Source organism: Tauraco erythrolophus, chromosome 4 (genome assembly GCF_009769465.1).
Source record: "Tauraco erythrolophus isolate bTauEry1 chromosome 4, bTauEry1.pri, whole genome shotgun sequence".
NCBI lineage: Eukaryota > Metazoa > Chordata > Aves > Musophagiformes > Musophagidae > Tauraco > Tauraco erythrolophus.
The window spans coordinates 79,662,802-79,916,621 of NC_141468.1; the positions used below are offsets into that span (position 1 = coordinate 79,662,802).

Genomic DNA, 253,820 nt, shown 5'->3' on the forward strand with positions numbered 1-253,820 from the left:
TATCACCTTCCATTCCCCGCTGGCTCTCCTCTCGCCCAGCCGGACTGCGAGCACCCAGCCTGGCCCCAGGATCACCCCAAAGGCCTGTGCCAGCCTGGCCCGGTGCTCAGCAGAAGGCACAGCCCGAGCAGCACTCCTGAGCATCTCCCAAAGCCCCAAGAGGTTCCGGAGCCAGGGCTTGTTCCCTGTCCCCAGCACAGGTATTCAGCACAAGCAAGACAAGACCCTGCAGTGGTTTTTAACGCCTTGCTTTCTCACTCAGACAGTTCTCTCTCAAGAGAAGGATAAACCCCCCTTCATTTAAAATGCAGACTACTCTCCAGAGGAACAGAAACCTTACTAAGTGCAGCTCCTGTACATTACATGTAGTAGTAACTCAGGTATTGGAGGAGAATCTGAGAGATATTCACTGAGATGCAAACAAAAGAAAAAAAGAGAAAATAATAACGTCACTGGAAAGAATACATGTACCAAAACCAAGAGGACAACTAGACTGGTACTGATTTGAGTTGTTTATATTCTTGTCTGAGCTTGTAACTTCCATGAGACATAAAACGAAAATTAAAAAAATATTTTTATCACCATAGTAGTTACAGGCCATTATTGTGAAGGTTTAATAAAGACGCCTTGTTTTTTACTGAGATTGAAAGCAATTCTGGAAACAAACTCATATTTTACAGATGTCTGACTCGCCATGAGTGCACTAAGATATTGCAAAGATTCAAGATTTGACTGCCTGCAATTTAGGCTAAAACCCAAAGACGCTTACAGCCAGACTGGGTTTTATGAAAGCCAGAAGAATTTTCAGTTCTCAAAGACTTTTAATGTTTAAGAGGAAGATAATTTGTGGTGACTTCATTGTTGATCACCATACATAGTGTTATGAAAAGATACTGTGCACAACACAGGAAAAAAAAGCATAAGACCAACATTTTTAAGATAACTGGCATCAGAGACTAGAATTGAGCCTTCAGATATAAATTGTCATTTTTAAAAAATGAGAACTCAGGAAGATTTCTTCCCTGCAAAGACCATGAGAAAAGAAAAATTGCAGTTGAATAGCAGGGGGGAAAGATCATATCATTACATCAATAAAGTCTAACAAAATTATTTGGCAATAAGTGGAAACATTAGCAGGCATCAGATCCATCGTGGACAATAAATCACTTGAGGATATCTAATTCCCAGACACAGCCAGTCAATGGTGAGGCTTCACACTACAGCAAAATCCTTTTTTCATTTTCTTTTGGCTCATACAACGTACTCGACAGACAGAGCAGCACATGGATCACCTCTATACAACTTGCTGAAACAAGGACACGGCTTCAATCATGATGTGGTCTCAGACTGTGACACCTTAGTGCAGTAGATGTTTGAAATGCAGTAAAGATACCTGCCTTACAACAACCACCAACAAACAGCTTAAAACAGAAAAAATCAGTAGCTTATAGAATAGGAACCTTTAACTAGGTAGCATAATCTGGCACTGCTTTAAAATATCATAATTTAGAATCTTCATAGGGTGAATTCCCTCAGGTCTGACAACAGATAGCTGGTTAAAAACTAGGCAATTCTATTGATTTGACAGAAACCAGAACAGTAAAAGAGCGCAGAGAATTTGGTTTATAAATTGAAGGGCAGAGCAGAGAGAAGAAAACCTTCTTTTCGCATTAAAAGGCATGACTTCACTTTCCTACAATCTATGCATTATCTGTCCTTATTGTACTTACTAACAATGAGAGTGGATTTTAACAGAGAAGCATAAATTCAGTCAAATAAAAAGGTTTATGTGTTTGTTTGTTTTCAGTGTTCAAAAGGGGTAAGCCTTTGTGTTCTATAAAATATTTCATTTTTCACTTTACTTGCCAAGCACGAGTTAACTAACTCTCAAAACATCTCCCAGTGAGCTAAAGACAATCCCCATTCACCTGACAGGAAGAAGGATATCAAATATTCTGAGGCAAGTGGTATCGGAAATAAGAAAGCCTTTGTTTTAATTCTGAGTTAATACAGCAATTAGTACTAGAAAGACGTGAAATACTGCATACCGGCTTGCTTGCACTTAGTATTAATAAATCTAAAGTGGCTTAAGATGTCTCTCTGTTGTGCTTTTAGGTTTAGAACCCAGAGGAAAGTTCACTGTAGTGCAGAGAAGATTTTAGACAACTTGTGAACGCAGCAGGTTTCTCCCTGGTACCACAAGAACCGAGGGAAAGAGAAGCGAAAGAATAAAGACCCAACATCTGTCAATAACTTCAGGTCCTAATTCAGCACAGCATTTAAATACATGCTTGCATCCCTTTATCTTGACCAGAAAAACTGTGTTATCTTGCGTATTTATCTCCCTTTTGATCTTTGGCTAGTTCTTTAGACACCACAGCTAAATGGCAGTACATCAACAGTAACAGACTTCAGAAGATCTAAACGTCTGTCCCAAGTTCGTTTTTCTTTTCTTTTTGGCTACATTTGGAGTATAACATTCGATTTTTGATCCAAGGACACCACATAAAGGAGTCTACAATTGGAAACTTTGCAGAAATACAGACTAGAGTACAAAGCTAGAAGTGCAGAATAACTTGAAACCCAGGGGAAACATTCACATATCTCTTAACAGAGTTTGTTCAGTTATTGGTGTATTTTAGAAAAAAAAGGGATTTTTTTTACATTTTTTTCACTAAATGATTTTAAACTAATTCTTCAAGATACGAATCAGTGTTTGACCTAGAAACTTCAGGCTATCAGCTATTTTGTTTATACTTATAGAATTGTGTGCCTATGTATTATTTAGGTAATCTCCAGAGACCTCTAAAAAGGGTAAATAAGAGTTCTGGTTGACACTTTATTCCAATTTCAAAGCGAGGTGAAGCACAGGAAGAAACAAAAAAAATCTACTGTTTCTGCCTGTGCATGGGAGAAGCCTTGGAAATGTCTACAAGATAGCACTTCAAGAGTGCTGAATGCTGACCTAATCCAATGTTGGCTCAATGAGGATTTCACTACTGGTATAAATAAAAACACAGTACGTTTTTTGGAAGTCTTTGCCCTGTGCAGCATCAGACATCCACCTTCCAGTGACCTTCTCATAGATACAAGTCTCATACTCAGATAAAACGGCTTTCATATAGACAGGTCTGTTTTGTAACAAGCCAAACAATCCAGCATGACCAAATGATACACTTAAGGACTTATTTCAAGTTATTTCAATGCTCATTTCAGTTTTCAGTACATTCAAAGTCCAGTCCCCTAAAATTAGTCAACATATGATCTTCAGAGTCCCCGCAGAACTAAGAAATACAACTCGGCATATGGCAGGCATCGAGCAGGCAGAGCTGCGGCTAAAATATCTTTTTTCATTGTCAGCACAGCACACTCTGTATCATCCACTGAAATTCTACAGCTCAAGAGGCAGCAACCAACTCGCGTGTTTGCCGGAGCCCTGCCAGACTACTCCAAAACAGCGTTTTCCTGAAAACCAGACATCTTCTGTCAGTTTTGCTCTGCATATGAAAAGCTTTGGGTATTCAAAAAGAAAACTCGCCCTCTTGAAAAAAGGAGTGATTATTTTCAGTGCACACAGTGATTACTAAAAAAGTGCTCAAACATTTTCTGCTAAAGTTAATACCCACAGAGAAGAAAAGAAGTCGTGATTATGGCACTCACAGCACATCGAGATCCTGGTCAGAGACATCCAAGCAGAGACTTGAATCTGGGTCTCAGTGCTCTAGATTATATCACTCTAATGAAAATCTCTTTTCCTCTGTGCATTTATTTTCAGTGAAAACATTTTGTTTACTACCAAGGTAATAACACAACAACAAAGATTCTCGCGGAGTACGTAGATTCCCTAACTTCCTGGTAAGAATTCAGTTGAAAACATATCATGCATCTGCAATTGCTCCCTTCAAAAAAACAGCAGATGATGCAACTCATCTTTGCCATGGGACCTATCTGACCAAAACAATTCCCTGAATACAAAATTAGAAATCAACAGGAACTATTCAAAAGGTACTTCAGTGTTTTATTGAACACCAGATTATTCATAAACCCAGAGAACAATTACTTTGTGGCAATGCTTTCTTATACTCCCTTCAGACTCACTGATAAAAGTTAAATCTAGTCTAAAAGAAAAAAGGCTTGAACTTGGGAGGTGAAGACACTGAGTAACACAGTAAATTCCAGGTGGTCTGAGTGCTAAAGGTTCACTCGCCTTAGAGGGACCCAAACAGGATAAATATTTGGCTCAACAGAGAGCTGACCAACTCAACAGCAGCAGGGAGCACACGCAGATTATTTTAAGATGCAGTTTTAATAGGTCCTTCTGAGACTTGCCAGGAATCAAAAGCGTTTCAGAGCAAGAAGCAGGCTGGTCTCCAAAGGGATGAGCTGCCGACAATTCCAGTAAACCCAGCACTTCCAACTGTGGAGCAGGAGAGGGATAACCTCGCCACGGGTCATTATCTAGGACCTGCTCCGCAATGGCACTCGCTGAATTGTACCCACGGCAGGTCTAAACGGAGCCGCTCCAGTGACTGCCAAGTCCCAGCAGAAGTCAGCAGCCTCATCCGTAGGTGCTGCTGCCCGGAACGTACCGGGAGCTGCACTCCACGCAATGCCCGAGCGCCGGCGGGGACAGCGGCGGTGGGCGCCCGGCAAAGCCACCGCGGTACGCGCAGGGCAAACTACACACCACGAAGGAAAAGGCAGAAGAAGGTTGTGCTCTGCTCTGTGCAGCTTCCCCTTACAGACACAGCCGGGGTGTTCTCACAGTCCTGCGGAGAGCTCCAAACATGGCCCGTGCTCGGCAAAAGTGGGAATCGCCATCTGCAGCCGCCTGCCTCTCCCGACCATAGAGAGAACCCACGCAACCATTTTCAATTAACAACGCTTTTTTGTTTTTCTTTTACAGCTGAAAAGGCAGAGTGAGACTCATTTTTAAGCATAGGCATTAAGCTGAAGAGACTGAATACACTGGGGCTCAACCTGCTGTAATAAAATCTGAAGAAAATGAATAATCAGGGAGGAATAAGTAGCTGTTTAAGTTCTCATTGCTGCCGAAGAAATATCAGCTAGGGAGGATAGGTTAAGCCTCCTGTTGGGTATTTGCGCTACGCTTAGGAAAACAAGTTTGCTAATATTTACCAAAAAGGCCAGTAAGTCTTCTGCTAATTGTTCTGTTCAAAAACTACCAAAAAGTCAAACATCTGATAGATTTCAAGCAACAAAATCTGGGAATTCAAGGAAACAGAAGTTATTTTACAACAATGGCTTTGAAAAAAACAGCCTTCTTCCATCTTCTTTCCCTTCTCCAGTGACGGAATTCCCAACACCTAACTGAAGTCGCATTTTCAATTTGGAGCTAAATCTTGTTGGATTTATCAACACTTTAGAAGAAAAGATGGTTCAAAATAACAAAGCATATTAGCTACCTTACAGCTGATTTTTTAAAATTACACTTCTAACCCCAAAGAGGGTGGTCATCAGGAAGGACAGAGCAGAGAGATCCTTTAGGATGACTTCTTGGGGCACAAATACAAGTCCAGATGATCCCAGAGGGAGATCTGATGGAACCACATGACATTAGGAGCAGGTCCCAGTAGAAGTCACAGCACACAAGGACAGTCTCAGCCCCCAGAGCATCCCCCAAACAGCCATGGAGCAGGGGACTAGGCATTTCTGGACAAAGTCTGATGATTTTTTTTTACCAGAAGTATCAGCTAATGGAAATCCCACCATATCCTTTCATGAAGGAGACAGTCAGTCAGGATAACAGCTGGTTAGCCCATTTTATATATACATTTTGCGGGTAGAGTAGCAAGGGAGAAGGGAAAGACAAATTTTTCATCATCGTTCTTTGTTCCATTGTATTTTCCTTTCTGTTTAATCAGTTTCCCCCCCTCATAGCATTATGCTTTGCTACCCTCCTGCAGAAAAACCATCAGCAGTTCATAGATAGTCCATTTTTCATAGTCACTATCAGACGACAATGTCCTACAGTTGCTTAGAACTGGAGATCTTTATCAAGAATTGCTACACTCCCATTTGTTACACTACTGATTTGATCTTTTTCAGCATCATCCAACTCCTCAAGAACTGCCTGTCCTTCACATAACCTGGGCTTCTTCCAATACTTACTATTGGGCTGAAGAAAAGAACCAAAGCAGGCAGCATTCACCTCCTCCATCAGCCTCACTTCTAGAGCAAAAGTTTCCTCCCTCCTGTTTTCCTTATTAATTTCAGGCAAGGGTGAGCCAGATATTAGGCCAGTTTCCATGAAGGTGTATGGAGGAAGGGTTTTACGTAACTATCACAGTTCAGAAATTCAGTTTAAAAAAGCAGACGCTTTGCTGAGTTTCAGCTCCCAGAGGTGCAAATTCAGCAGTGTATGCTATGACACCGTTTTGATGGAGCTAACAAAAATGTGAAAGTCGTCAAGTGGACAAAACGGCCAATACTTCCATATCCTACAAAAGTTAAGCTGCAACAGAGGCTTGGACCTTGACTTTTGTAGCTGGTTCACCCCAAACCTGGTATCTTCTTCTCAGCAAAAATACAAAAATACAACATTCATTAATAAGAGCCCTTAGTATTATAGGAAGGTCTGTGCCAAAACTGTAACTGTTTTTATTCTCATGCGCAGACACACCCCTTCTCCATGATTTTAGTTTGCTGGCTTCTCTTTTGCTTGTCTGTTTTAGAAGGAGCTCTAAAAGCTTCAAAATCAACAGGAGGGGCAAAGTTTTACATGGGTTTGGCACAAGTTCAAAAATTGGTCTTGATTTACTCAAAAGCATATACACCCCCAAAAAGATTATATCCCAAGCGATTTCAGTTCTGAATATCTTCCATGCACAGCTCTTGTTACAGAATTTAATTTATTCTACTTAAAACCATAGGGCAATGCTTCCTATGCAGAGCAACGATTCCATCGCTTCTGTACCTTGTTACCTCTAAAATAAAATTAGTTAACTAGGAACATTAACAAATCCCTTGGCCAGTCTGAACTAGTTTTTATTGAAGATGAACTGCAGTAGCTTTCAACCTGGTAAAGACTTGTGCAGCTTCAGCTACACTATCAGAGAAATTCAGAGACTGGCAGTGGAAATAAAGAAGCTGGAGTAGGGAATTTCACTAAAAAATAAACATTAAGATTTCAGTTCACTTCAAGGAAAATACAGCAACGCAAGCAACGAGATTTGCCTAAAGGCACTGCCATCAACGGACTGGGATCAAACAGTAGGTACAACGCTGGATGGATATAATCGCTCTGACCAAAGTTTGCCACGACTGCGAGACGCTGATTTGTCATGGTTGCCTCCTGGATTTGACTGTGCCTGCCTTTAAGCAGAAGTATGGTCCCATCCCACGGTGTGACCTCCCTCCCAAAGACAGATACAACTTCAGTCCCTTGCATGCAATGCCGTATTTCACATCAATGATCCCACACATGGTTCCCTCCACCCCTGGATTTAGACAAGGAAAGCCTCACGCTGAGCAGCGGAATGGACAGAGCACATTTACTTCAAGATTTCCGTCAGGCAGCTGCCACTCTCACATTCCCAGCTGCTTTTCTTACTTTTTTCAGGTTTGTTTTTTTTTTTTTTTTGTGACTGCTGTTGGCACAAACACTTGCAGTACCCTCCTGCATTCCTTTTTACTTGGTGGGCAAAATGCTGAAGGTTGGTCAGTGTGTTTGCATGGACTGACAAGTCAGTCAGCTAAACCAGATTTTGTTCTCTTAAAAGGGGCATTTACTTTCACTTCTCTTCTCTCCTCAGCTGCCAGTTTTCTGGAAATTATAGAAAATTATTTATCCTTGAAGCCTTTACTTCCCCATCAAATGTAGTTGTCTTAGACAGCCTTCATAACTGTCTAAGAAGCAGTTATATTCACTATACATAAACGTGAATAGAGTCAGAATTATCAATTTCTTCAATATCAGCCACACATCACACGCAGCCTGAGTCTCTCCTACCCCCATAATTTTTTGGAAGTTGTCTGCTTGCAAACATCAGGACTATAGACATTGGAAGGGACTCAAAGGCCAGAGGCTACAGGTTCAGTCTGCCTCAGTCTTAGAGGTGGGGAACACAACATCTCCAGATACCCAGGGCACCAGTTGAACATGAACAAGCCAGACATTATGAAACACTGCACTGAGTTTTCCTACAAAAATACACATTTTTCTCTTGTTCTTCTAAACCGATTATTTTCTCAGGACATGGAAAAAAAGATTACCAAAGGGTTAGAGAGCCGTCAGAGAGGTTCAGAACTACATTCTCATGTATTGGTAAAAATACAAAAAAAATGACCAGCAAAGATGGAGTTCCCCCTACTGTCCTCATTCCCTCACACCCTGAGGAAATGCTGGCATCGTCTGAAGTGCCATTTTAGCACATCATATTTCGACTGTCGTTCTCACAGACAACATCATCTTTAGAGCACTAAAAAGTGCAAAACTTGACGTGTACAATAAAAACCATACAGGCACCACTTCTTCTCCTAGAAAGCCAGCTCGGTAACATTCCGCCTTAACAAAGAGTAAAGCAAATATTTTACTTTCAAATACTTCCTCACTGAGTACCCACATCATAGATAAACCAAATGTAATGGAAAGGAACAAATTATCAAGCGATGTTCCATCAGTGTGTCCACTGTACTTTTAACAAAAATAGGGACAAAGATAAAAGGGGTTATAGAAGCACATTCAGATTTTATCAGAACAATCTCTAGAACACTATTTAATCCAAATCTCCACGTTACAGTTTAGCACTGCTCTGTAATCCTATGGAACAGTACTCACTTTATGTGTGGAATATTCATATTTAGAAAGAAGATTTTATTATGAAACAGAGGTTTAAAAAGCAAAACATCATTACTTTTTCCCACTGTCCTACATAGATAGTTCAATTATTCATATTTAAAGAAGAGCCACGGATTTTGCTTTTTCTTTTTTTTTTTTTTTTTAATTATATCTATATAACTTGCAGCTGGTAGTCTACAAAGAGAGACGTTGTCAACATATGAAAGGACACATCCCCCAAAGTACTAGCACTTCGGAGCTAAAACAGGTAGCACAGGAAATTGTTGTGGAAACCTGACGACAGTTTTGTTTTTTCAACACTTTGACTAGAATTTCAGCTACTCATGATGGAAAGATAAGAAAGAGAATGCTGATCTGGATTTTAAAGTTAATGGTGATAACATCTCGCAGCTGAAACTGCACCAGGACTGAGCTGGTATTCTCTTCTTGTCCTACAGTGCTAAACCAAAGCAAACAAGCAAAAAGATTTCTCATTTACATGGCGATAGGACCATCTGCTACCCAAGTAATAACCCAAAATAAAACAGTCCTTCAGGCGCTGCGCTGGCTGGAGCAGCATGCGTGCAATGCGCACGCTGACATCATTCACCCGCTGCCAGGAGAGAGGCTGCTTTATGTAAGGGCCTGCTCTTTTCTTTTCTTCTTTTTTTTTTTTTTTTTCTTTTTTCTTGCTGGCTACACAGTTTTTCAGTGCTCTCAAAGGCTGTTTTATTCGTCAGGCTATCTTTAACCAGAGACAATCTCGCAAGAAAAGTACAAGTCTTTAAGGCTAACGTTACAATCCAAGCAGAAGAGCTGGTCACACAAATAGAAAGGATTTTCAAAGCTTCAGCTCATTTTAAATGACACTTACATTCATTTCTGCAGTTTTTCTGCTATGAGCAAATGAACAACCTCATTCTGCGTTCCACTGAACACCTCGAATCCCCTTTACAGTCAATGAACATCTGGAGTCCCAACGAATACAGAATTAATCCCCAAGGCTGGACAGCAAAACAGGTCAGGAACCATCCCTGCTACAAAAGTCACTATGGGAATCTTGCAGCAGGTCAACCAAAACCAGGCTGCACTTCACTACTGGTTTTGTAACACAAGTTTTCTTTGCAGACCAATTTCCCTTAACCAGCTCTTGCCCACAGTAGAACATTAGCATAGCTCTAAGTGCAATGACCTAAACTATCCTGTTAAAACCTACAGCAAGTAGGTTCACCCATACTCAGTAGCAGGGCATTCCTAGGACATTCTTCTAACCAGATTCTTAGCACTCTTCACTCTCCCAAGAGTCTTTGATGGTACTCAGCTCCTGGGCCTTTTAAGACTTTCCTTTTCCTTCCATTGGGGTGGGAGGAGTAAAAGAAAAAAGTAAAAAAAGAAAAGAAACAAAGAACATCAACAACACGCACATGCTCTCCTACACACCCACACCCACACAGGGGGAAAAAAAAAAAAAAGGAAAAAGGAAAGTTGTACAAGGTGCCAATCTGGAATGAAATGGATTTTTGAACAGACAGTCATATTTGGCACTGTCAGCAAAAGCTTGTGGGTGGCCCTGTGTCTCTCTGAGCCTTAATGCCCTTTTTACATCAGTCATTTAAAAACGTCCCCCGCAAAGTTCAGCTGTGCTGCTTCTGACGTTATTTTCACAACGCTGCTGAATGGACTCAACTGGGAGATTTGCTTTCCCCATTCCAGTTCCATAAAGCACTATACATTAAGGACGTATTCCATTTGGCCTTCAAGTAGCATTTTTATGGTCCATGCAGATCCACGATTATTTTCCCTTTAAAAAGAATCAACAGAAAACCCAACTCTCTGTTGGAGAGCATGGAAATTAAGAACTATTGGATCTCCTGAACCAACTCCTACGATCCTCAGGCAGAAGACTGGGTTAAAGGGTCCTCACATGGTTCTAGCTGCATTCTCAGTACACCACTTTTATGAAGAAACCAGAGCTGTAGAAATTCCTCCGGCATGGCGTGGAATCCAGAATCGGGCAAGACATTGTCATAGTAGTGATGGCTAATAAACTTCCCGTGCAGGTCCACCGAGAACGGCCAGAAGCCATAAATTGTCACTTCTTCACACAGACCAAGGGCAGCACTGACTAAGAAAAGTCCGGTGGAAAGCCGTTTGGCATGGATACCTTTGCTCTTCCAGAACTTGCCAATGTCACGCAGGAAATTGGGGTTGGCAAAAAGAACTGCCTGCTTGGCACCGAAGTCCTCCAGGGTATAATAGACACGTAGGGAGGGTCCTGTCCCTGTCTTCATCGAGAAGGCTGGCATGTAGATGTAGCTGTGGTTATACACCTTCACGCTGTCCACAAATGCTTTTCGAGACCACAGAAGATTCTGGAACCTGTAAAACAACAGGGAAAACCAAGTTGGTCACACATAGGTTTTCCCAGTCATTCCAAAACCCAGTCTAAAAGCTGCTCTTCATACACATATTTACGATTACCTGCACACCTTTCTCGAACGCAGACAAACAAAGTCTGGACAAACTTCTGTCTGCCATTGCCTCTCTTCTAAAAACATAAACCTGAACAGACAGTTGAAAACTATCCGGTATCCTGCTAACTCCAAAACCCAAGCTATTTCTGATTTCATCTTCTCAAAAAATCCTGAATGAACACTGACAGTTTTCCTGAAAATCAAACATTTTTAGTGACCTTTTTTTTCTGTCCAAAAACCAACTTACGTTTTCAGGCACAGGAATCTTTAAAAGAAATTTTGAAGTCTGTGTTGTTCTCGTTTCTTAAAGGTATATGAAAGAGAATCCAAGTTACATGCTCAGCAAGCAATACCAAGAAATATTTAAACAGAAACTTTGGACTTAGAAAACTTGTAAGACTTGTTTTTGTTATGCCTGTATAGCAATTTAGGTTGTGCTACCATAGTAGTTCATTCTTGTTCTGGAACTGAGAGCAATCTCAAAGAACAAACTTTGTTACAAACAAGTAAAACAGAAATAAATGAATTGTTTAGGATAAGCTGCACCACAAAAATTTAGCAACGAGCACCAAACAACGTTCAGAGTTGGTGCTTAGATGGCACAATTTACACACTGAGTAGGTTTAAAAGCAGCCGATATTTGTAGTGTGCAAGTTCTTTAACTAGTTGGCAACTATGAGAAGGGCAAAGTATATGTACAAGTTATTTCTCTAACATGATAGTCTTCTCATCTCTTGACATAAAAACTACATTCCGTTACAATTCGTTAAATTGCCAATAGCTTTTTGTTGATGGCTCCTTTATCCCTGATGTTAGACGTACATACTACTCCAAAACCAGTGTTCTGTCAAGCCTACAACCTTTGCTTGCCACATGCTTCTGGATAAGCCAAGATGAACGAGACATCTGGCAGGAAATCCTAGGCCACTCGCACACACCAAAACCTGCACTGATGTTTGACCTGTCCTGTTAGGGATGTCCGGCGCTAACCAAATCACATCTCAGTAAAATATTAAAGCATCCCTAATAAGTATCATTGGGTGTAACTGACACAGAGGTCAGCCAGAGCCGCATGTAAAATCCATTACCTAAACCACAAACTTGCAAAGCAAGAGGAGCACTTGCTGTCCTGAGGTGCAGACTGCACTGGAGGTTACTTTTGCATGAGAAAGTCACTATGATTTACTCTCAATAATCTACTTTCTTTCCAGAGCCCACGCAATCTTCAGAGCACCAGTAAGCCCTCCTTGTCTTTACCACCTGACAGTATCTATAGCCTTCAGCATGCAGGCAAAGTTCACTACATTAAAAGCCACCTCTGTGCAAGGACTTTTTTTCCCCTTCTTAGGTGCAGGCAGAGAGAGAGGTATGAAAATATATTTTTAAAGAGTTACGAAGATATCAATTTTGGGGTATAGACCTCTGTGAAACAGCAGCAAGAATCACACATGCAGCAAGACACACAGGTTCAGGTAGGATGCCAGATGACCTCAAGAAGCATCAGACAAAATTTCAGCTGAAACAATTGTCAAAAAAAATACAGCTTCAACAGCATTAAATGTCTCATGAACACATCAGGTGTTTTGAAGTCTTTGTTTCGTCAGAAAACTTGAAACATTCCTAATAAGTTCAAAGGTTTTGTTGAAATTTTCAACACAAAATATTTGGTCTCCTGATCTGCTATAAGTTTCTGTCAAAATTTCATTCAAACAGAAGTAGAATAAAGCTGTTTTGATGCAAATCCCCTGGAATCTGCCTGGGTCTTCAATCCTACAGATCTGCTCCTATTGCATGGTGCTATCTGCTAATGTAGACGAAGTCACTGTTTTCCAAGCAAGAAATCAATTCAACCTGAACATACAAAACAAAACAATAAAAATAATTTCGTAATTTACTGCATTTGGCATTCTTTTCTGCAGAAATAGCCAAGACACAGCTGAATATAGAAGGCCAGACAAGACCAAGGTGCCCCAGTAGAAATTCATTGTCTGGCTGTACCTTCTCATATGGGCACTCTCACTCCAATACCATCAGACCTTTAACCAAGTGTTCCCCAAAACAGGCTTTACTGTCCTCTCTTCCTAAGGAGCAGCAAGACAACCTGTCAGATTATCAAGTACAGGAGTTGAGTCCATCCTATCAAACTTGTCCCATTTCCATTAGGACACAGTCACTGAGGGTAAAAAAAAAAACAAACAACCAAAAACAAACAACAAAAAAAAACAAACAACCACAACAACAACAACAAAAAACCCAACACAAAACCCCAAATCCCTAGCTTAATATTTTTGATACTCAGGCACTCAGAGCCTCAGTATTCAAGCCTCATTCTAATAACCCTAATTGCTTATAAAAGGTAGAATAAGACCAGCAGCAAGTTTTCAGACTGTTGCCCTCCCCATAACTTGGGACATTCACTGGGAGGTGGCGGATGCAGGTTCAAACCTCCTGTCACAGTAAAGGGAACTTGAGCACACAGCTTGACGTGACGGGGTCGTTGCACCGTGGCTGAGGGGAAGACAGAGACAGGTGCTCTGCCACTCCTGGAAGCCAGTTTCCCACTTACAGCTAGTTAATAAATTTCACTTCAGATAGCAAATGGATATGGCTGTTCTAAAACTGCATTTTTCAGCAAATTTCCCATTCACAGAAAAGCACGCACAGCTCTAAGATGAATACATTAAAATGGTTCAGATACAGCCCCAAAGGCCCATGGACTGTCTCTGAATATTCATTTGCTGTTATTGCCGCAATGCTTTTACGCTTCTTATAGCTAAATCTCCCCGAATGCCTTAAAGTAACGAGAAGTGAATGGCACTGCCGTGAGAGCGGTGCATAGAAGGGACTTCACGCAGAAGGGACAGCGTTTGTCATGCTACTGCAAACTGTCCTTCGGGAACATCACCTCCTGGAAACCCATGCCTTGTTCAAACGAGCTGGATCGCAGTGTCAGTAGGCATCATGCCCAGTTCAACAGATGGACATTATATAGGTGGTCAGGAGCCCATGTAGAAGCATAAAACATGCTGATTACGGCTCGTCTGACAGTCAAACACAGCCAAAAAGCTGCTGCCCATCTTGCGTCCCTCATGAGGGGAGATATTAGACACAAATGAAATTTTCCGCTTGCCATTTGTAAAAGTAGGAGTCCTCTCCAGCTTTCAGACATTTCACAGGCTGAGAAATCTGGGGACAAACACAGTACACCAGCAAGTTTCTAGAAACGGTACTGGAAGCTCAAGTGTATTTTCCTTTAGCTCACAATCCAGACAAGGAGTTCTGCAGCAGTCCCATTCCAGTGGTGGCTTTGGGGGTGCCATACCCCATCCATCTCAGCAGACAGCGAGGAGGCTACCCCATGCCTGACAGAGACCAGGAAGGCTTTTCCTCTGCAGCTGACCAGCTCCATAGCACATGCATGAGCATGACGATATGGCTCCTTCCTGCTTGTCCTGGCACACGCCACCAGTCTGGTTCAGTCCTCACGCCATGATGGGCAGAAACACGTTCTCTCGTGCTGATCCTCACCCAGCTGCCTCTGAACAAGGAGCCATTGGTTCCTAGTTAGTGCTCGTCCCTACCTGACATGTTTTGAATGCTCAGTACACTCAGTGGCACAGCCCAGAAGCTGCACAGCTCTTCCCCGCTCACCGGGCTTCAAAAGGAAGCCCTCAAATGATCCAGCCTCTTATGCAAGAGTGCATCTCGGGCGACATTATCTTCACAGCTCAGGTCTGAGCAAGAAACAGCCTGACAGCTCTCAGGGTTGTCCTCTGACCTTCTGCAGTCAAGCTCACACAAATGCATGGCGGTCGCCAGCGCTTAGGTAAAACTGGAGCTGGAATCTCCAGTATCTCAGCAGCACCTGAAGACTATGCGGGTCGCTCGGTGACTTGCATAGCGCGTCCCAGCAACTTGACGGCAGCCCGGAGAGGCACTGAGGCCGTTGAACGCTGGTGAGAGCGGATCACGGTATGTTCAGCCCAGGCACTTTACTTCCACTACTCTCATTAATGGCAGCCAGCAAATAAAGTCACCAGCAGCACATTTCCGCTGTCAGGTCCATATGACAGATCAACTTAAAAAGCACAACTTTCAGCAGGCACGTGTAGGCACAGCTGCACAGGTATCCGAGAAGTAATTTCCTTGGTACCAGCTGTAGAGTTCCCTCAAATGCTCTGCTTTTCCAGAGAGAAGGATGCATCCAAGAAAAAACTGCCACAGTACATTGTCATGACTTAAGTCATAGTACTTAAATACCATTAAGACTTAAGAGCGTTGTGTTTTGCTTTTTGTTTTTAATCTGTTTTTAACATTCTTATTGATGTTCTTTAGCAGATATTTAGGGACAGGGTTGCTCTCTGCTACTAAGAGATGACTCCCAGTAACCACAGAGAATTTGCTGCAGTGACATTGAGCTAACCCGCTTGCAGATAACAATGGCAGCATTTTCTCACATCTTTGTTTCTTTTTGATCTCCCTGGAGAGTCAATACCTCATGCCTGCGATGATATCCCAGTCACTTACTGCGTCGGCATCTGCAAAGTCAGAAGTTCAGTGTTCTGTATTAATTGCAAATTGACTTATTGAAAAGGAAAAAAAAAAGATCGAGTAATGAGGGGAACAGCTCATATGCCAAAGAAATAGTGTATTATTTTAAAATTAAGGCAAACAGAGCTCAAGAGAATAGAGCAGAAGGCATATGAAGTCTTATGTATTTGTCCCTATGGCAAAAAAATAACCTTACAAAAATTTAGATAATTTGATGTCGGCATTAGCCATGATTTAGCAATTTGCTGCAGCTGTCGGAATATGCTTACAGCTGAGGTCACAACAAGTCAGCTTGCAACCACACATCTGAAGCTCTGCTGCTGTGGCAGAGGAGTTTTACTGCACTCGTTCCTCAGAGTGCTTTTATGCTTTCGAATAGCGAAGCCCTCCTTAATGCCCTGTGCTCTAATTTTATCATGCACTTGATTACCTGCCCCTCCGGGGCTTGTGTAGCCAATCTTACTAAAACACAGACTGTGTCTGAATGAACAGCACATTAGTTTCCATGCGCTCATTCTCCACATGGGCTCTTTTGGCACGCATTAGGTGCAAGGCAGACTATTCCACTTGTCCACACAGGGAGCCAGAAACAAGCACTTAAAGTACTGCAAATTAACCCCCTTTCTTGTTTTATCCCAGCTTCCCCAGCTACACAAACCACTGCTTACTTAGCCTAAGGACAGCTACCTGACTTAAGGTTCAATTATAATCCCATTAAAGTCAATGGCAAAGCCAACTCCGATCTCACTGGAAGCACGCTCGGAGCCTCGGGCAAAAAAAAATCAGGCCTGCAATGCACTGCAGAGGGATTAGAAAAGGTATGAAGTAACTTGAGCAATCATAAAGGCTGATCATTAAACCAATAAAATTACAGATGCCAAACATTCTCCATCAACGCAGAAGGCTTTTATTCCGGTGGTAGATCCCAGTGCTTTGTCTAAGCTCATGTCAAACACCCTCAGCATGAGGAATTCTCCCGTCTTCTCACCGCAGGGCCCTCCACAGGCACTACGGTCACCCAGTCCAGAGCTCATGGCACAGATGGGGTGATGCTATTTCCACCTTTTCCTTTCCCTTTGTTCTCCTCCATTCCCACTGACTGCCCTTTATGGACCCAAACACAGCAAATCTTCCACTGGGACTCTCAGCAGAGATGCTCCCCTCCCAGGGTTCTGCTGACTCCAAAGCTCACTGCAGTTCATCCCTTCGGCACAGGCTGCAGCCTGCTGAGACCCCGCACTGCCTTCTCCTCCTGCTCATGGACGGGGGCTTCCAGCCTTTCAGAACCTGTGCATTCCTCTCATTTCTGATCCCAAAGAGAAAAGACAAACAAATTAGCCTGATTCACCTTTTTATACACCTTTTCAATGGCATTTTCCAGGCCAGGAATTCAGGTTACTCCCACCATCAGCTCCAAAGAGCCACAAGCAAGGAAACACTCTTCCCACAGTGACAGCAAACTACATCTTTCTCCACCAGCCTGTTTTTTAATGACACCCTGTCCTTAGCACATGACCTTCAGAATAATTTGATGCACTCAAAGTCCAGTTAGACATTGCAGAGGTAGGCTCTAATCCCCACAAAGAGGCAGGCTCCCCTTCTGTCTGAATTCAGTATTAATTAGGGTTTTTTTTTAAACCTCCACCCATTACCGCTCTTACACTGTCGCCCTGGGAATACTATATATAGAGCCAAGGGAAAGCTGACTGTCTGTTTCTCAATGGAGCACAGAGCTATCCTATACACCAAAGCGATGAAATATTAAAATCAGTGTTCTCTGGTATTTTGGGACTGTGTGTGATCCTTATTCTGCCAACTCAAATTAGAATGCGCTTTTAATAGCCACGCTTTCCAAAACCAGTAGAGCTAAACGTCAATCCTTTCTGTTATCTGACAGCTTGAATCTTAGCTTTCCAAAGACAAGCAGTTCGTCTTAGTTTGACTCTTTGAAGACTGTGGCTACTGAAGTCACACACAAGTGGAAACGATATAAAAGGACAGCGAGAACAGCATGGCTGTAAACTACTCGTATTGTCAAACGGAAATGCTGCCTAGCATTTCTATATCTTCTGAATACTTCACAGCTCTTACAGCTGAGAGTCTGGAGGATGAGAAAACAGAGACCCAATGAAATCGGCTAGAAAACAAAGTCACAGAACTAAGCCTGATATCTTTAGCATTTAATTTCACTGGACTGCAAGCCAGAGCGAGCCTGCAAGAAGAAAATTAGCCAGATAACACATTTTCTCAGGTTTTAATGGGAAAAAAAGAACTGCAACAAAGCCTGGATATAATCTTGAAGAGATTTACTTTTGATTAACACAGGTTTCCTCAGACAGCCTGGTGTGTCTTTGGGACAGTAACCAAACAGGAACAGACCAGTGCATTATCTCCTGCACTTCTAGGTATTTTAACCAACTCCTGTCCCGTACAAGTCCCTGTAGGTCACTGCCCACAATAGCACCGCAGCAAACACAAAGTTAGTCACATCATGCTTTCCTGTCTGTTCGTGCTGGCCGTATATGCTTTCTAACCCAAACAAAACATACCAAATGTTTACAGCCATGAAAGACCTATTCATAGCTGAGAACACTTCCCAGCTGGTACACGTGAACGCTTGCTAAGTCTTTTCAGTTCTCTCTTTAACATCATGACCTCCTTAGCATATTAATAATTTGCAAATGTCAGTGAAGGTGACATTCGACTATATTTTCTCTTCAACCTCTCAGAGCTCTTTCCAAAAAGAAGTGGATAGAGAGAGAAAACAGCAATGTTTGAACTGAATGTGTTTTCTTTTTAAAGACACTCTGTGCTACAAAGTGTAGACCGAGGAGAAATGATTTAAAACAGTAGATGCTTCGAGAGGCATTATGGCAACAACTGTAACAAGGGTAGGCTCTTTTTTAAGTATATAAGCATCTTTTTTAAACTATAGTATATGTATCACTCGTGATCTCCGAGGTCACACCACATGGCCTGCAGCCAGAGTGCAGCTCCCTGCTAAACAACATTGTCAACTAAAAGCTTCACAATAAAAACAGTTGTTCAGAGCCCATAGGAATATGTGGTGAATGTACAGTGTTTTAAATGGGATGAAATCAATTCACACTACTCTAAAACATGCAAAAGGACATCTCTGTATTTCCTCTATTAGTGTCTCCTCTGGGCAACCTCACCTGTTTTGGCATCCCTAGGACAATGAGCGTTGCAATTGAGCAATGAACTAGTAGCCATCTGAGTATAAGCAGAAGAGATGATAAATTGCTCTAGAGCAGTTAGATTAGCAGAGGCCAAAAACAAGGCTAAAAAGAAGGAAAAAGAGAGAGAAACACAGCAGTTCACCAAATGAGAAGTCCCTTCCAGTCCTTGGCATAAGAGCTCATGCCATCAGTAAAATCCCTGGAAATGAGCCAGGAGAATTCAAGCCAGCCCAAGGGCTGCAGCTGTAGATCTTGAAGTCACTACCTTCAGCAAGCTTTCAAAATGCCCCATGTGAAGAAAAAGACTTTACTTTCATCTAATATCAGTTTACAGCAACATTTCTCAGCAATTCTGGTGCTGTACAGTTATGCCTAGAAGTGTCAGTAGATGCTTCTCAAGGCTTCCAATAGTGTTAGAGGTGTGTTGATTTGCTGCACACTAGATCTTTGAAAGAGTCCACCCTTCAACTCTGCAACTTATACGAGGACACAGAGAAGATTAAGAACATGACAAGTATATTTTAAACTCTTGGCACATCCAAGTATTTTCAGCTCAGGAAGATTTCCCAATACTGGTGTAGCTGGTCAATGTAGTAACCCCAGTGAATCTCATTTCTAAATATTTACCTAATCTATTCTCTGCATCCTTCTAACCAATGATCTTCCCAATATCTTCCCTCTTATGTCATGACTGTCTTGATCCCTTTGTCAAAAGCCTTTTAAAAATTCAAATAGACTTTATCTACTGGATATATACAATCCTTATCCACATGCATCTATTCAAAGAACTCTAAAAGTTTTACAAGGTACAATTTCCCTTGGGCTCAGCAGTGCTGACCCTTCACAAACACATACATTTATCTAGGTGTTCACTAATACTACAGAATTGTAGAATGGTTTGGGTGAGAAGGGACCTCAAAGATCATAGAATCATAGAATCATAGAATCGTTAGGGCTGGAAGGGACCTTCAAAGGCCATCTAGTCCAACCCCCCTGCAAGGAACAGGGATATCTCCAACTAGATCAGGTTGCTCAGGGCCTCAAGATCACTTCGTTCCAATCTCCCTGCCATGAGCAAGGACACCTTTCACTACATCAGGTTGCTCAAAGACTCATCCAACCTGGCCTTGAACACTTCCAGGGATAGGACTTCCACAGCTTCTCTGGACAACCTGTTCCAGCCCCTCACCACCCTCAGAGGGAAGAATTTCTTCCTTAGACCTCATCGAAATCTACCCTCTTTCAATTTAAAGCCATTACCCCTTGTCCTATCACCACACACCCTTGTAAAAAGTCCCTCTTCAGCTTTCTTGTAGGCCTCCTTTAGGTACTGGAAGGCTGCTAGAAGGTCTCCCCAGAGCCTTCTCTTCTCCAGGCTGAACGACCCCAACTCTCTCAACCTGACTTCATAGGAGAGGTGGCTCCAGCCCTCGGAACACCTTTATGGCCCTCCTCTGGACCAGTTCCAACAGCTTAATGTCCTCCTTATGTCAGAGGCCCAGAGCTGAATGCAGGACTGCAGGTGAGGTCTCACAAGAGCAGAGCAGAGGGGCAGAATCACCTCCCATGACCAGCTGGCCACGCTTCTTTTGATGCAGCCCAGGACACGGCTTTCTGGGCTGCCAGTGCATATTGCCGGCTCATGTTGAGCTTCTCATCAACCAGCACCCCCAAGTCCTTTTCCTCCAGGCTGCTCTCAATCCCTTCATTTACCAGTCTGTATTCATGCATGGGATTGTCCCGACCCACGTGCAGGACCTTGCACTTGGCCTTGTTGAACTTCATGAGTTTCCCATGGGCCCACCTCTCCGGGCTCTCAAGGTCCCACTGGATGGCATCCCTTCCCTCCAGTGTGTCGACCACACCACACAGCTTGGTGTCATCTGCAAACTTGCTGAGGGTGCACTCGATCCCACTCTCCATGTCAATGACAAAGATGTTAAACAGCACTGGTCCCAATACTGACCTCTGAGGAACACCACTTGTCACTGGTCTCCACTTGGACATCCAGCCATTGACCGCAACTCTGAGTGCAATCATCCAGCCAATTCCTTATCCACCGAGTGGTCCATTCATCAATTCCATGTCTCTCCAGTTTAGAGACAAAGATGTCATGCGGGACAGTGTCAAATGTTTTGGACAAGTCCAGGTAGACGATATCAGTTACTCTTCCCTTTTGCACCAACATAATATAATATATATAATACATTCTCTACTAATTCAGCTGGTATAGATGTCAGGTTGACAGATCTACTTGAACTATCTTTCATTTGAACTGGTTTTAAACACTGATGCCATTTTTAACACCTTCCAGTCTCCAAGAACCAAGGCAGTTTTGAGCGAGGAAGTCCACACTACTGTTCTTCAGCACTCATGGATGAGTCCAGTCCTGCTAATGCATTCACATCCATCCTGTATGTGTACCGTAAATTCTCTAACAATTACCTCAGTTTCAGCTTGCTGAGCCCACTCCCATGGGCACAGGGAGTGTCCTCAGTTTCTTCTGCGGTAAACACAGATGCACATAATTCATACGGCCTTCCTGTGACTTCTCTGAGCATTTCTTTTAAATCTCATCATCAATTGACCGTACAACACAAGGCAGGTGGGGGGTGGGTGGTTTTTGCTCTTTTTTGACTTATTCTGTTGCTGGAAGGAGGATGTTGCATTAGGATTTCATTCCTCTAGTTAGTTATTTTTGGAAACTTTTTCTGCCTGCCACATAGATAAAATCTTTAATCAGCCAGAGCTTAGAATAAAATCCATTTCCTTTGGAAACAACTTCAGCTTTTGGTAGGATGTTTCTCCATTTCCATTAATCTCCCTTTTCTTTGCCCTTTAGAGATGTCAACTTCCTTTTACCTTTTCTTAAGGCTTGATAGATGCTCCTAGCACTATGCCTCCAGTATGGTACCCTTAGGAGAGTCCTCTATTTTGAGTAGATCGTTCGGATATATTTTCCAAGATGTATGGTGTTTAATGCTGAGAATGCCACTTAAACTTGTTTTCAACTCGACTAAGCTGCCAAGGTTTCTCCTGAACTGTTAGTATAGCCTGTACTCAATTTAGATTGCTATAGCTAGAACACTCTCAAAAAAAAAAAAAAAAAAATCAAAGCACAGATAGCTGAAACATGCTGGAGCTTTTGCTAATCTCTTCAGCTGTTTTGATACCTGTGAAAGTGCTAGAGTTCCTTCACCATTTTTCCCCTCATTAACTTCATTCAAAGGAGATACAGTGTAAAAGTAAAAAAAAAACCCAAAACTTTTTTTTTTTCTTTTAAGGTAGCTGGAATTATTTCAATGCTATTTGCTAGGACAAAGTCATACTTTTGAAAGGCAGGGCATATCACCAAGTACTTCACAGCCCTCTATGCACTGGCTGAGGAAAGCAGAGCAAAACATTGAATTCTCCATCTCTCTTAGTTTCCAAATGCCAGGGAAGGATCAGTCGCATTGATACTAAATCATATAGGAGCAGCTTTGTAACTGTAGTTGGTGTTCTTCCCGTGTCACATAACTGGAGGTGCTGTGCCTCTTGTTTTATATAATACAACATAACCCAGATGTGGTCCTATCTTCTCACATTCTGAAATACCAAGCAAGAAAACTTTCCTCTCTTTTGCTCCCTATCTTAGGGAACAGTCAGTAACAACAAATTGTCAGAACTGGATGGAACCTGACCCCAGAAGACAACATCGGCAGGATATTCACCTGAGCAATGCAATCTCAGATATCAGCAATGAGTGAAGGTCTTTCAATCTCTCGTTAAAACTAATTTTACTGAATATACAACACTCATTAAATCAGAGAACAAGACAAGAAGAGAGCAACCATCTAAACTGGTGGTCGAGCCACCTGGCCTTCAAGCCCTCCCTGTTTTGTCCCACAAACTGGAACGGTATCAGCAGATGGCACTGACGGCACCAGCCCAGCATGTCCCTTTGCTGATGGTTAGAACTGCCTCCTACTAGGTAAGAGATAGAGTTTAAGTCCACTGACACAGAAAAGGGAACTGAACTTGGGTCTACCACAGCTTCAGTGACTGAGGTGACTACTCACCTCTCATAAAATACCGCATCTGCCTTGGCTAGTTTTCTGAACCAAGCTCTATGCTATTCAGCTGAAACTACTCACAGCCTGGTTTTCCAAATCACCTGGGAACAACTTAAACTAGATTACCTGGAAGTTTTAGTCGGCAAAAAAAAGTACATCCAGCCCTATCTTCATTTCTTTTTATTTGACTCAGCTCTTTGCACCAATTCTCTTCAGGAAGGTGCCAAAACATTACTGCAGCAGAAGTTTGACTGAGGTGACCCACTCATACATATCATATGGGTTGTGGAGAAGATGGCATCAACCTTCCCAACAAGTGCTGTGTGTGAAACTATGGCCAAACTATGAACTCCTGTGTTCGTATTCCTTTGAGCTACCTTTTCTCTCTAAAACCCAAAGAACATCAGCTTTAACAGATGTTCATGTTCAAATGACTAAGGAAAGCAAGTTACCATCTCCTACAGAATCAAGAAGATTTCTTTCAGATTCAGGCAGCACAAAAAATAAGCTCCTTTTCTTTAATGCTCTGAGTAATTAATACTGAATTACATCAGAAATTCTACCGAAGGACTTCTGACACTCACATTGATACTAAATAACTACCACATGCTTTACACGATTACCATAAACACCAAAGATGTGAACACGGATTAGGCCATTATTTTAAAGTATTACTGAATAATCAAACAGGAACAAAAGCCAGCATTAGAGGCTTGTCTCCCTGAAGCAGCAGTAACACATTACCTGAAAAAAAAACAGATTTGGACCTAATCACCAGGTCAAAGGGTATCTTGGAGTTAGGAGAAAGCTATGGTCTGGGGTCTACAGCACAAGTCAGTAACAGAAAAACAGAATACCTTAAGGGCATCCACTTGATAAGGCCAAGGTATTTTTCAGATAAGGCCAAATCATAGGTTTGAAAGTAGCTGTAAATGTCAAGGCTGTCAGCAGCTCTGAAGAACCTGAGGTTGGCCATGAATCACATGGGACTATCAACAGCTACGGCCATAAACTTCCCCTTGAGGAAGTAGTTACACTCCCAGAAGGTTTCCAAATGCCAGGAGGATCATTCAGTGATCAGCTGCTTTGGCTGACAGACCTTTATGTCCCTAGCAGCTCAGTGCACATATTCCCAAAGCAGCTAATCCAACGTTAACAGCGGTGAAATTCAGCCTTTTGTTTTACAGACAGGCCAGAATAGCTTGTACCAGGATGTGCAACACTTGAGAGCTATTGCTGAGGTTTTTATCCAGAGGCTTTATCCAGATAATGATTTGGAAAACATACACTATTTAACAAGCAATGTATTTTTATCTCAATCTGTCTCAAGGCCAAAACTTCCTTCCCTAATCTGCTAGTCTAATAAACCACAGTGCACAGTGCTGCTTTGCTTTACCAAGCTAGCGTCAGGAACCTGGCATGCTCCAGCAAATACAGCACTTTGCTTGTAACACCAAGTCCTCTTCAGACTGGTCCTGCTTGTTATAAAAATGAGACCATTTCTTCTACCTCCCTCCACATCTGCATTTTTTATGTTAAAAAGAAGAATCTGAGGAATGTCTCATTTTAAAATATTCCTCTATTTCAAATATACCTTGAAATGGAGTAGAAACATGTGCATTAAGGTCCTGTCTTGAACCATTAAATTGACACAATTTCCCTGATATCAATGGATTTACACTAACTTTCATCAAACGAGCATATAGATCAGTCTTTATGACATCATATGCCAGATATTTAAAGTTTCAGAAACCACCAGTACACTGCATTATTCAAGAAGCACACTGTGAACATACAACAAAAGACAATGATACTATCTGGATGCACAAGGCTACGGAGATGATTCACTCAGCATAATCATTTGCATTCCTGAACCTTGGATGTTTAATGTAGCAGGAGAAATGAGGGATGGCAGCAACTGGGCTGGAGCACAAAGTGAGAAAAAATAAAAAAGACAGCACACTGCACCAATGCTCTGGCAGAAAAGTCCCGTGCGTTCTGTTCCAGCAGCTGTATCTAGTTCCATTTCCAACCTAATGGACTTAGGAGCATAGAGACAAAATCATAAACAATTTGCACAAGGGCATGCTCGTGTGCCTAATGAATTTCCTTTCAGAAAGCCACTCAGCAAAAACATTTCAGCCAGTACACGCCAGCTAGTTCTCTGGTTTGTTTTTCTCAACGCCGTTCTCTGCAGTCCCAACCACTGGAGCACCAGGTATGCACAGGGCAGATGCGGGACCTGGTTCAACTGCAGTACACCAACCACCAGGTCTTTTGTGATAGCCCACCAGTGGTGTCTTCTTCAGCACAATCTAACTTCAATTGTTTGTGAACAACTCATTTGCATGTAGCAACATGTACAGATTTCCCCAACAGGCAGGGGAATAAAGGCGCAAGAACAAAGGACTGGAGGCATCACCTGGGTTTAAGGTTTCTGCTGTGGCTGGGGCAGGGACATGCTGCAGACATTCTAGCAGAGCTGAGCTGCCAGAAGGGAAACCAAGGAGGAATGGAGAAGATGCAGAGCAAAGACCTTGTTGGAAATCCTGTAGCACCAGCGTTGTAAGAAATGCCAACTTCAAAAGGCTCTGTAGGAACATCCAGCAGCCCTTAAATGCTTCGTAATGTCCTGTAAATAACATAAAACCTGTAATAAAAAAATCAAATGCTACAACTGTCAGACATTGAGGGGGAAAAAAAAAAAGAGCAGAAGAAATCAGGGACATCACCAGTGTCCTCTTGTCTCTAAACTATGGTGATATTTGCTATAAAAAAAGCTCACAGATGATCTTAAAAAAGCCACGTGTGGCTTATACTGCAAAATCTATGAGCAGACCTACAGTTCATACTAGTGACATGGAGAAAAAACTCAGCCCAGATGCAGAGATCAGTTTTCTCCCAACACTTTCTTTAAACCATTTCTCCTTTCCAGCTCAGGACACTCAAGCTCCCGCTCTCAAACCCCACCCAACATGGTTCCAAACTCCGCGGTCTCAGTTTATACAACTGGATGGTTCAGACCCGCACAACCTGAGACATACAAAGTCAAATGTACAGGCAACTGAGTGCAGCTGTACTATCTTCTCTCTCTAAGCCTTGTTCTAAAAATTCTCCTACCCGAGAGAACACCAAGAACTCGTGCGAGTATCCGTTTTCAGGACAACAGTTTTCTACAGCTATACCTCGTAAATGCTGTGGATGCAGTGCTGTAATAGCGCTGAGAAATTTATTGTCCCTGTTTAATTAAAAAGGACCTCAAAGCCAGCAGAAATTCCTGATTGCTCACATAGCTTAATGATATTAGCTCACCCTTTGGCTCCATTCCAGGTGCTCCAGCTAGGTCTCTCCAAGACAAATACACTACAGGGACTCAATCACTGGCCTCATAAGCCAGACTGTGCTGCTCAGCATTGGAGCCATGGATTGGTCCCTCTATATTTACCAGTGTAGCTACGTCTCCACCGCACATCAGGTAAGGGAAGCGCACCCGTGCAGTGCAAGAGAGATGAGGAACAAGCCACGTTTTGCCATTGTCCCAAGCTGACTCTGGGACCTAGGGCAGCACAGGGAGGCAGCCAACAGACCTGTCTTTAGGCTGTGCAGCTTTACTAGCCAGGAACAACCACTGTGGGTCTTAGTGATGCCTCTACGAGTCAGTCCAGGATCTTACAAGGGAATTAAAAGCAAAGCCCTGAACGCTTTGCTGCTGTGAGTCCCTACCGCGCTGCTCAAAGATTCGTCATCACGCATGGGTGCAGAGCACACACGGGCTTGACTGAGCTGAGCCCAAGGTTTGCTTTCCCGCCAGGTTCACACCTGAAACTGGGAGCAAACTTCATGCTCCAGATATTGCCTGCAGGAAGAAAAACCAGGGCAAGGCCACCAAAGGCTGGGGAAGGGCAGAGCACTGGCCTCGCTGGGGCTGTAACCAAGCTGCCATCTCTGGAAGAAAGGACTCCGGGAAGGACAGTTAGTAAGTGCATCCTTTTGCAGGACCACACATTCCCCACTCCAGCAGGAGGGGACAGAGTATGGCATAATTACCATTTACAGTACAATCTGTGCACTGTCAACAGTTGGGGGTTTTTTTTATTTTTACATTTATGCTGGGTACGGTGCTATATGCTTTCACATGCTTTCAACTTCCATATGCGTACAATCTTCCACTTAAAATATTCTGTTCGTTATCTTCCCGAATTTCATTTCCTTTGGGAAAGTTCCTGCAAGATTCGAGTAGCCACCTTCTGATTTGCTGTCCTGAATCATGAAAAAAACCCTCAACATTCTTCTGCAACAACATTCTGAAACTTTGCAGCGCGGTATGTTTTCCGATTTAAATGAGATAGACGAGCAGCCCATACCCTCCACATAAAAACCTCATTTAAAAAAAATAATCTTTGTCATGTTTGAAAACCGATGACAATAAAGAAAAAAATGATAGGATCACAACGCTCAAACTCACAATTTAAAAAGTTATGTTACCGGTTTTATACTTCTAAATATACTAAAATATTTTAAATAAAGCTTTCAAAAACTTTTAAACAAAATGAATTTGTATTAGAAAGCTCCCTATGTACATTTATCTAACATTAGTCTTGAGCATTCGCAGCTAAACCATAACTTACCAAGAAATCCAGTCCATAAGAATAGTTTACAACTATAATGGAAGACACTACTTTCTCATTTTTCTTCCACAAATCCTCATATTTTAGTGGAATAAAACTTTTAAGCATCTGCATGGCTATTTCTGTGTTTGATGGAAGATTAGTGACTGTTGTTAGTGAAGTACCCATTAGCTAAGAGATCAATTAAAGCTGAAGGAAGAATTTTGCTAAGGGGTTTCCAGCTAGTATACTAGGAACATTCTCCCTGTGACCCACGTGCCAGGAATTGGCTACAGAGGTAAATAAAAACTGCTCAATCTATTTTTTTCACCTCCTTTTATTCTCAGGGTCTCTTGAAACTGCTGTTATTTTTTGCTGTATATTTTGCTATAGAATTGCCACTAAAATAAAACACATAGTAGAATTTGGCTCTTTTAATAATGCGGTTCTCATGGAGGAAAAATTGCCCCAGAATGAATTATCTGCCCTATCGAATTGCACTATACATACTGACAGCTTGATTTCCTCCATCCTGCTTTATCTTTCAGAAGTACCATTTGGTTCTTTCTGAGTGCAATGACACCTCTTGGCAGGTTTCCGTTTCCTCTTCCAACAAACCAGCTATTGTAAAAAAATGATCAAACAGATGAAAAATTCCAGTGGATCAGCTTTAACCTACAAAAGTGCTCCATGTATCTTGAAAATCACTGTGCTTTCGCTATTTACTCTTTCAAATCAGAAATTAAAAAGTCATTACTGCTAGAGAAAAAAAAAAGAGGACGCAAGGAGTAGAAATTAAATATTAGGGTGACAAATCTCTAACTAATTCTGCAGAAGTTCTTGCCTGTAAATAAACTCCAGATTAGATGGCAGAAAACTACCATGAAAAACTGATTAGAACAAACTTCCTCAAAAAGTGACTGACCAAACTTAGTACGAAAGCAGTTTGTGCCATTTGCTGTGCTATCCAAATAAAACAGTTAGAACTAATTTCCATCAATCAGCTTTTCCCCAAAAGCTACACATGATTTAGAAACTCAATCTTTATGTTTGAATGCATCTAACTTAGCTAGGGAGATTCATGTGGGAAGGAATATTATTCCTTTACTTTCACAGTGGATTTTTGTCTTTACATTTTATACCAACAAATGCACTTGCATGCAAGTGGATTTATTGGCTTAAAAACAAAAGCCATACTCAAAATGCATGTACAGAAATCATAATTCATTATTTTTGTAACTATAACTATTCTCTTCAGGAAAGAAAAAAAAAGAAAAAAAGTAGCTTTTTACTACTTTTCTTTTCCTGTTAGTTTTGAGAAGCCAAGCAAGATAGTGAGTAAGCTGACTTTACTTATGTCTTACACATCATCAGCTCAGTTTCTCAGTGAGGATTGCACCCACCTCCCATTTGGCTGTTTCTGGGCAATGGATCTGAGCTCAGCTGAAATCTATTATACTTCTCGCAGAGTACCAAAAGAGGATAAAAACAAGATTGCCAACATTTTTATATCACTCTGCATGTGCTGGAGATGGCAGTGTGCTTTCCTCAAAGGATTTTTTCGATTTCCTACTGTGAGGAAGCAGGGAAAGAATCTAACGGGTGAAGACAGGAGACATGATCTGAAAGACAGGATTAAGCACATATGAATGCCACCTGCACTTGGTACTAAGTCTGGACGGATTCATCGAGGCACAGAGCAAACCAAGGATCCTGGAGGCTAGCTTGAGTGGCAAACACAAAAGAATTCATCGTGAACTTTGTGTTTAGAGGTACAAAAAGGGATTTTTGTTCTTGGTAGAGCCACTTATGTCTGGCACATACTTCCCCTAACATTCTTTCCCCTCATGTTAGTCTTCAGGATGTTTCTGCCTAGACCTTTGGTTATCTTAGTCAGCACAAAATATTGCTTCCTCTTTCTACTCCAGTCTACTAATATCAGCTGCTACGTCTTTTTTTCCAGTGTTGCTGGAACAATTGCACGAATCTTTCTACCCTGCCTGTGCTCCTCCCTCCCTTAACATACATCCATCTGGTTCTTATATACTCCTTCACTAAATACTTCAACTACAAATTTTATAACAGCTTTTTCTTCTTTAAAGCTCATATAAAGACAATATACTAGATGGTTTTGTTTCTTTTTAAAATTGCTTTTTTGTTTCTAAACAAATCAGAGGAAAAATAGGAAATGTAAGAGTGTGTGGAAGGAGACTGTGCTTCTTTAAGGCTATCTGGTCAAGGACTTCTTCAATAAATAAGTGAATAAATAAAATAAAATTTAAAAAAAGGATAGTAAGAAAAGGAGAAATCCATAAACGAGAACATACAGGGAAACAAACCTGACTGATAAAAGATAAGGGATGTAATGAGGAGAACCAAACTTGGTCATTCACACTAATCCACAAGGGTATGAGGGAGTGTGAGAATGTTTATTTCAGCAAGGCTGTTGGACCAAGGAAGTCCTACATTGGGACAATAAGAAAAGGGGAAGACAAAAAAACTCTGAACATACAGACACACAGACATGACAAAATAAATGTGGAGACAACGACAAGAAACAAAGCTCACCACTCACAGGGACCGATGGGCTATCCAGAAGCCGCAGGCGCCATTTGCAGGATCTACCTGGGCTTTGCAACTGGAAACCAGGTTTGGTCCCGGACAGCGGCCTGGGAGGGATGAGGGGGACAGGTACAACTACAGACACCCATGAAAGGATGTGCAGGGGAAGGGGAGCAGGGAGGAACAAAGCGGGGTAGACAGAAAAGGATGTGAAAGGGGCTGGTCACCTGTCAAACAGGGCTGGTCATTACACATCTGTGCCTTACCACTGCCGTCTGTCCCACCTTCTGATTAAATCTTTTCCTGCCTCTCTCTCTGTGTGACTTTGCTCTATCCCACATGTGTGCATGCTGCAAGGAACAGGCACTAGATTTTGGGAGAACAGGGGTGAGCACAGCAGGGGCCAGCTGCTGGAACCAGACCAGGGTGCAGACACCCCTGGGTCCCTGCTGCCAGCTCCTGAAGCCAGGGGAGCGCTCTGCCTCCAGCAACTGGGGCAGCTGTGGTGCAGGTCCCAAAAAAACAGCTACTGGGAGGACTGGGATGAGCAAAGAACCCTCGGTGTGGAGGGGGATTGCGGATCACAGCTCATGTGGCTGATGCTGGCTGCTAAGTGGGGCAAGTGCCTGTATCTCCCCCAAACCTGGTGGGAGGCAAGCTGGACGCACTGGCATTACGAGGCTCTGGTTGAACCTGCAACCAGGAAGGCAACAGCCACATCCCTCAGCCCAGCAGAGACCCTGGGACTCCTGGACCCCAGGGCACTGGGCTGGGCTCCAGCAGCTGAGCAGGAGGGTCCTGGCCAGGGCTGCTAGAAGACATGGCGCTCCTAATAGCCTTTAACAGGAAAAATATTTTTCTTGCCTTGGAAAGAAAATAATAAAATGTTTCATTTCATGCTTTTACTTTTACTCAAGCCAATAGAAAACGCTCTGTTTGGATGTTACCCTGCACGTCATGCTTATCTATAGATACATCTTCGATAAATACCAGAGAGGCATCTCATCACCTTCTGCAATACAAGATCATTTTCTGACCTGAGATCTTCTTACTGCCTTCCTTTTTTGTGTTTATATTTGGACCTTCTCTTTTTTCACGTTTCCTTCCGGACTTTTGGTTATCCTCATTGCAGACCATTTAGAAAATGTCAAAATGAACTAATTTTTTTTTTACTGAATAAGCTACTGCTGTCTTGAGAAGAATTTGTAAACCATTTTTGTGCCTTCGAAAACGTAGTAAATTGTATTTTCAATGAATAAATTATTCTTCTGTAACACGTACCCCAGAGCTATCCAGAAGTTGCAGCCCAATTGCAAAGGCATAGGAGCTGTTTGTAATGAAAGAAATAAGTTATGGATCCCAAATCTGCTTCCTATACTGTGAAGGGTGATAATAATCCAGGTTCTGGAAATCCTTTCAAGACAGCTACATTCAAAATTACGCTCATAATATATTAATGCTTTATAACCACAAGTATCAGAAAGACACAGATTCCCCGATGAACACAGCTTCAGAGCTCAGATTAAAAATCAAACCTTCATCTTTTGTCCTTGTCCATCCACCCTCTCCAAATCACAAACACAATACTAAAAGAAAGCACAAAGAAACAAAAAATGTGGCTTAAACTCCAAGGACACTGGGCAGGGGCAGCCCCAGAAGGGTGCCGGACTAAGAAAATCAGAGCAAGAAGGAGCCAAGAGTGGCCAGCGATTAGGACACAGCTGTCCTACTCCATGCAGACACACCAGGAGGAAAACACACTGGAAACCAAACACTGCTGCCCTAAATGACAGATGCTGCGATAGCCAGGGACGGGCTGCTCAACATGTGCATGGTGGTGGCTGATGAGGAAGGGTAATGAGGAGGAAGGCCAGCAAGACATGCTCAGGCACTTGAGAGATAAGAGGCTTCCTCGCAGGCTCTTGCAGTTCTCTGCAAACCAGAGGCAGAGATGGTGCACAAACTTAGAACACCTTTAAAACTGGAGTTTGCTGGATTAAGGCTGTCACTGGTGCAAATCACACACGTGTTTCTGATGAACAGGGTATGAACAGGGAACGTCAGTGAGCACGCAGTCCTCGTAGCCTGGGCATTGCTGATCCCAGGTGGAAGCTCAGCCGTACTGGCTGTATGGCGGGGAGCAGTCCTCCTAAGTATGCTGTATCTTCAGTGTGACTGAGCGAAAAAGCACTGTATGAAAACCACACCTCATCAGCTCAGTGAGATACATAGAAAGCTATAATGAGACCAAGGGCAAAAGGCCAAAAGCAGACATCAAAATGCACGTAGAAACAAAGAGCTCAGAGATGGTGGAACTCAGAAAAACTCCTGTCACACTCTAGAAACAGATTCTGTTGAAGAAAGGGGTCTGATCCCACTCCCAGCGAACCCAAACAGAAATTCCTGTTGCCTTCAGCGTACAGGAACACACTGCATAGATCAGACATGGTAAGGAATTGTCTGGAAAGTGAAGCTGTCATCACTTGACGAAAGTGGACTTATTATCCAACTGCATCATTGTCACACCAAGAAATTCACTGGGATGAGGTTATCTAAATCTAACAAAGATTAATTCACTATCACCCTGATATATATCCCAGATGAATGTACTTTTGAGATTACATATATCAGCTTAACTTGAGAGATTGCATTTATCCTTGTAAATTTAAGGGATGATGGATCGGAGTAGTATGCATCAGCAATGGACCCTGAACGCGTTATGACAAGCAATCTACTTGCCAGAATAGAATAATGCTGTATCTAGCACCGGGATCTTACACCGAACGCGCCGGTTAGACGACAGAATTACTGAAAACGACAAAAAGTCTGCCAGTGCAAACACTGACCACATCCAAATCCCGGCACTGTGCCGAAAGCGCTGAGACTGCACCTCCTATTGAAAGAGGTTATGCGTTTGACGTGGTTACACTGCCCCGATTCGGGACCGGGGAAGCATGCTGTGGGATGGGAACAATGGAGCAAACACTCGCTGCCTGAGCAACGCTGCTGATGTCATGTCTGACTTCAGTGGAGTCGCTCCAGCATTTTTCTCAATTAGGACACAATTAGTCCAGTAGCAGCAGTTTGAAACACACATACTTGTCAGGGGAAGGAGTAAAGGAAGAGAAGAGGAATCTCTGGGACCTTATCCAAGCCTTTTGGAGTCAACAACAGTCAGTCAGCCTCACTAGACCCTGTGCAAGAAATGAGCCACAACCCCTGAAGGATGGGCACTTAGAAAACCTCCTTCGCCTTTAACTACTTAGACACATAAATAAATATCGAAAGGACACTTTTGGAGATGCCTATCACACAGAAAAGGACAGGAATGATGAAAACAAACAATTTCTCCAGGAGCACAGTGAAAACACTGGAGCTGCAGCGATGAATAACAACAAAGTCCCATCAGCACAGCCTGAGCCTGCTTGTGCAGCACAAGTGCAGGTGGTCAAAGATCAGGTGTAACAGCGTCATACTGGTTTTTAACTCCCCAAGGCAACATCTTGCCTGGCAGATGGTCCATCCTCTTGCTTTTTCATTGTTAACACATCGCTTGATCTGCTTAACACACTGTCCCCACTCTGCAAAAAAAACTGCACTGTGCAAAATTGTCTCTACCTTGGAGCACTTTGAGCATGTTAGGTAATGAGGCAGCTCTGCAGACTAACCCCAGCTAGCACATGCAGACTATTTAAATGGTTAATCACGACTTTGTTGCAAAGCTGGGGTTGTAATATAAAGAGACAAGCAAGAGGCAGAGCCGAAAAAGATGCAAAGGTTACACAGAGCACCTAGGACCAGGCTGAGGTCAAAGCCAGAGGAAAGATGCTTTGAGAGATGCAGCATAAAAGCAGAGTGAGCAAATTCCCAATAAAACATCAAAAAAGCAATGACGGTGAAATAAATTTTCAGATCTAGCAATGTGCAAACCACAAGGGAGTCACAGGTTGAGTTCAGTTTGTGAGAGGGTGAGAAAGACAAAGGTGACCTAAAATGACACAGGTTTATATGTAAGTATAAACACCTTTCCAAAATCTCTCCATCGTCTTCTCCGGGCTATGGTTCATGCTCAAAGGCTCCAAACGTGGCAAGGTTTCTCTGAATCTTTTCATGCTTTGCTAACAGACGTTAGCAAAATCTTTTCTCTGTCTCCTAGGACCAATGAACATTAATCTAGATGCTGGAGGCCACCACTGTTGCTACAAACTATATGCTGACCCAACACTGAACAGTTAGCTCCATCATCCAGCCGCCTCCGATTTCATTAAGCAGCACCATAGGGCCAGTCAGCTGATAGCTTAATTAAGAAAAGGATGTGCTGGTGCCTATAATTCTATAAACATTGTTCATGATGAACTATGACATTTCCCCCACACACCCCCCTTTTTTTCTAGTTTTATCACTATTATCACGCTCAACAAGCAGTGTCTGAAATGGTCAGTATAGCGTATCCCCAACACAGGCCCTGCAATGAAAAGCTTACAGTTTAGGAAGGAAAACAAAGCAGGCTTACAGACACTGTCGAGACACCAAATAATACAGAAGAAACATATCTCATATAGCTATAACTAAAGTCTCACAGAATATGAGGCACATCAGGTATTTTTATACTCTTACTGATCCAGCAAAGACAAAAACCAAAGCAGTAGCTACACAAAGGAATTAAACCCTCCAAAAACTGCAACTAGAGAGACACGTGAAAAAAATTATTTTCAGGAGACTTTGCAAAGAGCTCTTCATGCCAGAGTTTCTCCAACAGCTCAAGTGTGTAGCATGATGGTTTTACCCCAGCTGTGGATCTGCTGGTTGTACGTGCACGTGTTTGCGTACGTGCTGTGATAACGAGGCTTAACGATTACAAATGGGGACCTGGCCCAGCCCGTGTTGTTACACACTCTCTACTCCCATTAATCTCTTTGAAATCGTTGAAGGGACAGCGGGGAAGAGAGAAGACAGACAAGGAGGAAGGAAACATACGGCACGTTGTAGGATGTGCTCAGGTTCTCAGAGGAAGGGCCCAGATAGCCAAGGAAGACAAGGCAGGAGAAATGCACACAGGGAACAAACCTGCTCAAGGAAGGGCAGTGTGTTTTAAACGCTGCACAGGAGGTGGAAAAGGAAATGGGTAACCAGGCAAATTCCTCCAGCAAGCTACTTAAAAATAGAAGGAGGTAACGAGTGATTGACAGGTCATCACCAAAGACAAGGACAAGGGAAGTGGAATGGCAAAGCGACGGAGAAGCAGAGCTGAGATGGGCTCATTGCATTGTTTCTAAACACTGATTTTAAAGGGCAGAACAAAGATGAAAAGAAAGAAAAAAAAATTAGACTGCATCCAACTGCTTCTAATGTGAAATGAATGGGACCCACCTACAATTTTTAGTTCATTTGATCACCCAAGGGGAGCTGCTGTTCAGTGCAACCAGGTGGCTCCCGCTAACGGCAGAGTTTAGCAAGGAGTAAAAACATGCATTGGAGCTGCTCCTGAGGATCCTGGAAGTCCCTTTGCCACATCTGTGATGGAAGCCAGAGCTGCACATGTGGAGCAGAGCACGGTCTGCCTCTCGTGGGAGGGAAGCCAGGAACCAAAAACCAGAGAGACAATCTGGTCAGTACCATGGAGCTTTTCAGAACACGACTTTAACTTCGTAGTAACAATTACTCACCCTCTTGATCCAGCCACTCTTTCTCTATTTCACAAAACCTCTCAATACCTTGTCATCAGTGACTGCGAGGGCTCCTCCTCATCAAAGGCCAGACAGGCTGAGGATGTCCTCTATCATTAGGCTGATGAGCAGACGTCTTTGCAAATCATTTTGCAGCTAGCCTGATGAGGCCAGACTGATTTTTGGTGGTTTGTGAGAGGTTTCAGGTTTTGATGAGCAAATAGCAGTGAATCTGCCAGGGCTGCTCGTGTTTCCCGTTTGAAACCTACCAACAACATCCTTCAGAGTTTCAGGTTAACCAGTGGGCTCGTACCAGCCAGAGGGCTGAAACCCACCCCTGCATCCCTTCTCAAACAAGTGATGTGCTCCTGGAGATTTAAGATTCTGCAATAACCATTCTCGACCCTGACAGAGGAAAGCTCTAGGGAAGAAAAAGCCAAGCTAACCATTACCTCAGATGCCTAATTTTGCGGGACTTGGATTTATAAATACGTAAATAAATACTATGATTTTATTTCTCACATTTCATTCTGTTCGAAATGGGAGCTGCAGTCATGACAATAAAAGCATTTATTTTGCTTATGGGAATGCTAGCAAAGTAATAATTAAACTGAGACAGTTCAGTAACATGCTCCCTACCCCACAAGCCTCTCCAGAGGACCCTTGCCATTTGACTTACAACACAAAGTAAAATCTTATAGTGTTTCCCGATAAATGATTTTGTAGCGAGTACCTACTGCACAGTATTTCTCACTGCTTCCCTTCCTCTTTCTCTCCTTTATCTGCCTTTCCTCCTCACCTCCCAGCAGCATGTCAAGAACTCTCAGATGTCACCACGAGCCCGTTTCCCAGCACTTCCTCTTCCTATCCCCCTTCTTCATTTATCTTTTGACATCCTCCACGGGACAGTAATACGCAGGCGGCTCTTACCACAGAAATAACGCACAGCAACATACCCGGTGTCTGCACAAAGCGATTGCATTGACTGCCTTGAAACAAGACCCCCAAGAACAACATGGAGCTGCCTCGTTAGCTGTGGACCCAAGGGTATTTTTGCCTTTGCTTCCCAGGAAGCAATGTCCAACAGGAACCAAAGTCTCATGCTGTAATTGAGTTAAAGATCAGTGAGGAAATAAGGTTTAATCATCTTTGAGATTTTAAACAACAGCTTTCACTCTCAGATCTCTTGAGCACACATTTATACAACTTCTTTGGTTTAATTTGTACTGAGATAAAGGAAAAGCGAGCGCAGAACGACACGTAAAGGCCAAGTAGTTTTACCGCTTCCACCCTTATCATTGAACCATTGCTCAAAATATTTCTTCCCTGGGGACAGATCTACCGCCAGAAGCAAGGCAGACAGACACACCAAGCCTTTCTTTGCGAGTCTGCTAAATGTGCCTGGACACTCGGAACCGGACATATAACGTCGTCTTAGGGCTGGGGAAAGAAAGGGCTACTTGTAACTGAGAAGGAAATAATCAAGGGCTTCTACTGTTCTCTCAGTCCTGAAGCACTCTGAACCATGTGTTTGTCTCAGCTTATCAGTGCAACAAGAAAAACAGTTTTTCGTTTTTGTGAAGAGAACATTTTTGGTTATCTGGGGAGAAAACCCTTCATATGGAAAACAGCTGTCTCCCAGCCATTTTTAGCTAGCACAGCTGTGGTGTAATTCAGGGATCAACTTCCCACTTTGCTGATTTAAAAAGCTTTACTGTGAGCTTTCCCTCTCATTCTACAACAGAGAGCTCTTAGCAAGAGCATCTAAGCTTTTGCAATGCTGAAGGGAACAGGCTGATGACACTTACCAAAAAATACTCTCTGTGGAGCATTCAAAATTGTAGACTATAATGCTCCCTCCAGATATCAAAGCATGGCTTACTGTATGTAACTGTCCTTCTGTCATACACTGAGCAACTATAAATTCCCCATATCTCTGGGTTTTTCCCCAAGCAGTGTACACCCATCACAAATCACCTCTTACTTCTCACTTTTAAATGCGCTTCAGGGGTGATTTTTTCAAAATTATGTTGGTTAAGTTATGACACTAAGACATTGATGCTGGCAGATGTAGACGACTGTCAGCCACACAAGAGCAACGGTCCTAGGTTTGATGTCTTACAGCAAGGACAAGAAAAAAGGACGCCTATTTAAAAGGGGTTACAATACACAGTCGAAAGCTAAATAGGAACAGTTGGACGGATTTGCAGAATTGCTTCAGGCTTTGACTCACATTCATTGTGATGATTTAAAATGTAATGACCTGTTCTCCCAACTGTTTGTTGCTGCTGCCTGCTGAGGGTTACCACCTCCAAGGAAAGCCGGTCAAATGAAACTTGCGAGGGCTGCTTTAACGCAAAGCTCTGCAACTTTGCCACCACCACGCTCAGAGGTGCATTGAGCTACAGCCACAGAACAGGCACCAAACTCCATAAATTCTGCCTCGAATCAGTAGCAAGGGCTGGGGCACAGGCAGCACTTAAATCCACCTCCAGTGTTAGCTAAGTAAATGCACACCTAAAGCCCGTGTGTCTAAGTCTGTGAGTTTATGGATAGGGCTTTTTACAGAAATGTAAAGCTTATCTGAAGAACAACCACTCTGAGGGATTTCACCAAGTGGTGTAAAGACACTTTTATCTGAGGCAATGATTCATCACCTATAAACTGGTTGATTATCTTTTAATTAGCTTTTTTTGAAACATCAAAAGTTAAAGCTGTAACACTTTACACTCATTAAATTCTTCTTAATTCATTAGAATGGTAAGTAAACAGGGAAAAACTGATTTTCTTAGCTCACAGCAGAACTCAATAACCAGCTGGTGGAGATTAGGATCTCCTAATCTCCTACAGGGAGGATACAAGTTCACATTTCACTTCGTTTAGAACAGGGTGAAGCAGCAGGCATTGCTGCTACATGAGCTGTCTGTCCAGCTCAGCCTCCGGCTCTGGGGCGTCACACATGTCCTCGGTCTGAGCCCACGATCGCCAGGTGCCGCTTTCAGTTCTTGGCTAAAAGATTTGAATCTTTACTCTCACTTTATAATCAGTTAAACTGTTCTCATTACCAGTGAAGCTGTGACGCTGCACCCACTCCGGCCATTTAAGCAAAAGGAAAGGTAAAGGAGCTTTTCCTCATGCTCAAGCTGCTCAAAGCGTCCCCTGGCAAAAGCAAAATCAAGCAGCAGCATCGTACAAAAACACGGAGAAACGGGAGCTGAGCCGCAGTGAGGTGCAGGATAGATGGTACCTGTGTCTATGCCAGAGACCGGCTGCGAAGGTGACCAGTGCATCAGCAATTAACTTCAGTTTCTTCAGGAGAAATTCATAAACCATAATGGGCAACACCAATTATATTGTCACTAGGTTCACAGGGCTGCTTCTCAGTTTTATCGGTCCGATATGGTCAGCGTTGCATGTACAACACTTAAAACCAGCCCAAAATAGGAGGCACTCCTCTTGCTGTAAGACTGCAAAGTCATGCCTAAAAACAAAGACTACTTTACTAGAGTCTCTCTCCTTACTCATAGTATTAACCTATTAGAAGAACGTACACTGTGACTTCAAGCTTTTATGGGAGACTGTACATGCATTACAATAAATTAAAAGCGGGACAGTGTAGCCTTTTTTTATAAATATGCTGCTGCTGCTGCCACACGTATGATGGGCTGGCTGATTCCTAGAAAAATGAATATTCTGGTGGCCCAAAGCAGACTGCTGTTTTATGGGTAGTCATCAAAATGTTTCAAAATATTAGACAGCCTCCCCTGCTATACACAATAAAAACATCCAATTACACTTTCTAAAGAAACCATATGAATTTAAAGGTATAGGCATCAGAAAACACATAGGAACTGAGAGTGACAGCCTTTAGGAAACACCAAGACTTCTATTAATATTAATCATGGCTAGAGGGGCACTCTCAGTCGTTTTGTAGTTCATCATTGAATAAAACCAACAGGAAATTACAGTTTCAGCCAATAATCAGGAGTTTCTGGTTCTTAGTAACTTTAGGTTTCCTACAAAAACTCAAATCCTGCCTTTAATTACATAATTGCAAATCCAAAGTAACTGATTTGGGAGATAAAATGCTACTATGAGAATAAAAAGCTACTAAGAGTTTGATTCAGAGTTTTTCTGCTTGCTGACCTTAACTGATGGGAATTAGGCAATGTTTTTGATCAAGCCTTCTATCCAAAATGCTTAGATGAAAATCACCTCACAGTAGAAGCTGGAGGGGAGAAGTATCAAGACATTTCAATATATTCTAAACAAAACAGAGTCGAGTCGTGCTTTAAATTGTATTTCAGATTTCATTTTTCTCAAATAGGAGTACTTTCAGTGCTTCAAAACAAAATTAAACACTTGTCTGATCCCTCAAAAACGTTTCCTGCAACTCAAAATAATTATTTTACTTTCTTTTGACCTTCCAGCTAACCAAATAACTAGCTATTTGCATAGCTCTGAGATTAGGCTATCAGAAGTAAATCTTGATTTTTAATATATATATACACACACACATATACACACACACACATATGTGTAAATACATATGAGAGAGAGAGAGTTGGGTGTATTTTACCATTTCCTCGAACGGTACGTGCAGACTGTTACAGTCTGTTTGCAGTGGCAATCATTAGCAAACAATGTTTGGTTTGTGTGGCAGCAGCAAAGAGGTATGTCAAGCCTACTGCTCAATGGTAATAAATCAAAATTTGTTATATGGAAGGACTTTCTAAATCGAAAGCTACTGCTAGTTATCAAAGATGCTTTTTAAAGTGTGACCCAGCAGCTGTAACCGTTGTTCCCAAGGTAAGGCATCTTCTGCTGTCTTTGAGAGACCAGAAAGTATTGGTTTTGGAGGAGGGCTAAGACATATGTCAATCTGAGCAGGTCATTTTAACTATCCCATGGCCAGCTCAGAGCAATAAGCACCTTCAGAAGGTAGTTCATCTTCACAAGTCACTCCTCTCTCTCATTCTCTCTCCCTGTTAACTAAAGAACCCTGGACTTTGTGATACCCACAGCTGGGTGAGATGATTTGCTTCGGTTGGATTCGAAGCTCTACAGCTGTCCCAAGAGAACAACTGCACTTACAATAGCCAGTTCTGTATTTTGTCACATGGAAATGCAAGGTTATTCAATTACATCCAACCAGTGCTTAATTTGTCTGCTTTGCTCCTATCCTACTCTTTTGATTACATTTGGCCAAACCCACAAATAATGCTGGAGTGTTCTTTTCTGTACTGAAAATTTCCTTAAGGGCTAGGGGAAAACACCATTTGAAAAACATGCAGAAATTTTGGCCTGCGTCTTTGAACTAGAACTGGTCTTGAACAACCAAGAACTATTGGCTTAGTTGTTACAGATTTCTGTAATAGTTTGTATTTGTTTGTGTTTCATTGTGGACATCTGGAGAGTAGATACATAAGTGTAAATAATTAAAATTGTAAAGGAAGTGGGGAATCTGTCTCTGATTAATTAAGAGTTACAGTATGAAACGGTCTTATGAATTTCTAATTTCAGTAACAAGCCTTAGTTCAGTGCTACCTTTATTACAAATGAAAAGTGTAGTAAAAAATCACAAGTGCCTCACAAGTAGCCTGGATCTGCTCCTCCAGAAGTGCTGCACACACCTCGATTTCAAGGAAAGCCAAAAGCACCTCCCAGCATTAACGCTCAGTCATTTGCAAGAAAACCCATTGTTTATAGGGCTCTCTGCCCTATTCGAACACAAGGGACACCATTAAGTTCTGCTGGAGAAGCACAAAGGCCCAAACATAAGCTTTGGCAGCTGAAAGAGAGCAATTGCAGGAACTATAGCTGTTCAGATGGTGAGAATTAGTATAACTCTGTTGGCTTCACTAGAATTATAGGGATATAATACACCAGCTGAGGATGTTATCCATTATCTGTAACTCCAGCTGTGCCTGCATTGTTAATTCAGCCAGATCTTTGAGTCAAGACTCACACAGCATGAAGCAGACTGCTTAATATAATTTAAATACAAAGAGGAGACTTGTAGATAATTTCTGCTTCAACTCACAATGACTCAGAGCTAAGTGAACATGGCACAACAAATCAACCACCACCACAGTTTTTCAGGGGGCTACTAAACAGTCCAGCGAGTGGTCCACGCGCACACAAAAAAGTCATTGAAAATTATTTATTTGTTGAAATGACTCATGTTGTGCAACTCGTGGGCAGTCTGTTATGAGCACTGAGCACTTGAAATTCAAGCTGTTCTCGCTCGGCATAAAGTCCAAAGCTGCTGCAAGATGGGAGATAGTCAAAGGGTTCCTGACTTACAAACAGCTTGCTCTTAAAATTCTTTTAAAAACCCTTTTTTTTTCCTATCCATAATAATACCATAGAATTTAGGCAAATTTACAGATTCAGCCAACATTTTAAGAAGAAACATGCTTATCTGTTGTGAGCAAATATAAAAAGGGAATTAAAAGTCTAAGTCTGAGCGAATTTTCCCAGCAAGTTAAAGGACATGCACGGAAAAACAGCGACAACATATGCCTGGCTCTATTAGCGACCCACCATCCTGAACGCAGCCGGTTCATCACGTAGGAGGATGTCCTCTTTCTCCAGGCTGCTGCTGTCAGAGCTGCCTGAACAGCTTGCACTTCATGATCACAGTCTATGCGCACAACTGCTCAGTCACTTTGCACCACTCAAAACTTCTGGCAAACTGCGTCAAAGGAAGTTGCAAAGAACCCTCTGAGCAATTCACAGAGGAGCCCTTGCCAGGCGCCACCGAAGAATGCTCATGACTAGTCAGTACACGATGCAGAGAAGCAGAAGGAACACGTGCCTTGTTAGGGACACGTTGCCCCTACATCAGTCAGATACGTTATCGTTGCCAACCCTCTTGCGGCACTGACATAGTTTTCCTACCAACCACAAGGAGCTGGCGTTGCACGTTTAGCGAGGAAATGGGAGAACATAACGCAAGAAAGACGAGAAGCGGATCTAGGTTTCGGGTCTTTGTATCTGCCAACCACTCGCACACAGCGCTCTTCCTCCACCTTGTCTTCCAACTCTCTGCACCATGTAGTAGCTGCCAGTCCCCCCATACCTCCCTAGTTTCAGCAGCAGCGGCGGCAATTTTCACTTTGTCAGGCGGCAGCTGTGGAGGAATCCCTTGGCTAGTCAAACTGTGTTTGCTGCTTGACCAGCTATTCCCCATCTCCTCCACAGAAAGGGAGATAGACTGGACAGAAGGTTTCCAAAGGCTAGATTCAGCCCACACACACACCCCTGGTTAGACAATGCTGCTTTATATACAAAGCCAGATTAAAGAGTAAAATAAAGCATAAAATAGAAAATGAGAATTAGATTACCTAATAACCCAATTCAACTCACTGAAGAACTTCACCCTGCTACAGAGGCAAAAGCAGTCTCACTCCAGTTTCAAGCAGAGGATGTTATCGTTGTTTGAGGTCCCCAGGAGCTCCACAAACATCTACTCTGAAAATCAACGCCTTCTTTGCCAATGAGTATCGTTACAGCCAATTTTTCAAACAAGTGATCTGAAGCAAAAATGATCTTTCCTGACATCAGAAAGCTAGCACACAACAGAAATCTTGCTTCTTAGCTCCTGTCCTAACCACTATAATGTCCCTGCCACTATGAACAATAAGCATCCTTCAGGGAACGAGAAGTCTTCTGAATAGTGCAAAACAAGGAAATTCAAACTGAAAACTCTGTGTCAGGGCTTCAGCTACCATACCTCCCTTTTCTTAAAAGAGTCAGCAGATCCTTAATAGAGCCACCTGAAGACAACAAAACACAATTTGAAGGCTGTCATGCATGCATGCCTTTCTCTACGTGAAGATGGAATCCGTCCCTTAAAAGACAGTTCACTCTATAGGACAGAATTATACTTCGCAACTAGTGAGCACGCAAAGGAAAAAAAAAAGCATTAATATCTCACACTCACTTTATTTCAAATAAGTAAATAACATTCACCACCACCTCTGACGATTATTTTTTTCCTTGAGCTTCCAGGACCATTGGTAATAGTGGTTATTTAAGGCTTCATTTCACAGAGACACATTTTCAGGCAAGGTTGCAAGGGGTAAATGAGATGAAGGGCAAATATTACTCTAGAACACAGCTGACCTAGCAACATCCAGGAACACTAATGAAAATAACAGAAGGATGTTAAAGGTCCTTCTGTGCTGTGGCTGCTCAGTGATTGTGGAAAACTATAGGAAAGGACACATCCCTGAACAACTGATGGATATCAACAACTGAGGTGCTGAAGCACATCCAAAGAAGGGCAATGAAGCTGGTGAAGGGTCTGGAGCACAAGTCTTATGAGGAGCGGCTGAGAGAACTGGGGTTGTTTTGCCTGGAGAAAACGAGGCTCGGGGGAGACCTTATTGCTCTTTACAACTACCACAAAGGAGGTTGTAGTGAGATGGGTGTTGGTCACTTCTCCCAAGTAACAAGCCATAGGACAAGAGAAAATGACCTCAAGTTGTCCTGGGGGGGTTTAGATTGGATATTGGGAAAAATTTCTTCGCCAAAAGGGATGTCAAGCATTGGAACAGGGTGCCCAGGGAAGTGGTTGAGTCACCATCCCCGGAGGTATTTAAAAGATATGTAGATGTGGCACTTAGGAACATGGTTTAGTGGGGACTTGGCAGTGTTAGGTTAACAGTTGGACTTGATTATCTCAAAGGTCTCTTCCAATCTAAACAATTTTATGATTCTGCATCATTCACTCTGTAGGAAAGTGGGATGCTCAGGGTCCTGTCAGTCCATGTCAGAAGAAAATTCCTTGGACAGTAAGTTTGACACTTGATATACACCCTCCCACTATGTCTAAGGGAGAAGCATCAGAGATGAGACCCAAACCCTGCAATATTCTGACAGTGCGTGAACAGCAATTAGCAACTCTGTAGACAGAAACAGGTTCTCTGGCAGATCCCATTAATCTCTTAATGCAGATTTAATACCCATGAAAGAGACTGCGTGAGTAGCCAAGAACATAAGTCTGCTTTTCACACCAGGTACTTACACAAGCACCTATGACTGAAGACTGGGCACAGAGCCCAGAATATGCTGCTCTGGACTTCGCTCTGACTCAGTATTGGTCTGTGATGGCTCCCTCCTGTTTCTGTTATCCTGTCTGAAAATGAGGCACAAGGATATCTCATCTGCCTTACTAAACACTTCAGCTCCACAACAGTCTGTAAACAGCAGCTTGACTTAAACTTATTCCATTTACGAAAAACAAAACAAAAACCACCTTCTGAAGTGGGATGGAGATCAAATCTTTTATATCATGCCCTACAACAAGCCTTTTGGTTCCTGCACTTCATCACAGTTTACAGTAGACAGTCAGAAATCTTTCCCAAAGGCCCACTGCAAACCCCACAGCTGCTGTCAAATATGCTTTACTACCACCCACACCCTGCAGCTTTTCCGAAGGCTCCTTTCCTGCCTGAGACAGAAGGATGAGAACGGCTCAGTCGTCATTCACTTGGAGACTGACTGGGACAAGGCACCAGTGGACTCCAGCCAACAGGCAATCCATCAGGGAACTGCAGTTCTGAACTGCCACCCATCTTAGAATCATAGAACAGTTAGGGTTGGAAGGGACCTTGAAGATCATCTAGTTCCAACCCCCCTGCCATGGGCAGGGACACCTTCCACTACACCATGTTGCTCAAAGCCTCATCCAGCCTGGCCTCCCATCTTACTCAGTGGTACCTAGACGCCTTCGTGCCAATATGAACACTCGTTTTTATTTCTGTTCTACCTCCAAGCAGCTTCCACTCGGTGATTCACGCCTGTTCTGCACTTGTTCTGCACTTGAATTAACTGCTACTGGCCCAGACCAGAGCACAGTGGAAGGCAGCACGACGGAGTGACATACAGCTGGACAGAGCGGGGAGCACAACCTGGGGACAGAGCATGACTGGGACTCCTGGGATACCCATCCGTTTGGCACATCCCCACGGAAGGCCCAGCTGGGTCACCCCAGAGTAAACTGAACTTACTGGAGCCTTTCAGGGCTGATGGGAAGAGCACAAGCAGATGATGAGCTGCCCTTCTCTGGCAATGAATCATTTAGAGAGTAACGAGCTGTCCTGGCACACACAGCTGTGTTTCACATCCATGGAAAGGCCAGGATCTCTACATGCAGTGGGATCACCTTCTTATGGGTAAGCAAGCTCAATATTGCTCCGCCTCAGCCCCTAACCTGACCCAGATTTACAAGGCTATTCTCCTGGCTATTCATCCTTCCTAACTTCCACAAATAACAGGAGCCCACGAGAAACCTGGCACTGACGCAGGGTCTTCATCCTGTTTTAGTTGGCAGCCTCTGATGTCTGTCTGATGAAATTTGTATTTTCTGTTTTAAGGCCCAGGTGTCACAAAATTGAATGCTGCAGCTGCTGTTAAAGAATAGTGTGTTTGGTTTTTGGCTTTTTTGCCTTTTTTTTTTCCCTTTTGTTTTGTAACTCACTTGTTTTCTTAAAAAAAAAAAAAGAGGCTTTTCTTAAAAAAAAAAAACTCCTACTGTGTTCTTGTCCTGACTATTGCTCAAGCAGTCTCCTGTAAGGATACAAATCTGGCTACTTCTTGGAGTGTTGTTTCCCCCAGAGGTTAGTCTGGCATAAAAATAATGGAAGGTAGGATGTAGATTGGTCAGAAATATCTGAAAAGCAATCCTTCACTGTATCAAGAGCAAGCCAAATAGTTTAATTAGTCTAATGAATCTAAGAAACACTCCCTTTTACCTTGTACAGTGTAAGCAGATCTTCCAGTTCCTGAACTAACCTTTATACAAAGAAAAAATAACTGAGTCATGTTTCATTCTTTTATCCTGGTTATTACATTTTGTCTTTCACTCATTTTGGCTGTTATTCTTTCCAGTTGGTTTTGATTCACCTCCAGTCAGGACACAGCAGAGCAGTGCCACCCAACCTGCTGCTCCATGGGTCGGCTAGCTCAGCTCAGTCTTTAATATTGTACTTGGGAGTGAGTGGAAGAAGCACTGTGAGTATTTCTACATGCATTAGACCAGATTTCAATTTTTTAAAAAAATCTCCATAGAAGTACATGACCTACGGTATCAGTGACAAAGACAATGCCACCTTAACATGTGTTGGCATGCAAAATGGAAGAGCAAGTACAAAGAAAGAGCTACTAAATAGGAATAGAGGAAGAGAAAAAAATAGGAGATTAAAGTCTCATTATACAGAAGATGTATTTATCTCACAGACCTTCAGCACAAGTTCTAGCAACCACTGATAGCGTTTTCTGCCCTCACATCTAAGCAGACCTATCAAACCAGACACCTCAAGTGACACAGGCACCTGGTATGTGAAACCAGGAAATTTTGTTTAAACACAGGGAAAAGCTTTTCTTCTGTCAAGGTGGTCAAACAGTGGAACAGGTGGCCTGGAGAGGTGGTGGTGTCTCCATTCCTGAAGATAATCAATACCCAACTGGACACGGTCCCAGGCCACCAGATCTAGGTGGCCCTGCTTGAGCAGAGAGTTGGAGCAGATGACCTCCAGGGGTCCCTTTCAACCCCAACCATTCTGTGATTCTATGAATCCTGATCAAGCTTAGCTGTAAAAAAAGATTTCAACTCAATCTTGACAAGATGATGGCTGTTTTGATTGTACATTTGCAGCATTGCAAAGACTTGTGCAAGCAACCTTAGCTATGAAAATCTGTATCCATTCAGTCTCTCCAGAGAGTAAGGAGAATTTTACAAACTACGTGCTCAGACTTGGGAATGTAAAAATCAACCCACAGGATTTAGCCAAGTCTCTGCCTGAAGTAGGTTTGGAAAAGGTAATATTAGATTAGTGTTCCTCTTAGTTGGATAGTAAATACAACCTTCTGGTAGAAGTCTACGTTACTGTGTTCCAGTACTATAGCACATCATTACTAGACAGTGCAAGATATCAGAGAATGAAGCTGATAGAGTTTTACTAGAATCGGGAAGGAAATTTTTATTGAAGTTATAAGTGAGCCACGATCTTTTAAGCCACAGGATGTACTCTTGCCATAGAAACAGTGACGGACTCAGCGCTCTGTTCTACACTGTGCTTCGTATCAGCGTTACTCACTAATGCCAACCTGCTGTATGAACAGGCACGGCACTGAAAAACTGAGCCACGAGTGTTTCTCTGAGCTGTCCATATTCACCACTCCTAGTGATTTGAAACATTGCTCTGGGCATGAACCCAGGCAGAAACACTGTCTTATTTTTAAGTAAATCCTGCCAACAGTAGCAGAAGTAATAATTATCATACAAGAATCAACACCCTCCCGGCATGTAACAAAACAAATGAATTAGAAATTCAAGAATACAGGTATTTTTCAAATTGTTTGCTATCCTTCTAGGTAAAGTAAAGGAAAAAAGGGCGGAAAGTCACAGTGGAACATTCTAATCTGAAAAGTGCATTTCCTTTTCCTTTTAAAACATGAAGAATACATACCCCTAAACCAATTAGAAGCGCTGGCACAGATGAAGTCAAAAAGAATTATAAGATTTCACGCACAAGAAGTTCATAAGGTGGCTAAAATTTCTTATTCTAAGACACTTGAGAAATCTTAGTGTATTGTTTCAAGATTTATGTAAAATGAGCACTTAATTTTAGTGTGCAATTTGACTCAAAGAGTCAGAACCTTAAGACTCTGATTTTAGCAGCCTGCCTGCTTCAGTGAGAAGTACACAAGTTACTCAAATGCATAAGCAGCATGCCAAAATCAGCAATGCCAAATCTTACAATTGGATATTCACATACTCAAGGGAGAGTGTTAAAATTACTCTACTGGAGTTCTTTTATACTCACACTTTACAGCTCCATCTTTTATTAGCTGATAATAATACAGTTCAACATTACAAGCTGTCTACACATTCTGATCTAGCTTTCTATTCTAATTGATCAAATTTAAACTCATGCAAGTCTGAGCTTATTTTATGATTATTGCCCAAGTATTCAAGCCCTGATTTTTTTACTATGATGTCACACACTTTTCTTAGGAGCTCTCAGTGTACCTGGGTGTTTGCTATTTCAGTGCAATCTCAAACAAGGAAAAGTGAATGCTGTGTACAGACCACTCGGATCAGAAGAAACGACGGTATCTATGGACTTTGGTGGAAGTTGCTCTGAAGCACTCAGGATACATTTACATTAACGGAAATCTTAAGATTTTGTTTCCGAAATGGCATCAAATTCTAAGAAGCCACTCTTATTTCTTGCCTTACGTCCAAAGAGAAGGTTTTGTTCATAAGAACAGCACAGTGAAAGGTAAGAAACTGAATCCAGCCTATGCATTGGCCAAGTGGCTTTATTCATAAAAAAAAAAGAGCACTCAGGCAATGCAGAGGCTGTTGCTAGTCACACCAAACCAAATGGATTTGTTGAACTCATCCATGTCTCTGTACTGTTATTCTTTGCAGCTGTCCTGCTCCATCTTTTTGCCTTTTGTCTAGCAATGTGGGGCAGGCATTCCTAATTAATGCACGTAAAGACTGAAAGTTTTCAATACATTACAGGGATGACAAAACGGATAGGAGGCAGAGCTCAAATTGCCATGCTATCCCTTTGTATGTCCTACATGCTGATGGAAATCAGGGGAAGCCTTCGTGGTTTAGTTCAAGCACATGGGTATGTTTCCCCAGCTCCACCCACCACCGCATGGAGAACAGACAAGGTAGCAGATGGAGCACATGGGGGGAATCCCTGCCCAGTCAGATGGCTGATGCCACACGTTCAGAGCATTTCCCAACTTACACTGCAGCCTGTGGTCCCAATCACCTTCTTGCTCTCCTCTAGCCCTACCTTTCCTACTCATCCAAAATAAATACAACTCCTATTCACTTTGAGCCCAAGCAAAAAGTAGACACGTTCTCCTTGTAAGGTATTTCTAGCTTAGTCAGAAAACGAAACCATGAATTGATAAAAGTCTTCCATGTTTACAAATAATCATGACAGCCTCTCACACCACATCCCAAAACACAGACATCTCTGCTGTGTGTTTTCTCCATTTACATTTGGACGATCAAAACCACACCAGGAGCTCCACAGATACTAAGACTTCTTTCATCACTAGACTGTCTTCCCTGTCACTACGGTTCATCTTTTGCAGTGCTCTTACCCTCTTGCAGACAACTTCCTGCTGCTAAGCTCTCTGGTGGAAGATGCGGATGAACTGATGCCACTGTAGGCCACACATTACACTTTCTTTGCAGAATCCCTCCTTCAAGGCCCAGGGAAACCCTTAAAGGAACTCTGTGCAATCACAACTCATTGTCTCTTGTTGGCTACTCCAGGACCACCTTCAAAACTAGGCTTGTCTTTCTTCTGTGGTATCCATCTGCGAGTCCAACTTCAGGTGCCACCGAAATGTGTCCTCTGGACCAAATCAGACTTGCATTATTGAAAACATTAATGAAAAAAAAGCCCCAGGCTGCCAGAAGAACAGAGGCAATACCCCGGCTTCCATCTGCTTTGAAAGCAGCTCTTTCACTGCAATGTAGGCATGGCTTCATTGACTTCTGTGGGTCTGAGGTCAGCACTTGAGAAGATTACTGGTGCTACACTGCCAGGATATGGATGAAGCAGCAGAGAACTGAAAGACGATCTATGCCTTTACCTCCCAGCAGATAAACAAGGCAAGATCTATAGGGGTAAGCAGTGTCTCAGATCAGCTGATTCATCGTAAAAACTAGAAATAGTTCTCAGAACTGTTGGTGTTTAATTTGGTGCTTTTTCTTGTTTATGTTTTGTGGAAGGGCTTTATGTGCTTAAATGCTTGGCTATATTTTTATCGAATATTCTCTCTCCCTATAGACCTTATTTTTTGTATCCCTAAACCACTATAGCTACAAGAAAACTACTATTGCTTTCTGGTAGATACTGGACATGCTCCTGGACCAATAAAGGAAGTAAAACCTTCCTTTCTAGGCATGATGAATAAAGAAGAGACTACCCGCTGCATGCGCTTGTTGTCCATATTGCTCCTCCTGGAAGGTGTCCAAAGAGTTTTCCAGGAATATTGCATGACTTGGTCATATATTAACTGAAGCCTTCAGTTTTGTTTCTTCATAAATTTAACTAACTCGTAAGAGAAACACAAAGACAGGGCCATTCAGGCAAGAAAAAAACCTCATCTGTCTTTTTATCCCTGCTAAGTCATTTTGAAATGCTGGCTTCCATAAATATTCTATCCATTTTGCATATACACAGTTACCTAATTGTTCATTCTGTCAGCCTGCATACAAGTGAAACACAGACATCTCTACAATAAAATCAGAAGATTTCTTCCAAAGACCTCTTAATGAACAGTAATGAGTCTGTGGGTAGAGCTGTTGGATGCTTTCTTCTCCCTCTCCCCTCTGCCTGTGAGTTTAAAAATGCATTCCAGAGTTGTCAGAATTAAGCTATTTACAATTTTCAAGACTTCTTATGGAACATAAATCAATCAGTATTGGAAGAAGCTCACAATTTTCTGAGACAGACTTGAAAAATTGACTTTCATACCTTGCACACCCTGGCTTTGAAAATAGGTTTTAACCCCTGCTGATACTTTGTCCTCGATGATGCCATTTAACTTGTCACCTCCTGTGAAAGGCCTTCTGAACATTGAGATACTTCCTTCAGTGTTTAACCATTTCCACTTTCTTTCCATGTACTAAGTCAGAATAACTAATTCCTTCTGTCTTTCCCTTTTTCCTCACTCTTTTAATACAGGTATTACTCTCTCTTTCTATATCATTTGCTGAGAACATGTGAAAAAACAGTCCCAAAGACTTTCATAGATTTCTAGGTTGGAAAAGACCTTAGAGATCATCCAGTCCAACCGTCCCTAATTCCCATTAAACCATATCCCTAAGCAGATCATCCACCCTATTCTTAAACACATCCAGGGATGGGGACTCAACCACCTCCCTGGGCAGCCTATTCCAGTGGCTGACAGCCCTTTCAGAGAACAAATTCTTTCTAACATCCAACCTGAATCTCCCCTGACTAAGCTTATACCCATTTCCTCTTGTCCTATCACTCATCACTAATGTAAAGAGCCCTTCCCTCACTTCCCCACCATCCCTTCTCAAGTATTTGTAGGCTGAACCACTATTTCCTTAGTGGTTCTGATAAGGCTTTGGCTATTTACTTATAAACTCCTGAAAAAAAAATTCTCCTGATCCCTCTAACTTCTGGTTTACCTAAAAATCCCTTAATCTGCTTGTTCTCCATTCTCCCTTCTGTTCTGAACCCATTGTTAAGGCTTCACTGTATTGACTCCTTCACTATCACGCACTAGACTTGCTCTAGCCTACACCCTCCTCTTTCTTTCAGCCTATTACAGTCTCTCAAATGCTAGTTTCCTCAATGATATCAGGTTTTGCCTTGCAGGTGTTGTATTATTACACTTTTAATAATTTTCTAGCAATATCTTGGAATTTTACTGCAAAATTCTTGTTTGGAATTTCATGAATCACAATTTTAACTTTATCATTTAATGACCAGATTTGTTGCCCTTTGGTCATCACAGAGAGAAACTAATGAGAAAAAAAATATAAGAGATTCAATTTAGCATGCAGGTACTTTTAAAAGGTTGTTTCCTCCCCTCTACTGTTCATGCTCTGTTTCTCCTACCTCTCCAAATAATTTTTTAACATTTCAAATACATTTAAATACATGAACTGATTTTGAAGGAAGAGTAGCAAATCCAAGGAACAGAAAGGGCAAACAGTAAGAAAATAATAAACCAAAGTGGGTCAACATCCAGCTTGCACTATGGAGCATTAAAAAAGAATGGAAATGAGGCTCTATCAAGTAGCATCATCCCTATAGGAAAAAAAAAAAACCACAACACAACACATGCAAGCAGCTGTACCTCACAGGAAACTGCAGAGATAAAGCAAGACAAGAAGTATCTGAGTTAGTAAGAAGAAATGTAGAATTTGTTTATTACTACACTAAATGGAAGACAGGCAAATCATAGTCCATCCCTCTTCCTTTGTCAGTGGTGCCTCACTGGAAAAAAATACCAGAGCTTGGAGTCAGTCTGCAAGACAGCAGTGCCTGGACTGACAATGGACACTGCTGTATGTCTAGTTCAAAGCAGACACCAACTTCAATACCCCCAAACAATGATTTTGATATATCTGATATGAGGAGCACTGCTGGAGAACAGATGTGTCCCTCTAGAGTTGAGTTTGCTCCCTTCTTCCCTCATAAGCCTCTGTCAGCAACAGGCATGAAGCTATTGAGAAGGCATATGCTCTTAAGCAGTTTACTGCCCGACCCATACAGGTTTATTGGAAAAATCTTTCTTCCAGTTCTTCTTTGTCAGCAAACAAGCTGGTCAGAATGATGAACATCAGCATGGGAGAGAGCAGTCACCTCACCGCGCCTTCCCCAGCACATTACATTCACAGCCTCCTTTCATGATCTGTTCTGTGGTGCAGAGCAAATGGACAGGGCTTAAACATGCCATCATAAAGTCTAAAACTGGTCTTCTCTCCTGACGGAGGAAAAGTCTGAGGTCCTAAAGAGGAAGGCATCTTTTGCCATTGCCTCCTCTTTCTAATCCTCTCTTCACCCCTTTACAGTCAACTTATTACAGTAGTTCCTCTTCAAAGGACTGTTTTTCAGAAAGGTCTCCTGACTATACTCTCCTTTCCCTGAGAGCCAATAACGTATTTCTTCATGGTTTTAGAGACGTGCTCAGCATCAGATCTTCATAAAGTCTGAGAGACAGGGTTAGCTGCTAGTATTCATCTGACCAAAAACACCACCAAAACTGTCATGCAGAGGGCAACGGGCATCCTTTTAGAGTTGACTTCAACTTTCCAGTAACAGGTTTTTTTTCCCTCTGCTCTGAGAAACCATGAAATATTCACAAGAACCAGCACCAGGAAGAGGCCCTGAAGGGTAACCCGACCAAAAGCCCCATGTCTGCTTATCTAATCAGAGCAGCTGACCATCGCTGATCACCCTACGCCTTCTCACGCCATATTAACCAGCCTCCCTACGCACGAAATGATCCGGTAAATCAGTCACATCTGAAGTGAGTGTATCACCCTCCAAGGATCTTTATAGCTGAACATTTATCTAAATGCATTCAAGGAAAACACTAACCTGATAGCTGTCAGCTTCCCAAATTTTCTACAAAAGTAAACTAAAAGCAATATAATGCAAATGCCAATTTTTACAACTGCATTTGTTCTGTTCAGAAAAATAGCAGTTTCACTATAAAATAAAATAAACCCTCCTCTACTTGGAGGTGTATTTTCACTGAAAATTATTCTATTTCTGTTATCATACATAAAAGGCTGATCATGAAAAATGTTCTCTAATGCTTACAATGACTCATTTCTAGCAATTTAACGGCATCCTCTTGTAAGAAAGATACAGCAGCTTTTTAACATTCTGACTCAAGCCAATTGTCCTTTTAATTAGCTCAGTTTTTGCTTATGAAAAACATTTCATGAGTCACAACCTCACACTCCTAGATTTTTAAACCGCATGTCCATCTTTAGGGAAAGCGTCACAGTTTGAAAAACAACAAATGTCAACAAATCTTTTTATTTCCCAGGGATGTAACAGGATTTTCTTTAGTTGGGGACTGTTTAAGAGTAATTTAGGGGTTTCTGTGAGACTATCTTCATGACTAGTGGAGTGCACTTTGGCCACTTGCTAAGTCTACACAGCAAACATCCCTAAGATGATGGTGTTGAGATACTTACACATGCTGGTACTAACCCAGTTGCAAGAAATAACCAACTTGGGGTCAAAAAAGTGTTCCAATTTCCACACTGGCTACAGTGCCAGCTGGCTAGAACAGAATTAGCACCAGTACCTAGAGCTGAAAACCCTCTAGTTAAAAACTACACCAAAGAGCTGTGGCATCAGCTTCTGCCTTGCCCCTACTAGCAGCCTCTTAGTACTGATGTTTTCCAACAAATCAACTTGTCTATGTGTCCTTCTCAAAGGACAGGCTATACTTCCAGCACTGAGGGTGGGCAGAGAAGGCTGTCCAGACCCCAGAGCAGGCTGGGAAGGAGAGACTGTCTCATCCACACCCTCTGGGATTTTTTGGCTTGGAAAGCAAGTCCAGCCAAAGACTGAGTGAGTGCAAGAGTCAGCCCTCTCTGATGAGAAAAAAATCCACGTCAGGTTTCTGGTGGGTGTAAAGTATTGCAGTGGGAGCTACACTGATTTACACCAGGAGAGAATCTGCTCCCCCAAAGGATGAGAAGCTCAACATGAGCTGGCAATGTGCGCTGGCAGCCCAGAAAGCAAATCGTATCCTGGGCTCTACCAAAAGGAGTGTGGCCAGCAGGTCAAAAGAGGCGATTCTGCCCCTCTGCTCTGCTCTCGTGAGACCCCACCTGGAATACTGTGTTCAGCTCTGGAGTCCCCAACACAAGAAGGACATGGAGCTACTGGAACGAGTCCAGAGGAGGGCCACGAAGATGATCAGAGGGCTGGAGCACCTCTGCTATGAAGACAGGCTGAGAGAGTTGGGGCTGTTCAGCCTGGAGAAGAGAAGGCTCCGGGGTGATCTTATAGCAGCCTTCCAGTACTTAAAGGGGGCCTACAGGAAAGCTGGAAAGGGACTTTTTACAAGGGTGTGTAGTGATAGGACAAGGGGCAATGGATTTAAACTGAAAGAGGGCAGATTTAGGTTAGATATAAGAAAGAAATTCTTTACATTGAGGGTGGTGAGGTACTGGAACAGGTTGCCCAGAGAAGTTGTGGATGTCCCATCCCTGCAAGTGTTCAAGGCCAGGTTGGGTGAGGCTTTGGGCAACCTGGTGTAGTGGAGGATTTCCCTGCCCATGGCAGGGGGGTTGGAACTAGATGATCTTTGAGATCCCTTCCAACAGTAACCATTCTATGATTCTATGACTCCACATTGGCATTTATCTCTTCGTTTGTCCTTTCCGTCAGCATCTATTCTAAGTCCTACTGATTTAATCTTCTCACTGAAATTCACATCAGAATAATTTCCTAAAGTTTTTATTGAGAAAAACATTGCTTTTTTATGTAGTAAGTATAACAAATAAGCACATCTTTCCAGACATTATACAAATGGAAATATTGTCCATGAAAAAGAAAATGTCAGCAGAAAAACATTTCAAATACTTTTGCACTCATTATAACAAATTCTGTCTGAAAATGATTGGCCAGATCTTGTCCTCCACAGTTGAAAGTGCAAAAATAAAAACAGGGAGGAGGCTTCTAAGGCACAAGCTCCCGCTGACCAACCTACCAACTGGTTTCCCAACCTACCTGGCTACCCAGACCGAAGACTGCTGAATAACTGATGGCACAGCCCGTCGGCCTCTGCCCGAGATCAGCAGCGCTGGGATCTCACACGTCTGCACAGATCAGCAGAGAAATAAAACCCACCAGTCTTCTCAGCTAGATTAGCTCATGCCCAGCAATCCCCTCTGCTGTTCAATGAGAAAACAGACACTAATTAACCTCTCTGTCTCTTTGACACCTATGCTTAACCTAAAGCTTTTGGCCTGTGGCTAAGCTCATAACGATAAATCTTATGCTTTTGTGACCACCTCTTGAACTTGAAGGCTTTCTTTGAAGTTTATGGGCTCACATGGCTGCAGATGCTGCTGAAAGTGAAAGTTATTTTTTAGAGACGGGGAAAAAAAAGAAAAGGTGGGAATGTCACAATCTGACAGACTGCAAAGAAGTAGCAGTTTTCTGAGTTCTCATTATTTGCAGTCTTTCATATTGCAGGATGCCTTATTTCTTCTTTTTTTTTTTTTAAAAAAAAAAAAGGTTTCCAATTGATATCTGAAAAAATTCATGAGACAGGACAGTGGTAGAAAAATCTGGGTTAAAGCCAAAGACTGCCAACAAAGATTAGTTACCTAAATGTGGATTAGGCACTTAAAAATCTTTGGGGATGTTACCCTGAAAAAACTTGGGTCGCTCTCATATCAAGTCCTACCGAAGCAATATAAGGATGAAACAAAATCACCTTAATTAAAAGCATTATTTGCTCAAGGACATATATAGCTTTCCCAATTCACAAAACTAATAATGGAAAAATCAGACAGCTGGTTGTCTTTCTGTTTGATACTGCTGGCAGACTCTTCAATACAGTGGTCTTCAGAGGACACCAGGAGGTGGAGGTGGGGGGACAGAGGGAGAGGAATGAAAAACAACAATCTTCCTGCAATGGCTTGCCAAGAAAATGAAAATGTGTGAGACAATGTGTTAATGAATATCAGCACATATGGGCAAACACTGGTGATTTTGGTAAGGCAAAGATTTGCAATTAAAATGCCATTCACAATAGAGATTAACTATGATTATCTTCAAAATCCCAGTTTAAGGTAAGAGACATACAAACGCACCTGTAAGATAATGCATCCTATTCCTCTCCAACTCTACAAACACACACACATTGGAATTGAAATTTGAGGACATTTCAATCAGAAATCCAAATGGATTATTTTAATTTTGGTATCTTCTATCTCCGCTTTATGATAATCACTATAAGCCATTTATTTTTGTTTAGGAGAAAGCATCAAACTATTATTTCATGATATTTCATCTATAATTACCCATTTCATCCCCTTATCAATTAGCCCTTTAAATTACTGTAACATGGAGACTTTTATAGAAGTTCTCTGGGAAGTTCTTCCTAATATCTAGCAATTGCTTTTGCTGATGAGGTATTGTCCTCACCTCCACCACCTTAGCTAACCATACCCCTGGGGAACTGTTACTGCTCTCCTCCGTCTTTCCTTCTCCCATCTCCTTCCCTACCAGATTGAAAAACTTTTCCTCTCAGTTCTCATTTTCCTAACCCAAAATTTTACTCATTGTTTCTCATTTCATCAACAGACTGATATTTCTCTTTGAAGCCACTGGTACATTTTGGGACTCCTCTAGATCCAACAGACCTTTCCTTGGGGCTTATGCCCAAGGATTTTTATTCCTCTCTTCACTGAACTTTGCAATTAACACTCCATGTTTGGGACTTTTTTGACACACGGTGCCAAAACACCTGAGACCATAGTTGAGCTTAAATATATCTCTTTGTGCATGACACTTATTTAGACAGCAGCAAATGCTGTGTTGGGTTATGGAAAAAGTAGGATATTGCCTATTTGTGTTCAGCCACTGACCTAACACCACATGCTTCTTTTCAGCAGAAATGCCACCTAGCCAATAAACTCCTCCAATTTTTCACATATTCCTCCCCACGCGGAGGACTCTACATTTGCTCTTTCTTTTTCACATGTTTCTCCCCACTTGGAAGACTCTACATTCACCCTTTCTAGGTAGCATTCTGTTTAGTTTAAATTTTCATTATACCTTTGAATTCTAACACTAACACTTGCAGTGCCACTTCAGTTGGTATTGGCTGCACATCTGTAGTGGGAAGATAGATGATTTCAGTGTGACTGATCTACTGGTCTGATTTCAAAAGCTGACTTGAAAATTGGAGCTGTACATACAGGGTTTAATTCAAATGAGTTAAGTTATTTGTGAATGTTCAATTCAACTTTAAAAGACTGTTCCACATAAGTCTCCCCACGTAGGTTAGGATATCTAGATGACTAAAAAGTATGACTTCGCAGCTAAACTCTGCAACTTTTCAAGGGAAAAATCATCTAAATCTCATCTGCAAAAAGCAAAGGAAAAGACAAAATAGACTAGCATTTTTAAAAAGTATTCTATATACTTTTCTTAATTTAAAACAAATTATAATGCTGTTCATTCTGAAAATTAAGGAGAGAGGGGATGGATAAGAGAGTAAAAGCCACGATTTAAATGGGGTCAAAGCACAGCTACAATAGCATCAAACTGTCCTGATCACTGCACAACTTCGTAACAACTCCACATATTTCTGTTCATCAGCTAATAAATCACCAAAGCCAACCAGAAATTCTGGATTTTTTTTTTTCCTGGCTCTGCCTTTCACCTGGTGGTAACACCAGCAAGTCCTCTCCATCACCACACTTTTGCTTCCTTTTCTGTTCAAATGAGGACAAAAAATGGTGCTCCTCCGAGAGAGAAACTAAGGCTTCAGTTGTTAATAAATTCAAAGCTTTTAAAGGAATTTTGTATTAGAGAAGAGAAAGGCTGATTACCAACAAAAGGGGCTCCAAGTAACTTCCATATGCAGAAGGGTCTTGCTTCTAAAGAAGCGCTTCCCAGAAATTTTATCCCCTTGCTGTTGGCATAGAAGCTCAGACTCTTGCAGAAGAACATCAAAGGGCAGTTTTGCAATGTGAATGGAAACAAAGATTCTTATCACTTTGGAGCATTTCTTCATGAATAATCTGAGATATATTTAGATACCAGGAATGAAAGCAGAACCTCTATGTGAAATATTTAAAATCTGGTGATTTAACAACTTTATAAGGTAAGATCTTCTCACGACCGGACTCCTAAAGAGAGGATGAGATCAGCAAAAGAGGTTTTCCTTCAATAACTTATTTGATGGGTGGGGGTTTTTTTCCTTTCTTTTTCTGATCTTTTGCAATTACCAAATTAAAATGTAACTGCTTAGGAACAGAATACATAGTTTTTACATGGAGACATAGTCAAGAGGAATTCTCAAGTATCGTTTTCATGAGTGTCAGCAACAGGCTTAACATTGTACATTTGTTTAATCAAAGATGAAGGAAGCTTTTATCAAATGAAGTAATTGCCTCAGTTCCATCTTTTTATTCTTAACAGCTTAAGTCAATTGGATTCAAAGATGTCTTTAGGATTGAATCCAGGAAAGATTATTAGTTGGCTCTAAGATGCAAGCAGAACTGGAAAGCAAATTTAATCCCATTCAAATTTCATGGGAACGTAATAAACAACAGTGATATTTAACTGACATTTCAAAGCTCAGAGGCAGAATCATTGCATTTGCTCGCCTTTAGTCTCATTCCTTCATCTTGCTTTAGTGCAGGAAACTGGACGCAGCAAAAATTTGTCAAACGTCACAGAAATCAAAAAGTGAATTAATTCACTGAAAAAAAAAAAGATGTTCACATTCAGTGATGGAAGTTCATACTGAGCTGCAAAGTGTAATGGCTGATCCTAAATCTGGTTATCCAAGTTTCAGTCGGACTGTTTCCGTTAGCAATGTTACACAACTGTTGAGAGACTCCACTATAAAGATTTAAATAAAAATATCCACATTTCCAAGAACGAAGCTTGATACCACCTCAACTAACCATTCTCTTAGTTCTATATTCAAAGCAACAAGGCACACTCCAGTAGAAACGCTGCAGTAGCAGAAACACAGATGACCTACACCCTCACCCTGCCTCTGACAGCGCAGGTATTTCACAGAAACGTTCATTATGAATCGAAGTACAGTAACCTCCAAAGCCCTAAACACATACAGGGATGACCCGGTCCTCATCCTAGCAGATTGAGGTGATGAGGGGAGAGGATAGCAAATGGGGCCAGCAGATCTCTGCCCCAGAGTCTGGCTCTGCAGCCTCTGCAGGCACAAAGCTCCGGCTCTCAGGGACGCGCACGGCACCAAAACGGCCGTGGAGAAGAGCCGGAGGTGAGGAAGGGCACCTCAGCTCTTTCCTTCAGCAGAAAGGCTCTCCTCTCCTGCTCAACCAGCAGCGTCAGTCCACGCTCTGCCCCTGCCATGGGCTGATGGGCTTTCCAGCACAGACAGCTCCAGTAGCAGAAGAGTCTGAGCTCTGCCTTCAGCAGATAGCTGCTTCAGATAGAAAGCTCTGCCTTCTGCACATAGGAGGCAGGAAGGGTTTCCTCTAGGGAAAGGAGCATATCTAATTACACGTCATACAGTCGGGGTTGTGAGGGCAGTGACCCCGAGTCCTCCTTCGCCATCTGCTACTCAGGCTGAGACCAGAAGCAGCCGCAGCAGCCGCCTCCAGAGCAGGCGCATGGCCGCCTGCTCTCCCCCAAGAGCTACATGTCTTCTTTCCAGCACCTTCAGTGCGAAGAAAATACAGCACCCTGGGAGGAGAAGGTGGAAAAGCTTCACACAAGTCAACCGATGACAGGATTACATCTCAGAGACAGCATCGGGAGGTGGGTGTTACACATCTCGGGGGCTTCGTCAGTTACACCGATGCTGAATTACGGTGAATAAAGAACACTACCAAAGTCATCGTGCCATGTTCTATGGAGATTATTTCTACACAGGTCAGAAACACTCACACAGCTCATGGATAATATACTCCCCAGCAAAGGTCCGTTGATCTGAAACTTCGTGCGTGCTGGGAAACCATCTATTTGGACCATTATATCCACATTAATGATGATACACGTGTGCATGGGTTAGACAGGAAGCAGGCATGGCGACCAAAAAGGAAGATTGCTGCAAATAGCATTTGTTTGCAGATTTAATTAAAAGGTTAGACAAAAGGTAAGAGTATTATTACACGGCATTTGCAAGAGTTGTTGGAGATGGTAAGAAATTGCTAGAATTTGCTTCTCTTAAACAGCCCCCAGCCAACGACTTCAGAAACACATAGTATCCGCATCCCAAATAGTAACTCTCTGCATTTCTTAGTCAAAAGTCTTATGCCATTGGTTAAAAATCACTACCTATATAAGCATTTTTATGTTCACAGGCGATCCACTTACTAGCCCTCTTCTGCAGCTGTAGACAAGCGTTCAGAACATAGAAACAATCACTTTAAATGACATAACCTTGTTGATTTTTCCCAGAGTCTAAGAACAGCTGTAGGCACATCACAGGTCTTGCTACTGCACTGCCTCTTTCTTAGCAGGGACTTATAGCAGCTACTCATGGAAAGAAAACAAAAACCTGGACAAATATAGAACAATCTTCTGCCTACAATTGGTTCCCTACAGATAAGGCCCAGCTGACCAGGGTGGCAGAGGAATGAACCGGAAACAAAGATACCAACCTTTTTGCAGTCCCTCAACAGTATTGGGTGTAGAGGGTGGGAGATGTCGCAGTGGCCCCAGGAATAGCTTTATGAAACATTTCAATCCCAATTGCAACCTCAAACCAGGGTTTGACAGAGAGGTAAGGTTTGAATGCAAAGTGGAAAAAGAAGTTTTGCACAGGCTCGAAGGACTGTGAGTTCCAACATTAATTGGAGGGAGATGTCGGTGAAATATTTCAGACTTAAAAAAGAAACTGGGGCAGTCATCAAGAGTCCTCTTAGTCAGCCAGGCAAATTTCTATTGTAATGCCTCCACTGTCAGTACTCTTATATTATATGAAGCAAAGTTACGGTAGGAAATTCCTCATCATTTTTCAAACCCAAACGAGAACTGAGCACAATATTTTACGAGCGAAAACTGTACTGCCTGCACATGTTTCCTACTGAAAATGGAGTAGGAACTTGATCTCTAATTCTTTCATTATTATTTGCCTACTCCAAGTTTTGCAGAAGGCAATGTGTGAAGGTATCTCTAAAGTCAATGTATTCACAGATTAAAATCTTGACTCTCCCATCCTAAGGCTCCAAGTCTAGAGGGAAACAATGGTAGCTCAGATACCACTCTGCAACAATTACTGCCAACAATTTAGTTTTCAAAAGGCAATCATTCTGGTTTTAAAACTAGATGGAAAATTGCCTCTGCATCCCTGGTATGAAAACTTTGCCCTATCCAACATACCTCATCATAAGTTACCATGTAAGGTTAAATCTTTTAGAAGCCATGAATGGTGTTGCAGGATCAACTCACTAAATCTGCCATAACGCACTTGAAAGATAATTGAGATGTCAAATCTCATCAATATCAACGTACTTAAAGTAAGGACAAGAGAAGAGGGGAAGAATGATAATGAATAATACTATGAAGCTAGTTAACTTACAGCCTAGAAATAGGTACATATCAGTCACCAATCTGAATGTCCTTGAATTTCATGAGTCTGGACTTATACACAGTCTTAATTCCTCAAAAAAGCTTTTTTCCATAGAAATGGACTATTTATTGACAGAGTAGAGGTCTTTTTTCTATTTTAACTTCCAAGCTTTCACCTTTTTTTCCAACTCTAACTTAACACACAGGAGGTAAAATAATGACTTTGGATAGCATACAGTAAACATCAGTAAAATATTATTTAAAAAAAAAAAAATCTCTTCCTGAAGAGGCAGAGGAAGCAAAGTGTCAGATCTCTCAAGAGCTCCAAGCCTCAGAGGAGGTTTCTGCCAATTTTCAGCACTACAAATTTTTCTCTGTCTCACTCTCAGTTACTGGTTGTATATTTCCTTGTCTAATCAATACATATGCATATAAATCCCACATTACTTTCTCATCAAAGGTCTTGCATCGCAGTTATCGTCCACTCATTTTGAAAACTGACATCAAACACAATCTCATTTCCTGTTCCCCATCTATTCCTTTCTCTCTTTCTCTTTTCCCACTTCCCTCCCTCTCCACTCCTCCTTGTGATACCTTCCTTTCACAAAGTAGCATTTCATGCTCTCCATCTGCTGCTTCAACCATCTGCTCACTCCTTCCTTCCTCCACAGTCTCTCTAGCGTAGCTCCATAGTCTCCTCGTAGCATCGCTACAACTCATTTCCCTTTTCCTCTTCTGCTCAAAAATACTAAGTACAGTGAGCTTGCCACTCTAGGCCTTGATGGAGAGGAAGTCGCAAAATAAATACCCATGAGTTTAATAATCCTCTGCCTTGACAACGGTAAAATCCTCTGAAAGCTTCGTGTGTCACAGTGCTCCTCTTCATTTCATCCAAAATACCACGGCCAAACTGATCTTCTTTCCTTGATGGGATGTTCTGGCCATTTCATCTCACTTCTTAGATCAACCTTGTTAGCCATCTACCTCCCACAGGATTTTCAGATTCCCTGTCTTCAGTCCTGCTGCCCTGAGCAGCTCCCTCTTCTCGCCTGGCACCTGGTGCCATCCTCTGCCAGTTCTGCTTGGTTTGCTTTGATCTCATCCCACAAGCATTTATTTCTGTGCCTTCTCCTATTCAGACACTCTCTGCCTGGAATCAGCTCTTGAAGCTGATTACTACTCCGTTTCTCTCTTGCTCGCCCTCTCTTTTCTACTCTGTCAGGCTGTCATCTTTTCCACACACAAAACTATAGAACCCTTCAATTCCTGATAGAGAGGAGAAATATTACATTTAAATACCATCAAACATCCATTTCTAAGTCTGTGTCTTTCTTCTTTCTAAAACACCTGGCTTTCTATCACTCATTTTATTTCCCTGCTTTGCTTCTTTTCACAATCCCTCACCTCCCAGCACCAGCACTATACGTATCTTTATGCCTAATCATTTCCTGTTCATCCCCTTGGTTTACTCCTTTTCTCTGTGTTTTTCAGTGAATATGGCAGGTTACTACCAGATCTTGTTCTGCCTGAGAACAGTCTACCTCATTCCGGGTGATAAACAAATAATATTAGTAATTAAAATTCAGGAAGGCAAAATCAGAGAGATGGCATTGACTTCCCCCTCTCCGCTCCTTTCCCCTCTTCTCATCAGCTACTGTTAGGAAATCAGTGATGTTAGGAAAATTTCAGCCAACACTAATAAACACAACACAACATCACTCATCAGTGATGTTAGGAAAATTTCAGCCAACACTAATAAACATAAAAAATTTGTCCTAGTTTCCTAAGAAAGTGAGGCTTATATAATCACAACCTGCCAATCAGTTCCATCCTAATCACTTTTGTACCCAGAAATCAAACAAATAATACAAAGACAGTAAGGATCTTGAAATTATCAATGGTGAAGCAAAGGGAAACCCAAATTAGCATCTTTGTTAACTGTGGGACGCAGCAGCCAGCTGGCCTGACCAGCACAGTCGTTTGGGCCACCCAACAGTATGTGCCTGGCTTCGGAGCAGCCACAGCACCTCTGGCACGTGCCCAGCGCAGGGTGAAGGGAGGGAGCTGGAAGCACTGGGGAGAGTACCGTAGAAGAAACAGCTCTGCCAGAAGCCAGCCTCCCTTAGGTCCCCTGCTTACAGTGAAAGGATCAGGGGTTTAGTCTTGGACTATTTCAGCCTGACATCAAACCACTGCCCATTTCATCTTTTCCAGACCCTTTTCCAGGATCAGAAGACCATAAAGAATGTAACTGATACATTAATATCTATAACACAGATGAAGCATTTTTCTTTTTGTTTCCCCTGACCAGAGAAGGAACAACATGCTCTCTACCTTTTCTGAATTATACTGGGATTTGCAGTCACCAGCTGGGTTTTCGATCCGACATCCTTGCTGTATTCACTGGAGAGAGGAGGAAGGTTGCACCTGTGCACAGAAAGACAGTCGAGATTTTAAATGACATTCAAGATTAAAAAAGACTGAGGTTGAAGCCTGTCAGTCTGCAAATTTGCAGGTTTCTTTTTTTTTAAAAAAAAAAAAAAGCAAGCTGCCAGAAAATGCAAATGTGTACACAAATACTAGATCAAGCTACAAGTGTTCCCTACTGTACCACACCTATAAGCACAATGGGATATTTTTGCACCAGATTGTGGGGAAACACAGAAATAAAATCTTTTGCAGAGATGATCTTATGTAACTACTAAGCAAAGACACAGACGTGGCACTTCCAACAGGCTGAAAGGCTGTGGAAAAGGCTCTTATTATCTATAGCAAAGACTTTTTTTTTTCCCAAACTCTTTTAAAGTTCTGTTTTTCACTCTTTTCTGTCTTGTTTACCAGTATCAGACTGTTACCGCTCTGTGGCATTACAAGCATTACACAAGTCTTGCAAACAACGGACGACTGATGTTTTTAGTGTTACGCTGTGGGTATCTTCAGTGTACAAAATTTACCAAGAAAACACAGAGACAAATTTTAAGTGTCTATTTTAATATGTGCATCTCTGTTCCGCTCACAGGCTTGTTCTGGTGGGCAGGGTGAAAACGTAATAAAGAGAAAGTGATCGAGCAAATTTACACTGGAAAATAAAGAGACAAGACTCCAAAAAACAGAAGTAGAGAGAAACTTCCAGACAATGAACAGTCCTAAATGCTCCACAGTAAAGACCTAGGAAAAGAAGGAAAGCGCAGTAGATGAAGATGAAAATACATTCCAGCAGTATCCAAGTCTATGTGCTGCTCCAAAAAACCAGTCAGAAGAAATCTAGTCCTCACATAGAAACTACAACAAAATTTGGTGTCATAACATTTTTCATTTCAAATTTGTCCGACTTGTTAATCAAAGATATGAACAGTGTTTTTAATGCTTAAAAGGCAAAAATGAAATCAGGATTCCCATAGACAAGCAGAATTTGAAACTTTTTCAGAACGAGTCTTTTGTGTTTTTTATGTTGTTGGGTTTGGGGTTCTTGTTGGGTTTATTTTTTTAAAAAAAAAAGTTTAGGGTTCTACCATAACCAAATTTGCCCTTCAATTTTTAAGTTCAACCGTCGAATCAAGACATCCTTCTTTGCATGTGCAGGTTTCATTGTTCTTCTGCAGCATGCTGGAAAAGTCCAGCACAGAGACAGAGGGCGAGAGGTAAGGAAAGGCAAGAAGGGATCCGGGTGCTTGCAACAGCAGAGTGCAGCAAATGAGGCTGTGCAAATTCCCAGCCGCACTTCCATGTGTTATGGTTCCGTATAACATCGGTGCACTAGTGTGCACACAGTATCCTCCCTCCAACGTTGGCTAATGCAAAATATCCCACATTCCCCAAGAAAAAAAAAAAACACAGTAGTGCTAATTTGCATGTATTTGCATACAAATACCAGCTCTCAAAACCATATCTTTAAATTCACATCATCAGGAAATGCCAAGGAGAAGAAGAGCAAAGCCCCATCTATGTGGAACATAGATGAATTCTATCACTTTCACCAAGAAAAATAAAATTTCCAGGAACGTTTTCTCCTTTTCATTACTATATGTGTTCAGATGTGCACAATGTATTGAGATCTCAGTTAGGAAACAGCCTCTAGTTTGGCCTACCACAACTTAAGATAACCTAGACAATTTAAAAAGAAGCCAGAATAGCAGAATCAAAGTCAGAGGTTTCAGAAAATGCAATCATTGAGAAAAATAAGAAAAAAGAAAGACTAGAAGCATAAGGGAAGTTTAGTTCCCAGACATAAAGAACAATAAAACCTTAAATATTGAGACAGGGTTACCTAAAATAAAATTATATTATATTTTACAAAAATCTAAAAAAAAAATCTCACAGAAAAAAAATATGGCAATAGGTTGCTTCCTCCACCTGCACTGGGTAGGATACAAATTAATCAGATTAATACTATTTGGAGAGGTTGTAGAAACCCTCTCAGTAGCAGTTTTCAGCGGTGGGTCAAACAAATATTTGTGTAGCAAATAACACAGGTGATTTTCCTCAGAGCGGAGAGATGGCATAAATGACCTCTGGCAGATTACAGTTTAATGCTCTCTGGTTTGAGCAAACACAAACTCATAGGGCAAGCTTTTAGGAAGCCATTTTTGGTTGAAGCTTATTTAAAAGCAGTGTGAAGGACCAAGATCTCCCTCTAGTTTTTATCATCTTAACATCTCAATAACAAAATTTCTTTCACGAGCTAGGCCCAGATGCATTGTTTAAACACTGCGCAGGCAGCGGAAGCAGGGACAGGTATCCTGGGAAGAGTATAGCGACGCTGCCCAGTTGTGTAGAGACGGGGTCAGGAAGGCCAAGGCACTGCTGGAGCTGAACCTGGCAAGAGACACAAAGAATAATAGGAAGGGCTTCTACAGGTATGTCAGCCAGAAAAGGAAGGTCAAAGCAGCGTATCCCTGATGAACACAACTGGCAAACTGGTAACAACAGACAAGGACAAGGCTGAGGTACGCAACAACATTTTTGCCTCGGTCTTCACTGACAATCTCTCTTGGCACATCTCTTGAGTGGATGGACCTCAAGACAGGGACTGGAGGAGTAAAGTCCCTCACACTGTAAGAGAAGACCTGATTCAAGACCACCTGAGGAACCTGAACATATGTAAGTCTACTGGATCTGATGAGATGCATCCCAGGATCCTGAGGGAAGTGGCTGATGTAGTTGACAAGCCATTCTCCATGATATTTGAAAAGTCACAGCAGTCAGGTGAAGTTCCTAGTGACTTGAAAAAGGGAAACACTGTACCCATTTTCAAAAAGGGTAGAAAGGAGGACCCTGGGAACTACCGACCTGTCAGCCTGATCTCTGTGCCTGGGAAGATCATGGAACAGATCGTTCTAGAAGCTATGTTAAGACACACAGAGGACAGGGAGGTGATGCGACACAGCCAGCATGGCTTCACCAAGGGCAAGTCCTGCCTGACTAACCTAGTGGCCTTCTATGATGGAGTGACTACATCAGCGGACAAGGGAAGAGCTACAGATGTCATCTATCTGAATGGACTTCTGCAAGGCCTTTGACGTGGTCCCCCACAACATCCTTCTCTCTAAATTGGTGAGTTATGGATTTGATAGGTGGACTGTTCTGTGGATGAGAAACTGGTTGGATGATTGCATCCAGAGGGTAGTGGTCAACGGTTCAATGTCCAGATGGAGATCAGTGATGAGTGGTGTCCCTCACGAGTCTGTATTGGGACTAGTACTGTTTAACATCTTCATCAATAGCATAGGCAGTGGGATCTAGTGCATCCTCAGCAAGTTTGCTGATAACACCAAGCTGAATCGTGTCGTTGACATGGCTGACGGACAGGATGCCATTCAGAGGGATCTGGACAAGCTCTAGAGGCAGGCCCATGTGAATCTCATTAGGTTCAACAAGACCAAGTACAAGGTCTTTCACATGGGTCAGGGAAATACCCAGTATCAATACAGGCTGGGTGATGAAGGGATTGAGAGCAGCCCTGAGGAGAAGGACTTGGGGGTGTTGGTTGATGAGAAGCTCAACATGAGCCGGCAATGTGCACTTGCAACCCAGAAAGCCAATCGTATCCTGGGCTGCATCCAAACAAGTGTGGCCAGCAGGTCGAGGGAGGTGATTCTGCACTTCTACTTTGCTCTGTGGGACCCTACCTGGAATACTGCATTCAGGTCTGGAGTCCTCAGCACAGAAAAGACATGGACCTGTTGAAGCAGGTCCAGAGGAGAGCCACAAAGATGATCCGAGGGCTGGAACACCTCTCCTACGAAGACAGGCTGAAAGAGTCGGGGTTGTTCAGCCTGGAGAAGAGAAGGCTCCAGGGAGACCTTGTTGTAGCCTTTTGCTACTTAAAGGGGGCATATAATACAGATGGGGACAAACCTTTTAGCAAGGCCTGTTGCAATAGGGCAAGGGGTAATGGTTTTAAACTAAGAGGGTAGATTTAGACTAGATATAAGGAAGAAATTCTTTACAATCAGCGTGGTGAAGCATTGGAACAGGTTGTCCAGAGAGGTCGTAGATGCCCTATCCCTGGAAACAGTCACGGCCAGGCTGGATGAGGCTTTGAGCAATCTGATCTAGTTGGAGATGTCCCCACTTATTGCAGGGTGGTTGACCTAGGTGACTTTTTTAAGTCCCTTCCAATCCAAACTATTCTATGATTCTGTGATCTAATTCCTTTCATCAGTAAGTCTCATTCCCAGCTCCTTCTGCATGAAATATTAAGAAATAGCCTGAGTATCCAGAGGAAACTCAGTGAAAAAAAAAATCAATTGGTTGACAGATTCTTCTTGGCCTTTCAGTCTATTTTCTTGAATGAGTCAGCAGAGTGTCAACTGTTGTGCAGGTGAGGAATACATCAAGAAACAAAAGATTCATCCTAAGAAACATCTTTTTAATTTTCTCACTCTCAGTTCTGGTACCAAGGAGTAGGCACAAGAATGTGCAGGAAAGAGGGACGTACCAGGACAGCGTTTCAGGCCAGTATTTTTGACATGAGCCTAACTGGAAGCATTATATAGATGATCGATATGACTTAGACCCAGTCTTTAAGTGGGAAGAAAAAAATCAACAGGCACAGCAGTCCGTGTGTGCCTTTTTCACATCTGAGACCTTCCAACTCAATAGGTAGAAACAGCAGCAAGGGTAAAATGAGAGGGATCCTTCAACCCTCACCAAGCAGAAATGGCTCCTCTGGGTTTGGCCCAGGCAGAAGTCCATGTCCTGCAGGTGCAGGGAACCCAGGCAACACGGCTAATGCACGTGCATTTGGTAGATGTTACATGACTATCTGGCTATTTTAGAATGTTATATGTGCACACATACTAAACTCTAGGGACTAATACGAAATTAGTAAGTAGTTGCAAGCATTCATTTTTATTCCTTTGTGGCACCTTGGCCAATGTCAAGACAATAATTGCATGAGGCAGCTGAAAGCCATGTTTCTCTGGACTTGTCTACAAATCCCAAAGCATCATCACATTTAACCTCCCCGGCTCCATCTAGGCTGGTATGGCTAGGTGGCATAGCACAGCGTGATTAAAAGACAACAGCCTGGCCTCTCCAAACCAGGACAGCCCCTAGTCAACTTGAAACAGGGACAGATTCCTTCTAGTTTTGGAAGAAATTCACCAGCAAACAGCTCAAAGAACTCTCTGCAATCCCCTGTTATTTTACAGGAGAGACTCATTCTCTGGAGACATACAAACGACAGCAGAGCCATGGAAAGCGGTTGGGGGAAAGGGAGAATTTTGAGATGTAGAAATATTTCTTCAAAATCTAATGCCAAGAAAACGTGTCTCTTCTGTCAAAATACAGACAAAAACATTGCTTAGGGTTTAGTACCCAACACTTCTCTCTTAAAATAAGCGTGAGCAGGAAGGGAGAAGGCAAATCAAAATTTTTTCTTGGCAATGAGGATTACAAACTTGAAAACCAGTGAGGTATCAGAAGAGCCTACTATAACCATGCTACCTAAACATGTCAGCCATATGCCGTGCACCTTTTTGCACTGCAGATGCAGTGTGCTATGCCTTAGGGGCTGAAAACTGCTGCTCTTTTAATCTCTGTGTTGGTACAACTATGTTTGGAGAAGATGCTGAGCAACGAGATGAGTTTAAACTCATTAATTAACCTTAGTGATTACAATATATCAGAGAAGATGGCTGCAGTCTTATGACAATGCTTATGGAAATAAGCTTAAGTGAAATCAAAAACTACATGAATAGAAGAACAAAGGTAAAGCCTAGCATAGCATTTCACCCTGTGGAAACACTGTAAAGATATTACACAAATTTCTTTGGAAAAAAAAAAGGTATCTGTTATGCAAGTCACTTGTGCTCTTTCTCTCTCAGCTCTCAGATTATAGAAATCAGATTTAGAAAAGACTGACTAAATCCTATCTTCCACCTGCTATAGAAATATTTTCTCTCAGTGATGTATTAGTTTCTAACCCAAAAGAATTGAAACATTTTCCATAAATATGACTGTGCATCACTACTACAGTACAGCCTGAAGGTAGCTACCGGGATTTCTGCAGGATTCTCCCTACCACTTATTTCGAATTCAAAATAAGTTCTGTACAGATAATGGTTGCTTTACCCTCCCTGGAGAGAAAAAAAAAATTCTGATCAAGCTACAACTGCTGTTTTTTAAAAAAAAAGTTTCTATTGTTTTTGTAACTGATTGCTCCTGCAGCATTTCAATTTCCCATTGCATCTAGATAATATTACCACAGTATATACCCTGCAGTTTCTTATATTTAGTCTGTGGAACACCTGAGGAGTTTTGCAGTAATGGTGATCAGTATCCTGCCTCTCTCCCCCTGTGCCTTACGTCTTCTGCGAATGCTCTAAGAATACATTTCCTTTTGCCTTTAGTTTGTTGTATTCCTTTGCTTTAACATTGAAGGTATTTTTGGTCTTTGAGATGCAAACCAGAAATTACAGTAATATTGTTTGGTTTGCAGCAAATTTGTATGGCTTTATAATAAGCCATCGGGATCTAATAAGGAGACTTGCTACAGTGCGTGTTCATTATGCATCCATCTCAAAAGTCAAAGAAACTCCGTCTCTCATCTCTTTGAGAGCATTCCTCCAGTTTCTCCCCCACAATGTTTTTCTTGTTCATGTTTAACAGGGAGGAACTAATTCCTGTCTTTCTTCCTTAAAGAATGCAGACCTAGAAAGTGCCAAATTCAATCACGAAAGCAGTAGCTAGTGCAACATCCCTCCTGACAGGTTCTTGTAACATCAGGAAGGCCTGAGGGAAAGGAAACATGAGGAATCCCAAAAAACCTGCATCAAGGAAAGAGGTCTGGCCTTTCCTCAGACAGTCAGCCATTAAACTTTGAGGGAACTAGACCACAGGAATATTTTGCCTTGTTCCGACTTAACTGCTTAAGCCGTGACCCACAAATCAGTACCTACTCATCCCGAGTTCAATGGGTGCATACGACGGCACTTAGAGTGGCAGAGGACAGAGCACCGTGCAGGATGAGACCCTGCCTAACCTTGCGTAACTAAAGAGGAAAGCAGCTCTTCAGTACCTCTCTGTGACACCGCACAATCTGTCACAACCTTAACCCATCCATCTGCAGATTGCACCCACACTACACACCCGTTAGCAGAAGCCAGCCAAAACTCTCTTTTTTGCCTCTCCTCATGCTTTCACCCAAATCACTTGAGTAAAGCATCCTGCAAAGGGGAGGGGGTGTGGGGAACAAGGGGGAACAAGGCAAATTATAATTAATTAATGGCAACTGAATAGCTTTGAAAAGTCTGAGACTTAGCAGGGGGAAGGGGAGACAATGTGTCATTGAGGATTCTGTCTTACCGCATGACAAAATCTGCTTGATCTATTTGTTTGCCGCAGCCGCTCTTTTTCAGGATCCCACCGTTTCCCACCACGGAGCATTTCTTCAGTGGCAGCTGGAAGGGAGTAGCCTAGCAACACAAAACAAGGACCGATTTTACAGAGGAGAACACACGCATCTTTGTAGCAGCCGCTCCTGGAGAATCCGGGGAGCTGGCAGGGCTCAAAGTGATGAAAGAAAAGGGAGAATTAGGAACTAGGAGGGGAAAAAAAAAAAAAAGTACAGAAATTAGCTGGTAAGTAGACATAGGACAGTTCTTATCCCCACTTACAAACGTGATACAGAAGATAACAACATCTCTGCAAAACCAAAACTGCCTAAAGTCCTGATGCAGATACTGACCAAGCCAGGCAGTGAGGTCAGAATGAGCTCTCCAGCCAAGCTGCAAGAACACAGGGGAAATACGACAATCAGGGGAAAAAAAAGGAAAAAAAAAAAAGAAAAAAAATCCATTAAAGTCATCTTCCTCAGCTAATATACAAAAGGCAGCTCTGGGGAAGAAAGGAAGGAAGGAAGGAACAGGAAAGGAGGTGATGACAGAAAGGCGCTGGGAATCAGGAGTCACCCTGGCTCCCTCCAGGGTTGTGTTGCTGGGACGGGTCACTCCGAAGACTTAGGGAAAAATATTTAGAGCTTGACAGCTCTTTAAACACTCATCTGCCCAGACACAGCATAAATTAAAATTAGAAAGGGACTGTTTTAACTAAGGAGCTCTTGTAGCTGCTTAGCAGAGCATTGAAGTGCAAGGTCAAATTGTCACGTCATCCAATGCACCAAATGCAGTAATAAATCAGATCTGTAAAGTTGTCTTCATTCCAGAGGATCTCAGAACAACGTGTGGGACATCCTCCTGTCAGCCCCAAGTCATTCACCTTTAGTGAGGCTGGGACAGTCATTTAAACAGCGCACAGTGCAGCCCAGCATATTAAAAAAAAAAAGTGGTGAATAGACATGTGAATTCAAAAGCAGCATGATTTAGTTATAGAATTGAGTTTGTCTACAATTCAAGAGTTAATATTCTCCTCATGCAAAAAAATTGTGCAGGGATTTTTTATCAAACCTGTCAAAAGCTGACTTTGCAGCAGAGACAGGAGCTCTGCACGGGCCTCCGAGAATGCAAATGCCGCGGCGACAGGATGCGGCATCGCAAAACAATTCTCCTCTCCTGGAGGATGAGGCAGAACGGCAGCACTTGTCCTCACTCACATGGACAGAGCAACATCTACCATCGCATCAGGTATTCCTCAAGCATTGCGACGCTGTACACAGCCCAGGAAGCAGACCCAGCATTATAGCACAAACTCTGTATTTCTAATGTCTTATCTCTTTCCTTCCTTAGATTTATTTGCTTTGTCTTCTTTTCTCTGCAAACCAGATTCCATTCAGCTAGGATAAAGCCACGACCTGCTTTCTAATGAAAAACTTGAAAGCATTTTGCTTATCCTAACTCTGGATTAAGATATGCTAAAGCAGAAAAATAAATTTTCGTTTCCTGTGGCCCAGGCACCATTAGGAACCCAAAGATAGCACGGCGGAGCAATACTAAGTATGCAGCTGCATTCTTGTCCTGCATCTGCCTTCTCAAGAACATTTTTTAATTTACACAGTTATTGAATCAGGAGCATATCTTGAAATTCAAAGGACATCTCATCTCTGAGGTGACCCTGACCAAAAGGGGGAGTGGTGAGGATTGGAGTCAGAGAAAATGCAGGAGAGATATGTTTTATAAATAACAGCACCTTTCTTACTCAAGATATATCAGAGCTCCTTCCAAGACAGCTGGTTATACAAAGGCAAGGCTGTGACAAATCACAAACAAAGGCAGCAGCCATTAACGCTTGCTTCTAAGAGTTGTGGACACTGTCACATAAATTCTGTGGCTTTAGGGCTTTAGACCCCCAAAATAAACATTTAGGAGTTACTAAATGCTTCGAAATTCTGCAAGCTGCAAACAGCCTTTGATACTGCTTGAGATGATTTGCTGTCCTTCAAGGGAGGCTTATATCCTGTTATGCTCAAAGATCACAATATTAGTTATCATTTGCATACATACTTTTGTTTCCAAAAGCACGCAAAGCTTTGGAACTCTTATCCTTCAGAGAGTCCAAGAAACAAAAGAACAAGATCAGGGCTGCCGGGGCTATCTGAGGGAGCCAAAGGAAAGTAGAAGAGGCAGATAAAATCACAATGGTGGCTCTCCCTCCGCCTAACCTGCAAAGAAATCCACTCGCTCTATGGAGACAGGAGGAAAAAACAGGCTGAACACAGTTCACTGAAAAGCCCCCATGCCCACAAAAGCCCACAGAAGCTTCTCCCTCCCCCAGCAAAGTACTGAAAATTCAGAATGTGGCACAGATATCAGACAGACTCTACACACCATCATTTAGCTTAAAATGTTCAACACCACCAATTGGCTTAAAACGTTCAATAGATGCATTTTCCAGAAGACCACACTTACAAACTTTCTACAGACATTGCAGAAAAGACCTAGTTCCAGTACCATAACAGGGCACATAAAGGCCTAAGGATTAAATGTCCCTGCTGCTTGGTGGGATTTCAGCTGCTTTGAGCTTAATGAAGAGCAACTGCTAAGGGTAACCTGGAAGAAACCTGCATTTGTTATCTTGCATATGACTTTTCTTCAAACACTTACATCACAGATCTGTATTATCGCTCAGATTGCAGCAGCATCTCAGGAATTCTGCCCTGAGCCCCTCTGTCCAAACAAACTGCCTGGTCACACACATATAAGTCTCAAACTCAAGTGTTGCCCATAAGTGACTACGAAACATATGGCTCCTTTTTCTCTCTACAAAAGGCATTTCTCTTTTCCCTCTTTCAAAGGAACAGGCTCTTGGGCTTTGAAACTGTTAGGAAACCACCATCTTGTCATCTAGTTAGCAGCAGCATACCCAACCTGCCACAGGATGTTAGTGAGACGGCACACTTCCCTCCACATCCAAAGGATGCTCATGGGACAGAAAGCACTTAGAGGCTCTTCAAAGCTAAAACACTGTGGGCTTCATGCCGTGACTTCCCATGAGCATTCAGCTCATTCCTTCCTTTGGGCTGCCCAAAATAGGAGGTGCAGACAGCTTAGGCAAAATTGCAACACAGTTAATCAAAAGGTAATTCCAGTCCTAACACATAGTAGAACTACTCAGCCTGTTACTAGCTTTCCACATCATTGCTGGGCTTTAGGATGTTTCCCCAGCGTCCTCTATCTGTTCCTACTGCTGGCTTGTCAGGGTATCCACTGTAGATTTAAGATCAAATTTAATATTAAATTAATTAACAAATCACGGGGTTATTTTTTCCCCTCTAAGGGTAAAAAACATGGAAGATGAACTCAGATAATTATTTATTTCCTCACGCCAAGTGATCTTATGCTATCTTCATGGTGTGGGTGGTCTGCCTTCAGATTATTTGAATGTTATGTTAGGGTTGAAGGGTTGGAAGAATGCTACAACGTGGTCCAGAATTAAACTGCTTTTACGTTTTTGTAAAATAGACTTGGGCATTACTTGTAATTTCAGTAAGAGGCAATTTTCAATCAAGAGTGTTATATTTTTAAGGTGATGGTGATATTTAGAGATACTACTATATAGTAAACCCGAGGTTGCTTCTAGGTTTCTATGACCAGAAAAATACGTTTCACAGGACTTACAAAAACCTTCTCATGCTTTCCTTCTTTACCTCCCACCGCATAACTCTGCTAGGCAAATTGTCAGTTCATAGTTCAGTCATTCTCACATTGTGGGGACCCAGCTGTCATTTTTGCTACATGCTCACAAAAAGCTCAGTTGTTTTTCTCCTTAGAATTGTAAACCGGCCTAACAAATGTTGGCTTTGGACTGTAGAGTTGTAACAAAAGCATTTCCATTAATAACAGCTTCCTGAAACTCTGTTATTTTCATTGTCAACACATTTGTTATTTTCTTCATTCATAAAATTGTAATGAACAGCCAGAGTCTTGTGGATGGACTAGAAAAAACAGCGCAGCATCAGTTCATCTAGTGTATTAGAGAAAACGTAAAACTAAATGACCATCTCATCCCCGTTTTTAAGTGATCGTTACTGCAGAATTTGCAAATACTCTTAATTAAAAACACCTTGCATATTGGAAATCAGCAGGATGAATTCCCTTTAAAAGTTTCAAATAATAAGGTGTTTTTTAAAAGGCAACTGCAAACAAAACCAAAGACAGAAAGGCCCCATTGTCTCATTTTCCCTGGTTTAAAACCATGAAACTCCACTGATAATCAACGAAGATGCTCTAGTTCATGTTCATGTAAACGAAAGAACCACCTGCACATCCCCCCATGAATTCAATGACAAATAAGCACACAAAGCAATAGATTAAAGACTCCCAATTGAATATGGCACTAATTTAACAAAGCATCTATCCAGCAATTCACTGATTAGTTTCATCACTCATCTAAGTAGAAATAAATCATTGTCATCAGTTAAAAGAACATTACACAGTACTAACAAAATATAATTTACTTAGATAATGCTACTCTAATTCACTTTGATTTCATTGTCAGGTTGTTAATGCATTCATTTTTGCCCACTCCCTGCCAAAGACTTTAATCAGCAACCAAGTTCTTACTGGGAAAACAGGAAAAATTACAGTATTCAGCCACTGATTTAACGCTGAAGATGTCAAAAACATTGAAAACACTGAGAACATAAATTAGAATGAAATGGTATTTTAAATAAGCATTTTGAATTTGCAAGAGGCGCTGTGACTTTACTGTCCCTTTTGTGAAGGCAGCATCCTGATGAGAAGGCCATCGTTCCACTGATTGTCCTAAGCAGCCAGCAAAACCCCGAGAGTTAACGAGAAGCCAAATTCGGCTCTTAATAAAACATTTTCTTGCACCTTCGCAGAAGGATGCGGCTGACATTTTAAAGGATAGCTCTCGGCGCGTCAGCCACAGGTAACGTGGCCTTGGTTTTTCACACTGTCAGACATGGCGAGGTGGCAAACACTCTTTCTTCATTGTTTACAAATCATTTCCAGTCTGATGGGCCTTTTGTTCCTCCTACAGAGCTGTCAAGACACGACAGCTTGACGGCAACCGGCTCCAAAAAACATCAATGTCAGGGACGGCGCATTCTCTGCAGGGGAATGCGGAGGATGGCTGCGGTTCCCTGCCTTGCAGTCACTCCTCTCCACTAAACCAACTGAATCCTGTCCTGACCCAGCTACAGGAACCCCAAGAAAGGAGTAACTATTGATGGCACAATAACAAATATAGAATCACAGAATGGTTAGGGTTGTAAGGGACCTTAAAAATCATCTAGTTCCAACTCCCCTGCCATGGGCAGGGACATCTTCCACTAGATCGGGTTGCTCAAAGCCCCATCCAAACTGGCCTTGAACGCTTCCAGGGATGGGGCTTCCACAACTTCTCTGGGCAATCTGTTCCAGTGCCTCATCACCCTCAGAGTGAAGAATTTCTTCCTTATACCTAATCTAAATCTCCCCTCTTTCAGTTTAAAGCCATTACCCCTTGTCTTATCACTACACGCCCTTGTAAAAAGTCCCTCTCCAGCTTCCCTGTAGGCCCCCTTTAGGTATTGGAAGGCTACTAGAAGGTCTCCCCAGAGCCTTCTCTTCTCCAGGCTGAACAACCCCAACTCTCCCAGTCTGACTTCACAGGAGAGGTGCTCCAGCTCTCGGAACATCACAGAGGTCAGGAGGACCTGCTACTCCTGAAAGAGAGAGGACTTTCAGCCCATCTCCTACACTATGCCACCATTGAGAGACAGCTGATGTAATTGTTATTTTCTTGGGAAAATAACTGTTGTCATCAATGATTACGGTTTGGGGTTTTTTTTAGCAAAAACTGAAAATCTTGAAAAATAAAGGATGGACTTCTTTTGTAGGAAAGATTTCCTTTAAAATTGGGTGCACTGTTATCTGAAAGGTCTTGCATGTAGTAATTCATAACTTCAGACATTTTATATCATAAATCTATTTCACCCTGGCCTTTCTGTTTGTAGTTACTGACTGAAATAACTGTATAGAGTTTGAAATGCATCTAAAATTTTAACAATAATTTAGAACTCAGTTTTGTATAGAGAAACAGAAGAAACACAGATTAGAATGAAACTGTCTGAGAGCTGGAAAGGGAGAAAATCTTTATCATAAATCTTGAGCGAATGTTGTGGGCTGAAAGACGTGTGGATTTTAACATATCAAGAAACCACATTGATACTTCACTGGCAGATTTACTGAACGCCACATAATTCCTAAACTGCTTCATGTTCACGCAAAGCTGTATTACAAAAGCACATTAGTGAAACTGCTGAAAGCTACATTTCGCATGTGCAAAATCTGTCAGAATCACAATGTATGTCCCACTGAGACTTGCTAAACGTGTGTGTTAGCTAAAACTCCTGCAAAATTCTCTATGTTCTGCTAATATGTGAAATAACGTGTGAAACGTTAAGCAAGAAGCAAGCCAAAAACCTTGCTTCTATGGCAATGCTGTCACAAAACAGAGGGCTAGGTATAAGCACACTTACAGACATTTTGTGAAGCAGATCAGGATGGAGCCCCTGCCAGAGTGATCCCAGCTATGCAGCACACTGCCTCTTTCTGTATGCTAATTACGAGTAGCAACAAATAAGCTGAGCATGGTTTTTCAAATTCTGGACTCGGATACTACCAAATCCCAATATTTGATTACAAAGCAATTATTACAGAAAGAAACTGTGACAGTGACCATGAAATTCCTCTAGGAGATAAGAAAGGGATCTTAAAATGAACCTCCAGCTACCTTCCTCAGATTCTTTTTTTCCAAGAGCTTCCTTGCTCCACAGAGGCACTGCCAACTAACAAATTTTGAAACCAGAAGCTCACTGTGTGCGCAAGAGAAGAGGTCCAGGTGAGGTAAGCTCCTCTATAGTACCATGCAAGCATGTCTCGGTCACGACAGCAGCGTCTTTACCAAGGCCTGAAGTGGAATTATACATGTAAACTTTGTGCTCTTCACAGTCATGTACTTCAGCAGTATTGTTTTTCATGAGATTAATATCTCACAAAATACTTATACGGGGACACAGGACTGCAAAAGACCACTTAGGAGACGGAACGCCTTGCTCTGCGGCTGCAGGAAACCCTCCTACATCCAAAAGGATACCTGGGATATTAACTGCAGAGCAACCACAGACAAAAGAGAGAACTCTTGGCAACACACCTGCGTATTCAGAAAAACCACAGAGTACCAGTAACTAGCTGGCAGTCACTTGTAGTTCAAGCTGTACTTTAAGTAGGAACTTCAAAACAGTGTGCTCGCTAATAGCTTTCCACCCAGCGTGAAGTCACTGCAAGTGAGTACTTGCCGTGAATTAAAAGAACATTTCAAATTGCTACTGTGGCATTTAATTCAATGGAATCAGCCTTCATACAGCCAAGATAGCACAGTATAGCACAGTGTGGGGATTGGGGGGGCGAGGGGAGGGGAATTTTAAAAAAATCACATTTAGAGACTGTAACAGTTTATTTTAGAAACTAGACTATTGATGGTATATCATAAACAGTATTTTAAACAATGAATGCTCTGGGAACGTGAAAGGAATTCTCCTTTATAAGACAAAGAGATGTTAATGGGTGGGAAATTTCAATGTGATCCAAACTTTGTGACCTGCAACGCAGTAGGACTCCAAACTCAGCCTACTGAGGGTGGGGAGAGTGTCTTCATTCTCAAAGATGTTATAGCTTCCAACATTTCCACAAATGAGAGGCTTCAAGAAGGACCTGAGCTTGCTTCCAAATAGCTGCATTTAAATGTTCCATGGAGCAACCCAGTCCCATGTAAACTGTACAAAATGGAAAAATAACAAACACATTTCTTCAGAAACAGCTTGACCAGGATTTGTAAATAACTGCCTCTGTTGGCTTCACTAATCATCTCTTCATACACTTGAATAGCTCACTTGTTGTTTTTTTTTTAATTCTATATGATAAGAAGGATAAACTGATCCATAGGAAGAATCACTAAACTCTGCCAACAGCCCCAGAAACGCTGAGCAAATCCTTCCCTTGACCTGTCATCACCAGATGCCATGCCGAGCTTAGAGGAAAATACCGTCTGTCGTGTGAGATTCTCAGCCCTGCTCCATTTTGCCAGCACCTCCAGAGGTAGGTACACAACACCCTCCCACTTAGATTTCAACCAATGCAGGCTTAAATGCTGGCACTGGACAGCATTTGCACACCAGGCAGCAATTCACCTCCTGTTTCACTGGCCCTCCACAGCAGAAAGACATGGAGACACACCAAGTACTCCATCAGCTACTTAACGCTGCGCTGAATGCTTAGCAGCAGCTCCTTATCTTTGGGGCTTAGAGACCTAATTTGCAGACACTGCTTCTGAAGGTTTTGCCCATTCTCCACTTCTTCCCTGCTTCTTTCTTAATCTGGCCCAAGTTGAGCAGAAGACAAAAAACTAAGTACGTCCAACTGCATAGGCCAGGGTTGCACTGATACAGTGCTCTAAGCTTAAGTCAAAAAAAGGGCATGGAAACATTTTTGAATTTTGACTAGATATTTCATGGAAACAAGGGTAAGCACAAATCATCACTTCAGGGGGAAAAACCTACATTTTTCATGTCATGCATGTCTATTAAACAACAAGAGTAGTAACTATTTTATGAGAGTTTAATGAGTTATTATGCAGGCCTCGGAAAATGCATTATAAACTTTTTAGTTAATCTCCTGCGTTGCAGCGTACAATTTCCCAGCTGAGGAAGTTACTGTATGTAGGCACACATTTTAAGTTCATGCACAAAATTTTTTGTTAAAGTAAATAACTATTATATTCCAGTTAGAGAAACGTAGACAGAAAACAAATAATACGATTTTCGAGTGACAATGTCCTCCAACTCTGACTGCCCTTTCTCCCTCAGCGATTTCAGGACAGAAGAACAGCAACAAGCTCCAACCAAAACAGCAAAGGGAAAACTGCAGGGTAGCTGATTACTTATGCCTGGTGTAGGAATACGATGACAATGTTCTCTCACATTGAATTATTCTCTTGTGGGACAACAAACAGCCAGCAAAGATAGCAAAATGTTTGGAAATTTTGCAAGACCAAATATTGTTCAGTAAGGGGTACTACTCTCTTATTTTCCCAGCTTTACAAAGGATTTCTCAACACAATTTCATTTATGTGCAAGGTTACTGACAAGACCAATCCACAAACACACAGTTCCCAAGCGTTTTAAGAGCAATCCTAACCCTGCAGAACTGAGGCAGGATGAACGTTTCTACAACTGCATGAGCAGAATACAAATAATAGTGAAACGCAACAATAGCTTGCATGGAACGTGGGTGGGGGCAGGAAAGACAGCACGCAGGAGGACTCTGAAGAAGGTGTCAGGAGACCCATCTGCATGTATGTGGCTGATTTACTAAAAAGCTCATCCAGCTATAGAAACACAAAGTTCTCTAAAATGTTATTAGCAGCACACAGTATATGCAATACATAAGGATAGTTTCAGCTTATTAAAAAAAAAATATACAGGGCTTACAATTTTAGTTGTATAAAAGACAATAACACTTAAACAAAGGAATGGCTCTCTGAATTCCTGAGGACCATCTGATCCCACTGATATGAATAAGCAGCTGCAGCAAAGGAAATCAATCAACTTATACAGGCATCAAAATACGGATTTAGTTATCATGTGACAGATATTGAAGTTTAAAGGTTTGGCTTTTATATTTTCAGGCTGTCTTCAAAGCAATGTACTTCCATTCAGCCAGTATATTAAACAACAAGCTCCTACATGGAAAAGATCCGCTAATTAAAAAACGTTTCTTGCCTTTGCTTTACCTCTAAATAGCTCTGATGAATCAATGACGTCTATTGAGATTCACTAGTTAAAAAGACATCAAAGACAACTAGCACGGATTGATCTCTCTAGGAAATTGGCAATTAGAGTTTGAGCAGAGTTTAAACACTGAGATTGGTTTCTGGCAGCATGGAAGCACTGTTGACTTTCTTTAATACTCGCAGATTTTTTTTTTTCTTCTCCACTAATGAGAAAAATTGAGCCTCTTAAGAAAGCTTCACCTATCTTATAGATAAGAAAGAAATATCTAACTATTTTAAGACAAATTTTAAACTTTGCAAATTTTACAATACAGATGCAGATTTATTTACTGATCTTTCAGTAAAAAAAACCAAACAAACAATTTCCTCTGGTTCCAATTAAGTAAATGTAGACAAACAGCAAAGGGAACCACAACAGAGATAGATTAGCTAAGAAACATTTTAGGGGCTCTGGTGTTTCAAGGTGTTTAGAATAGTTTATGGGTAATGATTGAATGAAAAAGCCTTATGACATTGGGCTGCCCAGAAATATTAAAAAAAAAAAATCCAACATGTAGTATCACCTTACAGATAGAGTGAGTTCACTTAAATGCACTGCTGAATTGGATGAAACAATGGTATGAATCCAGAAAAGCGAGCAATCACTTTTTTTCCCCCTCCCATAGCACACAGTCAAACTGAAAACAAAAAATACACTAAGAAGTAAGAAACAGTTTGAGGAATCAATAAATGTACCCAGCTCCGAAGAGTCATTATATCTGGGCAGGTCAGGAGCCTGCACCTATGCGTATCTTACATCTTTACCCTATCCTTCATCCACAAACCCAGATGGCCTGTGAGTTGGCTCATGTAACTAATGACATAAGAAAAGTTGAATCGTAAGAGTCAAAAAGCAAATAATAGTATGCAAAGAAAACAGCACAAATAATTTTGAGGACTGCATGTAAAGCAAGGGTATAGGTCTTCATTTAGGGTACTATCTTTCTTCAGGGCAGTCTTTCTGCAGAAACATAGAGGCAAGGTGAAAAGACCTTGCTGAAAAGTAAAAAAAAAGGTGGTTAGCAGCATAATAGGATTTACATATGAGTGACTACCAAATTGTTTAAAAAGGAATGTTTACCCAACAAGGAAGCAATTAGAAGAAAGTGCAGTGCCATGTAATGTTATGTCTAAAGGTAAGGAAAAGAGAAGTTTAGAAGCCAGAGGTGGCAGAGGAGAAAAGCTGTTACAATTACAGAACCAATGAAGTTTCCATAAGCCATTTATTTTTTCCAGGAATGGAAACAAAATTCCTTAAAATGTATTTTCACTGAGAGGCATGAGAGTAATTCATGAACTTGTTTAAATAACTTATCGCAAACTGATTTGAATAAACAATGATCGTTCCTATATCAATAATAAAACACTGAGTAATACAAGATTAAAATGGGGAAATGTGTCATTTTATTACATAAAGGTGTAGGTTTCCCAAAAAGCAAATGGAAAGCATAATTTGTTGCAAGTCTACACCAAAGTTCATTTGGGGCTACCTCCACAACCGAGAGTAGAGCCGAAGAGGGAGGCTAGGCTTCAGGGACCAAACCCCAACGCAAGACTGAAGTCTCAGTAGTGTAGTTTACACATCAGAACCTGAAAATTAGAAGCCAGCTTAAATGGTGCATACTGAGGCAACTGCGAGCCTACTGAAAGGCAGTACAAGACAAAATTAATTCCCCATAAAGGCACACCTGTTTTTCACTGACTTGGTGCTTCCCTTGGTTTTAGCATCATACAATTCAGGTAAACCCAGCCCAACTTCCTGCTCCATGGGGGGTCACCCACGAAAATCGGCCAATATATGCTGTTTCTTAGTGTTGCACTGTCCCTGCACCAGCCAGGCAGCCTTTGACCGCCATTTGCCGGACGGTGCCGCCGCCGCCGCCCGCTCCCGCCCCCGCTCCCGCTCGGCTCGCAGGCCCCGCCCGTGCCGCGGATCAGGACCCTGGCCAGCTCCCGGCGGCCCCGCCCCCGGCCGCGCTTATTTCGCTTTCCGTAAGGGAAGCGCGAGCCTTCGGGCCCGGTTTTCCCTGGAAAAATTACAGAACTAACGAACCGCGTGCCTCTGAGGCAGCGCTTCATACTTCTTCATACCCCAGTTCCCCCGTTGCTTTGTGCACACCCAGCCCCCGCGCTCCCGATGGCCCGTTTTCAGCACACCTTGTTCACGTCATTCCCGTTCTACTCTCTGTTCCGTTCAGTCAGGGGAAAAAAAAAAAAAAAAATCTCGAAGAGGCATAATTACATTTGCCGAGTGAAGAGGTTCAAAAAGTGATGTGCTGTCCCCTATCAGAGGTTGCAATTTGGAAAGGACGATGTCAGAAGTCTTAATAAGCTGCAGCTCTCTTCTGCCAGCTGAACAAAACACTGCAGAAATCAGAGTGGCCACTAAGACATCATTTCTTTTTATTGTTAATGTTTTTAAACACATTGTCAGAGCCGATGAATAGTTTTTCAGCTTTCTGTTAGACTAAAACTAACTTTATTTTTCACTAAAAGCTACTCTACAACCAAAAGCAGTTCCAGAGTAAACTAATGAACATGACGATGACTCACTCAGCAGGAAGCTATCAACACAAGAACGGACAGGACTGATCACTCCCTGAGTGCTAAGCACTGCAGACCAGCAAGCTTCTCTAGGTCTCGAAGGCTTTCCCTCCACTTAGTTTTTGGGGCCTGCTTCAGCCCCTTTCAAACACTAGGTTGGGGAGAGAAGTTTCCTAACAGTAAACAGCTTTGGGACTGGGAAGAGGCCAATGGTAAAAGAGCAAAGGATTTTATCAGAGACGAACACCTGAGTCCCCAGTAGGGATGACAGTTCATCAATTAGCCTCATGCTGAACCCACTCTTGGTCCTTGCTAGCAGATAACACTAAAATTCAAACATGACAGACAACCGTAGCTTCCATTCAGCATTTTTAAACACATATCCTTGCCAGGCTTCTTTCTCTGGAAAACCAACCACTCCACTCTGCCTCTTATACTCATTGTTCTGCCTTAGTTTTCATCCTTTTACAAAGACAGAGGTCACATAAGAACTGCCATGATCTTCTACCCTTAGAAAACAGACTTGTCTGATTTTGATACTCCCCAAACTTAATCTGGTAACTTCTCCTTTAGCTTTCTTTATTCACATGAGGAATCTCATGGAAACTGACAGCATGGCCTGGCTGTTGGCTTCTGGCTAAGACATGTAACTGTCCTCTAGTTCATGTTCCCAAAGTACCTGTAAGTTTATTTTTAGAGCTCTCTGAGAGTCAATTAAAGGGAGATATTCAAGTAGTGTTGCTATCCACTCATGTCTGGTTAGCCTTTAAAGGGCAGACTTAGAAAAAATAGATTGTAAAACGACATTGTGAATGTTGTACATTACATTCCTTCTCAATTGTATCAGCTAAAAAATGTCACACTTAAAATAAAAAAATATGCTTTTTCCCCCTAGGGATATAATCTCTCAAAATATGACCTGTGATTAGAAAGTCAGATTAGGTCCTTTTCTCTTTTTGTAGTTTTACCATCACTAGTAAGGATTCAGCACAGAGTAAGAGCACAAGCAGATCACTTAGATCTTCCATTTTTCTGTTAATTCTCCTGACAATGCCATTCATGATACCTGGAAATAAAAGACTATTGGACCATTCTGCTGTAACGACAACACTGTGCTTTTCTCCAGTCAATAAGGGTGTAATAACTTCAGAATATGTAGAGAACAAGTAGATTAAATAGATTCTTTTTTACAGCATCCCTCTTCTAATTACATTTTCATGCCTCTCAACATATATTGTACTCTTTTCACTAGCAACAAATGTGGCTCTGATTGTCTCGGATGGCCATAGCCCACATTTTCTCAGGCTTTAGCAAGGCATGGCACGTTTTGGGTATTTACCTTCATTGTACAATGACAGTTGTAATGCTCATAATGCAGCCCATGGGCCAGAGCTGGAAGCCACATTTCGAACCCACCTCGTGCTGTCACGCTGAGAAGAGTACTTTCTGAGAAGTGCCTTTACCGAAGACAAATTGCAGTTGTTTTGAGGGCAGGAGGCTAAGAGCAAGCAAAAGAGGAGGCAAAGAAAAGGGCTCTTGTGCTATTTCCTGTCAAAAACAATGCTGATATCACCAAACTTTACCACTATTACTTTACCACTATGCTTGCCCCCCAGATTAATAACGCTTGTTTGACAAGGGGTAATGGCTTTAAACTGAAAAAGGGTAGATTTAGATTAGATCCAAGGAAGAAATTCTTCCCTCTGAGGGTGGTGAGGCACTGGAACATGTTGCCTAGAGGAGTTGTGGATGACCCATCCCTGGAGGTGTTCAAGGCCAAGTTGGATGAGGCTTTGAGCAACCTGATCGAGGGGAAGGCGTCCCTGACTGAGACAGAGGGTTTGGAACTAGATGACTCTGGGAAACTACAGCGGGTCCGTGGATCCCAGGACAGAAGATTAAGAAATTGACCTTGGAGAGATTGCTGTGTACCCCTGAAGATCTGGAAACTCCCTGAACAGAAGAAATAGAAACAACTTGCAGGCACTGGGAGAGCCAGGGAACTGTAAGATAAGGAGGAACTGTAAGATAAGAAACTGGACTGTGTTTTTGCACTAATTGCATAATGTAATGAATTTGGCTTGGATTATATAGAGCGCGTGATCACCAATCATGTATTAGGCTAAGGCGCGTGAACAACTGTAGTTAACCAATCACCTAACTGCTTATGTCACATGCACTGTTAGAATTAGTATAAAAGTATGCTGAAACCTGCAAGAGAAAGGAATTAATTATATAATAAACAGACACACACTGTAGATGAATACTACCTGAACTTGTGTACATCGTGTCCATCTCAACAGCGACATATAGCAACAGATGATCTTTAAGGTCCATTCCAACCCAAACCATTCTACGATTCTAAGTAAGATCAGTTGAGCTGCCATCTTTGTTAAAGGCTAGAGTAGAGATAACCTGGATGCCCATAATACTAAATCAGAAGCCTCTTGGGGAGAGGATGGTAAAAAAAACTAGAAAAGATAATGGTCCTTCTTGAGCTGGAGTGAAAGACCTGCAGGCTTTGATGATAGAAAAGGCAATCTGGAAATAAAGATAACAGTCCAGCACAAGATTAGAAGTCCCTCAGCCCCTTGGATGTCTAGCAGAGAAACAGCACTACATAAAACTGCCTGAAGAGTCTGATAATAGGGATCAGTTTTACTGTACAGATTTCACACATGTAATATCTTCTTTCCTTTCAAAATCACATTAGATGATTTCAGAGTTAAACCCCAAAGAGAAACCTTACCAGAACTACTGAGTTTCACGGATTTTTTGCATGAAAATCTTGGAAGCCTGTGAAATTCATGATCTTTCACAAATTAAATCAGGATTCATTTGAACAGTTTAAGGATATTAATGAGTTAATGGCCTGTATTTTTCTGTTCACAACAAAGTCTAGTTGTAAAGCTTTCACTTAAGCAGTGAAAATTTTCACCAAAGTTTTATTAAGCCTGAAGAGGATACTTGCAGATACAACTGACTGGCAGATATCGCACTCCCAATATTGCAGTGAAGAGGAGGTTGTTTTACAACACCATGCTAAAGATAAATTAGCAATGATTCTACATTAGAATTCAAAACGGGCAAGTCTTTCACATCGAGTTTGGCAAACCAAACGGGTCACAGGCTACAGTATTTTGTTTAAATCACTTCTCCCACTCCTACTTATAATTCAGACATCCAAATTCACTACATCAAAGAAACGCTACAGCTCCATTGAACTTGCAGCAATTGACACGTAACAGAGCTTTACACAGACTCATACCATACAGAGCATACCACAGAGATCTCATCCCACAACAGAACAAGAACAAAACCCATGTGCATCAGGGTAGGAGCTGTACTCTGCCAGGTCCTCCAGGGATCTAAATGAAACACTTCCTCGGACCTCTCAAACCTCAGACATTATCACTCGAGGGAAGTGATTCTGCCCCTCTACTCAGCTCTCGTGAGACCCCACCTGGAATACTGTGTTCAGCTCTGGAGTCCCCAACACAAGAAGGACATGGAGCTACTGGAACGAGTCCAGAGGAGGGCCACGAAGATGATCCGACGGCTGGAGCACCTCTCCTATGAAGACAGGCTGAGAGAGTTGGGGCTGTTCAGCCTGGAGAAGAGAAGGCTCCAGGGTGATCTTATAGCAGCTTTCCAGTACCTAAAGGGAGCCTACAGGAAAGCTGGAGAGGGACTTTTGACAAGGGTGTGTAGTGATAGGACAAGGGGCAATGGATTTAAACTGAAAGGGGGCAGATTTAGGTTAGATATAAGAAAGAAATTCTTTACATTGAGGGTGGTGAGGTACTGGAACGGGTTGCCCAGAGAAGCTGTGGATGCCCCATCCCTGGAGGTGTTCAAGGCCAGGTTGGATGAGGCTTTGGGAAACCTGGTGTAGTGGAGGATTTCCCTGCCCATGGCAGGGGGGTTGGAACTAGATGATCTTTGAGGTCCCTTCCAACCCTAACCATTCTATGATTCTATGATTATGAATGAGACTCATCCCCAGCGTCACATTCCCCCACTACCCTGACATCAATATACAAGTTACTCATTCTCTCCTGCATTTTCTCCCAATTGCACTTGCCTGATAAGCACACAGGTTTTTAAAGAAAGAAAGAAGCTGCCCCCTGACTCCCAACAGTCTTGTGCCCAGAGAAATCCCACTAAATGCTGTTCCACACAGAGCTGCAACCTTGCCTCCCAGAAATGTCTCATAAATACCACGCACAGTCACATCCACCATCTCACGGTACCATTGACTTCTCCACAAGCACCTCTCTGCCTCTTCCCACAGAGTGGCCCAGAGAATAGCTCCATGGAGTTTCATATGCTAGGCCAGTAAAAGGTGAAGAGATACCCTTTGCAAGAGCATCGCATAGCGGGATGCAAGATTTCAGGCAGCCAGCACACAGCATCTCCCTTTCTCTCCTGCCATGCACAAGAAAGTATTCCAAAACGAAGACACACAGGCAGACAGAAAGGTTTTAGCTGAGGCCAGTAGATCTGGCTGATACAAAGGACAGACCTAACGCAAAAGTTGACACCTTAGATTAAAAAAAAAATCTGTGATTCCTAACCAGAAGCACGTGTACATATGGAGAAATACCAAGCCATAACATGGAGTTTTCAACAGATAATATTGTATCTACTAATGAAGTGTCAGTTACTTCCAAAGTGCTGAATGATGTAATTTTATATTCATATATATCACACACATATATTTATAAAACAAAAGTATAACGACAAAAATGCAATTATACACTGCAATGGCAGCGAATAAGCATTAAATAGGGAAAATTATGATGACTCAAGCTGAAACAACTTTCTTCACAAATGAATGAAAAAAATACTGCAATGATTTTGCAATAAACATAACAGAAGAGGAAGGCTTCATTGTTGACCCAGCAGATGAGGTAATATCCTACACAGCTGATCGGACACCCAAGGGATCCTCACTTCCATTGTCTCTAAACACTGATGTAATTTATATCCATTTGCACAGCCAGAGCGATCCTTTAAAGAATGTAAAGCACGGAAGTAAAGAAGCTCAATCATTCAATTAACAGCCCAAGCAGCCGTGGGGATAGAAACAGAAATTAAAACATTTTCTCCACAAAATCTATATTTTTCTACAGCGAATTTTAAACTTAGGATAATGGCTAGCATTTCTCAGTATTCTGATTGCAAGCAGGATGCATTTTATATTTCATTTATGCTTTGATATTTCACGCGTTTCAATGATTTGGTAAGGTAATATATTTCATACATCTTGTCTACATGGTAGACCTAGGTAGCAAACTTTCTAAAGCTCAATGTTTTCAGCTACAGTGATGTATTTTGGTCTTGCACAGTCTGATGGGCAAAGTCGGCAGTTCTGCTCCCACATTTATATTTCGGGGGATGGTGGAAATAAGATATATTTTGGATGCCATAATGAGTTACTGGAACTCATTACTGGGGCACAGTCAACACTCCATCATAAGGAGTCTTTTGTATCCAGATGCAGCAACTGTGCTGTAGCACAGTAACTGCAGCCTTGTAAGCACCAACGTGCTGCAGCTGAAGCATCGCTACTGTACTGGACTGAGAAATCACCAGCTGCAACCCTACAGCTGGAGTCACTCGGGAGGTCAGGCTGGGTCATACGGGTTCCTGCTGCCTTCAAGCCTGCTGCACTGGAGATAATGACACAGAGCACTTTGCACCTGCAGGTGTCAAATTGTCTGAGGAAAGATGTTAAGTAAGTGTGGCCGATAGAATAATAATCATATGCTTGGGATCCAATCTGCAAGCAGCCTTTCCATGGCACTCCAAGCACAGGCAATGGGGATTCCAAACCCCAGAGAAGCTATAGGCTGCAACACAGCCTCTGTTGTAACTGATTTATTTTCTGTTCCTTCCCTCAAATTAAAGTTCCTATTCCCTGTTCAAATGAAACTATCATAAACGATTCCCGACAAGACCCAAAGGAGTGGGAAGAATATCAATGCGCAGTGTAAATTGCTCTTAACACACCGCCAAAGTAAAAAATCATTTTTATTCAGCTCATCATTTTTGCAGAGACAGCTTTTTTCTCCCTTGACTAAGTAGCTAGACATCTGTTGAAGGCAAAACATAAAGATATGGCAATCAAAAGAAAAATTTTCAAGTACAGAACCCCTTCTGACAGAAATTTGGAGTGCACTGCCAGTAAATGGTAGTTAGGCATATGTTAGTGAAATGAAAAAGACCCTGAAAGCATAATTTCAGAGAAAGTGCTTTTTGAAAGAGAACTTCCATGAATTCTGGTAGAACGGCCACCCATCAAATCCACACGCATACCTGTCACATTTTTGCAAGTTATACTATATTTAGCTTCCTTGAAAGTACAACAGTAAATGGGATGTTGACCTGTTTGCTAGAAGATGGAAGAAACTTCTTAAATTTACAGGTAAAAGGGCTGTTGAGTGATTGATTGGATTGCTGTCAAATTAGGAATACTGCAAGAGTTAGATTTTATGAATTTACTTAAGTTTTAAGGTGATTTCAAAAATGAGCCATACTTGGCCTATTAATAACATATTTAACAAAATAATTTTATATAGTTTCAAAAAAATCTGATCTGTAGAGTATTAAAATAATAGCAAATTCACTTTAAAATGCCACAGACAAACATCATCACAACATGTTAATTGAGAATGGAATCAGGGTAGTTTTGTGATCTAAAAAGATAAAAAAAAACAAATAGAAACAAATGGAAAGAGCAAAAGAAAGAAACTGATAATGTGCCTATACTCTTAAATAACGGACCAGGGAGAGGGATAACAAGAAGGGATACTGCATGTTCAGACATGTAGGAAAAACATCATTACAAAAATAGTGCAATGCCATAATGGAGAACTTCCCACTGCAGGAAAATTCAGAAAGTAAGTACCAGAAACAAGATTCTAATTATGGAGGATGGAAGAAAAGAAAATCATAATTCAGCTGAAGACAGGTAAACCCCAACTAAGCAAAACTCCTGACTGCAGGTGTAGTCTTTCTGCAGAATCATCATTTCGCCTTATATTGCCTGTGAATAAGTAGTGCCCTGCCTGTTTTGACTTTGTGTTGCTTGAGGAAATTTAGCAATTAGCCACTAAACTTCAGACATTCGTGCACCGATCATAGGAGATGAGCTTAAATTCCACCAATCTGAAAGGAAAAAAAAACTTTTTTCAGGTCAGTTAATCTTCTAAAGTCCTTTTTTAGCACTGAGTTACCACTGGACAAGACTGGAAGCTCAGTGGCTTAGATCAAGCAAATACAGAATGTACCAAAACCTCATAGGAACATTAAAAACCTCTAAGAATTGTGCACTGTTTCCTTTGGACATGGCTAACCAAACATATAACCTGTATCATATATGTTCATCAAACTGGAGTTCTGCTCTAGGTTCTGCTAATCAGCTGATCACCTTAGGTAGCTGCTTGTTTTCCCATCCATAACCAGAGAACAACAGTAAAATCGGTACCACGGGGTCTGCGGAGAAAGAGTGCCCTACAAGAGCTAAGTTAAGTCTTGCTTTAATAAAAAAAAAAAAAAAAATTACCTCTCCTTACAAAGTTTGTTTTATCTGTGTTCTTATACCTTCAAAGCCACAACGGGGCTATTGGATTAACAGGAGAAGACTATTACACAGTGTTACAACGGGGAAAATAGACACTTAGACAACAAAGGAGTAGGCAACAGCAAAGCAATTGCAAACTCCTATCTGACACTAATCACGAGGAAATCATTTCACAGTTGAAAAACTGACCGTGAAAACCTGTAATTCATTTCTAGAACACTTTGAATTTCACTCCAGGTGTGCAAATTACCCCAGTATCTAACTAATGGAGTAGAATTTACATGGAAGGGGGTTGTCTCATCTTTATGCAGGATTCAAATCCCTGTAGCAGGATAAAGCAGAGAAGCCAGAAGAGTTCTGCTGCTGTGAAACAGGTGCAAAATGAGATTCATGCTCCTCATCTTTATCGCTGCAAAGACTCTCTGTCTCTAAGGTCTACGATAAGCTGCATGAACTCCACACAACACCATGGCAGCCCAGAAAGCATTAATGGGGGAGTCAATTGACCCCCTAACTGTGATTAAAAGGTCAACAAGAAAAGAGACACTAATAAAGATTAAAGAATAGCAGCAGCAGGCGGGAAGGGCTGGAGGTTACCTGGCAGAGATCTCAGAGCCACAAACAAAAACATGGTGAGGAAAGCAGGACAGAGAACTGAAGCAGCAGACCAGGGAGCCACCAGCAATGTCTCAGGGCAGGGTGCTGGGGCTGGAACCCAGGAGAAAGGAAGGCTGAGCTACTCAGACATTAAGCAGACATGAACTAGGCTCCCTCTGAACAGAGTCAACCCTAAGGCTCAGCTTCTCATGTCTAGGCGTAACTTTCTTTGTGCCGTGTGGCAGGAAAACAACAAAGGTCTTCCGTATCGAAGCAGGGGACAACGATCCAAAGGGATGCCGCAGACAGCAGATGTCTTTGACAAGGGCTATCACAAAAGCACACTGGAATGTGAGAGTTTTGAAAAACATTGATTTACTCTAACCCTCTTACCTGTGATAGGATTGACCACAAATACACCTATAGTACAGTATATGTACTAGCTCATCTTACTTCTATATTATCAAAATTTCCGCTGCTATCAGACAAAAGGTTCATTTACTCTGGTTTTACATTTTTTCCCCACTCTTGGTCAGACACCAGCTCGAATTTCAGATTAGGCATGGAAAGATCCTGTCTCAACTGACAAGCCAGAGTTTTGCTCTTACAAACTTAAAGTGCCTATCACAAAAACATGCAATTTCTGAAATCAAGACCTCTGTTAGGTCTTTTAGTAAATCAGGTTTGATTTTGATCTGCCTTGTACATTGTCAGCTCCCTGGAGAAGCAAGGGTAACATTTTAACACTTGACAAACATACAATAAAATCCCTGTGAAGCTGGCACCACTAGTTAGGAGCATGGCAACATACAATCCAACTTGCTTTTCCATAGTTGAATGTGCTCTGAAGGAATGACAGGAACGAAAACTTGCTTTCATCAGTGGGAAGACGATCCTTGGGAATAGGAAAGAAGTGGCTCAGTTGAGTAAAAAGGCACCCATTTGTACAAGCTCACGTTAGTTTAACATTACTCAATAGAGCTAAACTCACAGAGAGTGTGTTACACTAAATCCCCTTCGCTCTGGCTCCCCGCAGCACTTTGCTGGAACCACCAAACCTGAGTCAGTAACATTATATTAAGGTCTTTGCCAGGTCAAGTTGGCCTTCCAGGTTACCTTACCCTAGGCACACATTACCCTCAACTAAAGCTGGCAAAGAGAGTAAAGCGCAGATTTATACAAAGTGCAGACCCAGCAGTACTCCAAGGCAGGGGAAAGAAAAGAGGAAGGACAACAGGGCCACAGTTATTAACATGCACTGTACAAACCAAATCAGTGTGAAAATCAAGTTTGCATGGTTAACGAGAGTAATGTTGGATGGAGGTAATCGGCACATCAAACTTCAGAGTGCTTGGAAAAATGGAATGAAGGGCTGAAAGCTTATATTTAAAAGAATAAAACCAGAGATTATCTGTTTCATACCTAATTACTGTGAATGAGGAGTTCTACAGCTATGCTCCTTGCAGGATCAAAATGCTAGCAATGAAGCTAGCAGGAAGAATCTCACTTACGTGGGACCAGAACCACCCTGAACACTTTCTAACTTTGCCTCCACATTTTTCATCTCTGATGAAAGAAGACCCTTGAAATCAAAAAAGCAAGTTTCTGATCTTCATTAGAAAAATTATTTATTTTGTAGGTTTCTTGCAACAGCAGCTTTCAGAAAAGCACTCAGCCTCACAAGTGCCCAGTGGGACCAGATACTGAACTTTAAAGAGAAACCACCTAATTATTGCTAATTATCACTACTTAGGTTTTTTCTACAACTTCCTCATCTTTCCGGCACTCTATTCTCGAGAAACCAGAGGCTCGATTTGAAAATCCCAAACCACAGGGATTACCCAGGCATTCTGATGACACTCTGGGGTAAATTCACACATGAAGAGTATAGTAGTTGATCCTCTCTCCCGAAAAAGCTGCAGAAAATAACATTCCCACTACTGCATCAGGAAACCAGGACACCACTGATTTCACTTCTTTCATTGGGTCACATGCCAAAGATCTCTGTACCACTTAAAAACAAGATGAAAAATAAAAGCCCACAAAACTATGATGACCTCACTTTAATACAGTGATGTTGACTATTGTGGCATACCATTGCATGCACCATCCTCACACAGAGACTCGGACAAGCATACAAAAAAGGCAGCATTTGCCACACAAAAGTAACAGCCTTAGAGTCAGCTGAGCTCATTGAGAGAAACAGAGACGTAGAAAAGTGTGCAAAGATTCTGCAACACTTACACACAGCCTGCTTGCAAGGACTCAGCAAAGCAACAGGCCAGGGATGACTCCCGGCTTATTGGCATGAGCAACAGAAAGGATGTTGTCAGTTGGGGTGGGGGCAAGGAAGAGCAGTGACAAAAAGCTCCATTTTCTCTCATCTGAGCGGCTGTTTCAGATTTGCCTTGCCTTTTCGCTCAGGGTATGTCTTAAGGGGTATGAACAAGTATTTTTCAGTCAGACCAGATGAAGATACATCACTCATTCACTACGTGAAAACCAAGGCTCACAAAGGCCAGGAAGTGGGGGGGGGGGGAGTGGTGGAAAGTCATTCTTTGTTAACCAGCAAGAAGCCACAAAACCAAATTTACACATCCCTAGCAGAACCGTACTCCGCGAGAGAGTACTGCTGGCTAAACCCTAGCCACGCTGAAGTCAACTGGAACACTGCTATTGACTTTGGTGTGACCACCCTCGACCTATTTTGCAACATAGTTCATTACTCGTTTCCCCACCGTGCTTCTTTTGGTGCTTAACAACCCAGCACTTCCCTGCTTAGTGACTACGTGGAAAAGACAAATGCAACCCCCATGCTGACCACAGCCACAGCTGTGCTAGGGTGTGAAGGAGCCAGCACTGGGTACCACTTGGAGGACAGACCCTAAACCAGGGAACTGGAACTGCAAGAAGCCTGCCAAGACCAGAGCCTGTGAAGCAGCACTCGTGAGCTTAAACTGAGGTAGTCTCACTTTTCAAAGGCCTTACTTAATACCACAGAGTGGAGAAGAGCTTCTGTCTGCTGTATTCATACACTGACCAGAACATCACAGGGGGTCTATAGTTCTCTCCCAATTTTTTGTCTGTGAAGCAATAGGGATAGTGGTTCAGCATCTACACCTGTTTATTGTACAGGAAAAAGGGATTTTGCAGTATTTCTTCCCCACATACTCCCCATGCAGAAGCCCTCATTTTAATTGTCTCCAGAGATTTCTAAGCATAGATTTAACTGTGCAGTAACACCATACATTGAATTTGAATGACTGTAAAGTGCTTGAGGGAATTGCTATAAAGAACATCATACTCATACCAAAGATTATTTATCTTTGGCTTTCTCATTGCTTCTTCTGGCACAATAGTGGATCACAGAATAGATCTGTGTAGCCTTTGCATTTATTGTCTCCTTTCATCTAAACTGTCTCTTATTGAGCCTAATCCCATCACTTAAATTTGCAGCATTGCTCCTGACTAACAAGCTACACTGTGCATATGTCAAACCCTGCTGCAAGGGAAGGGAATTGAGACAAGCTAGTGGGCTTCAGACTGAGGAAAAGCCTGGAGATTGTCTGGATGAAGAAAAGTCTATTAATGAATTAGGCTATAAATAGGTTAGTCAGCCTCAAAACCAGAATACACTACACACTCCCATTCTACATTCTTGTCATATGCACAACCTCATTAAAAACCATCAGCAGAGAGAAAGTTTTCCTTGGTATTATTTCATGCCCTGCAGGCAGGTCTAATTCAGCTTGGCTCTATACACCGAGAAATAAAGACGTACAATAGTAGCTCCATGCAATCTTCACCGTGCCTCCTGGAGAGGAGGTGCACTGCTGGCAACTGTCTGTCTGTCTCCAGCTGCATGAAGTATGTTCAGTTTACTGAGATGGAGAGATGGGTGAGATGGTCTGAAGCAAACTGTCGGATCTGCGATTGCAGCACACAGAGCTTTTACCCTGGAAAGGAGAAGACACCTGAGCTCCATTCCCTGTTCTGTCCTCCGTACACATTTTCAAGAAGAGAAGATGAACATGTATGTTGGGACGCTGGGTTTGCTTCATTAGTAGCAACATCCAGTGACCTTCTGGCTACAGGAATAACGAGGAACACCAAATACAAGCTTGTTCAAGCAGAAAGGTGCTGTTAAGCTCTGCCGTTCAGAGGACATGGCACTGATATTTCGTACCATCTCCAAAGGGAAAGTCTGAAGATACATTCTAAGGGCACCACATAGTTAATTGTCATGTATCTTCCTTATAGGCTATCGGAAAAACAAAGGCCTTCAGAGGTTTAGAAAAAAATGATCTGATTAAAAGAGCTGTGGCTGTTTAGCTTAGAGAAAAAGATTGTGGGGAGACTTGATTGCAGTCATATGTGGAAAAGATAAGAAAAAAATTCTCTTAAATGGTAGCCAAGGGAGAATTTTAAGTTAGATGTCAAGAAATACATCCCACACAGAAGGACAGCAAAGTACTAGAACGGACTGCCTAGTGGACTGTGGAATTTCCATTACTGGAAGCTATAAAAAATAACTAGGTCAATATTTGTAAAGATACAGCTCAGATAGAACTGTCTGCCATGGGACAGCAGCAAGAGGGTGCTGAGTACCCCTCCAGACAATGACTTCACACAGTTTCACTATGACACCACCAGAACGAACTCATGGTGCCCCTATATTTTGCTGTAGCACTGCCTAGTGAATCCCAGTGTGAAGGTGCAGGGCTTTTTCCCCTAGAAAGCCCCATCAGCATGACACAGCAACACACTTGCATTTCAGTGTAATACACCTTTGCTTAAGCTGATCCACGAATCTAGACATTGTCTTAAAACACAACCCTAAGCCCACGCTTTTCAAGCACAGGATGTGAGGAATTATGCACTTCATCTGTTCACACTTAGCCATACAGATCTTGTGGTAGGAAGACTAATTAGGGCTGTAGTAGGTGGACACGGGTGCTACGCTATTATTAAAACAATCGAATTCCAAGCTATTCAGATCACAACCTTTACTCCTCCACACTAAGATGGATAATTTACTCATAAGAAAACTTCTCTGTCCCCTTCATAATAAAGGCACGTTCCCTGGGCAAAACAAAAAGCCAGCCCCCCTTACATCATACATAATTTTTAATCTTCATGCAATTCCCATGCCAGAGAACGAAGGTTCTCAAATGAACCTGCATGACCAGAGAGTTCTTAGAAAACATTTCAGGTCTCTCAGAGCTAATATTTAGGATATAATTCAGGTAATTTCCTCCTGATCAAACGACCACCTGGAACCCAGTGTCTTTCATCTGAACCTTCGGAAATTGGAGACCATTAGTCCAGTATGTTTTACACCGAGAAAAACACAGCCATTGGAGACTGAGCTTCCCTGAGGCAATATTCAGCTAGCCCTACTGCAGCCATCATGATGGCGTGCAGGAACTTTGAACCTCGAACCTCCACCCTAGCCCTGCTCACAAGATTTTATAACTGACTTTCAGCTTATAGATCAAGGGCTCGCTTAGGAGGGCGTGCAATTGTGCTGACAACAACGTACCTCACATGAAAATATCCTGCCAATACCTGCAGCAGTCTTCCTGGGAATGATGAACTGGACTGAAGTCAGCGAGTCTAAGCTATGGTTCTGGGCTTAAGTATTTCTCCTTCAAATCACCTGCAAAGCCAGGTATTTATATATGCAAGTTGCTCTTCTCCACAACATACCTAAAACTAGCACTGCCGACAGCCACCAGCCCCAGATGCCCATGGTTCACAGAAGTGTCTAAGACAGTCTTTAAAAAATAAATTGAAAAAAGGAGAAAAAAAAAGGCATGATCTCAGCACTGGAAAGAGCTATGTCTTTCTGCATTTGGAATTCACAGTTACATTACACAAGTCCAAAATCACAAGGCTGTTAAACGTCATATCCTGACTCATTTCAGCTGGAAAGACACAAGTGCTTTCAGTTATCTTGCCTTCGCCTGCCTCTACAGACTACCCCTTCAGCCACCACACAGAAAACAGTTACCTCAGATGGGTAGTTACTGGCCAGTAGACAATCAGCAGCACAGATTTAATTGCCAATTTGTCCTTAAAGACTCTGAAAAAGCATAACCTATGTTGATCAAGAAGTTAAAAACAGTCGGGATTCTTGTTCTGAGCAACAGCGAGTTAAACAGTACTTCACCCGCATGTCCAGCATCACAGGATTTATCCCGTGCACCCTGATGCAAGATAACCACTGCTGCATTATTTTTCCAATGTCCAAAAGGTCATTTGGAAACCAATACTTGCCTCATGGAAGCCATTTAGATGATAAAAGTTGTTCCAGAAGAGAACCACAGCACTCCCCCTCCACGCCACATCAGGTTATAAGGGCTCTAAATCAACCATGCCAGGCTACGTAAGTCAATTCCTCAACTGTAATGCAGCAGATTTCTCATTAAACGTAAAGCTGGGCTTACACTCCCCCCTAAGCGAGAAGACATAAAGGATCTTTTGAAAGTCAGTATATAATCCTCCTACAAGATTTGTAATTGTGCTACCCCTTCTTAATAGCTTCTGCAGTGGTGCAACCTTCCCTGACTTTCTTCAAGCCTGCAGACTCTGTTAAGCCATGCTCCCGTCCGTATTTAGGAACACCTAGGAGAAGGGCAGGGGGTATGTCTTTGCTGCAGGTGAAATACTTTCTGAACATAATCTGATATCCTGCCACACTCTAGTAAAATTTACATGAGCCACATCAAGAAACCAAACAACTGTATGAAAAACAGGAGTGTGTAGTATTTCATCAATTTCTACTCATTCTTCTGCCAGGTGGTAAGTGCCAGGCATGAAATGCAATGAAACGTAAGCCTCAAATAAGCCAGCACTGATATTAAGCCTGTTTTAGAAGTGTTTCAACCAAAAAAGCTAACTACTGAATACAACAAGTTAATGTAATGCTATCTGATCACTGAATAATTCAAATACATAGTCACATATACAGTAAAAAGTCTATAAACTGAAAAAGATGACTCCTAAAAATTTACAAATAATAAGAAAGGTTAACAAGTGGCAAGGATATAAAGGATAATGCTTACTAAAGATCTTTTGAAAGTCAGTATATAATCCTTCTACAAGATTTGTAACCGTGCTGCCCCTTCTTAAGAGCTTCTGCAGTGGTGTAATCTTCCCTAACTTTGAGTTTAGCAATTGTGATGCACATCTACAAGAAAGGCTGGAAGGACAATTCAGAGACTACAGGCCTGTCAGCCTGACCTTCGTGTTGGGGAAGGTTATGGAGCACATCATCCGGAGTGCCATCATGCAGCACGTACAGGACAACCAGGTGATCAGGCCCAGTCAGTCCAGGTTTATGAAAGGCAGGTTCTGCTTGACTAACCTGATCTCTTTCTGTAACAAGGTGACCCACTCAGTGCATGACAGAAAGGCTGTGGATGTTGTCTACCTAGACTTTTGTAAAGCCTTTAACACCATTTGGAGGGAAGGGATGCCATCCAGAGGGACCTCGACAGGCTTGAAAGGTGGGCCTGTGAGAACCTCATGAAGTTCAACAAGGCCAAGTGCAAGGTCCTGCACGTGGGTCAGGGCAATCCCAAGCACAAGTACAGGCTGGGTGGAGAATGGATTGAGAGCAGCCCGGAGGAAAAGGACTTGGGAGTGCTGGTGGATGAGAAGCTCAACATGAACCAGCAATGTGCACTGGAAGCCCAGAAAGCCAACTGTGTCCTGGGCTGCATCCAAAGCAGCGTGGCCAGCAGGTTGAGGGAGGGGATTCTGCCCCTCTGCTCTGCTCTTGTGAGACCCCACCTGGAATACTGCGTTCAGCTCTGGAGTCCCCAACATAAGAAGGACATGAAGCTGCTGGAGAGGGTCCAGAGGAGGGCCACGAAGATGATCAGAGGGCTGGAGCACCTCTCCTATGAAGACAGGCTGAGAGAGTTGGGGCTGTTCAGCCTGGAGAAGAGAAGGCTCCGGGGTGATCTTATTGCAGCCTTCCAGTACTTAAAAGGGGCCTACAGGAAAGCTGGGGAGAGACTTTTAATAAGGGCATGTAGTGATAGGACAAGGGGCAATGGCTTTAAACTGAAAGAGGGGAGATTTAGATTAGATATAAGGAAGAAATTCTTCGCTCTGAGGGTGGTGAGGCACTGGCACAGGTTGCCCGGAGAAGTTGTAGATGCCCCATCCCTGGAAGTGTTCAAGGCCAGGTTGGATGAGGCTTTGGGCAACCTGGTGTAGTGGAGGGTGTCCCTGCCCATGGCAGGGGGGTTGGAACTGGATGATCTTTGAGGTCCCTTCCAACCCTAACTATTCTATGATTCTACGATTCATTTCCCACAGCGTTCTTCTGGAGAAACTGGCTGCTCATGGTTTGGATGGGAATACACTTCACGGTAAAATACTGGCTGGATAGCTGGGCCCAAAGAGTTGTGGCGAATGGACTTAAATCCAGTTGGCAGCCAGTCAGAAGTGGTGTTCCCCAGGGCTCATTGTTGGGGCCAGTTCTGCTCAATATCTTAATCAATGATCTGGACAAGAGGATCGAATGTACCCTCAGTAAGTTTGCAGGCAACACCAAGTTGGGTGGGAGTGTTAATCTGCTTGAGGGTAGAAAGGCTCTACAGAGGGATCTGGACAGGCTGGATTGATGGGTTGAGGCCAATTGTATGAAGTTCAACAAGGCTAAGAGTCAGGTCCTGCACTTGGGTCACAACAACACCATGCAACACTACAGGCCTGGGGAAGAGTGGCTGGAAAGATGCCCACAGGAAAAGGACCTGGGGTGTTGCTCGTTAGCCAGCTGAAAATGAGCTGGCAGTGTGCCCAGGTGGCCAAGAAGGCCAATAGCATTCTGGCCTGTATGAGAAACAGTGTGACCAGCAGGACTGGGGAAGGGATTGTCCTCCTGTACTCGGCACTGGTGAGGCAGCACCTCCAATAGTGTGTTCAGTTTTGGGCCCCTCACTACAAAAACGACATTGAGGTGCTGGAGCGTGTCCAAAGAAGGGCAATGAAGCTGGTGAAGGGTATGGAGCACAAGTCTTATGAGGAGCAGCTGAGGGAACTGGGGTTGTGTAGCCTGGAGAAAAGGACGCTCAGGGGAGACCTGATCGCTCTGTACAACTACCTGAAAGGAGGTTGTAGCAAGAGCAAGGTGGGTGTCAGTCTCTTCTCCCAAGTAACAAGCGATAGGACAAGAGGAAACGGCCTGAAGTTGCGCCAGGGGTGGTTTAGATTGAACATTAGGAAAAATTTCTTCACCAAAAGGGTTGTCAAGCATTGAAACAGGACGCCCAGGGAAGCAGTCGAGTCATCATCCCTGGAGGTATTTAACAGACATGTAGATGTAGCCCTTAGGGACATGGTTTGGTGGTGTACATGGCAGTGCTAGGTTAACAGTTGGACTCAATGATCTTACAGGTCCTTTCCAACCTAAATGATTCTATGATTCTAAGATTTAGACATTGACTTCCAAAAAAGCAAAGGTCTCATTGCACCTGGAGGTGGAAGTCTTGGTATATAAAGGAGTTCACTGAGAGAAAAAACTCTGCAGGGAGAAAGAACCTCCTTTTAGCATCTTATCAGTCATATAAAGCTACAATAAAATAAACAAACACAAAAAAAGTGTGCTGCCTTTGGGCAGACTAGAACCAACTATTATTTCTATTTTTATACCCTAAGCCAAGCAGCTCCTATGCCCTGTAGTTACTTGTAGCCATCAGAAGTTTGCTGTACCTCTAACACCTCACCTGTGACCACTTCCTCTAATTGTTCTGCATACAACACTTCTTGCTGAGAAAGCAGCAAGTTATGCCCCCGTAAAGCAGACAAATGTTGACTAAAAAGCCCATAAAATTCCCAAGCCAGTAGTACAGCCTCTCCGGCTGTCTTTTCCTGCGCTGCCTGCTTCCTCTTTGGGTTCAGCCTTTTTGCTCTGTGCTTTACAATCCCACCATGTAACATCCCTTTATCCACAGTTGTAACATCTTGGTACCATCAAAAACATTACTCAAGGTGGAAAACTTCGGTTGGGCAGCTAATGAGTAGAAATGCGCACAAGCATACAGTGTCGTGAGGTCCTCCCTGCCTCTGCCAACAGGTGCCCTTCCACAGCGTCCGCTCCCTCCCTGCTTCCCTGGGACAGCACACCACCACCACCTCATCGCTCTGCCTTGCCCATGCTTCCAGCTCTGCTGTGGCCTCTGCATGCTTCGCAGCCGCTCCGCACGCAGGCCTGCATTTTACCCAGTACTGTCCTGGGTACCAAAAGAAATAAATATGCTCTTTGAAGCATTTTCCAAATACAAAATACCTCAAAGTCACAACACCCTCACAGCTGAATTATCCTCTTGAAAATAGTCCATGTCCCTTCTGTCTTAGGTGGATCCACAACAATCCCACAGGATTTTACAATTTTTTTTAGTACTGCTCAATATCCATAACAACACAGGAGCTGGACCACATCAGCTCTTCCACATCCTCATATCCTCAAAATCCCAAACAGAGGTGGGATTGATCTGTGGGGGTTTTTTAACACCCAGGGACATGAGGGTCTGTCTGGCAAAGGTACTGGTGTGTGCTTGGATCAGCCCCTGTGTTACCTGGGAAAGAGAGTGATTGATGCTCAGTCACTTCAGATTCAAAATAGAAACGTTGAGTTAGGGCAGCCGTTCCCCTTCCCTGCCTGAGAGCCAAACCGATGCTTCACAGCCAGATCTCGTCCTTCTCTTCCTCTCTGTTACATTTGGAAAGGTCAGCATCTATTTATGTTTGCTCTGACTGAGATAAAGCCAGTTTGGCACGTGCATTATTTCAGATAAACTCCAGGAAATCAGGCTCACCAAAGACAGCCTGGCTAAGCAGCTTGGCTGAAGACATTTTAGCAAGACCAGAGCACACATCCGATGATCAATGGGGACAGAAAGCCACTCCCTTCAACAAAAGCATGTTGCCCATCCTCTAGTTAATTACTTCAAACCATACACATTGCATCTCAGTCTTTTTAGCAAAAATCTGATTTTCACTGTCAGGCATATTTGCATCTTGTCTATATGGAGTAGTTTCAGATGGACTATGGCTTTTGCTCAACTGACCAGATAGAACAGATGATGCCCTCTTCCAGCTTTGCTAACAGGCTGCACAAAATGGTCCCATTACACAGTTCTTAATTAGCCAGTATGGGATCAAAGTGAGGGTAGGAGTTTCACTTAACTAAATATTAAGTCAGGTTTTTATCTCAGTCACCCTGATGCCAACGGCTAGAGATTATGAAACCTGAAAAGGAAACTGAACTTTCCAAGACTCGTTTTAGAAAGCAGGTATTCTTTATTGCAGGACTGAAGGGAAGATTCATGCTCCAAAAAAGCACAATTTGTCAGGTCTCTACAGATAGTATTTAATATCCTAGCTTAGGAAAGGCACTATATGATACAATTGCTTGAGTAATTCAGGAAATCTCTTTTTAATTGCATTCCTAACATGCAGCTATCACTTCACAAGATATAACTACCTTTTCACCTTTTGGTATACAATGTTTTCCATGTTTGCAATAATTAATATTTATTACATTTTCATTTTGAATAAATATATGTAGCCCCAACCAAGAAAATAGTTCGCATACCACCGACCAGAGATCAGGTTAGGAAAGCTAAAGCCCTGATAGAGTTAAATCTGGCCAGGGACATCAAGGGCAACAAGAAAAACCTCTATAGATATGTCAGTGATAAAAAGAGATCTAGGGAAAATGTAGGCCCTCTCCAGAAGGAAATGGGAGACCTGGTTATCCAGGATATGGAGAAGGCTAAGGTTCTCAATGACTTCTTTGCCTCCATCTTCACTGGCAAGAGCTCCAGCTGCACAGCCCATGTCACAGAAGGCAGAGGCAGGGACTGGGAGAATGTAGAATCGCCCACTGTAGGAGAAGATCAGGTTCGAGACCATCTAAAGAACCTGAAGGTGGACAAGTCCATGGGACCTGATGTGGTGCATCTGCGGGTCCTGAAGGAACTAGCAGATGAAGTGGCTAAGCCTCTATCCATCATATTTCAGAAGTCATGGCAGTCTGGTGAAGTTCCCACTGACTGGAAAAGGGGACATATCTTTTCCATCTTTAAAAAGGAGAAAAAAGACGACCCAGGGAACTACAGGCCAGTCAGTCTCACCTCCTTGCCCAGCAAGATCATGGAGCAGATCCTCCTGGCGACTATGCTAAGGCATGTCACTCAAAGAGTTGTGGTCAACGGTTCAATGTCCACATGGAGGCCAGTGACAAGTGGTGTTCCTCAGGGGTCAGTACTGGGACCAGTGCTATTTAACATCTTTGTTGGTGACATGGACAGTGGGATGCAGTACACCCTCAGCAAGTTTGCAGATGACACCAAGTTGTGTGGTGCTGTGGACACCATTTGGAGGGAAGGGATGCCATCCAGAGGGACCTCGACAGGCTTGAGAGGTGGGCCTGTGAGAACCTCATGAAGTTCAACAAGGCCAAGTGCAAGGTCCTGCACACGAGTCAGGGCAATCCCAAGCACAAGTACAGGCTGGGCAGAGAATGGATTGAGAGCAGCCCGGAGGAAAAGGACTTGGGAGTGCTGGTGGATGAGAAGCTCAACATGAACCGGCAATGTGCACTGGCAGCACTGGCTTTGGGCAACCTGGTGTACTGGAGGGTTTCCCTGCCCACGGCAGGGGAGTTGGAACTAGATGATCTTTTGAGGTCCCTTCCAAACCTAACCAGTCTATGATTCTATAAACAGTATGCTTGAGAGAAAAAAAAAAAAAGAAAAAGGGAAAAAAAAACCTCTACACAACAAAGAAAAAAAAAGGAAGAAAAGAAAAGGGATAGCACCAAGAAATGCCCTCAAATCCTAACTAAATACAACTCAAAAAAAATTCAGGGAGGTAACAATTTAGGCAGTAGAATTAATGGAAGTAAATAGAAGAGTTGCTTGATAAATGTTAGGTCTGCAGACACTTCATGTCCCTATCCAAGACATCAAGAAAAAAAAAAATCAGGACACATATAGCAGCCAATATTTTGATATATTTCTCCAAGCAGCTATTAATTACAGAGCTTTACTGAGAACACAGTATTTCAGTAAGTTAGATTGGTAGCAAAAATTAACAGAGCACTTCCAAAGGCAGCACCAAAGGCAGCAATTCACACCTCCTGGCAACACTGCAGTCTGCTGAATCCAAACCCACTTCATTTCAGGTGGTTTTCCATTTTATACACAATTTTTTGATCACCTGGGTCTAAAATCAATCCAAGCAACACATAGCATTTGCCCTAATCAAGTTAACGTTGTCCTGTTAATGGGGTTCACATTCTACCCTATGTCTCTTCCCACAGCCAAGCTCCCACCTAACCGTTCCCAGTACTTGCTGCTCCAAGACCTCCAGGAATCAAACTGCCATTTTCTACCTCAGGATGCGTGTGTTTTTCCTGTAATCCTCATCATGCAAAAAGGGGGAAAGCCTGCAAACTCTACACCGAATTCCTTTCCAAATTTGAATTATTTCCCTGAAATAATTACAAATTATACTACTAGCTGCAGTCTATAACCATAAGGCCAGGGAATTTGCTTTGACATGACACAAAGACCAGCATCAGAGAAGGACACGATAAAAATCTCTGGTCAAACAAGGAATGTTGCGAGCAACCAAGAAAATTAAAGAAGCTCTGAATCTAACAGGTATCCTGAATAAAAACCACAAATCACATGGCACGATCATAAAATCATTCACTATTACCCAATATAACATTCCCCCCAACAGCCCAGAAAACATCAGAGAACATCTTCATCTTACACTTACAAGTAGAGCAGTTAACTTTTTACCTGCCTTTATATTAAGGACAAGAATTTAAGCTCTAATTAATAATTTGAAAAATACTGCTTTTACTCCTGATCACAAGGTATCCAGAAACAGCTGCCAGCTTTTCCAAATTTATTCTTGGCTTGAAGCCATTTCCTTTGGGTTTCTCAAACACCATTTGTGATGACTATTCACAAGAAGCTCATTGCAAGTAGCCATTCTTCTAGCTGACAGTGTTTTGCAGTTGAAACTTTATGGGGTCTCTGAGCAGCTGGGGAATCACATCTTAGTAATTTGAAATAATTTACTGGTACTAAATGTGTCTAACTGCTTCAGGTGAAATACAATAAAATCAGAAAATTTTTCAGTGAGTTATTTTATTTCGTCAAATTAAAAAGTTGAAGCTTAACATTTGAAATTTCTTTTGAAATTTATTCACTCCTCTACCCTTCAAAAGAATACTGGCTGAGTGAAAAGTTCCATTTGATTTAACTATTTAAGTTTCTGGGGGAAGGGGGAAAGGAGGACTCAGGACTTCACTTCAGTTCTTCCTTGCAATAAGCTTTTGTCAACAAGCAACAAAAATCAATTATTTGCATAAACAGCTAAATACTGAGGGTTTTTTTTCCCCTCTAATGGTAAAGGTAGTCTGAATTTTGCTTTTGAAACTCTGAGGAAGTAAAAGACAGGAAGGAGTGTAAAATTATTTCAGAAAACGTTTGAAACTGAGGCTTGTTTTATTCTCTAACTGAAAGCAGATGAGTGTCAGTTCACGTTTCTCTCACGCGGTTTTGAGTTACATCCCAGCTACTCCTGTGGTTACATCATGTTTACTCGCAGCTTCTAAGAATTCCTGCAGGAATATACGGAAGCCTGGTTTCTTCCATTCTATTCGGACAATAAGTAAAGGGTGGAAAATGCCAGTCATGCCCTCTGTCGTGCCTCAGTACAACACAACGGGACCAGAGTAGCATGGCTAAACTTCCAGGCTGAAGAGCACGGAAGGTGCACGTCCCTGTCCTGTCAGGGACAGGACTCCTGAACATTCACCAACACACGGTTCCATTTTCTGTATAATAGTTGGACCACAATGGAGAGGAAATATGTTTACAAGTTACCCACAGCTTTTAGCAGCCAAGCTGAGACATGGCAGCCCAGCTCTTCAGAGATTTATCCAACCACGCTGCTGATCGACTGTCACAGGGTCATCTGCATCTATGAACTCTTAGTGGCCTCAGATACATATCAAAATTACTGGCTAATATTGAAGCTTCGAGTCCACATGAAAAGCTTTAGAAAAGCGGTAGGTATGTGGTAGGAATAACCTCTTGTCATTAATACCAAAATACACCTACAGGTATATGCAGACTCTACGCTTTTTGTCTCCTAAAGGTGGGAAATTATGCTGTAGATCACAGCAAGCAATGCAACAAAGCTGCTGTCAAGAAATGTCTGATTTTAATTGAAATGACACTCCGACAGCTCCAGGCAATGCCACTGTAGTGCATGCTGGGAGATGAGATGCAGGTGGGATGCCCACCCTCACTGCGTGCTGGGTGAGATCTTCTGCATCTTCTGCAATGAGCCACATCCCTCGCCGCATCTTCTGACTGTTAGGTATTGACAATGAGCCACTAGTAGTTTCTCTCCAGAACGGGAAAGATAGTGCTGGCTGTGTAATATTTCATTTCTGTTTCAAAAAAATTTAATTCTAGAAATCAGGGAGAAAACGACACTGAGAGAAGGGGGAGAGTAAGAGGAGCCACTTCCAGCAGCTGGAATTGTTGATTTATGCAAAACTCTGCAACTTCAAATTTTATTCTCATGAACTGAAATGAAACACTGAATGACTATTTCCACATAATGGCTTTTTTCTTTTGCAAATTTCTCCTTTGGCCAATAAAAAACTCTGGAAAAAAAAAAAAAGAGGAGGAACACAATCAAAGTCAAAAAAAAGCTAGTGATGGAGCTGATAAAATAAGCAGATTCAATATTACATTCAAAAAATGGTAAAATGAAATGTCACAACACCACCAGAACCTTTTAACCTTTTCAATTCAAAGAAAAATTGAAAAACCAATGAACTGATATTAAATTTATATTTTGATGAAATAGAATTTTTATTGGAAAAGCACTCCATCAGAAAACGTTGAACCAGCTGCAAGAACTTTATCAACAGATTTCTCAGAAGAAAAATATTCTATTTTATATTGTTCACATTAAAAAATAAGTGACATTTTACACAAATTTCTGAAATACTTACATTATTTCTGTATAAGTCTCCATTGATGCATAGCCAACTCATTCTATGCCATAAAATATAGCAAGTTTCCTATTTAGTTTTGAGTTATTTTATCCTGTAAGTTAATAACTGATTCAAGACTGAGAAGCTTTCTGCAAGCACAAAATGGCTTAAGCTCAGCAGATCGATGTGGATGGAGCCTTTTTTATTTATTCCGGAGGAAATATTTTTTCGATTATATCAACATAGCTGCGGCCCTTTACATTCCTTTTACATCCCCTGGGCATTTCCGAGTATTACCATATTTTATGAGTGGTTTTAAGCTTCCGGATACTTTTGAAAGGAATATTCATCTTCACAAAAATCCCTTGCCGGTTGCTAGTAAGCTAATAGGCACCATTCTTCAAAGCAGAAACCTGAAAAAAATCAGGTGAGTATTTTTCTTGAAACAAAGAGAGAGGTAGAAAAATACTTTGTTTAACAATTTACTGCAAAGAAATCTTCCTAAGCTTGTAAGCTTAGCACGATTTCTTCTGACAAAGGTTTACAAGATTCCGTTGGGCAAAATGCATAGGAATAACATACCACTTCAGAGGCAGGGGTACTTGCAAGAAAAGAAGGAATAGTAGCAAGGAGCACTTGCCAGAAATCAACTGCTTGTCAATTCATTAAAGGAATAGCATTTCTGGCTCCAGTCCTAGAGCAGCTTTCTAGCTTTGTTCTAGGGTTGGAACATCCTAAAAATTGACCTTTTCCACCACCACCCCTACAACAGCATCTAGCCATCTTCTCTGCATCCTGATTGGCAAGCCTAAGGGAGACTGAAGTCCCAACTCCTTAGCTCATGCTGTCCCTCAGCAGTTTGCCTCTCCAGGGCTTCCCAGATCCTCACTCTTGATCCAGCCAACTGATAAACTTTGGAGATAGGGCTTGGGATCCTGGGAACCACTGGAGGTCCCAAGACTGTGATTCCTCTCTAACCAGCATTTACCTCTCTGAAGGAGCCCATCCAGTACTCTGTTCTTTTCCGAGAGGAGATAGGACATCATCGTAGCCAGGCAGACTGTTTGGTTTAAACCAAAGGAAACCAAATCTGAAATCCATCACAAAATAGAGGGACCTCCCTGTGTCAGCTCAGGCGGGGCTGTTCCGACACACTGGGAAGGACATACCCATTTTTGAGCCATTATTGCCACTATCTTTGTGTGGTAGGAATCTCACAGCTATTGCCAAGGATTTTAGTTTTCTCCAACAAATGCTGTAATATTGCAACTACAAACAATACTAATCATCATAAAAGAGATTTACAGCTGCTACTCTGCGACTCACCCTAACCTTTCCACCAGTCTCAAAGGCAGGGAGAGAAATTTGGTCTGGCCAGGCAGCCCCTTTCCAGCTGTACTTCAAGGAAAAAAAAAAAAAAAAAGCAAAACACACAACCACTTGCCATGCACATTTCAGCATCTACTTGTTTGTCGAGTCTGCACGGACCCAGCAGCTGGGGAGCAGCCCGAGGTCCATTGCCACAGGCAGAGCCGAGTGACCAGGCAGTGGGCTGGCAGCCCGAATGAGACACGGCTGTCACACCGCTCCTCCAGGTAACGTCTGACCACAGAAAGAGGCCATTCCCATCTCCTCGTCCCTGCGGTGCAGTTTCCCCTCACTCTTTCTGCACTACAAGAAACTCATTTGAAGTCCTAACCTGTTGTTGAGATCTGGAAACTACTTTTAAAAAAAAAAAAAAATAGCCTTTTTGATGTTTTATTACAGGATGATTTTAAGAAGGAAGAACTCTGCTACGTGTTTAACTGCAACAGCAGCAAATGAAAAGTCCAGTGTGAATGACTCAGCCCTGACTGAGAGGCTTAATAAACACCTGTGCCTTCAATTTAAGAAATTAATGTAACACGTAGATCAAATAATATGTCCAGATGTTTAGCTTTCTTCAAATATGTAGCTACATGAAACATCATTCCTTCCACATACAAAGTTCAGTATAGTAAACTCATTATTTAACACCAGTTTGTATATTAAAAATACAAGAAGCCTAGATCAGCCTCACAAATTCCCAGTGCTCAAAACCCACACACTTAACCCAAAACACCTTTGCTGCACAACAAACTACTCCTAATATCCAAAGTACGGCAAGAACCAAAAAAGTCAAGTTGTCAGCTTCTGTTATTAGGCCCACCTTGCTCACCATCAATAATCATCATTAATGTGGAAGTAACCTGGACACCCTCACACAAAGCCCTGTCACATCTTAGCTAAACAGATCCAAACTGAAGCAACCCTAGATGAGGGATCATGCTCCCAGTGAGGATCATCACTAACTGAAACGCAGAAATCACCATCTTAAAACAGTCAGAAGTTATCAGTATTTTAAAAATCAAGACGAGTGACCCAATCTCATCCCTTGTGCACATCCACACACCTGAAAAGCAGCCAGGGAAATGTTAACACGCATACAAACATTTCATAATTTTCAGAACACAGAAGTAAATAAGCAGAGGAGATTGTTTTGCATTGAGAAACAAAGGAACAATTTCTTGAAAAGCATTTAGCCTAAGTACACTCATTTGTACCACGTTACCATTTAGAGAAAAAAAAACTTACTAACCTGTGGGAAGAGAGAATAAGTTGCATTGTCGATAGTGAAAGAATATAAAAATTCTCCATCAAACCAGAGTTTCTTTCCCATCGGGGAGTTCAGCTTTGTCATAGCAAAGAGCTGCCCAGGGTCACAGCATTCTCCCAGCAGTTTCCTAGTGAAGACAAGCAAGAGAGAGAGTCATATTAATTTAGAGACTTGGCACGCCTTCTTTTAATGACCCCCTCACACCTGAGATCCCGCTGCTCTCAGATGCTCCAAAGCAAGCCATTCATCTTCCCAGCCAGCTGATGAACCACAGGAGACTCTTTTTTTACTTACAGAAGGGCCAGGAAACCTGATTTTATTTCAGAAAATCTTAGAAATAGACAGTAAAAAAATGTAAACCTCCATTCACTTCTGAGTGGCACAGAAACAGAACCAAGATTCAGCAAAAGAAACTCCATCCCTTACAACTCATTCTAATAAATAAAAAACTGGTCTCCAACACATACAGAAATCATAGAATCACAGAATGGTTAGGGTTGGAAGGAACCTCAAAGATCATGCAGTTCCAACACCCTTGGAACACCTTGCAGGGACACCATCCACTACACCAGGTTGCCCAAAGCCTCTTCCAACCTGGCCTTGAACACTTCTAGGGATGGGGCATCCACAACTTCTCTGGGCAACCTGTTCCAGTGCCTCACCACCCTCAGAGTGAAGAATTTCTTCCTTATATCCAACCAAAATCTCCCCTCTTTCAGTTTAAAGCCACTGCCCCTTGTCCTTGTAGAAAGTGCCTATCCAGCTTTCCTGTAGGCCTCCTTTAAATCAGAGAAGCTCCTTTGAAAATTAAATGTGAGGTGTATGAAAATTCAGTACCAAACTTTGTTCAGGAAGAGGAGGCCTCCTAAAACCCCACAGTTACATAACTTAAGCATGGAAAAATTTGACATCTCTTTCCAGTTTCCAAATATCCTTTGTGTTACAGTCACAGCAGTACCAGAGCCTGCCTTCTAACTGAAGTCCAACTTGAGTCATCCCAGTATTTTTTATATATATATATATTTATAGCAGACTTTATACTTCTCGTTTCCTCACCGAAACAGCATATCCTCTTACACATTCACTTCCCCAAAATAATTATTACTCAGCTTCTGCAGAAATTTGAGAGTAGGTGAGGTGGTTGAAGGTTGTATTGAGCAAAAATTCTATATCACAGCAAACTCAGCAATTAATATCCTAAAATACAGAATGATGAAAAGCTCTAGACATCTGCAGAGCAGGAATATCCTATTTTTCTGAAGCCTGCATGGGAGTAGCTCGCTACAGGAAGGGTGATGCTCGTATTAGTTTTTATACGTAATAGATGTATGTAAAATATACATTGAGGAATTATGCCATTACAGTGTGTATATATATATAGACACATATCATAGAATCATAGAATGGTTAGGGCTGGAAGGGACCCTCAAAGGTCATCTAGTCCAACCCCCCTGCAAGGAACAGGGATATCTCCAACTAGATCAGGTTGCTCAGGGCCTCATCCAACCTGGCCTTGAACGTCTCCAGGGATGGAGCATCCATCACCTCTCTGGGCAACCTGTTCCAGTGTTCTACAACTCTCATGGTAAAAAATTTTTTCCTAATATCCAATCTGAATCTACCTCCCTCTATTTTAAAACCATTACCCCTTGTCCTATCACAACAGGCCCTCCTGAACAGCCTCTCCCCATCTTTCCTGTAGGCCCCCTTGAGGTACTGGAAGACCGCTATAAGGTCACCCCGGAGCCTCCTCTTCTCCAGGCTGAACAGCCCCAACTCTTTCAGCCTGTCCTCATAGGAAAGGTGGTCCAGCCCTCTTATCATCTTCGTGGCCCTCCTCTGGACCCTCTCCAACTGGTCCATGTATATATATATACACACACACATTTCTCATTTATTTTAAAGGGAATTCTAAAGAGACTGACATCATTTCCAGTGGCTGCTGAAGAGTTGCAAATAGCAGGCAGAAAACCATCAGTTATTAACAACTATTAAATTGCTGTTCTCCCCTGTGAAAAGGGAGATTTTATTCAAAACCATGAAGTCATTCACAGAACTGTTTAAATTTTTTAAAGTTTTACAGCTACTCTTCTCTAAAAATTGATATTTAAAAATAAAAAAATCAATATTTTCCCCTACCAAAAATTGATTTTTCCATAAGTTAACATTTTTCTGCCAACTATGTGAATACTATTTTCCATACATATTTCAACTGAATATTTGATGAAAACCGTAGAGTGGATTTGCTGTAATCTTAGCAGAAGAGGAAATAGCTTGAAAGTCTTGCATGGCAAACAGAAAACCTAGGGATGTCAGTGCTACCCATTAGCTTCTTCCGCTGGGGAAGTGCTGTGCTTTGCTCCAGTTTTGCTCCAGGGCAGCGCTGCTCCCACCAACACCCCGGGGCCCCGGGGACACTTCCTCGTGTGGAGGAAGGCTCTCAAGGGCCAGCAAGGATGCAAGCATGGAAAAGCAGGATTGAGGGCAGGAGGTCCACTTCTCTCCTAAAACAGGTACTTGCACATGACGTGCAGGCAGGTTAAACTGTTAAGAGGAAGTAAATCACGCAAGGGAACTGGATATCACATCCTGTTGTAAGTCAAGAGGCAGCTTCTACGAAGCCCTGCCCCTGTAACAGGCTGAGCAGCAACTCTGGCCCCACAGGCAGCCAAAGAGGTGAGTGATTTTTACAAAGACTCAATCAGCAGCGTATGACAGGGTGCTTCGTGGCTCAGAATTTCAGGATTTTGTCCATTTGACCCCTCAGTGCTGCACTGCAGAGCATGAGGCTCCACCACATATCCAGACCTCATACAGTGAGGGTACAGGTCTCAGGACCGCAGAGCAGCTGCTGCTCAGACTGAAGTGCTACGAGCACCAACCTGTTCCCATGTGTTTTCTCTGTATGCACCTGAACTCCTTCATCTGTATGAGTAAGTATTTCAGAAAAGATGTAAATCACTGTGCTTGGGTGCATAAATCAACACCAAATTAATGAAATTTAGGGCAAGGCTGTGTCCCACTCCAGACCTCACAATTCAAGAAAGACACAGCCAGACTGGAGAGGGTCCAAAAGGATAGAAAACCTGCCCTATGAGGAAAGACTTAAGAAGCTAGGTCTTTTCTCCCTGAAGAAAGCAAGACTCAGGGGAGAACTTATCACAGTTTTCCAGTACTTGAAGGGCAGCTACAAAGAGGATGGAGGCTCTCTTCACAAGCGGCCACATGGAGAAGACAAGGGGTAACGAGTAGAAGTTGCACTGGGAGAGGTATCATCTTGATATAAGAAAGAAAATTTTTACAGTGAGAACAATCATTCCCTGGAACAACTTCCCCAGGGATGTGGTGGAGTCTCCATCAAGGTTTTCAAGGCGCAATTGGACAAGGTGCTAGATAATCTCATCTAGGATCTATTTCCCACAAAAGGTGATCATTCCAGGTCCCTTCCCACCTCAGTGGTTCTGTGATTCTGGAACTGTTTTCCCTTAGACTGCCCACTGCAGAGCTGGTTAGTCTCCCTCTGAGCAGAACAGAGCAATGTGTTAGCCAGAGTGGCAATTTGCATTCCTAGAAACACCAATGGGTCTACCTATACCCACCACAGAAAGGCTTCACACCATCCTCCTGCTGACGTCCAAATAACACCTGCGTCACGGAACTGAGAAAATCAAGCTAGAGGAGATTAGAAATCTCTCGCCAAATAACCTTTGCAAAACAGTTTAAGACAGGCATGGAGTATTGTTCCAAATAAAAGATCTGAGAGTGGACATTCTTCTGTCTGTCCACAAACTTCTGTTTGCAGCCTTTGGAAAACTATTTCTCTCTTTGTCAAGCGGAAAGAAAATAATTTTTGACTATCTTTCTCCTCCTTTTATTTTTATTTTCTATCCCCGCAGCAACTTTTTCAAGAAAGCATAAGATAATCCAAGATCATCTGGAGCCTCAACTCTACATCTAGTTGTTTGTTATGCAACCGTATAACAATTAAAATTTTCAAGTGAAAACCTGCAACTCATACCTTCTGTGGAAGTCTAGTCTGAGCAAGAAGCACAAAAATAACAGATAACCCAGTGGAAAAGTATCTAGGGAATGTTTTATATTAATGAATCTTTCCTTAGCCAGGGTAAACTGATGAGCTAAGGAACAGCTTATTGTATGATTCCCTCCTCCCCTCCACACCTATTAGACGAGCTATAGATACATCTACTCTTCATCTTCCCCAAAACAGCAACATTCCTCTGTTTCCCATTGTATCCTTCATTAATAAACCTATTTTGAAAACCAGTAGGTCCACAGATAGGCAGGTCACTAGTTCAAGTATGCGTCTGTATGTATAAGCACAAAAATCTTGTGCGCTCACATGTGCTTCCTGTCAGAAAAGAACAATTACTTGAAGTCTCACATTATTCAGTCTCTTTCTGATCCAAATCCCAAAGTTACAAAGTGAGAAAAGCTCCATAGGAAAATATGCCTTAAAAAGCAGAATGGATTCAAAGGCTTCGAACCTAAAGCAGGGTGCTTTGCAGGATCAGAGAGGCTGAACTGGTTTGCTGAACTTGGTTAGAACATACAGCTAAAACGTTACGATAGAGTTTGCAAAACTGCAGCTTTTAGTCAAGGATTTCAATTCACCGTAAGCATTCCTTCACTCGCAGGACATCAACAATATACCTTTGACTCAAAGTTATCTCCAGTTCAGAGGAGACCTGTGTATGAGAGGAATTAACTTGAATATTGGTATCAAAAAGGCACTGGGGGCCCTCAGATCTGAGAGCCCTTAAGGGACAAATCCCTACTTGTGAGAGAAGCAGGAGAAAAGTTACTTTGAGAGAATCTCACTTCAGGCCCCTCAGATTGGAGCCGGAACTGGGCACCAGGCAGGTCATTCACTTCAAGGCAGCACCAGCACTGTGGCAGCTCTGCACATCAGCACGAGCAGCAGCTGCTGGTGCACGAGGAGAGACGCTGAGCTTACAGCCGCGGATGCTGCGCGCTGAAAGAAGCAGAGCTGAATAGCTGGTGCCAAGGATCCTACATCCACGCTACCTTATTTCCATGGGATTTACTGCAGACTAGCTCTGGTCTGGTTCCACAAAGAGCCCGTAAGTGGCTGTAGCACATGGAGCACAGTACCAAAGTGCAGGAATTGGGGACGAGGAGATTTGCCTCAAAAGCCCACCTCTGACCAAAGGGCTAATGCAGGTGCACCTTCCTCCACCTAAGAGCAGAGAGGAAGCCAGACCTCCTTGCAAAGTCTAAACCTAGATTCATACATAAAGTCAGTGAAAGAACTTGCATAAAAATCCCAAACCACCTATTCTTCATCTTAACGAACTTTTCAGTTTGAATTCAGTTTGCAGCCAGTTAACGCCTAATCTCACCCTGGTTTGACTCAAGTCCCAGCGAATAATGACTCAGTAGCTAGTTCAAACATCCCAAACAGCTTAAAACCAGCAAATATAACATCTAAAAGCAGAAACAGGAGATTCCACGGCACAAGGTGTCAGCCAGGAGGCTACAGCCCTTTATCTATCTCTTCTCCACAGACAGAGCAGCTGGTAACACTACCAACACCCCTTTTTCTGCCCCACAGGGATAACAGTTTTATAGCAAATCACACACACACTCTGCGCTGGAGGGGACCTCATCCAGGCGTGCAGAGCAGTGCCCCGTGAAGGCTGACATTGCACACAAAGGAGGAGGACAGCACGGGAGAGGTGACAGCTTGATGCTGCTCTACAGGCCGCAGCAAGTGCCACCAGTCCCCACACTGAACAAGGGCACTGACCCAAACATTGCTCAAAAACGGTAACACGAAACTTGTTATTACTGTTTCATTACAGTTCAGCTTTAACGGCAGCATTAAAATAATAACTGAGGTTCAGGTTCAAGTTTGAGATGAAAATAATTCATCACACCAATCACTTTACTCAGTGTCCTGGTTTTGGCTGGGACACAGGTTTTCTTCTGAGCAGCTAGAAGAGCTCTGTGTTTTGGTTTTAGTTTGGGTTCGTTATGAGAAGAATGTCAATAGCACACTGATGTTTATAGTTGGCACTGAGACCTCAAGGACTTTTCAGCTCCTCATGTTCTTGCCAGTGTGCAGGAGCACAACAGGCTGGGGGGAGCATGGCTGGGACAAAGGGTCCACAACTCCCCTTATGGTTTGAGCTTAGATTTAGGATTAAGGGCCAAATCAGCCAATGGAGTATTCCATATCATACAAAGTCATGCCCAGTATATCGATGCAGGTGGACCAGGAAGAAGTTCTCGCTCTCTGGGGCTCTCTGTCTCATGCTCTCGGTGTTCTCTCTCTCTCACTCGCTTTTTTTTGGGGCCTGTCACTCATGCAGGATTGTGGTGTCAGGATCCTGTTTCAGGATCATTTGCTGGGACAGGAGGGGCGTTGATTACGGAGTGCTGAACAATTACACTGTGCATCACTTGTTTGTATATATATCTTATATATTCATTTAATATTATTGTTATTATTATATCATTATTACTTCTAATTTTGTATTATGATTGTTAGATTGCCCTTATCTCAACCCAGTCTCCTTCTCTTTTCTCCTTTAATTTTCTTCCCTATTCCCCGGGGGGGGGGAAGGGTGGCCAAGTGGCTGTGCGGCATTTAGTTGCCGGCTGGGCTAACCCACAGCAGTCAGACCCCACTCAGCTGCCCATATTTAGCAGGTATCACACTAGCTTACATCCTGTGACTACAAAACGGAGCCAGGAGCCTACAGCACAAGACTGCAGCATTTGGTCTGCATAAACCTCCTTTTCTTTACATTCCAGTTTATGTTCTCCACAACTTCCCATGTTTTGCTTTGGGATCAAATGAATCTGAACACCCAGAGAAAAAAAATGAATCTGCCTTTGGAGTTTCAGCTGGTGTCAAGCCAAAACCATCAGGCTTTCTCTCACAACCAGGGATCTGTGGTGCTTCTGAAATCCAGAGCACGGGTGGTCGCTTGGGTTCATTAAGGGAGATTTGCACAGCTCTGTTTCAGTGCAATTGCTCAATTGCTTCCATTGATGTATCTTCCAGTAGAGGCATAGGGACCGACCAACAGTCTCATGGACTCCTCAACTAAAGCAACACCTATTTCCCAGCACACACACACACAAGGGACCCTGAGCTAATAGCCCTACTGGAAATATTTTAGGGATTAATACCCATAGTGGCTCTGAAACACAACTGGTCTGACTACCTCCAACACCATGAGTCTCAAAACCTAATCCTGAAATTCTCTAATTCTCTTCAGCATAATGTTTCCATACGAATAATACACCCACATCTTCTTGCAACAAGTTTTGGCAACAGGGGAGAATGCACAATTGTTGTGTAATGGTTAAAATCTTGCCTTTAACAAATGTGCACCCAGTTTAGAGTTTGAATTTTTGGCGCTTCAGGTTTTGGCTGATTTTTAATTATTTTTCCCCTCCTTCCTTAAGAGATCCCCGGCTTTTCAAATTTCAGCCTCCCCTCTGATGAAAGGAAAAGCTGGATTTTCCTGAATTTCTCTCTTTGAACAAAGTTTTTTACTCCTTCCATCATTCCTGTGGCTATTCTCTCTTTTTCAAAATCTACCTCTAAATATTCCAAGCCTGGAAATAATATTTCTAGGGTAGCCAACTACAGGGACAAAATGACTTCTCTGTTATTACCCATGCATCCCACATCCAAGGCCAAAGCACTTTTAAGCAATTAACTATTTAGCACTCTTTTCGCTGCCAATGCTTCCCAGGATGTGGACAGCCATCTGTAACTGCAGCCTGAACTCTGGTTTGCTAAATGAGAGACTTCACATATGGCGCTATTGAAAATTCAAAAGTTTAGCAGGAAACCCTGACTGCTCTGTCTCCTGGGCCTGTCCCCTGGATCACTTGCTGCCCTGCTCCTTTTCTCATCTGAATAATTTATCAACAACACTTTAATGTTGTCTTGCTTGCAGACCACTGATTAAAAGAAACGCAAAGGATCAAGAATTCATCTGAGCAAGTTCACACCTGGACACATCCTGAATTCATCCACCCAATGACCATTGCCATCCAAGAACATAAAAAAAAGACCTGTCCCCATATCCCATCTCCAACAGTAGGCAGTAGCTAATGTTTACAGCTATGAGAGTCCCCTCATATAGCCATGTAACGGCTGCACTTGTGCCCATTTTTTGCTCCAAGCTGGCAGCCTGAGAATTTTATGGCTCTACAGAAGGCTAGAGAAGCCAGTCAATAACAGTAAAATCACTGACACAATTACAATCACTGTGGTCGCATGCGCTTGTAGCTGCAGTTGGCATTTGGCTTCTGAACATTCCGTGAAAACATCATTAGCTGGGTTTGGTCACACACATTGAATTTCTCTTTTCCAAAGAGCTCAGTATAACACTTGTAACTGGAGGTTAGCTTGAAGAAGCCACTCAGACTTTGAGGTTTTCATGGTGTTTAAGGCACCTTACTATTCAAGTGGTTCAAGACATGCTACCCTGCATCTTAGGCAGGGCAGAAGACAGCAAGTATAAGGAAACTGAAAGCGGAACTCAACATCATCTTTGCTAAATCGTGGGGAACGGGAGAGGTGCCTGAGGACTGGAGGAAAGCAAATGTCACTCCAGTCTTCAAAAAGGGCAAGAAGGAAGACCCAGGTAACCATAGACCGGTCAACCTCACCTCCATTCCTGGAAAGATAATGGAACAACTTATCCTTGGTGCTGCCTCTAGGCATATCAAGGATAAGAGGGTCATTAGGGGCAGTCAACATGGCTTCACTACGGGGAAGTCATGCTTGACAAACCGGATAGTCTTTTATGAGGACATCACTCAGTGGGTGGATGATGGTAGAACAGTGGATGTGGTCTATCTTGACTTCAGTAAAGCATTTGACACAGTCTCCCACGGCATCCTCACAGCTAAACTGAGGAAGTGTGGTCTGGATGATCGGATAGTGAGGTGGATTGTGAACTGGCCAAAGGATAGAAGTCAGAGAGTAGTGGTCAATGGGACAGAGTCCAGTTGGAGGCCTGTATCCAGTGGAGTCCCTCAAGGGTCAGTACTGGGACCAGTATTGTTTAACATATTCATCAATGACTTGGATGAGGGAATAGAGTGCATGGTCAGCAAGTTTGCTGATGACACTAAACTGGGAGGAGTGGCTGACACACCTGAAGGCTGTGCTGCCATTCAGAGAGACCTGGATAGGCTGGAGAGTTGGGTGGGGAGAAATTTAATGAAATACAACAAGAGCAAGAGTAGAGTCTTGCATCTGGGTAAGAACAACCCCATGTACCAGCACAAGTTGGGGATTGAACTGTTGGGGAGCAGCACAGAGGAAAGGGACCTGGGGGTCCTGGTGGACAGGAGGATGACCATGAGCCAGCAATGTGCCCTTGTGGCCAAGAAGGCCAATGGCATCCTGGGGTGTATTAGAAGGGGTGTGGTTAGTAGGTCGAGAGAGGTTCTCCTCCCCCTCTACTCTGCCCTGGTGAGGCCACATCTGGAATATTGTGTCCAGTTCTGGGCCCCTCAGTTCAAGAAGGACAAGGAACTGCTTGAGAGAGTCCAGTGCAGGGCCACAAAGATGATTAAGGGAGTGGAGCATCTCCCTTATGAGGAAAGGCTGAGGGAGCTGGGTCTCTTTAGTTTAGAGAAGAAGAGACTGAGGGGGGACCTCATTAATGTTTGCAAATATGTAAAGGGTGACTGTCATGAGGATGGAGCCAGGCTCTTCTCACTGGCAGCCAATGATAGGACAAGGGGAAATGGATATAAGTTGGAACATAGGAGGTTCCGCTTAAACATGAGGAAGAACTTCTTCCCAGTAAGGGTAACAGAACACTGGAACAGGCTGCCCAGAGAGGTTGTGGAGTCTCCTTCTCTGGAGATGTTCAAAACCCGCCTGGACATGTTCTTGTGTGATCTGATCTAGGTGGTCCTGCTCAAGCAGGGGGATTGGACTAGATGATCCTTTGCGGTCCCTTCCAATCCCTAACATTCTGTGACTCTGTGTGATTCTGTGAACGCAATGTTCTTCTTTTATTAGGGCAGGTATCACATACGTGAAACTCTTGCATCAAACACCTAGCTGCCCCTGTGCCAAAGCTGTGGGTAGAACATGAGTAACTGCTATGAATTTACTAGGGAGACAGAGGGAAGAGGCTGTCACCTTTCTGCTACCACCAGGTGTTAAGGGATGTGCTGAATGAACCCCAAGTCACAAAACACACAGCCATCAGGTCTTTCTCCTTCGCATCAAAAGCAAAACTGGCTTCAGCCCTGTTGAGTATTTTGGCACTACTCCTCCCCATAGCAGGCTCCACTCCACCCGAGATGAGATTTAAAACTACCCTCAGCACAACTATTCAGGAATATGACCTTAAAATTGCCCTCCCAAGAACATCATGGACAAGTACCAAAAAAATAAGAGAACAGCCAGTGCAAATGCTCTTGATATTCACCAAAGCATACGAAACTGTTTTTATTGGGAAAGCAGTACTAGTTTAAGCTCTAACTAAAATTAAGATCTTTGCCAAATCCAACATCTAAATCAAGAATATATTGCTCTGCATAGGTTCATTTCTGAAAATCCCCCAGTCACCTAAGCTTGAAGAATAGGTCTAAGTGCAATGAAAAAGAAATACGAAAAAGAGTGGACACCGCAGAGCAGAACAGAGAGATAATCTGATCTACTTCCCAGCCAAGCTTTCTGCAATATGGTAAGATTTTATGAAGACTAAAGGCATGACAGTTTTTCTCCTCACATTTATTATTATATTGTTTCTTGTTATGAAACTTTCAGCCTATTTCAATGCTCCCCGCAGCAATTCCTGGCGTCTGGACTTCACGAGGATCATGTAATATTTCCCCCATCTTCCTCAAGAGAGAAGAGATACTGGGACAATAAAAAGGTCACAGGTGGAAGCAAATCATGTACTGAACTGCCTGGCGCTGCAACCTGCATGAAAGGAAAGAGGTGGCAGAGACCATAGATGCTTCTCAGAATAAGGAGAGTTCATGAAAACCACCTTCGTTAGCTTAGCAGTAGAGCTGTATGTGCCTTTTTTAAGTGAGTAAGAAATTTTAACTATAAACCATTGGATAGTTTGCTACAAACTGCTAAATTAATAGTTTGGGGGCAAATTATGAAATCAAGCGCTTCCATCTTTTCTGCATCATCAGTATCTTTCCCTTTAGAACCTTCTTCCAGGTATGTGATAGTTTGATGTGTGGGGGGGTGTTCTGGTGGCAGGGGAGGGGATTTGCTCCCTGTGCCACCAGATCTGAGTCCCATCCCCCCCGGGGGAGGTTGAGCCAAGGCGGCGCCTCTGCGAATTGCCCTATTTAAGTTGAGACAAAGGGGCGGGAAAGGGCTTTTTGCTCAGGAGCGAGGAGAGAGCAGGAGGGCGCGGCCCTCGCTCCCGACTCCCGGCCGAGCGGCCGCTCGGGCCCGGGCCCGGGCCGGCGCCATGTGCTCAAGATGGCGCCGGGGAGCCGCATGGGGGACTCGGTAAGCGCCCCGCTCCCGGGGTGCCTGCCGGGCCGAGCTCCCCCAGAGAGGATTAATATCTAAGAGAAGACAACCACAACGACCGGGTCAGCAAAGATGGAGCAGGAGGAGGTGTACTGGAGCTGAGGCTTCCCTTGCAATCGGTGTGAGATGGCAGGCGGCCCCCCTGCAGCCAGGGTGTACTCGGCGGAGCAGCGACCCACTCGTGGCCTGTGGAGAAACCCACGTCGGGAAGGAGATGCCTGAGCCCAGGAGAGGTCGTGGAGCAGGGGATGCACGACCAGGTACTGTTGATAATGGGGCATGGAATGCACGACGAGGTCGTGGAGGCATCTGGAGACCGTGGGACGACCCACGCCGACGCGAGTGGCAGCAGCTCCCTACTCTTAGGGAGTAGCCGAGACTGGTAAAGCCCGAACTGGTGCGATCCATGGGGAGGATTGCAATCCTGCGGGCAGGACTTACTTTGGAAAAGTTTGGGGACTTTTTCTTTGTGAGTAGGGGATCCACCGAAGCAAGGGAAAAATGGTGTAAAGACTCCTCCTCCTTTAAGAAAGGAGCGGCAGTGAACAACATGGATGAACTGACCTGTACTCCCCCATTCCCTGTCTCCCTGCGCCGCTGGGGGGAAGACAGAGCCAGGAACGAAAGGAAAATAGGGGGTGGGGAGGTGTTGTTTTAAGATCGGGCCTTGTTTTCTCTTTTTCTCCTCTCAAGTAACCGGTTTCGTTCCCTTTTGTCTTTTGTTAAGTAACTGTTAATAAATTGTTTTGTTTTTATGAAGAAAGCCTGAGTCATGTTTTGCCCGAGACCATGTTTGGTGGGTGCTCCCTTTTCGGTTCTTGTCTCGACCCTCAGTCCAAAAAAAACCACGACAAGGTATTTCTGAGGTGCCCAAAAGGGAAACAAAGTATTTTATTAAACCTGAGAATACTGTATCTTTGGGTTTTCACTATTTATTTTAAAATCACTGAACAAAACATTTGGCGCTACCCGCGTAGTATAGTTAGCAGTTTATTTTCAAGGCTGCGAAAGAAATATAAAAAGAAAAAAAAACATGGTTTTTTTCTGCTGGGTGTTGGGTTACCCTATCCTTGCTACCCTGGTGCGGTACAAACAAACTCTGCTGCCTTGCAGTGGGCAAAATGTGAGCTGTCAGCCACTGCATCACACCATCCTAATCTGTGACTGATTTTGTCCAACTCTTTTTTATTTTTCTTTCTTGTTGTTGTTTTGAAATGTACAAGCAAAATCTTTTTTCCAGAAATGTTCAGAGTATCATGGAAAACGGTTTTTTTTTCCTCTACCCTCCTTCCAAAGATAGACTAAGTGCATAAAATTTCAAGGATCTCAAGTCTTTTATCCGTTTTCAGAAGACAGCAGAAGCAACAGTATTGCATGGTGCATCTTGTAACTCCCCAAACTTGCTAAATTCTGTTCTCTCAAAAATTAATTGTGGCTCAGCTCAATCCCTCAATCTTCAGATGAGTTCACATTATTTACTCTCTATCAGATTCTCCTTTGAATTTAACCTCAAATTTCAGACAGCGTGATAAAGATATGCAGTTACTGTAGTTGATTATGCAACTCTTTGATCAAAACCCTGCATTTTAAGAAAAGTAATTGAAAGAATATACTTTTCCACCACTGTAAACCAACATGATTCTTTTAATAGCATCACATCAATTTTTTCCATACCTTCATTAATATTGCAAGTGCAAAGGAGGATCAAACTGTGCAATGTTTAAATTGTAGAAGTACTGGTGAGGCCAAAATTTGCCAGGGACTAACTTTGTTATTGAATAACATTCATGAACTAGAAGAAACCAGGATATTTTTCAGTGAATAGAAGTCTACTTGAACGTCTGACAAGCCATAAGTTCACCTTTCCTCCTGCCAATTCTTTTCTTGCAAACTGAGCAGATTTGATCTGGAAAGCTATTGAAATACAGAATTGCTAGCCTCTTTTCAGAGAAAATACATTTTGATTCATGCAAACTTGCTTCAAACTGCTATGCACAAAGCCTGCTTATAAGCTTTGAAACACAAATTATAATGTATGAATTATAATGCATGACTTATAGACCATGAATTCTAGTATTCGGTCAGATGAAGTTTCTCTAAGACTCTCATACCAGATGTATAAAGAGCTATATATAAAGAAACCACCACAAATTGTGACTTGCAGTAGCAAAACCAGCGCCATAGCACTGCTTTATTACTCACACAGTAAAATCTACTGGAATGCAGGACGCCTCCAAGTTGTCTGTACTGTTCCAAACGAAACCTCAACCACATCCAGGGGAGGCAGCAGCAGTGACTCGTCATCTCACCTAGGAACTGCGACGAACAGCCACATTCCCTTGAGAAGTGATAAATTTGAGCACGAGCTGATGGTTTCTGGGCAGCAGCCAGCAGCTCAAGAGAAATGACCTCACACGATGCTGGAATTCACTGGCACTGCACCAGACTGCTCCTTTGCTTTGCTAATATCACCACCACCAGCCCCTAAATACGATGATTGTGTCTGAGGGCTCATCCCAGGGAAGACACAGGGTTCATCTCACTTCATTTACAGTATTTGAAATGTAAACACCTCTATCCAAGTCACTACGAGGCTTCTTCATAGCAGAGATAGCTTCTTCTAGGGTGTGATTCATCTCAAACTAAACAGACACCTATTTCCTCTCCAATGTCCATAAAGAGACCAACTACCTTAGATGGAGACACCTGCGTTTGGTAGTTTAATTCCAATCCACAAAGCCAGACCTGCTGCTCCAGACCCTAGAAGGCCTATCAAGGCTTCTACAGTTGACATGAGCTGCGAGGGAGGAGGGACTGTAGGTCTTCTGCCTGTCTACAGCATCTCACAGAAGGATGCTACTTGTCAGCAGCCTCATCTGGTGGTCTTCCAGCTCTGTCCATACAGCCCTCATGGTTTGCTGTCAAAAAGATGAGATGGCACAACTGCATGAACTGGCAGTTTTGTCAGAGAGAATTCAGAGGCAAAGGGGAGAGGGTCGGGGGAACAGATTAATTGCTTCGTGCGCTAGTCTTCTTTTTAATCCTATAAACCTGGCAGGAAGAGAGCAGCTTTCACAGAGATGAGGTGAAATTAATGAATCACTGTCTTGCAAAATAGCAGAACCATCAACTGAGACAGAAGTTACAACACATGACGGTGCTGCTCCAGGGGGGGGGAAATGAGTTGTTCTTACCACTTCCCTCTTTCCTTTCGGCAAAATCGCTGCTTGCTTTGCACCGCTACAAGAACAAAGAAACATTTGGCTTTGACAAGGGCGCAGGATGGCTGTATTCTTCCAGGAGAAAGAGCTTCACTAAAAATAAATCGAGCACCTCTAATCTTACGTTTGAGCTTGTAATATCTAGAGTGACAATACATACCACCTAGATCTAAGCAGTCAATTATCATGCTACAGTGACTTCTCCACCTGCTTCTGCAACCCAGATGGACGTCCTCTAACTATTATGTAACGCTCCTCATGAAAGTGACCCCACGCTCCAATCCAAGAAAGTCCATCGGGAGCTTTTTACTAATTCGACCAGTTAAAGCCATGCCCCTCCATAGAAGGTGAACTAGCCAGAGGAAAAAAAAAAAAAAAAAAAAAATGTTTTTCCTCCATTACACAGATTTAAACACCTTGAAATGCCTAAAAACTGAGACCATAGAAATGAAGAGAAGAGAAACAATCCTCTACTGGTCAGTCTGAGTGGTTTTGATGCAAAACCAGTTTCAAAAAACTGTAGGTAACCAGGCAGACATTGCCTACACATGTGATAGAGACAAGAATCTGTAGAAGTATCACACGAACAGGCAGGAAAGAACAATATATTTCCAAAGGCGTACAAAGCTGCAAATTTAGGGAGAAGCTTTAACCCATCAAAGACATATGAATAGATCTACAACTGAAGCAAGTCCTGTTTTGAGGAGAAACTTGTCCCTCCCACTTTTCAGAAACTGCTTTCTCCATCTCATAACTATCAGTTGTTTAGCAGACAGAGCAAGTTTTGCTTGGTTGGGAAGCATCAATCTGACGCCCCACCAGCTAGCAGGACGAGCTGATCGGCCAAGCAGGAGGCCAAACAACATAGGAAACCTCGGTTTTGATCTCTCTTCTACCCAGCTGCTGTTTTTCATGAAACTTGTAGGAACTGACTACCTTTAAGACTTCTACTATTCTGTCTAATTTGGATGAAATTAGCCAGTGAGACAAATTTCATGAAGGGGTGGATTATGATTGAGATTCCAGTCATATATATCACATTTCATACTGCCTGAGAGGAGGAGGGGGAAAATCCAACAAATGCCAAATAATGCCTTGCTTTAGCTTTCTTGAAAAGGACATTGACAAAACTGTGTGTTCTTCGTTGCCCCTGTACACCCAGAATTATACACCAGTTAAGCTGTAATAGCCTGAGTTTGGATGAAAGCCATGATTTAATGCACCGTCAAGCACTGACACTGGACTCCACTTACAGCCCGAATCGCTGCAACCATCAACATCACTTTTGAAAACCGCTGATGACCAGCTGGCCAAGTATCCAGAGATATTTCTGAACTGAGCTCAGTGATCCTTCTGTGTGCTGACAGATGGCTTGTGACAGGTGAAAATGAATGGTAAAATTATCACAGATGAAAACAGCCATTTACCTGAAACATACATTGAACTTGCATTACCACTGTTTGCAGTTAGAAGCTTCATTTTTGAAGCAGTTTTGCTAATGTGTTTTAAATCTTGCCTGAGCCCTAGGTGCTATAAAATCTGATTAATTATTGCAAATATTTTGCTAAATGCAGTAAGTGGATTAAAACAAAGGAAAGGCATATCCAATCTGGAACATCTTTTCATGAGAAGCTCCAATTCCAAGTCTTTTTAAGTCTTTTCCTCTGGTGAAGCCACAGAAAAAAGTGAAGTGGCAATTATCTTGCCCTCATCTTTAACTCCATCTTATCTGAATTCTGGCTATTGCCTATTTTACAGACTTACTGAAATCAGAAAGGATCTCACCAGCTCGGAGCTGAAATGAGTCTGTTCTTACAGGGAAGGTCAGCTGAGGTGCTCTCACTAGTCGTCTCCAAACGCCTGTCCCAGGAACAAGAGGGAACATACCCCGTCTGTCGTCAGAGCTTGCTCTCCTGTAGGCCCAGCAAAAAATGTCAAGTTTATTGATGATCATCAGGGTATACCGCAGAACTGGGACTCTGGTATGATAAAGCAAAAGCAGAAGCAAACACTAAGCCTGCTGCTGGACCACAGGATTTCCTTTTGCAACTCTCCTACTTCCATTCTCGGTGGCTGAGTGACCAGATACACGTTGTATCAATTGATTGGTGATGCAGGAGCACTTAGCGGTCGAAGCCCCATTTTGCACTCATGTACCAGCCCACCGCCATGCTTCAGGTCTCAGGGTTCTTCCTAAGACACTCACACCACCAAAGGCCGGCCACCACACACTTGGGCATCTATGTTATGTTGGTCATCTAGACCTTCCACAGGCCACAGAAGGACACTTACTCTATCCTAACATGGGCATCTAAGGCAGAAGAGAGCTGTCAGCACCTGCAAGTACCTCTGCCTGTTCATTACTTACAATAGGAGGAAACCATAGTAGGAGTACTAACAGAGAAATTTAACTTTTAGGTAGTTAAGATAAGTCTGATGAACCTCAATCTGCTATATCCATAGGTGACTATACATCATTACAATCTGTTGCTTATCCCTTGGCCTAGACAATAGGAACACAATTGCAAGAAAATGATTTTTTTTTTCTTTCTGTACATATCTCAGTAACAAAAACTGCCATATACCTTACTCCCTCTAGCACCTCATTAGAAAGGATAAAATGCTGATGTAGAAGTAAACTTCTGCCATTTGCTCTCAACATTGCTGCCAACTTACTGACAACTCCATGTAAAATGTCTCTTGCGATGACTTAAAATGCGCTCAGACCTCCACCCTCATCAATGCTCACTACTGAAAAGTACCCTAGCTAGTTTCTAACAGGAGGTATGGAAGAGTCCAACATACATTTTCCCACTTTCCACTCATACCATCTCACTTCTGAGTCATGCCACAGCTTCACTGGCAACCCAACCTGGGCCAAGTCCCTTTGGCTAGAGTCATAGCACCAATTCACTCTTCACCATCACAACAATACATTTTGATTCCAGGGTATATAAAATATTGGGAATTTCCTGGGTCAGACTTAAGAAGCTGGGACTTAAGGACTCCATGTTTCCTCTAAACACGTCCTCTGCATTTCTAGTAGTCAACTGCTGCTTTCAAAGGACATGCAGAGGCTTTATCATCTGAACTATTCCAGGGGATGTAAGAGGAGCTGGCAGGATTCCCCTGAACACTGTCCTCAACCAGCTAGGAAGAATTTGCCAGTGTAATCAGGGAACATAAACCTGGCCTTTCAGGACAAATATTCACATGGCGCTGAAAGCACAATTTCCGAAACTCACATTTCCAAAGCTCCCCAGAATTTCACAGGCACATCGCTACATCTTGTCGGGGCTCTGAAACAGTTCTCAGCATAATCCAAACAACTTTGGCCATCAAAGTCATCACATATTTACAACTCCAGCTTCCAACTCATTGCACGCTATTTTGCCGTTAACGTTAAACAACCAATATTTGGAAGCACTCACTGCAAGCACGGAGCTTCAGAACACAACACAATGTTTAGTGGTTTGGGTTTGGTTTTAGGGGCTTGGGGATAGGGAGGTTGTCTAAACAGGCATAGAAAAAGCAGTAGAAGCAGAAACCAGGCAGTTACTTGGCAGTGAAAAAGAAGAGGTGAGGAGGAGAGAGGAACCATATTCAAGTCTACACTACTCTAACTAGTTTGCTGCGCTATGCTCTGTGCTGCTGGGAATAAGTCAGGAATGCACAAACCCCATTACTCAGAGCAATCAAACAGCTTCCCTGGGGTTAAACATGATTTATGTACTAAGTTCTTTTAGGCTTGAAGTTCTGGAAAAAAAAAAGCAATGTATCCAACTGCACCCCTCCGCCTAATCTGGTGGCCTTTAAGTTAACACTAAACGCGAGAGAAGAATTCCTAAAAGCCTGTCAAACACAAAACTGCAAAGATTACTACGTGCTATGACTCCTACCCAACTTTGCCGAGATGTTTATTTCTCATTTACCTCTCCGGCCCCGGCCATCTGCCCCCAGCTATGCAATCACACCTCCTGTGCGCCGGCACGCATGCCGAGCGGGCGGTTTTGGGAAACCCGAGGGCTCCAGTCCTGCAAAACAGCTTCGCTACAGCTACTGGAAATGTTCCTGTCAGAATTCAAGTCTGGCGTTTTACTTTCCCTCCTCTTTCTGCTCCGCTGGTCGAGAGTTTTCCATCCTTCTCAGACTTCTTTATTCCCAAAAACCCAGTTACAGGATCCGTTGGAGTTAAGGCAGCAAACAGGTGAGCTGTTGCTGTTTAAATAGCTGCCTGGAGTACTACCGCGACGCAAAACACGCTGCCTTGTAATGCCTGCAAGAATTATATATAGTGCAACATTATGAAATTCTAAATAAAAGCGAAACCTGGAGTGTTTGACATATACAGCCACACGTATCACAGGAAACTATTTTTGCTTGAAGGACTGTTGAAATCCCACATTTAATTAGCTGTCGCGCTCCAGTTTTCACAGACTACCCATAATCCAAAGAAATCTAAATAATAAAAAATACTGGAACTAGGTTCTGAAAAGAGCTGAAAGGGGAATTCATAAACCAGCAGTTATGAACAAGACATAAAATTCACAGCCATGAAAAGTCTCTCAGGCAAGCGTGTCCAAGCGATCCCACTCAACAGGAAAGGGGAAGAGGAGCTGTACGGCTCCTGAAGAATTCTGCAAGCCCTGCACAGCTGGAGCTCCAACAACCAGGGCCCTCCTCCATAGCAAACAGGCAGCAAGCTGAAGCATAGTGCATCTTCTCGGACCTTCTACCTTCATCTCACGCTAGGTAATCGTCACGGGGAACAAACTACTTCAAGACAGCAGAGACACCCTTTACTCTGTGTCAAGTATCACCCTTCTGCTCAAGGGAGGAACCATCTCCTTGTTTCCCATCCACCGTCTGCCTCTCACACTCTGTTGCTTCACCTCCAGCTACAGCTGGTCTTGAGCAATTCCCCGTTTCTCCTACAAACAGATGAGTAACCTGAGTTTACTTTTACCCAGGAGTCCACGTTGTCAGTTCCAGGAGAGTGAGGCACAGTGCTGGTGACAGAAACCTCCTCTAAACAACTCGAGGAAGCCTCTGGATCACAAACTATGGGTCCACTAAGAGACTTATATCTCCCTGACATCTACAGGAAGGGCAACATAGAGTGATGTAAGCAAGCTGGGAGATTTCTGGGGTGTGTCAGGGATAATTTTTGATACAGGTATTGATGGGTCAACTTACAGCTGGATTTCCTATTCACTAACAAGGAAGCAGTGGTTGGGGATGTGACGATCAATGGAAACCTTGGCCCATGAAACAGCAGCATTGAAGATCCTGAGAGGAGAGAGGAAGGGGAGTAGCAGATTGTATAATGTACTGATTGATCTTGAACTCAGCAGTTTGGGCTGGAAGTAGCTCATAATCACTTATGAATATTGTGGAAACCACATGTCAAAAACCAAGGGTCCCACAGCAGAGACACGGAGCACAGGCAGTCCCTGGCCCAAAGAGACGGTCACCCAGGACACACTCTCTTTCTGACCCCTGTCTCCCCAGCTCGCCAGGGCAGCGCTGGATGGATTTTAGGATGAACCGACAACAGACTCCAAAACAGACACTGGGTTTGTGGTTTTTCTTCCTGCTACTGAGTGATCATGAGAAACACGTCCTGTCCGGCAGACAAATGTCAGTCTCCATGAACAGTGTGAGAAGGCTTTCATGTTCTCACCACGGGACGTGTCCTGCGTGAAGGTTAACCCATGTTTGCTTTTTTAGGAACGCTTTTGACCGAGCCTTTCGTTGCATTCAGAGCTCCCAGGCCCGAAATCAGAAAAAAAGATAATTCACACAGCATTTGAGAGCATCCAGCAACTGGGCAGTCCAATTGCCAGCTTTTTAGGTCTCAAACTCGTCGTGGAAATTCACCTTGCAGCTCAAGAACGCATGACAAGTTATAGAGCTATATTTAACCACAGGAATGCCCTTCAGCTGGTCTATGCTACTTATCTCAAGAAATTCAAGCAGTTAATTATTTAGAAAGAAGAATCGTATTTCAGAAGTAATAACTGAACAATTTTAAAGAGCAATAATTCAGTTTCCACGGTTAATTAAACTGTTTACTACAGGGCTGAAGATGAGCTATTTAGTTTTCAACAGTATGATGACATTTTGTTTTCTGGTACAACGTTATGATCTAAAAATAAACCAGATAAATAAGCAAAATAGTACAAAAAGAGTACATCAGCTGAAAAGAAAATATATTTTTTAAAGTGATTGAGCAGCAGTCTAAGAATGGGACCTATATATTGAAGAACTAGCCAATCTGAGAACCCTTGAGTTTCCTAAATTAAGCATAATGAAGGTTAAAAAGGGATTGATTGTTTATGTATGCACCAAGAAAATGAAAGGTCGTTATAATTAACAACAGTAAATTTCAATGAGATATTAAACTAAGTTACTGAAGAGTAAGCCCCATAGCTATAAGAATCTGAGACACTGATTTATTTGGGAGATTATACTACATATCCCTATCTATTGTATGACTTTCTCTGCAATATTTAGTGCCAGCCCTTGACAGAGATAGGAAACCGAACTAAATGGACCTGATCCAGTAGCCTGTCCTACTAAAGACCTTTCTGCGTTCTTATGCACCGTAACAAAAGTCTGTTATCAGTCAATTTATGCTGCACACTTCTCACAAATCTGCCCTGCAGATCCCCAAAGGGTGTATTTCCACAGCCACTGGAAAGCAGATATATTTGGGGCAGAAGCTAGAGGATGAAAATGTTGCAAAACAATAGAGAGAAGACACCTGAGACACAGAATTTCACCGCTTTCCACTCTGCCTCTTGGCCAGTGAGATCAGTCTGGAGAAGGTGCCAATCAGAAGCATAGAAGCTCCATGTCTGCCCCCACAAATCCCTCACCTTCTCAGAGCTGTTTCACAGTTTGAACCAAAACAGGCTGAATGCGGACGGCCAAGGAATTCTGGAACAGGTGATTATCCTGGGTACAGTGCAGTTTTGAGTCCCTCTTTCTAAATACACATTATCAATGCATCAATTTAATGCCAACCATGTGTACAACCCTACCAGAACACTAAGTGAGAAGTCATTTCAGCAGAAATGCTACGAGTGGCATCCAGAGAAAACAAAGAGTGCCTTTGTTTTAAAGTCTCACCTCAAAACCGTAGTAACCAACCCCAGTTTTAGATATGAGAAGTCAAAGAATCACCCATTGTAATCCATCATCCCTAAGCATGAGCTGCTGGTGTCTCAGAGGATAGTCTAAACCTCAGCAAACATAAAGTTCACTAGATGCCAAGTCTGTGGATTGTCTAGTTGGCAACATGCAATCACAGAATGAAAAAAACAGAGCAACAAATGTTGTTTTCCTGTCTTATTGCTAACCATATGGACATTTTTCCTACCACAGCTCTTAAGTAGGACAGGTACTAGAGATAGCTGCAGTGAGTGGGCTGTACTCCACATATTTCAGCACTCTACTTCCAATTTTCACCACTTTAACAGTCATCTCTAGAGCAAAATTATTCCCATTTCTCCTATATTGTGGCATGAAAATGTCCTCTCCTATTACACTTCCATAGCCTCTCTTATACCTCACATGGGCCATTGAAACTGGACCCTCAATTTACTCGAGCAATCTGCTTCCATCTGATACTTGGTCTTCTTAACTGAGATCATATTTTAACCCATGTTGGTTTAATTAATTGTTACCTCCGTGGGTTATGTTGCCTAACTAACTGAGCTGTTCTTAAATTGTCCACTTCACTGAATGTTTCATTCTTAATTGATTGCTCTTCTGATTTATCCACATATTTGTTCTCAAATTTCCTAACCACAGTCTTTCTTTCTCTGCTACACTGCTTCACATAAATGTTTCTTTACTCTCTGCTTTTTTACTCTCTGCGGACTTCGGCCTCTTGAAGCACCTGATGGGCAAAGTACCGTGGGAGGTGGCCCTGGAGGGACAAGGGGCCCAGGAAAGTTGGTCCACATTCAAGGAGCACCTTCTCCAAGCTCAGCAGAGGTGCATCCCGACGAAGAACAAGTCGGGCAAAAAGACCAGGAGGCCGGCGTGGATGAGCAAGGAGCTCCTGGACCAACTGAAAATGAAGAGGTTAGCCTACAGAGGGTGGAAGCGGAGACAGATAGCCTGGGAGGAATACAGAGAAGCTGTAAGAGTGACCAGGGATCAAGTGAGGAAGGCTAAAGCCCTGAAGGAATTGAATTTGGCAAGGGATATAAAAAGCAACAAGAAATGCTTCTATAGGTATGTAGGGGACAAAAGGAAGTCCAAAGAGAATGTAGGCCCCCTCCGGAAGGATACTGGTGCTCTGGTTACCCGGGACATAGAGAAGGCTGAGGTACTCAATGAATTTTTTGCCTCAGTCTTCAATGGTAAAGCCTCTTGTCTTACCACCCAAGCTGTGGAAAGAACTAGCAGGGACTGTGAGGATGAACCACCGCCCACTGTACTTGAAGAGCAGGTTCGAGAACATCTGAGGAACTTGAAGGTGCACAAGTCCATGGGACCTGATGAGATCCATCCGCGGGTCCTGAAGGAACTGGCGGATGAAGTTGCCAAGCCACTGGCTATTGTATTCGAGAAGTCGTGGCGGTCTGGCGAGGTCCCCGATGACTGGAAGAGAGGGAACATAACCCCCATTTTTAAAAAGGGGAACAAGGAGGACCCGGGCAACTACAGACCGGTCAGCCTCACCTCTGTGCCTGGCAAGGTCATGGAGCAGATTCTCCTGGGAACCATGCTAAGGCACATGGAGAGCAAGGAGGTGGTGGGTGACAGCCAACATGGCTTCACCAAAGGCAGATCGTGCCTGACCAACTTGGTGGCCTTTACGATGGGGTGACAGCATCGGTGGACAAGGGTCGACCAATGGATGTCATCTACCTGGACTTGTGCAAAGCTTTTGACACTGTCCCGCACGACATTCTTCTCTCTAAACTAGAGAGTCATGGGTTTGATGGATGGACCACTCGGTGGATAAGGAATTGGCTCAATGGCCGCACTCAGAGAGTAGTGGTCAACGGCTCAATGTCCAAGTGGAGACCGGTCACAAGTGGCGTCCCTCAGGGGTCCGTGTTGGGCCCGGCCCTCTTCAACATCTTTGTCGGTGACGTGGACAGTGGCATGGAGTGCACCCTCAGCAAGTTCGCCGATGACACCAAGCTGTGTGGTGCCGTCGACACGCTGGAAGGGAGGGATGCCATCCAGAGGGACCTTGACAGGCTGGAGAGGTGGGCCCGTACCAACCTCATGAAGTTTAACCAGGCCAAATGCAAGGTCCTACATCTGGGTCGTGGCAATCCCAGGCATAAATACAGACTGGGTGGTGATTGGATCGAGAGCAGCCCTGAGGAGAAGGACTTGGGAGTACTGGTGGACGAGAAGCTCAATATGAGCCGGCAATGTGCTCTTGCGGCCCAGAAGGCCAACCGCGTCCTGGGCTGCATCAAGAGGAGCGTGGCCAGCAGGTCGAGGGAGGTGATTCTCCCCCTCTACTCTGCCCTCGTGAGACCTCACTTGGAGTACTGCGTCCGGTTCTGGAGTCCCCAACATAAGAAGGACATGGACCAGTTGGAGAGGGTCCAGAGGAGGGCCACGAAGATGATAAGAGGGCTGGAGCACCTTTCCTATGAGGACAGGCTGAAAGAGTTGGGGCTGTTCAGCCTGGAGAAGAGGAGGCTCCGGGGTGACCTTATAGCGGTCTTCCAGTACCTCAAGGGGGCCTACAGGAAAGATGGGGAGAGGCTGTTCAGGAGGGCCAGTTATGATAGGACAAGGGGTAATGGTTTTAAAATAGAGGGAGGTAGGTTCAGGTTGGATATTAGGAAAAATTTTTTACTATGAGAGTTGTAGAACACTGGAACAGGTTGCCCAGAGAGGTGGTGGATGCTCCATCCCTGGAGACGTTCAAGGCCAGGTTGGACAAGGCCCTGAGCAACCTGATCTAGTTGGAGATATCCCTGTTCCTTGCAGGGGGGTTGGACTAGATGACCTTTGAAGGTCCCTTCCAGCCCTAACCATTCTATGATTCTATGATTCTATGAAGCAGGGGCTGGGCTGGCCCGGAAAGGCTGAAGAAGCCACAGAGGCAGGGCACTGGCAGCCAGCAAGCAATCCTGAGGGCACCTGGGAGAAGAGGATGTATTTTAAACAGGCATGGCAAACAAAGTTCAACTGAAGTCACTGGCTGACGTACCCGTCCTGTCCACCTCGCAGACTTCTGGGTTTGTTGGTTAACTTCAGCAACGTGTGAACAGGGAAGAGGGAAAATATCAAATACAATTGAGATCCTACAAGTTTTGTGAAAACTTGGGTAGAATGGAGACCCAAATTTCTGAGCCCCGTGCTGGCAGAGTCGTGCACTCTGCTGGAGAGCAGCCCAATCAGCACCCACCACCTCTCGCTCCACCATCGTGACACGGGGGACAAAAGGAGTTGAGGGAACTGGGACACAAACAGAGCCTAATTAGCACTGCTATCTATAGAACAACTTACTTTAAGTGAGAAGAGATGACGGTGACAACTGAGGTAGTTTTGGAGTAGATCCAAAGCATTAAGGTAATCAGCTTCAAAAACACCAGGGCACGAGTTATTCTTGAGCCAGCATGCCTGCAATGTCACCTGCGAGCAGGGTCCCGAGGGACAGCATCCACAGCCACCATCTGGCCTCCAGGCAGGGACACGAGGGCCTGACGAGTGAAAAGAAGCAAAAAGCCCCAAGCATAGCTCCCCATCAGCAAGTTGCAAGGTTTCCTTCCCTTGCTAATACTGGCAGGGTCCAGATATTGTGGCACAGGACAGCAATGCGTCCCTCCAGCTGCTAAAACGGCATCAGACAGTGGTGTTCAGAGGCTCTGGTAAGCAGAGAGGACATTAGAGTAACGCTGGCTGTAGAGAATAACTTTGAGCTGAGTCTCCATGACCTGCTTCAGTTTAAAATAACTGGACGAGTGGACCAGTGCAGGTCTGCCATTGAGATGCTCAACGTCATACAAACTTTGACAAACAAAGAAAGGGGCATTAGTTAGTTCTCTTGTCAGAGGAGGCTTAGCAGCTTCCTCAGGGGAAGGATAAGCCCAAAGTATCCAAAGTACTTTTCATTGTGAATCAACTTTCTTAACTTTTATGGTCTTTTTGATACTTCTATTTATTGATACTTTAAAGGTGCTGATAAAAAGAGCAAATACCCTAAACAAACCTTCAACCCATTAATGAAAGAAAACTGCTAAGTATGAGGATAAAAGTAAAAATTCATTAAATAAATCATTCAACCTACTTAGTCCTTCAACGAGGCATCTTAAGAGAGGAATATTGCTTGAAAGTTGGTTTTAAAATACTTTTAAATCACGTTCATGTGCTCAATGCCTAATCCAGAGCCCATGTGTTTTTGGAGATTTTCATCCCTGAAACATTCAACCCGTTCACTTTAGACCCAAAAAGGTGATAATGAAATGACAAAGCCCAGCTATTTATTTATTAAACTTGTTGAAAGCTCATCTGTTCTTAGCAGTTACCAAACTGTTTAAGAACTATCTGTAGACTGGAGTCATGTCATGAGTGGAAACAACTTACTTCTCAGGACTGACAGTGTAATTACTCAGGCCAGCCAAGACATTTTTCCACAGATTAGGTGGAGGAGAACAACAAATTTGACCTTCTTAGTACAGGACTTTCACTAGCAATGGCCTGTTTGACAAGTGAAACACAAAACAGATTTTTTAAAACAAAATGAAACTAAACACTATGTTCACTCATCAAAGACCCAAGGCAAAAATAAACATGTTATCACATACTGGACCCATTAGCATTTACTGAACTACACTAGATAAGTGTTTTCACTTGTTCTGTTGTCTAAACAGAACTATCAAAACACATGATTTCTCTAATGATAGGTTTACTTTTTTGTTGTCGTTACCATTTTTGGATCAGCTAGCTCAAGTTTCACACTCTGCCATTCCATTCTGGATATGCTTAAACATTTAAAGACAATGACTGGAGTGGGATAGAAAGAATAAATAACTCACGTGCATTTTTACTGCTTTATCCAACTGGGCATACTAAACCCTAGAGATGTTCAGCATTTGTCCATAAGGCTCAGCAAGTGTGTTTGTGCTAGATGCTTGCTAGATGCCAAGACAAAATGTTCAATTAATAACATGACCTATAAAGGAGTGCCCAGATTGGGTTTGTTTCTCCTATTCCCTTCACTGTTGGAGCTTCCTTAGTTAAAAAAAATAAATCTAATTATAGACTGATATGTAATTCTCACTATAGCAATCCCTAGCATTTAAAATTCATGAGTCAGGCCCCAAAAATTATGATTAAGGCACAGAAATTAGGCATCTGAAAAACAACAACTCACTCAACTGTTGGCTTGAAACCAGCATATGAGGGTTCGATTCCTTCCTTTCTTGGATTTGGACAAAGGCTGGTTCTTCGAATGTGTGATACAGGGGTGGGCAGGTGCGGATTCATTCGATGTTGGTGGCAGTTAGTTCTGGTTGTAAGACTTTTTGTTTTGATGTAAGAGCTTCTCAGATGATGAATATTAGTATGATTACGGCTGTTATTGAGATTAGAGAGCCGATAGATGATATGGTGTTTCATAGGATGTAGGTGTCCGGGTAGTCAGAGTATCATTGAGGTATACCAGCAAGGCCTAGGAAATGTTGTGGGAAGAAGGTTAGGTTTACACCTGTGAATATTACTCCAAAGTGGGCTTTAGCTCATGCGGGGTATAAGGTGGATCCTGTAAATAATGGGAATCAATGGGTGAATCCTGCTAGAATGGCAAAGACGGCTCCTATTGAGAGGACATAATGGAAGTGGGCAACTACATAGTATGAGTTGTGTAGGGCGATATGTAGTGAGGAGTTTGCTAAGATAGTAAAGAGGAAGATGAAACCTAGGGCTCATAGTATTGGTGGGTCCCATTTAACAGTCCCTCCGTGTAGTGTGGCTAGGCAGCTGAATACTTCGATACCGGTGGGAATAGCGATGATTATGGTAGCGGATGTGAAGTACGCTCGAGTGTCTACGTCTATTCCTACTGTGAATATGTGGTGTGCCCATACAATGAAGCCTAGGAATACAATGGATAGTGTGGCTCACACTATCCCTATTTAGCCAAATGGTGATTTTTATTTGCCCTTTAGGGCGTAAGCTCCATTCATGTTTTCAAGCCCCTCACTTTAGCTATGAGGACCAAAAAATTCCTTCTTTGTTTCCATTCCATGAAATCAAGACTACCACACATTCACTTGATAGCAGGAGCTGGCACGACTATTACAAGGGTTGGCAACAGCAGACTCTGTAGCATTCCCAAAGTCATATTAACTGCCCCTAACTGGAAGCATACACGGTTCAGCATCTTCAGCATCTGTTCCTGCTTTGCTCTGGGAGAGGAGTAACCGTCACCAAGCCAGCTGAAATTTTGCAGGTGGACTTTCCCTGGACTGCTGAGCCTCAGAGCTCTGGAGCCTGAAAAAAGTCAGGGTCATGGCCCTTGGCAAAAAGTCTCTGAATGAATCAAGACCTTCACAGTGATAATTTTAAGCTCCTCTCCACGTAACCAAGGAATGGTTGTGGCTGAAGTATAGATTTTCTCAGAACTTACAGGTGAGTCACCTGGTTTACAGATAACTCTTCTGAAGCGCAGGACAGGCGTACGCAGGCAGATGTAAGTAGATAGTGTATGCGTAATTTCTCATCCCATCAATATTTCCTAATTAATATCATAGAAACTACCGAGGTCTAGTAAAAAGCAAATGAAAAATAAATCCAGCATGTATTTCTTTCAAAGGTATTCTTCACTCAAACTAGGTTGCAACCAACTGCACCAGCACGGCCCAGGACCTTCCTGCACACCTCACAGATACTTCTGCACAGTTCTTTTTCCCTCCTTGCTAGAAAAGCACTTTTCCCCTCTTTTTCCTGCCCAAGCCACGATTTACTTTCACTGAAGATTCTCCCTATTTGTTCGTTTCCCTTTTAAAACTTTCTTTGCTCTGACTTTTCTGGAAACATTGTTGCTCTGCAGAAACACCTGGATCAAACAGAAACACACAGCTTTCCACTGATGCAATCTGTATTTGCCCATGCAGGCTTATTCAAGCTTTAGCACGAATTCCATGCATCCTCATCATCCACTCACATACTCCAGAAACAGCTATCCTCAGCGTATCCATCAAACTTCTCCCCATCGTTCCCATTCTCATCTGATCCAACAGCACTCCTCCACTGCTGCCCCATGAATACTGCATCTCCTTTCTACTCCGTATTATGGCCATACCCTACATGGATTTATTCCCATGCCTTTTCCATTGCCATTAAGTAGAAAATGGCACAATGCGGGCAACTGCAAAGAGGCTGAACCTTGCTCAGACAAATAAGAACCTACTGTTGCCTGAGTGGATGGACAGTAAAATCATCCCTAAAAAAGCAAGAGTAACCCAAAGATTGGAATCTAAACGTTGCACTTGCACCTACTCAGGGATGTCTACTGCAGCACTCACTGCTGCAGTCTAGTGACAGAGCCCACAGATCTTACAGCTCCCACCTTTCTTGGGGCTTCCAGCCTTCTTGCTCCCTCCAAGCTTTCACATGACCCAGAGACTCAACACACCCACGGGTCAGGTCCATCAGGACAGAACATGAAGACCAACTGAAAAGATGCTTCAAGAAGAAAGAGTAACAAATACTCATGTTCGACTCCCCAACTAGCCTCATACCTCCTTTTTCTTCTTTGCCTCTTGACCTTTCTTCACGTCTTAATATTGTGGTTTAGCCCAGCCAGCAACTAAACACCACATAGCTGCTCACCCACCCTCCTCCACCCCTGGGGAATGGGGAAGAGAATTAAAGAGGAAAAGGAAAGGAGACTCGTGGGTTGAGATAAGAACAATCTAATAATGATAATCATATAAAATTAAAAGTAACGATAATATTATATGAATATATACATTATAATATATACAAACAACGTATACAAACAAGTGTTGCATAATTGCTCACCACCTGGTGATCAACACCCGTCCCATCCCGGCAAATGATCCCAAAACAGATAAGTTGCGGCACCACAATCCCAGACCAGTGAGAGGCCCAAAAAGACAGGGAGAGAGAGTGAGAACTCCCAGAGACTGTGAGTCCAAGAAAGACCTCATAAGAGCTGGAGTTCCAAACTTCCCGGTCTATCCTCATCTATATACTGGGCATGACGCTGCATGATCTGGAATATTTCATCAGCTAGTTTAGCCCTCAATCCTGAGTCTAAGTTCAAATCACAAGGGAAGTTGTGGACCCTCTGTCCCAGCCATGCTCCCCGCCAGCCTGTTGTGCCCCTGCACATTGGCAAGAACACAGGAAGCTGAAAGGCCCTTGAGGTCTCAGTGCCAACTATAAACATCAGTGCGCTGTCAGCATTCTTCTCATAGCGAATCCCAGACTAAATTCAAAACACAGAGCTCTTCCAGGTGCTAAAAAGAAAAACCTAATTCTGTCCCAGCCAAAACCAGGACACCCAATATCCTCTCATTCCATACAAGCAGCTCTTACTGTGCTCCAAGTTGCTACTCACCAAATAACATTTCACCTTCTGACTCCTACGACGGCAGCACAAGTCTGGAGGAGCATCTTTGGATGACACGGGGCCAGCGTGTTGGTGTCCAAAAGATCCCTGTGCTGTGGGGTGAGTGGGTCTGAGACACAGACGTTGCACATTGGGCAACGCTGCGGGGCCAAAGCACAGGCACCCCCCGAGGCGCTGGGGAACCCCGCAGCGTGGGGGCTGCCAGCCAAGTGAGGTGATGGCACGAGGCGGAGGGATGCGGTGCTGACCAGTAAATGAGATGTGACAGACACCCAACACTCGACACGGGTCTGGAGGGAAGGAAAACGCACATAGCAGGCAGCTGAGCAGGGCGATGGCAGCCAACAGCACGCAAGCTCTACAGGGCTGTGTTTTCTCTCCCCAGATGGGACTTTGATAGGAGATAAGATAAATGGAGAGAACAGGGAACAAAGAAAAACAGCCAAAGGAGAAGGGAAACAGTTAAAGTAAGCAGTGACTTAGCGCGGAGAATAAATAAAAAGCGTGGTCAAAAGTAGACGATCTCAATTTCATCAGTAGCTGAAGATTCATTCTCTGGCTTCTTTATTAACCTTGGGCTCTGGTTAATCCTGTGCACAAAGGCACGTGTCTGACTCCACATGCATGCTTTTAAATACTGAGCCAGACAGAGCAAACCACCTATTACAGATGGTAACACACCATCATTTAAATACTGGTGAGGATTTGCGACAAATGTAAGAGTGTGAAACGTAATGAAAATATTTACCCACCAGTACTTAAAAGTTTGTCAACATTTAGAAAAAACAAGACCATGCAAGCATTGCAACTCATCAGAGAAAAGGACATAAAACTGTAAGTTACTATCCAGAAACAGGGATTCATTTCTCAAGTGAATACTATATATGGAATAAAGATCTGTTCTATTCTCTTTTAAATAGATTAATGCTTCAGTGGAAGCCAAGGAAAGAAGAGAAAAAATTTACACAAAAGCATCATGCACTTTACAAGTAGTAAGCTGGTACCTCCAGGTACCAGTAGCAAGAAGGACCAGTACCCAGCAAACCCTCAGCACAAGTATCTGGATTTTTCCAGCGAATGTTCAGGTGGCCTGACACTAGCAAATAGCCCAGGTATTTCTTCACATTAAAAATCATACCAACAGAGGGAAAACCCACTTCATTAATCAAAATTCCTAATCTGCATAGCTGGGATAACTCTCACTACACACTTTTACTGAAAAGCTTTCAGAGCACGGAATGTCCCTTTGAAAGCTTGTGGCACAGTATAAATAATTTCTGTACAGACTGGTAATTACTCACAGGACTCCCTACTGACTTCAGTGGTGACCTAGACCTGAAGTTCAGTTAGTGATAACCATGTCATGGAGACACCACTTCCCTAACTTCCTTTATAACTCTGTTTCCTTTGCTGTATAAAAGTACCTGGGGAACCAGAATCAAGTCTCCCCTGACAGTCAAAAGTAAAAAGATTCAGACATAGCTGGGTAGCTTCAGAGTCTTCATCCCATTTGACATTAAGCCTAAGTCTCACCGACTTCCACTGAGAGAGGCAGGCATCGGAAGGCCTTGGATTCAGCACCAACCCCTCGGTGCATACCTGAGTGCTTTTTGGGCTGGTTCTCAACTCTCGTGGCACTTCTGAGTGGTAGCTATAGCAGTAGATACGTCATCGCCCTGCACTGGGACATATCGTACTGCGGGACCGACAGCGCAAGCGGAACATCGTATACAACAGATATTCCAAACATTGCGGCAGACGAAATAGCATCACCAGAGCTGACGTTTGGCCAAGACAGAGTACAGAGGAAAACATCAAAATCTCTTCACTGGGGGCAGGGGGGAAATGTGTTTTGTTTGTTTGTCTTTCATCTTTGACAGGAAACACAAAGCCATAACTCCTCCGTTACAGCGATGGCCACTCCAGGCATTCCAGAAATAGGCAGAGCAAGTTTTCCCACAGGAAAGCAAGCAAAAGAGCTCATCTGTTTTCCTAGCGCTCCTTGAAATATAAGCGAGCTATATAGCAGCTTTTAAATTAAAGCTGGCTGTGCATCCTCAGAGCAGAGGAGACCTGGTCAGCAGAGACTTTCTCTTGCTACTACATTAAGGCAAAGCCTGCCGTTTACCTGGAAAGCCTGATAGCCAACAATTGGCACGTCAAGGACGGAAAACGACAGATGCTCCGAGCATCAGTGGGAGCTGCAGGACTCTGAAGAAGGTGACTGGCAACTCAGTAGGGGAGGGAGATAAAGGAGTAAATAATTTCACACGAGTTCTTTCGTCACTGCTATGGATGCTGATGGGATAATCACAAAAGGAGCCATGCAAAGAGTCTGGGGGTCCCCTGAAAGCTGAGGAGGACATCAAGCGGCTTAAGAATGGGAACAGACTGAGGAAGAGGTGGAGAGAAAAAAAAAAAAAAAGTAAACAAAATGGTTGTTCAGGAAACAAAATGATGCTGACAGCAAACATGGAAGACAAAAAAGTTAACCATTTCTATTCAGCTGTTTGCAGCAGCTTTAAAAGCCTCATTGTAGCCACACCCCCCCTTGAAAAGAGAATCTCTAAACCAAGGAATTCAGGAGGGCATTTTCCAGGCAAATGGAATAGAAGTTGAAATAGTTCAACCTGTTGATTTAATACAACAACAACAAAAAAAAAAAAACCACCACTCTCCTGGCCAGAAAATGTTTTATAACAATCTAATTTCACAGCCTTCACCTTTTTCCTGAACTGAGCAGTGGAAAAGTGACCTCCAGAATCCTGGTTAAAGCCAGGATGTTGCTCTCCACAGCGAGAGAGTTTTTCACCTTGTTAAAAATTTCAAATACTGCTAAGGTCAAGGCAACAGGCACAGCTTCTTCATGAAGCTCAGAGCTTCCATAATAATTACTTTACAAAGCCTTAGCTACGGTTAAGCAATTTATCAGTGCCATGTCCCACCCCACCTTCTGTTTATCTCATCAGCTCAGATTCTGAGACCTGGGAGAAGATTTTGTCTCTGGTCTTCCATATGCAAAATTGTGACACGACAAAACCTGAAATCTCCACTGAGGTTTGCAAATACTACGTAACATAGATTAATGTGCTTCAATATGAATTTAACTGCATGCAGCTATGTTAAAATGATTCAACATTAGGAGTAACTTTCTTGCGTTTTGGGAACCACATGCAGTAAATAGAAGATTAATATATATACAAAGATTTAAAAGAAAGTATTTTTTGGTGCTTAGAAAACTGGAATGACAGAAGACTGCAGTCCAAACAGCCTCCTCAGTTCAGTGAGGTTCATCCTCACTGTGGGAGGATAAATTCTAAAGGGGGAAAGACAATTCATTTTCCATGCCTTTACCTGATAGGAACCAGCCTCAAAAACAGGTCTTTTTATATACGTCGTTCAACACACATCAAATGGGAGCAACACTCTTGGCTGCTCTGAAGATGAAAATTACAAGCAGAGGAATAAATCACTGGTTATTATATTGTATGGATGATTCAGCGCCCATTCCATCCAGTATAAGGCAGAAAAAGGGAAAGCACAGACGCAAAAACACATACATCCAGCAGTGTCTGTGCATGTACATACCAGACTTTCAGGGCCCCAGTCGGGTAACCTAAATTCCAGTGAAGCCTCTGTTCCTCCTGTTCCCCAGTGCCTGGCTCTGGGCCGTCAGATGCTTCCAACTAACAGGAAAAGAGTCTCTGGGAGTTGGCTACACCCTCCCATAAATGCTGGCAGCACTGGAGTTTTTACAAATTCAAAGCAAAGCAGCAAACCAAAACTTTGCAAGAGCAGATGCTAGAAACAGGGATCTTGACTGTCTGTTTCATGAGCAAGGCGGAATCAAAGTCTGTAAGAAAATGCTACTTAGGGGCAAGGAAGGAGGATATCATGAGCTGGAACTCGGGAATTTAAGTCAATTCCTATCTTGCCACTACAGCCCTCATCTTCAAAGACACCATGAGCTAACTCAGATAACTAATTCTCATCGTTCTAATGTAATTTAGGTATCCAAAGACACCCAAAGACCTTGAAGATAGGGAGCCAGATCTCTCTACAGTTTGCTTTCTGCATCACAGCCTCCAAATAATAACATGGAATAAGGACATTTCTTTCCTCTCACCTTTAGCCTGCTCTTCAAATCGTACCTCTTCACCAAAACAACTTCCCATCTCAGCTGGAGACACCAAGAAACTAGAAATTACAAATACTCAATTACCACCGATGCAACAAATGCAACCGAGAAAAGTAATCCAAAATGTTAACAACTGAGTTAAAAACACAGCCAGGCAGTAGTGAAACCTACTCAGGAGAGCAAAATGAGCTGGATTTGGCCACTGCCAACGCACAACATTTGAGCAGCATATCCAATGGCTTCAGGGCAGGGCTTCACAGGCCATGGACGCAGAACTAATCTAATCCACCATCTCCCAGCTCTAATCCTAACTCCACTCTTCACATGTCTCAGTGAAAGGAGCAGGAATCAGTTTCTGATAAAGTCATCTAAGCAGGGAAAATCTCTTATCTAGTCCATCCGAGTAACATGAAGTTTCATCTCAGATTTGCCTTGAAATACCCTGGTAAGGATTGCAACACTCGCGTAAATCGGAACGCTCACATCAAAAGAGAAGAAAAAAAGCCATCTGAACTAAAGAAACTCTTGCTGACTTGGCAACAGCGTTTGTCTCTACCCAGATGGGGAAGTGACCTGGAATTCTAGTCGTGTGTTAACACAATCTAGAATGAAAAATGATTTGCACGAGGAGATGTTCTTCGGCGCCTGTTGTGATTGCACTCTAGGTACAGACATTAACAGCTGGCAGAGAGCAGCTGGCAGAGAAGGTTACAGCGGGAAGACTCCCTCCGGCACTGCACGTAGCGGCAACAGAGCATTATTTTTGCAAAGGCTCATGGAAGCTAATGGAAGAAGAGGCTTCACCCAGTCTATCCACATCTACACTGCAAACACCAGGGTCCACCATGTCTGGATGTCCTGTCCAGATCAGCCACTGACCCTGTTGTGAGATTTCAGGCCAGGAGCTTCTCCTCTCTGTCCCTGGAAAATGGACAAGAGACCAAACCCGACAAAAAGGGAGCAGAGAAGACACCTGGCAAGATAAGCGTGGTCAGTTTGGCTCTAGAGACAGAGGGGACAGCACTGGGGAGCAGAGCCAGGTTGTAGCAGATGCTTCGGACTGGAGGCAGGTCACAAACAGTTCACAGGTGACATCTGCCACCAGTCCAACCAAGCCACCTCTGGAATAAACCCTGGGTGGCCATTCAGCATCACACAAAACTGCTGCGGCAGAAGCAAGAACACAATCTGGATCTCAAGGGTAGCATTTCGGTTGCCTTGCAGATGAGATTGTCCCATCTCTTCCTGAAGAACCTTTAGGGGTTCTAAGTCACTAACCACCACCATCCCTTTTGCTGGGAGTCCTGACAGTACAAAAGCCCTCTGCCCCCCACAAGGGTACTCGCCCCTCAGAGGAGATGCACCCTGGGCAACAAATGAAGCAGAATTGTCAGCTACACACATACAGCGCTTGGGATTTGTGGTTGTATGGAGCTTGTGAGGCAGGTGAAAAGATCCGGCTCTGCCTTTAATCAACAGCAATCATTTCAAATAAAATCATCCTACAGATATTATTGTATGTCATTTACTTCGCTAATAACAAAGAGCAATTAACAACATTTTTGCCTAAATAATTCAAGCAGCACCAGGCCCTTAAAAAAACCCCAAGCGACCCGTAAAAACAATTAGGGCGCAATAACATTAACCACCTCAGAGGATGACAAGCCGTTACATTGTAGGTAAATTAGACACGTTAGCCATTAGTGACTCTAATGACGGTCTCGTTCCTATTCTGACCATTTTGTAGTTCAAGATCAAGCAGTTTACCATCTAACTGACAGACAATTCAGCATTTGTCAGAGAGGAGATGTTTCCACAGCAGAGTTTGATTACCCTCAGCCACGAGCGTCTTGAAATTTAAAGGATGCTACTAGCGACAGCTTGCTAGCAGGCTGTGCTCCACTCCAAATGTCCAGAATTAGAGGGCTTTAAAGGAAGCTATGTTCCGTCGAGGAAAGGATTTGGACCAAGAACTCTTTCAATAACCTCAATTGTATCTTTGGGGTTTTCAGGATCTGTCCTTCCATCCAAGAACCCAGGCAGCTCTTGCACAGACACCCACTGCGCTGCTGGCAGCGGGTCGCAGCGCACTCATCGTGCCAGGATTACTCAGGGAAGCCGTGTGCGCAGCGCCGAGGCTGAGCACGCTTTAATCACAGACTCACACCGGCGGCAAAGGCTTGATCCTGCTCGTTTTGTTACTCCCACAAACCGTCCTGACTCACCGCCGCGGTAAGGCAGCACACACCTCAAATGCAGCAACTCGTCGCTATTTACACAGTTATTTGTACTTGAAAATGGATTCTGCAGCGAAACCATATTGTCCTAAGTGCCTAAACCACGACACATACTCAAACACAAACCCTCGTGCAAACCATTCCACAAGCACCAGGACAGTCTGGGTTCTTGCACGAGCAGGTGGGTCAGAGGTTTACATGAGGTTTCTGGCTGTACAGAGAGGAGGAGGAAGGAGCAGTGGAGACTGAGGGGTTACTGGCACTCGGCTGCCAGGGTTCAACCCAAATTAACCCAGATGTTTTCATTGACCTTGCTGAGTTACTTTCTGAAGTTGTCTTTGATCCAGGTAGAGAAGGCAAAGGGGGAATAGCACTTCTGAGGTTTGAAAAGTATGTTTTGATCAAGTTAATCACTCGGAGACAATAATCTACGTCGACAATACAAGTCCAGTGAGTTTATGGGAGGAGAAAGACAGAAAACCACCAGATGTCTTCTCTTGTCCAGCAAGAACCTGGCTATTCGAACACCCGTACAGTGCCACAAATGCCACCGTATTACACAACGCAGCAGTGTGAAAGTTTGCACTTTCTTATATAGATTTTTAGCACAGACAAATTCAAATTTATTCTTCAAAACTGAGTAAAACCAAAATTGATTGGTAACCAGAATGTTGCAGGAGGGCTAGGGAAAAAAGTCAATTAATGCTGTTCTTGAATAATAATATACTAATAATATATTATAACCCACTTCATATTAGGCTATTACGGAAAGCTGTATTACTTCAAAGTCCGCACGCAAGATTTCTGTGAAGCTCTATACCTCCTTCCCAATTAAAACCGAGACTTGAATTCATAGGCAGTTTCCAGCAGAAACTGAAACTTGGAGCTTTTACAGTGGTCTTGCACAGAGGTGGCAGGACCGCAGCAAACATTGTTTGTGGGACATTGTTTCTGTTAATCACGTCACAATACACAGCAGTTTACCTGACAGACTTCAATTTCATAACCTTCTATCAATGCTAAGAGAAGCAAATTTATTCAGCAAAAATAGAGTTCTTATGTCACAGTTATTTGAGTACTATGGTATACTCACTACATATCTCCAGTGTACATTTCCTCTTAAAAACTTTGCATTTTGAAGCAGAGTGATTTAAAGCTCATTGTATTTAGCGCTGCACCAACTAACTCATCAAGAGACACAGACAAGAAACAATAGCTCCTTTTATTGCAAGTGACTCTCTTCAACAGCATCTCTGAGATAATCACTATGCTTAGGGAGTGGAAAAACATATGGGCAAGTGGAATAGTTGATGAGCCACGCAGAGTTTTTGTTACTAAACCATGTGGTGGAAATGGTCTAAAACCTGTTTTTCAAACTGAAGCTGCAGCAGCGTTATCAACCTTCAAACAACACTTGGCTCACAAACATGAAAAATAATACATCAAACTCTGTCCTACATCACCTATCGGGGTAACTTTTTAAAAGTCTGGATTCATCTACCCCCAAAAATGGGAATCTGTGGCACAACAGGATTAAGACGAATTAGTATCTGAGAAGATCAACCTAGTTTCTAACATTAGTGTTTTAGGAAAAGGATCCTGCATCCGTACCTTATTGCTAGCCCTCTATGAAAGGGAGGGCTACTTCCAGGCCTACCCAATGAGATGATATTAACACACGTCTTCTCATCACCTCTCATTGCTTATATTCCTGCAAGCCTCAGGGGCTAAAGGAAGAAAGTGCTTTTGAAAAACTGTAAAGTTTCTGTTATTCCAGCAGACAAGATATTAAGCGATCACATGCCAGCTCCAGTTCATGACAAGACGCAAGTTGAGTTGCGTTCAAAAAAATATTGAAGCACATCAAATAAAGCTGTACACCACTTTAAAAATAAATTTAAAAAAAAAAAAAGGAAAAGGAGTCCTTTGGAATTTGGATTCATTCTAGCATTTACTAAAGAAAGAGGGCCTTTTTGTGGGCAGTTTGCTTACCACTCACCCTGATCTTTCATTTGCTGTTTAAAGGACAGGGAGAAAACCCAGCTTCCCTCCGGGAAAAGGAGGGAAATCGGCCTCTCTTCCAACTGTCTGCATTTTACCCACAGACACGTGAGAAATTTCCAAAGGGATGCAAACCTCCGCTGCACCGGTTCTCAAGTCAGGGTCATTTGAAAAACCCTCCCCGCTGCAGGGACCCGGTTCTCCGCCGCTCTCAGATGTGGCACCCTGACTGCAACATTCCCCCTCTCCTGTGCAGCTGGCGAAGGTGCAAAGAGCTCCAAGGGTTATCGCCATTTCCCAGCCGCGTTAAAAGCACAGAAGAGGAAAAAAGTGCCTTTTCACGTGGGTTCTATAATGAACTGCAGAGAGCCAAGGACCAGCGCCGAGCTTCCCAAGCGTCCCCCGGAGCGAGGATGCTGACAGGAACGAGCACCGGCGCAAACCTTCCCTTTAGCATCCCGGGGAGATCCACAAGCTCCCGCTGGCAGCCCGCCCGCGGTCACAACGGAGGGGCGAAGCGGGGCTCCGACCCCCCTTTGTCGGCAGCCAGAGGGGCTGCCGGGGCAGCCGTTCTCCGGGAAGCGAGAAGCATCCTATTGTGCAGGCAGCGCTGCCAGCCTCGGAAACCTCAGCCCTGCTAGGAAAGGCATCCAAGACGCGCTGATTTCCCTGCCAGGAGAAATAAGCCTCCGTCCCCCGCGCCGAGCCCCTTCTCCTCCCCGCAGACCCGAAAAGTTTCGCCGGGCGAGCGGGGCCCTGCCTGCCCCTCGCCCGCTGGGAAGAAACCAAAGGGTCGGGTAGGCGAAAATAAAGTTTGGGGCTCGGCGGGGCGGAGAGGGCGCCCGGCGGGGCTCCCGCCGCCCGGCTGCCCGCTGCTTCGCCCGGCCGCCCGTCCCCGGCTGCCCTTGGGCCGCGCACGGCGCTACCTGAACAGGGCGACCGCAGTCTGGTTCCTCCTCCACGCCTTGCCCTGCTGCAGCAGCACGCCCTGCACGATCTCCTTCTCGTCGGGCAGCCGGTAGACGGGGAAGACGTAGAGCCAGCAGAGGACGAAGACGCCCAGGGCGCTGGCCCCCACGGGCAGGCGGGTGCGCGGCCACTTCCACGCCAGCCCCGCCATCCTCCTCCCGCAGCGCCGCCGCGCCGCCGGGCCCCGCTCCGGCATCAGGCCCGCGCCATGCGGCGCCCGCGGGCGGGGGGCCGGCCCGCCTCAGCCCCGCCGAGCCGCCCGCCGCCCGCCGCCATCGCCGCCCAGCCGGCCGGGGGGGAGCCGGGCTCCGCGGGCGTCGGGTCTCCTGCCGGGGCTGCTGCCGCTGCGCCGCGGCCGGCTGCTCTCTCGGCGGTGGCGGCTGCCGCCCTTCCTCACAGTCATTTGGTCCCTCGCTTTCCCCGCCAGACGATGCTCCGCCGCTCCCCGCCCTCCCTCCCTCCGCCTCCCGCCGAGCCCTCGCGCTCCCTCGCTCGCCGCCGCGCTGCGGACGGCCCCGGGAAATTTCCACCCCGCCCCGGCCGCGGGGTGCCCCGGCCCCCGCCGCCCGCCCCCCGGCCGCCCCGGGGAGGGAGGGGAACACCGGCCGGAGAGCCGGCTGCTGCGGGGGCTGCGCTCCGCCGCGGCGGCCCCGCGCCCCCCCCCCCCGCCCCCGGCTCGACCCGCGGGCACCGGCCGAGTCGGAGCGGGGAGACGGACGTCCCGCTGCGGGCACTGCCGCCGCTGCCCACCCACCCTCCCGGCGCCCCGCTTTCTCCCCCGGCAGCCGCCAGCCCCCGCGCCGCTCTCCAGCGCGCCCTGTCGGACATCGTCCCCCGCCCGGGGCTGGCGGCGGCGGCGACCCCCGCCCCCTCCCTGCCTGCCCGCACCGGCCCCGCTCCCCCTGCGGAGGGTGCGGGAGCCCTTGGCGCCTGACGGGTCCCCGCGGTCAGAGCCGGGGTCAAGTCAGGAGCCTGGGAGTACCCTGCCCGCCCGGTCGAAGTACATCCTATAAAGGTATTTTGGGGATAATTTAACAAACTGGGGAGTACAACAAGCCTAAAAGAAGAGCGTGCTCCAACCAGCAGCACCGTTACCAAAGCAGCAGCTCTATGTCAGCATGTACCCACCGGCTTGGCTGGGGCTCAGAAGAAAATACACTGGGAATTATACCCTTGCCCAACCAGGCAAGTCAAGAAGTAGCAGCGTGAGCCAGCAATACGCAGCTGGGTTTTCCTATCAGGAACCCATTGTCTGCCCCGCAGGATGAGGATGCCACATGCGTGGCCCTCAACCCTCCTAAATCAGCAGAGAGAGTGTGATCGTTTCATGCCAACAGTGACTCCAGCAGTAGAAAGCATCTCTCTGCGGTAATCGGGTAGGCTGAAACACGGGAGACGGGTTCAGCTTCTCTCAGTGAGGGTCTCAGAGGCAGCCCCCAATCTCAGAGCCCGGTCTCTAGTCCCCGGCTATTGCATAAAAGGCAAATTCAGCCAGAGCTGGTACCATCCGATTGCGTTCGGCATTTCAAGAAACATCTCTCAGACCCTTCAAGAAATGCTGCAGGCTCCCACATAACCCTAGATGGAGTTTTGTATGAGTTAAGAGCCAGCTGCTTTCCAGACTTCCAGAAGCACACAGAGACTTAGCTACTTCAGGCGCTTTCAGGGTTGCGTGGTAACGAAGGGATGGATTCGAGTGCTTTAAACCTGGGAGACCTTGCAGAGAGGTGTCCACCATGGCAGGTGATGGGGAGGGAAGTACTACCAAGCTCATCTGCTAAAACTGTCCGAAGCACAGTGGCCACCGGTAGCTACCTAGCAAGGGGTGGCAAAAGAAAAATCTGTGGGTTAAGATTCTCGCTGTCGTAATTAGAGATTCAGTCAAACAACCTCTGAGTTTGAAAATAGACAACCCCAAACTCCACAGCACTTTCTGCAAATGTCCAGAACTTCCCCTGGTCTGATGATTGAAGGAATGATTGAAGAAAGCTTCGAAAAACTTTTGGGTGAAGAAGGGAAAGCAAGAGGAAAGTTTGACACAGTTAGTTTAATATGTCCTGACCATAAGGTAGCAGTAAAATAATCACAAATACTAGCCGGCTGTTTCAACAGCATTTTCAGCTACAGATACCGAACACATACTACTTAGCTCTCAGTAAAAAAATAAACTTGGAAATCTCAATGCATGCTTCCGGTGCTTGGGGGGAGAAAAAACATTCTCTCTTTCATAGTGTGTTGCTATGTAGAAATACACACTGACAAAAAGAATATGAACATGATGCTGCCTAATGAACACAAAAATGCCAGAAACTTGTAATTCCATAAGAATAGTTTTCATTCATATCTGATATGCTAAAGCATTAGAGCTGTTTTCTCTGGACAAAAAGGGAAAAGAATTGGAACAAGGCATTTTGGTCAACCTCTGACCAAAACAAAAATATACATTTTGAGCAGGACAAAAATTATCGTTTTGGTGAGAAAGCTATTTACCAACAGTAAAATAAACCAAAATGTATTCAGTCACCTCTATTAAAAACAAACAGAACCCTTCGGTCTCTGGAGACTAATTCAAGACATAGTTAACTCAACTTAGAAAAAGTGGAAAAAAAAAAAAAGATTGAAATGTACAAAACTGTATCCTAAATTAATTCTGCCTCTTCACTCACCTTTAGCTGAGAAGACAGACAAACTAGAGACTTCGTGTTGCTTGGGAAACCAGGAGGTGGAAAAGAACAAGAGAAAGTAGGAATAACTGGTATTCTTTCACTGTCCAAACTGCTCGCAATGAAGTAAGTCAAAATAAGCCCAATAGAATTATTTTTTAATTTCTTCAGGAATGTAATCCTGAAAAAAGGTTCTGAAACCAGGACACTCCCAAAGTAACATTGGGAGGGATTATTTCTTTAATACAGGGCTTTTACTCTTGCACCATGAGACACGAGATTTTGAGATATCTTTTATTTGCAAGCCTGTGAGATACTCCTAAGACTTTTCTCTTCTTTTTCTGAATGTATTTCAGCATGAAGCCCCCAGGTTCTTCCCTGAATTTGTAACAGTCCCTGGTGTGCCTAGTGCCAGGGCGGTAACGACTCCATCGCCATGTCCCACCTGCTGCCCGCAAGGAGCCAGGTGGATCAAGACAGAGATGAGGCAGAGCCTATTGTGTTGCCACTGACTTGTCACAGGGAACGGAAAACGCCTGGCCTCCTTCTGCTCTCGTGCAGGTGGAAATCACAGGTACACCAGGAAAAGCTCAAACCCAGGTCTCGATAGTCAAATCTGTTTCTAGGCAGCATTATCAGTCTCTGTCCTTTCCCTTCGTCAGTGAGCCCTGAAGAGAGGCACATCAGTGCTTTCTGCTGAGGAGAATGGTTTCAGGTGGAGAATAAACAGAAAGTAAGAATAAACTGCCCAACATGAATCTCGCTTACAAGCAAATAGTCTTAAGTACTTCGGTGACAGTTTGCAATCATTGAGAAGATGTAGAGATGTAGTGATCAGCAACCCATGCCTCTAAATCGAAGCAGAAAACTGAAATTCAGGCATGAGCCTTCTCCGTTGTACTCCATTTTAGTGAGAATTGAGTGGTGAGGTTTAACCTCACCTCCATTACTTTGGTCCCAAGGCAGATCTCCAGCGAGAAGAGCTGGCTATTCTGGGCATGGTTCATATGCAGTCCTACTACAGGAAAAAAAAAAAATATATATATTCTCATCGAGAGGGGCCTTTGAAAAGCAACACAGAGAAAAGCAATGAGTGAGAACACGGAATAACATGCGTTTTAAGTGCTCAGAAGAAACAGTGTGACTATCCACTGTTCAGAAAGAAAACACAGTGCTGTAGTTTTCCCTCTAAAACGCATCAGCAGAACTTTTCTCCTGTTTTCTATTGCCTGTTTATTTACTGCAGCCACTCCAAGACTTTTGCATCGCGGCGGGCACATCCCTGAGCCGGCCGTCCTCCTGGTCCTCCTGTCCCCTCTGACCGTGCGGGTAGAGCTGGCACTCTGCGTGGCCACTGCCCGCTGCCACTGCAGCCCAGAAAGCCCTGCTTGGGGGAGCAGGGCAAAGGGACCTTTTCCAAGGATTAAAAAGTAGGACCTCCTCTTTCCCTTATCACAAAATGCACACGAATATCTGAGGTGCAGCCTTACAGAAATCCAGTTTCCGCCTGCCTTCGTTTAGAGAACCCTGTATCCTATGAGCATCCTTTTGTATCTTGTCTTTGCTCCCTTTCAAGCCCTCTCACTTCCAAAATAACAGGGCTTTTCCCATCCACTTCAGCATCCCACTCACTTTCCACTCCACAGAATTTAGCAGAGGAGTTGCACTGGAATCAGCTTTCAGGCTACAGCATCCTTTCAAAATGTTACCATGCCATATACCCACGAGGTGAATCTGTTATCTTCCGAACGCACTCAGATACCACCTGACTAAAACACCTTGCCTTACGCCGTGCCTTCGCTTCTGCAAGTATTTCATGTGCCGTTAGTAGAGTCTGTGTGAAGGGTGGATTTGTTTTCTAAGGGAGAAGGGAGCTGAAAAAAAAACCCCAATCAGTATTTAGTGTCAAATGGCAGCCCTTACTCCCCACTGCTATAAATACGTGGGGCTCCTTCGGTATGTGTTTTGATCAAATGCACAACAGCAAAATGTTCAGGAATCGTCACCTGCCTGAGATGTTATTGTAGGTCAGCTTTTGTGTACTGCTGCCTTTGAACAGGCTGATTTCTCAGCATTCCTCCTAGTGATACGGTTTGGAAAACTGGCACCTGAATGTCACTGCGTAAGAATCACACAAACAGTGCGAATGCCTTGATGAATGGACGCGCAGTTGCCCATACAAAGACCTGTTGTCAAATTCCCATAATGCTTCTCCCTCCCAGGATTTTCTCTGCGGCTCTGTTAAAACCACCAACAAATGTGTATTCTCACTGATAAGGCATTTTAAGCCCCTGATATAACGGACAGTTTTATATAATCCCGTTGGAGGGGGATAATTATAACTGCAATATCGAATTAATATTCCTGTAAAGGCATGGTGTCCCAAAGCCAATCTGTTTTTACCTGGCTGTATCAGGTAGCCTTCAAAAAAATATTACAAATTTTGCCACGTTTTTTTTTCCCCTTCAGCTGTCATGCTGTAATAATATCATTAGTGTGACAACATCTACAGTCATCCCTCCAGCTGCAGAGAAGTCAGAATGCACAAGGAAGAAGCATAAAAAGGGGGAAAAAAAGAATCTTACTGATGAAAGACAGAGTTCATTCTCTAAAACAGAGAACCTCTTTTACAAGCAGTGTTGAAAGGACTTTCAAAACATGTTTTTATGAGACCAGTGATGTTAGCTGGTAACAAGGTGGAACAAGAACGAGTGAAAATGTGCAGGAGTAGATAACACGGAACATATCAAGCCATTAGCCACAGGCATTTTGCTTTTTCGTTTTGCACGGAAATAAGTTTTCCTCATAAAAGAGAGGAGCACAGCCAATTTTTTAACAACTTTGCCCTCACTCTGTGCATCATTACAGTATCTCTAGGAAAGCCATATAGACCAGACTTCTGTTCTACAGCACTGGCTTCAGGATACATCTCCAGCATGTTTTAATGTATGTAAAAGTGGCTATGAAAGGCATGGATGGGCAGGAGCACCAGTAAGGTGAAAATAAAGAAGTACAGTGAAATTCTGGGTGAAATTCCTGCCGTGTGCACTATGAGAAGCTCCCTTTCAAAATCAACACATATCTATTCACAGTGCACATCCAAATCTTCCCGTAATACAGATACTCAGACAATTGGAGTAGTTTTATCCAACAGAAGTAAACACATCCATAAATCACAGTAAGCAGTAAGTTTTTTACAGTCCTTAAAAGGTTTGACCTTCGGCACAATTGGGTCCATAGGTCTGGCCTGTTGTAACAAAGGGAAAGAAATCTGTTTCCAGCCCAGATCACTGCAATAGTTATTAGTGAAAAGCATCAGAGCCTGGAAGAAGCTCTGATTATAAAGCATATTCCTCCAAACTGAGAAATCAATTACAAAGAATAGCCGTAAGGCTGTAGAGACAAAAATTTACGATGAGCGCGTGACCGTACATTACTGGAGATAGATGGGTTCGGCAGCCTCTCTGAGTTCTCCCATAGGGAAAACCACCTGTGAACATGCTGGGAGGAACCTGAGCCCCTGTGTGGCTCTATTGTCCTTACTAACGGGGGCAAGCTGCGCTGAAGTTAAGGGGTTAACTCACAAAGAGAAAGCCTACTCAGAAGAGTAAGGGACTTGCTGGATTAGTATCAATTATGTATTAGAACTGCCAAGCCAAAAATATTGTCGCTGGAGGGGTCCTGTTTTATTATGCACCATTTAAAAATGAAATAAAATGCATATAAAAGTAAAACGGAACATGCACGCAGACTCCAAGCACATCTCTTAAGCAAGCAGGCTCTTCCCTTGTTAGTGAAGTTCCTTTTCCTTGGGAACTCAAACAGATTCTGACCTCATGTCTGACATTTGCTGAAATTTCGATCTGAGCTGCTGCTGTCAGGAAGCCATCATTCACAATTTAGCATTGTTTAAGAATGCCTGCTCACGAGAAGGTTGTGTCTGATATGGATGGGGACATAATAAAATTGGTCTCCAAAGAAGTATTCTCTCTAGACTAGGATGAAGTGTATGGAAAAAAAGCAGAGGAGTGGAAAAAGCTGGTTGATGTTGTTATTATCTTTTCTTCCTATAACAGATGATCCTTAGCTCTTATTAGGGAGAAACATAAATTTGTGTGAGGCATCAGAAGTCCCCCTCTGCTTCTGAGACTAGCTGAGAACTAGCAGTAGATCTAGGTGATGTGACTGACTTAGCTGTCCACCCTGAAAAGGGTGATGGAGAAAGGGATGAAGCAAAAAACATGATGCAGAAATGCATTTCAAGAGAAGTTTCAGCAAGGATGGCTGCAATCCTCAAAGCCCAGACAGATGAGTGCCTGAGAGGAAGCCTTACAAACACCCACGTTGTCCATGACCTCCTGTGGCAAGCACTTGGACCCTGACCGTGACCTGTTGCTCTGAAGGGTGCAGGATCATGGGTAAAACCAGATCCAGCATCCACAGTACAACTGGAAACCTGACTTAAATGGAAGCAAAAGGCAAGGCTTCAGTGAGGGGAAACGAAATAGCCTGAAATCGCTGAGTTCTGTGCAGAGTTTGAGTTGTGTGACAGGTTTCCATTAGCCAGGTCTTCCGTTAGCCCATTTATTCAGGGCAAAACTTACATGCTGGCCTCAGAAGAGTTTTTCCAAATATATTAATTGAAAAATATTTGTGCACAGTAGCAATATGCATACAGTAGCATTTATACACAGGAACCAGAACCAGTACCCCTCTAGCATTTTTAAGTAGGGCTCAGAAGGTTTTTTTTCCCAGGAGAAGGTTAGCATTACCCTTATCCCGATTTAACAGAAGAAACAGAGACAGAGACCTGAAAAGGTTTGACTGATGACTGAGCTAGATTTGTAACAGAGGCTTCTTCAAGCCTAATGCAGTGCTGTAGGACACACGTTACAGAGAAATTCAGCTGTAATTCAAACTCTTGGATGCACCAACAGCTAATATTAGTGAAGTGCTTCAAGATTATTATGCTTTTTTTTTTTTTTAAGGCCTCTAAAGTTACGCAGCATCACTTCGTCGGGACTCAGGCAGAAAATTTAAAGTTTGGTTAATGAGCAAACGATAATGAAAATGTATTCTGTTTCTTCACAAATATAATGAAGATAAGAGCAATGCTCGGCACAGACATTGCCCACTGAAGGACACAGATGAAACTTTAAAAAACTAAAGTATTCTTTTTCATGCTGTGTGACAATACAAAGTGCTAGTGAAGGAAGACAGAGTATCCTGTGACTTAATAAGGTTTCCGAGGGAAAGCAGTCTCACACACAGGTCTGCAGTATCTCCCGAAGAGGACGTCAACATCATCGCTAAAAGCTCAAGCGATCAAGGACTTGGGAACCATCACTAGTGCCACCTGCATGTTCCTCTGCTGAACTTCAGCTGTACTCTGCACCCCAGACCACAGCAGCTCTTCCGCAGTTGTCAATTAATAGGGTGATCCCACCAGCGCTACCCAGGTTACGTGGACTCTGGACACACAGATATCTTTAGTTCTGGAGCTTTGTCGTGCTTATTCTTCTCAAGTTACTTACTCAAATGTGATTCCCTTTAGAAACAATTGAAGGGCCATGCTTTCTCTCTGCTTTGACGTTAGTCCTGCAAAACATCTGAAAGGCAAGGAAATAACAGTTTCCTCTCCTGAGAAGAAACACAGGAGATGGATTACTTTGTCTTACAAAATGTCACACTGTGACGTCTGTCATCTAGAAGGCAAGTTTCACAAGTCATTAATTCAAACAGATGGTGGGGTAGAGTCTAATAGATAGCATAAACCGGCTGGGAACATAAATACCAACAAAGCTTTTTTTTTTATTTTTGCAGATTAAACATACTTTTCAACCTACCTATTCACTTCATGGGAAATGTGACATCACAAGCAGTTTAACTTATATTTTAAAATTGTTGCACAAAGAATAATTTTTGGGGCTCAAAAATGATAACAGAAAATTCCCTGTATATCAGAAATGAAGCAAAAGAACAAAATCTTTGATGTGCAATTAAGCAGTCGTCTGTTAATGTGTCCCCTTACACCAAGAGGACAAGCGCAGTTGTACCACCATTAACATGATCTCTGCTGAACTGGAAGGGCCAAAATATGGGTTGGCATGTAAAAAATACAGTCTGAATGCCGAGCAATTCAGATAACACATTATTGAATGTCATTCAAAAATAAATTATCAAAATAAACAAAGTCCTTATCTGCGTACTATAAAGTCTTTTGCGGACTTGAAGATCCAAACAGACCTGATATCCCTGAAAAAATGTTTGGAAAAAGAGGCTTTGTGGAGTGCCACGTGGCATCTGTTCCACGAATGAATGCAGAGTGGCTCTTTCCCTTGACTGTCATACTCAGCCTGAGGTACAAAAAGGAAGGGAAGTGACTACCCGTAAGGTCTGCATATTCATACTTACCATAAGTAGCTTAGAAAAACACAACAGAAAGATAAAGTTGGCTGACAAAGTTAACTGAACTTCCATTTTCCCTCTTCTCCACGTTCCCCGGTTGCAGCCAGGCAAGCACAATTTCTCAGCTGTCGTGAGGAGGTCTCTACTCATGAGATTGCCAACACAGCAGTGTTTGGAAAAGATTTGAAATGTAGGCCACTTAACCAAACTGCATGAAATCACTAAGCTGCTTGATGTCAGGACACCAGGAAGCTCTAAATCGCAGGGAAAGCTATTTTTTATAGTCACCGTAACCACAAGCTGAGAAACAAAGGATGAATCTCTCTTCCTAGAGTTGTGCCTTTTCAGAGAAGGAAATGGAAACTAAAATATTATCTATGAATCGTTAAACAGTAGCTGCCGATACTCTGAAGAGTATAAAAGTGAAGGAGTCTGTGACTACGAGAAAAGAGGGAGTCAAAACAAAGAAAACTTTACAGTTTGCAAGTTGGAGGGTGGACTTCTCCAAGCTGATGCTGAATTCTCTGGATACTTGCCTTCAACAACTTCTAGGTCTGAACGAGGTTTAGATTTGACTTCCGTCTCTAGGTCATGAGTACAAACAGGAGCTCTCACAACTCCTGCAGCAGATACTTGGGGGTGGTTTTGAAGGTGCCTGTGCAGGATGTTTGTGCAGGTCATCACCCACTTTCTATTCCCAAACAAGAGAGGAAAGGTACATCAGAAAGGTTTCATTACAACACTAGCTAGAGTGCTCTCCCAGTCCCAGCAGTCATGATTTATAACAGCTAATGCCAGAAATGGATGAATCCTGTCCTTGGAAATGCCCGAGACAAGCTCAGTGCCTAAGCTGCCAGCCTCCAAAGGGGCCCGAGCTGGCTCCAGGCTTAGAGGGGAGTTTTATCTTACAGCCTCAGCTGTCGTAGCTTGATGACAGAAAGTCATGTTTGACACTTCCATGTCCCACTAATAGCAGAGGAAGCATTTCCAGAGGGTGATACTACCAAGTACAAATCTGGATATCAACAAGCTCCTTCCCTCTGAAGGGAAGGAGAGCCTAAGGAAGGATTTTTAGTAGGAAAATGTGCTCATATGGCCGAGATTCGTGGCAAACTTGAAAGCCTCTCTTCAGCAGCAAAAAGAAAACACAACTCTGCCCACGTGTAGTTACATACTGTGGATCCAACTGTCAAAATACTTCCCACAGCTGAAACCTGGAGGAGAGGCATACACTTTATTGCTCCTGAGACCTATCATTGGAACAAACAATATGTGCTGTGTTTTGCAGTTACAAGAATTATAAATGTCGAACATCTTGCAAAGTCAGCTTTTTTTTTTTCCTGCAGATTTTCAATATCCATAAACGCTGAATAAGCAGGTAATTCCTCAGACGGAAAGTTGGGAGTTTCGTTTGTATATGTTTGTAGTTTTACAAAGACAAGCTAGTTGTTGGAGGCTGAAAAGGAAATGAATGCTTAAGAACAGCTAAGTACATCTCCAAGTAACCCTTTACATCAGCACAGAACTGATGCAACAAAGGATGCTCTACTCATTGGGGTTAGTATCTTCATGGATGATAAGTTTGGAGCACCAATAAGCACTATGGTCTGGCAAAATTTCAGTCCTAGCATCTAACTATAACCTTTGCTATTCTGCCTTGCATGCCATGCTCACCTAGATTATATTTATTCAAATACTGTTTATTTTCCTACACGACACAGATCAGAGAAGCAGGTACACTTGGTTTTTGAGTCATCTGCTCAGTGACTCCAAAGTTTTGGGTGATCAACTCAAGATATTCGCAACATGTCTAATTTCAGTGACTCATTTTATGAATATTCAGCCTGAGACATCCTTAGGAGTCAGATTTCCAGAGGGGTTAATTACTCACAATGCAAATGATTCATAGTAGCTCTAAAATATCATTATAACCATAGGAAGAGTACATTAAACCCAGAAAAACTCAGCAAGAGATTTCTGAACTGACTACCCATCAACCCCTCTAATGAAGCAAGGATCTGGTAGACCAAATTCTACCAAGCATATTACCTAATTTCATAAGGAACTGAAACATATCCTACAGCATGGGGGAAGAAATACGTGAGGAGTTTGAAGAGTTTAAGCTGATTTTCAATGCGTCTGTTAAGATCTCGTTTGTTCTGACTGCTAATTTTGAAGTGAGAAATTCAGCTCTTTGTATGTTTACAGCCTGTCCACTAACAATGTTCAGCCAGTTCTATACATTAATTTAGGAACATTCCTCCTGCTCTTTTAGGAGCACTCAAGAACATTTATATTAATCTGTTTGCTAATCTCAGTTTTCTAATATGATAGGAATTAGCCCAAGCATAAGTTTAAACTTTTAAAAAATAATGTAACTACCATAATTATCAGTGACTCACTATTTTATTGGCTTCTGTGTTATCTCTACAGCAGATCAGTGTTTAATTTGCAGTATCTTCCTTAAATTTTGTAATTATAGAATCATAGAACGGTTAGGGTTGGAAGGGACCTTAAAGATCTTCTAGTTCCAACCCCCCCCGCCATAGGCAGGGACACCTTCCACTAGATCAGATTGCTCAAAGCCCCATCCAACCTGGCCTTGAACACTTCCAGGGATGGGGCATCCACCACTCCTCTGGGCAACCTGTTCCAGTGTTTCACCATTCTGGCTTTCCCGAGCAGCACGTTTTGTCCCAGTGGCTCGACAAGTTGAGGCCAGTTGGGCCTCTTGACAGGATTCCTGTACAATCTTCAAATGTTAGCTAGATTTTTTTAACAGTTAAAACCCCATGAAGTCAGATGGATGTGTTTGCATCTTTAGGTAAGAATTCCCACAGCAACAATATGTTTGCATATGCTCAGTTCTGCTTGTGTATGCTACAATTATATGTATCCAGAAATAACACAGATAGACTTGACAGTCATTGATAAACTGGAAAGCTAAGGAAGAAAACAGATTTTTATGAATATTTCACTGCCTCGTCCATCTAAGACTAAGAATGAACTTTTCAGAAGTTTCCTTAATCCCACAAATGCTAATTCTCCCATCTTTTGTGTCCTTGAATGTTTGAAAATTTATGGCTAAGATCTCACTACTCTTAGAAGACTGTATCAGCACTTGGGCATTTCCCCTCATTATTCCAGCCACACACACTTCTATTTGTCCTCTGCATCACTCTGCGTTCTTTTCACTAATTCATCAGTCTTAAGACTGTTCTGAGCATTCAGGTGTCTTCAGCCCCCACTTACCTACAACAACAGGGTTTTTTAGCAGCTGAGGATTTTTTTTTGGACATTATGCCAGAGAATGGCCAGAAATATTTGAATTCCCTGTCATTAAGGGATCAGGGCTAATACAATATGAGATTTTCTTGGGAGGAAAGTAAGTATAGCTGATAAAATGCTATAGATGTGACATTTCTAATTCATTTTACTTGCCATCATCTTCATCGATTATATTTTTCTTTTCTCTTGCTGCTTCACTCCCACTCGTTCTCATAATCTGTGAATTACTTGAGTCTGCGATATTTCCTGTGCGTTAACTGTTTTTCATTGGCTGCCAATTCGGTTTTCTGTTCCTGGCACTTGCATTTGTATTTAGGCAACACGATGAAAATTAATATCATAATTATACCATTCAAGTAAATCACATGAATTAAATCTGTGTCTAGCCAGCCAAAAATATCTTTGGTTGTCATTGGAGTGTACGTTTTTTTCCCCTCCTCAAGAAGAATCATGGGACAGCAGAAAAATGGCTCCTGTGTGGTTAGGTTCCTGGAGTATTACTCCACAAAGGAAGAACAACACTCAAACCATTCTCCTTTTCAAACAACATCTTTTAATTTTTCAGTTGTGTTATTTCTGGTGAAATATTTACTCTGATTTCCTTGATGTTCCTACAGAAATATGCGACACAGTTCATTCTGTACAAACCTCCAAACAAAACAAGCCCGCTCTGAACTGCCAAAACACCTGCAGCAGACAAGCCCCACTGTCTAGCAGAGGACTAGGGAAACACCATGGTGAAATGTGCAGTCTCGTCCTGGAACCATGGGAAGTAGGAACCTGGTACTTCCTTGTGCATAGCTACACTAGAAATAGTACCTATAACTTCTTTGTATGTGCCCAGTTGTGACATCTATTTTGCCCAAATCTTACCGTCCTTGTGTTTCACCACCACATGAAGGTCTCCCATATTTCCTTAAAAGGTCTGCGTTGTGTTATAGCTTTTGTACTGATGTTTCATTGACTGGGCTTGAACATTGGTGTTAAATGCCATCAAAAAACCCCTCACCTGAGGGCTTCAAAGGAAGCAAACTGATCGCAATAGCAACTGATTGTTACCACTTACAAAGAAACACACATTCTGCTCTAGACTCACTTTACAGCAGGTATTTGAGAATGGTTGGCCATGCAAGCTTTTAATAGAATAAGCTTCAGAGAAATTAATGACACACTGTTAGTATTTTTCACAGACTGGTGGTTTGATAGCAAATAAATCTATGCTTAACCCACCAGAGTCATTAATCACTCGAAGCATCTAATGTCAGACTTCCTAATGGCTTGGGCAACTGCTTTGAAAAGTCTCATGTCGTTTCCCGTCAAAGAAATTTCTCTCTGAAGCATGGCCATCAGCTGCTTGTCCCATACACCTTTTTAATTGCAAGAAGTAAAGACGTTGTGATTCATTAAATTAAATGAGACAATGTAATTGTTTTACTGCAGAATATCGGGTTGTATTTATGCACATGTATTTGAAATAACGTTATCACTGAGATCCAAGCAAACTTCCATCCAGGCTATTGCCACATTCCAATTTAACATAAGCGATTTGGACACTGACTTAATTGCTGCAGTACAAAGCCCTTTTATTTCAGAGGGGGCTAGTTGGGGTTTTTTTGAGTTTAAACTCTATAATGAGTTCAGAGAAATCATGATAACCCTTTCTTCCTAGGAAAGACACAACAACTACATTGGGTTTCATACCACTCTAATGACATTATTAAAATAATGTCAGTTTATTTGTAGGCAAGGCAACTGTAAAAAGTGATGCCTGTTTCTCCCCATATATAATTAAATTTATTACTTCCTGCCAGAAAGTTACTAGGACGCAGATTAGGAGGAGCAGCTCAGGCCATATCTGAGTACTTGGGAAGAAGGATCTTCTCTGTTCAAAATTGAATCCATGTAAAGCTACAGAGCGTGAAGTCCTAGGAGTAAGAAGGATCTCAGGAGGCCATCCAATTCATTCCCTGCTCAGAGGCACACATGCAAGTCCTGAAAGACGCTCATCTAGCCAGCTCTCCAAGGCATTTGGTGGAGGATAACCTTCCCAGACAATGTGTCAGTGCTTCCTGCTCCTCACGACTCCAAACCCATGCCTCTGCGTGTAGCCTGAAACTTTCCTGTTCCCCTTCAAGCCCATGACTTCCTCTGCTGTCTGCTGTGGATGTAGGAAACAGTCCGTGAAGATCATTAACCAGTTCTCTGTCACTCACTCCAGTTGAATCAACCTTTCCTCGCAGATCATGTTTTCTGATCATGTACTGAGCTCTCCTCTCCATTGGGCCCACAGCTATCTGGAAGAGCAGCACTCAAAAAACTGAGTTGTGAGTAAAGCAGCAGTAGTATTTCAGATTTCTTCTCCTTGTACCTTCCCCTGTGGCATCCTCCTTCTCATCAACAGCATAACATTGTTGACTTGTGTTCTGTCTGTAATCTCTGGATTATTTTCCATAGGCATGTGTGGTACCTGCATCTGGTTGTATCATGTCTCTAACAGAGATTTCTTGCTGGACACAGCACCACGGTCACATCCTGTCAGAATGCTTCTTGTGTCCTGCAGGTGTGAGAGGAAGGCAGATTTCCTATGTGGACCTTATGTACATGTGCACACAATGAACAGGTGTCTAATCACACTGCACCTTCTGCAGGCAGAGGCTGGAACCGTCATGGCAGGTAGAGTCAAAAACTGTGTACAGAGGCGTGAAAAGCTGTGTAAACAACCTTCAGCCGTGAAGGGGGAAACACATTGTCCTGGTGTCAGCTGAGACAGAGTCAGTTTTTCTTTTTAAGCAGCTAGAAGAGCTCCGTGTTTTGGTTTTAGTCTGGGATTCACTATGGGAAGAATGTTGACAGCACACTGATGTTTGTAGTTGGCCCTGAGACCTCAAGGACTTTTCAGCTCCTCGTGTTCTTGCCAGTGTGCAGGAGCACAACAGGCTGGAGGAGCATCACCGGGACAGAGGGTCCACGATTCTCCTTATGATTTGAACTTAGACTTAGGATTGAGGGCCAAATTGGCCAATTAGAATTTCATATCATGCAGCATCATGCCCATTATATAGATGCGGGTTGACCAGGAAGAAGGGCTTTTGCTCTTCTGGGGCTCTCACTCTCAGTGTTCTCTCTCTCTCTCTTTTTGAGCCTCTTGCTCGTCCACAATTGTGGTGTCAGGACTTACCTGTTTCAGGACCATTTACTGGGACAGGACAAGCCTTGAACATCTGAGGAACTTGAAGGTGCACAAGTCCATGGGACCTGATGAGATCCATCCGCGGGTCCTGAAGGAACTGGCGGATGAAGTTGCCAAGCCACTGGCTATTGTATTTGAGAAGTCGTGGCGGTCTGGCGAGGTCCCCGATGACTGGAAGAGAGGGAACATAACCCCCATTTTTAAAAAGGGGAACAAGGAGGACCCGGGCAACTACAGGCCGGTCAGCCTCACCTCTGTGCCTGGCAAGGTCATGGAGCAGATTCTCCTGGGAACCATGCTAAGGCACATGGAGAGCAAGGAGGTGGTGGGTGACAGCCAACATGGCTTCACCAAAGGCAGATCGTGCCTGACCAACTTGGTGGCCTTTTATGATGGGGTGACAGCATCGGTGGACAAGGGTCAACCAATGGATATCATCTACCTGGACTTGTGCAAAGCTTTTGACACTGTCCTGCACTACATTCTTCTCTCTAAACTAGAGAGGTATGGGTTTGATGGCTGGACCACTCGGTGGATAAGGAATTGGCTCAATGGCCGCACTCAGAGAGTAGTGGTCAATGGCTCGATGTCCAAGTGGAGACCGGTCATGAGTGGCGTCCCTCAGGGGTCCGTGTTGGGCCCGGCCCTCTTCAACATCTTTGTCGGTGACGTGGACAGTGGCATGGAGTGCACCCTCAGCAAGTTCGCCGATGACACCAAGCTGTGTGGTGCCGTCGACACGCTGGAAGGGAGGGATGCCATCCAGAGGGACCTCGACAGGCTGGAGAGGTGGGCCCGTGCCAACCTCATGAAGTTTAACCAGGCCAAGTGCAAGGTCCTACATCTGGGTCATGGCAATCCCAGGCACAAATACAGACTGGGCGGAGAATGGATCGAGAGCAGCCCTGAGGAGAAGGATTTGGGAGTACTGGTGGACGAGAAGCTCAATATGAGCCGGCAATGTGCTCTTGCGGCCCAGAAGGCCAACCGCGTCCTGGGCTGCATCAAGAGGAGCGTGGCCAGCAGGTCGAGGGAGGTGATTCTTCCCCTCTACTCTGCCCTCGTGAGACCTCACCTGGAGTACTGCGTCCAGTTCTGGAGCCCCCAACATAAGAAGGACATGGACCAGTTGGAGAGGGTCCAGAGGAGGGCCACGAAGATGATAAGAGGGCTGGAGCACCTTTCCTATGAGGACAGGCTGAAAGAGTTGGGGCTGTTCAGCCTGGAGAAGAGGAGGCTCTGGGGTGACCTTATAGCGGTCTTCCAGTACCTCAAGGGGGCCTACAGGAAAGATGGGGAGAGGCTGTTCAGGAGGGCCTGTTGTGATAGGACAAGGGGTAATGGTTTTAAAATAGAGGGAGGTAGATTCAGATTGGATATTAGGAAAAAATTTTTTACCATGAGAGTTGTAGAACACTGGAACAGGTTGCCCAGAGAGGTGGTGGATGCTCCATCCCTGGAGACGTTCAAGGCCAGGTTGGACGAGGCCCTGAGCAACCTGATCTAGTTGGAGATATCCCTGTTCCTTGCAGGGGGGTTGGACTAGATGACCTTTGAAGGTCCCTTCCAGCCCTAACCATTCTATGATTCTATGATGATTCTAAGCCTTGGTCACTGAATGGTGAGCGATTACACTGTGCATCACTCGTTGGTAAATATTATTATTTTTACACACATATATATATTCCTATATAATTGTTGTTATTAAATTGTTCTTATCTCAACCCACATGTTTCCTTCCCTTTTCCCCTCTCAATTCTCTTCACCATGCCCTGAGTGTTGGGGAGGGTGAGTGAGTGGCTGTGTGGTGTTCAGTTGCCGGCCGGGCTAAACCATGACACATATGTACATGTACACACACAAAATATACACATATCAGATGCACACACTGAAAGATTTGTTCGTTGACTTCCAGAAGCAAAGCCTAGACACAATGCCTCAATTTACATCAGATAAGGGGTTTTCTTCAGATGCAGCTGTTAAGCTAGATGCAAAAATACAGCTGTTCTCCTTCAAGTAAGAGCAGTAAAAGTGTGATTACATTTGACAGTGACCTCCTCTGAGATAAAAAGGCAAAGAACTAGACACCGCTCAGCGACGTTTAACTTGGTGAGACCCTAAATCCCAGGCATAGAAGTGCAGTGGGGACACCTCAGACCATCAGCCATGTCTTTTAGTTGAGTAAAACATGGTTACTTACAAAGTAGGATTCAAGAGTTTGAGTCTTGTGTATCAGTCATGTTCCCCTCGCCGGAAAACGATCTAGATCTTTGCAAAGGGATTCAAGCCCTATTGATGAAAATATTTCATACGAGAGCAAGACATTAACATAGTGATGGCTGAAACAACACATTATCGTACTTCATTTTCAGTATTTCTTGTTTAACTTGATTGGGGAATCATTATTCATCTCTCTCTCCAATCAGCTATTTTCCTTCCTGTCATTTTTTGTTGGTAGACACCCAACTTCATTTTGTGCTCTTTCCTTGTTTCTTCTGCCTACACTACCTTCTCTTATCTACTACTGCATCTCTTGCCTTTCCCTTCTATATCTCAGCCCCTCTCCTTCTGCAGTGGCAACAGGGGAATAGTCTGGAGACACCAAACCCTTCCTGGGCCAATAGCTGGACTGCTGACCAGTCAGTCAAAGCCAGCCATCGCAGCAGAAACACAAGAGCATTTCACTTTCAGCACATAGTGCTCTGACACTGTCAGCAGAAACGATGGTGTGAATGCGTTCTTGCTGTGTTTCATTCCCTTCACACGGACTCTGGGTAAGTTTAACAGTTGATATATGTAAAATTAAAGTGACAATTTAAAAGCCTGTTTGCAGGTTTCTGGCATGAACAAGACATCCCTCCAGACCAGCGTGCTCTGATCACCCTGCATGCAGAACTTCAGTTGACAGCATGAATCGGTAACGGAGCACGCGGTACGCAGAAGGGCAGGATCTGAGCACGGGGGAAGACAGAGATGGGAGATTACGACAATTTAATAACAAGCGACTCTTCCATTTCACCTGCTCTCAGTGTTCCCACTCATGCAAATAGCACCAACCCCTGGACTGAGGCCAAAGTATAAATAGACCATCCATTTCATTAAAAGCTTGAAAATTGAATTACGGCTCTGCAATGCAGACAGCTCCGCTGCCCTGAAAGAAGTGTGAACAGAATTTCCAATTTCCGAACTTAAAACACAGCGGCCTCCTCTCCTCTGTGCAGAGCAAAAGCAGAGAGTAAGCGCACGCACGCTTGGCGACCTGTGGTTAACCAAACCCTCCAGAGACAGGGCAGGGAGAGAAGGAAAGGGGAAGTGCAGTCTGGGGCAGGATCCCGGGAAGGTAAGGTGCTGGTTAGGGAGAGGGCACAGGCAGCCTGGGCAGAGAAGGGAGGCAGGAGGAAGGATTGCTGGCTGGAAGTGCTTTCCCTTGCTCCTCTGGCTTTGAGAGTGCATGCCAGGAGATAACGGCATCTCTTCAAAGCTTACCAGGCTCAGTTGCACACCCTCAAAATTTAAGGGCTCTTCAGGGGTGAATACTTCGCTCACAAGGTTGTAACCACTCTGATGCTTCCAAAATCTCACGAGGTTTCCAGGCAGAAGTTCTCCCTGGTTAAAGTGTCATAGGCATCTGATTTTAAGAAAATAAAACCAAAACTGGAATCACCCTAGCTCCTCTCCTCCCTACAATTTAAGGAGATATTTTGTACATATTAATGGAAATGCTTTTGCAACAAAAATAAATACGTATCATTTAATGTGAACGTGCATGTTTATGCTAAAAACCTGCAAATCAATTCAAATGTGACTCCTGTTCCCAAAAACGAAACCAGCAATTTCAGACTCCAGCTTCTACTCCCCAATTTGCCAACTGATTGATACATGCAGCAAACTCCTACCTAGGATCATTAACTCCAGCTATATCGGTGCAGAATAAGGTCCGTTTTTCAGGCAACGCATCCATCGCGTCGCTGCAATGACAGCAGACCCAGCGCCACTCACATCTGCCTTCAGCCCGTTCCCGTTTGTCGCACCACGCTCTCCAGCACGGCGTTTTGACGCCTGGAGAGACCTGCGTCTCCCACTGGCCCCCAGCACGACCTTGGCGCGTCCCTTCGCACCTCTCCGTCTCGGTCACTTCAGCTGTAAAGGGGAGAAACGGACACCAACCGATTTGGTGAAACACCCGGGGTGCACCAAGGAAAAGCATTACCTGGGGGGGTCATTTGTACCGAAGAGGAGCAGCAGCCTGGCTTGCTCTCATTCCAAGCAAGGTTTATACAGCTGACCGCTCAAAAGCCTGGGAAGAAAGCCAGCCTGCACGTGGGAGAGCGAGCTCCAGCAAGATGGAGTCCTGTTCTGCCACCTGAAAACTTCAGCATGTCAGACCTGTCACAACTAATTTAAAAGTTGGGAGTTTAAAAATGAGCGATGTTTCGATATATAAGCTACTGTGTCAGCCTAGAGCTTGAAGCTTGGTTCTTACCCCAGCATCAGGCTGCTGCCCAGACCCCCAGGAGCGGTGGTGCTCCCCAGGGTGGCAGGGAGGCTTTGGGGTACCAGGGGCAGTGCCCATGTCCCGGCAGGGCTGTGGGGAGCTGGAGACCAGCCCTGCTGCAGCATCGCCAAAATGGGCTGAAATGGGGTCCTGAGCCATGGGCAGAGTGGGATGAGGCAGGTAGGGACCGTAAGATCTGTCAGTGCTCCCAGGGCCTGGTAGTCTTCTGCAGGCAGGGCAAGTCACTTCATCCTTTTTTTCTTCGTTTCTGCTTTGTAGAGTGGTCAAAACCGAGCTTTCTCCTACGTACCCAGACTACGAGTACTGTGTGGCAAGAAAACTTTTCCTGCCACGCAGCCCACGGCTCAACAGCAGATCCGCAGATGCTGCCGCAGAACAGCTGGTCCTAACACGCTCGCCAAGAAAACTCCATTACTCACCCAGATCAGTCATTGAAGCTTCCATCTATCCTTATCTGAACACCAACAGGGAACTGAGAGCTCTCCAAAAACTTCACAGTCACTCACATCTCACCCATCGCAGCTCTTTGTCAGTCCCTACATCTGTCTTGCTTCTATCATCATCTGCCTACCCCTCGGTACGTTGCTGGTGAGATAGGGGCAGAGCTGTCCATCAGTCCAACAAAAGTGAAGCAGCCCCTCAGGTTTCATTTCTGAGAAAATTCTAATTTCAACAAAACACCAAGAAGAAACAGTTGATTCCCCTTGGGGAGGGAAGGGGAGAAAGAGCCACAATTCTTTTCACACCAGAGCACATCTGCTCTCACATAGAACCTTTCACATGTGCATATCAGAGCACCTTCACAAACCAGAAGGTTAACAGGGAAAAAAGAATGGAAGCTGAGGACTTTTCAACCAACTTTGAAAGCATGCTCCTAGCTGAGAAAAAAAAAAAAAAAGAAAGAAAAAAGTGGGATGTTATTCCGTAAGATCCATTCCTAAAGCACCCAGCTGGCTGGGACTCTGTCATAAAGCCAGCATCTCCCTCCAAGTTAATTCCTACCCACCTTCAAGCTGGAGCTGGCTGACTTAGCAAGCACTACGCGTCCCTTAAAATAGCGATGGTTAGAGAAAGCTGTGGAAAGAATAAGCAAGGAGCAGCATCACGAGCAGATGCTCTTCCTCAGTCTGCTGCCGTTCTCCGGAGGAGAGGACAGTTGTTCAGGCTCTGGACACTGCCCAGTCACCTGAAGGCCTGACATAGACTGCCGCAGGTCTCGCTCCGTACCTCCCAGTGGAACGGGGAAGAGACTTGCAAGGGCAAAAGTGAGAAAACTCATGGGTTGAGATAGCTCAGTAAGAGAAAAAAGATAAAACAAGTGATGTACAAAGCAATTGCTCACCACCAGCCAACCATGCCAGTCCCTGAGCAATGGTAACCCCTGGCAAACAACTCCCTGGGTTTATTTGCTGGGCACAGCCTCGTATGGCACGGGATATCCTTTTGGTCGATCCCAGCCAGCTGTTCCAGCTGCGTTCCCTGCTAGGCTTTTGTCCACTCTCAACATAGTGGCTGGGGAGGGTCGCTGTGCCAAACAGAAAGCCCTCACGCTGTGCCAGCACCGTTCAGTGACAGCTAAAACACCTCTCTGCTGACAAGGTGGTTCCAGTCACAAATCCGAGACACAGTGCCGTACGGGATGCTACGAAGAAAATCAACTCTATCACAGCCAAAGGCAGTTCAAGCAGGTTGCATCAGCTCCGACCCCCAAACAGCTCTTCTCCGAGTAAATTCCTGGGCAAAGCAATTGTTTGAGCCACAAGTATCTCAAATGGTACTGATCATCTTCCTGCATTGGGAAGTCCCACTCAAGCATGTGTTGGGTTTGCGTGGCAAGGGTTTGGTAGTGGGTGGGCTGCAGAGGTGGCTTCAGTGAGAAGCTGCCAGAAGCTTCCCATGTGTCCGACAGAGCCAATGCCAGCTGGCTCCAAGACGGACCGACTGCCGGCCAAGGCTGAGCCCATCAGCGATGGTGGTAGTGCCTCTGGGATATCCTATTTAAGACAGGGGGGAAAGAATTCCACAACAGCAACTGTAGCCGGAGAGGGGAGTGAGAATATGTGACAGCAACAACACCAAGGTCAGTGAAGGAGGGGGAGGAGGTGCTCCAGGTGCCAGAGCAGAGATTCCCATGCAGACCGTGGTGTAGTCCATGGTGAGGCAGGTTGTCTCACTGCAGCCCATGGTTAACAGTGGAGCAGAGATCCACCTGCAGCCCTGGAGGACCCCACACTGGAGCAGGTGGATGCGCCTGAAGGAGGCTGTGACCTCATGGGAAGTTCACACTAGAGCAAGCTCCTAGCAGGACCTGTGGCCTCGTGGAGAGAGGAGCCCACGCTGGAGCAGGTTTGCTGGCAGGACTTGTGACCCTGTGTTGAGAGGAGCCACACAGGAGCAATCTGTTCCTGAAGGACAGCATGCTGCAGGAGACACTCACAGTGGAGCAGTTTGTGAAGAACTGTAGCCTGTGGGAAGGACTCACATTCAAGACACTTGTGGAGAACTGTCTCCCGTGGGAGGGACCCCACACTGGAGCCGGGGAGGAGTGTGAGAAGTCCTCACCCTGAGGAGGAAGGAGCTGCAGAGACAACATGTGACAAACTGACCACAACCGCCATTCCCTGTCCCTCACCGCTGCGGAGGAGGAGAGGTAGAGAGATCAGAAGCAAGTTAAGCCTGGGAAGAAGGGAGGGGTGGGGAAGTGTGTTTTAAGATTTGGTTTTCTTTCTCACTATCCTGCGCTGACTTGATTGGCAATAAATTAAACTAATTTCCCCACGTCGAGCCTGTTTTGCCTGTGATGGTAACCGCCGAGTGATCTCTCCCTGTCCCTACCTTGACCCGTGAGCCTTTTGTTATATTTTCCTCCTGCCCAATTGAGGAGGAGGAGTGACAGAGGGCCTTGGTGGGCATGTGGCATCCAGCCACGGGCAACTCACCGCAGAGCAGAGACCAGTGTCTTGCATTAACGGATCCCCCTCCAGCAGGAACTTCGATGATCTTCCCACAATCAAATCTGTGTGTTATTATGTCATCACTAAAGGGGTAAAAAGTCATTAACTAAGGAGGTACCTTTGTATGATTTTTCAGCCATTCTGAGCTCAGCAAGGAACATAAATCAACTTCAGTTGTAGGCACACAGCTCCTGCAAAGCGTTTTGTGCAATAACTTAAATTTTTAACTCATGTTTTAGTTTTCTTTTTCTTACATACTCTAACAATTTCTCTGAAGTTTGTCTTACACTTATAAGATCCTTTTTTTTTTTTGCCTCTGAGAAATGTGTGAGTTCTGATGTTCCAAATGGCAATGGATTTGCACACACCTATCCTTTTTTTTTAACACAAAAAAATAAAATGACGATCAAAGCAATTTAAGTGTACAGCTTCCTACAGGTTAAATTTATCCAGCTGGACCAATTAAGAAAAGCTAAATCCCAATTAGTAACAGTTAAAAACCAGGTTTGCCACTTCTGGAATAATTAGAGAAGAATAGAAATTTCTAGATGAGAAAGCTCTTCCTCTACACGTAATGAAACACACTAGAAGAAATTGTGACCTTTTAAACAGCTAGAAATGAAAAGATGGCATTAATACTTCCACAGAAGCTACCAAAACAAACAAACAAACAAAATCACAAACAGCTACTTCAACGCACCACTTCAGAGAATATATCCATGCTGAATACTTATGCTGAAAACAACTTCTTGTGCCAGATTCAAGACCTTCTGAGATTATTAATATTCTGCCATCAACTTCAAAGGGAACAAGATTTGCCTTGCAAAATAATCAAGGGAACTGCAACTATTTACAGGCAACTTAAATTATAGCAGCTTTGCTTGCAACAGCTACAGAATTTAGAAAAGCAATTAACTGTATGAGTAAAGTGTTCTGGTAAGCACCCAATTCAAACACTTTAAATATACAGATAATTAACTCCCCAAATTTTAAATAATCAGGTTGTAACATTCTATACAAAAAAAGTTCCTCTGAGGAGCATGGGGGTGGGACATCTTTAATATGTATCCAGCATACACATTTAACCATTACACATATAAAAAGGCATTAAATTTTATACAGAAATTTATTGTGCAAGAATGATTTTCATGCTCATTTACAATGAAATAATTAGTTTTAACAAATAATCATGCCTTTGCTTAATTTCAACACTAAGCAGAATATTTACATTCAAGTTTACATGTTCGTTCAAGTTCCACATGGTATTGTCAGAATTAAGTAAGAATGCATCTTCAGATCAAAGTTTGCATTTTTTACATTAAATTATCACTGCTTTTCAGACATTTACCTGGAAACGACAAATTTCCTTTCTGTGCATTACCCTCATTTCCCAGCTACTGTACTGGAAAAACAAACAAACAAACAAACAAACTAAAAACAAACAAACAACAAACCAACCCTAACTTGCAGAAATCAGCATCACGAACATACATCAATCTCCAACTAGCCAGGCATTTAGCCAGGCATTTCCAACTTGTTAAATGGAACGGACTCTGGAGTATACATCCATGTAACTGACTTTTGGAGGACTGTTTATGTCATCCTTGCAAGAGATCATGCCTTAAGAAAAAGAGCCTCAGGACAAGTCTTTCACAGAATCTCATATAAAAAAATGATCTGTTTTGTCAATATTGAAGTGAACAGCTTATCACAGCACCTAACACACTTTGGAACTTTTTGATCTTCCCCCCCTGCCCCCTCTAACCATAGGGATGACTAGGAACACAGCATCATGGTCTGGCAACTTTTAAAAACGAAACATGAACAAAAAAACACCCCCTAAAACATATGTTGTATACTAATTTTTAAAAAAATTAATCAACAGTTCACAAACAGTTGAAAAATATTTTTAGTGTGCAGAAATTAAAACTGCGACTTTTTGGTGCTGTTTCTTCCTCTTCACACTCTATGATCCAAGACAAGTTCAGACTTAACCTCACTCTTTGTTAGCCTGCGCACAAACCTCTTGCTCCTTTGGCAAATGCCACTAGTTCAGGCTTCTCAGTTATCTCCCACCCACCCCAACCCCTATTATATTTTTTTAAACTGAGCTGAGAATCAGCTAAGACAATATGCAAACTCAGAAACGGCTCTGAATTATAACTTCTCATGGTCCTCTTAAACAACTGAAAAACACAACGGAATTTTTGTTTACTTTCACAGTTCCACGTGACGCCTACTATTTTAATCCATACTTCCATATCAGTGCTCCACCTTTTGTCTAGGTTTCAAAGGGGCCTGTAACTGTAATTATAACAAAAGAATCAAAGCATACCTGCCAACATGCTGCCCTGACTGTCACACTAAGTTAAAGGACGAAGTATCGTGATTGTCTTGGATTTTGGCTATTCATGTTACAGGGAGATACTGATTTTGAAGATGCAAACCTAAACATTCCCACATTTTAAACAATCTTTATATTTGGCAGACTATTCCACTTTTTCTGTCTTCACGTTGTGACATCTCCTCCAGAACTTGTGGGCTGCGAAACAACCGTAGAAGGTTGCACTGGTAACATTTCTAACTCAGATTCACGTACAAAGATGACTGCATCGCCACTTACATTTATTAAACACTGGGCCTGGAAATAAAAAAAAGGCAATAGGCAGTTAACATTAAAGACTTATATATTTTATGTTTACTTATATCTGCTAGAGGTAACTATGCAGATAATGGAAGAGTCGACAGAGATCAGAGAAGGACAAATTATTAGAATTTATTAGGGAGGCAATCCCTGCTGTATTTCCTTTCATATTTACTCACTAGCGTGCTATCAAACATGTGGACAGATTCTTCTAAGATCAGCACAAATGAAGTATCTGGGTTGCTGCACTTCCTTTCACTACTGTTTTGAACTTATTTCATGTACCAGAACAACTATATTCAGCTGTTGCCTTTACTCATAAAATTTTGTTCCTTTATGTCCAAAATGCAGCATTTTGTATCAGCAACTCCACATAAAAAGGATAAAAATCCTAAGATGGCAACATCAGAAAAGCTAAGCAAGTTCAGCACTACTATTCTGCCATTTCCTGCAACTTACTCCATTCTAGTGAACTTGGTACTTTTCTCATTTGGGTATTTATGAAGCATATTCGTAATTTCATGCGAACTCAGGTGTTCAGAGTGCTCTTGGCTTCTTTGAACAGGCATTATGATGAGAGATCCAGAAGTGTTATGCAGACATGGCTCTACAGCATTCTTGTTTTTCAAATACATAAAATGTGTATTTGTGTCACACCAGTCACAACAGCATTGTTACTTGATATAATAATTTACCTGATTTTTGTTTGGATTCTCCATAAAAACACACTGCTTCATTATGTACGAGACAACGGCATTCCCCCCTAAAGCTGCAACATGAGCTCTCACCATGGCAAACACTTCAGCAATAAATGCGTGGAGAAAACCACTGACACCACCCTCCTAAAATGGGGGAAAAAAAAAATATATATATTTTATGTTAAGTATTGCTACAAGATGCTGAATACTTTACTTACATTTTTATCAGCCGAGTATTTCAGTGAATCTTAAATGGTATATATTGTACAGACTTAAAAGCTATTCACTATTTAATGGGTCACAGTTAAAAATCAGACCAATGGAACTTACTGTTTGAGTAAAAGCATCACAAGTAGGTTATTCATTGTGACTGGCATTCTCTGCAGTCAGTATGTTACACATACTCATATGTTTCAGACATTCCTACACCTCTGCAAGAACACGTAATATTCCACTAGAAGTTGAATAATGAGGTTTTATTTCATCAGAAATGACACTACCCATTTTTTTGAAAACTGGGAAGCAGATAAAGAATAATTTCTATTGAGGATTAAACGAGATTCAGACTTCTTGGAAATTAGTGGCAAGGAGCGGCTGTTACCTTGGGTCACTGTGACTTTATGTACGCTAGCGACTGTCATTAGTTCTCAACATTTACTAAAGAAATGATCTCTCAAAATACAAAGTAATCAAGGGGCAGGGTTCTTTGACAAGAAAACTATTCAAGCTTTTTTCTCTCTTGCCCAAAAGAACTTCTTCTAGCCATCTCATTTCATTTTTTGACTTGATGGTGCTTGTGGGGGATTTTTACTTCTTTAGTGCCAAGGTGAATAATTTAGATTGCTGTGAAAGCAGAAGGAAAACAATGAAGTATGGGGTTTTTTTGAGACAATCTTTATGAAAAAATGTGAGCGACTACATTGAGGGGGGAAACCTAACACACAAAACTCAGCAACCAACCAAAAAAATCCACAGAAAAAAAATGAGGAAAGAAACTAATGGTTAAAAATATCTACGAAATTTCAAAATGAAAGGCAAGACCACTCGACTTCCCACATGAGTGTGTGCCATTGGAGAAAATGAAAGAGGCAGGCTAACTAAGCTGAACTTCAACAAATACAGACTGCCCTCATTGTCTACTGGAAAAACTTTAATCTACTCTGAACAGACTCATAAAGACATTAGAAAACATAGCTGGGATGGAAAATTAACAAGCAGAAGGGCAAGTATAATTTCACCAATCCAAGTGTAAAGCATGAATGAAGTCAACTGCATCCAGAAATCAAAATTTCAATACAAGTTTGTCATTCCTTGTGAAATTTTGATTTTGTCCAAGTGTTTTAACAGTCACGGCAACTGATGGGGGAGGGAACCTGTAACAATATAAACCTAATACAAAATTTGATGACAACAGATAACAAAAGATTGTAAGTATGCACTTGTAAACAGCAAAACCTAAGAGCAATGAATACATTTGACTTTAAATTATCATTAATTTTTTAAGCACTGTGTCTGGTACATACTTCAGCTTATGAAGTATATAAGTTCATAGGGCCTCAATATCCTGTAAACTACCATGAGCAAAATATAAATCAATACAAATATGAATGCCGCTAATTATTTTTCCATAGAAGCCAAACCGCATTGCTTGAGGTGTACATAAAGACCACTCTGTTTTGACTCTTCCAGCCTCAGGGCAATACTGTGCAACCAGTATTAACACTAGGCTGTGACTGGGTCTACACAGCTGAAATAGATTCAAGTTCACTGCCCTCGGTGCGGGAAACAGCGCTCTGACAGCATCACAGAAACTGTACAGCCATCCCAACTTCACAGAGGAGTTGAACCAAACACTTGAGCAACCTACCTCTGCTGAGATCTGCTATCAGAGTTACCAAGGCTTGCTTAGCAGCTATTGAATTTGTATCTGCAGAAGCTGCAGCTAGTACAGAAATGTCATGTAACCATTTCCTCGGTCATACCATATACACACATCCTTTTGAAAATGCTCTCCTTTTCACATAGATTCCTGTTAAAAGGGGTCATAATTTGCAAGAGCCAAACAAGATGTTTGTCTGATTGAAGTTTCTCTAGAGAGCTCAACTCATTTTTATGAAGGTTGATAATTTTTATAAACATCTCCTATGTAATTTTATCAATGTGTAATTAGCAAGAAACAGCATACTCTTCAGCACTGACACACCAGGCAAGAGGTAAATTCTACTTCTGTGTCTGGAAATTGTAGCAGAAGGATGTAGCTACTTCCCAAAAGGACATGAAAATGGTAAGGAACACGTCTTGGAGTTTTGCATGCTCAGAGGAGTATCTGTTGTCCAGATCCAGACTGGAAATCATTGTTTGAGTATCACTAGCTAGCCCCTCTAAGCTTGTGTGGTAATATACTCCATGGCATGCTTTTGTTCATGTTCATCACACAGAGCTATGTTACTCACAACACACAGAATGTAGTACTAAAAATCAGCGTAATAATTACACGATATAGGAAACCTTGAATTAACCAACGAATCCTAAAATCCAAATACACCATGAAAGTTCACCACTGAGCTTGTTAAATGAGAGAATGGATTATTTCTTTTTCCCCATTTAAATTAACCTCCGGTTTGGGTTCAAATGATCCCAACTATCATTGTTGGTCAAAGACTTACTTTTTCCAAATAGGTCTGTTTAACAATTCAGTAGCTTAGTGTTATATGCAAATTCAACAACAGCAGCAATGGTTCAGTAACCCCTTCCTAATATCACCAAACACAAAGCAGCTCTATATGCTCTATGACAAGAGCAATGCAATGTGACTTACTGCCCACTCAGCATCTACCCTCAAGTGACAAAAACTCTGTTCCCTCCCTGTGCTATATCTGAACTCAAACCTCTTCAGAAATTTACCTTTGATTGTTATAATTGACAAAAAGTGCTAATCTCCAATACACAGCTCACCTCACGCAACGAAGTGGTTTCTCGTATAAAAAACATGTTGATTATCCCGAGATATTTGGTTATTTTTGCCCCAGGTAGAAAAGAAAGAGGTGTCATCTTAACAACTGAGACGGTAGAATTGGCGCAAGATGGAACAGAACGGGGCCGTAAGTATCCCTCAGCCAATGGACTTGTTTTATCAAGTGAAGCAGCTAAAAAAATGGGAAAAAAGAAGAGAAAGTAACTATCAAACAAGATCGATTATTGTTTCTCAAAACACAACAACTCTTCTTTATGGTTTCCAAATAGATTGGTGACAACATTCAGCTGCCTGTGATGCTCAGCCATATCATGTGAGAAAGGAAATTACCATGCAAGGCATGCAAAAGGAGACAAAAAGCTGAAATGGAATTTATTTGGAAGAGTGGCATTCCTGCAAAGGAAAACATTGAGGCGAGTAGCTGCACATACAACAATCAGTTATAAAGTGAAGATAAAGAAAAAAGTGCCAACATTTTGAAATACGTATTCTGCTGGAGGAACAAATTATAGGAAGTGTGAAAGTTGTTGTGTTTCCCCAGTGCAGCATTTTCCATTAAAACAGGTATTAATCTCTGCTAATTAAAGCAAGATAGTCAGACCTGTGGCCAAAGAACTACTGAAAAATAACTCACCACTTGCTAATTTAGTGACCATTGCCTTGACTGTCACCTTGGTGATTGCTTCCTGTTTCTCACCAAAAATTTTCCAAGATCATACATACACCTACATCCATGCAGTGTATGTTATACAATTAGTAGGCGTACACATTTATTGATAACTAATTTTCACTAAGTGAACAGAAATACTACATTTTGCTTTTTATGATAGTGGTTCATAACCCCTATATTAGCTTACAAAGACACTAACAATGTCGGCAGTTTTCACACTCAGTTATTCATTCTACATGTGACCTACGATACTATGGCTGGGCAGGAAACTCCACTATTAACCACTGGGAAATCAGAGATATGTCTCAGATTATCATAACGTGGTAGAAACAGCCGCCTACTTGTCTTAATTGATCCGCGCCTTATGGTCTGAGCTTTCAGTTTAATGAGCTCTATCCAGCTGTTGCATCTGTCTGCAAAGGAACTGTAATCAACTGACGTTGCTGAAAACACAGACAGAAAAACAAAAGAAAAAACAAAGAAAAAAAATATGGATGATGTCTCTTGCTCATCTCAATGCTCCTTTTGAGGAAGCAATTAGCTGTGTCTGAGAGAGAACAAACATCCCTTTCCGGGTCTGTTCAAAGGAAGTCATAGTATAGGTTTGGACAAGTCCAAACCAGTGTACCGATTTCTGGTGATGTCCCAGCTGTGAACCAACTGCCTGACTGGGACTTCATCACTGAAAAAACATGCAAATACAGTCATTAACGACTTATGCTAGATTATTTTTATTTTAATCTCATTTTAGGTATAAAGTTCTGGCTTCTTTCAGTTTATTTAAGTCTTGTTTAATTTTAATTTTCATTGCTATTCTTTTCCTCACAAAAAGGTGCTGATCATGACTTAAACTTCCTAACTATCTTAATCAATATCTAACCTACAGACTGAAAAAATGCTTTGCTGATGAGGGTAAGAGTCACGAGCTGAAACAACACCTCAGTTTTAAAACACGCATGAATTTTCCTCACAAAATGTTGTCCTCCTTTCCCCAACATCCCCCCTCCAACACCGTCCTCCCCCGTTATCATTACAATGAGAAGGAGAGTTGTTTCTGCTATGACTTTTGGTATTAGTTGCAGGGGTGTTTGCATATCTTAAAAAAAAAAAAGTTTTGCAAACACCGTTTCTTCATTATCCTGAAGAAACGGAAGGAAAACATGCTAACTTCAAATTAAGACAAGCAAAAAAGCTCTCTCTCAGGGAACTAATTTTCTGTCAGATAAAGTGGTATCACTGCATCTGACAGAGACACACTTCTTATTAACAAATCTGATTTTTGTAATTAAAAAACACATCAAAATATTATGATTATCATTAAGCCACACCAGAGCATGCATTCTCAGTTAACTAGTAAACACTTCCTGGATTAAGACACATCCAAAAAGAGTATACCAATAACCCAAGAATGCTCATTCTGTTCTGGCACATGGCTAAATTAAGTAAACTCACCTCTCTGAGCAGCAGGAATACCTGTGTGGGAACTTGCACCCTCGAGGGCTTCTAGTAAGACAAAAATGAATTCCATTCAGATAATATAAGAGTAGATTCATACAGTACAAGACTTTATAAAATTTTTTTTTGAGTAAAATATGAGAAAAAAAGTCTTTATATACTACGTACTTTGATAGCACAGATGAAATTGGTATAAATAACTTTACTAAATCTGTCTTGAAAATCATAACATGATCATTTACTAAAGATCATTTCTGTATAAGATTGTATATAAATCTTTTTAAAATAACATCTTACACAAAAGCATGTGAAAAAAGGTATCGATATATTAAATAAGCTGCTAAGTAAACATAAGTACAATGAAACCTCGAGTCTACTTGTGAGGAAATGACAGATGAAATAATTACACAGTTGAAAGCCTCTGAAGTGATGTACAATAAAATACAGAGTGAAAAGAACATCAGGAAAGTGATATACGTGAACAGGCTACCCTCTACTGGTCAGCACCCATTATACAAGTAGCACAGCCTAGTGGCAGTGAAAAAGACACCAGTCAAACTTCTGGATAGCATCTCTTTTTGAAAATGAAAGGTTAACAGCATCATAATGTGACTAATTAAAAGTTAAGCACATGCAAATGCATAAAAATAAAAAAAACCCAAAGCAATAAGAATATTATTGCTGAAATTAAACTGACCTCTGAAAACACAAGTAAACACAGTAGACACTCTCCAGTATAAAACTTACGTAATGGGCAAAAAAGGGAGCTTTAACATAAAAGAACATTTTATGTTCTTGTAAAAGAACATTTAAAATAATTTACAGATTTCCTATCACTAGCCATTGTGGTGGGCAGAAAACCCAACAACGGAGAGGGAAGTAAAGACAGCTGATTTCAATGAATGACGACCTAATTTTTAACACAGAAGAATCACGACAACCATTCTTGAAACGCAGCTCTGTCTCAGGTAACATAAAGCAGCTGTTTAACAGCTAAAAAGCGCTGGCTGCACTGTATAAATAGCTTATTATGCAAGTCCAGGCTCCTTTTAGGTAAAAAAAAAAAAATAAACCACCCCACATGCAATTTTGCTCAGCTGAACAATCAGTATTTGCTAGGTAAAATATTTCCCACCATGGAAACTATAAGATTAATATTTGAGGCTGAGAATACACGGAGCTATTTTATATGGGCCTTTTACAGAAGCAAAGCACTATGAGGCAAGCCTCATTGTTAAGTAATTTATAATTCTTTAAGACAAATGACACCAACACCCAGTGGTATGCAGCATTTCCAATACTCTAAATGCAAAGATAGAAGAACTACAGGAAACCTGTAAAAGACTATATCCAGAACAATTAGCCAACTTTTCTTATGTGACTCAAAAAAATCTGACTTTAGGAGTTAATGTATCCATTATGCTTAGGTAATAAAGAATACTTAAAGCATATGAAAGTACAGTAACAATGAAAGAGGAGGACTCAAAATCAGCAAAAATAAATAGTTCAGCATTCTTGCATTTCACTCACCTTTAGCTGGCGAGAATGGTTGAGAAGCAAGGGGATCAGAGGAAAGTTCCAATGGAAATTGTAGCTGTTCTTCATTGTCTGTAGATGCTTCAACAAAGAAAACACACCCAATTAATAATTAACCCCCAAAATAAGATTTGCCAATAATAATAAGCAGACATTCAATTTAGTCAGGTCTGACTGGAACAGGTTTTTTCAGCACACTTATACAGTGATGCAGTGCTGTATGAACAGTTAGATGTCTGACAATAAATCCAGCTGCAAAACTGAACAGAACCTGTGTTCCATTGAGCAGGATTTGATTTAGTTAGGAAAAAAATATTAAGTCAATTCATTTATTTTAGATTTGATTCTGCAGTTGGATCCGAGTTAGCTATACATTACAGTAAAAAGTAACGTGATTTATTTCATATAAAAGAAAACAAACAATTTACTGTTACTATTTAAGATGTAAGGTATAACTAATGTTTTAGAAACATATGGCTCTGTTCTACTACTGAATTCCATTCTTCAGAAGGGATTATCTTCAAAGTTCTGCCTGAATTCCCATATCCAGATTGCATACATACATTTCTAGCATAAAATGGTGCCTTAGCAAGATGACATACGCAGATTGCAGTAGTCTCTTCTATTCCCTCCATAATGCTATATGCTTCACTGATCTCCAAATATATTACTGACCTACTTAAAGGTGAGGTTTTCTAGGTTTTCTGAAGTATTATGAATAATTTATTTTCTGCCTTCTTGAATTAAGGACAAAATTTGTTACTTATAAGAACAAGTCTTCTCTAACGACTTAGACCACGTTTCAAAATACAACGGCAATGTTATCATCTGTTACACTAACTCTTTAAGGAAAAATACTCAAAGAAAGATGATACATGGAATAAGGAAATACCAAAGGTTTTTTTCATATTAGTAGAAGTTTGTTGATTACATACAAGCAAATACTTAATACTTGATGAGTAAGTCATCCTGCTGGATGTCGCATACATGAACTCTAAAAAAATTCTTACGTTACAACTTTATAATTTTATAGAACTTCCCTGTAAGAATGTGTAGACGTAACTGAAATTAAAAGGTAGACTCATTAGGTGATCGGGTGGGGGGGGAAAGGAAAGAAAAACATTATCTCTTATCTTTACATGCCTCACAACATTTACCTCTTTGCTGTGATTTTTCTGTAGGGGCTTTGTTGGCTTGTAATGTTTGGTTTTTGTCAAACGTAATTGCAACCGCTGTGACTGCAATCTGTAAATAAGAAATACGTGGCACATTAGGTAACTTAATCTCTCATACAATCTGCAAAAATAATTTTGTAAACAAGCCAGATTTTTCCATAGAAAAATAATGGGGGGGGGGAAGGGGAGGGAATCATCTAAGTAGACATATTAAAAACCCTTCACAGCAGAACATAAAAGCTAACACTAAGGTCCATTGTTAGAACATACACCTGACAGCGTTTGTCCTATATTTATGATTTTGTTCATCAGTTCCTTCCTTCTTTCTTGGTGAACTGACATTAAAAGAATCATAAAAACTCATTGTAATTGTATTTGTAAGAAAGAGAGATGCTTTACTGATTACAAGAATGATGCTATATATCTAAAGAAAACATTTTCTTTAAAAATAATGAAGTATATCACACCATCTTGAAACAGCAAGAAAAAATTAAACAATTATAATGACAGCATACTTAGGAAACTAGTGTACCATATTCTTGTAGCATATCTGGTAACACCTTTTAATGAGTATCTAGTCAGGGCTTTTTGTTTCTTATTTAACTAAAAAGATACACGCTGTTACAATGCACTGTGCTCAGGAAATGCCATGTAGTCCCATGATTCCCAAAACTGGTGAACTGTAAACTGGTGAACTCGACAGGTCATCCTTTTTCTTCACCAAACATCATGGCCTTAAGTTTTTACTTCAGAATTCGCCAGACATACTAGTAAATCAAATCCTAGTATAGTTTAGTCTGAGCAGCAAATGTTAATTACAGGCCAAAACTGGCATGCCTACACGCTGGAAGTCAAAAGCAGCAGTTTATTTACCTGAACTAATTCATCCTCCGGTAGAGCAACTGTAAAATTTACATGACAAAGGCAGCAGGGAACCATAGATCGTAGTTTAAAATACAAGCTCTGTTGAAGATAAGACATTAGTTGTGTTACTTAAAAAATGCATGGTTTATTTCAGAGAAATTAAAGAGGAACTCTTTTCATAGTAGGAAGCATCTCATCATACTAATTTTTTCTTTAAGAAGGATGCAATCTACTGTGTAGCAGGATGTATATTTCTGCTTCTAGAGAACCAAAGGACTATTGAGATTCAAAAGGCTTTGGAAATCCTTAACAAACTAAGAAGGTTGACTCTTATCTTTAGAGCAGCTTACAGACTCATTAAAGACACATTGTAACAGTCTAATTCCAAAAAGTAATTACGAAGAAAATGTTATTTTTAGTATAGCCTGATTTTACACTTTGTTTCCATTTAAATAATTCAAAAAACATTGGAAATAAGATTCTTACCTTCAACAGATTCTCACAGAGATCATTAAAGTTCTTATTAAGTGTTTGATTTGTTAGGTTAATGTTGCTTAATCTGGATACTCTTACTGCTGTGAACATCTGAATTAGAAACAAACACACTTATTTTTTTTCCCCAATATTTGTTCATATGTTATACAAAAAACAGAACAAACTCATAAACAAGGCAAATAATGCATAACATGGTAAGGGGAGGGAGAGAGAGGGAAAGAAAATGAAAAAACTCTAGCAACAGTAAGTCAAGTAAAGAGCTTATTGCTCATGAAATTTTACAAACAAAAGGCAATTTTTCTGTGAACTAATGTGTATGAAACAAGTGATTAAGATATGAAATACTCTATGTTCTTTTTATTTGCTTCATAAAGGTGTCATTCTACCTGCTATATATTTTGTTAACTGCATTTGAAAACTGCATGTTAAATTGTGTACAATGAGGTGGATAATAACGGACTGTCATTAACAGACACGCAGGCAATCCCACCATCCTGAGAGTACGCTGCTGGTGCAGTCATACTGTTTTCAAGTTTGAGCTGTGCCACTGCAAAGCACAGTCCTGCATTGCTCCAATTAGGTGTAAAAGCTCGGATAGATCTGGTTTAACTCTCTATATGAGACTGAATTGTGTTGTACAAACATGACCAAAATGTTTACATTTAATTATAAACGGAATTTTTCTCTACTCATCGCATTGGCTTTATCTAATTCTTATTTACCTTAACCTATTAATGTTACCATACTCAGTATCTCACACCAAGCAACACAGTCAACAATTTGTCTCTTTTAAGAGGCTTTAAAATCCATCCAGGCTCTTAAAAAATGTCCAAAACCTTAAAGTTCATATTTACTGTAATTGTTTTCTGATTTGGTATTTTTGTACCAGGTTCTCTGTTACATTAACAGCATTGAAAAAAACACAAAGAAACAGGTTTTCATACCCTATTTTTCTTACCAAAATACTACTTTTATTTCTAACAAAAGAGTATCCTTTTCACTTATCTTTCAAAGTTAGTGATCTTTAATATATATTTAAATTACTACAGCATATTTCAACACAATTTGGAAAAAAGTTTTCGTTTTCTTTGAATAACCTTACTTGAATTTCCGGTGTCCAGTTATTTATACCAGGCATAATTTCTGTGTTGCAACTGTAAAAACCTGTAAAGAAAATATTTGGGGAAATCTATGTTGCACATGGAAATATAAAAATACTTTTACAGAAACATCACGTGACCTTACTTGATGTTTTGCAAGTATTTGCCTTCATGTGGTTTTGAATGTTGAATAATATACCAGAAGATCGACCAACATTCAAAACAGATGTAGCCTCTGAGGAGTACAATATAACATACGCAAGAAACACGCGCTTTCTGCTATTCATACTGCAGTGAAAAAACAGATAGGAAAGATGGAACTCACCACTTCTAAAACACTAACTCACTACAGAATTCTTATTCTGCATATACCCTCAATCGCCAAAACACAAAGCCAGAAATTTTCCTTAACGCCAAAACATTCTTGTAGGAAGGGTGAACACCCACAATGCACTACTGCTCTGCCTAGTTTCTAATAGACAAACTACATACAAACAATTAAACTTATTAGAAAGGTGTGATTGGTAAAGCTAAAAGGCTTTGACAGCACAGAGATGCTTTAAAGATACTACCTAGAGACAGAGTGCAAATACGTAGCACTTACAGAGTTGAAAACAAAACAAAAAAAACCACAAAACCAACCAACCAACACAAAACAAAAAAAAAAACACACACAAAAAAAGAAGAAAGTATAATGACTAAGTAGCAGGGTAAGAAAAGTTATAAACAGCAAACAGGCAATGTTGAAAATCTGAAGATACAGCTAAATGACCACAAAAGAGAAAAACCTGGTAGGGCCTATGCAAATGCACAAAATAAGCTAAAAAAGACATTGCGTAGCAGCTTGTGGAAGGTGTAAACATCAATAGCTTTTCTTTCAGAACATCAAAAGCAGAAATCTTGTTGAAGAGTCAAGAAAGATATAGAAAGAATATGCAGAGGTGATAACAGATAACATGATAGCTGACAACTTGCCTTTTTTTTTTTTTTTTTTAAAAAAAACAATGTTCACCACAGTAGTGGAGCTTTCCACAACAGTGGAAAACCAATGCCCTTGTCTATTTTCCATCAGAGAATCCATCTTAAGCAAAAGTGTCTGAAGGAGATACAGAACAAATAGGCAAACGAAAAATAAAGATTCACAAAAACAACAGCAAAGGCAAAAGATGAAATAGCTGACTAATTGGCATTGAACTTTAAACTGCCCTACGATGGGAGGGGAGGATTCTTTAATCTTCAGGTGGTGACGAGGTGCTTTTAGTGACTGAGACCTACTAATTTGCTTAGTACAGATACCTGAACTATTGGCCCATAGAAGCTACTCCAGAAAATGGAGTTCATGGGCAGATGGAAAAAGAAAAGACTGCAGAGAAGCTGATACCACTTTTCTATGTAACAGTCATTGCTCACAAGCTGTCAACAAGCATGTAGACAAAAGGCATCAGACTGATACAGCCTACTTCGGACATCAAAAAGCGTGTGATAAAGAGTCCTTGGTGAAGGATCTTAAAAAACTAAGGGTAGAATGGAGTACCATTGAAGGAAACACAATTATTATAAGACTGGAAAGAGGGGGTCAAAATAAATGCTCAGTTTTCACAATGGAGACATCTATAACTCAGGATTGCATGCTTCCAGTGTATTTATAACTTATCTGCAAAAGAGGACAAAATGAGGTGACTGCTGATGGCCTTATTTTAGGATAGTAAAATGAACTGTGGCAGGACCTAACAATGGATAGTCAATGAGGAATAAAATATTTGATGGTCATAATAGTAACTATGACCAGGATAGTTCTGAGCTCAACAGTACTCAAAATGCTAAACAATGACATCAGTTATTAGGAAGGGAACAGATATGTGCTCAGAAGAAACATAGAGAAACTCACAAAGATAACAGAAGGAGGACAAGGACGGCCAAACGTACAGAGCAACTTCCCTATAACGGACAACTACATTAGCCTCTCATCCAGATCAAGGAGTTTTATCGAGGAGGAGATGACAGATACCTATACAACCACAAAGAGCACAAAAATGACTGATACACAGCCATGATTCACTGTTCTTCCCAATACATGAAAAAGGAAAAAGCGGCTGATATGAACCTGAAGAAGCTGGCTCTTACACGGGTACAGATCCTGATGCAAAACTCTGTGAACGCTGAAGGTGCACATGGGCTCAAAATGCAAACAGCCAAAGGCACAGAAGTTTGACTGAGGCTATTGTTTACAAAGACAGTAAGTTTCTCTCAGGACGCTGTTGAACTACGAACTGTTAGCACGCTGTTCTGTGAGATTTTTTTTTTTCCTCCCTCTTATATTAATGCAACACACATTCTCACCTGATCTCTGCCAGCGAGCAGACATTGAGTGATTCAGTACACCTCCCCCTAAGTAGGGTTCTTCAATTAATTTTTAAATGCAGACAACTAAACGGACACCTCACAAAGTTCTATTGCCAGCAATGCAGCCTCAACATTTGTATTTGTACTGTGAAGTAAGACAACATCCATTTCAAGTCTCCTGATTGAATTCTGAAAACTATTCACTTTGATCAGTTTTGTGTTTTCAAGGTGCAATACTTCCTAAAAATACATCTATTAAAAACACTGCAGAAGTTAGAAACTACTCTATTTCTATTATTTGACTTTACTGCCTTCTACAGAAAATGACCAATACTGACTTGGGTAAAAATGCTGTGGCTGATTTAAGAACTCCCTATCATTTTGGACTTCGCTTTTTTCAACAGCAAAGATTACAAATGTAGTGAACACAAAGACTTAAGTTGACAGTATGGCACAATCACAAGGCAAGAAAAATACAAATTCACTTGCTGAACAAGAGTACTGAAACGGCAAATTGCTCACTTTTAATAACATTCTTGGAATACAACACCAAAATGTCACATTACACATCTAGGAATACTTAAAGAACATTCTATTCTCCATACTTCTACTTTCATTGACTCTGAAATGTATAAATCAGCCACTCAGAGTGTACAAATCTTCAGAAATTATATACTCTTGAACTTTTTAAATAAAAAACCAGTTCTATTTTGTCATTTTGCAGTCTACAGTGCAAATTAGAAAAAATATGGTTTTAACTATACCAGAAGGTGGTGGAACATCTGTCAGTAAAGAATGTACGTCTTCCATTGCATCTGTATCATCAATCTGGAATAAGGAAAAATTGATAAAAATCATGTTACTGTTCCAGTCAGAAGCCTCAGAAAGGTGTAAAAAACTTTGTCACTGAGAGATCTATATCTGTCAGCTAAGTTGAGATTTAAAAAATGGATTCCATCAACCAGCCCTCTGAATCTTAACTAGCAGCCTATGATACACCTAACACTAGAAAAATAGTTCTCTTAATCATATTATATTAAAAATAAAGCAATGTACATAGAACACACAGAAACTGCAGTGGATAAGACTAGAATAACAAAAATAGTATTTCTAAAACAATTTAAAATGCTGACCAAAGTTCCACACAACTTGAAACTTTTTCCAGATAAAAAAAGAAACTACTAGAGCTTTCATAAGGTCTGTATTATACTGATGTGATCGTTCTCTGCCTATTCCAATGACACATAAAAATCCTTCCGGGACTTCAAAAACCTTGCTTAGTACGAACAGCAGAAAAATCAAATAGGGAAAGGTAAATCTGGGGATTATTTGTTTTTCCCATGCAAGTAACCTCTACTCCATTTAATCTCCAAAGACTTTTGTTACTTTAGATCAGATGAAGAGCATATCTGCCCTGCTACCTTCTGTAAGTATTTCTGTGTCATGTGTCTTGAGGTTCTTTCTGCCCTACTGATCTGCAAGAGATCCAAGCCTATCTCTAACTTCCAAAATTTTCTCACCAAGTTTTTTGGAAATTGTTTGTATTTTAATTCCAGTACTAAAGGGTTCTCTGTCAGGTATTTTCTCCTTCTCTCTTTCAAAGTAAGAGGAGTCATCTTTTTTTTTCCCCTCCAAAGAAAATACAGTCTCTCATAATTGCCTTCCCAGCACCTCATAGCATTTCCTCATCACAGAGAATTTTTTTTAACACTTTTTCTTACATATTTCCAGTGAATTAATTTTACTCTTGAAAGGTCAGAGTCAGGAGCTTCACTAAAGCTCCTGGAATATTGTTTCTGATATCCAACTTCTTAACAAAGACAGTAGTAAGTGGTTCCACAGGTGAAAAGTCTTTTTTTTTTCTATAAAGATTGAACTACCAAAACACAGGGACGTGTGTTGTAGGACAAACACATTCACACAATGCAAACCAGCAAACAACAGTCCGTAAACGTCAGATCTTATTTTTCTTGCTAACTTTAGCACCATCTATAATGTACTCTACAGTACGCTATCGTGTATTTACATTTTTCCCTTCTACATAGAGATATTGGAGTTAAATAAGGTACAAGGAAGAATTCTCCAAAACTGTAAAAAAAGAACTTAAGTCTGCTTGCAGGATATAGCGCAGTCCTTAAATAGCTGGTCTTTGCATGTTACATATCAAGCTTCTTTATGAGGCAACTGGACAGAAGTAGCATGACGAGCTTTTATTATTGCTCTCTCTTGTATTTGACAGCCTTTAGAAGCGAAATGGGAGGATGGACGTATGTTTTTCTGGTATTCTTCATAACTTGTCCAAAGGGTCTCCTGTAGTACAACAGTCTTTGTGGATTTTTTAAATGCCTTACACAATCATGCCTTACAAAGGCATTTGACCCTTTTTGCATTTATCAAAGTATTTTCTGATTGGTTCATCCATTTCAATATAATCGCAACTTTTGTTTTCAGGATACAAATCCACTCCTGTCAGTCTACACAGATGATGATATTAAAACAAAACCAAAAACCTGTTAAGACCAGCTGCAAAAATTACTTGATGAAAACTGTCCTCATTTCTTTTTAGTGTGAGAGTTTACTAGCATCGAAGTTACTTTCAGGGACTTTCCAATTTATTTATTGGGGTCCTAGTATACCCATAATGCATTGGACAGCAAAAATTTACTCAAAGAGCAGAAGCACCAACCAATCTCAATTTATTATACCAGCTTCTTCCAATCTGTTCTTTTTTCACTCTCCTTTCTTACCTCTGTTGCTGTTACAGTGCTCTCTCATTCTCCCCATCTAAAACCTTTCTTCTAGATTATTTTCTATGAAGACAGTGATTTCTGAAGATTAACATAAAGGAAAGTCTTGAACGTACCTTAGACTGCACTTACAGGCTGTAATTTAGTCAATTGTTTTCTTTTTCTTAGTCTAGGACAGGTATTTGTAATACCTATATCTACAAGACGACAATCAAAACTCTAGCCTTCTTTAGTACTTGACTCCTTTCCTTCAAAATTGTACGAAGTTAAAATCACATATTTAAATTTTATGAATAGAGAGGTAAAAGGAATCTACGTTATCTACACGTGTTGTTTCTAGTTCTAGTTGTAGAAAGAATTGGAACACTTCTCTGGAGTTTTTAATTCTTGAACTCTGAAAAGCATCAGCTGAAATTCAGAAAAGCAACTCCTTTTTATGTGCTGTCTTGACCCATGTGTTTTTTTGAATGCTTTGAATACTACCAGTTCTGGAAACTAGTAATTCTGAATATCCAACTGTAACAATAAGAGCTTTGAAACGGTAAGGGCATACAAGCTTTTTCTTTCCTAAATGTACAGTGTGACAGCACTGAACCTCAATGTTTGTAAAAATGTATCTAAGTTTTGGATCAGCCAAGACTGCTGCTTGAAGTAGGCAGAAGGGCATTTCTTACCAACTCTTAGTTATTATTCTAGACACTGCTACATGAACTGCAGGACAATCTTTTTTCAGATATTGTCTCTAGGCATAATATAGCTATGTTATAAGCAAACAGAGTAAGAAACAGAGAGACAACGCAAAATTCAATACTTAACATTTTCTACTGATATAAAATGGAAAAATGTATATACATTTACATAAGAACTGCCTTTGGAGATGAGTAAGAAAAACTTTTTTCATGTTTTCTTTTTTAAATACATATTTCAGGAAAAGAAAAGTACGAAAATGAGTACTGAAAACATTTATCACCTCCAAGACAAAAGCATCCTTTTTCCCATGTGAAAGGTCTAGCTCTGTAACTTCATCAGAGCTTTCTGACTGAGATCTTAATAACCTGGAACGTTGTCTTGGCTCTGGAATGGGAGACCCAATGATTTCTTCAGGTAGCTCCTAAAAAAGGATATAAAAATCAACAGCTGTTCTATGTAGCTTAGAAATAATTTCAATTATAAAAAATTTAAGAGGTCTAAGAATCATAACATTTTGAAAATAATTTTATTGAAAAATAAACCCAAGTACAAACTGATTTGGATATGTGGATTAAGAGGTTTGAAAATTCTAGTAGGTTCCCAAAAAGTAGTGAAAAAAAATCTATATCTCTATTAAAAAACAACTTAAGTTCTGAATGATTAAGTCAGTAAGAATTCATGATATACATAGTGTATATGTGTTTGACTTAAAATGCTTTTATTTTTAAGAATATAAACCCTTTACTTACTGGAGGATTAATCTCATACAGTTCCTTATTTTTTGCTATCGTATCATTTATTTTCTTTTGCATGTGAGATATATGCTGCTCATAGGTGCCATCATTTGGAGTCTTCCCAGCAATCTGAATACCACCAGGTGTTGGCAAAGCTGCTAGATACACACCTGTTGCAGACTTTTAAAAAGTCATTAAGAAAAAATGACAATTATGTAAGCACGTCCTTCTAATATTTTTATATAAAGTTTTCCATAACACTTATGCTAGAATGGACAGCACTGTTACATGTACATTACAGCATGATTTCTTCCCTTAACAAACACGTATCTCTCTCCTGTTCACTTACGAAAAAATCCACTATTCTTTTAATAAACTCTCTCCTCTTCTGGATCTTTTCCATGGCAGAGCTTTCAACTTAAAAGTTCCAAACAAGGTAGGAATTAGGTAAAACCTCTGCCCTAGTGTATTTTGCATAGGCAAGTGATGGTTTCAAGGATTTAAAACTTGGTCAAAGCATTTACAGTATCATTGAAGTTGTGATAATCCCATTTCTATTTACAGAAAACAGATCACCAGTTCAGACAAAGAACATGCAAGCCAGTCAACATTACCCAAGCATCTCTTACACTGATGCAGGAAGAAGCAGCATACTTCACTATCCTAACCCACACGACAGAGTGAGGTCAGAAAATATTGTTAATGAACGTTTCTAGACTATCTCTAAGACACCTCCAATCTATCATTTATTTCTTCAGTGCCATCAAAGAAGCAGCGACAGACCTTTTGTTGGCAACTAACCAAAAGATTTATTGAGAGACTTAATTGACCTTATTTGTCATGGAACTGCAATGCACCTTGAGGGACAGGGATCTCTTTGACAGGACCTTTAAAGAACACAAGCGTTTTTCTATAATTTATGCCATTAAAATATTTAAAGTTTCTTTTCCTCTCATCCCCTTTCTAATACTCTTGTCCCCTAACAGAGTTTCAAGAGATTCAAATCTTCTTTTTCTGGTGCTGCAAGACAGTCTGTCCTAATTTGTCAACAATTAGACACCTCATTCCTTTCCATCACTTCATTTATTCTTAAAATGACATTTTCATATCTCTAGTTACTCTGAATTCCACACTTGTTTCTCTTTGTGTCCTGAAAAAAATACTGTAAGAAAGCAAAAGAATCTCAAGATCTCAAGACCGTACTTACTGCCAACCCCATTAGCATATTTTCACCCACAGTGATCTGAATTCTCAGCCCGAACAGAGCATTCATTCCTCTCAGCTTAAGTTTATTCATCAGCTGGGTGTGCACTTCATATTCCATAAATGGCAAGAGATTGCTGATAGATGTCGCATTTGCTTCAGCTTGAGCTTTCTTCTTTAGACGGCACAACCTGACAACACAAAACAGTAGATGACATCAGCTAATGAACAGTTTTAATGGACTGTTGGAGACTGAAAGTGATCACAGGCTATTTTCATCTCCTTCTCTCTTAGTCCAACCTAATACAATCAGTTTATTTTTACTGTATTTTAAGAGCCTGTAAAATATTAAATTCTCGTCAGGAAGATCAAGGCAGATTGAGACACTGAGTGTCAAAAAGTAAGATATTACTTTCATTTTTAATAGGAAACTGTGTATTTAAATTAACAATAAAAATGGGCAACATAAAAAGTAAACTTATGAAATAGAACAACACACAACCTTCACTAACATTCAAAAATATTCCCTTTCAAAGCATATTACAAAAATTACAAATATTGTATTTTTAAAAATCACTGAATAAAGTCACGTCTCCTTTCTTAAAACACACTTAAGGACTGTTGTCTGACAGAAACAAGATGCATCACACAAGGTTTTTGCCATGATAGTCTGACAGCACTGAATAACTGTGTCATGTAAAGAAGCTTTCTACAGATTCCAGGTATCTATCTGCTAGATGTATGGCTAAATATATTGACACTCCTATCATATAGCAGCAGCTGTTAAAAATTTACCCTGCTCACTCTTGTCAAAGCAAATACTGAAGACAAACACAACTTCTCTGCTACTGCAAGTTGCCTGGCTTTTGTTAAACACCCCCCCATAAAAATAGATTCTTTCAAGGGACAATTACTGCAGCCTTTTTCAACTGAGCCTCAGAAGCGATGCGGCGTATTCTTCTAGATTGCTGCAACTGTAAAATACAATGGCACTTCTTTACAAGAACTCCTTGAGACTGTCTTATCTGAAAATTTGTGTTTTCAGCTTTTCTTCTAGTAAGACCCCAAATGCAAACATTTATTTCTGTTGCTGCAAACCTCTTAAATGCTTCAGGTACAAGCACAGGAAATTACATCTACTGGCAGAACTTTTAAAATTCCTACGAATAGAGTTATTCAAGGTACACTCCGCAACAAAGAAAAAAGCAAGTGCCCTCACAGCTCAAGCACTAACCAGACTAAAAATACTCATGTCCCTCAACATGGACAAGTTACCAGATGTCCATCAGCTGACAAGGGTCGACCAATGGATGTCATCTACCTGGACTTGTGCAAAGCTTTTGACACTGTCCCGCACGACATTCTTCTCTCTAAACTAGAGAGGCATGGGTTTGATGGATGGACCACTCGGTGGATAAGGAATTGGCTCAATGGCCGTACTCAGAGAGTAGTGGTCAACGGCTCGATGTCCATGTGGAGACCGGTCACGAGTGGCGTCCCTCAGGGGTCCGTGTTGGGCCCGGCCCTCTTCAACATCTTTGTCGGTGACGTGGACAGTGGCATGGAGTGCACCCTCAGCAAGTTCGCCGATGACACCAAGCTGTGTGGTGCCGTTGACACGCTGGAAGGGAGGGATGCCATCCAGAGGGACCTCGACAGGCTGGAGAGGTGGGCCCGTACCAACCTCATGAAGTTTAACCAGGCCAAGTGCAAGGTCCTACATCTGGGTCATGGCAATCCCAGGCACAAATACAGACTGGGCGGAGAATGGATCGTGAGCAGCCCTGAGGAGAAGGACTTGGGAGTACTGGTGGATGAGAAGCTCAATATGAGCCGGCAATGTGCTCTTGCGGCCCAGAAGGCCAACCGTGTCCTGGGCTGCATCAAGAGGAGCGTGGCCAGCAGGTCGAGGGAGGTGATTCTCCCCCTCTACTCTGCCCTCGTGAGACCTCACTTGGAGTATTGCGTCCAGTTCTGGAGTCCCCAACATAAGAAGGACATGGACCAGTTGGAGAGGGTCCAGAGGAGGGCCACGAAGATGATAAGAGGGCTGGAGCACCTTTCCTATGAGGACAGGCTGAAAGAGTTGGGGCTGTTCAGCCTGGAGAAGAGGAGGCTCCGGGGTGACCTTATAGCGGTCTTCCAGTACCTCAAGGGGGCCTACAAGAAAGATGGGGAGAGGCTGTTCAGGAGGGCCAGTTGTGATAGGACAAGGGGTAATGGTTTTAAAATAGAGGGAGGTAGATTCAGGTTGGATATTAGGAAAAAATTTTTTACCATGAGAGTTGTAGAACACTGGAACAGGTTGCCCAGAGAGGTGGTGGATGCTCCATCCCTGGAGACGTTCAAGGCCCGGTTGGATGAGGCCCTGAGCAACCTGATCTAGTTGGAGATATCCCTGTTCCTTGCAGGGGGGTTGGACTAGATGACCTTTGAAGGTCCCTTCCAGCCCTAACGATTCTATGATTCTATGATTCTATGACACAACACGTAACACGGGGAGGAGAAGGCTGTCCTTCTCCTGTACCCCAATACACTGTCATTAACTCCTAGCAATTCAACATAAAAATGTAAGGTTTGATGACGTACTGGATTTTAGCAACAGGAATTCTTTCAGAGATCTCCAAAACTTTACTAAGAAAATATTTCGATAGATACCTGGCTTGAATAAGACATCCCTTCCCAATAACTATTGCCTCTACAGGAAGATCAATTGTGGTGAAAAGGACATCAGGAACTTTTTGCTTCCTGCAGTTGTAACAATAAGTGAGGTGAGCAGGGAATGGCATGTTCAATTCATCATACGGTATATGGCAAAATCCACAACCTGGTGGTGAAGCTTCTTCAATCCTAAAAATACATTATGGAGAACATACATGAAACATCTGCATCTTATTAAGAATGATCAATACATGCACATGTGTATAAACACCTACAGATACCTACTTAAATCATACACTGCAGCTATACTCTGCTCCATTATACCAATGTGACAAGTACTGTATTTTATGAGTTAGAAGAATAAAATTAGGCTGCACAGTACTAGCTAAAATGCTATAAATAAAACTTGCATTGAAACTTGTTATGCAGGGATCAAGAAAAAGTACATATGATGACCAATAACATATAAACCCAAAACATTACTGAGCTGACTTTAGGCACTATGATTTCTAAATGTAGTCCATGGTACAACATTGTACGGAGAATGTGCTGTACCAAATACAATGAAAAGTCTTTTACATGGATTGCATCCAAAAACCTACACAAATCTAATGAGCAGAACACAAACAACAAACCAACCATCCTACTGAGAAGCAGCACGATAATATATTAACATTGCAATAAGAAGAGCAAGATTATTTCCTAAGATAAGGGATTAGATACACCTTGTTATTCACTTAGAACGCCTAGTTCCACTCTTCCGTAAGAAATATCTAGGAATGACCACTATAAAAATACGAACAAGGAAAGCACAGGCTAACTGCATCACTGCAAATTTATTCTGTGTCACGCAAATAATTCTTCTCAGTGAATTCTGAAGAGATGCTTAAGCAAATCTGATAGATTTGGAACACTAGTTATCACAGACTTTGGCAAACATATTTTGTCTCAAACATGGGCTGTGTCTCTTTCGTTGTTTTATTTTCCTTTGGCATTTCTAGTTTGCACCAAGACTCTTAGTAGCACTGAAATACATCTTTTGATAAAAATGCAGTTTTCTTCATATTATGAACATGACATTTCTTTCTCTCCATCATATAGTGAATACGGAAATAAATATTTTTCTTCTGGCTACAGTTTTCAAAAATCTATACGAGAATATAATGTCCTCCTGCTAACAAAGTAAAATAATAATAAAGAATACTATGCTGGCAGAGTTATTATGGAAAAAGTAATACAAGTGCTAAGGTGTAATAAACAGCCTTACTTATGACAACAATAATACCTTGAAATATTTGATAACTATCCTGAAGAACACATAACAAATAATCAATACGCATTAGTTAATCTAACTACTTTTTTCTCCAAAATAACTGTTTGTCAATACTCATTCTTCAAATATTATTTGCAAGAGCAGAAACAAGGGGAAACTTCATGTTTTTCCTTCAGTTTCATTTTCATTATTCTGTTCATAAACTTCAGCTATAACATACATCTTTTGTAAGAATCTAGCACTGTCTTTGTTTTACAATCAAGCTATTTTATCTCCCACACAGCTCTTAAATAGTAGAGAGCACATATACACATATTACAGCCATAGCAGCATTTGGCTTATATAACTTATCATATATCTGCCATTTTTTATAGTGTGATATAAAGTTGAGAAAGATACCTGAAGAGCGGCAAAGAAAAAAAAAAATAGTTATGATCTGTGGTTAGTAGTCAAATGTGTTACCTTATTCAGACTGTTAGAAATAAAAAACAGAATATCTAATTTGGTGCAGAGTCCCATTACTTCTGTTGTTGTTGTTGTTAGTGAAAAGCAGTAAAGTGGTTGGTCCCGCATCCTGCACTGTAACACTGTAACCTACCCTAATAGAGAAGAACTATCTTGGCTCTGAGGAAAAAAATCAACCTCTCCCTTCTCTGACCCTATGGAAAAGAAGCCAGGCTGCCATGACAACCTTTGTTCCAAACAGCCTTCCATGGTGCCATCCTGAAGAAACCTAGGGTTCAGTACAGCTGCTGTGCCAGACGCGGACAAAATACAGACCTCTTCACTATAAGAGAAAAGAATTACAACAAAGTAAATTCCTACTACTTAGTGCTATTTTTATTTAAAACTATTAGATTAAAAGGCTGGTACAAAAGTCCCAATGAACTCAATATAAACACTAATTTTGTGCATTTGTGCAATTTCATCCATTAAATCCCACAAATAATCCTCGTCTGGTATTTAAACCATTGTGTAAGTAAGAGATGCAGGAAGATTGAACAGAAAGACTAAAGAGCTTTGCTCTGTGTTATAAATAACATGCTACAACATCATAAAGGCTAACCAGGTTTAAGTGTGGTTCTCAATACTACGACTAATAATGCAAAGAAATCCAGTCAACCAATTAAAGCGAAGATACATTAAAAAAAACAAGGCGTAATTGTTTACCAAAGTAAAATGGAAGTTGAGAGCTTCATCATCTTATAAACATTCACTCTCAAAGAGAAGTTACAACACAACACTGACAAGGGTGCTTCTTGGAGGATAAAAAGTAGCAAAACAGTAAAATTTGAATATTAATAACTACAGTAATAGTACACATAGCATGTAAAGTAACTGACCATATTCATGATTTAGCAGAGTTAAAGCTCTCAGAAGGGCAAAGCATGACCACAGAGCTTTTAGTATTTCTGAAATTGTTAAATAAGAAACAAATCTCTAACTTTCAGTACTTAAAATAGTATAGGGGAAAAAAATAAGGAGAAAAGCTTTTCCACACTTTCTAGAACGATATATATGACTTTTTTGATTTATTGTTTCTCTTTCCAGAATAATTTTTCATATATAACATGTCTGGCAGACCAGTACTTACAGATCGAGCCTTGCTCTTCACACATGGAATAAAGCTGAATTGGCAAGTAAGCATGGGCACTCTAATAAACTATTTTATCAGTGATCAAATACTACTACCTTAAATTCCTTAAAAATGAAAGTGTGAAACAACACAACAACTGACTGCCTATCTATACAATGAACATCCTTTCCCCATAGTTAAGGTAAAAAAAAAAAATTTACAAAATATTCACGCCTTTTACAAGGAAACTGACAGCCAAAGGAACAAATCTTTCATTTTTAGTGCAAGTTCATCCCTCAGCGATGTAAACTTGAACATTCAATTCTGAGCTAAATATGGTCTTTAATATATCAAGCAAGACAGGACATAACCAGACAAGATGGCATAAGGAATACAAAACATGCCTTGTCTGTAAAGGAAGTTCTCCTATTTTCCTACTCTACTAGCAGAAGCCCTTGACTTCCAAAAATTGTTTCCACGTTTTGTGAAAGATCAATATATTTGGTGGTGGGTTTTTTTTACCTGCAGTGAAGTAATAAATATGAAGGAACAACAGATGAGAAGCAATCAATGCTGTGACTTTCAGACTGATCGTTTCTGGTTGTCTTACTACTTCACAAACAGATGGTGTGCACTCATGAAAGTCCTGTGTAACTTTGCATTTCTTTCTTCAATTTATCAATTGCAAGGTAAAATGAAACTTCTTTTTCACACTTCTCTCTTTAAAAAAGCAAGTTCTTTGTGCTTTTTCCTTAAAGCATTTGGGTAAGATCAACTTGACAGAAAATAAACTCAGATGTCTGAGTTTGCTTCAGTCAGCTTCCTAAAGCAATTCCAAACAACTAGCGAGCCAGAGCACTCTTCTGTTTGATACCAATCAGACATACTCGGCCCCATGAGGAACTATTCAGAGATTACTTTCCACAGCTAGATAGAGACACCACCTTTCTTGGGCCAGACAGAAGGACGAGTAATTAGATGAATTCCAAATTATTTCCCCCAATCTTCAAGCCTCTCAAAGTTTGTTATTAAGCCACCAAAATACACAAGATTGGAATTTTCTTAGCCAAATAAGTAAGACACTGGGAGTTTTGTTCTGAACAGAATGCAGGGCTGGGGAATTCAATTTCAGAAAGACTACTGCAGAGCCGCAGTTTAGCATGTCAAACAGTACTGTAGTACTGAAAGATAAAAATAATGACATGCATTTTCCAGAAAGAAATACAGAACATTTACACCTAAAGTATTCTAGATCTATCAGGCAGCATACTCTTCTTTAATCACAATTAATACATTCCTAGTAAAGAACTTGTGCCTTAAGTTTGAAATTTACCGTTTAAGTATTGGTCTGCCAGTTGTTACCAAATAATGACACTGCAATACATACACTTTTAGAAACAGTCTTAAGTATTTAGGTAGATTAGGTTTAGAAAAGTTCATAAATTAATACTGTTACTACAAAAGTAGTTTAAATTTTTTTCTTAAAATAAAAACTGTAATGTTGATTAGAAAAAAAAAAAAAACCACAATAAAAACCCAACCCAAAATATATTTTTTAAAAAAAGCACAATACTGAAATCTCAGAAAGTTACTTTAACAAACTCTCTGAAGTAGGTATACTAGATAGTACCAACAACTGTGTTGAAATAGTTCATTGTTTTTAATTTACTGAAGATGAAGTAAATTTTCTGTGGCATTTTGAAAATCAAATCATCATCATGATTTACCAAATGCTAGTTGATTCACTGTAGCCCACTACAGCATGACAACCCAATGCCTTGGCATGGGATTTTATCTCTTGTCTGATTTCTGCCCACCATGCATCTCGTGTCTCTGGTTCATCTGAAAGACAAAGTGTAAATCAGTTCACTATTCTGTGCTATATCAACATAAAACTTCATGCAGTTAATCTGAAAAGTCAAATTTTTCATATTCAGATGTTTTGTTGTATCTGGACATTTTTTATTCCTAGCTATCACACTTCAAGTAAACACTAATAGGGCTTTTTCATTCATTTTCCTGTTTATCATCCATGGGAACAGGTTCTGACAAATTACTGCGTTCTTGTTGTTGTCCACATGACAGGTAACACCAAAATACTGTAGATATTGTTCCAATCTCTACCCACTTGAATACCACACTGTCAGTTTGCAACAACATGAGGGCAGCATGTAACTTGCAACAAAGCATCACAGATACCTAGTTTTTCAATATTTCAGAGTATCTTTAGTAATGAAGTAGTATTTTACTTCGGTATACACTTGACATCTTTGAAATAATCTGAATATAGCTTTTCCTGCTGCAAGCACTTCTCTCTGTTAACCAGATTTTAAAAATATTTGTTGAAGATCTTATCACTAATGAAACACGGTCCCTTTTTCAGCCCTTCTAACTTTGAGAAGCCATAGGTATTTGAAACTACTTCTACATTAAAAGCATGAAGTAGTACAAGATCTGTGTTGACTATGTATTTGTAGATGCTTTTTTGCTTTGGAATCCTGGCAAACATACCTTTTTTCTCTCCTCCCCCCATCCCCAAATGGATTCTTAATCTAATTACCTTTATTGTCTTTGAGGTTACATGCTAAAATGTATCCTACCTGCTTTTATTGACTACTACTTTAAAAATGCAAAAAAGAGTGCTACTAGAACAAGTTTAGGCAATCCACTTATTTTAACTGTTCAGCAATTAGTTTCCCAGAACTGAAGGTCTCGTCTCACAAGTTTTTTACCTATGAAGTCAACAGGTATTGTAGCTTACAATCAGAGTTTGTCAACTGTTTCTTCTTTCAAAATGGCTTACCTGTACCACTGAACTTAGCTGAAAACTACATTAATTGTTGACACATAAAATAAGGGGAAAAACAGTAACAAACAACAAGCACCCAGATGCTACAAAGGGTTCTGAGCAGATAGATTCTTACACAATTTCCCTGAAATCAATTGAATTTTGCACAGATACAAGCTTCTAGCCATTGAGATCTCCTTGCTGAATCATAATTTAAAATATTAATTTCAAAACCTGAGATTCATTGGGAACCAATTTTGTACTATCAGGAATATTCATACAGTGTATGATAACCCTATATCATACACTAGGTTCTCTGACAACATGACAAACAAAAATGAAAGATGCAGATACACACATTTTGAAATTCACTGTAACAAAAATATCGTACAGTAAGATGTACTCATTCATGAAATTACCTCGACTTTTCATTTAGAACTAGGCTTTCAACTTTCTAAGATAAACTAATGATCATTTTCTAAAGAAATAAAGAAAAAAAAAAGCACAGAGGTATGTATATTCAGCTATACCTAACTTTAGATGTTAATGTTTGTGTAACTCTTAGCATTAGCATTGTACTGACTTACAGCAGCCATGGGTGTGCAGTCTGAAGTTTATCCAACCTTTGCTTTAAGAAATGAAAAAAAAAAAACAAAAAACAAAACAAAAAAAAAAACAAAACAAAAAAAAAAAAACAAAAAAAAAAAAAAAAAAAAAAAAAAACAAACAAACAAAAAAACACACAACCCAACAACAACACAAAAACACCCTACAGGGATAGTTCTTATGAAGGTTCTCCGCAACCAAGACAAAAATATAAACATTAAGACACAAAACAGACTAAGGATTTTCATGAACTGTATCAATCATGTTCCATTATACCCAAGTGCACCTTCAGCAGGTTTCAATGCACTACTAGCAGAGTCCCAAGGCACTGAACTTCACTGTCTCTCAACATGAAAACACTGTTCAAACGCTTTCACTGACTGCAAATCGAACACTCGAGACGATATACAATAACCCTGACTCGGATGGCTGGAGTGCCTGCTAGTAAGGTCTCACGCTTGCCAGCTTTCAAAAGCTGAGAATCCCACAGAAATAACCTGTCACATCATAGGGCTGGAGTTCCCAAGCTCGGCTATGAGAACCACCTGTGGTACACATCAAAGGAAAGCGGGAGACAAACATCTTCTCTTTTGCGTGTGCACCTCTGTCTGAACAGAGCTGAGATTGCTGCCACCAGTTAATGGCAGTAGTGGTAGGAGAACAGAGCAACTGTAGAAATCCACTGTAAGACAAAGGCTACAACATCTGACAAAATGGAAAGCTACATGGGAGATGCAAGACCCCAATAATATTCTGTAAATGTTATCACTAACTCTTCATGGTGGAATGCACGTGGATCTTGGACATTCCTCCTTCCCCATCCCATCACGGACAAGACAACTGCTTATAAATCTGTGTTTCTCTCTGTAACAGTGTTAAGTAGTTGGAAAAGTGGTTCACTGACTATGCAGAACAATTCTTGTTCGATTAGACTTGATCACAAGTAGCTGGCTATAAACATTGACTGAACAGCCAACAAATTTTTGTACTTCACAGAAAAACACCTGCAAAGGAGAAGTAACGATTTACTAGACAAAAACAAAGATGAAAAAGCCAATTTTAATAAATCATCACTTTTCTCTTCACACCTTTAGGCACCATTTGGCAAAAACTGCTCCTACTTGTCATCAAGGACCTTTCTATGCCAAAAAGTGCAAGAAAACGTGAAGTCATGATGAAGGAGTTTAAAGTGAGCAACAGATGAAGCGACTCAGGATGAACAGCGAAAGTGCTATGGAATAAAGAATAAGATTACAAACAAGAATATGACACTGAAAAGGTATGTAGTCACAAAAAAAAAAAAAAAGAAAGAATGAAATGTTGAAAGGGAACAGATATGCTTAAGGGGAACAGAAAAGGCAGAGATAGTAGTGACGGGTCCCAAACTGTATGCAAACATTTAACTCTCTTCCACAAAAATTTATAGTTTAAATTAACTCTCTTAAGAACTGGTTCCTAAACCTTAATGCAATTTGCTCACCTAACTTATCTAGCAGAATGCCTTATCATAATGGAAAGCACATATTGTCATGAGGTTGCTCAACGCTGTCTTGATAAAGCAACATTTAACCCTTTACTCTGACAATCTGTTCAGAATTAACAAAACTATTAACTACAGCAAGATAAAGGATCACTTTCATTCTTATTAGAGATAAGAACAACTTTCCAGCCATTAACTTCAGTGCTAACAGGATCAGGATCTTTCAAAAAAATTCAACAAATTCTCATTGCACAAGTTCAAAAACTTCTATATGAGTCATGCATAAACAGGTGTTTGTGAAGAAGACTGGGTCCTCTGCTTAAGACATTTAAATGAGTATTTTTTTTCTTCCAGAAAGAGGCCAAAAATACATATCAGTTTATATACAAATACCGTGCATTCAGAGTTTACATGAACTTACCTTTGCATATTAAAACACAAAATGATTCTCTACAATTAAAATCAAACACCATGACATTGCAATAATAAATTGATACAAAACACTGAATGCAGTGCAATGTGTAGCATTCATATTCTTCTGACAAATATTTTCACAAGCAGCCTTTTTGACACATGAGCCACACAATTTCACATGGGGATGCCATTGTAGCATTTACAAGTTTAGTAAAGCTAAGGATTTACATAAACAATTAGAGGAGTTAGGGAAGCAGGATGGCATGTGTCCAGTACACTCCGTAAGAGTGCCTGTTGTCGTTTTTTGCTACGGCAAAAGCTTAAGAACTCAAGGGTTTGCAAAGCAGATTCAGCAGACAGGAGCCAGAAACGGTGGGTATTTTGGCGCATGCTTGGATCAGGTGACAGTACAGACTGAAAACTATGGCAGCTCACTGAAATGGTTACAGAAAGTAATGGCCCTGGATTCTAGGTGGAAGCAAAAAGGCAAGCATACAGAGCACTCAATCACAAGCTTTTCCAGCAAATCTACCGAGTAGATTATAGCAAGGTTTATCTACGACTTTAAGCAAAAAAGTTTGCAAAAACTACACTGCTATTATGCGCCCTTTATTGGAAACCAAAGACTGAATATTAATTCTACTTTTATTAATGTTTCAAAATTGGCATCATATTTGTAACAAAGTGGAAGCAAAGAACACTCTTTCTAGAGCTGAAGATTTGAGAAACAACGCTGTCAACAGTACAGTATTCTATAAAAATTGTGCCAGCTCAAACCTCCTCCAACTGAAACTTTCCAAACTTATTGCATTAAATAGCTTTAGAAGATACAAACAGCACCGTATCTACTTTGTGCTCTAAATGTTCTTCGAGTCAGTTCTATCCACCACCCATTCACCTACCTCTTCCTTCAAAATACAAGGTTGACTTCTATGAGGCTGTATTGTCAACAGGACAACACCCTGTCCGAATCTTTCACCTGGAGATAACCCAAGACACTATCAATAATTTCTGATTCACAAGCAGCAACACCTTTCCAAAGTTATTTGCTAGAGGTTCACTTCTACAGGGCCTTTCAAGATTTAGCCACAATCTGCATTATGCTAGGTCCATATAGATTTTCAAAAACTGAAGAAAAATCAAGAATGGTCTCTTGATTACACAGATCATACTCAAGAGTTACTGTTATAAAGCTGAATCCCTAGGCATCCTGAGACAATTACTCTGAAGTCGAAACTATATGATTCATTTCAATCTATCTAAATATTGTATAATTTAGTAAATATTTACAATGTGACATTATGAAATGACGAGGACAACATACTATGAAAGTTTTCACAATCTACAAATGACTCATTGTTCTGTTGTCTCAAAAACAGCAATGGATACATCAATAATATTCTTTCGAATTCAATCTTTTGAGTCCTTCACTAGGCAGAGCCATTATCTACACATTCCTTAACCCCTTATTCTTTTAGCCTCTTCATTAAAACCTATTAATGAGCTTATACAGAAAAAAGTGTGGGATTTTTTGGTAGGTTTGGTGGGGTTTTTTTACGAGACACCTTTGTTAGGTTTATAAGCACCCTTCCCTGGACCTTGAAGCTTAATTTAATTTTCTCTGGTTATCCCATAAATGCTGGAATTTCCTGTCATCTTTCTAAAATATTTAATTGTTAAATAAGTGTACAAAAAGCCACAACCTCTTGCCTGTAAAGTTGAAACACAAAACTTGGGTAGCAAATAACTAAACTTACAGCAGACTAACCTACAGCTTTCAAAATATTTTCAAAGCCACTCCATCCTTTTTTAAAAATTACTCCCTATATTCATCTTTACTACTAAAATATGTCAAAAGGAAAATTTTGCTTAGGATATCGAATCTGAAGGAAGCAGATTATTGGGATTTAGAAAATGAAAACTAAGATACACTAAACCAGCAGGAAACAGCACAACCACACCAAAGAGAACAGGTACACTTACTCCTACAAAGCTTAAACTACAGACAAAGCATCCAGCCTGGAGAATACTGAATCGGTGTATTTCTGCCAGACAAAGTCAGAGAGCACGTACCTCACTTCTCAAGCCCCAACTGCTGAACGAGCAAAAAAGCAGGTTTAAGTTTGGACGTTGAGAAAATTCTTCAAATACTGAAGAAACAATTTTAAGAACATTTAGGATTAAAATGGCGTCCAGCTTTCATGCGTTTAAAGGATGAGGTATTTCAGCTGGTTGATTGAACACCAAACCATTCATTTGCAGGGCTAGTTTTCTACTGGGTCAGTCAGGCCAAATCACTACCATCACCACCATCAGAAGACTGCTAGAGAGCACGACAAATCGTACAGAAAAGCAGCATCATTCCTCTTAGTGGCAGCTCACTATTGAGGAGTATTAGCTTTAATACCAAGGTATACTCTGAGATGGACAAGCAGCAATGTAAGCCTCTTAGCAACGTTCCCATCAAAACTCAATTCTTTTCTTAGATCCCAAATTCCATGAAAAAACCCGCGTCACTGCTACGACGCTAGAGAATACTCTTTTTTCTTGCAAAAGAAAAAAAAAAGAAGTTACTTTAAGTATAAAACAGAATTAACAGAATCTCCCATAGCTTCTGTATCTCTGATATGGATGAATGTATTTGTAATTTCGACAGAAACATATTCCTCAACAACTTCATATTCTTAACATCTCTGTCAGCAAGCCTTGAGACGTTTCCCTGCATTTGTTCCTCATCTCAGGTAAATACTCCTTGGAACAGTTTAAATGCTTAGACACCTAAAGATTAGCATCTTGAAAGCCTTATGACTGACATCACTAAACACAAGTATTTTATACAGTCCACTGCGACATAACATCTGTGACCTAAACTAATTCAACTACGTAAATCTAAACAGAATGTCCCAGATTAAAAAGAGAGTAACTACTTGGATTTTCACACCAAAGAAAGCAAACCTCCGCTGTTCTACACTTTGTCTATCAGTCACACATTGCAAGTTATACATGTAATTGATCTTAGGAATAAACCTGCAAGAATCACTTGGACAGACTACAGAATAGTTTATCTTTTCTAAATATGAAAAGTAATCTTTGAGGCAACAGTTTTCCATAAACCGTTTCAACAAAATCCACTGCAAATACCACAAAGCATTAACTACGCAGCCATAACAATAATGTATCCTACAACTTTTGGTTTCAATCGTAAAAGAAGGTCTGATAGGAACAGCACAAGCTGTAAAAAGTATCATGTCCAAAAATAGAAAAAAAAAATGCTGCAATAATAAAACTGCAGTAATAATTTAATTTATAGCTAAAGGAAACCACCATGTGATACAACTTGAATAAAGTTTTAAAAAACTAAAATAAAATCAAAAGATACAGACTTTGAAGACAAAAAAAGATGTCCAGGGTATTTATATACTAACATATTCAAAATGAAATTATTAAGATAACACTTAAAAATAAACGTTTAAACTTCACCACAGTTCCTTAGAATGATTAAGAGTTCTAAAGTACTGTCCAGACAGAACAAAACATTAAATATCAGAAATTAATTTGTCTCTGGAAAATCAGTGTTCCTAAACATGTAACTTTGGCACTCTAGCTTTTAGTTATTATTTTGATCATTCATTCATCCTATAATGGTGAAGTCCTCACAGCTGTGCATAAGGTTGCTCTAATCATGAGATGAGTGGGACACTAAAGACGACCTAGGAATCTGTTTTAATTCATCCTATTACAGTAACAAGGGCAAGGTCAGCCACCTTGAAAAGCTGCTAGGTAACAAAGCAACTACCTATTCTACCTTGTATCTCTCTGTTGCTCTGTCGTCTTGGCACAACAAAAAAATCAATTTTAAACCGTGAGCATACTTCAAAGGACATCTCCAATTGACAGCAACAAAGGGTCTGTTATCTAAAGCTGAAAACACTACGCTGTAACAAGACAGGTCTTCTTAAACCACATTTTATCTCTTTGATAACTAGCATCACAAAATGAACTCCGAGTACAATTTAAAACTTTAAACAAGCCGAACTAGCTGGAACCTTAAAACAAGCAATAATATGAATTTATCTAACACAGTCCTTGGAAGAAACATAGAGAATTTTAAACACACAAAAAAAATAATCTCCCAACGAACACAGATAGATGCTCACAGACAAGACTGCCGCTTTCTTGCCGACTGCCATGCAGACTATGTGCCTCACTGCACAACTGCAGAAATGAGAGGGCATTACTTGGCACAAAGTGGTATTGCCTCTGTATTTCCTATTTATTGTTTACACTTCTCAGGCTTTTATTGTTACGTGCACAGAACCTCTGCATTCATTATCTTGATACACTCACAACTGTTTATTTTGGTTTAAGACAAAAGTCGCAGAACTAGTCAGAGAAGCCTCTCTAAACTTCTGGATCTGAGGAGCCTTTCCTACAGTGCCTTTTGGAGTGAGCTCAGCACCTCAATGAGGTTGCATTAAAAGGGACCAAAAACTCAAAACTTACAAAAAACTCTGACAATACTAGTGCAAAAGGCACTAACAGACAAATTGCACTAACAGACAGAATCCAAAGCACAAACTGAACCAGAGAAAAAAAATGTAACTATGGTATTTCTTTTTAAGAAATATGGCACATTGAGGAACTTCACTCTTAGCACTTAGAAGGAAAAACTCTTGTGCACAATTCAGCTCAGATAATGATCTTATCCATTACCATTTAACCGGAGTTATTTTTATAATCCTGCTACAGTCAGAACTTGCGTTATCTGCCATTTTCCTACAATACTGTCCGCAGACATTTCACAAGGACATGTTTACTTTTCAACTAGAATCATTCTAGTTTTCTTCTAACAATGATGTATTTTGAACCAGGCAAGAAGTTCTACAAGTATATCTTTGCAACCACAGAGTGACACATTGTAAGGCTGGAAAAAAATCATTTTAATCCATGAAGGAAATTATATCAAGACAGTAATTTTAGTCACATCCCATATTTTGAAATTAGGAAAAGTCAAGTGAAAGAATAGTCAGAGTCAAGTGATCTTGCATTTTCTGCAAGATCAAGGTTCTCTCTCTCCCACGTACTATCAATTCAAAAAACAAACTCTAGTGGTACAATAACCAACAGCTTTATTGGAGCATTTGTGCAGTAAAAACTCTGTGATGGCTTTCAGATCATTAGCCGAATTTCAGAGAGACTTTTAAATCAGTACAAACAGATTAAATAGCATTACTTACTATTAGGCAAAGAATTCAAAAATAAAGATTTTTAAATGCTGAGTTTATTACTTTATGAATCTCGAACAGAATGTAGGAATAGTACTCTAAACTCACTGACAGTGACCACCCTGTTCAGTTACATAAATATCTACTCAGAACTTTCCAAAAGAAAATTGGAGTCTCAAAGAAAATGATTTCATTAATAAAAGGGTGCATCTGCTTCAAAAAAAGAATATTCAAACACTTCACATTAACCATAAAAACCATTTAGGAATATTCAATCCTCTGGAAAAGTTGCAGAAAAGTAGAGTAAAATACTACTGAAAAACTCTGCACCTGCTGCTCTGCTCAGAAAAGCCTCTGACAACTGCCTTATCCTCCCATTATCGTATCAACACACATTGATGTCCAAGAAGTTGACCTGGAAATTCTCCAAGAAAAGTCCTTAGAATGTTATTTTTCTACTAGTTCTGAATGATACCCACATCAGACACTAACAAAAACATTCTGACATTTTCTACTGTGTTCTTACAAGTGCGCCACATTTACATCCCAGACAGCAGTACGAAATGGAATTTGCACATTCACTGTATGTTTGTATTTCTGTGAAAGAAAAGCATTCTGCTACAGAACCAAAACATGCTCGAGCTTTCCTCTTGCGTTTCCTCATATACAAAGCTAGACTTCTGGAGAATTTCACACTCCAACAGCATGTCTGGATATCGCACAAGGAGCTCAGGAGATCCTTAGGAATTTTATTAATAATCTTTTCTCCTTCCATGCTTCTGACTACTGGAGTTGAAGAATCACTGCTGACACAGCGCCCTGAACGAGGTGTTTAAAAATAATTATGTGAGAACACTGCACATGTTAGTGCAGAAGCAGTCTCTATTCTGCAAGTTCCTTGCACTTCCTAAGGATCCTTTCTTCTGTGTATTTAACCTCGAGGAGAAACTTTAAGAATGATCCATGGGTCCTGCAGGAACTGGCGGCTGAAGTTGTAAGGCCACTAGCCATCATATTTGAGAGGTCCTGGCAGTCTGGTGAGGTTCCTACAGATTGGAAAAGGGTAAACGTAACCCCCATCTTTAAAAAAAGGACCAAGGACAACCCGGGAAACTACAGACCAGTCAGCCTTACCTCTGTGCCAGGTAACATCATGGAACAGCTTCTCCTGGTAGCTGTACTAAGGCACATAAAAAATAACCAAGTGGTTGGTGACAGCCAACATGGCTTCACTAGGGGCAAGTCGTGCCTGACTAATTTAGTGGCTTTCTACGACAAAGCTACAGCACTGGTTGACGTGGGTAAAGCAACGGATGTTGTTTTCCTGGACTTGTGCAAGGCATCTGACACTGTCCCACATGACATCCTTGTCTCCAAAATGGAGAGACACGGATTTGACAGATGGGCCACTCGGTGGATAAAGAACTGGCTGGATGGTCACACTCAAAGAGTTGTGGTCAATAGTGCAATGTCTACATGGAGACCAGTGCCAAGCGGTGTCCCTCAGGGGTCTGTTCTGGGTCCAGTGCTGTTCAACATCTTTGTCAGCAACATGGATCATGGCATTGAGTGCACCCTCAGTAAGTTTGCTGACAACACCAAGCTGTGTGGTGCCGTGGACTCACTTGAGGGAAGAGATGCCATACAGAGGGACCTTGACAGGCTTGAGAAATGGGCCAATGCTAACTGCATGAGCTTCAACAAGTCAAAATGCGAGGTCCTTCACCTGGGCCAGGCCAATCCTAGGCATAAATACAAACTGGGCACAGAGTGGGTTGAGAGTAGCCCTGAAGAGAAGGATTTGAGGGTGTTTATAGATGAGAAGCTCAACATGAGCCGGCAGTGTGCTCATGCGGCCCAGAAGGCCAACCGCATCCTGGGATGTATCAAGAAAAGCGTGGTCAGCAGGTCAAGAGAGGTGATTCTCCCCCTCTACTCTGCTCTTGTGAGACCCCACCTCGAATACTGCGTCCAGTTCTGGTATCCCCACCATAAGAGAGAGAGAGATCTGTTGGAGCGTGTTCAGAGAAGGGCCACGAAGATGACCCAGGGGCTGGAGCACCTCTGCTACGAAGACAGGTTGCAGGAGCTGGGATTGTTCAGCCTTGAAAAGAGAAGACTTCGGGGGGACCTAATAGCTGCCTTTCAATACCTGAAGGGAACCTACAGGAAGGCTGAGGAGGGACTTTTTACAAGAGTGTCCACTGATAGGACAAGGGGAAATGGGTTTAAGTTGAAGGAGAACAGATTTAGATTAGATCTTAGGAAGAAATTCTTCAGTACGAGGGCGGTAAGACTTCGGAATAAATTGCCCAGAGAAGTTGTGGATGCCCCCTCCCTAGAGGTGTTCAACACCTCCCTAGAGGTGTTGGACAGAGCCTTGAGTAGCCTGATCTAGTTGAGAGGCATCCCTGCCTATGACAGGGAGGCTGGATTAGATGATCTCTAAGGTCCCTTCCAGTCTATGCCATTCTATGATCCAGTCTTCTGGATCTAGGATTCCTTATAGCACATCTTTAGCATCCTTTTTCAGACACTGCACCAGAGTATTTTTTCCACTGTATAATGTGCCCTCTTTTCTATGAATTTGTGTTCTTGTGTTGCTACTTTTATTTTTCGGATTCATCTTGGTCATCACTTTTTCTTAAATTTACAAACACTTAAACAATGTTGTCATTGAACTATATGCAATTCCCAGGCGTTTAAGAAGTTTCTTTTTCATTCATCGAATAAAGTCAGTCTTTACTTCTACATTTGATCTTCAAGCATCTTCAAACCTCTGATTTTTCAGCATCATCAGATGGTCCTGTTGTATCTTACACACTTAATTAAACAAGCCTCTCTGCCATTAGCAAAAAAAACAAATATCCTTCTATGCTACGCAGGTTATTAGCAAGCTCAAATGAAGCCTGAACATTCTCAGAAAGGAAAATAATTTTAGCCTACTTATGGTTGTGATTACATTCTTGCTAACGTCAATGTAATGGAAAGATGTAATATTCTTTTCCTTAAGCTGCATAAATCCCTGGTCTCCTCTGGGCCAAGTATTAGCCAGCAATGACAGAGTTGGCAATAAAGCTCTAGGAGGAGTAGATGAATAGAAATCTTCTCCTTTGGTTTCCCAATGATAACAGATCTGCACAGCACATTCATTACTCCAGTTTAAAACAGAGTTAACCTGTATGTAATCTGCAACTCTACTATCCATCCCACATAATATGTGGCGACTTAACTACTCTCTTCCTCCTTTCTTCTTCCTTCAGCTAACACAGCTAGAACTGCAAAAGAAACATAGTTCCAGGCATATGAGCATAGCCTGCTCAGGCGCTAACCAGTAGGATTAATCAAGACTGCTATTACAGAGCTGCTGACGCATGTCAAGGCAACAGAGATACAAACAGTTCTTGGCAAGGTATTAACTCTAAAATTACTGTTTGGTTTAGGCCTCTGTACTCCAGAATTTCTGGGGAATAACCACCTCCGGGTATAAAATGCATATATACGTGTGTGTATACCCCTGTTATCTCTGAAAAATGTAGGCTATCATTTTGTATATTCTGTCAAGAAATGAATTCATGACTTCCCCTTAGCTTCCTAGGCTTACATTTCTGGATCAATTTCTAACCCAGCTCAAGGTATGGTTAGTGTCTGTACGTAACTCATTTACTCCATTATTCTAATAAAATTCTTCCATGGCAACATCCTACTAAACACTGTCTCAAAGAAGCAACAATTAATTCAAACTTTTCAAGGTAGTATACAGGACGAAGAATTTCAACACATTTTTAACACCTTGGATAAGACTGTGCTACAGCAGTAACAGATCTGAGAATTTCATAATATTATTTTCATACGGAAAGCAAAATTCATTTTTAAAGATTATCACTTTAGAACAAGCAAATAAATACAATAAAACCAGAAAACCTCATAATTATAGAATCACAGGACACTTACTGCAGCAAGGAACAAGGATACAAAAACGTGCCAATAGTTTTAGGCAATATCTATTATTGAACTATTTGTAAAATGAAAAACATATACAGATAATGTAAACTGAAGTTCAGAGCACGACACAGAGCTGCACTGCAACAGTGCAGTACCAAGAAGGAAAGTTTGTTCCCAGGGGAAACAAACCCCCAGAGGTCTGCTTTAGACCTTTTTACTATGGCAGCCTTAAAAACATCAAAGTTTGGCAAGGTCTGCTGGCTTGGATATTACATGCAGAGAAGTTACACCTGCCTTTCCTCCAAAGCATGCCACATTTCCAGAGCGGAAAAAGTCTGTATTTCTCCCTGTCATAGGCCAGTGCTCTGTGCAGCTTTTATGTTGACTGCATCATCAACTCGTCCACTCTCTGCATCTGTATAAGGAAGTTACACACTTTGATCCCTAAAACTGCACCCAAAAAAAAAAAAAGTATTTTGGCTTTTTTCAAGTTAATTGTTAAAGTGATTAAAAAGTTCAAACAATTATGCTGTTAAATCCTGCAAGCTGATTGCATTTTACAAGATTTATGAACCAACAAATCCTGTACTGCAAACTACTCCTCTCTTTAAATAGTCCTCTTCGCTATTTTCCCTCCTCTCAGTCAACTTTTATGTCTATTATTTAGAACAAACACATTCATCAGTACCTGAAATTAATAGAATTACAGCCATCACTGAAGAAAGTACAAGCTCATGCATAACCAACAGCCCCCTCCCCCCCAAATCAAACCAACAACAACAACAAAAATTAATTCACATCTGACATGATCCCAACTGTATAAATAAGAATCTATTCTCTTTCCTTCAGTTATACACTTCATGGACACTGAGGTGAAAGCTACTACAAAACAATCATCTGAACATTCAGCTTTCCAGATTGATATTATTCTTAGCAATACTATTTTATACTAAAACAATGTTTTGCAATTTTAAAGAAAGCCTTTAACAACATTAAAACGAGACATTTAGGCATTTGATGATTACACAGATTTAAATTTGAAGCATTAACCTAAACATCCTACAGCATTTCTAAGAACTTCACTGAGCTGCCATAATTTCTGTCAGCATATGTAGTACTGAATGACTAGTAAAATACCTGAATTGAAACTATTCCAGTCTAGTAGTTTGTATGATCTTGTGTTACCCATAATTCCGACAAAGGCTGAGTTCAAAACAGCAAATTAGTAGATCAGTTATAGGAGCAGAATAGTGAAAAAAAAACTACCAACAAGAACACAATTGACAACACCACTCCACAGGAACTGGAAAGACACAGACAGCAGAGTTAATAAGAGGCTGAAATAGAAAGGGAAAAAAGGAGCATGCTATAGCAATCTAGCACTAGGCGTGATCAAAGTGTACAGTATACAGCAATTATTGTCTTATCAATATGTTCTCAATCCACCCCTTCAAACGTTCTTTCCTCTTCTACATGTCCCTCTATTCATTTGCCAGTTTCCTTTAATATTTTACAGACTTGACTCAAATGCTTAGTATGATCATCACTATATCAGAATTTTTTTTTTCTATCTCTTCACCTTCCCTCCCATAGCCATTTGCCTTTATTACCCCTTTTGTTTTCATTGTTTTGCAATATACTGAGTTCAAAGTATCATGCGTCTTACATTCACTTGTCAGGAGCAATCTACAAGTCTCACAAAAACACTGCGAAGAGCCACTTAGTTGTGCAAATACATATCTCTTATTTCTTATCCTGCTTTCAGTCAGTTGGTAAAGGAGTGCATAATGGAAGAAATCAGTTTTTAAAACTGAGCATAATTGATTTTTTTTCATTTTGTCTTAAATAAATTTATCACACAGTAAGTTCTGCACATAAGTGACCTGTATCAGAAATATGTCGAAAATATGGAAGCCTAAGACAACTTTATGGCAAAGAAAGGGGGCACCCACACATAAATTAGACTTTGACATTTCGCTTAATCTTCTCTCCACTATGTACATAAATCTTAAAAATAGGGGGGAAAAAGAACAATATTGTGTACTCATATGCTTTTAAAAAAATCCCTTATTTTTTTTGGTTCAAATTAAGTCTCAGATTTTATTTCACGTTGTCGGTTTATTGAATCGTTAGATGAGCAACAATCTACGTGCTTGTAGAATGACTTGACCTGGGCCACATGAAGAAGAAAGAAAAGGAACACAGTTGAGGTTTTTTTAATTGCTTTTAAAGATGCATTTACATAAAGTTTGTTTTATTACTCCTGACTAGTGCATGCAAAACCACTACAGATGATATTTTTTACTCTCCTCTGTCTGCATTTTTAAGCGCACTGGCTAATGTCAACTTTTTACAGAGTATTTCTCAGCTTGTCTCAGTGAACGTAACAAGAAAGTCTCCAGAGTCAAAAGTCACTTAATTCGGATGTCAGAACTAGGACATGCAAAATACACATGTTCCAGTACTGGAGTTCCCAGGTAAATATTAAATAAAAATCTTAAAGGACTGTTCTGTGTATGTTTTTAAGAACAGAAACAAAGCTGTAAAGGTTTTCTCAAAAGAGGTTAAAAACACGTATTGAGCTAAATTGTAGTCATTATTCCTTAAGGATTTCAAGGAGCTGAAAATTAGAAAACATTCATAGTTAAGATCAAGTATTTAATCTTATTTTCGTTTGAATGGAAAACTTGCATCAAGCTTTAATATTTGAAAGTAATAAAATAATTATACCCTCAACAATTCAAAGATTTTAGCACAAAGCTACTGGATTCTAAGTACTTTATTATTTCATTAACTTGCTGAAAAGCTTTTCATTAAAAACAAACCCTCTGAATAACTACTATTTTTCAATTGTAAATGACTGAAAAGCATTGCTTTTAATACACATTATTAGAATAGATTTGTATCTATTCAAATACTAATATGTTATAAAGATTAGAAGCACATGATCATTACAACTAGACTTGGGCAAGAAAGTCATTTCTGTGTTCACATACCAGGATTGTGAATGCGGTCCAGGAGCTTCACAGATCGTGCACTGACAACACCACCAACGTGGACAAGGAAGCCTGGTGGAAAGGTCGTCAAGGTAAAAAATGGGAATTCCTGTTATGATTAAAAACAAACATCAAATGACTGCTTATCAACCACTGCTGATTGCCAACAAACATGCAGTGAATTGACAGTTTCCCTGAAATACAAGCAAAGCAGTTACATGAGGCCAAACATGTCATTCAGGCTTACTAAGCACTATGTAACATACATCTTCACGTACCCGTAGTATAATAAAAGCAGAGTTATTATACAATGTAAAAATACTTTTCCCCCATAGAGTTGTATCTCAGCACAATATTAATAAATAATCAAAACTTCACAGATTTTTCTTAATAAAGCCTCTACTGGTCCACTTTTAGTATGGCAGCTAAACATCATAATTCAACTCTCATTATTCTCCATTCTTTAGGTCTTACTGTTACAACTGACAACAGTTTGAACCTGAAACATGAGGTGAAACAAACTGTAGTCTTGCAAGAATGATGTATGTCTTGTTACAGGAAAGCATACCTAAAAAATACTAACAGACTGCTCTGCTAGTGTTGTAAGCCCGAAATATAACCAGTAAATATCCATCTTCTAGAATAAGGCATAAGTCTTTGAAATACAACTGTAAGTTCTTAAACCAAGGAAATCCACTTTCAATTCATTTGCGTAAAATAGTTTTTACCAATTCATAATTAAAATGAAGAATTAATGTTTCAGCAACTACTCAAAAATGTAATTCGTACAACAGGCAAAGTAAGTGACAGCAGTAATTTCTCATGACACACATGACGAAATAAAACAGTAGTATTCAAAGGAAGTGAGCCCAAAACTGGAAGATTTTATTTTCTACAGAGACATTCTATAGAATGTCTAATATATACATGACAACACATTTATGGGGGAAAGGCAATAGATTTATGTTTAGCAATTCTTAATACATAGAGGCAAAACCAGAAAAATAAAAGAAGAATCATGCAATCACCGTTTCTATAGTCATGACAACTGGTTAAATGGAAATAATAAACAAGTAATTTTATATGAGAGAAAGTCTAGTATAGATGCCTTTCTCACATACTTGAAGCACTTGCAACAGTACAGCTCAACTCAGCTTCTACCTAGACAGTACACATGCTGCAGATTAAATGAGGATCACAGTTCTTCCAGCAATACATGGCATGAAAAGTATTCTTAAAGTCCAATGTAGATTTAAAAATTAACATTTCAGATTTATTACTACCCATGCTATTACAACTCTTACAATTTTTAAAAGGTCCACCAAATTTCAAGTTTTCTGGATTTTCATTTGGCTTAGACGTTCAGAATTAAAAGACACACTTCGAAATCAGCAACCATAGTATCAACAAACAGATGGAAAATAAAACACACACACAAAAACATCAACTCCCTTAAAAGACCGAAACCTGCAGTCGTGCTTTATGGCGCAATTAAAAAGTAGGAACATTTCACCACAGGACTCTGCAAAAAAAGATTCCACCCAAAGGTTCTAACTGATCACAAAGCACTTTGCAGGTTATCAGAGCAGCCAGAAAGCCCTCACTACAATACATCTGAACTCCTTTTCTGTATGTCTTCCACGCCAAAAAAATGGAAAAAATGCAGTGCATCACCACTTTGTTAGAACCCTTTCACTGTGGCTCCGTAGCACCAACCGTTCCACGATTCACAAGTGTACTGCTAATATTTGTCCCTGTATCATTCTGTGACACTCATACATTTAAATATAAGATGCAGAATAACATACACGTTTGCCCTGCCCCCTGAACATGGTTTTATCACACTAATGACATGTAAAAAATGGGCTTTCCCAGAACTACAGAAATCAATAAACTCTACTGCATATACCACCTGTATGAAATTCCACTAAGCCTATACTACGTTTATACTTTATACATACATCTACATACTCACATTTACGTTGTGCTAAAGTAGTATGTAGTGAACAAGCGAACAATACTCCATGCTCTAATGTATAAGCACATCTGATGCTTTTTAACCTATATGGAGATTCAGAAATTAATTTTTTGTTCATTTTCATAAGGCTGTGTACTGCAAGTAATTTTAATATACTCAGCCTTCCAGTTTGCCCAATTCCCTACACTACAAACCAGGAATAAAACTTCAAAGCAGACCTATGTCCTACCAGTTAATTTCAGCCATAGACAAAACTGGGCAACTGACTTACTGAACCATTCTGGCATGCTCTTATCCCATTAACAATGTCTCGTTCATTCTGACGCAGGTGGAACTCCATCACTGCATATGATGGCTTTTTTCTTCCTTTTTTTCACTTTTAAGCTTATTTAGAGGTTTTGGGGTTTTTATTTTTATATTACTCAAACACAAGTTCCGGCCTTAACTACATGTGGTGATCTGCAATACTTCAAAATTATAATCCTATACTTATTGCATGGAAAACAGATTCCCTAAGAACCAGATGCAGCATTTCCGTATTACAAATCTCCTCTATTACTACAATTTGCAAAAAGACTATCCTTACATCAAGGTGATGGAAGCACAGAGTATTCATTCCCATGTGTGGGAAGACAAGATGATCTTAAAGTTTCCAAGCTGCAACTGAAGACAGTCAACCATTTTACCAATACCCATTCGCCATGTCATTTCACAGACATTGACTGCACAGACCCTGAAAGAACCATCACTGGTTTAATCCTTGCAACTACATAGAGATTTTATAGTTGGCATTTGGGGAAAGTTTGGTACGGTTACAATAAAATCCTCATAATATTTGTTCAATACAAGGTTTAAAAACATTTGTGTATATGCATACATGTATTGCCAGTATTCTTTTTTTTCACTACGTTTCATACGAAGACACACAAAATAATGAAAAAAGCACATGAAACAAGGCTACACACACATCTCATTTGGTGTTAGTGTCAGCTGAAGCAGTTCTCAGATTCCCTTCCAGCCATTCACTCATTCCCATCATTGCACCACTCCCTCAGACAACGCTCGTAAAGCTCAGGTATGTTCACAGAGCTTTTGGGGCTGAACCAGAGTAGGGAACTGGTCCATATTATAATACTGGTAATTTCCTGGTTTGATTATTTTCTTTCTAAGCACATTTACTGTGCCATCTCACAGGGCAGCCAAACAATCCTACAATTTTTCTTCAACTGAACCGAGGGGATGGGCTGGATCGTAACGAGAAGTCACTGGAAAGAAAAGTTGCTTAAGTCAGCATTTCAGCCAAAAGAATCACGCAGAGAACTGCACTCTAACACGGCAGTTATCTAGCAGTGCTCTTCAGAGATGAAGATCGACAGATCTCCATTTTGAAAAGGCAGCAGTAACCATTTCTCAAGCACTTGCAGAATGCAAATGTGGAGGAATAAAACAGCATATGTCCAAGTTGAGGTCAACAGAGAGACAAAATACCATCAACAGCAGCATTTGGCCATTTCTACAAAAACATAGGCTATTTTTTTTATAAGTAAAGTAAGCTCAGATTTTCCCACTGACAGAATACACATTTATAGATAAACATATACATAAAGATAGCTGTGCTATAGTTAAACCTGCTATCCACAGGCATCCTGTGAACTGCTAAAAATATATTAACGTACAACATAACACATATGTGAGTTTTCCACGGCTGGTGTAATTTCCTGAAAAAAAAACAAGTAATCCTACCCTTCCAACAAAATCTGTTCTGGTTTGCAATTAGGGTTATTTAAGTGACACTTTAAAAAGTGTCACTTAAATAAAGTGATTAAAAAAAAGCTGTGGAGACATCCAGTTAAATGAACCTTTAAGAGTATTACCATATACCCAAATAAACTGAACTAAGACTCGAAAGAACTTACTATATATCTGACACACGTGGAAATATACATATTGAATTTATTCTTTGTCTTCCCAAATCAGTGCTACCCTAACTAATCCAGACAAGTAACTGGAGTACACTATATATGTGTGCAGTATTAAAGCAGACGAAGTAACTTTTAAGTGTTTTGCATTCTAGTTAAGTAACTCAACCTTAAAGTAACCATAAGAGGCAATGATAGCAAAAACACATCCAATATGAAATTTTCAGAAAGACAGTATGGACATATTTTTTGTATCAATTAATGGTATTAATGCTTTGCTACATCATCAGTAACAGATGCAGCATGCTTCCATTTCATTTTACAATATTTTTTTTCCACTAGACAATATGCAGGTCTTAAAACAACGTGCAAATAATTTAAGCTCTAAAAATACATCAAGTGCTCTTAATTTACATTTTTTAATTGTTTTTAAAAAGCTTCCTAAGGAAATAACAGATCAGCCATGAAATGTCTGAAATGCTAGGAGAAACAAGGATAAACAGATAAAAAGCTTTTTTAAAGCATTTTTTTCAAACTAAAATAGTAAAAGCAAAAAGCCATGGATTTGAAATTAAAATTTTAAATCAAATATAGCATCATGCAAAATACTAAGCAAAAATATGCCAACCTGATAAATGCTTTTAAAAATAACAGAACAAATATAAAAAAATCCTGCATAAACAAGATTACAAATAAATTTGCAAAACCTCACAAAAAAAGAAAATAAAAATATTTCAAATAATTGTTTAGAAATCTTCAATACAAGAAAAAAGGGCTACAAAGAGAGTCACACAATGTTTTGGAACATACCCGCCTTCTACAGAACCTATGAGGCGATCCTCCCTTAGCAACGGATAACAAAAAATGAGAAGAGAATCATCCACTTACTCAAAATAGTAGCTATTTGCTTATATTTCACAGATGTAGCTGATTCTGTTTTCAATAAACATTTATGATTCTACACAAGTGGCTCAGACAGAAATCGTAATTAAACAACAATTTATTTCTGAACAGGAAAACATTCATATTTCTTCCTTCAAGACACTTCACTAATAATACTTTGACAAAACCAGTATACAATCTATAAAAAAAAGTTGCAATGACTCATTCAAAAAGGCAAATGAAGAATTAAAACCACCATTTTTATAATAAAGTCTATTCAGCATAGTAACAGATGGCATTTTAAGTCCTACAGAGGTTCTTCAAGGAACTGCAAATCTAGAAAGCCCTTTTGTTGCTTGGGAAGTGGTTTAGGTTTAAGTTACCATTTTTCGAAGGCTACATGCACGCCATTTCACGTGGCAGAACGAAGGCTGAATTACCCATCAACTCTATTTTTCAAAACTGAAAGTTTTTGCTATTATAAATGGGATTAAAGCTGTTCCAATGTTTCTGAATTTGGCTTCTGTAAAAATTTAAGTTAATACATGATGGTAAAGCATTAAACTTACACACACAACAGTAACTTACAGAGACGAAACAGCAGTAATTTTGCTACAACTGTTTCTTATAACACCAACTATAATCACTTGAGTGCTACGCACGTTACAGTTATTTGCTCCATTTTTCTTAATGCTTTACTAATACCTTACAGTTTAAATAACTTGTGTGCAAAAGGGCTATTAAGCATTCAGCATTTGCCATAATTTTTCAGACACAAAAAAATACACATATTTTTAAACAGAAAGTAGCAGGAAATACTTAACTTACTACAAGCTAAATTTTCACTTCAGTAGATCACATATGTAAGTATAAAATACCTTACCCTTTGTTCCAGAGCTGACTGAGTCTGTTGTCTTAAAAGAGTTTTAAATGGCCCCCCTTCTTTTCCAGCACTCCCACTGCCCATTCCTGAAGAGTATCAGTACAAATGACATTCAAAGAAACATATTAGTAATCAAACTTTGAATTAAAAATATAGAAGATAGTAGTTGAAAACAGTCAAAATTATCCCCACAGTTTTAATTTTCAGAAAAAAAATGCTGAGCATCACAGTTTAATTTGAGGGGGCAGGGGGAGCGTTTTGGGGTTTGGTTTTCACATGACTGGAAGTGATATTTTAGCATTAGGACAAAACTACCCTGACCTAAGATCTTTTTGTGCTGTTAATCTGAATTTTAAAAAAAAACTTCAAAATATCAAGACTTAAAGACCTGGGCTTGCAATTCTTTCCTATAACATATAACTTTTTTTTTTTCTTGTTACTATTGGGAGTTTTGCCTATGATTTCAATATAGATCCACCTTTTCTGCTTTTCAGAGAAGTTACTACATAATCAGATTTTCAGCTGTTATCAAAAAGGGCTGCAAAGTCACCATTAATTCCACACTATTGAACGATGCTTCTCTGCCAGATTACTCTATACTCAAGTATCTCTCTCTACTATTATTATCAGTTTACAAAATAATAATAATAATCTGGCTTCCTGAGAGTTTCAGAGTAACTAAATCACCTTTCCTAAATACTAGAAGGAGACTGTATACATAATTACAACAATAGCTATATAATGTATGATTAGGACTGAAAAGAAAACTGCAAAGGCAATGCACGTCCTCTGATTTGAAATATAAACTCTGAAAAAAATTACTGATATTTTTTATTTTCTTTAATATCTATGCAATGAAATATTCACTCATCTGATTCATTCAAATAAGGACTACTGCTCAGCATTTTGAACTGCCACACTTATTTGATTACTATATTTGCACACACATAACCTGCAGATTATCTGCAAATGAAAACAAGAAATAAACTCCAATTTTGCATAATAACGGGTAATTCTCTGTTTCTTTCATATATTTTACTCCCACCCCTAACCCCCAATACAGGAGCTTTTCTGAAGAGATGGAAAATTTATCAGATACATAAATATCTTTACTATTGAACTATATGTTATCAAGGAACTGTACTCTCAACTGAGTGTGTCGAGATGCAGGTTATATGTATGACAGTAAGTTATTTGCTCTATGGTTAGAAATCATAAAAGCAAAAAACAAACACATACCAAGATTGTGTTTTTCCTAAAGTAAACACAATGCTGGTGAATCAGATTTTCTTGGTAATATTTCATGCCTAAAAACATATTAGCATTGGTATTTCTTCTATCTAAAACCGTTAAATGCTAATTTGACAAAGGAAAAATAAACACCTAAATTGTACAGGAAAGCACAGGATAAAGAATAAAAAAAAGTGTTAGGAGCAGGATGAAATACAAACGTTACAGTGCAAACAGTTATGAATGAAGCCAAGATTTTCTTTTACTGAATTTATAACTAATTTAACGTATCAATTCCTTGCTGGTCTCCTTTTTCTTCTGAACAAGCATCTAATAAACATGAATGAGATTGTACATATACATCAAAGTGCAGTTATCTGTTTTAACCAAAGACTGGGAGATCTAGAAATAATACTGGACTTAATAAAGTATGTTAATTCCTTCCTAACATTTTCAAAAATTGCTAGGCTATCATTACCATATAATTATATATAAAAATACTAAATTTTTTAACAAGTATTTTTAGCTGTTCTTGGATAAGGAAACAAAAAGATTAGTATCTGTATAGTCCCATTAAACAAGATTAAATTGATTTTACTATTTGGCATTGATTCTAAACATCGTTGTCAGGGACTATACAATATTAAATACAGACAAACATAGCATAAATACTGAACATGAAACAAACTCAAAAAGTACAAAGTAATCAAAATAGTTTCTACAGAAAAAAGCAGTAACATCAACTATTTAATTTGAATCTATGAAAATAATGCATGCCAGTGAAATGGAAAAGGAGGCAGCACAAATAAAAATGTTGTACGGGCTTTGTTTAAAAGTTTATAGAGCAGAGTTGCTAGCCATCTGACAGTCATTATTTCAATAAATTATGATTGAATTAATGAGCAAGTGCTTGTTCCATGCAAAACACAGGAATAACAAAGTGAAGGGAATGAGAGGGATTTTAAAAAAATAAACTATTTTAGTCCAATTACCAATGGAAATTTTGCAAGGGAAAAGGAGAAAGTTCTGTAGCATAAACGACATATGTTTCAGATCCTACAAAGAAGTTCTGAAGCTGTTTCAAGCTTCTGGGGCAGAGGTGAGAAATGGTATGAATAGTCATGTAGCCAGCAGTTTTCAGAGGTTAACTGAACAAAAACACAGGGTTATAGAAGGCTGTGTGTTAAATGCCCCCGTATCAAATAACAACAACATTTTCTTAAAAGCTTCTTTAAAAGGCCATAATAGATTGATCCTACCAGAAGCAGCCAGAAGCAGCTCTTCAGTGAAAGAAACACTTTTCCTCAGAACAACTGGGCTGACATGGCTAGAGTGTAGAGGGTTAAGGCTAGACCCCGAGAGGAGGAGACGGGACTTTTTAAGATGTGGGGAATCACAAGAGAGTGTAGGGGAGCTGGGAAACAGGAAAATCCTAGGTCCCTGTAGGGAAGGTGCTGTGGAGGAAAGTAATAGAGACAAAGAGATGTAGATTCAGAAGATGACTAAAGAAACAGACAGAAGAAATCAAAATGAAGCATTTTTTTTTTCTCCAAATGAGCCAGTGCTTATTGCTTAAATTAACTCTTCAACATACAAAGAAATGGAACGACAATACAGCTCCACAATGTGAATGAGAAGCATGTTCTCAAAAATCATGACCTGGTTAACTTTATTTTTAAATTATTTTTTTTTAAACACCATGGTAATCTAACATTTATTTTTAAATTTTATACAAAATTTGGTAACAAATACTACGGAGTAAAGGCTAAATAACACAGTCTCCTCACACACTCGATCTGCTTACTTTCATTATTTAGGTATAAAAAGTTATTTTCCAGAGAAGTCATGGATTTGTTTCATGATTTGTAGAGCCATAAGTCTTGTAGAATTTTAAGTTCTCACAATTAAAAGGAGTATCCACTTTCTCTATTTCCTCCAAACATATACTGTGTCACATCAAAATGTACTGCCTAATTAAAATGTCGTGCTTTTTCAGCCTGATCTTCTATTAGTTTGCAGTGGCATAAAATATATCACTCTTCACAGAAGTTGTCTAACTTCAAACCAAAACAAGCTTTCACAGCACAGAATAACGTCCTCTCATATTTAGACCAGACGTAGATCAGAATGGATAATACAATCACAACTATATTTTACAAAAGACCTTAAGGTAATAATCTCTTGATTTGGAGCTAATGAAAACGAGATGTTTAAGCAGATCTAAGTTTCAGTCTCTTCCATTTGTTATTTGTATTGTGACATTGTGGTATCTGCACTCTTCCCAGGTTAGTCTCCATCTCAAACATGTGAACACAGTAGCTATCTGACTGAGAAACAGATGAACATAATGTACTGCAGAAACATCAGAAAATACTTCATTTTTTCACATCAGCCAATCTGAGCAACATGTATCTCTAATTTGATAGTTTAATGTGTCACATTAGAGGTTTGCATTTACTTTTTTTAAACACTAACATCACCAGCTTTCACGCTGAAGTACGCCAATTTAGTAACAGTCTTAGGAATTGACAACAGAGGTCTGAACATGTACAGTGAATTGTATCTTCCCCACATCATCCAATTTTTGGTAAAATGTAAAACAAAATTCAAGAGGATACTGTCTTTTCAAGCTATTAGGATTCAAAGTCTAGTATGTAACATGAACATAGGGAGGTTTTTTTAAATGCAACCACCAAATCCTCTTAAGTTTCAGCAGCAGAGTTAAAAGCTGCTAAAAGGACAGTGCTAGTAAGCCAAAGTATGCCCACTGTTAGTGTTAAAACTAAAAAGATAGCTAAAAATATATTCATATACTTGAAAAATCCCTAAAAATAAGAGGTACCAATTACACAATCTGTTTCAGTTCTGAACAAACTGACTGAAGACGAGAGGGCCCATCCACCTACGTAACATTGCCAGGAATGACATGAGGCTGCTGCTTTGCAAGCTTGACAAATTCACAGCGAGTTGCCACCTTCAAAAATTCAGAATGTTTACAACTATAAAGATGACCATCTACATTATATTTAAATCCTTTACATGACATGATCCTTACCATGGAAAATCTGATCAAAACAAACAGGTTTTCAAATATTCAGTAAGCCAGATACACGAATTTGTGGTTCTCCTACGTAGTAAGCATCCAGTTATATTTGTAGGTCCTTTAAACAAGTGACCACCTACGGTTAATTTTTTAAAAAAAAAAAACATGCAGTTTTGTGTGTTTGCTTGTTTTTTTAAAAATGGGACAGAAAATATAGTACTAAGAAAGACTGCTTCCTAATTCAGACCATTTTTTAACAGGTATCTAGGAAATAAATTGGGTAAAATATTTAATATAACTGCATTTAAATGCAAGATTTAACTTATCTGCTTGGAAAAATTCTTGAAAGGGATGCTATCAGGCAAAGCTAGATCAACTACTTAAACATGCTTAAAATTGTCTAGCATAGATGGAGACAAGAATGTTCTGAGTTTCAAATACCATAATTTATAAAGTAATGAAACTTATAAACCACTCTGCAAAATACTTGGCCCTACAACAGCAAAACTCAAGGCACTGGTCACATAATGGAGAATAAACAGACAATAACTCTTTGAGTTGTGCTATTGCTGACATGATTCTAACCACAGACTGAAAAAAGAGAGAAGGAAGGAAACAACAAGTTGAAGAAATTATGATAGACCAATGAAGAAAGAAAAATGCTTTTTGAAGATGGCTGGAGTACAATTTAAGTTACTTTCAAAATGCATACTGCGTATGTAAAGCCATTTCCATATACCAAGGAGAATGAAAAGACAGTAGCTGCTACATTTCTAGCATTCCACTTGCAAAAAAGAGTTAAAAAAAAAAACACAGAGAAATGTATACAATATACTTTTAGCGCAATGCATTAGGCTTGAAGACTACATAGTTTTAGTAACACTGTCCTGAACATACTGTGGTGAGAAATGTACTTCCATAATTTGTAATATGAAATGGAGGAAATAAGAAAAAGGCAATTACTTAGGACTCCCTTAATGCTCTGAGATGTTTTATTTTGACTTGAATGCAGTTGTGTTACAGATGTCATTTTAACGTTATCCAGAATGGTGGAACTACAGGTAGGATCTAAATTTTCACTCTATAGAAATTGTTTCAAGCTTGAGGCGTGCTATCTGAAGTCTCCAATTTCCACATCATTTTGATAACTTAAAGGCCAAAAAGCAAAAAGGGGTTGAATGAAAATATAAAAAGAGAAACACAAATTAAACAAAAAGTGGGTGGAAGCGCCTTACCAGTTTTGGGTGTCAAACTCAAATCTGTGTCAGAAGAAGAGGACTGTCGACTGTAGGACTTGGAAGGTGAAAAGGAATAGGTTTGGTTTTTCAGAGGGGTGGAGGGTCCTGATGAATGAGTATTGGGATTGGGATCTTCATTGAAGGGAATCCTGCCAGAAGAAGGTGGAAACATATTCAGTAATCCTGTGCCAAAGGACCTGGCTGACAGCAGCATGATCCAAACACCAGGATGGGATTGGGGCAGGGCCAGCAGCTATTCCTTAGGTGCGAGACTGGGGATGAGGCCAGAGGCAAAGAAACACTGTTTTACCCATTCAGCATTCTACAGATAGATGCTGATAATCTAAAATGAAACAATTAAGCCAAATGAAAGGCATGAGATGTGACAAAAAAATATATATATATGCAAAAGAAAAAACTGAAACAGTTTATGGCTTAAAAATCTGGTCAGATACACAATGGTTTGAGTTAGTTTAATAAAGAAAAAATGATTTCAAATTATATTTGTGTTTATACATATTTATACATTTATGTATACACACACATATGCCTTTTAAGAAAAAGGAAAAAAAAAAATGTTTCCTTATCCTATAGCATCAGCAGCATGCCACAGCTAAAAACAGAGCAAAGAGGAGAACCTTTACGGGAACGACTAGATTGACAAACGGTTCACTTATGCACAGATTGACTTACCTGCTCTCTAAAACCATCTCTTCCACAAATGGCACATACCCTTTCTATGAGCATTTTAAAACCTAAATACCAGATCTGAATCATGCTCAAAAGCAACTACGAACTCCAATCAAAACGTGATTTCCTCCAATGACTGTAAAATAGTGAATGTTTCTCAGATACATCAACTTATTTTTACTTAATTTCTTAGGAAGTAAGCACGATAAAAAGAAATGAGGAGTGTGGCTTTGTGGAAGAGACTGAGGTATTTTCAAGAAACTATTGCCTTTGTTGCAGCAGCTGCACACAGAGTAGTTCTCCACTGACAACAGAAGGTGTCTTCATGAGAAAATGAGGGAGAAAAGATGGGTGGTACCTGCCTACACTGCCTGCCTGCCTGCACTTTGCGACCACTGTGCCTGTGGCCTGCCTCTCCCCAGCTCTTGAGTCTGAGCAGTCTCGTACCAGTGTAGATGAGAGTGGGAACAGACACAGAGAAGTTCTGAGTAAGTCGTGAGCCAGTAGCAGTGTGAATTGGGCTGTTGTGAGTCGAGCGGCATCCATGGCTTGGCGGATGAACCAGCGGAGACCTGAGAGAATTTGCAGCCAAGGTGGAAGAAAAGAAAACAATACATACAAACAGGTTGCAAAGTTATGTTATAAATGATTTCAGGGAAGTTTAGCTAGAGGAGATCTCTTACTTTAAGCAGACTCTAAGAATTTAAATTCCTAGCATGCAAGAGTCCTGATGAAATAAAAAGAGAAAGGAACAGCTTAAGCACTAGCTTTGAACGTGCAATTGATTATTTGGCAACAGGGTGTCAAGTTAGTAAAGCCAAGAATAAGAAGTATTAGTTGATTTTGCTGGCTTTGAGAAACATTCCATTTTTTGGACTGATGGACAACAATTCTGACAATAATCACCACCAAGCTGAACATGGATTATTTGGGGGGTGGAATTTCCACGTTTTGCTCCAGAGTGAAAGCTACTGATTTATTTATGCATGCTTAAAGTTGGTAGTTACTAGGTCCACCTTTCTTTTTTAAAAAAAATCACCACTGTTATTTATGCTGCATTGTATCCAGAAGCCCTTTTGATGGCAAATTTTAAAATTAAGACAAGCTAAACAGGCTATGATTTGAAACAGAAACCAGTAACTTTGAGAAGTCAGAGCATACTGATGCCTGCACAACAAAAATGCCTAATTACTGTTGCAATGACACAGAAGTTCAAGTTAATGAAAACGGCTAATTTAATTAATACCTCTGGAAACATAATCTAAGTAGTATGTTTTTTTGGTGCTGTTTTTTCCTTCCAAAAATTGGATTGCTCTACCAAACAGAAAATAACTAATTTATCCAAGCAACAAAGTAGTAACAATTTGAAGAAAACTCTAAGTATTAGGTTGTACGCACATGAAAAAAAACGCATTCAAACAGTGTTTAGTGCTGCAGTAGATATAACAAAGATCAAGAAAATCTACCTCTCATCACAAAAAGTTTTTTCTGGAAGTACACCGTTTAACTCAAGCTTGTTTTGCAATAGCCCTTCTTGTTTTGCAACCGTTAAAAGCAAAGCACACAAGAAAAGACAAGACTATTTCAGGTCATTCTCTAAATCACTGACAGAACTGTCTGAATTCAAAATTTAGCTTTTCTTATATGCTCAGCATAAACACTTTCTGAATTCAAAATTCATATTTTCTTACACACTCAGCATAAACACTCAAACTTGATCGTATTGAACTTGGAAAATCTTGAACAGAAGGTGTATCATGAGAAGCCCTCACAAAAATATTTATTGTACAAACACAGAGTCAAGGCAGAACTAATCATTAGTTAGGAAACTGGTGGATCACAACCCAAGGATACATAATATCATTGCTACAGAAAACCAAAAAGTCATATTAAGTAAGGATTACAACTCCAGCTTCTACAGAAATCAGTAATTCAACCTAAAACACTTCAAAATTGTGGAATATAAACTGAGTTGCAGACAAGTAAAACTATAAAAGAAAAACAAATTCTGGGGAAAAAAAGAAACCACACCAGTCATGTAAAACTGAATGAGTATGAACAGGAGATGGAACTTGTTTCCCTACAAACCAGTAATTCATACTTACTCCTTCATTTCTTTGGATGGGGAGTTACATGCAGGTAAAAATGCTGATGTGTTACTTAGTTTATCCAATGTGCAGGCTGTTCCTATGGCTCGCACTACTAGTCCAGACTCTCCCTCCAAATCAAAACACTGCAAATAACCAACAACAGCATTTCCTCTCATTTCAAGCACCTTCAAGCCAATCTTCCTTTGCAATTCACCTACAAAACAAAAGGTAAAGAGCTCATAATTGCAGTGAATTTCCTCTATGCTCTTTTGTGGTCTTTGGCCTCCGCTTTTGGAATTGTCAAAAAAGTCAGCAAAACAGGTAACAGATCCAATCTTACATTAATTCCTCCAAGCAGCTGGCCACAACCTCCACCTCCTATAACACAGTGTGATTTTCATGTTTTGCACAGCTTTTTCCTTTTTTTCTCCACAACTACTCTGATTGCCCAAATAATGTGTTATTTCAGAAATGTTCTTCTCTGGTTTTTATTTTCATTCGTTCTTCCCTTTTTTACTTATTTAGAGAGAAAAAGACATGGTCAAGATATGTGCTGGAACACACGTAAGTTTCTAAATACACCTTCATGCAGTTGAGAACAATGCAACACCTTTGAAATTCATGTGGATTGGCATCTATAATTTTTTGTTTGCAAGCTTATTTAAGCATATTTCAACTAATTTATACTTTTTGCTCTTTTTAAATTGATCAGCGTTTAATATGGCAGCCTGACCTACAAAATGTTAACACCACATAAACAAAACACAATACCAAATGCCCCACACTCTCACTGCAAACAAATGACTGCCATGTCTCTATTAGCTGCACACAAAGACTGAAAGACTGTAACTATATGATAATGGTCTGCCATAGATGCCTACTTAGCAGGATGGGTTTTTTTTTAAAAAAAAAAAAGTTCATTGATCTATGTAGCTAGGTAGTCTTGGTAATACAAGGCAGAAAATATTATCTCTCTTCTGATGAAAGTGAAATATCTCCAAAATCCTCTGTTGACAAACTGAAAAAGCCTCAGTACCACGGAGGATAGCCTAACAGTCCCAATGTCAATAATGTTAAGAAACCAAGTCGCACAAAATGATCACTGCTGCTTTCCAGAAGCTTTGTGTTAAAATTACCAGAACAGGTTCCTATTGTAAACTTCTTAACAGAGGCTGAAATTATGCCTCTACTGGTCTTGAAAAATCTCCAAGATTGAGATAGAGTATGAAAGTTTCTACCTGAGTGAAAATTGCCACGGATTCTTTTCAAACCAAGTCGAGAATGAATTCTTTTTTACATACACAGCACAGTATGACAGAGATCTATGAAAGAGCCTGGGTTATTCTCAAAAGTTACAGATTTCTTCAGGATTCTTTAGGTGTGGCTACCAGTAACAACAATTGCAATGTGAAGCATTATATTACAGGACATAAAACAGTACTGCTATGAGGTCTTTTGGGTTTTTTTCCTCTTAACCACTGCCATGAATAAAAACAGTAACAAAATCTAGCAGAACACCTCCACATATGCTACTTTATCCACTTTCACTATTTATGCAAGGTAAGAGATATGCAGAGACATGGATTTGACGGATGGACCACTCAGTGGATAAGGAATTGGCTGGATGGTCGCACTCAAAGAGTTGTGGTCAACGGTTCAATGTCCACATGGAGGCCAGTGACAAGTGGTGTTCCTCAGAGGTCAGTCCTGGGGCCAGTGCTACTTAACATCTTTGTTGGAGACATGAACAGTGGGATTGAGTGCACCCTCAGCAAGTTTGCAGATGACACCAAGCTGTGTGGTGTTGTGGACACACTGGAGGGAAGGGATGCCATCCAGAGGGACCTTGACAGGCTGGAGAGGTGGGCCTGTGAGAACCTCATGAAGTTCAACAAGGCCAAGTGCAAGGTCCTGCACGTGGGTCGGGGCAATCCCAAGCACAAGTACAGGCTGGGTGGAGAATGGATTGAGAGCAGCCCTGAGGAAAAGGACTTGGGAGTGCTGGTGGATGAGAAGCTCAACATGAGCCGGCAATGTGCAGTGGCAGCACAGAAAGCAAATCGTATCCTGGGCTGCATCAAAAGGAGCATGGCCAGCAGGTCGAGGGAAGTGATTCTGCCCCTCTACTCTGCTCTCATGAGACCCCATCTGGAATACTGCGTTCAGCTCTGGAGTCCCCAACACAAGAAGGACATGGAGCTGCTGGAGTGAGTCTTGAGGAGGGCCACGAAGATGATCAGAGGGCTGGAGCACCTCTGCTATGAAGACAGGCTGAGAGAGCTGGGGCTGTTCAGCCTGAAGAAGAGAAGGCTCCAGGGTGATTTTATAGCAGCTTTCCAGTACTTAAAGGGGGCCTACAGGAAAGCTGGAGAGGGACTTTTTACAAGGGTGTGTAGTGACAGGACAAGGGGCAATGGATTTAAACTGAAAGAGGGGAGACTGAGATTAGATATAAGGAAGAAATTCTTCACTCTGAGCATGGTGAGGCACTGGAACAAGTTGCCTAGAGAAGCTGTAGATGCCCCATCCCTGGAAGTGTTCAAGGCCAGGTTGGATGAGGCTTTGAGCAACCTGGTGTAGTGGAGGGTGTCCCTGCCCAAGGCAGGGGGGTTGGAACTGGATGATCTTTGAAATCCTAACCATTCTATGATTTGATGATACTCTAGAGTATGGGTGTTTTGTTCTGTTCTATTGACACTGAAACAGGAGGATCTTGGTTCATAACTACTGTTCATAAGCATCAGTAATGCAATAAACAAAAAAAAACCACTGTGAAGATAGATACTTGATACTCTGGAGACATCAAATGCCTTTAATCACTGGTCTCTCCAGGAATTGCAGGTATGTCCTGCAGAATCGACGCAAGGCAATACAGAAGCATGCTTGAGAAACAGTGAACCAATCTTGACATCGGAAAGATGGGATGAGTAAGGTAAGTACTAACACATGCTGTATCTGAGATGGTGTATATTTGCTCACGTACTTCGAAGCAGTTCAGAGAAGGTGGAGTAGTTTGTTATTTCAATTGTTTGAATCAAAATTCTAGTAATACTTCTCATATGGGTAAAGAACATCTTCAAGAGTTTCACAGGTTTCTTTGACCTTGCTGAAAACAACGAACAAATTAGACAGCAGCATGGCCTCACCAAGAAGGGGGGGGGAAGGGCAGGGCTGGAAAAGGTAAAAGGTCAGCCATACCAGCTATCAATTAGGATAACAGAACCTCGGAAACAGGAGACACTGTGAACTGAAAAAATAAACTTAACTAATACCAAAAATCATGGACAATCTTGTCTCAAGCAAGTCATTTATTCAAATGGTGAAGATTTCTAAATGCAGCAATAACCATTATAGCCTATGTGTTTAATACCTGACATGAGTGAAATGAGTCTTTGTCTAGCCTCATTCGATGCCCTCGGTGTACGAATTCGGTCTATCCACTGGTATTCTGGGTCTTCATTAACTACAAGTTCTTCCACAAATCCATGAATTATTACTGCTCTGTAACACTTAGGAATAGACGTAGCTGTTAAAAAAATAAAAATAAATGAAGCTGTAAGGCATGAGTCTAGGAGTCAAGAATTCCAAGGAAAACATAAAATTACATATCAAAAGCAACATGAACAATTCCAGAAAGTAATCCACATAATTTTCTGTTCACGTGTGGACATATCCAAGCAGTTTTGTTCTGGTACACCCTGGAACACAGATATAACTGTCCAGTGTATCAGTTACAACATGTTCCATGATGAAACCTTTTCACTTTGTGCCTCTTTAACAGGATATGCACGCAAAGTAATACCATGTGCATATGCACTGAAACGCAACTTAATAAAGATAAGGGAGGTGGTGGGGGTGGTGGAATCAGTTATTTACATTGTTTTGAAATATGAACACTAAAAATTTACTTAAAAATAACAAGAAAAGCAATCTGCATTTGCTACTGGCTTCAGTGTAACCTGCACTGGGCTTACACAATAAACTGGTGAAAGAACAGAAACTAACAGAACAGGTAAAGAAAGAAAAGAAAGGGAAGGGAAAAAAGTTTTCAGTTCAAATAAACTTTTTTCCTCTACTTACTGCAAAAAAACTTGACTCCACAGGATGACTGCCTAAATCTGTTTAAATCATTGAAGAGATCTACTTTCACCACCACATTGATCTCTCCACGTATACCTATCAATGAAAAACATGAAAAGTGAGAAGCTCTATCAGAAACAAATACAAAACTAGCCCTATTAATTACTCCCTGTAATTAGTAATTAATGCACTTTCTATTAGCGATGAGTTAGTTTTTCTGCAAGGAATGAATTATAACCCTGCTAGAACCGCTTGGTTCAACTGGCAGTTGACATGTCAATTCCAACCTGGGCCAGAGGAGCAAGAAGACATTTCCTTGCCTCTCAGGTCTGCTGCAGAGACACCGTCACAGAGGAAGTTCCTAGTTCTGCCCAGCCTTTGAGGCTGACGCTACGCAAGCAACAGTCCTCAAATACCTGCTGCACCAAACAGGACTTTAGAAGAAAGATGGGATTGGAGAAAGAGAAGCCACCAGCCTCCTGACACTGCAGTGGCCTCTGCTGTGGTGTGCGAGTGCTCCCTCTGCTCCTTTGCCCTATACCATCAGTGGAAAGGGTGTAAAAATCAGTATATAAGTTCCACGACCGTCCCAAGATATCCTCAGCACAAAAGGTCACCTGCACTAGCTTTGAGTATAGATGCTTCAAACTGGAGTCCTGTCCACATCAAAAAGCTCTGACCAGCACCAAAAAGCTTTTACATTTTGTCCCTGAAGTAGTTTCAAAATCGCAGTAAAGCTACTCTCTAAGTTCCATCCAATGACAAAATTCATGGTTCTTTCTCTAGAACCGCAAAGCGGCACAGTAAATATTTGTAGAATACTTTGATCATGAGAAGAAATAGATTACAGACTTTTTAGATAAAGCTTAATTTTTGGCCACAATTAAACCTTACTAATAATGGAATATTTCTTCAACACGCAGCCATTCCTTTTCGATTTTTCTACTTTCCTACTCTGAGCTTATTCTTTTTCCCCACCCACTAACAAAACCATTTCACATATTATAGGTTCTGACATACTGAGGACTAAACTTCTTGATGAGTCTGATCTCTAGTGTCTTCAGAAGCCTTTATCACTGAAGCATACAACACTCAAACAACAGCCTTAGATTAGTAGTTTGACTTTATTGCAACAAAGTCACCAAGATCTATATTCCAAAACGCCAATAGGAAGAAGCCTTCAGTTACTATAACAGGAAGTGCCTAGGTTCATAGATTTTCACAAATAATCACACTGAGGTGGAAAAAAAAAATTATAAATAGTATATTGATTTTTTTTTTAAGGAAGCATCAATTACTGTTTGCCAAGGATCAAGATAATTATAATCTACTGCTATGAGCATAAAAATATAAGAATTCCAATTTTACTTAAACAGAAAAAAAGCTGTGAAATACTAACAGATCTAGAAAAATACAGAAAATCTAATTCTCTCTGACATACAAGTTATACAGATCCCAAGACAAGCATTCACCTAATTTAACTTCAAAAGAAAATGTATGATAGGAAAATGTGAACAGAATAAAAGTAAGAAAAATATATGCAATATTTCTTAAAAAACTCTTCAATGTAACTTTTAAATGTAAAAAATACTTTGCATCAGTTATGATGATCATTTAGTAAATACCATTACTTATTTCCCAACAATGCCTTATAATCAGCTTTCAAGGTAGTTAGGTGATTTAATTCACACTGGATAATGAAAAAGGGTGGCAATGACAACCACACAAATGTTCTGCAATATGGTATTCAAGCAGCAAGCTAATTGGTGTAAACTGGCCTTGACTTTCTGGACAAAAGCTGTGTTTCATTAACATCAAAGGCAAAAACATCAATAACTTCACCTTCTCATACTTTCAAGAGATTCTGATGAAATCTACCTAGCACCGAGAGTACTTTCTGCAGGGAAAAGTAATTTCATCCTGTACTTTATGTTGAAGATATGGTACATCCTGTCCCTCCATCAAGTGAAGTTTATCCAACATCCCAGGAAGTCACGCCCCAAGTGACCTCAGCGAAAGTGTATTCTTTTAGTAAACACATGGTAATTGGAAAAGTATGTTTGGGTCTTTTATTTAATCTGAATTTTGCAGTAACTATTTTAAACACCACGTGAAGATTTTTTCCACTTGTCATTTGTTCTATGGAAGGCGATCTGCCAAGCACTATTCCCAACTACTACGCCAGAAATTTTCTCATGAAAGAAATAAGGAAGAGACTGCCAGAAAAGTAGCTTTTCAGCTCCCAAGGCTAAAATTATTACAAATTTCTGAAGACAGCTTACAAAAATGAAGATTGTAAGAAGCAAATTACATCTCAAACAACACTGTTTTACTTTTACATTAGTGAATCTTACCGTGAATGGTATCATAAATTGGAAACCATCCTGAAATAACTGTAGCTGCTTCACTATAGAGCAAAGGATCAATATCTATGTAGACTTTGCCAATGGCATCATTAGCACTGTAGGTATCATGATCAAGAACTGTGATCTGGAGAGGCTCATCTTGTAGCTCTTCATCATCTACCTAAAACCAAACGTTAACACAGAATCTGAGTAATTAAAAAAAACACAGGGAGACACTGCTGAAAAACAAATGCAAAGAAGAGGAGAGTTAGTTATGTACAGTAACCTGACACAGATAAATCCGTAATTTCTATTTCCTGTATCTAAACAACACATTCACTTATTTTCATTTTACCCTTCACAAACTGCTGAGATCCTGGAACCGGAGTTATCACTGGGAGAAGAACAGAAAAGCAAGATTACAGTGATTACACATTTAAAAATTCCACATGATTTGTCTTAAGTCACATTCCCTAGGTTGTCTACCCACCTCCACAATACATGCTTTTCATTTAAAAAAAAATGAAAATTTAAGATAAAAGCATCTCAGAAGACTATCATACTCTGAAGTTATGATTATTGGTGCTCTCACTCTTCCAAACTGATCAGTGGCTTAAAAGAAGACTAGACATTTTATACAACCCGCTGTAAAAATCCCACTGTAATTTCAGACATGCATTTTCCTAAACAAATGCAATAAACCATCCGCAGATAACTATTTTTTTAGGACATACAAAGATAGACATTCTACAGCTTTTTGTGTTGAACGTCACAAACCAAGAATCAGGTTTGCTAAATGCAGTGGGATGAGTCATGTAAGTGTTTGCAGAACTCTAACGTAGTCTTGCAAAAAGATTAAACTACACACACACGCACACACTTACGATGTCTTAAGCAGTTAGTGTTTTTCCACTCTTTGAAATGTGGAACTCTTATTTTTTCAATGTTGCTGTTTGGCTCTTTCCCAAATCCATTTTTCCATGCAAAAAGATAGAATTTTGAGACTTCTGTTACTGTCAAAAAACCTCATTCTGTATGAACTGTTAACTCTCCACACAGATCAGCTCTTTCCCCTCCCCACAAAAACCACCCCAGGAACCGAAAGAGAAAACAAGAAAAACTGACTGAATTTCAACATCACAGTACTTCTCTCTTAACCAACATGAATTGCTGATTAAAAGATGCTCTTAATCAGGCATTCTGTGTTGATTAATAATCTGCCTAACCTCACTATTTTATATTTGCTCTGAACTACTTCTAACTTACTAGTTATTACATCACTCATTACATGTACCTATATTTACAACCATGTTTATACTGTGATATTATCTTAGAGCACTATAAATTGACCAGTACTATATAATAAAATGTTTTAAGAATTAATTTATTCTAAATACCCCCTTTTTTTTCTTTTTAAGTAATAAAAAAATGCAGTAACAGAAAAGAACATGTAAACGCTTCTTCAGGGCATGTCAAAGGACATCGACAAACCAGATCCTGGAAAGGAACAAGCAATTCGCTGAGTGTCCTCACTACTACATAAGGAAATGGGAAAAGAAAGTGTATGATAATTGTTGTCCAAACTCTTTATTTTGTAATTTTCTCATAGGAATTCTCTATTTACTTCTTTGTCAAGTGCACTATTTTTGCAACCAAAAGTAACACTTTGAATAGTAATTAACTTTCCTTACTCAAAGTTACCCCTTTAGAAAAATACAAGCATACCCGTACGGATACCTGAAAGCATAACCCATAGTGCTATCTTCCCCCGGCTTTTACCTGTCTTTGGCTTTTTTAGTGTTACCCAGAACAAGATTCGAGTTGGATCCAATCTGTCAAGCTTTTATCTTTACAAACAGTCCTAAAAATCCAACCAGACACCTTTAGTAAGCAAGATCTAACTGTAGACAGGTTTGCTGAAAAGACTTCATGTGTATGTAAACAGAAATATGCTTCACTACTCAAAACTCTTTTTCTGCCTGAAATGAAATTATTTCATTAAGGGCATGTAAACCAAAGTGTCTCTATAGATACAGGCAAGATCTTAAGAAATACTTACTTCAAATTTGAACCACTCAGAATTCCACTGAGGATTAAGTGATTTGGGATACACATCTGTCTTAAATGTTGTATTTCCAAACTTTACCTAAAAATACAAGCATTCAATCAGTAATAATGAATATTAATAAATAAATTTAGAAACACATTAAATCTACACATGTAAATTATTTCAAATACATATTTCAATAACACCGACAAATCATTTTCTCTTCAGTGACAGTGGCTTTTTTTAATCGAATTCACATATATCAGTAAGTAACTTTCTATATATCAACAAGACTTCCAATAAAAATCTCTCACAATTAAAATCGTTTCTTTTCCTCCTCAATCACTTCAGAGGTAAAAATATTGCTTGTATTGGCTATTCAAAGTCATTTGGTATACTCTCTTTGCTTTCTGTTTAGAAATACCGTGAGAAAAAGTTCCCATCTGCCTATTGATAGTTTATATCCTATTACTGTTCTCTCTAGTGTTTCTAAATCAGCTTTATTGAGAATTTAAATATAGAAATAGAATGGTAACATTGGCAAGTTTATTTCTTAAATTTAAAAATATCTCCTCAGATACACACCAGAAGATAACTGAAACCATCTCCATTAACCACACTCTTGATATGCTGGACACATATCAGTGAATTTAGAGCACAAAGGGGGAAGCACCTTATCAGTTTCCATTCCTTTATTTTAATAAAGATAATTCCAGAAAGCATATAAGCACAAAGGTTAGAGGGACTACATATCTACATACATATCTTTCTCTATATCCCTGTAACCTCCAGTTACTGAAGATTAAATATTCTCCATACTTCTGTTGATTAATGCACCTTCAACCACGTAACAGTCTATTTCAGGAATCTCCATTTGGTCTCCGCAGGAGTCTATTTCAGGATGACCTCGTTTATTTTGGGTTTTTTGTCAAAAAAAAAAAAAAGTGAAATTGAATTTCTGTGATGCTCCACACCTCAAGAGACCATGATGCACAATGCCAGAGCCTTTATTTCACTGGAGCTTTCATACCAAACCATTTACAAACACTTGTAGTTCTCTGCATGCTGCCTCTCAAAACAAGGAGTGCTTAACTCATACCAAGTATCTGATCCTACTTACAAATACCTGAAGTTAGATATCTGAATTAATTCAAGGTTCTTAAGAAAATAATGAGTGATGAAATAAATGTCGCAGTCACATTGTGGATTCGGAATGTAATTTTAAAATTCTGAACAGATTTTGGAGACTAAGTTTAGGCTTAGCTTTTGAAAACTGCATAGCAATTTTTTAAACACTTTTACTCAAGAAAGTATTAAATAAACACTTTAGACGTTTCAGTAATATGGTGATTATTTTGCATAGGTGCATACCCCAACTCTGAAGAGATTCTACACTTGCTTAAGAACACTCAGTGAATTTAAAAAGCCTAAAGCTCTACAGAACTGGACTACGAGTTCACACTGAGCTCTATATATAAAAACAACTGTACGTATCTCAGTCAACAGAACTCTGCACAGCATTTGTGACCAAAGAAGCAAATAAAAATCTAGTGGGGCCCCCGTTTGATTCAATGAACAGTCATGCTTTTTAAAAAGAAGTTACTTCAAAGTAAACTTTCGTGTTAAAAGCCAGAGCGGTGTAACAACACAGGACTACGCAACCTTAGTGTAACAAATCAGCCAGCTATCAAAAGGTGTGCGCAGCCTACATGCACACAGAGAACTAACAGTGCTGCCACTCAGAACGTGTATTTATTACACAAAGCAGGATCAGAAAGTGACACTGACGATAGTTTTTAACTGAGCCATCTCATACACCACAAGCTGCCAAGAAGCAACAGCCCAGAGCTCCACCCAACCTATTTTTATATGTTATCTAGGGAGTAAATTAGTTCCCTTGGAGCCCCAGGCAGCTATAACTGAACTTCTCCAGTAGTCAAGCTCGTTCATTAAAGCTAGTAGAGATAATCAAGCACTACACTGCTGACCACTGTACAAATTTAGAAGCATGGTTATGGAAGAAATTGTGCTAATTTGCTCCAGATCACACATAACTGGCAAAGTCCAAGTTACAGGGAACCTCAGCCAAGTAAGAGCCCTGAAGCCCTTTCTCGTTTTCTTTTCTCATTCTAGTTATATTAGCAAATCTAACAAGGAAATCAAAGGCTAGTAATCAACTAGTACCTTAACATTACTTCACCTTTTAATTTCTATTTAAGCGAAAACGTTTTGTAAAGATTTTCAGTAACTTTACACTGAAAAAACAAAACAATAGTTTCAAGCTCTATTTTGACATAAATCGCCCCTGCTGCCTTGCCTACTCTGCGTGTGGAAAAGGTAGTTCCCATAGTCTTTCCTTCCAATAACAGTCCTAAAAGCAAGGCCCCATCTATGGACTTGTTTGTGCTAAGACATTTGTGAAACTGCACATTGACCCAACTAAGCAAATTGATCTTACTGAAAAATTTTGTTTTCCTTTTTTTGCTAAGCTAGATGAATTTCCAAATCTATTTTGCTACACAGCTACTCAGACAGTGAGGTTGGCACAGATGGAGCAGGGTTAGGAACAAGTGACCAACAGGAGGGAGAGCTGTTTCTCCTCAAGGCAGCATAAAAACAGGCCACATTAAACTATTTGTGTTTTCCCACCTCCTAGTAGCACGTACCACAGTTGTTGTAGGCTGCCTATTAATCAAATTTAAAATTACAAGAAAAGTGTTTATAAATTAAAAATTGAATGATGGAAAACGGAAAACAAACACTGAAATATTAAGTTAAATAATTGTCATTGATGCAATAAAATAGAACTGTGTACTACTACAGCTCCATTGAAAAGCACACAAGAAATGTTTTCACTTTATTACCAATTTACTATTCCACTAAGCAACGCACTTGGTGTCTAATGTCAACAAGTTTTTTAAGCACAAAACTAAATCAGGACTTACATACCAAAAATCTGTTTCGATATGATCGGACTTCTCAATTTATACAATTCTAGAAAGACATTCTGTCTTCCTACCTTAATTCCAGTGTTGCACCAACCTCAATTACTATTTGTAGCCCAAACATGCATTTACATGGCATTCCATTTTAAACACCTCTTTGCTTTTTCTGAGAGTATGGTTTCTGAATCTACAGAATGTTTCTGAAATGTTCTAAGTAATTCATACTGGAAATAACGAATCATAAAGCAGAAGGATCATGTCAATTTATTTTACAACCCCTTCCTAAGAAACACCCTATATATTGCCTACTGACTATATGACCGTAAAGCAGGTTGAGGTTAGATACTTTCGGTGCAATAAAATGATTTAAACATGAAAGCAATATTAAATGTTTGCCCAATGAAAACCCTCTTTGAAAATATTTTAGCATGTCAAATACTTCAAATAGAAATATGAATACTGGCCTTAAAAGCAAAGCCGCACAACCACTCTGCACTTCACATATTCAGAGATACAAACGACTTAAAACATGCTTTTCCTACTTCTCCATCCCGCTTACACCACCTCTACCGAACCCTGAAATGGATTCCATGTGGCCACCGCATCACCAAGAGCCGTTCACTAACAGCCTCCAGCCGCGAAAGGCAGACGGAGAGCAGAACATTTCCGAAACGCCACTCGAGCTCCGCACGGCTGCCGGCAAGAACTCGACGGTAAGCCACGCACTGCTCCAAGAAGCGCCCCGCCGACACGGGCTTGGGGCGCTCCGCGTCACTCCGCAGCCGCGCTGCCCACCGCCCCGGCCGGGGCCGGCCCGCCCTCCGGCCGAGCCCGGCGGCACGGAACGCGTCCGGCGGCGGGGCTGCCGGGCGGAGCCGCGGCCGGGGGCGCCCCGGGCAGCGCACGCCGCCCCGGCGGCACCTGTCACCGCGCCCGGGGGTGCTGCGGCGGGGCCCGGCGGCAGGTGCGCGGGCCCGAGGCGCGAGCGGCGGGGCCGCCCTCGCCCTCACCCTCCTCCCCTCAACACCGCCCCGGAGCGCAGCGCTCCTTCCCGCCCGCAAACCTCCACGAAGGCGTCGGTCAGGTCGCTGGCGCGGTCCATCACCGGCAAATGGCGCCCTGCCACGATTTTGACCTTCAGCTTCCCCGGCATCTTCCTCCGCCTCCCGCCGGCTGCAAGGAGAAAACAACGGCGCGTGTCCCATGGAGCGGCACGGCACGGCACGGGGGCCGAGGCGGGGCGGCGGGGGCGCGGGCGCGCATGCGCCGCGGCCACCAGCGGCCTGCGGCTGCTCGCCCATGCCGGGCGCCGCCGCTCCGACCCGGCGCTGCAGCGGCCGCCGGGCACGCGCGCCGTGACGCAATCTGGTGGGGAGGGGACGGCTGCTGGGCGCATGCGCCACTTACCGGGTCACCGCTGCGAGCGGCCGAGGAAGCCGGCAGCGCCGGCGGGGACGGGCGGTTCCTCGCTCTGTGCTGCTGGCGGCACGGCCCCAGGACGCCCCGCCGCGCAGCTCGCCTTTGCCGGTGCCGCCCCGCCCCTGCACCAAGATGGCGCCGCGGGCACCGAGACCCCGCTGGAAGTCGAGCGCCGACTCCTCGATGGGCTCCGCGCTAGCGATGCGGCGGTGCTTCCAAGGGAAGGCAGGGTGCTTGAGTGCCGAGTCATCGATGCCGAGGCGGCGGCGCTGGCCGCGGGCGAGCCGGGGCGGCGGTGGGACGGGACGGGACGGGGCCGCGCTCCTTCCCGCGTTCAGCCTCGCGTCCGCGGCTCCGCAGCGGCCCGCAGCCGGATGTCGGGCTGGGCTGCGCAGCGTCCATGACGGCCGCGGGGCCCTGACTCGGGGGCTGCGGGGTGCCCCGCTGGGAGAGCCCGGCCGGCGGCTCCGGTGGCTCGGGCCTGCTCTGCCGCCAGCCTTCCCTCAGGAAGGAGCTGATGCGGTCTCGGGCGTGAGGGCCCGGTAAAGGGGAGGTGTGGGGCATACGTGCATCTCTGGGTGCTCGGAGGGAGAGTCCTTTGAAGGATTTAAACCAAACCTCATGGGTGTGGGGTTTTTTTTTCCTTAATCAAAGACAAATATTTACAGTATTTGAGGGATTATGATTAGATTAAATGGCATTTAGTTATCAGAAATAGGATTTGATATGGTTCTTGTAGCCAGGTCTTGACTTCTTGATGCCTGAAAAGCTCTTTGTTCAGGAAGTAGTGCTGTGGAAGCTCGGGGCGAAGCCAAGGCGTGGGGCGAGCTCAGGGTGTGCCCGCGGGAGAGAGCCCGGGAGCGTGAAACCAGGTGCCTGAGAATCTGCAGGTCGCGGGTTGTGCTGCTGGCGTGGTCGTGAACAGGATATAAAAGAACCCTTGTGTTTTAATTAAGCAGTCCCCAGATGTTGAGCCAAATAGTAGATCTGGTTGGATTATTTTCCCTTCTTTCTAATCTTACAAAAAGACTAAATAATGTTACAGGCTGGAATGTGATACTGCAAACACAAACCATACGAACGAAATGCAGTAGTGTGTGGCGTAGTGAATAAATGCACGGAAGATCTGTGGCTCTCTGACGTCCATCTAGCTGCATTTAGTCTCACTAATAAAGCGCTTCCTCTCTTTACCTTGTTTTGAAGTTATCTTTGGAACAGTTCATACTGTTTCTAGTATTCATCATATCCGAGTTAATTATAAACAGACTGGATGCGTGTTTCTTCTTCATCCATCCTTGTTTGAGTGGAGTACTGAAAGGAGACTGCTCCCAAGGCAGGATAGCAGTAAAGAGCAAAGACTCGGGAAAAGAATCAAAGCCAGAAAAACCTTCTGCTATTGTTAGGGTTTTAATTTAAACCAGAAACGTGCTTTTTGAATGGAATCTCCTGACCTCACCTGCTTAAATGTTGTTTTGGCTCACATAATGGAGCAGTTACAGAGCATATGAGCTGAATATTTCATTTGGCTAAGGCCGAATTGAAAAGCATAAGCTAAGCAATGCACCAGATACGTTCTAGCTGTTCAAGGGCATTTGGGCTGTGGCGGCAAATTAAAACCAGTATGAAATTACTCCCCCTGAATTGCATATGGTGTTGGTTCTAAGTCCTCAACGCTGTTTCACTCTAAAGCTGGGCCATCCATCTGCTGCATTACCTGTTAAAGTGGCTGTTCCTGTGTCTTAACTTCCCTATTAGAGTAGAAAGCTACCAACACAAGATGGGACTATTCGAAAAATCATTCTCTGTTGCCCATGTTAGATAAAGCATTGTTTGGCCTTCGTTAATTGATGGTGTACTACTTTATAGCCCAAGATGTAGGCAGTGTAAAATAAGTTCTTGACTACAAACAAGTGAAAACAATGTAAAATTAAACTTTGTCACATGTTCTTTATTCTGGCAAAACACCTGGTTCTTTGCTTCTTTTCGCTAGCTAAATTACAATGCAACAACTATTAGGACTGACACTGTGTGGTTACTGCAATTTTACAGCATGTTTCGTGATACTTAGAAATTGTTTTTCAGCTCACGAGGACATGAATCCTTGAAAAAAAAAATCTTTAATTTGGAAGAGGAATTTCTAGCCCATTGAAAAAAAAAAAAAAAAAAAAAAAAAAAGAAGAAGCCGCCCTGTTAAGCAAAAGGACACAAACGTAGTTTAGTTCTGTCTCTTTAGAGATGGGTAGGTGGCTCTACCAACGGATTCGTGATGCCGGTGTCTTTGTAAACCCTTTTAGTCACTGAACACACCAGACAAAGCTTTGAAGCTCTTTATTGTTCAGCGAAGATTGGACAATTTGCGTGACTAATGACCAGTTAATACAGTGAATACCTGGCTTGTTACATCCAGTAGCTACAATTTGGGACAATCCTTAAACAATTCCAGTGACATTGTACCAGATGCTTGCTGAAAGGGAAATGTTTAAGAGAACATCTAACACGGTAAGCTCTTCCAGGCAGGTTCCTGTAAACCTACAGGCTCCAGACCCTTAAAGACCTCTCTAATCTTCCCAGACAATCCACCTCAACGCTTCTTATTCTCAAACTTTTAAAAAAGACTTTTTCTAAAGTTTAAACTGCGGGTTTTTTTGTGTGATGAAATATAAATCTGTTCTTGTCTTATCCACTGAACCTATAGAAGAGATTTTCCCTTTGGAAATACTAGAAGATTCTCACTGGATTAGATTGGTAATAACTGGTGCATATTACTTTAGATAATCTTTTTTGTCGTTTAATTTGGGCCAATAGGATCCAGAGGTTAACTCCCTGCTTTGGGAAAATTTACCTCCTTTTTATTTTGAACTCACAAACTGATGTCACTTGTGTACTCTCCTATCTCTTACATTATGAGAGAGAAGGAAGAACTGTTCCCTTTATTAATGCAAAGTTTGTAATGGATTTTTTTTTTTACTTATGATCAATTTTTTTTTAACTTGTTTGAAATAAGTAACTTTAATTTTTCCATTCTTTCTTCATAGGTCTTTCTTCATGCCTCTGAGCATTCTTTTTAATTTCCCCTGAAGACTCTGAACAGGCCATGTTTTTTCTTGAAGTGTAGTATCTCTAACAGGAAATAAAGCACTGGAAGCTTTACCAGTGTTGGTTGGTGAACATCTTCTCTCTGGGATTATGAAATACAGGGATTGATGCAATGTGTATTTCTTTCTCAAAAAAAAATTCTGTCTATGGATCCAGCCTTTCAGTGGAAGATTTTAGTAGTCAAAGGACCAGAAAGGAGAAAAATTTGGAGAACTAGTTCAAATCTGCTTCCTAGATACTTGGAAGGATCAATTAGATAAGATTTAATGCATTAAGAAAGGTACTTAGTGTATTATACCTGTCTTAGGGCTGAGAACTTTCTATACTGGCAGAATGAGACCTGCTTTTCCATAAATTAGGGTGTTACTTAACACATTTCAATGCCAATAGTATTCTCTAGGGCCATCAGGGACAGGAAAGGGAAAGGTAGAAGAAACTCAGCTGAAAGTTTAGTCAAAGCCCTAGAATATATAAACTGTCTGAGGCATCTGAAATAGCATTAGATTTCCCTCTGGTTTAGGCATTTGATGTTCAATATAATGGATATACTTGAAACTAAAGCTATAGTATGTACTTTCTCCGTAATGCATGCCAGAAGTCCACAGAAACTATTGAGATGTATTTTCATCGTAAGAAACAAACAAAAAAAATTATCTTTTGCACTTCGTACTTTAGTATCCATTTTGTTTCTTGCTGAGTTTTTTCCTTTCTGCTTGATGTAGCAGGTTGTGACAATAGGAGTGGTGTTTCAGCAAGATAACAAGTGTGATATGCTTAAAAGAACAGCATTTGAGCAGGTATTGTCATGTACTAAATGGCATTGTCTCCCAACTATACAAACCAGGAATATTACTAATTACGATATTAGAGACTTCTTGTGTGGAACAGTGAGTGTCATAAAAATAGAAGATTTTTGTGGTGGAAGCTGGGAGATTTTACCATCTAAATGTGAGGATCCACGTATCCCTTCTTTTCCAGTTAAGTATGGTAGGATTTTGGTTTGTGTTTTGTTTTCTGCTTAACCGCTACCTGAAAGTAAGCTTGAATTTCCAACAGATTCCCTTTGTGATAGACATGCATGTTGAACCCTTAGCTTAGAAATTGATACTCCAAAGAAAAGGTTGTCCCTATGACTTCAATCTGCTGACCCATATCGTTTTAGGGTAGGTTTCAATTATATTAGCTTACTATCCTGCTTCAAGATACAGATTAAAAGGTGGTGGCCTAGGCTTTCCTCAGGTTACGACATGGCTCGAGATGTGGTGGGCTGTGTCTTAGCCATGGGGAAAAGTGCTTTTCATTATATTGCATTGAGCTGATTGGAACAAAAATGAATGAAAAAGGTTTTTTTTTGTTTGTTGAAGGACACCAAAGAGACTTTATATCTGCTTTTGCTTATTAGCATTCACAGAAGATGCTGGCTATGTTTCTACTGCAGTTACTGTGATAAGTAGTCTTCAAAACAAGAGTCTTTGTCAACTGTTATCAGCAAAGAAAACTCTGCAGTGCCGGGTTTTGGTTTCTGGAAGAATCACAGTATTTCTTTGTAAAACTACACATTTCAAAGCAATCTGGCTGCAATCTACAGGACACCAATCCAAAAATATTTTTAATAATGCTTAAAGGGTTCCTATATCCAGAGTGAGATGTATAGATATATCTATCTCTCTCCTTAATAAAGGACCCTTACATCCCAGGAAAAAAAAACAAAACCAAAACTTACTTCCTCTGTATGCGCGCCATGCTGTGTGGGGCAAAATCCTGATCACTACTATCTGTTATTGCCTGTACATATTTGATGTGGCATTGCAACCTCTCATCTGTCTCATTAGATTGAAAGATGCAGAGTGAAATCGTGTCTCACTAAAATCAGTAAGGTAAAACTCTCACACCGAAATGGAAGAGATGTGTTTTATGATGAACTAGGGGCAACAAGACTTCATTACTCAGGTTTCTGATTTACACTGGAGGAGCTCACTGTAGTCAGCCTGTTTAAATAGAAGATTAAGAGTAGTATTAATGTCTATTACAATCTACATGAACAAATTCCTGCTACTATAAGGGTCTCTGATATAGCAGGTGGGTGGGAAAGGGTGGAAGTCTGACAAGGACAAATAAAAACCCAAAATATGTAGACGTGACTAATGGAAATGTGAATTGCCATTAAGCAAGTTATCAAAGGTGGGCATTCTTTAGTTGCCTGTAATCATAAATCATTGGGAGCACTTAGAATCTGTAGTTCCACCACTAAGACTGTGGTTTTTGCTGACCTGTGAGCCAGAACAGAAAAGAAAAGGCCCATGGCCTTGCAAACACCTGCACTACATGAAGCAGGAACGTGACTGGGGGCAGGTTGCAGCCTCTGTGGTTGTCACCTGGCTGCTGCCTCCCTGCCTGGTGGTAGGCAGAGACTGGGTGGAGAGTGAGCCTGGAGACAGCTGCAGAAAGGGGCTGTGAAGGTGGTCAGTAAATGGTGGCTACCTGGTACTTGGGCCAAAAGGTTGATTTTTTGACTCTCAGTTACTTAGTGAGGAACTTACAGGCTCAGTTGTGCTGACTTTATCCTACTTTGCCTGAAGCTGCATCTCTCTGTAACGCTTTTTAATCTTGATGCTGTAACTATTAGGTGAAAATCAGATTATTATGGTAAGTGATTTCCCTGATGGAATTGAAGTATATGATATGAGTAATGACGGGCGGTTTGCTTTTGTCCTGAATCTATTCAAAGTTGTTCCCAGGCTAATGGAACTAAGTTGAGGTGACATTGGTGATAGATGATAATATAGTCTATTCTTTTATATTATGTAGGAACTGAATACAGAACTTATTTGGAGACAGTATCTTGGAATTAATTTTTGAAGTTAAACATTGACAGGAAATTCAAATACTGTACTGGTGATACAACAGATAGTCAGATCTGGATAAATGTGCTAATATCCTATAATATGTACAAAAAAAACCCCATCCAATGAAAACTCTTTAATTCCAATGATATTCTGAAATATTATTCCCATGCAGATCTAGTGAATAGAATAAAATCTGGTTGTCCTCTGAGGAAAAACAGAAGCCAAGAATTATTCTCAAGGCTTACATTAAGAGGGTAAAAATGAGGCCCAATATGTCTTAGTCCTAAAATTATATTTCTGAATTGTTTATGTGCACGTTTCCTGTATATCAAATGAAAGTATTTCCTTTGGAAATGAGATCTCAACACTTTATATTCTTTTGAACGTGACATCTTTCCAACAGTCTACTCAAGTCAATCTTCTGCTTACTTCATCAGTTTGGGATTTGGTCCATATCAAGCAGTTCCTAAGAACAAAGAGCCATCAAAATATTCCATTTCATGCTGTTATTGCCGCACGAAGGTCTCCATTTCCATACAGACTTAAAAGAAATTGGGTAAAATAAATATTCACTAACACAGGCATGTGCGCAATTACCTACTGGGGAGAATCAAACAACTGGATCTGATGTCATGTTCTCAGCTAGTAATTGGATATCATTTCTCTCTCTTACAGTTCTGTGAGGGAAATAACATTGCATATGACTTTGTGCGTTTTATGAGCAAGGAGTGGCAATGGCATAATTGGGATATCAGTTCACAGAGATTGCAGCGGAATCCTGTGTACACATGCTCTAGCAAAGATATTTAGTTACAAGCAGTACAATAATAACAGCTATTCAGAGTGCTTCACGCTTACAAAGCCCTAGTTAATTAGTCAACACCTAGTTAATAATTTAATTAAATGTAATTGTCAGCAGCAGTATTATTTATATCATTAGAAAATAATCAGTCCTTCGGTGACACTTTCAACATTTCTGCCCTTCCTCTATTTAAGGGTTGAGACAAAGAAATGAAATATTTAACTGTGATTGTAATATGTATTAGACTTACACAGTTTTTAAAACAGTTACATTTGCTGGGTTTTTTATTCTGCTTAAGACTGTTGGTATTTTCTCTTCCTTTTTTCTGTATAAATGTAATAAATAGATCATTTATTCAGGTCTCATCCCAAAACATGGAAATATTAATGAATGTGTGCATTTATATATAATCAAAATTGCCATCAGGATCAAAGATGATGATCCTGAAATTTTGAAGTAGGTTAATGCTTATTAACGCTATGGTCCTTGTAGTTTGTCTTGTCAACAGCTATGGCACAGGCAGCAAGAGTACGTACATATCGCTCAGCAAGTCAGTCTGTGTCTCGAAGGAGACTATTTTAGGTATAGTAACTGCATAAACTATCTATAGAGTAGTCTTTGAGATCCTTCACGGGATATGCAAGTTATTTCCTGGTGCATTAAAGAGATTAAATTGGATTACAATCAAAACAATAAATCTTTGTATTCTAAATCACGGAGTGAATGCAGTTCTTAATAACCATGTGATGCTTTTGCTTCTTGTGTTCCATTTGGAATAGACACGGTGATGTGAGTTATTAAACACTAAAGTTTTTAATGTTTTAAACAATAAAAACACATTAATGAAGCAAACCACTGAGTTCTGTTTCTCAGCAGCATGTAATGCCTTATGTTCAGCTTCTTACAAAAGTGGAGTGCAGGCTTGTGTCTACACAGTGATACTCATTTGCTAGCAAAACATCTGATGCAGAGGGGTTCACCTTGTTTCTTTTAAGAATTTAACTCTCATGCCAAGACAAAGGAGACAGAAGAGGCTCGTGATCTGAATTCTGTCTCCTCCCTGAGTACACAGGAAGCAGAAAAACTGGGCTCCTAACTCAAGCTGGTAAAATTAGAAGCTTAAACTATAACCCAAAAAGTGATATCCTTATAATTCACTTTCCATCACCATTCAATTTGTTGTGAAAAGTCTGTGCTACTGCTGCAGAAAATGTCCGTCAAGCTCAGCTTAGCAGTGTGGTCATGGCCCAGCATGTGAGTAAAGCAGGGGGAACTGTGATATGAGATGAAGCACTTCACAAACGAGAATAGAAAAGCTCTCCCTCCAGGTGCACAGCGGTGGGGAAAAAGGTGAACAAATAGAAGAAACTGTCCTCTTATCCGGAGCTCTCGGGGAAAGGAGGTGGGCATGGAC

At 41.5% G+C, this 253,820-nt stretch overlaps 2 protein-coding genes across 7 annotated transcripts; both read right to left on the reverse strand.

The window, feature by feature from the left end:
• Nucleotides 1-10,692: 10,692 nt before the first annotated feature.
• Nucleotides 10,693-151,758, reverse strand: ST8SIA1 (ST8 alpha-N-acetyl-neuraminide alpha-2,8-sialyltransferase 1). Its single transcript, XM_086610558.1, has 5 exons — nucleotides 151,520-151,758; nucleotides 111,857-112,001; nucleotides 72,533-72,642; nucleotides 65,057-65,149; nucleotides 10,693-11,179 (listed from the first exon to the last, which is right to left on the reverse strand). The coding sequence occupies exons 1-5, from the start codon at nucleotides 151,756-151,758 to the stop codon at nucleotides 10,693-10,695; spliced, it is 1,074 nt and encodes a 357-aa protein (XP_086466684.1).
• Nucleotides 151,759-176,644: 24,886 nt separating this feature from the next.
• C2CD5 (C2 calcium dependent domain containing 5) lies at nucleotides 176,645-245,465 on the reverse strand. Of its 6 annotated transcripts, none has more exons than XM_086611275.1 (29): nucleotides 245,307-245,465; nucleotides 241,311-241,397; nucleotides 239,261-239,432; nucleotides 236,907-237,002; nucleotides 236,197-236,352; nucleotides 232,842-233,040; nucleotides 230,044-230,195; nucleotides 227,025-227,219; nucleotides 224,536-224,621; nucleotides 223,581-223,613; nucleotides 218,874-218,982; nucleotides 217,015-217,080; nucleotides 203,147-203,261; nucleotides 200,442-200,630; nucleotides 198,568-198,759; nucleotides 195,914-196,100; nucleotides 194,722-194,886; nucleotides 194,253-194,393; nucleotides 191,300-191,363; nucleotides 188,195-188,256; nucleotides 187,084-187,182; nucleotides 186,607-186,696; nucleotides 185,716-185,803; nucleotides 184,553-184,639; nucleotides 183,020-183,070; nucleotides 181,909-182,010; nucleotides 180,879-181,069; nucleotides 177,921-178,067; nucleotides 176,645-177,222 (listed from the first exon to the last, which is right to left on the reverse strand). In XM_086611275.1, exons 1-29 carry the CDS (start codon nucleotides 245,394-245,396, stop codon nucleotides 177,091-177,093), a joined length of 3,543 nt encoding a protein of 1,180 aa, XP_086467401.1. In that variant the 5' UTR covers nucleotides 245,397-245,465; the 3' UTR covers nucleotides 176,645-177,090. The 6 variants fall into 6 exon arrangements, with proteins under 6 accessions (XP_086467401.1, XP_086467396.1, XP_086467397.1 ...); XM_086611270.1 differs by lacking the exon at nucleotides 223,581-223,613 and adding an exon at nucleotides 182,196-182,249 and having other exon boundaries at nucleotides 245,307-245,443; XM_086611271.1 differs by lacking the exon at nucleotides 223,581-223,613 and having other exon boundaries at nucleotides 245,307-245,443.
• Nucleotides 245,466-253,820: the final 8,355 nt, after the last annotated feature.

Bases quoted from the DNA above. Each gene is read 5' to 3' on its own strand.
- ST8SIA1 (XM_086610558.1), bottom strand. From the start codon at position 151,758: ATGCCGGAGCGGGGCCCGGCGGCGCGGCGGCGCTGCGGGAGGAGGATG. The intron at 72,643-111,856 runs GTTAGTAAGTTT...TTGTGTTGCTAG, and splicing joins CTTATTCTCTCTTCCCACAG to GCTACTCCCTTCCAGCTGCC. The intron at 11,180-65,056 runs GTAGAGAGCATG...GTTGTTTTACAG, and splicing joins CCCAGTATAATTCAGAAAAG to GTTCCAGAATCTTCTGTGGT.
- C2CD5 (XM_086611270.1), bottom strand. From the start codon at position 245,396: ATGCCGGGGAAGCTGAAGGTCAAAATCGTGGCAGGGCGCCATTTGCCG. The intron at 217,081-218,873 runs GTATGTGAACAC...TTTTGAACTCAG, and splicing joins GGACCGCATTCACAATCCTG to CCTTTGTCGGAATTATGGGT. The intron at 182,250-183,019 runs GTGAGTTTACTT...ATGTTTTTTCAG, and splicing joins TATTCCTGCTGCTCAGAGAG to TGATGAAGTCCCAGTCAGGC.